We start from the raw sequence: 243,793 nt of genomic DNA, 5'->3' as shown, positions 1-243,793 counted from the left end.
ATATGTTTATATATAGCAGTTTTATTATATTGCTATAAGGAAATTATATTGATATATTTATTGATATTGTATTATTGCCCATCCCTTGGTAATACTAATGTTTGACCTTGTAGGCTAAAGCATAATGCATATTTAAACGCTGCATGTGTTTAAAGAGACACAGCCATGCTTCTCTTATTGACTAACTTTATGAGTTTATTATATTTTGGCTGTGGTTTTTATGGCTGTGTGGACTATCAGCAGCCAGGACCTGTGCTGGGAGGACAGGACCATGTCAAAGTCCACGTGCACTGCTCCGGAGGGGCGGGGCTCCGCCTCTGCAGCCTGTCTGCTGATCACATGCAGAAAGCATGGTGTTTGTAATTGCTGCGCAACAAGCGGCGCATGGCTGCCGGTTCCCAGCGTGACGTGTGATGCTTTGTCTTGAAGAGGGTTTTTTTCCCTCTGCAAACTGCTGTCAATATTCACTTTAATCAAGCAGAGCGGAGGGTGTTCAGGTTAGTGTGTGAGGAGAGGGGAGAGAGCTTTCATCAGCTCCGGCACACACTGCTCTGAAATGCAGTGCGCCCCTCCCACAGGACCGGTGGAGACGATGATGATGGTGATGGTGATGATGATGATGATGGTAATGATGATGAAGGGCTCTCTGAGTGTCCCTGTTTGAATTCTTGGACATGAAAGTAGTTTTATGATTGTGAGTAGCCCACAGGCTGCAGCCAGGAAGGGGCATCCACACACTGAAGGAATCTGCCATAAATTATTCCTCAGTATAAACTTGCAAACATCCTTCTTCTCGGTGATTATTATTATGAGGATGAAAGTAGAAATTAAGCTGATTTCAGAAGAAAGAAAAAATAAAAACCCAGTGTTTTCATATAAATGTATTATGGCCACTTATAAAATGGTCTGGATCATGTGCTGATGCATGATATGATGTATTTTCACTTTCAAACTCTGCAGCAGCTCATAAGGGATATTTTAAACAATTTGTCCAACTTGCATGCAAACATGTAGAAAACAGCTGATCGACGTTAGACAGTAATAAAACATTATAATTTCCATGTAAAGCTGCTGCGGGTCGATCAGCATGGATTACTTTCAGGCCTACATCCATTCTTCGGCTATTGACAACCTCTCCCTTCCCAGTGTGCATGACTGGAGCTCTCACTAGCGCTGCTAGTGGACAATCAGACCTACACACCCACCCCTAGACACACTCGCATTTCTCATTTCTTACTTCTAGTCTAAATTAGATAGCAAGGCGTAGGGTCGGAGCTCACAGATCACGTAGAATTAGTTTCCAGCATTAGCGCTTAGTTCAACAGTAAAATCCGAGATTCAACATGGAGTCCCCGCCAGATCCAGCGAGCGATCCGGGCAACAGCGCCTCGGAGCCGGCTACCCCGGTCAGGGAAACCCCGGTAAACCTGGAGACGCTCCGGAAAGCGGACCATCCAGCCCCGGTTCGAAGACAGACCTGCTCCAGCACCAACAGAGGTAAGTGGACCGCGTTTCGCTTTGGATCACACGCCGACCGAGGGGGTTATTCATTAAAAACATCAAACTTCAAAATGAATTAAATCGCTCCCCCGCATAAATAACAGCGCACTGCCTAAACCCAGCAAACCACAGCAGACACGGCTTTCGGTTTAGTGCCACAGCGGCTTGTTTTTCTGTGTTTTGGGCCGTTCGGTGGTGCTGTGCCTCGGTGTGTGTTGCTGGTGCTCCGGCTCCACTGACAGCTCAGATCATAGGGGGGGGTGATACGGTCCCAGATGTCACATTTACTCCCGCTGCAAGATAAATCAATTAGCCAGCAAGTTAAAAGTGACCGACAGGAGCTGCTCACGGTGCCGAACGCAGGCCAACCTGTGCGCCCCGACGCGTCATTGTCAAAGTGGCGAAAGTGAACTTTTTGGGAAACTGCGGGCCAGGGTATCGATCAGTCCCCCTTTTCTTGTTCTGACATGTCCTCCCTCCACTATTCGTGATACAGCACGCACACACAGCGCCGTCTGGCTGGCCGGATTGTTTTTTATGCATCTCCCGCTAACACATCCAGCCTGTTCCCGTGTGCCAAAAGGGGAAAAAGACGCCCCAGCAGCTGTAATTTGTTTAGCGCCAGCTCTCAAAACACTGTTGCGAGCACGAAGGCGCTGCAGGGCCGGTGCGACTAAGCCTCCACATGACCACATAACAATAACAATCAAAAATAAATAAACTGTTATATCACGTAGCCTCATCAAATAAAGTGTGTGCGTAATGCTGCTGAGGAGCATTTTACATGATTTATCCACCACGTCCCGTCCCTGTTGTACAGTACAGACAGTATTTAACCACACCCCCTCTCGGCTGTCTTTACTAACCGGGCTCATCCAAGTTCAGAGAAATACTGATTTCTCTTTTCTTTCTCTCTGCTGATTTCCCGACGAGCAGAGAAGCCGTAACGCGCTACGGCGAAAAACGGCTGCAGACGTGACAATTCATTCATTGCACGGGGGGTTTTTCTTGTGTGTGCGCACTCTTCCTGTGCGCAAGGGTATATTTAGAGTGTGATATGATGAATGTGGAATGTAAGCTGGTTATGTAACAGGTTTAGCCATAAACAGGCGAGCAACCGAGAGCAGAAATCACCATCGCGTATCTTTCCCCTCACTTTCACACAAAGAGTTCAGCCCCTTCCAAGTCCTCCTGATCACCACAGGTCCGTTCAATTCAATAAATAACACGAAGCGGCTGCAGCTGTAGCGAGTATTTACACAGCAGCAGAGGGGAAACTGAGTGACTTTGTGGGCTGGCACAGCCACACAGCACTTATGTAATCGCGGGGCAAAGACAGGTAGTTGGGAGGCTCCGTGGATTGATTTCTTTTTTCACAAGTCTGACTTTGAGACACTCCTAACCTGCTGACCCATATTCACCCCACCCTTTTATGCACATGATTAAAGTGCGTCTGGGAAAAAGAAAGACAGGGGGAAAAAAGAGCGCCTTTGGTCTGTTATGTAATTCTGAATGGGTGAAAAAAAACATGTTCGGTGGGACAACATCTGCTGCCTCAAAGTTTCCTTGCTCTGAAACTTTATTCTGACCTTTTCTCAAAGAATAGGACCGGTTGTTGAAGGGTTGACGTAGAAGAAGCCTGGAGGAAAAGTTTGGGGAACTTTTTAAAAAACTTATAGCTGGTAAACATGTGTGTAAAACTGCTCTGATTTTATCTGTGCAGTTCAAATCCTAATGTGAAACATTCCAATGACCTAGTGTATGACGTCTGCTCAATTTTCAAAGACAAATTTTTTAATAATAACTTTCTTGTACAGTTTCATATTGTAACATCAAGCTATTGTGCTCTGCCGCCTACTGTAAATACTCTTAAACATGTTGGAGTGTGTTTACACAGTCAATATAATGCCGCTTCAACTGACCTTTCGGTGGACCTTTATTTGTTTTAAAATGAACTGAAGTCATAATTTAAATGGCAAGTTATCTAAGAGATAAAATATACAGGGATATTTAGAATATCATGGAAGAGAGCAGGAAGATAGGCTAAGAAATGATCGCTCCGTTGCTTTATTTAATAAAGCATTCATGTAAAACTACAAGTGTTCCATTGAGGAGTAAACTGCACTTGGTTTTTTGCAGTGCCACAGTTCAGCGCAGGATTCCTAAAAAAAATCAAACTATAAAAAGGTCACAGCAGTGAAACAGACTTTCTAAGACATTGTTTAGGATTACAGTTCAACGCTCAGACAACACAGCGTCTGAGAGGCGACAGACACTTGCTCAAGCGCAGTTCCCCCCTTTACACCAGCTGTATTAGACTTTCTGTAGATGCACATTTCTTATCCTGCATGCAGAGCGTTTACTGTTTTTAACCCTGAGTGCTAATACCTTTTTTTTTCTTTTTTCTTTTTTAAGTAGAAACGGCTTACTTCAGCAGAAGCTGTGCTGTAAGACATGAGCAGGTCAGAGAACAGGCCTGGGAGGGCTGTAGATATCATTACTTGAAAGAAGAAAGGGTGTTATTTTCATATAGCAAGATCCCTCAGTTTGCAAATTTGGAAACAATCAATATTAATGGCTTGGTTATGTAAGGTGGTGCTCTCTGCAGAGGCTGGAAACCTCACAGCCGCACAGGGAAGCTCCGGAGCCGCAGCCCTGATAGGAGCTCCGGTTTCCTGGATCCTCTGTTAACATGACTTTGTTTGAGTATCAGTGCCGTGTGTGCATTTGCGTATAGTACTGTGTTAGTATAGCACATCGGCCTGTTATACAGTGCTTGGTTTTGTTATTTAAACTGGTGGAATTTAGGGCTAAAGCATAAAATAATTGAAATTGTAGAAGTCGTCACCAGGTTTAGTTTGATGTTGTGTTCCACAGTACTGCAGTGTGTCCTGCTTATTAGTCTCCCTTAGTGTCATATCTACAGTCTATCTCTTTTGACCTTTTTCGCACTAAATACCAGCTTTCATTCTATGATGTCATAACATTTAGTGCCACCGTAGATTTTCCTGTCATGCATCTTTGTTATAATTTAAGGAAAAAAGATTTAAAAAAGGTTAAAGTGATGATTTCTTCTCACACAAATAAATCTCACACGACACGGCACATTTAAGTAGCTAATCTGAACTAGAAAGGCACAGGAAACAAATATTCAGTCTTCTCTTAATGAACACCTAACCGCACCTTCATCTAGCCATTTTATTTTGGGTCAAGTGAAATGTGATCTCTTAGCTGGAGTGGAAGCATTTATTTAGTTGTTGTTGACACAAGACGGTGCAGGGAAACAGAGGCAAAAAAAAAAAGAGAAAGGTTTTTACACAAAATCTCAGAGAGCTCAAGGGTTGGCATGGGGCTTGCATGCCACTCGAGTGGACAGCAACATTATTGAGGCTGTGGCATTCTCGAATTCAGTGAATCAGGGCTCCCTGCCCGCTGGAGAGCATGAAGATACAGGTACAGGCTTATAGTTGAGCCTTCAGCTCGTGCAGAGCCGGGAGAGGAACTCCATTTGGGTTCTCTTTTTTTCTGGGCGACTGCCTATAGCAATATGGAGTTTCAGTCTGCCTACGTTATAAATTCTTTAATGTGGCTGCAGTGATAATTTCTTCAGCCCTTCTATTGGTTCCTGTCAGACAGTTAACATTGTTAAATGTTAACAATCAGCCTATTTGAAGTCAAAATACAGTATTTGATCAGTAACCTCTCCTTTGGCTAACAGCACCAAACACCAGTCAGTGTAAATGATTAAACATAAACAGTATTTCTTCTCATGTACACTGAGCTGTTGCGTCAACGATTACATCCTTTCTCAGTTTAGACTTTGGCAGCACTATCTGTGAAAAAAAGTTCTGTTATGAGCCTCAAAGGTCAAATTACATTTGAGCGGCATTGTTATTATCTAAGGAGGATGTACCAGTGAATGTCAACATAACACCAGGATTAGTAGTTAAACGAGCACTGATTTAGGCTATGTCATGTCATGTTTGCAGCACTTTCTTCCTCACTAACACTCCAAAATAATAAATAAAATCTATAAACTGATTGTACGGCTCAAATTGTACTGCATATTTATTATGTGATTGAAATTAAAATATATATTATTTTATTTAATCTTGCTCCCCTCTGTGGATTTGAATATCTATTGTAGTATCTGAATATTTTTATGTCACAATCCAATTCTTTTTCTTCAATCTTTTTTAAAAACTGGTGCAGCTTTGTGTGATGCATCTAAATATTCTGTCCAAGTGCGATCTTTGATTCTTTTAATAGAAGGTTTGTTTTCATTTTTTAAAATGTCTTAGTTGTGATATAAATATCTCAGTTTCACTTGTAAACCCATTATTTTTGTTTTAAATTCCACCTCGATAGCCTGCATTGTTGGTAAACATGTCAAACTTAGCAAAAGAAATAAAACACATACAATAAATTTTAGGAGACCTTGTAAACTAAATGTTTTTGGTAGTGCTCGTTTTTAAATAGCAGACATTTGAATGTTTGAGCTCCACTAGCCTGAGTACAAGGCTGGAAGTCGACTGTTATTTTCTTGGTCAGGCGGCTCTAACCACTTTGGTTGAGTTTAATGTAGCAATGCAGCCTCTATGGCGTGCTCTCTGGATTTTAAGATTTCTTTGTTTTTTCATCCCTGGAGCATAACATTTTCAATATCTGTCATGTGAAGGGTTTGTAAATCATGTAATAGGTCTGATGATGTGAGGTGGAATGCTGTATTTGGTGGAAGGGAAGTGGCATGAAAGGACTCCTGTGGATTTTATTGTAGGAAGCTGCTTTGTAGACGAACTGTTGGTCCCTCCCTGCCAGTGAAAGTTTACACACTGACAGGACGCTGCTGTTGGCAGGCAGGCAGGCCATTGCCTTAGCTCGCACCTCACCCATAACTCCCTCTATAAATCTAAACATCTGGACCAGTAGTTTTAAGGCTAACCACTCGGAAATCTATAGACATTTATATCTACTTTGTGCAATTGTGTTTTTCTGATTTGTATTCTGTGGCGCCTTTAATATGATGCAGAAAACTTGATTTACTGAGGTTCAAGTGATTTGAGTCCATGTGCTTTCAATCAGTACAGGAATTTTTTTTCAAGTGCAACGGTTGTACAAGTTGTTAACTGGCGCTGGCACGTTAAAAAACGTTAAACCGCTCAGGATTCGCTCAGTAGATGCTGAGCAAAAAATTTAAGGATTTGAAAAAAATATTTTAACAAAACCGTACTACAGGGACACATTCTGCAGATGTTGTAGTGTGTGGTAATATATATTTTAAAAATATTAATTGGATTTTTATTACAGGCAACGCAGTGCGAAGCCTAATAGGTTATATTAATTAAAGAAAAGTTTGGAAGTCAAAGCTAACTTAAACCAAATATCAAACTTTGTGCCTTGCGGGACAGTTTATTTTGGAGTTTGAGTCACCAGTGGCTTAACTGGGGCTGGCGAGGAAGTTTCAGCTGGTGACAGACACCAGATTTGATGTGAAATCTCCAGTGGTGAACGATAGCTCAGATCTATGGCCTATTTACAGAAGTTTGTATCTTAGATAGAAAAGTCTGAATAGTAATGACCGGAAATACTCCAGATGCATTATTGGAGGGCGTTAAAGGAGTCTAAATTTAATGTGGTACACTGCGACCTAAGTACTGGCGTTGTGCGGCTCTGTTTCTCTTTGATATGAAAAGGGCCTCTCAGAAGAGGCCTAGAGGGACAGAAGTGGTGAGAGGGGCCTAAAGGATCACTCTGAGGAATTCTTATGCCTCATATAGGGCCAAGCCTTTCACATCTCCCCGAGTGTTGGAGGGTGCAAAGGCTCCCGAGCAGGTATAAGCCCCTCACATTAAAAATCCCAGCGCTCAGTCAGTAGCTCGGACCAGCTGTATCTTTCAAACCATCACCCCTTTAACCTTTCATCAAAATCAGACCGGACACATACCGTACGCTCATGCTGCTTCACATCATCTGTGTCAAGTCATGTAAACCTAAAGCACTCAGAGAAAATATATATTGTTAAACCACTGATTCCTCACTGTTTAACACAGGCCGCAGAGAACTGATGTGTTAAACACTTGAGAGACAAATCAGAATGATCTCCGTGCCACGGAGGTTCCCCCCCAGACGTTATGTGCATGTGCACTCTTTGAAACAGGAAGAGGTTACGTTGTAAAATCTAAAGTATGTTATTCAAACGGCACACCTCAAGAGCCTCTTAACCATTATTTATCGTGCTTTCCATAGGCTTAATGGCCCTCGTGGCAGCTCTGTTGTAAAGACTCTGTTGAGAGCAGCGATACAACATCAGACTAAGATGAGAGAGGAAATATCTGTTGCATATTGTCGTCCGTCCAGCACCAACGAGCAACAGAAGAAAGACTGAAGAGTGTGTGCTTCCTCTTTGGTTAGAGTAATAAAAATGTAATTTAACAGTGTCATCTTTTATGCATTCACACTGTGTATTAGTTATACATAGACTAGAGGAGGTGGAAACTATTGGTTTTGTTTCAGTTGAAGTCTGGAGAATGTGTGTTTTTACTTTTTTTTGTAAATCTCTGCATTATTTTTTCACTGAATGTGAAGTTGCTGTTTTTCATCTGCTCAATGTAAAACAGTGTCTTCAATCCTCCAAATTCAATAAATTAAAATCAAATGCAGAGTTGCAGGAGCAAAGCAAGTTCAAGCGTGTCGGCTCCGATTTGCTTAGGCTCTGTCACATGAGATACAGTAACAATATTGAGGAATAGTGTAACACGCATATCAGGTACTCTGCCGTCATTTCTGTTACATCAGCGCTGCATGAGACTGTTACTTACCAAAGTTTATTCGTCACCTGGAACAAACAAAAAACTTTTGGAGCTAAAAAACAACTAGGAAATCAGTGTCATTTCTGTTGGCTTGATTATTTATATTGGAATAACAAGTGCAACTTAATCTCATAAATAAAAAAGGGAGAGATACGGATCCGTCCCCTCCAGGTACTGCCGCCACTTAATCGAATTAGCTCCACTCTCAGGCTTGACGGGCTCTTCAAACACCCCTGGTGACTTCTGAGTGCCGATTACAATCAGCTACTATTTTCAGCCTTTGATTAAAATCTTGTGAGGTTGGACAGAATTTTTTTTTTCCAGAGTAGAAGCAACTAATTATTAACATCGCATCCCATCTCTCTCTTTTTTTTTTTTTTCCTTTACCAGTTATAGAGGGCCATTTGGCTGGAGTAGTTAAACAACACCCACCAGTATTAATCATGTTGAATCACTCTGTGGGAAACTATTATCTCATACTAGTTAATGTGTTGTCCAAACAAATATTTTTACTGAGTCAATGTTTTTATATGAAACAAATCTAAGCTTATCAGTTGTATTTGTTTCACACTGTAACATTTAGTCTGTTTGTGGTGAATTGTTACTCTGTAGTCTTTGTGAAATAATGTGGTTGTTCATGTAGAGTTTTTTCATGCAGCAGACGACAATAATGAACACAACTCCTTACACTTCAAATAATAGAAGATGATCACAATTGTTTGCGCCTCACACAGTGTGTCACCGAATCATAACGTGCCGACAAAGACAATTCTGCTCTTTTGTTACTTTTGAAATGGCGACGTTTGAATGTGAAAAAGTCACTAATGAATATTTGGTTCTGGCGTGTGTCTGAGGATTGATTGCTTTAGGAGGCGTGTTAAGAGCGCGGCACGATGGGCCTCAATCAGCGCGCTGCCGTGCTGCCTTCTGACAGTGATTGAACGACACTCTTCTCCACGTGTGATACACGAATCCTGCTCTCGTTCGCTGACAAATATCATCTGTCTGATCAATCAATATTTGGGGCTTTATTTTACTAATGCAGTGCTTAAGAGGCAATAATTAACGTCATGCTCGGTTGTTAAAAGCCTATTTTTATGTGACAGACAGAAATAGACGTACAGAAATAGGCAGATGAAGGCCTTTGGTTGATGTTGGTCCTGGCATATTGAGCAGACGTTCCTTATACGCTGAACTATGAACTTTTCAAGAACTTGAAGCTTTTCTCATTGCACGATGATCTGTTGCTTTCAAGTTATGTTAATGTACCAATCCAGAGTTATTTTTTCTCCACTTTCAACAGTTTTCGTTTTTGCTGAATGCTAAATACTTTTGTTCAGCCTTTTGTTGAGGTTGTAACTTAGTTTGTGTGGAATTGAAATATAGCATGAAACGGTTTAACTGAGGGAATATTCATACGATGTCATCTTGTGTTAAACAAGTGTGGCTTGTGATGCTCATTAATTTCTGCTTGCTCCACTTGCGGTGTTTGGGCTCTCTTCGCTGGCTCAGTGCCACAGTGTCTTCTGAAAGAGCCACTTCATCTCTGTCAGGGGCAGGTGGAAATTTGCTGCACACTTCTAATTGGACAAAGTGCCTTTCAAACTCCGAGCCATCATACACCAATCGCATTATCATACAGACCAGGTGTCAACAGAGGTTTCCACCTCCCTTTTCCCCTCTTGCTCTCCGCCGCGTCTTTGGGTCGACTCAGATTCTCCCTGTGCTGTGCCGCTTTTCAAACTCTCCGCCGCCTACTGGCCCGAGGCATAATAAGCCTTGTGCAGATTAATTACAAGAAAGCGCACTTGTTATTTTGACTTTTATTGTATACTGTAGAGCAACATTCAGACAAAAACATCCTCCAAATCCTGCGTGATCAAAGTTAATATCAAGTAATTTGATTCGTATTTTGCCAGCTGAAGATCTTTGCGCAGGTCCTTCCTTAGTTCAGAGCCTTAAATGGTAATAGCCTGGTCATCTTTACTCTCAGACACAGAAACATTTGCACCAGCCATAAGCAGAATCTGAGGCTGCAGGCGAGCTCACAGGGGGCTTTAAGGTCTGCAGTGTAGCTCGGGGCCAGACCTCACCGCGCTTTGTAAAAAAGGTAATCGTTGAAATCGTCAGATCAGTTCTTCATCTAACAGGTAACCGGTGAGAGGAGCAGCACTTTGAGTGATGTTATTTTGTCCGTCTGGTTCAGTTAAAAGCATAACTGCTGAATTTTGAATGAGCCAGGGAAGTGAAACAGACTAGTGATTGATGTCAGAAAAAAAAAATTTGTCCAAACATGGCGAGATAAAAGACTTTCTATTTGTATCATTACAGATTAATTATAGAAGAAGCTCAAGTGCGGAAAAATGAAGTCATGTTTTAGATCCCCATTTTGTTTTCTGGACTGTGAAGTGAAACCTGGAATCGGATCGTCTTTTGTCAAAACACTCAGCTTGAAAATGAGAAAAATAAAGAGACATGTTCAGTGCTGATGCATTTTCAGGCTCTGGCCTTTGAGAGTGCATTTGTGTATTATCAGTGCAGCAGTTACAGCAAATATTTTCTGTTGATATGGAAAGCGGGGGGGCATGTACATGGGAAATAAGATAGGGCATAAAATTTAATATTTAGGAGAAGCACAGGTAATGTTGTTTAAAGGATATGAAGTAAGTGTATAAGAGGTTGAGTACAAGCTGAAGTTATTACACAGTTTTTACACACATTTTTTGTTTTGACGTGACCCACTATTGGTAAATTGGAAGTTGAAATTTACAAATATGAATGAAGTTGAAGAAATCTGAATGAAGATCATGAAGTGCAAACCTCTTGAACACATTTACATGACAAAATCACATCATAATATATAAAACCTGTGAAATACAGCCACACTTTCGACAGTTTAGCTTTAGGCATTTTGTGTCGACTCGAAACTGGCGTAGCTACCAGTTAACTGAAGGCTTCCGTTACGTGCTGTCACAGCCATGTAGAGAGTGTGTTGCCACCAGAGTCACTATAATGTTAACCAGACACATGCTGTGATGTTTATGTTGCCTTTAAAGACGGCAACTATTTCAGAAAATAGCGGAGGTACCAAAATGTGGCACAGGAATCTGCGTTGTGATTCAGTCCGGTAGTTACCAACTTTGTATGATTTTGGTACCCAACCTTACTGACAACTTTGCACCTGGATTGTTTCTACTCTCACTCTTGTGGTGGAGCACTGTTGAGAAAGCAAAAGTTTAGAAATTCAGAGAAAGAACCGCAGCAATTTATCACAGGGTTTTTTTGAGCGTTGAAAGGCTCAACCAGTTGCATATAGTGACAAATACTTTATCACTTCTCTGTCCACACACTGGGCAAACATGGCAAAATTTTGGCATACTGAATTGCCTGTCTTGTCTGCATGTCATCAGCGCAGATGTATTATCATGTGCTGATTTGATTCTGGGCAAAGGAAGGTGGACAGGAGAGATTGATGATGGTGTCCCCAGTCAGACAGATAACACCTGATTCTGCCTGCAGGGGGTTGGTCTGGCACACTCCTCCCCCTGCACCTCAGACGCTGCGCTGAGGAGGTGAACCGTTCGTTCACTCGGTGCAAATTCAGGGCCACATTCAGAGATGATCCCAGGACGATTGAGCCAATGTGGCCCCCGAGCACTCTGCGCCACATGATCCATGCATCAGCCACACCTGGGAGAAATCCACACAGGCATGGGGGTCATTTGTTTAACACAGGTGCATCATGTATCTCCATGCACTCGATGCACACATGGTTGAAAGCACGCTCAGACACACACGCATGCCCGATTGCACACAGATACACAAGTGTTAATGAAATGCCGTCTGCGCACATGGCTTTTCAGTGTATTGGAAAACTGTCAGCAGTGCAGCACCTTTTGTTATGACCTGATGTTTCTGTCACTTATATATATAAAATTGTATTTCAAAAGTGTGTACTTGAAGACACACTGTTGAAAGGAGTGCACTGAGGTATGACAGATTGCAGCTGTTTTTGTTTTGGAAGCAGCTACTTAGTATTTTATAAGTAACACATATATTAAACTAGGATGGCACTTGGTAGACTGCGTTCCTCCTCCAAAGCCCAACATCCCCTTATGAAAACACATTTAAATCAGATCCTGATATTCATTTGGATCTGCACCAGATTGCGCATATTCATAAAACAGTTCCCTCAATGTGCCTTTTTTCCCCCTTCATGATTCCACCAAGTTTTGTGGAAATCCATTCTGTAGTTTTTGTGCAATCCAGCTGACAAACAAACCACCCAATAAATTTCCACACTGATATTCCCAAGATGTATTTCTTCCCATTGATATAAGAAGTTAATCAATTGATAGAAAAAAATTGATAATTATTTAAAAGTCTTTTTCCTTCTAGGGATGGGTGATGATTTTCAAAAATATAATTTATATAGAATAATTCATTGGTTTATCGTATTGTCTTAAAAAAACAAAACAAAACAAATGTTCTCTTCCACCAGCGCCTGGTAGTAAGTAATTTGTTACTTTGGTCAGAAGGTGGCAAAAATACATTCAATCGCCATTAAACAACAAAATAATAAGAAGAACATGTTTCTATCACGCACTGGAAAACAACCTGTGTAGTGACACAGCCATTGAAATTTAGATGCTACAATACAAACGGGAGAAACATGCAAAGCCAAAGATGACAAACAGCCGTCCAAACTTTCTGTATGCGGGATAAAAAATAAACAAAGAGCAAAGCTGTGCAAGCTAGCGTGTCAGAAGTCCACCACAACTATGCATGCACGGTCATTTGAGAGCTGTGTGTGTACGTGTGTGTGTGTGTGTGTGTGTGTGTCTTTGACTTATGGTCAAATAGTTACAGAGGTAGTGTTTTTGCTTGAAATGTCCATCCCCATCACCAAACACGAACTCCAAACTGTCTCTCTGGCTCCAGTTCTTCAAATAAAAGGATTTGTCTGTTTTCATCTGCTTTCAATAATTGAAAGCTGTGTAGTTTGGACTTGTTGGTTAGACAGAAATGCAACTTGAAGAAGGCTCTGGTTAAATTCTCAATATTTTCAAAAATGTATATAGACTAAACAACTATTCAGTTAACAGAAAAAGTAATTCAACACATGAAGCTCATGTGTTTTGAAGTGCAGAATAAAAAGAGTAGTAATCATATTGGCATCAAGCTTAATTATTCCCTGCTCTGACTGTGCCATATGAAAAAAAAACAAAAAACACTTCTGATGCTGCTACATTATTTGTTACCATTATTTACCAAGCTCAGTAACATCTGAGTGGCTTATGATCCCCACGTATCAAAGTATACGCTGCTACATCCTCAAACAGACATACAGAGGAGCAAAACAAATTGTCTGTTTTTTATTCAATAACAAGGCATGCAGCACAGGTTCCCAGTGTGTGAAGCAGATGGTGAAAGGCTAGTGTATAATAGATCTCAATATTAACTGCAGCACATGCTGGGCGTGTTGGTGGATGGCACACAGCAGAGTAAAAGAGAAGGGATGACCTTCTGTCCCATCATTTACCCCCTTGTGCCCCCCATACCGCTCTCAAATTACTTTGTTTTAGCCAATTAAAGCAGCCGGCTGAGCATCAAGCAGGCTGCCATTTTTCGCTCACCTGGACCCATGTGACATTATCGTTCTGTCATTGGGAGAGATGGCCGTAAGTGGGAATCTCCAACGTGGCACAGTGCCACCTTAGACCCCACAGTGTTCACTGAGATTAATGCAACGGCTGTCCCTCCTTGCGAGGATCTCAGGATCTCTCTCACCTCATTGACGGCACAGCGCACAGCTCCTCACCGCATGAACCAATGAGGAAATGACTGGTGGTGATAACAGGGTCCTAAGCAGACAATAGATGGACAGTGAGGGATATTTTTTGAAATGCCTCTGGTGCAGAAAATGATCCGTTTCTGAATGTGCAAGGAATCTATTGTCGTCAAGTTGCCTTGTCGCTGATCAAGATGGCATATGCTGAGAAATGGCTCCCCACCCAAATCCTTTAATGGCTCAATAATAGAAAGAAAGACAGCAGACACAACAATACCATGGCATGGGATGAGTGAAGGACTGGAGTATGTGGTGTTTAACAGCCATACGAGCACAGATTATGTGCTTGAAGGGGCTGAATTGAGTGCCAGCAGTGACAGTTGGGCTGGGAATTGAGTGTGCCTGGGACGTGTGGCTTGACTCCGCTCGGAAACACCACTGGGTCCAGGGCTCATCTCTGTAGTCCTCCCCCCCCTCTTCCCGTAAAGGCATTGTGGCCTGTCGTTTGCTCTGCTTCACCGGGGGAATGGACGGGCCCCTGCTCCCGCTTGATGAGCACTCACTAATGGCTGCTTCTTTGAAAGCTGACGGGCCCGTTTGAGGAGGAGTGTCTTTTACTTCTCTCCAGCTTGCCTTGGCTTGGCATTCATCAGGCTGCCTGGCTTTGCTGTCCTGCCCACATGATGGTACGCCAAGGGGCTGAAACGTCTGTCATTTGTTTTACTTTCAAATAAAAGTTGATGATTTACCAATAAAAAGTAAAAATAGGCTTTTGATGATGTCTGGAGGCATATGGGGAAAGTGTTGCAATAGCGACATTTTCAGCACTTTGTCAGGCTGGAAATAATAAAAGACTAAATAAATTTGTCTTGTTACTTTTTTTTTAGCTCCTCTGATAAAAACTGTATGGCCACAGTTTTCTGTAAAGTGAGAATAGAAAGCGATAGATATTGAAATATGGGCTCGTACTCGAGGCTGCATTACATTAATTTCCCCAAGCTTCTTTATCGTCTGATTCTGTATCAGTTCTTTGCCAAAATGCATGATTTCACGAATAAAAAAACACATACACAAGCAGTTGCTTCCGCCGACATTCCTTTCTAATTTAAGAAAAAGGTATTTTTACTGTGTGTCTGCACAAGAAGGACTCCAGCAGCAGCAGAGCAGCACATACAACATATTCTTAACACAGCTCAGAACTGTGAGGTCTGTAATAACAAAATAAGCAGCTGGGTTTGAAATCAGGCCCCTCAACAGTTTGCATTATACTGGCTGTTAATCCTTTATAGCTCCAAAATATATAGAAAAACTAAACAAAAAAACAATGGCAGTCTTAAAGGTGAAGGGTAGGGTTCTATTTTTATGAAGACATCTACACTATGGATGACGAACATGATGTCTTAGCGCCTCATGGATCAGTAAAGCTGCCAGTTATCAGCTGCGTATCTTTCTCTTACCCTCGACCGCTGCCCTGTCTCTTCACCCCAGAGGGAGCCGTTGTTCCTGTTGCCTTCCTCCTCACTGGCGTACCAGTCTCCAGCTTCTGGAGACTCCATTAAGAAGTTGGAGTCGTCCTTGGAAATCTCCTCCCTATAACTTCTCCTGTCTTCGCTCACTGTAGTACTCTCTCTCCCACTCTGTTTCACGTGCGCTCCTCTTTTTTTTTTCTTCTTCTCCCCACTTGAAACTAGGGCGAAGGTCAGAATGGCAAATTTGATATAAGAGCCGACGTGCTTCCGTGGAGCACCTTGTCAACTCAAAACAATAGGTGTGCAGGAGCTGTTGTGCCATATAAAGAATGTACGCATATTTCCAGAGAAATGTCCTCCGCCAGACGTTCCCAAAAGAGATGAGAACATTTGTCTGCATACATTTTTACCGGTCCTGGCACAGTAGAAAATGGAGGTTGAAGTCAAATGAATTAGTTTAACATGTGGGCAAATAAATTATTTCACTTGGGAGATTGAAAAAAGTCGTCCAATTTGCATGTTAGAACCTTTTATCCTTGTGATATTTGATTTGGTCATTAAACGCTCAAACGGACTCTTTCACTGGTCCATTGTGTTCAGCTCGTGTTCTAACCAAACATATAATGTTACGGCTTAATCAGTCTGAACATAATGTCTATGAAGAAGTAACAGATGTCAGTAGTTGCATAATGTCAAGAAAAAAGCAGCTGGCCGTGGTGTTTTACAGCGGTGTGATCAAATAGATTTAATTTGATCTGAACTCTTTGCCTCAGTGCGATCACTGAGAGGCCGAGCCCACAGAGCAGAGAGTGTCATGGAACAGGTCAGGATGAATGGAGACAAGAAGCAGTCACATCCCAATATGCAGGTCAACTGTGCAGTTGTGTGTATTTTTTACTCTGATGGAAGAGCCAAAGTAATGAGGGCATGACAATAAATCAAGTGAGGTTTTTCGAGGCAAAGGCCATTCATTTTATTCCTAGACACAATCTTGAGGTATTTGGAGAGACGGAAACACAGAAGAGGAAAAAACAGAAGCTGGAAATGGATGGATGTTAATATAACTGCTTTATTCATTCCCATTGTCAGAGATCTGTGCACCAACCAGTTGTCGCCGTTGTCACAGGCAGTTTCATCTCAAATTAAATTCATTTGGATATGACATTTTAATTGGAACACTATTCCCATTAATTGAACAAATTAGAGAGAGTCTGTTGGGGGAAAGGTAATCTCTGGGAGAGATGATTTGGAATTCACAATTTAGAATTAAAAATCAGCTGCTCGGCTTTGTTCGTGTGGCAGCCAGTTTGCGGCAGTGCGCGCAGGCAGAGCGTCTCGACGGCACTCAGGGCTCACATTGTCTTCATTAAAAGCGATTAAGGAATAGGTCAATTTAGTGCGCTTGGCTGGCTGGAGCTGTGCATTTCCTCCTATGAAATGTCTTTGTCTTCATCTGCCTGGGCTCTGTGGGCTCGGGCAGCCACTCGAGCAGCAAATGTGATCCGTCACTATTTTATGCATGTTTACATGTCTGATTGAACATCAGTGAGTCATGGCGGTATCATTTAAAATGTTGTCATTGGGTTTTTATTTGTGTGTGCGCACATGTTTGGCTTTTCATGCTCCTCTGCTGTTGTAGCACGCATGCCGTCTGGGTGCTGATGACTTGCTGTCTGATTAGCACTGAAATGTGCTGTTCACCCTGCAGCTCCAACTGCTGTGCACCATTAATTACACAAATAAAAATTGCCTTTAAGTATGTGTGGCTGATTCCATAAACACATGTGGATACAGACATTTTCTCCAAATCAAACATGAGGTTTCTGTGATGGTCCAGGCTGAGTGAGTGGTGCTTGTCTAGGGCTGGTTTGAGGTTTTTAACCACTGTTTTTCATTTAAATGATTCAGTATTCACATCTGGAAGTTGGGAGCATTGTTTGAACCGAGGTTGATTTCTTTTTTACATTGTTTCCATTTCATCCAGTTAGTTTTGCTTTCACATTGGAGCACACTAAAGACTTAAGGTATTTTTATGTTATCATCACCTACGTGGGCTACGTCTTCCTGTACTTGACATTGATTAGTTTGTAGACAGCGTGCGGCTGATGTCGGCGCGTTGTCTCTTCAGCCTCTTGCATTTGCTTTTTTAAATTAAAGGTTCAGTGTGTAGAATTTTGAAGTGTCATGTTGCAGCTGAATACCGCTCACCTCACCCTCCCCTTCCAAGCATGAAAGAGAACCTGTGGCAGCCTTCAGTTGTCATAAAAACTCAAAAGATGTTTAGTTTGTCCAGTTTGGGCTACTGTAAAAAAACATGGCAGCCTCCTTAGAGAGGATCAGCTCCCAAGGTAAATATAAAGTATTTAAATATAAAGGGCTCATTCTGGGTTAAAGACAACAACAATTCGTGCAATTTAGATGAAACACACTAGTGAAAACATCAATAGGATTATTTTATATTCAGTTTGTGCCAGTAGATCCCTTTCAACTGAATCTTACACACTGAACATTTATTTTCTTTTGAATGGAGGAAATGTGTAAATGTGCTGTGTAAACGTTCCATTTCTCCCCATTAACTTGTTTAGAATAGAGCATGTTACATTGCAGTACTTTGGAGGTACCCAGAGAAACATTATGTATCAACTCTTTTATTTCAGAATTTCAGGTGAGGTTGACTGGCAATTTGGCCGGGTGACAAAAGCCTGTGCCAGGAGGAACCAGGTGGAGATAAATGTTGCACATATGTCGTCAGATTATAAATAAATGTGCCTATTCATCCGGCGTGTGCAAGGAAAAAAGAATGTAACAATATCAAGTTTGAAATCAGATATGTACATTATGTCCCAGTTTTTCAAAAATAGAGAAAGAGAAATCACTGTTGCTGTGCTAATATTTGCATTACAACTTTGCTACAGGAGCCCTTTGAAATTTCTGCTCATTGTGTTCCGTCCTATTCAGATCATGTGGTTTCTCAGCTACCACTGTGTTGTGTGTCAACATGCACCATGAGCACTTGTGACCACGGAGCCAGATGCTTAGTGTGAACCTTGGAAATGAATCACAGCCCAGTTCTCAAACACTGACACCATTTGTTTGTGCTCTCCAATAGAAATAATGTTCAAATGTAATTTCTCATAATGCTCTGAAATTGAAGGAGGTCTGATGTTTCTAATATAAATGAGGTAATGAATAAAATGTAACGCAAAGGACGTGACTGTTCTGATCCTGCAAAGTGGCTGAGAGCCCTAATTGGAGCTCTCTGTAGTAAAATGTGGAGAGAGAGCAGAGGATAAGGATGCAAGGAGGAAGGAGAGAGAGCCAGAGCCAGACAGAGGGGGCTCCTAGATAGCGGGGCCAGGGGGAAAAAGTTCCCCCCATGCTTGTCAGAGTTTGAGCAAGTTCAAAATTGATGGAGCCCACAGGCAGCTCTTCTAATTTTAGTTGAAATCACCTAAGTGGTTTGGCTAATTTATCCCGGCTCCTCGGCCTCAGCCCCTGGTTTCTGGCTCTCCCCTGCCTCCCCCTCCCCTCCCAGATATATCCACAAAGCGTGAAGGTACCAGGAGGTGACAGTGGGAACAGAAGGGTATTTTGTGCCCAGCTGATTTGCCGAGCACTGGGTGGTTTCAACCCGTGTCATACATTTGGATATTGTTTGACCCCTAATGACATCGCAGTTTCAATCATCTATTCTGTAAAATGATTTATACCTCCCTGTGTTTAATGGGAAGAGTGAAACTAAGTATTCAATTTGAACTGCATGAAGGAAAATTAATATAGTCACTGATATATCTGGTATTTCCTGATAATGTTTTATATTTCATATTTCTGGTATGAAATTTCTTGATAGATATTTAGATATAAAAATGGAATATCGGGAGATGACAATCATTTAAACTCTTCTGGAGATTTTATAGCCAGCAAGTGTGATTTTGTAAGATGATGGTCTGCCATTCTGAACATATTGAAACTTAAAAGGCACAGTCACTGCTTTTAAATGTTCAGTTAGTCAACTCCCTGTTGTCTGCTGAGAGAAAAGTTGAGAAAAGGAGATTTCAAATGAAACTTAGGTTGAAGACAAATTGTCATCATAGAAAAGTGATGAAACGTTTTTTTTCTTGTCTTTTAGGTGAGAACTCAAATGGCGATTTAGGAGCCTGGTTAGCATATCGGTGCCTGTCGAGGTTATTAAAATGATTTTAGACAGTCACATGGTGAAACCAGAGCAGGTTGTCCAAACACGTGAAGTATCAGGGTGACTGAAGCACATCAAAACCGTCAGATGTCGAGAGCTTCTTGAGCGCGAGTGTGGAGCGGCGTGGTTGTGCATGCCAAGATGTTGCTTATGTTTATCTGATGCTTGACTCGAGAGTTTGTGTGGAGTAATTAGTGTCACACTTGCTCTGAGGATCCTCTTCATCTTAGAAAATCAATGAAATTGCTCACTGTCCATTACTAAGTGACAGCTCATAATAGAGGATTTAATGATGTTAAATTACTGCAAGTGTGTTTTTGTGTTTAATAGATCTAGTAACAACAAATGCTAACATTTTAGTGAGGTTGTAAAATAAACAGATTTTGGTTTAGAAAAAAGCAAACGTGACCTGATATAAATTAAGATATAAAGTTATAAAGCTGCTGTTTCTTATACAGCAGATGTTTAATACAGTCTGTCAATGGAATTATTAACCTTAAAATATAATGCGAGACATTTCAGGATGTTCAAAAGCAGATTGTGTTAGCAGCATGAAAGAAACAGTGAACTGCACATCAGGCCTGTGCACTCATCCATTCATGAATCAATCATTTTGAAAGAAAATGCAGTCAAACCAGGAAGGTGAGAAGATGTGGCAACTTAACTTTACTTTTGATGAAAAACACTCAAATTAATATTTACGAAAAACTTGCCGCAGCTTAATGAAAAACAAATTAAATATTAATAGATTTTTGGTCTTTGTGTGGAGCAGGTTAACCCCAGGTTTATATTTATCACAAGGCAGCACTGGGCTGTTATGTATACTATTGGCAGCTAGGATTAGTTATGTATGAAATATTTGTGATGATATGCATTTCAGTAACTGGAATTAAGTAGTTATAGATAAGATTTCACTCTTTGGCTATATCCACTGATGATATAAATATTTCATGTCATTTCTTCCTAATATAAATAAATATCCCAATGTAAACAGTTAGTGTTTCCACGTGTAGGGTGCTTTCTAGAAAAAAAAAGGCACAGTTTTGGGAGCAGTGAGCGAGAGATGTTTGCAGTCTTGTGAGCGAGCCAGCAGTTTTTGGCAGATGGATGTAGGGGTTTTATGTGCCAAGCACCTGGTCAAACTGCAAACAATGAGGGGCTTATGGATTCTCTTTATCCAACAATGACTGAGATGATACCTAGAATGTTAGAGCTCTTATGGGCCCTTTTAAGAAGTGCTGATGCACAATAATGCTCAGCACTTCTGGATGCTGTGGAAACGTTTCCCAGCTTTATATTATATACACTATGTAGATGGAGCTTTACAAGTTCTACATCATTAACATATTGATGTTTATTCATCTTGCAAGGAGCTGAGTTTTGCTCTTTTTTACTCATTACGTAAAAACAACTGTGCACGTTTGTCAAGCTCACCAGTACAAAGGTGAAGCAGCAACTCTTTCTTATGCAAAAAGTGAATGATGAATATATAATGATAAAAATATGATCTCCTGAAAGAGCTAATGGAATAGTGATACTGGCAGCTTAGAAAAATATCTGCAGAACTGAGCGTCAGTGCGGAGGGTCTTGCTTGAGTCTTTAGCAGTGATCTAATAATGAGTTCCACAGATGGGTTTGTTGGCTGAAGCTCTGCTGAGTCCACTGCGTATGCAGTCGAGAGTGTCAAAGTGTCTCCTGTGCCGGATCGTCTCCAGGTTTGGGGAATGGATGGTGTCTGCCAGACATGCTGGCAGTCAGTGGGCCCTCTCTCCTGCACTACCTGGGCTGGAGCTCAGCCAGGGTTAATTATAGGGGAGCTCCAGAGTCTTGTGTCACTAAGGATGGTAGACAGAATATTGTCATACTGCCATGTCCTATACAGAAAAGACAAGAGTAAAAGCACACCTGCTCAGCCAGAGTTTCAACAGCGTTTCCAGTTGTTTCACTCCCAGTCTAAAATGAGTAGTTGTCACAAGCCAAACGGCTGCAGAATGGGTGTATCATAGGTAAATCACTCATAACACCCCAGAACAATCATTTATAATTAGAGCTGTACAATATATCGCTACATCATTGTCATCATGATGTGAGAATGTGCAAAAAAACACATTGCAGGATGGGCAATGTCAAGTAATACAAATTAACTCAAACATGTCACGCTACCACTTTTTTGCTGCCTGGTGCAAAATGAAAATTTTGCATGGTTCTCATTTTCCATGACTAATCTAGTAGAGAAATTCGTCTGATATAATTTGCTCAGATATAAGGGTTCTTGGATATGCACAGTTCGTTGCTGGTGAGTGAAAGAAGCCTCTGCATACACTGCAAACCACCAATCACAATCATTCTTGGTCATCGTTAGCAACCGATAATTATTCCCAGTAGCTTGATCGGTCGTCTCTATGAAAGCTGATCACAAGAGCAAATCAAATGATGCAATACTTATGAAACAGTTTCCCTACCTGCAGCTGAATTGGCTTCATCAGTCTACCAGGTGTCTGAAAAAGACCATCTAAAATTTGCAATTTGTGTGCGCCAATAAAATCCCTTTTTGAGGAAAGGAATATGATGAGTTTAAGAAGCTAGCTAGCTAGCTAGTCAGTCACTTAGCTGTCCGTAACAGGGACATAGCAATCACAGCAATGCTACAGCAAAGACGGCAAGAAACCCAAAAGAAATATCTCCAAAAAAGGCTGGAATTCATATTCCTTGATCACCAGCCGTTGCCATTGTACAAGACGAAGGGTTCAGACAACTCGTGTCTCACATCCAGGCTACACTCTGCCAGGTCGTAAATATTTCACTGATGTATGCCTGCCGCAGTTATACCAAACAGTTTATACACGTGTCGACAGCCTTATGAAGGAAAACATCAGAGCTTTAACTCATCTTCTCTATAAAAAACCCCAGCAGAGACTGACCATGGTGTAAAAACTTTGTAAGCCAGTCAAGGCGGTCCAGAACAGATTCTTTGACATTGAATCTGAGCTACTGTATTGCATCACTATCCCCACAGTCCTTGATCCGAGGTGAGAAAACTTCATTCACAAATTTTTCACATACTGTGTGTGTGTGTGTGTGCGCGCTCCCAGCTATACACCCAGAGAAACGTTAAATCTAACTCAGCTGATGGTGAAACTGCAGCTATGACAGACTGCCCTTTACCTGCTTGTTACTCATCCTCTGTTTGAAGTTATCATGAAAGAATCATGTTAACATTTCCTGCTATAAAATTTGAAATGCAAATGAAAAAAAACAAGTATCTCTGTACGCAAAACATTACCAGCTTACTAATGGTAAAAATCCTTACATCCTTATCCTCCAGTCATCAGACCTGTCTTTTGCAGTAAGGACACCTCGTTCTGTCATCATCTGGGCAGCACATTCACCGGTGTGACCCATTCACCTTTTCTTCACCCCCAGGCCAATGTTTTCCCTTGTACATAACATTTCCTAAAATCTAAAGGGCATATTACCATGAACGCTGTCATACTCCCCAGAGGATCTCTGACCATTTGGTCACAATGTGACCTTTTCTTTGGTGCCTTTTGGACTTTTTTCTTTACCTTGGGCCTCCAGTATATATTTATCTGGTACAAAAAAACTGATGGACAAACTATTGTCCCCTAATTGTCACCATGGGAGGAACCATAGTGATCTTGGTTCCTCTTGTCAACTCAAACCCAAGATATTTTATGATGTATTCCCATACATTGCCTTTGCATATTCACACGCTCCCCATCTGAACTTTCTGAGGCACTGACCTGTTTTTAAGTGTCATCCTGAGGTCAAACTTTACATTTCTAGTCCCCCTGGCTCTGAGAGCATCCGTATGTTTGTCACTAACAGTCATATACTGTGGGATTTAACGAACATTGCAACTCCTTAGGGCATCTAGTGGGGCTTCAAATACTGAGTCTTGTTTGGTCTATCATCACGTTTTGTGTGGAAAGGTCATTTCAGATAGTGCTGCTACTTTCTCTAATGTTCACTGTTAATCCAAAGAGGGAGTTAAATTGGTTTGCAAGAGAGACATATTTGTCATCAGAGAATTTTCAAGGTCTTTTACAAAGTTTCCCAAAGTGAACACTAGAGCCGAAAAATCGGAGATCAACTCCTACCTGGCTTTTCTCTGAAGTAAAAGTGTGTTACTTCCCTTCTTTTTTTACTTAGACAAGTGTCTAGTCATGGCAAACTGGTGCACACTGGCCTAGAAAAAAAGAACAGCTTGTGTTGCTGAAGTTTTCTCCCCTGTCTAGTTATTTTAAAATGCCCCATTTCCGCCATTGTTGTGGCATTGTTTTGACCTTACGCAGAACAATTTTCCCAAGTCAAATTAGCTTTCAACATTTGAAGAAATGTTGTAATATAATGGTTTGACGGTTCTGCCTGTAAAGTATAAAGAAATGGGAAGCCATGCCACTGGGGTTAATAATATTCCTCCTCTTCAACAAGTACCTTGGGATCCCAAGTGTCCTTGAAAGCAAACGGCGTCTCACTTATGCTGGGCATCTTGCAGTACTCATGGGTAATAGGGTTCTACTTTCCCCACTCTTTGCACATTGTATCAGACTGCATCACATGCTTCCTCTGCTGGTAGCGTTAACAAGGGTTGGTGATGAAAGGAATGCTAAATGTTTCTACTGCTGTAATTTTTCAATCTTAGTAGAATCACAACAAGGGAGGATAATTGGTGAAATTCTTTTTTTGCCATAACGTAATATATAATCTTCTTTGTACATGAGAAAAAGCATCTACTGCAAGAGATCAATAGCAGCTCATCAGTCGTTCGAATGCACCAGCGTGAGAACTAAAGTCAGCCTTCATGCAAGTCAATGAGCACCTGGAGTGCTTTTCCCAGAGGCTGCTAAGTGTGCATAGCAAGGGACTACCAGGGAACTGCAGCAAGGTCTCACAACCTGCTTTGATAGGACAGAGTCAGGGAGGCTTCGTGTGGAGATGATGGGCCCGCCGAGGTTTACACCACCTGTTTGTTTCCCTTCTCCGGAGCAGCACGGATCTTACATGCCGCTCTGTGCCCGGCCTGCAGGGAATTGGGGTGTTAGATACAACAAAAAAGGTGACTGAGGAGTGCTGAGTTCGGGATTATGATTTATTAATCTGCTCTCCTTTAAATTCCAAACTAACGGTGTGGGGCTGTGATGCACACTCTGGGGAGTAATCTTAAAACACAGAACAATTCACATTCACCAGTCTCGTCTTCGCTAACTGCTGGAGAATAGACAATAAACTAGCACAGTGCAGCCAAGGGACACAAGTATCACAAGATCCCAACAACAAAAGTTCAAGAAGTGGAGGTTATAGACAAAAAAGTGGGAAGTATATCTTTGGATTATATTTTGCTCAAACAGCAAGCTGGCTTCGTCTAACAAGCTGTTTGTTTTAAAAGCTATATGTAGAGTTGAGCTACATACAGTAAAAAGGTGCTGTGGTTTGGTTTATGGAGACCAAATAAAGAAACACATATGGTATCAAGTTTTTAGGTTGCTTGTGCTCTCAGAGGTGTATTAATTTAGAAGCTGGGTATGATTACAGTTAATTCGGTCCCACCTGTGAGACTACAAAAACAAAAAAAAGTTAATGTCAACTGTTCTGGTACAGCAGTGGCCTCAGGTGTACTTTTCTACCGTGGAGATTCAACCACCAGGAGAGAAACTTTTTTTTTTCCTGCCAGACATTTATTTGGCAATCTTTCACTACTTGACTTGGCTCCATGTTTGCAGGCAAAAGCTCAGCCAACACGGTGGTTAGAAAAGCAACAATGCTGAAGCATGCACATGTAGGACGGTGTCAGATTGTCATACCAGGTTTTTTGCACATTACATACTGTATTGTTATGGTATACTTTTTAACTTGAGCTACTTTAATTCAAGTTTAGAAACCTGTTATATCCATTTTTAAAGTATGCACGATAATCCCATAAAATTGAAGCTTTCGTATAAATGGAAAGAACACCACGGCCGTTTACCAAATATGTGGTCGTGGCCGTCCATCATCCTCCACAGCACATTCTGTGCAGTGTAAAATTTCACTATCTCCGCAGAGCTGTCAGCTGGATGCCAGATCTCACTAGAGCTGCATTTGAAGTCAATTATGTGCAGCCAGTCCCCCATGGTAATACATAGATGTCACATAGAATGTATTTCTTTTGGGGTTACTTTGATATCTTTAATATGAAGGCCATCCATCATTGCAGATGCTGTGGTCACTAGCCTGGTGTATCAGGCAGTTACAGTAGTCATGTAAATGTGATGCATTTCCTAACAGAGCCAGCACCATATGGCGCAGTGTGTGTTTTTCTATGTGCGTGTGTATGTACACAAGTACAGTGTGTATGTGTGTGAGGGAACAGGAACAATAAATTAGAATAAGTGAGTGCAAATGATACAGACAAGGAGGCAATTTGTGTAGACAACTGGATGTCTCAGTTAGGAATATTGTTACATAAATATGCTTTTCCTGGTCAATATACTGAAACTGTTCGTTTGTCTTATGTTAGCACAATAAAGTTTATCTGTAAAGTTTGAACATTTATATCATTATCTAATGTTCTAATTGTCTTAAAGTAATTATTTAAGATATTGAAATTTCCTATGTAAAGTATGGAAAAAGAAAAACAGACATGCATTAAACTATTGAGTAGTCCCTTTGTGCACATCTGTTCACTATAACACATACCTGTACATCTGAAATATAATGTTTTCAGCCATTCAAATGACAGCATTAATAAATAGTATATCAATTGTATGCTTGAGAAAGTGATAAGTTTGTCCGGCTGATGCTTCTGTACTGGCGATCTGGGATTTCCTTTTAAAGTGCTGTGTAAGTGAGAGGCCAAAGCTGCTCCTCTGTCCATTAGAGCAGAACCAGTATCCTTCACCTGACAAAGTTTGGGGAAGGACACGGATGTTTCCAGTCGACTATAGAGTTCAGCCCAGCTCCGCCTTGGGAGCCCAAGTTTTTTTGCGTTTGAAGAGTGGATGTGAGGGGTAAATGGGACGGGGGTGATGGGCCGGTGGGGGCCTGTATGAGCGGATGCGGACGCTGGGATGTGAATAGATGGTCTAAAATAAGAAGTAGCCCCTTGGTCAGAGTCGTGGCAGATGGAGGCTCAAAGAATGAAATGATGCCAGCATTCTTTGTGCAGTCTGGTGCCAGCAGTGCACTCGATGGACCGCTTGAGACCGGGGTACGGCCGATGTGATAAGACAGCTGCCTTAGCCTAACCTCCACAAGGTCATTTATTTTGGCCAGAGTGGGGCGTCGCACTGTTGAGCGGAGGAACCCTGAATCCACAGAAAGACGAACAAGTTGAGAGTTAATACAAGTTTTTTTCTTTTTTTTTTTACTGAGGAACTTGAAAGATGCGTTGTCAAAAAACGCATTATAAATGTTTGCACAATCGTACAGAGTTCTCCTGTGTGGTGGCAAGAAGTTGTATCAGTTGTGAAAGTTTTAAGATTTCGCACCATGTTTCTGAACTATGTTTTAAATGAGCTACCCAGTATATCAAAGCAAAAATTAGCATGGAGAAAGTTTGGAGGTGCTAATGACTTTGACTGTCCCTGTGGAAAGGCTTACTGTTCCAGAGAAGTTGTAGAGCAGTGTGTGTGTGTGCGCGCGTGTGTGTGTCTGTCTGCGTTGCGGAGCGAGAGCAGAGTGTGATTCACTAGTTAATAAATCATGCCAGATGAGTTTATCATGGAGATACAGAAGCTCCTCTGGGTCCTGAGCTAACAGCGAGTATCTGGGAGCTGGAACAACACATGATCAAATGCTGTTGTCATGTATATCATATTATAGCCCCTAACTTTTTACCTTCATCGCTGTCAAAGGGGCAGGATGAGTGACTGTGTATCGAATATCCCAATGTGTTGCTTTAAGGAGGAGCTGGCTGACTTATCAAACTGCAAACATTTTGGCTCGCGTGCCACATTCACTGCCACAGCACCTTAAAATCAGTTTTTATCTGCTTAATCCGGTTTGATTATCTGCTGGCAACAAATTAACTATTCTTGTTTACATTCTTTGAGTTCCTCAATGAGCACTTGGTAATTCTGCTGAACTTTCTCATCTACGCTTTCACAGGGGCATTGATCGTATCTCCCCAGTGTGCATTGAAGATGCTCTTATCTTTATGCAGCTGATGCAGCTTGTCATCCATCGGGGAGTGTATGTGGATAATCATCATTAAATTGACTTGATGGGTTCTGACTCGGTGACTAAACACGTAACTTGTAACACTGTGATTTCAGCATCATGCTCAAATGAGAAAATAGACCTTGATCATGTCAGTAATCTCTCTCTATTATTTCATTTTGTATTTTCTTTTTATTTCTTTATTTTCGAGCAGACCGAACTCTTTGGAATGACTTTGAAGGCGGGAACGGGCAGTGAACCATTCCTCCTGCGCTGCTCTCGGGGAATAAAAGTCACTATAACGGCTATCTCAGCTAATGACTTGGGAGAACAAACCTTGGTCTCTTAACATCTAAGACTTATTATTTTTAGCTCCCGCCAATACGAAGCTTATCCCTCTTACAGGCAGCACGTTTTGTGATATCAGATGTGGAAATTAAAGCTAAATGACTTAAGGGGAAGATTGCCCACACTGCAAGTAGGCTACTCTGACCTTCAATAAAGCTAAGCTTGACATGCCTATTTCCCCCTTTTTTCGCTCAAGTCTTTTCAGATCAGCGGGCTTGTAACATTATGGATTGGTATTAACTGCCATCAGTTCCCTACATTTCTCCAAGGCCCATTTTTGCTGGAGCTCGTAGAACGCTCCCTCAGATTACAAGCTTCAATTTGCCCCTTTCACCCCTTAAATGTTTCAGCTTTCTGTTTGATATTAACATTTCACCACGCGTCATTTGAAGGGAACTACTGAACTATCGGAGGATGATCATTCCACATGAATTTCACTATTTAGATAAAAGGTTATCTATTAGCATCAGCACAATTTAAAAACTTCAGAGTGCAGAGGCCGCCAATGTTTAGCCTGCTGTTGAGTTTTTACGCTTTTGCATGGCTTAACATGGAGGGAACAGTTACATAAGAGCAAATCACAAGTTTTTTTTTTAAGTTTCAGTTTCATTTTCACCCTCCCTTCAGATCCAGTCAGGTGTGATAGAGAAACTTAGACACAATGAGATGATAAACCGATGGCTGTGATATGTGTGATCCTTCTTTATGGACCGTTTCCTCTGAACCACGCTGCGAAATAAAATTTTTAAAAGTTACCTCTTATAACACTTGTTGTGTGTATTTACTGGCAGTTTATTTAGTATCTCGTAACACCTCAGTGGGTGGACTGGATGCACTATTTTCAGATTTTATTTATTTATTTTTCTTAATATGCCCACTCTCACCTCTGTGCCTTCTGGTTCGCAGAGGAGCTCAGAGCTTCAAAGTTCCTGCCAATGTTTTTGACTCCGTCTAGTAATGAGATGAAGTACAGTACATAAGGGGAAGAACTCTCAAGATGCTTTTCCAGGGGGCTTTGGAATACATTTGGTAAAATGTTTATGATGCCAAAGACCAGGGCTGGCTTCTCATTAGCTGATCTACCCGTTGCAAGTGTTAGAGCGGCATTAGTCTTTTGGGTTAATCTTCAAACGTTCCCATATTTATACCCATCAAATACCAGTGACTGCCTGCGACACATTTGTGTGTATTTGGGGAACTTGCTTAGTTAAACGCCACAGAATAAATGCAGAAATGTGAGCTAAACTTGACAAGATCAAACACAGTGGTGAACGTACAGACGCTGGCCAGTGTTCTAAGAGTGGTGCATTATTCATGGTCTCCAACATGGGGTTCCTAATGAGAGTCTGGTGGCTGTTTTTGGAGTTAGAGTCATGGAAATCAGTGTGACCCGTACTCGAGTCTGTGGACAAAGCTCTTGCGTTTGTGGTGCAGTAAGAGTGGAATTAAAGGGCCAACCAAGTTCATCAGTGCTCCAATTTAGCAGAGTTCTGAATCAGGTTCTAGGAATCGTTCACATTCATCACAGACTCATGTCTTTTTTAAGTCCTGGCTGTTTCATACTTTTGCCTTTACACTCATAAGTCATTATTTCAAGCGTAATGTAACATCAGAATGAGGGATGGCAATGATAATTAATTTCAGAAATAAGAATATTCTCCGGTTTTCAGTAACAGTGATGCTCAGTTTTCCAAGCATAATTTTTTTACTTAAAAACTTTTCTGCAGCAGCATAATAGACCATGATATAGTGTAGATTTGACACTCCCTCCAGAGGGTTGCTCTCACATCAGGCAGCTAGGGCCTGTGGTTAAATACAAAGTTTACTGCTAGCATTGTAATAAGCCAGTGCAACAAAATAAGGATTATCACCCTGCGGCGTGCTGGTTCAGTAGGAGGACGCTCAACCAAAGGCTGAGCATCCATCCTATTAACACCACATATCCCTTGAAGAGTAAGCAGCAGGCTGCAGCCGAGCATGTTGTCTTCATCCTTGAATCAGAACTGGCAATAACATATTCAGACTGAAGGGCCTCAATTAGACACTTTCAAACTCTGTGTAATTGGTGTCTTTCTGCAGATTGCCTGTGGATATGTAGTGCTCAAATTAACACAGCCCAACTATATGTCTGTAATGCTGAGATTGTCATGCATGCTGGTGGTGGCAAGGTAACGGAGACGCTGTGATTTTTGAATTTCACTGCGTGCTACTCTGCTCTGAGGTCCTGTACATGTTGCGCCGACCTGTTAAACTTTACTCATGTAACAGCACTGTATACTGTATACATACTGTACTGCATATAGTGTATATTATACAAGTGACAAAACTATAAAAGCACAAGGAGACAAATACAACTGTAGACATACTCAAAACAAATCTGCTGACATTAACATATAAAGAAATCTATGCATGTTTGTAAATTGAGTTCAAGCTTTGTGACTTGACAACACCATCAATAGTATAGTATATTTTTCACTTCAAACTTGTAGTTTTAATTACTGAAACATTTGTTTAGGTTGCAACTAAAGATAATTTTCATTTAATTTATAATTTTTTTAAAACAATTTAAAATCATTAATTGTAATTAATATAATTTCTGAAATTGTTATATTTTCAACGATCCAATTTTTTTTATCTCTGTGTCCCAAAACATTTGTTTAAATGCAACATGCTCTTAATTATTCATTGTTATCTGCTTTATATTTTGTTAATCACTAAGTCTCATTGAGGTAGTTTTAACTACTGCGATTATATTCCCCCAACCCAAGACAGAGATATCCATGAGTTTTCTATAGTGAGTCCAGGGATTTGTATTTCCTGCTCCTCTTTTATATACTGATTCAAACTAGTGTCACTCAGTAGAGTGCATACCTCTGCCAAGGCCCAGCAGTCCCCTCATGAAACCACATTTAAATTTACACGATACAGATTTCTATCTGTATCCGCACCAAATTACAGACATTCCTACATATCAGTCTCTTAAACTTTCATCAAGATCCATGAATTATTCTCTGAGAAATCAAGGAAAATGTTGCAATGATAAATTCAAAATGCATAGTTAAAAAAATTCCTGGATCCACCCCCTGATGCGAAAAAAAAAATTCAATGGGTTCTTCCCTGACCCATATTGCATCCCTCCAACAAGTTTTGTGGTAATTGGTTAAGTAGTTTTTGTGTATTTCTGGTAAGTAACAAACAAACCAACGCAGATGAAAACATTACCTGCTTGGCGGAGGTAATGATGAAGAAAACACAAAGTCTACCTGTTTAGTGATAGACATTCAGAGTTGGCTGTTGGTGTTGTGACAGATGTCTGGCACATGTATTCACCAACATCAGGAAAACGGTGTGAACGAGAGGAAATGAATTTGGCTTCCTACAAATTGTTTAACAGTCAGTCCCCATATATGATAGTGATGGGGACCTTTAGAGAAAAAGAAAACATAATAGTCAAGGCTCAGAGAACTGGGAAAATGGTTTGGTTTTGGGTTCTGTAGCAATTAGTCTTACTGCCAAGTTACGGTAAGCGTCTGACTTTTCTATTATTCTAACAGTATCCATGAGCACCTAGCTACAGTATGAAAACATCCTGGTCTTTGCAGTCAGAACCATTGCCTCCGTCAGTCTTAGCTCTATAGCAGCCCTTTGTTGCTTCACTGCGACTGTGTAGACAGGCCTGACTGCTCTCCAATCCAAACATGTCAGCTTCACCGTGTCTTTTCCGCAGGCACAAGCAGCCCTCTGTTAGTCACCGAGGAACAAACACATGCGTCTTGCAAAGGAAAGCCCCAACCTCCGCCTCTGGAGTGTGAGTTCTCTCAGTTTAAAGAGCACCTCAGCATGGCTACCAGACCCTCCCAGGAGGGACCTGGTTAGTGGCCAGTACCTGCAGAGCCCACCAGAGGCCCAACCGAGCCCCGCAGCCGGTGGCTGATGGGCTATGTGAGAGGTCTTGTCACACTCACCGTGGTTAAGGAGCCGCTGGGGGTCCAGTTCAGGCAGGGGGCTCTGCCCATGGTTCAGACGCTGGCCTCTGTCTCAGTGTCTCCACGCTGGCAACCTCATGAATGTTTCAGCAAAGTGCTGTGAGGTCTGCCTGGAGAGCCTGGCCTAATCCTACACTCTTTGAGCCATGCTGCTTCACCTTGCCACAGAGACATGCTTCTCATCAAGGGGTCTGAGATGTGGTCAAGCAGATGCAGATATTGAACTTCCTGCAGCCAGCTTTCGTCTCCTCCCCCCTAGTTTATAGAGAGGCAGGTGGGATTACAGCACTTGGGCATCCAGCCTCATCTCCCTCTCCCTCCCTGACTGTTAACAATCCCCGTATCAAAATCCTGTCAGCACAGTGCTTTTTGTCTTCCATTAGCATTTTGTTGTGGTGTGCATCTCGAATGGCTCGGTACGCTCCTCGAACCGCTTAATCTGGCAGGCGTCTTAAAAAGGCTATATGTTCTATACTAATGAGGCTGCCCTTGTACTAAAAGTGCATTGGCACTTTTGTCACTTTACAATTCCGCTTGGTTTCCTTAACCTCATTTATTGAATCATGAAAAGCGTTTTTCTGTTGACAAATTGACATGAGTAATAACTTTCCTTTATTTCCTTACAAGTTCAATGAGGAGTTACACTTCTGTGGCATTCAAATGTTATTCATGCACAGTCAGCAAGGGTTTCTCTTTTTCTCCCTGTAGTCATTGAATTCAGCTTGTAACTTCCCTGTTTCCAATAATTAAAGGTGAAGTGCGTGTGCTAATGTGTGTGTAAATTTAAAGGAGGTTCAATCATGTTACTCGGATAAAGACTCTCCTGCATCAGTGCAGTAGCCTATGCCCTGTAGAAAGCGCTGGCTGCTGCTGCTGCCCACTCGCTGACTAAGTAAAGGCTACATTTGCATAATTATCATTTTAATTGGTGGGCTAGCGCCAGAGTACGGCCCTTATTTTTTGTGGAGCTGTGGAGTCCACACTAAATTTGTTACAGAGATATGGGGGTAGAGATTACAAAGCAAACTGCCAGCTCATGGCTTTCTTCTGCTTAACCTGATAATCGTTTCTGCTCATAAACACTTTTCTGCCCACGCACATTTTTATGAGATAATTTGCCAAATGATTTTAAAACAATCACGTTGCTCTGAAGTGACGAGAGCATCCGCCATGATTAGGGACGTTATTGTGTTACTGAAAATAAAATAAGAGTTTTTAAGAGGAGGAAGGAGTTTGGTAACATTTACTGTACTGCTAAGTGCAGTTAAATATTGTTTCAGTGCCAGCGGCGCCTTGCTTGGGGCATGTGAGGCAGCTAACTAATAGAGGTTGGTGACATATTCATAATAAAGAAACGATAACAACTTCTGAATAGTGAGAGTTGTTGTTTCTCTGCTGAAGGAGCAACCCATGATGGGGTCCCATCTGTGTTTTACAGTCCAGTGACAGTGGAAGAGCATTAGTGCCCCCCCTCCTCCCCTTCCCGAACCCCTCACCCACCCCCCATCTCCATCCTGTTTTCATCTCCCAGGCTTCAGCTGTGGCCCTGTGAAATGCTCTACTACTGAACAATTAACTAAGAGACTGTGAACTATGATTCATGTAATTAATATTTTGTGCAGTAGAAGTGGAAGAACGATTGAAAAAAAACCAACATAAAGCTAATTTTAATTGAATCAATCCCTGGGAACAGGTCAGAGGAGCAAGATGAATTTATCTCTGCTATCCGGTTCCCATTGGCTGGCGAAGACGTAAAGGTGTGATTTGTTTTTCTGAATAATCTTACGGACACTCTGAACCTCCCTCTGAGAGATGGTATTCAAGTATGCACTTATCTCTTCTCCTCATGCTGGTCTTCGTATAGTGGGAAATGCAGTATTTAGGAGGAACCATGCGAGAGACTGTTGAATCAGTAACTTTGTTCCATATGAGCTCTGCAGGGTGTTTTGCTTTGGCACACAATCTCAGTTTCTCTCGGTGGTGAAGCTTGCGATCACTCTGTGTGTAGGCTATCAGTGGTGGGTAGAGGGCTCCTTTGAAACCGACTATAGTGCGAGTGTTTGTGCCCACTGCTGCTGCATTTGCTGCACTGGACAGCCTCTGATCAGCCTGAGCCTTGCCTGTAGAGAACTGGCGCAGCCTCCAATCCTATTCTATGTTCAAAGGTAAAGCAGACCTCTCATAGGCCCGGTCTTTGATGTGCTCTTCGACACCAGAGTCATATCTCTGCCACCGCTCATCTCCTGGCAGATGACAAGAGCCCGTCCGAGGAAAGGAGGAAAAAAAACAACTTAATATGCAAGACACAATGCATTTCTACAGACATGGTTCATATTCAATTGCAGGCCTGTTTCTTGAGCCTGTTGGTATTATTTACGAGAAGAGCGCAACAACAGCAGCACAAAGTGCTGAGAATTAAAAGGGCTGCTGCATTTAAGCCTCCAGTGCTGGTTGGTTGAGAAGCTGAGCCTGGATTAGCAGTAGAACAATGGTTTCCTCACAATGAGCATCCTCCATATAGCACATCATTGTATCTGCTGCAGATGGAAGGCTCACCTATTAGCATTCAAATGAGACCGAATACACTCTGTTTGTTCATCAATCTTTTACCATATGTATCATTTAGTCTGATGTACCGTTCTTGGCCAAATTCCCCAACACCTATTTTTGCAGCTCTGCAATGGTGTAAGCTACGGCAAAGATAATGCAAATGATCTCAACAAGGGGTTAAATTTAACATATCCCTGCTTGTTATGCAGTTTGCCAAAGACAGAGCACAGAACAAATGAAATCAAATGCATTTTAGAGCAAGAGGTATATGACCACCATAGCATCTCCTAGGAGTATCTGTCTTAATGATTTATACTGCCACAAAGACCTCTGAGAATTAGCAGTTGAGGGTGATATTCATGCCGTTGTTTCACTGTTGTAAATGAGAATGCTATGGATGCCTAATAGGAGGAAGAGGTGCTGAGAAAAGGGAAGAGATGCCCCTTTGCTGGCTTCATTTGTAAAATACCAGTTTTGAGAAAAGGGATTATGCTCCATTGTTTCTCGTTTACTGAGGAGACAGCCTAAACACTTTGGTTTGTATTTTTTCTGAGCTATCACCTCAGCCATGAGGTTGAGCAACTTGAGCTTTGAGCTTGCAAAGAGTGAGTCAGTGTCCATGGTTTATTTATTGGTTGTCATGAAAACAAAACAGCAACTATGGAATAGACATATTTGCACAGGGTACACACCCATGTCACAGTTGAGTTTGGATAAAGTCATCTGTGATTGTATAGTGGTGATGAATAAACTGTAGATTAAATCACATCTGTCCTTCCAATCAGTGGATCTGCGTTCTGATTCCTCAGGGTAATATACACTCGTTGTAATCACGGTGGATGTCAGTTTTCATCTACCTCGCACTCATTGTAAATGCTTAGCTTGCTTGTTGTTCGACAAGTTGTCATGTCGGCTTGTCTGAAGACTTGATCATCACAAGGGTGAAATTTTGAAAGAGGAAGAGATTTGCTGCACGCCACACCTATGCTCTTTGGTATAGTGCCAAAAAAACGTTACAGTTTTGATGTGGAAAAACACCTAGAAAAGCAGTAGTTAATCCTCCGTGATAAGCTGTTCATGTTAAAGAAACAGTCGAGAGATTCCAATCCGTATGCACACGCCATAGATTATAGCAGGTTCTGTTTGAACATTGGACACAAGATTTAAATAGATCCTTCTGAATGAATCAGCCTTTACCGAGATGGATGCTTGAGTGGAAATATCTTCCATTAGGAGTCATCATGTGTAGAATACTTACCCTTTTATTAGACAGTTACATGACCAGGAGGGTACAATGTAACAACCTCTTGGTTTGACATCATGTCATTGGTGTTTGCACCCAAACATTATGTTCATGTTTGTGAAATATTTTCAGTCACAATTCCTGTTCAGATACATGAAGTGAGACCTCCATCTGTGCTCGCACCCCCAGTGTGCAGAGTGCTCCGGTGCCACTCAGGAGATGAGGAGCAGCGCAGCACTGTATGTGAATGTTTACAGTCAGACAAGCGCCATCATATGGAACCTCTTTCAGGCCTTTATCTCACAAGATAACTGTGCTAGCATGAATGTGATAATATGTGTAATTATTGCCTTTTTCCAGTCTCAATAGTCACTATTATTAGATCATCCCAAAATAAAATAAATTTGTAGTAATCTACAGTTTTTGCTGAGAGAAGTGAGGATGACAGTTACCCCAAAAGACCCAGTATTCTTTTACCAATATGTAATAAGGTCCAGTTGAAACAATACCTGAATGGATCACATTTAGAAAGTACTTAATTCAAAACTGAAGTCACTCCAGGAAAAATGCCAATGCTTAGTCTGTAATGTCACAGATGTGGGAGCACCACATCAAAAGACAAAACCCTGTGCCTGCCAATGGCCAGCAACATTTAGGCTCTTTCGCAGAAATAGGATGACATCATTGGCTCTATTAAAATATGGGCGTAGTGTCTGTGATGTCACTCATAGCTTTCTAAACGGATATGCTGCCATGTTTGTTATCACAGCCAAAAATGTCAGACTTGGACTAAATGAAGGAAGCTGAAACTATCTGAGCTGAGTGAAGTGCACAGATCAAATACACACACAATACACCACAAAACTTGCCTCGGTTTAATTTCAAGGCTGCACTAATCAATAGTTTCTTGTAATCCATTGATTAAATGATAACCTGTAACATAAAATGGTGACAAAGTAACAAAGAATTAATCACCCAACATCCTCGGCTTTATGGAGCAATTTAGCATCTGTTAACATGCTGTTTTGGTTTTACGGCCTGCAACTTTACTACTCTGGTTCGCTCACTCCTTTCTAATCAAACTCATTCCCAGTCAAAGTAGACGGCTGTTTCCATCAACCCTTTGTACACTACCTGCCTCGCACCAAACAACATGGTTTTTGAATAGCTGAACATAGGGGAGCTAAAGATGAATCTATTTTGGTTGGTGAAGACCAAAAAAAGAACTAAAAAGGAGTGAATATTGGACTTTAATGTATCTGTTGGGTACAAACACAATTCAAAATGAATGTTAATATTTCTCAGTGCATGCTGGATGTGTAATTCAGGGGATAGTTCTCTGAAAAATTTTAATTCACTCTATCTACTCACCACTATGCCGATGGAGGGGTGGTAGAAGTGTTTGGGTCCACAAAACACTTTAGGATTCTCAGGGGTTGAAGCCAAAGTTACCCCTTCTTCAGACGTAATACAACAACAGAAAAAAACACAACATGCCTCCATACAGCTCGTGTGGTGTCATCCAAGTGTCTGCAGGCCCCGATATTCATATTTGAATTGAAACGGCATCATTTAATTCTGTGTTTTGAGCCTAAAAGTCCACTACCGGATGCAGCGATGCTAACTTGCACCCTGTGCGTACCCTTGGGCTAGAGTGTGTGCGGTTTTCCGGTGTGTCTGTGAGAATGTGAATGGCATGAATGATGAATTTTCATTTTTCGGTAAACCATCTCTTTAAGCTAACATATTTGCAATATCAATTTTATAAAATTGTATATTACTGTTAAGTTTACAGCTTGTCTGCTGCCGCAAAGTCTGCAAAACATCTACTATTGCCGCTTTGATATTATGTAGTGTAACAGTGATCCTCAAAATTGCCTACAACACTCACAGAACCAGAATATTACAACTCAAAATACTTATTTCATGGTTTTATGGAGAATGAGGGACTTTTTTAGCTGACATCACAGTCCCACTTTTCTGAGAGCCAGAAGAATCCCGCAGCAAGGAAATGAAGCATTGGCTATATGTGCCATTTTAGTTCAGCAGAGGTAGCTCCCAGAAGGTTGTAAAGGACATTGGGCATGAAGGGTATAATTTCACTCCAACAAAGAGCATTGCACTTCTTGTCATCGTAGGTGAATGTTAGCTTCAGTCCCTTTATTAGCGGGTTTTCAAGATTTCTGGCTTGCTCACTGTGAAGTATACAGTTCATATTTTTTTTTTTGCATTGTTTGTTTTCATGCATCCAAAACGGTGATAGGACTGAGATACGAAAGTCTAAAATTTGTCGAGTGATCAAATGTATTGTCTTAACAGCATGACTTTGTGTGCTCAGCATCATCATAACAAATAATGTAAAAAGTTATCCCTCCACTACATCTCTTCCATCTATTTTATTACCTTATAATCTCCTGGACAGAGTGAAGCTTTGCAGCGACCAGCGCATTTAAACCCTTTGGAACCAATTGTAGGAGAAAGGCTGTCTTGGGATGCCCTCAGTGGAGAGCAGCTAGGCTCATTAGTTAAATCCCCACCGTGGGCTAATACAGCCCTCTAGGAGCGAAAGAGAGAGGGGGAGAGAAGAAGACATTTCTTTGACTCCTTCTCAGGGGTTTCTTTCCCACATTTTCTTGCATGCATCAGCAGCTAAGAAGGTGATGCACGTCACCAGTTTGGACGCCGCCTTCAGCGTTCATTTGAAGCCCTTTATTTGTGGTTTCACAGAGCTGTGCTTGTGGTCACATATAGTCAACCTATCTCGATCAAATCTCAATTATGGTGTTTACTACAATGAGAAAATAATATTCGCATTTAAAAAAAGGTTCTTTCCACGAACCTTACAACTTGAGAAGGTGCGGTCCGGCCCAGAGGATTTCTGACAATGAACAGAATACCCCAAAGGTTTTTAAAAATGCAGCTTACACATGCATACAATATGACCTTTTCCATTAGTGAGTGAGAGTAAAACTCTTGTTTTGTTCATAATGATTGGGGAACTGGAGGCCGCAACGCAGGCAGGTCCCCACTTAACCAGAATTTATCTTTTTGGCAGTAAGAGGAGGAGTTTTGAGTGCTGTTATCTATGGCCTCCCCCTTGAACAAGTAAACAGCCCATTTATTATTAACTCAGGTTTAAGGTAGAGCATTAATCCTCTCTGACAGTTTGCCTACTTGTTAAGGCAGCCAGTTCTTCCTCCCCAGCAGATGGCTTTCAGCTGCTGTTAGTCTATGAAGCAGCCCCACTAGATAAGAGCCAAGAACCCTCCAAAGTTACTGCTGCATTGTCTCGATCTGCAATGAGTTTATGTAAGGCAATTGCGCTTATCGCTTTCAGAGGTGTAACTGTAATGGTTTTCATCAACAGGGACTGTTTATTTAAGTATCTTGTCACATGTGTAATTCATTTTGGGGTTTTTGAACAGTCCCTCACAGATATTTCATTTTCCAGCTGATTCAGCAGATCCCCAATTTCCGTCAATTGAAATATTCACTTCAGGTTCACTTCAATCGTAAATTTCACACTGGAATTGGCTGTGGTGCTCTCCCATTGGATGACATAAAGGTTGGACCCCTTCTTCCATCTCTCCCCACTGTTGCTGTTGATAATTGCACAAGAGCTCCTGTAGAGCCAGCTGTTAAAGTGTGTCCTAGCCTGAACTCGCAAACTGAGTCACCCTTAGACTGGCTCTTGTGCTTCGCCTGAGACTCGTCTGCACAAAATCCCTTTCACAGCAGGACAGGAGAGTGACGCTTCTCAACAATTCAACAATCCAAAGGTTGTTGAGTAAAATATATATATCCTCATGTTGCACAGTGAAAGGGAGGTAACCTCTCCTGCCCTGCTTACCTGTTCCCATTCAACCCCTCACTTCACCAGTAGTGTAAATACTGGCTGAATGCCTCTGCTTACAGGGCTGATGTCATGGTTGACATAAGGCCGTTCTGTGTTGAATATGAGGGATTCCCTTCTATTTTATCAGTGAGAATACCCAGGATTCAAACCGAGGACATTCTATCAGTAGACAGGTTAAAAAGGCAATGCAGACACAGAAGAGGGGTATATCTGTTTGCTCTCCATCAACACTGTAGCACATGAATCAATGGAAGCCTGTGGGAATCAAGTGTGAAGCAGGGAGAAAAAGTGGCAAGAGAGGGAGGGAGTACTCTGCGACTTGAAGGCCTTGTCCCTCTTTCTGAGCCATGGTAGCACTCCCTGCGAGGAGAAAAAAGGTCCCCCTGTTTTTGTCTGTAAGAATAAAGACATAAGTGATAGCAGGACTAATACTGATAGTTTGAAGCTTGAACACAAGACAGACACTGCAAATATCTGTGAAATATATATGTCTTGTCTTTGGCTTCAACATTTGGCTCATGGCTTTCCACCATTCAGTTTACTTTAGTGACATAAGGCTCAAAGCAAATTGATGAAAATGTGACATCCGCAGGGACATTTAAACAATTACATTCCCATCTGATACAGCCTATAGGAAGCGTTATGGAATATGCAAGTTAAATATAACTAAATGGAAAAACAGTATTTCTCTAGAATATCTACACACTTCTTCCCAGAGTATCTATACATTTTTTTGTAATCTCAAACAGGGCGCACAGCAGTAGGACTAGCATGAAGAAATTGTTTGATTTTAATGAACATAGCCCTAATTCTCTCTTCATCACTGATTATGAAGGGGGGAAATGTATCCGACCACTGCTGAGATAAATCAGCAGGCATAAAGAGACGCATGAATTACGACATTAAGATAATTCTGTCATTCTTTTGGCTGTTTCTCACATTCATTTCTGCTCTGTTGGCTACAGAGAAAGAACGTGCATGTTACACAATAGAGTATCGGGTTCAATTAAGCAACTTTTTCCAACTGAAATGTACTTTCTCTAAGCCACTAAAACACTACAATACCGTCGTATTCAGCATTCATGCCATGGCGAATATATAGGATTGTCTCGTGCAAACAGTTTTGCCCAAAATTGGGTCTTTTCCAAGATTTTAAGTTATCCATTCAGAAGTGCCTTGGTATTGCGAGCACACGCAAAAGGGAACGGAAGATTTGTTGGAATCACCAGCTATCCGAATGAAATGGAATATCTTATTTTGTGGGCATGCTTAATTTGGATTAACCATATGAAAGCAATTAAACAGAGACTTCCATTTACGGGATGACGGGAACAGAGAATGTCAATTTAACTGTTACCACTGGAAAGTATGAAATAAGACTGAGTATCACAACCAAGCTCTGCTCCAGCAGAAAGTGTGTGTGTGTCTGTGTGTCTTTGATGTCACCAGCAAGGTCACGTAGAAGGCACTACATCCTTCAGCTCATTCAGCTCCAGGTTTTACCCTCCCCGTCGGCAGACAGACCCGCACTGAACACAGCCATTGAGTAGATGACTGTTTCTATTTGCTTGCGCATGTCTGTGTGTTTCAAAGAAAGCGAGAAAGATGGAGAACCTGAATTTGCACGAGTGTATACACAACAAATGTGACACAGCGACAGTGTGTGTAAAGGGGAGACAAAGACTGTTTACATGTACAACCGCACACACTTACATCTGATGATGTTACCCGTAACCTCACTCTCAAACTGTGACGCTGTTTATGTAGCATGGCAGCTCGCCACGGTGAGATCATTACCCAACGTGCTATATATATTTGCAGAATAATTGTGTTTATATTCTAAATGGTCTGTCAAAATAAGGATGCGAGCAGGAAAGCTGAAACGGCAGTGTGGTGAATGTGGCCGCTGTTGTGTGCCACAAGCAGTGTGTTGTCCTCATGATCACCTCAGATGCACCTCAGCTCTTCACTGACCAGACATCAGAAAAACAACTACATGAGAGGCACATGAACGGTAAATAACTAGTGAATAGCATTGGTGAAATACTTTGATTATTGATTTAAAATTTTATTATTATTAGAAAAATAAATTTTAATCACAGATTGCAAGATGTTTATACACGACAGAAAAAATGTTTTACGCCTGCAAATGTAGGCTTGACTAATCACTGCTGTACTGTTGTGTACAATACCACACATTATCAGTGTTTGCGCCTGATTATGTGTGGTCCAGTGTGTGCAGCTTTTTTTCCTAGAATATCATGACGTAAGGAAAACATAGACTATCTCCAGATTTATCCTTTAAGACCAAGTCACACATGTTGTAAAGGAAATGTGAGCAGCTGAACGGAAGGAAGACAACATACAGTTTATTATATCCTGTCTCAAGACAAATGTTTTGGTGCAGCAGTTGTATAATAGATTCGAACCTGCACATGAAAAACTACATCATAAAAGTGTCTTACATTTATTTATTTGTTTTATGATAATGAATAATGTTAGGATACCCTAAAATGATGAGGCTTTGCATTTGGTCAAGCATTGTCACAGTTAAAAAATAGAAAAAAGTTTAAATGCTGTCGATGAAAATAAATGCAAATGACATAATGCTGGGTTGTAAATAACACTTGAGATACATTACAATGCTCAAAACAGGAACATTTACTAATAATGACTTAAATGCAAATGGTGATAAATGTATAAATTTAAAATTCAACATAATGCTCTTCTTTTAGCATCTAAAAACCAAACACTAAATACTAAAACCTCCAATTATCAAAGTTCAAATATCTGGTGCTCTGCAAATACATGGTAGTGTCCTTCACCTCTTGCAGCTTACTCATCCAAATCAACCCTCTGCAGCTACTGGGTGCAATAGAGTGTCGGCTGTACGTGTGTGAATGTGTCAGGAGAGATAGAGATTGAATTTGTGAGGCAGAGTGCATAAAAGTGTGGCACCAAGTGTGAGTGTACATGTATGAGAGTGAAAAGGTAAAGAGGATGCATGTGTTTCAGTGTTGGTGCAAGACCATGTGCACGTGTGTGTACATACTTGTCTGTATACAGTATGTGTGTGTGTGTGAGTGCGTATGTGTGTGTGTATGTGTGTGTGTGGGCCTGCTCTACACTGCGCTGGGGGCCAAAACACTAGAGATTGCTTTGATCTGGATTCTCTGTGTCTCGTCCAATCACAATCATGTCACCGGCTCCCCACGGCAGGAGCGACTCATTCATGGTGCAGAGAGGAGACCCTCCTGCATGTTATTACTTTATATACACTTCATTTTACAAGAACTATGCTCACAAAATGGCTCCTACCATATCCCACAGAAACCTCACAATGCTGACGGACAAAAGGATTTCACAGTCAGTGGTAGGGATGCGGCACACCAGCACATATGTTCATGTTTAGCAACAACAGTGGCAGTGAATTTGACAGTACAGCCAACTGGTAGGGTGCTCGGTAGAGCACATACCTCTGCCAAGGCCCCACAGTTCCATTATGAAACCACATAAAAATTCACTGGATGCAGATTTTTATTTTTATTTGGACCAGATTGCACACACACATAAACATCAGTGCCCTAATCATGGGAGATTTTTTCATCGAAATCCATGAATTATTCTCTGAGATATCAACAGAAATGTTAAAAGTGAAAAAATCTCAGATATCCTGCCCCTTGATCCTGGTCCGCACCAAATGTTAGTGGGTTCATCCCTGACCCACACGGCATCCTTCCACAAAGTCTTGTGGTGATCCGTCCAGCGTTTTTTGTGAAATCCTGTTAAATAAACAAACAAATTGGACATATTCTCCTTGGTGGTGGATCAGGTGGGTCTGTGTGCAGTGGATTGGGTCATTTTAAGTAGAGTTCAGCAAGGCAGGCAGATCTCAACAAAACACCTGCCCTTTCTTGTTATTCAGGTGCACATGTTCAGTGGGCAATCACACTAATCAACCCTCATAACCCGTAGTCCTCAACATAGTACATAGCTTCTATTGGCTCTATTGGCAGACATTTCAACATTCTGTGGGGTTAGTCTGGTGACAGTCTGTTAACTGTTAGTGACATAGAAATAACTTGCAGTTCTCTCTCTATAGCTCCCTCTCATAGACTGGCCCTTTGTATCCTGGGAGAACGGAATTGAAACAGAAGTCTGACAACAGTCAACTGTCTGGTTTTGTTGCCGTATGCTTATCCTCTGTATCAAGATCATTGTAGTCAGTACATATGCATTTATTCACATGAACACGTATTGAGTGGATATAGTTCAATCTATAGGCTTAAGTTTAAGGTTGTTGCAGCTATAGTGTATAATTTATTCAAGTTACACTAGACTAACTCAACAATGGAGAGAAGGTGCGGGTTGCAAGTTTCAAGTTTCTTTAAATCCACGTATCTGAGGACCTGACCTGGACCCTGAAAACCTCAAACTCAAACCACCTTGTTTTGTCTTAAAGGGGACATAGCATGCCCATTTTACCACAAGTTGATATGGTTCCTTGGGGTCTTAATGAAATGTCTGTAACATACTTTGGTCAAAATACCACAAGGATCATTTAAAACAGCACCCTTTTTACCCTGTATAAAACAGCCCTCCACAGAGCGACCTGTTTTGACTGCCTGTTCCTTTAAATGCTAATGAGCCAGCTCCCCCCTCCCCCTCTCCCCCCATGATTTTAAACAATATAAATTACATATTTTAATTTCAACAACAAGCGGAGAAAGCAGAATCGCGGGCTGACCTTATATATACAGTCTATGGGGCTGACCAGCGCGGAGAAATGCACGTCCCGTGTGAACAGCCAGGCGGCTGCGCGCTTGAGAACGGCGCTGCGCTGCCTCGCAGCGGCGCTTCCGCGTCCGGTGTTAACCCGGCGTAACGAGTGGGGGGGGCTCTGTGTGTTTGTGCCAGTGTTACAGTAGTGCTGAACACTGCGGAAGTCTTCCACACTGCTGCTGTGTGGCGTTGACACAAATTCCAGCTCACGCATGGGAGAGCGAGCGGTCGCGCCCGAGCAACTGCTGCAGCCTCCCAGTCCCAACGATCCAGACAAATGCCACATGTGAGTGAATCGCGGGCTGACCAGCGCGGAGAAATGCGAGTCCCGTGAGACAGCCAGGCGGCTGCGTGCTTGGGAACGGCGCTGCGCTGCCTCGCAGCCTCGCTGCGTCCGGTGTAAACCCGGCGTAAAGAGTGTGGGGGACGGGGGGATGAGGTGGGGGTGGGCCAAGGCCATGTAGGGAGACTTCCAGTGCCTTGTTACGACACAAAACCCAGGAAGCTCAATCGAGTCGCTCAAGCATGACGTTTCTGACTTAGAGGAACCATAACAAAACGCGCAAGTGTTTTTTTCCCAGAGTTTTTGGGTTGGTAGACGTGCCAGATACCCACATTAACGTGTAGAAGCACTAACAAAGTGGAATTTGCATGCTATGTCCCCTTTAAGAAAATGAGACACATGTAACTGTTTATAAACTTCTTTGGCTTTATGATCGAGGGCCTCCTGACAAACTGCTGTACTGTCTGGTACTCCACTTGCACCATGGCAGACAGGAAATACTTGCAGTGAGTTGTCAAAGCAGCTCAGTGGATCGTCTGCTCCTCACTCCCAAACCTGAGAGACATCCACTCGAGCTGTCTCCACGAGCTTCCAACATTATGAGAGACCCGGACACCCTCTGCTCACCACCCTTCCCTCAGGCAGGCCCAGAACCATCCGCACACAGACCAACAGGCTGAGAAACAGCTTTTTCCCCCAAGCCGTGCACAAGCTGCTAAACCCATAACCCCCACCCCCCCCAAACAAGTACCTCGACCCCAAGTGCAAAATAAGAAAATAACTGTCAACGTTTACTGTGTGTGTGTGTGCGTGTGTGTGCGTGTGCGTGTGTATTTTAGGCTGCTTTGTGGAGTAGATCCCAATATATTATCTATTTTAATGCCATATTTCTATCATGTTTTCATCCGGACTGATTGCTTCTCTCACGTTGCACCCACATCTTGCTAAATGATTTAATAACAATCTTAATTAGTGTGACCTGCTTTTTATTTTGATTCACCCAACTCCCAATATTCATTTAGCAACAGTAGATGGAACCGATTACGTTCTGTAAAAAACAAGCGCATAGGTCTTCTCTGCAAGTGACCTACAGGTTGTATCCTTAATAAAGCATCTATAAAGATCTGGTACACCTGCTGCTGATATGCTTGTGGGTTTTGGGTATGTACACACAATTAAAATGGCCATTTACACTGGAGGACTTATCTTGAATTGAATTAAAAATAACCTGCTCTTCATTTGGTTAACTACGATAACTATGATGGACTAAATGGTGAATGAAACGGTTAGTCTACACAACTCCACCCAGTGGACAATGCAGAGTAAATTGTTTTCCAAAAGAGCAGTGCAGTGCTAAGTTGGCGGTGAATTTAAATGTCTGTTAGTGTTAATGTAAATAACAATAAACACCTGGTAATTGATTAATTCAATGATAATTTGTTTCTAATAAGAAAGCAAAATTGATTGCTTTGATAAGTTGGACTTTTAGCGTCTGTGCTGCGATGTACTCTTTGTTTAGATAAATCTATAAAACAGTCAATTTCTCATCTCTTTTGTTGTTAAAGTTTCAGAGATTGTCGTTTGCCTTTATATATTTTTCTTGAATTGCGGCAGAAGAGTAATAGGGGAGTCCAGAGAGTGACAACCTGGCATAAAGACAGATTTGTTGATAAGAGGCAATGACACTGAGTGATGGGTAGCAAAATTGTCTGCTTCCATTAGTTTTTGGAATTGAAATACTCGTTGAGTCCAGTCATTTATATTCATGGCAACTGTAGCCCTTACTCAACATAAAAAAAATTACATTACCTGACATTTATTATCTGTAAGAAAAATGATTTTAATGGGAAATATATGGTGGGCAACTTTTGGTCGACCCAAATCTATTTATGAGGGACATCAAAGCAAAAATATAATCTATAATTACATAGATTTAAATGCAAACACCATATATATCATTTGTGCTTTCAATATTTAAAGGACACTTTGTGATTATATGTTCACTAAATGAGGCTGTACCCTCTGTTAAATATTAAGCTGTGAAGCACCTCATCAGTTGGTGTTTAATTTTCCTCTGCACACTAAGCTAACATTGATGATGAAACAGCAAAATAAACTGAGTCCCTGTCCAAGTGCAGCATTAGGCCATTTTATTGGACTCATATTATATGATCACAGGAGAGCGATAGCCTGGAGCAAATTGATTAGTTCAAAGAGGCAGTGGGTAAAAGAAAAAACCCTCCATTCAGATGGTTCCTTGTTACCAGAGACGGGGGCCACGCAGTTATTGATGAACACGGACGGAGAATTCAGTCCAAACACCTGTCTGACACGAACAGCTTTTGCCCACTAGTGTTAAACATGTGGGGGTAAAGAGCTCAGGAAAGGAAAATGCAAATAAAACAATAATGACTTCTCCCTGCTTTGCAAAACAGAGAGGGCTTGCATCTGTGGGAGGGGTGGGATGTCTAACAAGAACTAATGCTGTTTATGAAAGCAGAGTTTTTGCATCTAATCACAATGTCTATTCCCATGGGCCTGCTAGTTCTTCATGCTTCCCTTCAGACTGGTAGAGCACCTCTCTTCCAGGAGTGCTGTATTTTTAGGATGTTGTGAAGCTTCCTCAGCTGCATACGGAATGAGATGCTCGCCTTTAGGGGGATGTCGAGTTTGAAGATGATGTCCTTTGGATTTGATTAATTCAGCAACGGAGAGAGAAGCTGTCCCTGACTCAAAATAGACTCCCTTTAAATGACTATATTGCTGTTGTTTTCTTACTTTTTTTTCCCTTTACTGTTTGGTCTCTTTGCCACTTATCAGCGTATCACGACAGGAAGCAAATAATAAGTTGTAGGGCTATCAGTGACAGGCGCCTGTTTGTGTGAGTGGATCTGCTCGTGTGCGCATGTGTGTGAGCATGCATGTGTTTTGCATGAGCGGGGAAGAGAATATGCTCAGCTCAGAGGAGCCTGTCGCCTTCCGAGCAGAAGTCTCTTTCTTTTTTCCTCCCTTCGTCTCCACCAGGCTGCTGTTGTCTCTGCCGCTGCCACACTTGTCCAGAGCGCAGCCTTCTGAAGTTTACCATCAAGGTTTTGCCGCTATTCACTTGCAGTTTATTTTGTAGCAGTATATTTTTTGCTAGTAAATTGTGACATTAAAAGAAAATATTAGTCACAGGTTGCACTGGAGAGAAAAAGAGACCAGTAGAAAACGGGATTATGGCTGCCAATGTAGAACTCGGTTAGTCATTTATTTCAGCGTGGTCAGAGGAAAAACTCCCACACTGCGGCTTGATTGTGGCTGTCGTAGATTGTTTAACTGAAAGAACCGTTCCAGCTATAAATAGATGATTTTTGACGGCAACAAAATAGTGAACAGATGTTAAACTGTACACACTGAGAGTAAAGTAGTAAGTCGTTGTTCACAAGAGCTGTATTGATCTTTGTAATGGATACATGTCTGATCCACGTCATTTATCAGTGGGTTTTAGTCGCTTAAAAAAGCTAAATCGCTGCTCCCACTTCGTGCGAAAAAAAAAAACCACTCACATTTTCCCTGAAAGATTACAGCCAATCTTCAAAAACTGCGTGTACCAAATCCAGTCAGGCTACAATGTGTCAATCATGTCCTTAATATTCTGGCTCATTTAGCATCTTGAAGAGAGATTAATGACATGAACAATCTTTACAACAATCCCCCAAAGATGAAATAACTCTCAAACAAAAGCGCATGTGCTACAACTTTGATATTGTACTTCAATACAATGCTAATTAGATCACATGCAGTGTATCGTCCTCTTGAAATCTAGCTCCCATCGTCTAATTTTAACGGCCAGATATGCCATAATGGGACGCGTGTATTTTAAAATCAAAGTGGTTGTGTGACAGAGAAAAGTGATTGGGAAGGAACTGGTATTGTATTGTATGGACACATGGCCATTAGTTTCATTGTGTCCGTCTAACTGTGACAATGCCACCCGATGGCTCGCTCCGTACTGGCGGGCTGGGAGGGCTAATTGTGTGTCTGTATGACTAGTGTGCGGCTGCTGGAAGACTAATGAAGAATTCTCAGCTTTTGAACACGTCGTTCACCTCCTTGAGCACTAATTAATGGCTCATTGGAAAAGGACTGAATTTCACCCCAGCCTCTTTCACCTATTATCCACTACTTTAACATAGGCCTCCTTCGCATACTGAGCATGTATTAAAGCAGCCCCAGTAATGTAAAGCCTCCACTGAGTGTCTTCCTGCAAAGTGTGTTTTTCTAATGAATTAAAGATGGCTTCCTCGCTCTCTGGCTGGTAAACACTGCTGTTTGCCGCATAATCAGTGTACGGATTTACACAAATGAGTACCGTAGTTAAATTCAAGATTCAGATAATAGTTGAAAGTAAAAAGATATTTAAAAACAGTGGAATCGAATGCAGTCATCCACCCGCAGCTCTTAATCACTGTCAACTTTTGAACTCATGATAATATATTACCTTCTTTTAAATCCTGGTGATTTTGTGTGTCTCTACAAACCCTCCTCGCAGTGGGTCGTGGCATATCTGTACCAGTGGTGCCCTTTAGTTGCACAGGGTTGATATGAGGGCTGTGAGTGGACTGCTGGATATAATAGCTGGGAGTAGAGGAGTAGTTCCTGATCTGACAAAAAACAGCAGCTGAAGTGAAAATGGCTCAATTAGGGCAACCATAAACTCGTTAGGGCCCACGTTGTGCCCGCCAGGGCCGGGCCTTCTTTATTTGCCGCTGCGGTTAATATCGCCTCAGCACATTAAAATGTGCAGTTGATGGGCGCTCAGGAGCTCTGGTTGTGTCAGAGAGTGCTATCCTGGTGGACATTTAAACAAAGAATGAGCCGTCTCCACTCCCTCAGCAGAGGCACAATTACCAATGCTGCTTTTCCTGTGGAGAGAACAAAACATGGTGCGGCGCTCAGGCTTTTTCCTACAGGCTAATAGAAGGGTTTCATTCCGTGAGTTATAAGACTTGCAACACTATGTCAGCAGCAAAACACACTATCCGGTAGCCACGGGATCAAAGCAATAGTCTTAAATCATGGGTTTTGTCGCTGACAGGCTGTAACAATAAGGGTCCTTTTTCCTCCATGTCTGTCTGCCAAACAACTGAAGTAAGCACACCTTTTTCTCATGCAGAGCCAAGATGCACACAGACAGATGATCACAGTGGCAGTTGGGCAGCCGATAGCACTATCCTCCGGCTGCTGCCCACGTTTGTGTCTCTGACAATTAGACTCCAGGCTGACAGGAGAGCATGGTTCAGCCACTGTGTTAAGAGACTTTGTCAAATGTGTAGGCCATCAAAATGCACGGGCGGCCCCAGCTGAAGTCAGTCATCCTCTATTAACGATGGCCCTATTAGCTCCTCCCGTGACCTGTGAGCTGGGAAATGAAAGGCGTGGAGGTGCAGTCATTTATATAACCAATGTCAGGGTGCGTCGGACATGGACACCCCTCGTCTCCGCGCGCCTCATCAGCCTCTCTGATCAGATGGGGATGCATAATACATCAGACGGCCAGTAAGTGGAGGAGAGACATTCATCACTGTCCACCTTTCAAATTAGATCTCACAGACGTGGCAATCAGTCAGACGCATCAGTATTCCGCCCTGGCTGAAGGCTCTCCTGCAGCGACGTCCCCTCCATTACAGCTTTACAAACCTTACTTTAGTGTAACAACTGCCCTCGCTGCATAATCTTGACTTCAAACAACAGTGTTTTTACCCTCAGTGACTCCTACTTCAACGTGTTAACATCCCAGTGTGATTGACGGTATAGATTTACAGTATGGATATGGCCGTCAGGGAGACGTGCAGGAGACTGTTTTGTCTTAAAAGCTTGACTGTTGAGTTTGCGTTTGTCAAAAAGACGACCCTGTGTCTTTTGACCATCAACTGGTTAAATGAAAGCCTATGGTCTACTTAAAATATTTCCCAGCATTCCCTTGAGTATTTTGAAGGTTTCATCTTATGCAAGCACTTATCCGTATATGGTCAAAATTCATTCTGTTGGATGCCACATAGTCTGTAACTATATATTTTGTCTACTGGAAAACTGTTTACATATTATTGTTCCATAAATGTCCTCCGTGCAGTTGAATCATCAATTTTTTTCTTAACTGATGATCAAATACTGTGTTTGAAAGAATAATACATTTGGGTAAAGTGTCTAATTCGAATTCTCTTTTCTTTCCCTCTGTTGCTGTCCCATTGATCGTGCTTCATTCTTTACCTCAGGTAAGGAACTGATTTTATTTAATGCTTTAATCTATCGTCACACCGTGCAGTGAAATGTAATCTAACACTATACTACGTTATGGACCAATTATCCCTCTCTTCAATATTCAATCAGTATTTAACATTTTTTTGCTTTTAACTTGGTAATTTTTTGCAACAGCAAGTTTCGTTGCTGTTGCTATTTCTATGCATGTACAGTGTGTTTTGTTCTTTTTGACAGTATGTACGTGCATGTGTGTGTCAATGTGTGTTAGTTGAGGCACAAAGTTCACTGGGAGGAGGCCATTACGAACGGAAAAGGCTTCAAAGGGCTTTTAATTTAAGCCTGTCACAATAACATTAACACATTTCCCAAACTTTCCCTGCTGGATGTTACATCACCCTAATTCACTGTGCACTAAGTTCAATTACTTCAGTCATATTCCACGAAAAATTTCACATTAAATGGAAATCTGCATGCTCTGTAACTGTGGCATAGCAGGTCCTCTCACCAGCTCTGGATCCACGGTTAATTACTTCTACGTCAAGCCAATCTCTGCACTTGTTTCTGATGTATTAAGCAACAGCCTCTGTGTCTCTCGGTTTTCCTCAGCAATTAAGACGAAGTGCGAAAAATGACTTTCCAAGAGTCTTTTTTCCATCAAGACCTCGGGGAGAAAGGCTTTATTTAGTCTAGCCAGTCTGTAATGTGAAGCTTCTGTTCGGTCTTGACAGAGATGGACCACGATGCTAACAGAGTCTCAGTCTATGCCAGAGCGCAGAGAAGCAGATGTGCTGGGTGATCAGCTTGAGTCTCAGCCACAGTTCTCCTTCCTGGATGTTTGGTTCTGTGGTGTCCAACTGTCAGAGTTTCCCTGAGGCTGCTAATCGGCTTTGAAATGGAAACAATTAGTTCCATAGCTGAGGTAGTGTTGTGTGGTTGGATTCTGCCTTCGAGTTTAACGCTTTTGCTGTGTCACTGGGAGCAAGCAGGGAGGATGTAGCTGCTCCGAGTGTTTGTGCATCAGAAATTGTCAATTTGAAGAGTCTAGATGCTTTTGTTTATATAAAACGCTCTACAATATAAGTTAGTTGAGATCCTTCTCTGTGATGCACGTGATTTGTTCGAGAAAAAAAAATAGGGAGACGAAATGCAGGCCCGCAGCTTGTTATTAAAATAGCTGGACAATGTAACCTGTTTTATGCGCAGTGACTTGAAAGTGTGGAAGCGTTGAGGCTGCTCTTGGAGCAGCTTGGAAGGTCTCCACAGTCTCCTCTCATCAGATGTCTGACTTTAATTTGTCTCAGCGCGCCTGAGGAAAGGTCATGATCCAGATGCTTTCACCCTCCTCTGCTGGTCTTCAGCTTTCCACGAGAGGGAAAAAAGAGCGAGAGAGGGATGGACAGAGTGGGAGGAAAGTCCTGGTGCCTCTACCTGGGCTCTATCCCCCCCTCACAAATGTACATCCTCATTTATAATGAGCGTACCTGTCCAACAGAATAGTGGCCTATTTGTTGGTTCAGGGATGGAAGTCGCTGAGATGGCCAGGGACGCGTACAGATGGATGACGGGATCTCCGTACTCACTGTAGCGCTGAGGTGATTGAACAAGTCCCAGAGCTCACCTCGTCTCTGGGATGCTTTCTCCTAGATGTGACAGTGGCAGCCCATCCTCTCCTCTCCTCTCCTCTCCTCTCCTCTCCTCTCCTCCAGTCTAAAATTATTACTACCCATGAAATTAAAAGATTTAGCTAATTTTGGAAGAAAATATATTTTTAATGAAAAGATAATTGCATTGTGTCTTTTATGTTTTTTCAACATGAAGCTTTTGCAAAGATAATTCTCTGGACTTTCCGATCAAGTCTTTTGGCACTGACCGGACTTTATATCTGGAAATACTGAGTGGAATCCAACACTTATATTTACTTTTCTTAAAATGATTAAATAGCCTGTATCTGACACATTGAAACAACACAGCTGTGGATTGCTTAATCTCAAATATTGTTTTTTATGGGCTTGATCAAAATGCGGAAGGTCATGGCTTGAAAATAAATGAATGACGCAATCTTCTCTCTCTGTTGGATTTGTTGGAACTTCAGAAACGCTCACTTCACTTGTGGTTATACAATGGTGTTACAGAGTATTTTCCCTCACAAACTGTCTTTGACAAGTACTGAAAGTGGCTTGCACAGGGAACACAAACCAACAACAGCCAAGTTTAATATAGGCCTGTCATCAAGTTACTCATGTTTGTTATTTCTGTTTTCTTCACCGCTTTGCTAATGATTATTAGTGTCGGAGCTTAGAGCCTCTGTGTGTTTTTCAAGTCTCAGTGTCACTGCTGCTTCTAAATAATCTTTCACATTCACATGCGTTCATTTTCCCGGGCTGTCTTAACCGTTTTCAGGCACAAACTCCAAAACGAAGTCTTCACATTGCGGTCTGGACTTTGACCCGAGTTAGTCTTTTACATATAAAGAATGCAGCAGGATGTTCTCCGGTCAGACACATTCATAATTACAGGAACATCTCCGGAGTGTTCAGGTGAGGGGTGGCGTCAGGAGGCAGGACGTAACGTATAATTATAATAAACATGTTTACAGCACATCAAAACCGGCATCATCTCTCATATCCAAAAGTTCTCAAATGTCATTGTCTTTGACATCTTAACTGTGTCTTCTACTTGTATGACACCTGAGATTATTGTTAGATTTTTTTCTTTTTTCAGTTCCGTGTCCCTCGCATGTCAGAAACATCATCAACACACCCACTCGCTCACTGTGAATCCTCTGGATAATCTCCTGCTGTATTCTCACATGGGTTTTTCAGGGGGCTGGCAGGAGAAACTGGCAGAAACTGACTCGGACATTTGCGTTATTTTACATACAGCCCCTCAGGATAATCTCAGGAGATAATCGGGAGTTCAGTGCATGTCTGAGAACGGCTTTACAGGAGAGGAGCTGCAACACCAGCAGTGTTAAAAAGACAGATTTTAATTGATGTTGTAGTCGATAATGATCCATTACAATGTGCCTCATCAACCATGATACAGATCCTTTTTATTGGCTTGAGACATCTCCAGATGATTCACAACATGTCTTTGTTAAATGACATGTGGAGAATATTTGGTCGAATTTGGCTGCTGCTAATTTCAAGAAAAAGACAATGAATACTAATAGATAATTACAATCACAAGGTGTGTCACACATGGTGTTACTGCACAAGATGAGATCGCGTACATCGGGACAGATAATTGATGGCAACAGGGGGAAAAGGTTTTTAATAGGTTCTAACCTTATGGCAATAATTGATTCAGTTCGCTTCATCACAATTCACTAATTTCAGTTGGAGAAACAGCAGTGGGATTTTCTATTTTATAGGGGGGGGGTGCTGGAGAAGATGGCTGGGAGCGCGCACAATTACTCACATGAAAGAGCCCATGTTAAATGAGCTTGGCACTCGAGAAACAAACCTCAGAATATGCCCGTGCAGACTGTTGTGTGCATGTTAATCAATAGTCATGATTTATTCAATGAAGTAGCTGTCAGGAAGTGGTTGTGTGAAGTGTGGAGAGGCTGATGAGAGGCACACACTGGTTTGTATTAGTGTCCACAGAGAGGTTTTGTTTCTACCAAAGCCAAGAATGAGTAATGTGCAGTTGTAGTGAATGTAAGTAGCAGGTTAGCGTAATAGAGCCTAAATACTTTTGATATGAAAAGGTTATGTACTAAGTGAAAATGTTCCTGCCCTGTCTGAGCGTGCGTCCCATTGTTTCACTGTGTGTTTGCTCCTGCACACAGTTCAGTGGGGGCATTCACACACTCTTTAAATTGGCCTCTGATTCATTTCTAATCTGGCAAAGTCTAAATGCTGCCTTTGGATCAGGGTTTCACTCGCTATGTCCTGAAAATAGAGTGAAAAACAAGCGGAATCAACCATGTCTGTGTTTATTTGGACTTCTCTGTTCAGAGCGCTTGCGAAACATAACCAGCGTGGCATTCACAAAGATTGCAGTCCCACAGGCCACAGTGGGTGTGCAGTAGAAAGTGGCCTTGCTCTGGCAGCTGGCACTGAAACATATATATTTAGGCACAGTGGCACACGCTGGCGCACACAGACACGCACGAGCACATGCAACGAGAGAGGCGGACAAGCATAGTGGCAACAAGGGGCGAGTCAGAGGCCAAACATCCATAGCACGTGTTTGACTCAGCTAAACCCCCTCATAGACACTTCATCCTGGATCCAGCCCAGCGCCACCACCTCTCTCTCTCTTTCTCCCGCTCGCTCTCTCTCGATCACTGCATCTGTTTGTGGGACAAAAAGTGGTGGGAAGGGGGAAGTTAATGATATAAAAACCACCACACTGTCTCTTTAAGTGGGGATTAGAAAAAAGAGGAGTGGAGGCCAAGGGAGAAGAGGGGGCTGTGAGGGGGAGTGTAAAAATAAGAAGCCCGGCAGGAGCGGCACTGCAAGGTCACCTTTGCTGTAGTGTCGGGCCTGTCGGATCGAAGGCATGGCTAAGGGGTTGCCGTGGTACGGACCAGTCTCCCAGGACTGCATCAGGAAGATCTCCTGCCATACCTGAGGCAGCCGCTCATTTATCTGGAATGCTGCGCTCCCGACTGCTAACGACCAGCTCAAATTGGACTATTTTTTCCCATTTGTCAGTCGGCCAGCTGCACTGGCTCAGCTGCGCATCTGTGCGGAGGGAAGGCGTAGGACAATGAAAGTTCCAAACTCATTTTTCTCACTTCTCCTCATTTGGTGCCTCTCTTCACACAGTTGGGAGAGTTTTCAGTATTGTTGCTGCCTGTCAGTCTAAGTAAGTCTCCCCTGGCGCAGTGTTAATGGAGACAAGTGCCTTTGGCATGTGGCAAAGCCTTTCCTGTGACATTTCCGAGGCCCCTGCACAGTGGGGGTGCTCAGTTTGGCTTGTAATCTGCCTGTTGTGGAGGATATTTAACATTATATGCAGGTTTTCTCCAGTGGAAATCACAGAGGCAGTAGCTGTGAAATCACGCACAACAGTGGACAAAATAATAGGAATATGTTCAATAAACGGCCATTTACAGTGTGACCAATTATACTACAACCAATTTAAACATTTCTGACACAGTCAAGTTTTGCAAAGTGAATATTTGTTACTGGATTGTATTGCAGTATATTGCAGGTGTTTCAGTATTTTTTTCTCCAAATGGTATTTAAAACACAACATATGAGTTTACTGTTTTCACTAAAACATGCAGTATGGTAAAATGTTGTAGCTGTGTGAAAAACTCCCTAAACTATATGAATAACTCCCCCGTACTTCCACCACATTTAAATTACTTTCATCAAATAGCTCATTAATATGGAAATTACTCTCCCGTGCAAACCCTCTTCCGAGGCCAGTAAAAAGCCAAATGTTGCTGTAGGTTTGCACGGACTTTTTACTTTTCAACTTATCTCCAAATGTCATCTCAGTTTACTTGGGAGATTATCAACCCGCTTTTCATTGGAAATATACTCGAAAATGAGTTTTACCTATGAATGGGCAGTGTATGACGTAGCAGCAGTGTCTGCATTTGCTTGTGTGAGTTTGAAATCGATTGAACAGAAACACTGTATCAAAAATAATTCAAACTTTGGGCACTTGTTGTTAAAAATACTTAGACTTTTAAGTTCAAGTGTAAACGAATAAACCATTTTTGCAACATAAATGAGGCCATAATCTTCTGTTTATTCTGGGAGCTCTTTTATTATAGATGTAATATTTAGAATTTGATTCAATCAATCAATTTTTTATTTACGTATTTCTTTCATGTACTGGATTTTTTGAGTGCCTTCCATTCCTGTTGAATACACTTAAGTATCATATTGATATTCATAATTTAAACAAGTAGCTTATTTCTTCTTCATTTAAATTCAAACATGCACTATTGCAATAAACACAAAAAAATGCATTAAAAACATGTATGAACTGAAAAAACTGCATAGTATTACACCTCAGATATGTTTTGCCACTGCAGAAAAGAAATAGGAAAATAAAAGTGTGTTATGCATCGGTGTTGGATTTGGTGGCGATGTTGGAAATACACTCACTTCACCCACACCACTCGTACTCTGATTATAAATATTCCACTGTCTGTAGTTGGGGCGATGCTCCTGTAGCGTGGGGGAAAACCACTGACCGGTCTGGAACCGTCAGGAAGCGAGTCAGTCTGACAAGGTGTGAAAAGAGTCATGATCTTCCTCTCTCTCACTCTCAGATCTCACTTTGATGGACCGCTTTGTAGTGCAACGAGCTGGGCAAGTGCTGCTAAGCTACATTACAATATGTGGCGTGTTTGCCCAGCAGGTGCCATTTCCCTCTCTGCCATAATATTAAACACTTTGCATGGCGAGCGCGCTGAATGCCAATGTCAACGTTGGCATGTAGCTCACAGACCTGCTCTTTAAAACACCTCCCGCAACCCCTGGGAAATGGGACCAGTAAAGTGCTGTTTGTGAAGCCCAGTTGATATTAAGGTGACTCTATTAATACTTAAAGGGTCTGTTTTTCCTACTTATGAAAACACATATTTGTCACTTACTCTTAGTGCTATGCAGCCAAGGAGAACGTTTTTGTTTTATTTGCTGAGGTTTTAAGATATTTATCTTTGGGATTTCTGTCTCCCTCCCAGTTCAGAGGAGGTGAGTGGAATTTTATTTGTGGTGCTTACAGCTTTTCGAAAATGACGTTTCCAAAATTCAACAGCAGAGTTTCTTTCCGTAAAAAAAAAAAAAACTCTGGATGATCCACAGACCTCACTGTGAACTATTTACACTGGGACTTATTTCTTTGGAAGAAAGTACTTGCAATTAAATCTGTTATGAACGCTCACTGGAATTTCCAGGGTAAGGGGGGGGGGAGACACTGGTTCGGAACAGAAATGTGGCTGCTGATGTTTTCATGACCACAAAACTTAAATGATAAAACAGGCACCAAATATAGTCTAGATGAGGTATTACTGTGGAATGTTTCCTTATATGTATGTTTCTGTTGTGATAGTGCCCCCACATTAGTGTTAAGGTCTTTTTTTAAGACGATAAAATTGTCAAGCACAGAAACATTGCACACAGAGTTTTATTATATATATTTTATTATTCTATTTGTTCCAAAAATTCGAGCAGTCGAGCAGTGAGGATGATATTGTGGACATCTCACTTCTTTTGGGTGTGAAACAGAAGTAGCAGAGGACTCAGCAGGTGTTAAAGAAACTTGAATGAAAAAGTGATGTTTGGTACAAATGCTAGTGTTAGAAAACTTCGCTAGGAAGCTTTAATCTTCTGGAAAATCTGACTTATGAGCACAATGAGTCCTCACCAATGTTGAATGTAAAGGGACAGAAATCATCAGCAGTACATTATCAGTGCTAGTTGAAAATTATGTATGTATGATATATGATATGACATGATATGTAGATATATATTGAACTTTTTACTATAACATTATAGTTCATATTTCCCACACAAAACATGAAAATTTAAATTTCAGGTTAACTTTACGTAGAATACCAACTATCTCAAAACATGGAAAACGTGGGCAAATAATATCAAACCTACCTGCGTCGACAGTGTGAGAAAACATTGCATTTCTTTAACTCGACTGAATCGCCTCTTTTTGTTGTTGGGAGACACAAGGAATCATGTTCAGCCCCTGCTGTTGTTTATCTCAGATGCATATGGGACTCAGTGACAGGCCAGCTGAAACTCCTGCCTGTCACTCAGTGGGCAGTGTAACAGAAGGGGACACGTGTGGAACCTTGTAATGCACAAATGAATGGTGATATGTGATGGCAGGACAAAGCCACTGAACACACCTATGACTGGCTCCGGCCTGCAGTCTGCACAGGCAGGTGAAATGCGCATGGTTGTTAAATGTTATGTGACATTGCTCTTTGCTTTGTCGCTAACAGTTGGTGCTGAGCAGCGAGCCGGGCGCCCGCAGACTCTTTCTGCTTTATTCGTTAGCTTTGCTGCTTCCTCTAAGATCCGGTAATGAGAGCGATTGAAAGCGGCTCTTGATACTGAGCATCAAGGTTAATGAAGTCAACATACAATTAACTCGACACGCAGGCCTTGGTTGTACAATAACTCCTTCTGCCTCTTTGATAATAACACCGGCCACTCTTTGTGTTCACAGTGTCAGATTACGCACCTCGTTTGCCTCTTAAATCCCTTCAAAAATACTCTGCTCCTTCACCACGTCTCTATCAACTTTGATGTCAATAACTCACCAAAGGATCCTCGCAGATTAATTAATATCATTAAAAAATGAAAAATCAAGTTTCCTCTAGATGAATAGAGCTCTTCTCAAGTTCAGGGAAAAGGCCAAGATTCTTTCAACATTCTGTAGGTGTTTACCAAATAATCCCACACAACAAGTGAAGCAGAAACTTAATTGTAACTAATTAGCTCCCTAGAGGTTTAATTGGATCTGCATTCTTTATTCCCCAGTTTACCTGCAATATGTAAATCCTGCTTCCATGTTGAGGAGCGGGAGGAGAGAGACAGGGGGGGAAACGAGAAGAAAAAAAACCACAGAAACGCGAGGGTATGGGAGGGATCCGTAAAGGGAAGCTGAATTAAGTGAAGTTGAAAATCAGTCTGTAACAAGCTTAATTTCTGTCTTGCCTGGCTCTCTTCACCCATTCGGCACCCTGGAGCTGTTTCCAGCCTGTGTAATTGAATGTGCGTTCACTAATGGTGGAGAATACGGCTCTTCTCCGAGGTCAGGTAATAAGAAGGCTTTGTTCTTTTGCTCAGAAGAGTTGCTATCTCTGAATTGAAAGTGACTTTGTAGATATTCCTATTGTTGTGTCGAAACCATTCCTGAACTAACCCGGAGAAAATGAGCAACCTGTCTCTGTTCATGTTTTTAACAGCGTTCCTCTGAGGGAAGGTGCTCGTTTCCTTTTGCATGATTTCACTGAAAACGATCAGGCTCAAACCGGAGCACCACCATCTGTCCACCTCCACTTTGGAGATCAGTTTTCTGGGCTAAGACCTTTTCTGTTTTCAGGTTCACCTGCACTGTCCCAAACTGGGAGTAGGCTCGTGGGATATTGTTCATTCTCCCCTTGACGTATAATGTGATGGGTTAAAGGTTAAACAAGCTACACCACCGCCAAAACAGGATATTACCGTTTTTTCCTTCTTTCAGTTAAACCTCCCTCGAATCGCCAACCCGAGAACACAATGAAAGCCCATTCATCCCAGACCTTCGAGTGCACTGCCAACAATACTGTCCATCCTGTTTTGTTTCTGTAGCAACTGCAACTTTCAACTTGGCCTTACCGAAGCCTGAATAAGTATAAAGTTGTTAAACTAGTAGAAAACAGATGTCCTTGGATCACTTGCCAGGTCCACTCCAAAGTAATTTTTGTTACACAGCTTTATTCCTTTTCATAACACTTCATCAACAATTTCTTTCCAAGCAGGTTCAGGTTTCACTGACAGGAGTGACCTCATCACGGAGGCCTTTTAATTAGATAGCATACGTAGCCCGAGCCACCCATGAAAAAAATAAATATTTAGTCCAAAAATCTGCAATGTTGATTTTCTGCTTTGCCAGTGTTTGCAAACTCAACGATAAAAGCGGGAGGAAAAGCCATCTCATGGAAGGTCGCAGGGGCAGCGGAGGCAGGAACAGGGTGTGGAGTGTTCGGCCTCGGAGGGTGTTACATCACCAGACTTTTCCACTTTTCCATCAAGCCACACATACTTCACCAGTGAGCTGCCTGGACTCACAGAGCAGACTCAGGATCTTGGAATGAAATATATATACAGAGGTTTGACATTTACCTTAAACCACTTTTTTTTCCACGAGGTGAGAAATATGAGAACTTAAAAAAAAAAGCCCCAAGCAAAGTCATCATATTTAGAAATTTGTTTAAAAATATATTCTGCACACTTGCATATATGCAAGTAGATAGGTCCGGAATATGAATCTGAAATCCATCTGGTGTGGACCTAAATAGAAACTGCCCAAACTCCTGCTTTGAGGAGACGCTGAGCCAGGGTTTGGTTGCACAGATACTTTAAAAATAAAGTTTATTATATTTAGTTTATCAGACGTTTAAAACAGTGTATGACATATATTTTGATCTTCACAGTAAAATTACATATTGGGATTATACCGTTGTTCCATTTTAAAGGCTTTGTTAGAAGTTGGATTTACAGTCCAGTATAATACACCAAATATTATAATATAATCTATATTTAAACAGAGTCTCGTGTAAGATATCTCTGATATTTTCCATCTCTTTTTCAAGAGAGAACTGAGAACAGGAAAGTTCACAATCAGGAGTTAAATAGAACACAACAAGGAGTTAATAGATAAAAACAGTACAACAAGGGCTTAAATGAAACAATTACATGAGTCATGAAAGACGTAAGATAACAAAGATTTGAAATCACAGAGTAAAATGGGTAATAAGGACTTAGGCAAAGACACCATTTAAACATCTAAATATTTCTTCAGATAATAATAAATTATTCAGATAATTCGAAATAATATTTTTTATCATCTCATCCACTCAATTAATGTTCCCCAAAATATCTTGTTTGGGACAAAACGCTTCATGTTTACAGTGGTCGTTATGAAAGAGAATAGAGCATTAAGCAGAACATAGTTTTACTTCAGTGTCACACACAGCAATGTAAATTTGGAAAGGGAAAAAGAGCAGCCCGAAAAAAGAGTGTTATATGAAAAATGCAAAAGAAAACCATATACATAAACTGATGCTTTTTAGGCAAATTACTAGTCTGGTTCAGATGTACACTTCTGTAATTGCAATAATTGTAAGAAGATAATTAAATGTAAGAATTTGAAGTTGTAGATACAGAAAAATGGACAAACATTTACAAATGCAGTGATTTAGTCAATCAGCTCAAACACAAACTCCACTCTTTAGGTTTGCCAAGCAGCTCTTCCCTTATCCAGAAAACATCTAGTTAACTTTCTGATTAAAAATGCATTGCCACAGGGACTGCGAGTGGTTTTAGTGATGTGTTTAAAAAGGCTATTTCTGTATGGAAGCCCTTGTTAAAACACTTCGCCCACTACTGTCCCTGTTTACCCAGTATTTCACTTGTTAAGTATTTTCATAGTGAACTTGTAGTACTTTTCGAGCTTTATTTCGAGAACATGATCACAGCCAAAATTGGAGGTGGGATTATTATTATTATTATAATTATTATTGTCACCGGTGGTAAAAGCAGTGATAGCAGTGGAACGAGCGGTGGCAGCGGCATATTCGACTGCTGAGAGTCTGGCACAGTCGGTGACAGAGTGGTGTCATGCCTGCCTGAGAAGGTTCATCATGAGCTCTAGCAAAGCATGTCAGGCATGCAGGTGAAAGACTGGAATGTGATTAGTCTGTCCTGCAGGATTGTGATAAGAGGCCACAGTTCATGCATATCAGCGCAGGGGGGGGGGGGAACTACTTTCCAGAAATGATACTTTAAAAAAAGACTCGCTGGAGAAAAAAGTCGAATACATGTTCGAGTCAATCACCTTTCATTTGCTAATTGAGCTGCTAAATGTGAGTGTGAGCGACACGCTTCTGAGGAGGCTTTTTTTTCTGTGTCAATACCTGGTGTGTGTGTTTTCTACACGACGCTGATAGCAAACAGGACACCTTTGGCTCCTCTAGAAAATAATGATGGACCTCAAGGTTCATGCATAATGCAGAGGCAGTGGAAATTGTGTTTCCTGAGAGCACACCGCATCGCCTTTGGACTTAAGTGAAATATAACCTGAATTTGACATTTTCTAATATCCTACACCAAACTTTTTGTTTCAGAGAGATAGGGGCGGTAATTGCTGCACCAGAAGAAAGACTGCCGATCCTTCTGGGTATTGCGGGTGACTGTGGGGACAAGGCGAGATTGGAACATGGTAATTGCAAAGACAAGGGCTGAGAATAAATGGGGGGGGGGGGCCGAGAAAAAAAGCGAGTTCTTTACTGTCAGATAGAGGAAGGTCAGAAGCACAAGTGTATGACATCCATGCATGTTACAGTGTATTATTCACAATGCACACAGGGGACTGATACCTTTTCTTAGATATCCAATTCATCGCTTTGCTTTCTGACAAAGAGAGGAGATGATCTCTGCTGAAGTCCCCCCCTCTCGACTGCACTGAAGTAACAAGATGTGATACAAGATGCAGGCATGTCAACAGCGCTGGGTCAGAGTGAATATCAGAGCAGGCTGCAGTGCGCGTCTCTTCTTCGCTCCCCGCCAAATCATTATTTCATTATTTGATTAATGTTTCCACGCTGTTGTCAGAATGCTTATACATTTCCTCAAAGATGAAAGACAAACAGCAGCAATTTATTTCTCCAGATTAGATATTGATCACAGCGAGCGTGCTGGGTGTCAGATATCTTCCCTGAAAAATGAATGTCAAATGCTAAGCAATCACCACTTCTTTTTCTTTCTTTTCTCTTTTCTATTAAAGAGCCGCTCCTCACTGAGAACAGTACAGCCCGGTGTTTTTTTGCGCGCTCTTAATAAAAGATGACTACTTTTCCGTTAGCGATTTTCCAGGTATAATTTAATCTTCCTGACGTGTTCATTTCTGATACTCTTCGCTATTGTCCAAATGACTTTTAAAAGAAATCGTTTTCGTCCTCCAAATCTTCTCAATAGTGCTGTAGAGACTTAAGAGACTGGACAGGGAGCCCACTGACTGTGTCTGGAGGCACGGCACACTACATAATGAAGAAAGAAAGTCAGACGGAAGTAAATAGGACTGATGTCTTCAAGCAGCGTCTCTGCGTATACAGGCTGTCTTTAGGTTGTTTTTCTGGAGTAGCCCTGTCTGCGTAATAGACCGTTAGAGTGAACTTTCATGAAGATTGTAAAGTGAAATGGCAGACCATATGCTCCAAACAATACCAAGAAACCCTTTCTGTTGATGCGCTGTCATGTTTGGTCTGTCTGCGATGATGACTTCACTGAGGGGAGTGAATTAAAGACCACCAATGGGAAAACAAAGATAATAGCCAGGCGCCGCGCTGGAAGGTTTACTGACATAAAACATCAAGTGGTCTCATACTCTTCGTTAAAACCAAGAGCGTGTTTAATTTTTAATTTTTCAATCCTTTTCATTTTCATACTTAAATAAATAAGTAATAAAAATACTGAAACGCTTTATAAAATTCAACGTATTTGAATTTCAACCTTTAAGTCATATCGTGATAGACAGTTTTAGGAGGAGACAACAATAAACAAAGCCATACATATAATCAGTGGAATCTCCGCGGAGTCTGGCCGTGGACACACTCACACGGCGTCATGAATAATTTCTTCCTGTGTGTCTTTGTGTATATGAGACAACAACAGTAGCGAAGCCACTGTTGCACAAAGGAAGCGTAAACACCATGATAACTCAGAGACTCCAGAGACAGACAGGAGTAAACAAATGAATATGTTCCTGTGTGGATACCACGCCATAACTGGGTTTTTTAGCTACAGCACAACGGGTCACTACAAAAATTAAATCCACCAGAATTCTGGATTCACTTAATGATTTTGTTAACGACTCCTTTTGCGACCCGTTTTCGACAGGAAGTCAGCTGATGTTTTGTTTGTTTTTGTCTTCATTTTTTCGTTATCTCGCAGTGCCTCTATAATTAGTTTACTCTGGAAAAGTAATTACAGGACTATTATATTATACTACCATATTTACTGATGTGGTCAATGCCTCTGAATGAAAAAAAATAATAATCCCAGGTTGACCTCCGCTTGCAACGAGCTCTCGCCTCATCTTCATATCCTCAAATTACTTTTCTCCGAAGTCGCCTTTTTATTCCAGTCAGGGTGAAGAAACACTGTTGCTTTGTTTTTTTTACGCCAATGTGGCAGCTGAGTGTGAATTATCTCACTGATTCTGTCAGGGTAAAGCAAACAGACAGAAAGACCGAGACATCAATTACTCTAGCGACTCCTGGGGAAAATAAAAGCATTGGAATCTAATGAGTGTACTGCGTTTACCTGCTGTTATATAATTTATACCCTGTTAACCCATCCATCACCTCAATACGTGCAGTTAACTACAAGCTGAGATCCCACTGCTGTTCAGCCACAGAGGAAGGGAAGAAAAAAAAAATCCCCAAATGGCATTCATCTCTACTGTATACCAGGAATTCTCCTCATAGCATCAGATGTTTGTGTGTGCGCCCTGCTCATAAACACTGGTGTTTATTTGCTTAGTCTTTCATTTCATGCAGATTTTAACCCTGCATTCCTGAAGTAATGCGTTTGACTTTGAAAAGCTCCTACACATCAGAGAAACACAGCTGATGATTTGCACTGTGAGCTGTGCTGTGAGTCACTGAGGCTTAGCAGGATCTACTGCTCTGACTCTAACATGTGCTGCCAGGGAGAGAGGCTTTCTCCCCCACTTTTATTGTCTCACTGCCACAATGCTGCCTCAGACAGCCATCTCCAGCCCAGTCCCCCCCACCGTCACACAGAAAACATAACTTGTCCCTCGAGTTTGTTACCTTCGCCAACACAAGGCAGTCAGATTGTTGACTGCGATCAGATGGAGCTCTCAGTAAAAATTGCCAGGAAGAATATATCGGGTTTTCCCTCGCATCGTATTGCGTTCGGTGACTTTGTCTTGTCAGGAGAGAGAAATGTGTCTCAGTGACGGTGGTTAACATTGTGAAGCTGAGCCAGCTGCTTTAACAGAGTCCATTCTTGGTTTTGACAGTAAGAAATGTACCATCTGGACTCTGAAACAGAGCAAGTATATGATAATTAGAGAAAAACACAGAAACAGCAAGCCCACAACAAGCTGGGCCACGCTAAAAAAATACATACAGCTGCAAATTATCTATATGGAGTTCAGAAAAAAACATTACAATCAGTAAAGCACATTGTACGTTCATTTTTCTTCCCCAGACCGCCATTTCTTTCTGATCTTTTCCCTTTTGCCTCAATCATTTTCTCCCCAACCACGAAATCCCTCTCGCTCGCTCCTTTTATCGCCACAGAAATTCATTCAACATGTCCGCTCATAGGCATCCTATTATTTCTTTATTTATGTATTCCACTTTTTATTCGGAATCACATGTTAATGAAGAGCGTCATTATCAACCTTAAATATTTAATTTTCCGCTCTGTGTCTGCTTCCGAGGGAGGCTGACTGGAAGAGCAGCAGCGGCGGTGGTGGTGGCGACAGCGAAGAGAGGAAAGGAGGGGGGGAGGGGGGGGATGGAAAGAGTCGTGCTGTAGCACCAGCCTTATCTGCATCCGCTGCTTTAAAGTCAACTTCAACCAAAGCAGGAGCGCAGCAGTGTTTTTTTCCACATCTTGCTCCATCTGAAGTCCAGTTAGGAGCTACTGTTTCTAAACACCCGAGGATCCGGGACCTGGTGTTGCTCCACTGCTGTTCTAATGTCGAGGGTCGGTCCAGACTCAGCTCCAGTACCAGTCTTTGGCCCCTTAGCCCCATCTCTAAACTCCATCCCCAGCCCCAGCATTAGCTCCAGAGAGGCTGAGTGCCCTTGTGATAAGGTGTGAGGCCTGTCTGCCTCTGACTGACAAGCCTGCTCTCACCATGCCAGTGCCTGCTGCTTGATAAGAGAAAATGTCAGTGTGATTTTGGGAAATGTCATTTATCGTGGTTTTCTGGCCATGTCTGTAACCCAGACTGATTATGGTTGCTGGACATTTATATCACTGGGGGTGGCTTGGAAAATGTGCAAATGCTATGTTTTTCCGTGATAACGGCCCTTAATACCCCTTTTGCCGTAATGGATTTGATTTTTGTTCCCGTACCTCTTCTCCCTTATTTCTGAATAGCCTCAGCATCATATGCTCTACACTTGCTGGTTTATTTTATGGAGCTTGTATCAGACACCATCAAAGTGTCTGGCGCGTGGAGGCGTTTTAGATCGGGGGATTCTCTCCGCAGCCAGACAAAGGCTTCCGCCGCTCGCCGTATTGTGCAGAATCTATGAGTTGAAGTGTGTGTTTGTGGTGTGAGAAGAGCCCCGGATTCAAGTGACAATCTGATAGTCTTTGTGGGAGCGTGTGTGTGGGCTGAGCGGTGGATAGCAGAAATCTTGCTGTATTATTAAGACACAATCCTCCCCAAAGATGAGTGGGTTAAGAGGAACCATTAATTGGTTTAACAGGATCATATAGACACTTGTTCCAGCTTAGCTGCAAGGCGGAAGATGCCTGCATTTGGTGCTTGCTTTTATCATCATCATCATCATCATCATCATTATTATTATTATTCATATTTTTAGGCTTTTTTACACTTTAAACGGTCACACTGTGAATATGGACTATTTTCTATTTACTTTTATGCCTTAGGGTTTGATTTGTGGATCCAAGATGAAGTGGAGCTGAATTCGTTCTCGCGTCACCACTTTTAATATCGTATTCAAAACCCAAGCTGTCATATATTATTCAGGGAGTTTTTGTCTTTTCTCCGAAGCACTCCACCACAGTACTGTACCTCTGCTCGCTGCACGATTCCAGAAGCCATTCAGTTCAGAGGAGGGTCGATGATTCAGTGCTGTATATTATTTTCCCCCCTCATTGTTGACTCAAAGTGACATTTATGGGACATCCTGATAAAGCAATTCTTTCTGCTGCTCAGACCAGCCCAGTATTTTCCACAGATTTTCTCATTCATTTGTATTCACTACTTTTTTTCCCCCTCTTTTTTCCGGGAGACCCAGGCTGCCTCTTGTGATCCACAGCCCTGAAGTAGACTGAGACAGAAAGAAGTGTCTTTAACACGGGCTCGCTGGCAGCCTCTTGGGAGCTTAGCGAGAGTGTTGTCCCCCCACTCTTAACCAAATTTATTGCTAGTCTGACTGTGGAAATCTAACAAAGGCACGGGCCTGCTGTTCCACGTATATTTGTCAAATCACTGCACCTGTGAGAGTCCCCCGCGCAAGATGAATTCTAGGTTGGAACGTCCGACCCGGAATAAATCTCTCTCTTTTTACATTGTCTTTGTTTGGGCGAGGTGTAGGCTGGGAATGAGCTCTCCTCGTCACATGAAGTGGAGTTGGTGAAAGCCATGATAAATGGTGCTCTTTGTTGACACCTTCATTGGGTTATTTATGGCTCATTAATTGAAGTGAAAAGGAGACTTGTTGGCGCAGCAGGGGGAGGCAGCGCCAGGCCTCCGTGGCTCTGCCTCAGAGCGGCCCACAGGCTTCTGGGTAGAGAGAGAGAGAAAGAGAGAGAAAGAGATAGGAGGGAGTGCGGGAGAGGCAGCCATCTCTCCCTCTCTCTTTCTCTCTCACTTCTGTCTGTTTCTTGTTTGCTGTGGAGAGAAAGGGAGACAACCCATTCATCAGGAATGGATGGGGAGTGAATGAGGAAGACAAGCATGAGAAACCACCCTTCCCAGTCGCCTCTTTCATATTTCAGTTTGCATACAAGAACCTGAGGGGTGACAACCCATGTTTGTTGTAGTAAATAAGAGATGTTTATCTTAAATCGGCAGTACAAAGAAAATCCTGAAATGTTCACATTTAGCATACTTGAGGGAAATTTTATATTATGACTGGTGTTAAGAAATGCAGCCACGTCGGCTGTTTAGCAGTCGGTGTTTGTTGCCGAAGCAGAACTGTGCCACAAATTTAGAATATTGTGTATGTTTTGGCACAGCTACGCTCGGATTTTGCCTAAAATTTTCAATATCTCGTCTTTTTCACCCCGCCACAATTTCCTTTGAACGCTCTGAGTCTTCGGAGGAGAAAGAGCCACTTCAGACATAAGCTCATGAGCACACTTGATTAACAAGTGGATTAACTATGCTCGTTTCATGGGATGATGTACCTCAAAGCACTTCAAAGGCCACGCCGAGTGCCCGAGAGGTGCGGTAATGAGGGGTTCTTCCACACAACGACAAATTTGGTGGCCTCGCTTCATGCGAACCCGATCATTTTCTCATTTTGTGCGCGCTCGCTTCTTTCTGCCTCTTGCTCTCTGCCGCTCTGGTTCTCTTGCTTCCTCCAGCTCTCTTTTTGTTTTTTTTCTCCCTGTCTCTCATCTCCCTCCACATTCTCCGTCTACCCTTAGATTTCCTCTCATTGATCCCCTCTTTATTTCAGCTGAGTTGAGATTTAACATTCTTCCTCTGTCGTGCACTAGGTTATCACACTAGCTGCAGTTAATCTTTAGCTATTATTTACCCTTTTTATCATGTCTGTTGTTTGCTCTGTCGACACGTCCTGAAACATGACAAAAAAAAGACGACCCTCTGCAGAATCAGTCATCATGTGTCTGGAAGAAGCCAAGTTATTTTGGTGTCCTTGAACTGTTAGCCCGGGTCTGACTCCTGTAAAGCCCACTTCTGACATCTTGGCGCTGTCACAGATGTCAGTCAACTCTCAGTGACGCCCATGTCCTCCAACACTTCCCCATCTCTCAACACCCGGGCTTCTGCCGCGCTCTGTATGAGGGGAACATGTCCTGGCCTGTCATACACTGATCCAGAGTGCAGTTTAGGAGGCAGAAGTGGTGCGGGATTCAATTTTCTAAGTGGCATAACGTCCTCCTGAGAAGGATAGCGAGATTTCTCTCTGTCTGCAGCAGTGGAAAGGCATGAACAACTCCGCCACAGTGGAGTAGCCTGCTCAAGTTCCAATGCTCTGTCTCTCCCTCCCTGCATTTTTATTATTTTGATCTGGCAAGCACATGAGAGATAGTAATCTACACTTCAATTACATCGCACAAGTCATCAGATGCTATCTTGCGCTGGTGATAGAATGTGCTCTGAGGCAGCCCAGCGCCACTGTGAAGCAGCCCCTAGAGAGCCACAGTCTCAGCATGTGTACACGTGTGTGAGTTCTATCTATCTGTGTTTGTGTATCCGTGTGTGTGTGTGTGTGTGTGTGTGTGTGTGTGTGTGTGCGAGAAGCAGAGACGGAGTGAGCTGCAGGAACAGAAAGATGAACAGATCCGCAGACGGACAGTCTCCGGGAACTATAGCTCTATTTATCAGTATAACACATTTGCCAGTAGGGTACAGTGTTTAACCTCGGTTTGTCATTGTGCTGATTCTTATCATTACGTTTCATTTAGTCTGCAATGAACAGCCTGTGCAGTAATAAGAGGATGAGTTTTGTGCATCGTTTGTCATCTGAGTTCCTGATGGTAACCAGCAGAGGGCTAATGCAGGCGTGTTTTAAGATCTTTGTCTACAAGGCAACTGCTCGTCTGCTCTCCATGAGCTTTCATGTGATTTATTGCAATGCATGAGCGCCGCTGTTAAAGTGCAATTTTAATGCCACTCACAACGTATTTTTCCCAATACAGGACATTTTGATTCGTTTAACATATAATTTGGAAATGATCTTGTTAATATAAGCTGTCACAACTGTTATTCTCCCTATAAAAGATATAAATGGTCTCTCTCTCTTTCTGTTTTCTCTTTCCGGGTCTGGTTTCTTCAACGTGTTCATATGATCATCAACACATTTTAAAGGTAAGCACTGTTATTACACCATACATCACACTGCTGCTGTTTGAAGAAGTGCATCAGCTACACACTGTGCAAAAGGCAATTTTTTGACTTATTTGCACTGTGTGGTTGATGCCGTTTATTTTAAATGTAAAATGTATATCCTATCCTGTAATGCAAACACGAACAAGGTAAGTGGGCAACCGACCTGTAACTGCTCATCAAAAGGGACCTAACTTCCAGTATAACTACATTTATAAGGAAAGAAAAATGTGTTCTTGCTTTCATATTCGAGACATGTGATATCAATTATTTATACATACTTTATTTCATATATGCATTTCTGTGTTTGCAGCTTTTTTCAATAAAATGCAAATAAAACACAGGGTTCGATGAGATTATATTTACTTTCAGTTTTATCCCTGTGCATCCTCCCAAAATATGTTTTACCTACCTCTCTATAGAAAAGGTAATCATTTGTAAAAAAGAATTATCCCATTGATCAGTGCTAGTGTACATTGGGATAGATGTTCGTCTTTGTCTCAATCCAGCCCCCCTACAGTTGCAGTATTCTTCCACTGAGTGGCAGATATTCAGTGCTCATACTGCCTACTCACTAAGACCCGCAAATCAAGACGGATGGCTGGATTCTGTAGTTTTTATCAGGCCTTAATGTGCACTTATACAATGACAGAGAGCTCTCCTCAAGGCCGACAGACCAATGTTTGAGAATTGAGCTGGAGGAAGATAGCACTCCCCAGGCCCAGACATTTTCTTCCATCACACGGTCTGTGATGTGAGGCAGCCCTGGCAGCGGGGCTGTTACTCAGGTGAGCATGGTGCTCAGCGCTCTACCCTGGATTTCCACTTTCTACTAACAGCAGCTGGAAATCCTACTCTCCCCACATCAGGCACCACGTAACGCAGGACATTAGGTCTGCAATTTATTGTGAGGCCCTTTGTTGCCCCTCCTTGAAGCACTAGTTACAGTCCTTATTTTAGCTTTTATCTACATAACTGTGATCTACAAGGAGTTTAGGTTTTCACCTGTAGCGGTATGGTTTTTATTTATTTGTCAGCAGGATTACACAAGAAATACTGAGGCAATTTGTGCCAAACTTGGTCGAGAGAATGGGCAAAGGCTGTGGATAAATTCTTAAAATTGGTGTGTATCTGGATAAAGGGGAGGATCCAGGAATTTTTTAATAATCACTTTCCTAAACTGGCATTTTCCCACGTTTCTGTCAATATCTCGGAGAATAATAAGGGGATCTTTATGTAAAAAAAAGAAGAACATGTATTTATTTATACATATTTATGGTGTTGAGATAAATTAGTTTGTGCATTTTGGAGCAAATCCAGATAAAGGAATGGATCCAGGAATGTTTTTTCTATCAGTTTCCAAAACGCTTTGCAAGAGCTTTCATTAAAATCTCAGGAAATAATGTCCTGATGTTAATGTAAAAACTCCTATTTTTACAGTGTTGAGATCTATGAGGTTGTGTGATTTGATGCAGATGATAATCCAGACATAGCAGAAGTATGCACACCACTGAGTGCCATTCTAGTTGAGGACTGTTGAAAGATTAAACCAACTGAAGCTCGAGCTGCCGTGTATGAATCCAAGAATACTCGTGTTTTTAATCAGAGGTTTGATTGAAACAGTCGCACACAGCTTCACTGTGTTTCAGGGGATGAGGTGGCACAAAAAATATGCTCTCCGTCTTTGTTTGTGCGTTACCCACTGATAAAAGCGCCTTGATGTTTGAATATGTAACCGAAGGAGAAAATGTAAATATTTTCTACCAGACATTCTGAGCGGGACTGCATGCGGCGAAGGTCTCCAAAGCACACTGCTGTCTAAATGAGTGGTTATTGACAGACCTTTGGCGTCGTTAGAATCACATGTTCTTTGAATCTCTGGTACACTAGCAAATGTGATCCTCTCTGATGGTTGCATTTGAACTTATTTTGATGTCCCTGAGCATTAAGAGAAGTGACAGCTTACAAATAAATCCATAATTATCACATCTGAAAGCCGCCATCTCAAACTTTATTTGCATACCCAACACTTGGAGGAATGTGGGTAATAAATCCTGAGGGTCTCCCAGTCTCTGGCAAAGTTGCGGCTGTCATCTCATCAGCCTGTGGGTCTCTTTCAGAAGCTCGCGAAAAGGGAAAGGCAGACTGGAGTGAGACAATACTGCTCTGTTAAAAAAGAGGCTGCAGTAAATGGGCAGCACTGACTAAGGTTTAGCAGAGCACAAAAGGGAACTGAAGGACAAGATTGTTCCCATTGTGTTTCCACTGTGTATTTCCCCACAGAGCAGGGTCTGCCAGGGCCCCGCGGGCTTCATTTCACCCCTTCAAAACCCAACATTTTTCTTTGAGTGTCCTGAAGATAGGAACACAATGACTGCCTGTAGAATTTCATCTTAATTCTACCTGGGAACACAAAAGACTAATCACAGCCATCACAAAAGCGCTGTTCCTGCAGCCCAGTGTGTGATAGAACAGGCTCCGGCAGCATAAAGGCCCGGCCCTCCAGAGAGCCAGGAGGCTGGAGGAGGCAGTCAAATGGGAAGCAGAATAGACCGGGCGACACCCAAGATTATGTCTCGTCCACTGTGCGCAGGGGGGGAGAGAGGTGCGGGCCTGCAGGACGAGACATCCATCAGAGGAGGTCACACTCGGGGCCGAAGCAATGAACAGTGATAATTTCAGCAGCAGAAACGTTGAGCGATAACAGTTGTGCGGTATTGTACTTTACTGAGGACACGTGTGCCATTCGAGAGTAATGAATTCCTTCAACTGCTCATTTCATAAGACATAATACATTATTCACAAAGGTCTCGATATCAAAGTTGTTGATATGTATTAGAGTGAAAATGTGAAACCGTCTCACAATTGTTTTATTAATGTCCGCTTCCCTACCTGCCTCCTTCCTGCACATCCTGCACATCCTGCACGATGTTGCACTTGGCACACAGAGAGAAGTGTATTTATCTGAAAGGCTGGAGAGACTAAAAGAACTGTTTATTACATGCTATAGGATAACAGTGGGGACATCTTTTTTACACTTGACTCCATAGCTCCACCCCCTAAACAGATATCCCCCTCTGTGGCTCAGACGCAGCACCTCCCCAAAAGGTTCAGCTACAGCTAATCTAATTGGTTGCTGGGCTTTAATTAGCCCGGCTCGTTTGCATGGCTGCCATTAGGAATTCAAACAGGGTGGAGTGATAGCTGACATTTCCTCCTCACTCCCGTCACTCGCGCCAGGATCCTCCCCTCTGATTCATCTTCATTTCCCCAGATCCTGTTTTTAAAGTTTTATTTAGGGTGTCATTTATTTAACAAGGGATTATTTATTTAGTGCATCAAATCATTCTGGAATGAATATTTATATATTTGTGAGGGTTTTAAATATTTACATGGTCTCTCCATTTCTAGTTTTGGAGCCACTGTAATGAGTGCTGTTGTTGGATGTCGAGGGGAATAACAAAACTGGTTTCAAAGTGAAAAGTCCTTTGAATATAGTTCTAACTTAATTGCGATGAATCTATTATCAGGCCGGATGCTCTGATCATAGTTTAATTTGAGGTATATTATTTTGGAATGACTTTGACGGCAGTTAATGATATATCATCCGGCTGGTGATATTCATTTAATGCCAATGAGTGATTCATGTCAGTGGTGGCGTGTGAAAACATTCGACAATGCCATGACCCCTTGTCAGCTGCTCTAATGCACTTGCAGACTCCTACTTGACTAAATTCCATTAATCCTCACAGAAGCTTAGCCATTTTTTTGCCCTGACGCTTGCTCTCTTCCTGCAACTTGTTTTACAGAGACACCATTGTGTAATGGTGGCTTATAAAAGAGGATGAACATTAACAGGGCCGTGTCCTCAGGACTTGAACCGCTCTTCCTCCGCTGGATCTTTCTGGTGGTGCACAATAGAGGCCTGAGAGTGCAAGTGATCTAACCAGGCTTGTGGAGGCATGTGGAGACTCACTACTAAGTTTACACACATTAGGCCTTAGAAGAGTCTTATTAACGGCGGCTGCAGGCGGTGGAAGAACACAGAACGCGGCAGTGTGACTGCTGAACCAGGGAACGCCTCTCCACACCAGAACCCCCCCCATACCCCTCAACCCCCCCACCGTTCCTCCTCAGTCTTAATGACTAACCAGAATGAGAAGTGGAGAAGAGGAAGAGCCTGGAAGAGCCTGATTTGTTCTGCATGCTAAATATGGCCTGTAATCTTTATTCCTCTGAGTGCCTTATTAAAAGTGAAAGGAAGATGAAATCCCACCAGCCAGCCCATCCTTTCTGCTGTTTATTAGAGGGGGCTTTTCCTCTGTTAATATTGAGGTTATGGTAACCTTAGTGGTGATAGATGCATCGTGTGACTTCAGGTAATAATAGCAATGATTGATTTCCACCTGAACCCTGGAGGTGTAATCTAGCAGGATGGAGGAGATAAAGTGGCAGCCCGCGTCTGAGAGATACACGGAGAGGCAGATTCCATCCAACAGCGCTGTTTATCATCGCGCAGACAACAGCGCCTTGACAGAATTTATGATGTTTCCCCTGGTCTCTAATTCATCATTCATTAACTACTCTTTTCTCCCCCTAAATCCAACTCTATTTGTTGGTTTTATCAGTAAGGTTAGGATGAGAAATACCCGTGTGTTAGTTTTGGACTCTGCAGGAAGATTAATGGGATTTTTGAAGTGCGTCTCATCAGTCAGGTGCGATTTGATAACCAAAGTGAAACTCTTCCCTCGGTCACGGAGTTTGTTGTCGTCGAGTGGCACACAGTGGGTATGAATCTTTTTTGGGGGGACTCAAGTAATTTCCTCAGGTTATTGCTTTTAAACTGCAATTACATGATGGCAATAATTCCACAAATCACATTAATATGGAATAATATTTTTTTTATAAAGCATTCCTTAGGATACACAGGAATATTCAGAGAACTGCACATTTAACATTGTTTCTTTTACCTTGCCCTTTCCGTGCAGCTGAAATGATTCCCACTTGTGAATTTTTCTATCATTATGTAAACAGATAACTAGAATCAGAGAGAATATGATCAGCATATTTTAGTGCCTGTATTTGCATTATGGTGCTTGTGTTTGGAGCACTAATGAAGCTCAAAGACAAGTGGAGTCCTAGATAATTTTTTCAAGCCCCACACCTTTCCTGTTGTAGACCTGCACTAGATGGCACATCTATTATTCCATTAGCAGGTAATTAATGACTCTCATTTGTGTAACTGTTATTAAGCCCTTTGAAAGATTGTTTGTGTTCAGATGAAATGAAACACATCCCAGAAGCCATCCATTGTGGCGGATAGATTAAAAGAGCAATAAGGCTCTTTGAAAAATGATATTTTATCAACGGTAATTTTTCACCGTACCTCAGGGGCAGCGATGACAGGAAAACACTGCAGTCCTCCTTCATGTTGATATCCTTTTTTTAGTAAAACTACCAGGGGAGTGCACTAAGTGTGATTTATTCATCCCTTGACCAGTAAAAGGTGTCAGCCAGGTGAAAATGGATGCTGGGAGAGTATTGACAGGAGAAATAGCGGTGCAGTTGTCCTGCTCTGTCACAGCATATAGACAAGAAGGGGGGGCAATGTCTCCTATGCTCCGGATGTCTAGTTCACATCTGTCTGGCTCTGTTGCTGTGCACCATTAAAAATTGGTTCTCTGCCTGTATTAAATAATGTGCATTTGCTGTTGAAGAAACAAGTTTAAATAATTTCTATTTCTCATGCAAGCTACAGTCCATCACATTTTGCTCCTTTTATGTGGCAGTTTTATGCTACAATCATTTGAATTAATTTTACACTCAATTTCCTATACTGCCAAATCAAAAACAGAATATTATAATTATTTGCTTATCTATTAAAAAGAAAAAGAAAAGAAAATATATCACATTTCGATCATTTGCCTCAACACTTAAAATGTATCTCAGGTTTCACATTTCTTCACCTCGAGTGGAGTCCACCCATGTTAAATTTTATTGATCGGACATACATATGATCTTACAGCTGAAAATGCATATCAAAGGAAAAACCAAAGCCATGAGGTCAGGGTAACTGCCTGCAGAGCTCAGAGACAGGATTATGTTGAGGCACTGATCAGGGGAAGGGTGCAAAAGAAATTCTGCTGCAGGGAAATTTCCCAAGAGCAAAGTGGCCTCCATAATTCTTAAGTGGAAAAATTTGTAACCACTAGGACTCTGATGTCCACCCAGCCAAACTCACCAAACAGGGTTGAAGGGTCTTTGAGAGTTGAACAACATATAAATTCCTTGTGGAAGCTCCTTTTATCTCCAACAGATATAATGGACAACCATTGCAGAACTCCTGCAATGTTTGCCCGATGGCAGTGACCCAACGGAAGCCTCTCCTCAGGGAGAGACACAGGAAAGCAAACAAACCCCCCCCAAACAATTCTCTGGTCTGACGGAAACACGACTTAACTGTCTGGCTTCAAGTGTCATGTCTGGAGGAAACCATGCACCACTCATGACTTTCCCAATACCGTATGGTGGTGGCAGCATCATGCTGTGGAGATGTTCTTCAGCAGCAGATACAGGGAGACTGCTCAGGGTTGGGGGAATGCAGAATGGAACAATGTGCATAGATATCAATGAAAACCTGGTTCAGAGCACTCAGGACCGATGACAATGACCCACACAGCCAAGACAACGCAGGAGTGGCTTAGGGCCAACATCTCAATGTCACTGTGCAGACCAGCCAGAGCCCTGACTTTAAACCCTGTCTCATCAGAAGACTCAAGGTTTTTTTTTTTTTAAAGGGTCCAAATTCACAGTTCAGTCATTTGAATACCTTTACAAAAAATCTATATAAAATTCTGTTTTCACTTATGGTTTATTAGGTAGAAATTGATAAGGGAAAAATAATTTGAGCGATGTTAGCAAAAGGCTGCAATGTAAGTATGTGAAAAAAGGGAATGGGTCTGAATTCTCTCTGAATGTACTCGTACCTATTCTATATGATATTATAATTTCCTACACTCCTTTCTTTCTTTTTTGGACGCTCTGTACTCTTATCCTGGAGTGCATTGGATAAATCTCAGACGGGAATCTGATTTCCCACATGAGCATATCAAATTGTCTCTTTTGTTCATGGTTTCTATCTGCCAATATAAAAAGATCGAGGTTTCTTTTTTCTTTCTTTCGTTTTTTTTTTTTTTACTTTTTTTTTTTTCCTATTGAAGAATGGAGGATGGGAGAATCAAAAGCAGTGTGTCTTGTGAACAAACACACACAGCCTTTCCAAAGAAGAAGCTGTGTAACACGGGCACTGGCATTCCACAACTGGAAAGGCACACAGCATCTCTTTGGGATTTATATTTAGCATTTGCTATGCTACTTATAAAATATTTCATAAATAATGTGAATATATTAGATGCGGAGAGAGAACTGTCGCCAGTCATTCCATATGCACTGCCATAGCAACAAGATGTTCCGCCTTTATCTGTTTAGGGCCCATGATTCTTAAACTGTTCATTGCCCACGTTTCCTTTTTTAATCAGAGTGTGTTTGGGATCCCCTGCAGCAGGGATCTAGATAAAGGGATTAACTCTGCCTCTACTAGTTAACCACGTTTAGACTTTGCCAGGCAGGCCCTCAAAATGAAAATGGATGGATTTCAAATGCCTACATCAATGTGCTTTTGATTGTGTGTCATCAAGCATCACATGGAAATGCACTGATCATCTTATCAATAATTAGAATATCAAAAACAAACATTAATTTCGTCATCTTGACACTTTGTGGATGCATATTAGTCATGATTCTGTGCAGTATAATTGCAAATGTCTTATTATACATCACATTATTTTAACATATTTTGGCTGTTTATTTTAGCTCTCTCAACTTTACATTTGATATTTATTTTAATATAAGCTGCCTGTCACGCTCTTGACGATTTTATTAAAATGATATTGAAACATTGCTATAATTGTTTTCATTTTAAATGGGAGAAAAATAAGATGGAGTTGTCTTCACTGTCTAATAGCATTTAATGCACTAGTGGTTAAAATCATATAGCCCAGTGAGGTTTAAAAAATCATAGGAAGCCTTGACGAAGGTGATGGCTTGTAGCATCTTTATTTCACAAATCATCTCTATATATTCATTACTGGGTTTGATCCAGGAGGCCTTGTTGGAATCTGGAGGCATTATGCTGGCCACTGCCCACTGCGGGCTGGGTAACACACAGTGTCGTGGTGAGGAACTGGCTCCTTTTGTCACTGCTGTTAGCATTAGCCAGAGATTTGCATATATTTCTCTTGGAAGCATTAAAGAAATACAAAAAAAAGACTAATTCACTATTGAAAGTCTCCCTTGCAAGATTAAAAGAGTCCCATTAGAAATGTGTGACAGCTCAAGTAGTTTTTATTTCATTTTTGTGTCGTCTTCTTCTTTTGTTGGGGGCTTTGATTATTCGCCATGTTGGCAGAAAAAAATTAAAAAGAAACAAAACCCTAAAAAAAGAGAAACAGCTGCCATCTTTTCTAATATTGCTCTGTTTTAAAATTAACTTTCTTTACTTTGTTTTGTAGCTTCTTTTCTTAAAGTTATCTCTAAATAGAATTTTTACATTTGGGAAGAATAGCTTGTAATTTTGCCGGAGCTGACTTGGGATTTTAAAGAAACCCCCAAAATACTGCATGTTATTTATCAGATGGTTTGCTGGAGAAGACACATTGTTTAACAAGAAGTAACAGTAATTATAAACTTTTTCCGGACAAATATAAGATTGAACTTTTTGTCACTTCTTCATCTCCGGCTCTAGCGCTGCCACAGTGGAACAGAGCGGTGCACCGTACAGAGTGAGAACCCCTGAATGAGAAGTGAGAACACGTGAACAGCACTCCCAGATGGAGTGCCCACAATGCTTATCACTCTGACCTGAATTCAATGACGACGGACAATTTTATAAACAGCTGGGGATCAATCAAAGCCCACTTGAAATATGCCACCTGCCACTTTTACATTAGGAAGCATGCTGTTCAAAATGGAACACTTTCACTTGTATTTGTGATTATTTTACAGGCAAACTTGGTCTCCTCACGGGGCCTCGAGTGCCAAATGATTTATTCCTAGCGCCCCCCCCTCCTCACTGCCACCTCCACCCTCCAGAACTGTGGTGAAAAGGGGTTGGAGGGACGGGGTAAGATTTACTTTAAGTTGTCTCTAAGCCTGAGGATGCAGTCAACAAGGGAAGGATAGATTTAGTATTTGTATTTAAGCTAAAATCCTTCGCCCATCACTTACCACAACCATCATCCCACCACAGTTTGTTGTCTGCCGAGCGCGGTGGGTTTGCATGAATTTATGATGCCATTAGTTTTAGACACTTTTAAGAGAAAGTGAATGAAGTGGAGAGAGTGATTATATGTCTGTGTATTCTCGAGGGGGAGACCCGTGTGCATACAGCGTCATGTTGCAGGTCAGAGGCGCTGAAGCCCTTCCTCTCAGGTACAAGTCGATCATCTACCTGTCCCCGAATTTAGCCAGGAGTCACTCGTCTCCCAGCAGGTGTCAGTGTTACTACTGTGTTTATCACTGTTGTAACACAAAGGTAGATAACTCTTCCGAGAACTCCTTATCCACATTAATTCTTTTGAACGTCACTTTATTCCATAGGCTCTGACTTTGTGCACAAAACAGTTGAAGTAAAATCTTGTTTCATAACTATCATCTCTTCTGCCAAAAAAAGGCAGATTTTCCCTCACGGTTCAGTGGGCGTGCTGCTGTAACGTTATGAAATCACCAGACAAGCCCTGTTTTTTATTTTAGTGAGCTGGATTGACTGTGTGTTTGATTATAGGGCGGTTTAAAGAGAATCTTAAAGGGAGAATGCAAATTCCACCTCTCCAAAATACAAATAAATAAAGAAAAAATCCACAGTAGTGCTCATTACATGTCTGCGGTTGAGCTAGAACTTCTCATTACACTGCGAAGAAAATAAGACAAACATTTCCACTGGACCACAGTTCCTCTCTGGTCCCGGTCAGTGGTGTTGAGAGTTGCACCCAGACGACCGAGAAGTGAGTAGAAATGAGTGGAATTCAAGTGGAGCCACGGGATGAAGCAGATGTGTTGGCCGTGGTGTTAATGTGAGTTGTTTCAGCCAGACTCTTAACTCTCCCGAACACAGTGAGCTCGGTCTTCCCCCATCTGGTGGGTGGAGTGTCAGTCCTCCAGAGTAATGTTCGACACGAGGTCAGCAGAACGCCACAGACTCGCTACATATGCTTTGCAAACTGTTGCTGCTGGTCAGGAGAACATACGTTATAATCCAGATTAAACTGGATAATTAGCTCTTTGTGAGTCATTAATTCCGGCAGGTGAAGGGGGCAGAGGGGGGGATAAATAATGTGACGATGTCTTGTGACACCGGGCTAAAAAATGGGCATATTTCCAACAGCTCATTTCACCTCTTCTAAATTGGCCTCATTGTAGATGAAATATTAAATCGCCAGCCTGGCTGTTAATGCTGACTTTTATGGATTGGATGCTGTTGTACTTAATATACCGGTTCAGTTGTCCCTTTTATTCCTCGGCACTGTCCTGTCCGGCCGTGATGTATTGCACGAGGAGTGAACCCACTGGTAAGCAATGGGGTTTCAGCCCGTGTGAGGCTCTCTGGCACAGGTCCAGACGAGGAGAGAGGGAGAGAGCCGTCTGAAGCTGTGTTGTCAGAGACGTGTTCTCTGCTTTATATTATCACCATCAATGCAGGGCCTCTGTAGTGGAGTGCATTTCAAATTTCATCATTTTTGTTAGAAAACAAACCAACTGAAATACAGTTTTAAAAAAGGGAACGATAAACAAATTTGCAAAAATATTTATGTATATATCTATGTACATCCAGAGAGTTATACACAAAATAACCGATTTTTTTAGCATGCACATTGTAGAGCAGAGTATTACTTCTGAAATATGGTATCATAAAAAAATGTATGATTAAACTAATGATTTAATGGTTTATAAATACACACTTTAATGTATTTGTCCTGTTTATCTTTGTAACACTAACAATACAGCTAATGACCATATACAGTACTACAGGCCAATGTTATAATATGTCTAATGTGATACTGTTAACTTGCTAAACATAAACATGTTGAGGCAAGGATGAGAGTCACACAATTCAAACACCAATGTAAAGTCTTATTAATGTTATGCACTAACCTATCCATACATACGATCCGTACATTTAGATATGTAGGTATTTACATAAAATCCGATGCAATATGTGTAAATGCTACGATAATTAATAATAATTAATAGTTACGTGTGTTTTAATCCAGAAAAGCTAATATGTGGTACATTTGATACAATTAAATAGGTTGACTGAAAAGCCTATGATTTTTTTCAGCACTTTCAAATACCATCTATTACTGCTGTATGCATGTACACATGCTAGTATGCTAAACATTTGTATTTAATAACAAACAGCAGTATTAATTTCCAACAGTTATAATTAAAACATGCTAACTTCAAGCATCTGCTCGCTAAAAATACATTTTTACCACATGAGCATTAAATGTCTATTTCCTGCTGCTGGTTAGGTTCATCATGTCTTCGCCTATCTGCATCCCACCATCAGTAACTTCATTAACTAGTGGACACCAACCTAAAATCAGATATACTGTGTGTTTAGGTCTGTTGGCTGTGCACAGTGCTGATGTGCTTTGGACATTTTAACAGACAATAAATCTTTGCCTTTAATAACAGACAATAGATAATTTCATGGTTCAGAAGATGATTGAAAGTAACTTGATGCTTCCAATTAGTGTCAATGAAGATGCTATTTGAAAACTGATACTTAAAGAAAAAAATACATCTTCTTTTTTTCCCTTTGATTACAGCACTGTGAAATATCCATCATCAAGACCGTTCAGGTGTAAAAATGCTATTATCATCAGGCTTATTCACAACCGGATGGCATGATTGGTAATCAGCTTTGTAGGAGAAAAACATGTTTAGGCTGAGGAAATGTAATATAGTACATAGGGAATTAGTTTTTCACATTTTATTAAGTCAGTCAAAGGAAAATAGATACACAAAAACAAAGCAAAAATCAGGATAAAACAGAAATGTAAAGTATCTTTTACAGAGCAGTCATTTCTCTTAAATTATCACTTAAAGTTTTAAGTTTGGATAAATCCCTAAACTTAACACATTGCATAACTGAAATTCACAAATAGAAATTTTAAATTAAATAAATAGTGTACTATTATTGGATGCTGGAAAAAAAAACATCTGTCCCCTCAGAAAGATAAACCTGAAACTAGAAATGGGCCCTGATACAAATAGAGGTTGCTTAAAAAAGGAAAACGACGGGTCAGCTATAATTCTGTGGCGTTCTGGTGGAAGAAATATAGCCGTTCAGGAGCAGCCAGGACTCTCCTGAAGAAGGACGTCCCCCCTCAGCATCATCCAGAGTGGGGGGAGGAAGTGGCTTTTTTCTCTGCCTCGGAGGAAGACGTTGGCCAGAAACCATAATGCCTGCAGCCCAGAGCAAAGCCCCCTAAAATATTCATCACATAACTTTTCCGTGTGGCTATATGTTTTTAGCAGATGGTTACATTTTTGAGTGGAGAACAAAGTTGTTAAAGGAATATGATTTCACTTGTTGCCATGGGAACAGAGATGGATGAAGATGTTTCATGGTTCACTGGTTGCCTCGTCTCTGCTCCTGTGTGTGTGTGTGTGTGTGTGTGCGCGTGTGTGTGCGCGTGCGCACGTGTGTGTCTCTGGGTGAATCCGCACATGTCTCAGTTTGTCTGTAAGCCTCTGAGTGTACCTACTCTAAAACTGTATATGTATGTGCATGCGTTCGCATAAGGAAGTGATTTATACAACTATTGAATTTCAGATTCTGCTGTCACTTAATTTCTTGCAAGGATATTATGCTAAGTTGCTCAGTGAAAGGTCAGTGCAGTTCCAAGACAGGATCATTTCCTAATACACTATTACAAGAAGTATCAAGCTACTAGTATTATAGAAATAATATACGCTCTTGTCACAAGCTCCATTCAGGCCGTGATTTATTTTGCTCTGCGATGGTGAAGTGGTGCTCATTTCACAGTGTATTAGCTGACTGTCTAAATACTGATGATTCAGTAGCATGGCCACTCATTTTCACATGACACATGAAAGGACGGATCTGTCGATAAATGCGACAATAACGGCAGGCCAAGTTATCTGGTGTCGTCTTTTTTTTTTGTTGCTGTATTTCAAAACGAGTGTTCTTCCATTTGAGAGGAGCTAATTAGATTGTGTGAGTTGCATGATATGGGGTCCTACACATAAAAGCCCTGCTATGGAGATGAGCAACGGTTGCCCGTGCACCAGACAGTGATGATAGTGGAGCCACTCTTTTAATTCCCCCCTCAAAAATCAGATCCTAATTGGCTGTCTGATTTTAGTAACTTGTTCAGCAATTTAAGAAAATTGCCTTTTGAAATGTAACAATTTCAGTGATCTTAAGCGTCTCATTTCTCAGTCTGTGCACTCCACTGAGGGCTGCCTCTTTTCAGGCCTCATCAGGCAGTAATTGAAAGGTCCTCCTTTGCCTGTAAACCACTGACCCCATAGATTCATCATGCGGTTCATTTGGAAGCACGGAAAAGTCTTTATTCAAATCCATCGGGAGACTGAAAGAAGAAAGGAGGAAATGTTTTGTTGGTAATTGGTAAAGTTGCCATAGGAATCTTTGTGTTAAACGTTAGAGGGCCGATACCGGACACCACAGAATAGTCCTAAACACAAGACCTACCTATTTAAACAAAATCAGCCAATATGAGCCTTTTACAGACATATCAGCGTTTATTTTTCCAGATATGCTGAAATGAAACCTTTTATTTCACAGAGTAAACATTGCAGAAAACATGTGAATTCATGTTTACAATTTACATAAAAAAAATTTAAAAAATGCCTCTTGTCCAATGTCAGCTTGGATTGGCTTCAGCTCCCCTCAAAACCCTCAAGATGATAAGTGGTATAGATAATAGATACATAAAAAAAGGTTTATTTTCATAATTCAAGTTCTATATATTTATAATAGAGTTTATGGTTAAACTGTAATCAAGCCTCAAATACATTTCTCTGCCATAGAGGGTTTGATAAAGACATCTTGATAATCATTGAACACATATACTATCAGCCAATATATCGGAAAGTTGTTGCTCCCTAATTCCTGCATCGGCATCAGCCCCCAAAACATCCACATATCTGGCTCTCCCGTGCATATGCATGTGCAAGCACACGGACACATTAGCCTGTTGCAGTGTATTAAATCTAACTTGGCAGCATGCAGCCCCAGACACCAGGTGAACAATGTAGTTATTAGAGGAGGCACCTGCAAACTGAACACAGAGCCTTTTATTTTGTTCCTGTGACATGGAGGAAGACAACATTTCCACAGAGGCGTGTACGAGTGGTGAAGTGTAGCTTAATGGGATGGTTTTATTCATCAAGCGAGGTCTGTGCACTCGTCCACTGCGAAGCTGCCTTGAGGGACAGTGAGTGATTCCGACCACTCAGCCTCATTATGGAATCATATAAATATTTAAGGGGTTGGAATTGAGGAATAAAGAGGGTAATTGATAGCATCAAAATGGAAGTGTTTGAACCCTGTTGTATTATTTAAATATTTCTAAAAAGTGCTGCTACAATATGAGCTAAAATGCTGCAAAACCAATACAGCCCTTTTTTTTTTTAAAGTTAAAACAAATTGTTGAGTGCAAATCTAATCATTGAAACATGTTGTGAATGCCATACATGGTCACAGATAAGAATGATTGGTCACCGAGGGAAAGAAGTGGGGTTTTCCTCCCCTGCTGCCGCTGAAGAGCCACTGGTCATCATTTTATCATTTCTGGGAGAAAGAATGGGGGGAAAAAATAACACAGGCCTATTTGTTTTCATTTCCTGTTTATTTTAATCTAGATAACCCCACATAGCAGGGGTTGCTAGATTAAGTACTCGGGATAAGGGCAGTAACCTTTAAAGTCTTCACTGTGTGCCTGTGTGCATGTGTGTGTGTGTGTGTGTGTGTGTTAATCAGCTGAATAGACTGTATGGAAGGAAAGTGACATGTAAGCATAAATGAGTCTGCAGGCAAGTCGACTCTGAATGATAATGATGCTCAGGAGTTCTACTTAGCATAACATAAGGGGCTGCTGCTTTGCCCTCATGGCATTCTGGAGAACGTAGACAGTGGACTTTGTTACAGAGTAGCACTAATTAGGCTTTACCTCGTTTAGCCAGCGGCTTTACAAAAATCACCGCTGTGGCTCGTTTCTGGATCGTGTGCATGATTTAGCCCGAGCGTTGCATCAGCCAGTTCTGGGGGTGGGTGGGAACTTAAACTATTACCTGAGAGCAGCATATGGAGATAAAGCCGCGCAGGTGCGAGCAGCCTGTTATTTGATTGTTACCTAGAGATTGATAATCATACAACAAAGACATCGGGATGTTCAGTCTGTTGAAGGCAAAAGCTTCCGATAAATGCAGTTGTTTTTTTTCTTTCATACGGAACCGAAAAAATGCCAGCACACGGACAGATTGCTAACAGATGCCGCCGCACCTGTAGCTCCTAATCAGGTTCATTTTCTATTTTGGGGGGGAAAAGAAAGGTGTTAGACAAGCAACAGACCTGTAGATCACAACATTATACATAGTGAAATAAAATGATGGCGACGAGGCAGAAACTTCAATTCATGCTACTCCAAAATAATGGTTTTCATTTGATTTATATACTGTAATAGTAGAAATTAAGTCTGGGGGAAACGCAATGGTGTATATAAAAATATACTGTGTCAACTGTATATTTTGTACACAACAACAGCACAGACTCATATCATAAAGAACGCTGCAGAGGATGCAACTGAAAACCCTCCGGAGGTGAGCTCTTCCATTTCAGATGTTTCCTCTTCCCCAGTGAGCGCTGCTGCTAAGGGAGGCGGAGTCTAATGTTACCTGCCCACTCTGATTGGATCAGTGAACCAATTCGCCTCTTTTGATTGATTACTTTATAAACATATAAATAAACAACATGAACGTGTTTTTCAATGCATTTTAAGTTGATTAGAAAGTAAAGATATTTGCTGATAAATGTAGTGGAGTGTAAGTGAAAATTACCCGGAAAAAAAATCTACTTGTATGAGATACATGAAAAATGTACAACAGTAATGAAGTAGATGAACCACTGCTGTATATTTAAAGGAGACAACAAGTAACCAAATACTACAGCATTATGTGAATGATTCCCTGTTAAACTCTGACATATTATTAATTCTATAACTTCTTTCTTGCACTTATGGTATAAGTAATACTTTGGGATGCCTCTTCTCATTAGGCTTTGTCAAAGCAAGTGAGTCTACTTGTTAATACAGCCCCATTACTTATAAGTCTCCACATGTGTAAAAATGGACCTAAAATTACATCATTTGTTGTTTGATCACATATTTTCTTTGTGTTACTAATAGAAACAGTGGGAGTTGCAATGAGTTTTGTAGCTACAGGGGTGTGTGATTAAGCAGCAGGGCCTCAATATACGAAGATGCAGTATCTCGTTGTTAAAAAAAAAAAAACTAATGCACTCACGGAAGCCAGTGAATTTCTTCTTGTGGAGTGCATGTGTTGGTATAAATAGATAGCCAATTTGTAAAATCGTCCGCCTGAACATAAGCATCTTGGGCCACTCTAATTGGTCAATTTCCCGCCTGTATTGAGTGCCTAGATTGATTTATTGCCTTTTTTAAAAGGCCGTGGGGACTCGCGGAACAGCTGTGCCAGCCGTCCGTGCCGGAACTGTTATGAAAACAAGGGGCTGAGTGCTGAGCGTCGGACAGCAGTCACGGCAGCAAATGGCGAGTAGAATGGAGCAGAGCGGCATGGCAGACAGCTGGCAGAGGCAGCGTCTGCTGTCTGGCACCGCTGGAGATGCAGGATTTATTTCAGCAAACACTGCTGAGTGGAGGAGCCATGCCCTCGTGGAGATCTCTCTCCTGCTCTTGCACAAACACACAACCCAGAATTTGCCTGATTGCTACAATGCCTTAATCATACGAGGGCCTGTATGATTGGAACCAGAGAATAGACATTTTTCATGTCATGATTCCCCCCCTCTTCCCATCCACTTGACATGGAGAAGGCTCAGAGAGAGAGAGAGCGGATTTGAGTGTTCTGTCTCTCGGGGCTTGAGTGATAGCATCCCAACCTGAGAGTATCAGAGCGACTGAACCCGGCTGTTTGTGAGCAATCACAGTGATTTACTCTCCTGCCTCTTATCTGGCTGAAACAATTCCATCACACTTTAGATTTGGAATAATATACCCTGAGCTTTGCTTTTTTGCTTTTAAGAGTTCCTATGTGTTTAGAAATGTGAATGGTGACGTTGTCGTTTGCTCTCAAGGGGCATTCGAGGGACAAGGCAGAAAACTAGTGAAGGATGTGTAACCTACACACACAGGTGTAACTTACAGTATGACCTATAACCCGTGTTGGTAGGAGCAGAGTGTTCCTACACATGTATGCAGAATACTTGAAGACTGAGTAGGTGTAATATGTATCTGCTCTGTAAATCAGAAAAATGTTGCCTTAAACACAAGCACATGTCTGTATTTCCTCTTGTCGCAACACATTTTTTCCATCAGGTTTTTTTCCCCCTTTTTTGATTACATTAGTGAAAATAGTTTCCCAGTGATCACTTGTGATACTTTATTTCCACTTGTGTTTGTTTTAATCCAAAGAAAAAAGTCCCGATGAGGAAAAGCAACAAATAACAGTTATTGTTTGGTTTGGCGACAGCAAAGAGTTCTGTGAAATTTGAGGTAATTCACTCCGTGTTGAAGCATCTACTATAAGCATCCAAGCCCAAGCAGCCATTGACTCGTTCTCTTGTGAAATGTGAGAGCGGATAGCTAAGTGTCTCCTTTTTGAACTGTGATTCTTAGAAATTCCTGTATTTAGCACTGGGGATTGGGAGCCTGAGTCTTCCACAGGCATTTGAATGTACATTTCGTGAGTTCTCCACTAAGAGCAAAGAAGAGGCAGAGAGAGAGACAGAGAGAGGGAGGGAGAGAGTCTGTGCGAGTGTGTGTGTGTGTGTGTGTGTGTGTGTGTGAAATTGTGTGAAAGAGAGAATGAAAGAGAGAGAGAGAGAGAGTAATCGCACAGTCTTCATCTAGTACTTAACTTTAGGAAATATGAGTCTGGTTGAAGATGAAAGGGACTTAATCTCAAATGCCTCTCCTCTCCTCTCCTCTCCTCTCTTCTCCTCTCCTCTCCTCTCCTCTCCTCTCCTCTCCTCTCTCTTTCCTCTCTCTCTTTCTCTGTCTGTCTTTCTTACTGCCTGCTGTCCACTGGGACTGGCCCATTCCTGCACATAGGAGTGCATTATGTAATACCCTCCGAGTCTCCACGCCCTGCAGTAATGGTTTAATTAGGGGAGGGGGAGGCCGGCGTCATGGCATCCCACCTGCCGTCACTTCACAAACATCCACCTTTCGATCTATCGGTCCGTCCTCCGTGCTCTCGATAAACCCCATCCGATTTGTATACTTTTTTTGAGCCGTTAGCATTGTGCCTGCTGATGCATACTGTGATGCAGAGTTAGCAGAGCTCGTCTGTTTATTGTACCCTGTGCAGCCTGTGGCCCCAGCCTCCTATCGTCTTTCCTTTTCCTCCACCAGGCTCTCTCTTTCCCCTTCTCTCTCCACCACACCCAGTCCCAATAGCCAGCCAGCCAGTGCAGGCGTGCTCAGTCTGTCAACACGTCCACAGCACTCTGAGTGTTTTAATGGAAACAGGAGGAACCACACAGACTTGCCAGTGCAGGCCTCAGAAACAGGGGGTTAATACCAGCTTGGCTATGATGTAACACTGTCTGCAACACTTAAGCCTTTCACTGGCTGACGCTGTTTTAATAGATATTCGGTTCCATTCCAGTTCTGCGGATGGTAAACATTTTGAAATTCTTAAGTAAGAGTGTTTATACTTGTAACACTGTGCAGGTTTACATTAGACACTGAGAGATTTCTGTTATTGTATGAGGAAACTAGAGCCACCATTTGTAGTTCAGTGGTCTAAACCACACGCACTGTATACAGAAGAATTATTAGACAGTTTACATTTCATTTTCAAATAGTTTCACTTAATCTATGTCCCCAAGTCTCTGTGTGTTTAATTCTCTTAGATAAATTTAATCGAGCACTAAAAAAGCCTTTTAAAAAACCTTGTTTCATTTGTTACTGTAGTGATATTATATCTAACGAAAAGCTGCTAAAATAACTAAGATGATTAGATTGAGAATTATGGCATATTACCCAAAAGTGGGATTTTGTAATTAATAATGTACCTTAAAGCAGTATCTTATGATGTTTAATTTGATTTTGAGAAAGTTACCATCGCATAAAGACGGGTAATTGTTGAATGGAAAGATTATGTTCTTCAGAAATTTAAAGAAAGGTCATATTCGCTGTTTGGCGGATGATGATGCTCTAACTAACCAGTGTTATGTCATGTCATACTTTATTTGCTAAGGTTACGCATACAGATCTGATGCCATCAACCTTTTATACTTTCGTCGAATGTGTTTTGTCGAACGTTTGATCGATACGCTGTTGTCTGGCAAAGCATTCACGCTGGCATTCAGGCTCTGACATACCCACTCCGTGTTGTTTGAGTGTCCGGGACCGACCATTCCCCACTGACTGTGCACTCTTTGTACTAGTTGATCCTTAACAGGGGATATTCAACCAAACAAGAATGTTGAAGACCTGAAGGAGGAAGTAAATGGTCTGAGTGGAAGGTCTGATTCTTTGGCCTCGATCTTAAGCAAAGCTTCTCAATGCCATTTACAACTTTATTTCAAATGAATACAATATTTTTTAACAAATAGTGTTTCAGGAATATATTTAGACCTGTTTTTACAGTGATGTTGCACAAAAAAATACAATGCGATCTCTCATAAAGAATATAAATATATGTCCTCTAATTTCATATGTCGCCTAATTTCATGTCTTATTTATTTAATGTATTTCACATCGGCACATTGCTATTTGTTACATAAATATCAGATATTATTTAGTTGATACACTGGAATAAGAGTTAGAAATATTTGGTATGATATTACAAGATGCAGAGGACAAGGGTTTTCGAAAGTATTGATACTTTATTGCTTTTTCAATACCTTTTGATACCACGTGTTTAAAGTTATACAATCTCTGTTAATTTCAGTCTCCATAGTATCTAAAAGTGCAAAAGCAGATCTAAAACTTTCAACCCGATGCTTCGTTAAAGAAACAACTTGAAGGAAAATCAACCGATCCTTTATTAATTAAATGAATATGTCTTGCTTTAAAGAAGGGTACAACATGCTCAACATAACAGGTCCTTTTTTTTTATCGTGGTATCAAAAGTCTCAAATTCTGGTGTGGTGACAACCCTACAGAGGACAAGATGCAATCATTTAGTAGCTAACTAAATCGGTAAAGCATAATTCCCCACAGAATGAAATACATCTATGGCGGTCGTAAATAGTCCCTATTCCCAACTAGTCAAGCAAGCAGAATACAATCCTGCCATCAGCATATAGAGCACATCAACTGTGATCCAAACCTGATATGAAAAGAGCTGAATTTGATATTTCATCTTCTTGTACGTTAAATGTTAACCCCTAAAAACCACATAGATATATGTTATGTTTATCAGGCTGTTGCGATTCAAAACATTGGCCTACGTGACACTGAGTGAGTGAACATCAATTGAGTGAGAAGAGAAGCAGAAGCCGTTTGACTGTCTGACCTGAGTTTGGCTCCTGCTCAAAACATCTTCTGCTGTAGGGAAGAAAACACCTTCTTACACAAGTTTATTTCAGTTCCATCATTCACCTGCTCTGAATTGTGTACATGTCTGCTGTCTGCGAGCTGTGATGAGGTGGCTGGGGTGAAGAAGTGGGGATGTTTTTGCGACAGCTGTCATCAAATATTATAACTGTGGGATGCACGCTCGTACTTTTTTTTTTTTACACAGAAATATAGAAAGTATCCAATAGTCTCGAAACATCTTTTAAGTAGGATGCACGGTAATAGTTCAGGACCGGAGAACTTCAGGAAAGAACACCTGGGTCTCATTTGACCTGGCCTGGTTGTTCAGCTCCGTGCGACTTGTGACGTATTAGTGCTTTGCTAATATGATGTATAATCACAAAGTTAAATTGTGTCTTGTTTGTGTTCTGAGCCCTCCAGTGCTCTCCGTGTGAAGGGCTTATCAGAGAGGGTTGAAATCTGCCTCTCCCAGGAAGAGAGACTGTCCTTGGGTCAGGATTCACTCTACTCCTGGCACAGGCACATGCACATAAATGCACATTTTGCATAGGGGTTAACAACAGGCACTTCTTTGCTGCTCTCGCTGTCCTGGAGGGCTGAATAGAATTAGGAAGAATTTGATAACGACTTATTAAAAAATGTGGCTGAATAAATGAAGTGTGTTGTGTAGCCATTAGATGATGGGAGCTATTATGTTAAACGTTTTGATTTGTGAAGTGGGGTGTGGACTTGCTAATCCAGAGACAGTTGGGGATGCTGGAGGGAGGAATCAAGCCATGCATATAATATGAGAACATTAGGTTGATGTACACAGACGGGTGCTTCTGAGCAAGAGAAGCCGGGATGATCGATGAACTCCAGAAGAAAAAAGTGATGGATATGAGATTAGCTATATAACCCCACAAAGCTTAAGTAGATCAGAGATGGAGATGTGTTCAAAATCCACAAAATGTCAACAACAGATCCTTTTTAGCGATGTTACAGTTTCATCTCTAGAACTCTGATCCAATTTCAAAAAGTCTTTCCTGATACAAGTGAAGATTAAAATGCTATATGTATTTATAGACACATGTTACTGTATTATTGCTTGGCTGAAGCAGGCCAACGAGGATGGAGCATTTCTCCTCAGCATTTTCCAGGCCTGACTTCCAGACTCCGTCTGAGACTGATAAATCACCCTGTCCCAGCCCTTCTCCTGTGTTTTCTTTTCAAATGTAGAATCGATGGATTTTTCCTTCATTTCATTGACCTGTGCATAATGGTGCTCTCACTCCTCTACCATTGGGAAGGAGCCCAGCGCTGCAGACGTGCTTGCCCAGGCAAAGACAGGCGGCCTGGGCTTTGTGTTGCTTATTGTTCAGCCTGGAGAAATTAATGTGCTGTGAAATTAGCATTTTATCTGACTGCAGATACAGTAATGGAGGCAATTAGAGTGCAGGGGAGAAGCAGTGCTCGGGGTAGTGGAGAGGTAAGGGACAATCCTCGAGGTGCAGGAGCCCAGCGGTGAGTTGCACAGCCGGCCTCACAGATAACACAATCACCTCCGTCTGGCGAGCAACACAGTCTGACTAGAATGTCTGTTGGTTAATAAAGAACACATTTGTTGTATGAAATTACACTGCGTCGTTTATATTAACTAACTGGGAAACCACACTGGAAAGACAATTGCTGTAATGCAATATCTTTTATTCAAATATTAGCAGGACGGTTTGATCTTTCTATTCATTTAAGTTGATTTTTAACATTTTCTCTGGATTTGCTTAACAGTGGAAATTATTGCAATGGGATCGGAGTGTGAAGCAATGGAATCAATGCACATTTTGAGCTGGGATCATTTCTCATCAGTTATTTTCAGACATGACATTGTGTATTTCCAGCTGCAGGGGCACATTGTCAACTCTCTTTATCACGTCTCCAGATTGAAATTGATCTCTCTGATTGTGAGCCACGGGCAAGGAGATGGACCTTATCAGATGCAGAGGAGCTGCCAGGGTGCTGTGTTGTCACCTAAAGCCTCGTAGATTGTTTATTTATTCTTCAAAAGACTCTCTGATGTGATGCTGGAGGGCCGACACTAACATAATACTATGTTTAATGCTGTGAGCTTAGAGACAACTGTGCTGTACCAACCTATGTTCCTGTTCTGGTCTGCTCAGGTCGTACCCGTCTCTGCTCCATGCCATACAGCATTATTAGACACTTGTGCGGATATTGCATTCCTGTGCTGTAATGTACTTATGGAACTGTATATCCCTCCGGCTTCCCTCAAACATCCTGTCAGCGTCTGAGTCAAATATTGACACAGCTTATAGTTACAACTGTAAAAGTTTCTTCAAAGTTCTCAGTGTAAAGAATAGATGAAGTGTTCTTGCTTTGGCCCACATGACCTCCTGTGTGGTTTGTGTGTTTAGCAAGAGCACAGACAAAATGGTGTACAAAGACGTTTAGATCTTTTAAGTGTATTTTTCACCACAGAATATCTCCCAAAGGTGAGCTGAAGCTCGGCTTCCAAATCAAAATTCAGTTTTTCACAAGAAAATACCCTGAATTTAAAGTTGGTTGTTTTTCACCAGTCACCAGAGATCTAATAAACTGGTGTCTAGTTCTCATGCGATCACAAGGGTAATTATGGGAACGTGAACCTCCTTTGAACCTCCTTTCTTGTTATTACAAATTCTCAGATTTTCTGAAAACGTGGTTTCAACCAAGTGTAACAGGAACTTTTTTTTTCTTTTTCTAAATCTGTTGGGGCGAAGCCAGCCACCCACCTCCAGTCCCCCCTCTGCTTTTCTGAGTAAAGACAGCATGACTTCTGCAGTCAGAGGATCACGCCCAATAAGAACATTATCCCAAAGAGTGCACTGGGCTGGCAAGAGTCTGAGATAATACCCCTTCCTCTTAAAACTCCACCAGCTCGGCTCACAAAGTAGAGGCAGAGACAGGGAGACCTTACCAAATGATACCCCACAGCACCCATGAAACCAATTGTTCCCCCGCCGCCTTGTGCTTCAGGGAGGAAAGCGAGGGGCTAGCTGGATGTCTGCATAATATCCTTATTCTCAAACATGAGGGTGTAGTCTGTGTGTCCATTAGTGTCAACACGCCAATGCTAAATGGGCCCAGGCTGTCTTTTCTTTTTAGCCGCAGTGCTTCTCTGTCTGTGGGGACTGGGGTAGTTGGTCCACAGGGTATTATCCATTCTGATTGGAGGGCCGTGCCGCCTCTGAGGAGAGGGAGATAGATGAGGACACGCCACAGTGCTGAGGTATGTGTATGATTAGAGAGGCAGCTCTGATACCTGTCACCGGCAGCATGTTTACGTGCTAAATGACGCTGATCAAATGGATGAGTCGCAGCAGTGCAGCAGATGAATGAGAGGTCTTAAGCAGCCATTTACAATGTCTTCGGTGTGAGATTAGCCACGTTACACAGTGATACTTAGGAGCGACACCTTTTTTTTTTGTCTGATCGAGCTCGTCTTGAAAATACAAATGGGATTCCTCCTGCTCCCTTTTTTACAGCTGGTCATTGTGAGGTGAATGTAAAGGCTCCCTCCTCATTAAGGGGAGAGTTGGAGCGGGCAGCATTATACAACCCGAGTTATCTGCTCAACACTGGCAGGAGACAAACCCCTCTTTTTAGAGCCCAAGCCTTCCCTGCGCTCCCTCACTGATCTCAGACCAGGTGCTGTGGCTCAGCCAGACGTTCAGCTAGGGGGCCGAATCTGTCCCGAGTCCAGCGTCATCTGAAGGCCCCTCGGTTGAACGCAGACTTGGCCCGCGGCCTCACATCTTGTCTGAGTTAACAACACAAGCTGAATGGCCTGTTTACAATCTCCACAGCAGGGGCAGAAAACCTCACTAAATCTGTCTGGATGGCTGTCAGATGTGGAACAGATGTGCTGAAATGGAGGAAATTATGTCACTTCTTTTTCCCGTCTCTCATGTGACCACGATGACTAAAGAGCCGTGATCAGGGTGATGTGATTATGCAGAGGGAGACTCGCACTGCGCTGACAGTTGTGCCGTGTCTGTTCTTTCTTCCTCGGCCTCACAAGGCACACAGTGGGAGCAATGTTCCTACATGCATCACAATGCCCTCTACAGGTGTATGGTGGTGTATGTTCCTGCCATCCTGACTATACCTAATTACTCCACAGCCTTTACTGTGTCTGATGGGGAGCACAGATCATTCATAGCTCTCTTGTCTTAACTGGAAAATTCTGCAGGTGTTTCCTGTGACAAAACACCTAACTTCTGAAAGAGAGCCGATGAAGATGTCTGTGCTCACAGTCGCATGCAGCTAAGTACCAAGGCCACCTGGGTAAAAATTCCTTGTAAACATTGTTGCTCCTGAAAAGAAACAATAAAGTGGTCGGCCAGTTTGTGTCAACATTAAAAATGTACTCTGTCAAAGGTAAAAAGAACAGTGTGGTTACTTTACCTCAAATATTGATTCACTCTCATGGCCTTTGAAAGCCTCGATGTGGATTGCTTGAAGGGGTAAAATATAGAGTAATGCTTGTGTGTGTGTGTGTCAGTGAGTGTGTGTCAGTGAGTGTGTGTGAGAGGGAGAGTGGGACAGAGAGATACCTGGGTCACACCTTTCTAACACTCTAGGCCTCACTCTGGGATGCTGCATCTCAAGAAATAAGAGTGCACTTACAGGCGGTGCCCAGGGACATCCATCACAATGGCAACGATATATATATACACAGCCATATATCCATTAATATAAGAAAGAATGGAATATGACTCTAAAGACCTTGTCTCTGGATTTTTTAACTTCACAATCTTTTTTTTGTCATGACGTGCATCGCTGGTGCAAACTGTTTGGACGAGTGCGTCGCACAGCGTTCATTTTATTAGTTTGTTTTAATGCATCTCCTGCCTCCGTCTCCTAATGGATGAGAGCGCTCACGTTTGCTAAACATGTACAATGTTTCAATTATAGTGGTAATTTACCTCATGCACTGCGAGGGGAAGCAGATTATGAGTGCATGGAGAGACGAGACGGTTTATAATGAATGTTAGGTGTATTGCCCTGCATGTTTTTCTCTCATGAGCTCATGTTTCACTCACAGTCCCTGTGTGATCGCTACAGACATGCAGACAATGAGCAGACCAAAAGACCAGACATAATGAGAGGATTTTGTGCAGAGAATTTTTAAAGCGTACTTGCGGTTTAATTAAAGTAATGCAATGGACAATAAGGGCGTTGTCAAGTTTTTTTGTTGTTTTTTTTGTGCATCTTTCTTCCCCTTCGTACATGCTGACATGTTGAGATGTTTCATTTTCAACAATGAGTCTATACCTTCGTCTTTTGGATATTCTTAAATCTCTAATCTTATTAATCTTTTTAAAAAAAGAAGGCTTTTTGCCGCAGGCGGCAGAAGAGGAATTTGTGTTTAGTGGATTCCTGTTCCCAGATGAGGAGAGCTAAATGAGTTTGGAGGCTTCCTGAATGCTCTATAATTGTGATGAGGCTCTGTTCCTCTGAACAATTAAAGATGCAGGAGCCCTGTCTCTTCTGAGATCCATCCCAGATCACTATCGTCGAGTCTGCCCGGTAAATCACACACACATTGCAGTGGGATGATGACCACCCGTCTCTTCCCGCTGCCCAGCTACTTCTTTAAGAGGAAATCTCAAGGTCGGCATTGTGCCCAACGCTATGGTCAATTTATTACTCACTGTCAAAGCATTAGAGGGTAGAAACAGAGGACTTGCCACTCTCCCCAGTGGTCCAACCCCCCTCTCCTCATCTGCTGCTAGTCTCACATATCAGGCTTTTTATTTGTCCCCTCAGAACAAAGCGGCGAACAAAGCTGCATAGCTGTCTGTGGAGCTGTGTGGCTATGCTAATGTCTCGAGGCTGGTTGCAGTCTTAGTGAATGGGTGAGCAGAAGAGGTAAATAAGCGTGTCTGGATGAGAGGTGGGGGCCAGCGGGTGAAAGAGATTAAGTAATAGACTATTCCGAGGGTCAGCCCATGTGAATGCAAATATTTATATAAGTGATTAAAATACCCTCCCCACATCCCGCCCACTTCATTTAAATGAGGAACTAAACTGTAAAACGATTCATCTCCTTAAGGCAAGTCTGAAAGAGGAAGCAGGAAGAGGCATTTGTGGGTGGAAAAAAAGGAGCAAACAAATAGTGACGTAAATCTGACTCACTCGTCTTTTGCCTTCACAATGCAAAGATTAGAGCAGCAGGCTCTTTCGGGGATGCAGATTTCATCCTTTGCTTTTCTTAGACTTTCATCCTCAGTGACGAGTGTGTGGAATATCACACTGTCACAGCCATTTCTTCAAAGGTTCGGAATGGCTAATCTTGCTAGCAGTTTTGCTATCAACATTTAATTCTACCTCTAAAATATACATGTGAACTTTTTGGTCGATCGTGCTTTGATAAAGAGCAGAGTTTTTTATGTACATAATTAGGAGGCTGTGTTTGTGTTAGACCTTTAGATCAGAGGGAGGATCACACAAAATCTCATTTCTTTGTGTATTTTTCGCAAGATGTGTGTATAATAATCCCTTTTGTGAGTTTGTATCAACAATCGTGCTTTCAACTAAAGGGTTGAATGCATCCTCTTGATGCGGGCTGGGCCTTTCAACCTCACATAGCACCAGACGTGAGCGCTCCACATATTAGTTTTTGTGTTATCCTCGACAACATTTATCTAATCAAAATTCTCATATCATCATATCTAGTGATTTCTTCGTATGATGGGCGCAGCGAATGGGTTCTCGAGTCAGTTTTAAACCGTGACCCGCGGCAGTTTGTCACAGAACCAATCAGGTTTGTCTCAGTCATCTCCTCATCTGATAACGGTGGGGGAATCCTGAGGTGCAGACACTTTAACATGCAGCTGTCTAGATCTGTGTCCTGCTCTAATTGAAATCAGGATGCGATAACATGCTTATTATGAGAGGAGGTCTGAAGAGATGGACTCGAGCCAAGGTTCCTGCCAGGGGTTTTGCCTTGATGTAGTGTTGATGTGGCAGCCTTGACCACATTTCTTTAAAGAAAAAAATCATAAATCAATGTCTCTAAGTATTTCATCTTAAAACACAAAGGCAGATAAGTTGAGTCTGTGTACGAGTGTCTCCAGTTGCAGCTGGAGCTGATTAGCTTATCACCATAAAGCAACAACATTGTTCCCAGTGCGCAGCTGTTTGGACGTGGAACAATCTGCTTTGTATTATTATGCCTTAATAAAAGCTTTGTTTTAAGATACAGTCCTGTTAAGCACCTTTAGCAAATAGATTCACCAAACCTTTATTATTATTTATTGTGAACATCTGTTGTATGAATGAATGTATGTAGAGTTCAAACTCTGACACAGAATGACTCACATGACCATTGACCTGATAAAAAAACATTTTGGAGGGCTTTGCAGTTGCATGTTTATTTCATTTTAACGTAAACAGTCAAATTACGATGTGATTATTGATCAGTTGTCTGGTGAGATCAATAATTCAAAACTTTATTTCTGCTAAATAAAATTAGAGGCTTTTCATGTTTACAGCTGGTCATATTTCTCAGCAGAAACACATGTTCATTAAAAATAAGACCATTTAAAGTTTAGGCACAACAAATGTATGGTTGTCAAGATGGTTGTCAAGAAGGTTGTCAAGGTTTAGAAAAATCCAGAAGAGATTATAATTTATTCTGTTTTCACTATGCCTGGTCGCCACATAAAAAGAAAGTTTTTGGTTCAGTCAAGGGCCTTTCAGTGTTTGCATGTGCTCCACTTGTCTGCGTGGGTTTTCCTCAGCTTCCTCCCACAGTCCAAACACACACTCAGATTAATGAGTGAATGACCCTTACAGGATCGGCAGTATAGATGATGGATGAATAGATGGATGGCTGGATTTACACATTTTCTGCTAATTCAATTGTTTTCTTTCTAAAATGTGTTGTCGCTGTTGTTAATCTCTTTAACTTTTTCATGGAACGAATATGGAGGTTTAATGTTTTATCCGTTCAAATTAGTTCAACTCCATTTTTACTAATCACTCCTATGACATTTGGTTTCTAAAAATGTAATGTGTGAAGTTGTTGTTTTTTTAAATATCACTCAGCGTGTTGCATTGACTTAACCTCTCCTTTAAGTGAGTGCTGGAGCAGGTCTCATGTATCAACATCTTGAAATAATGAGTGTAGTCACTCACAAAGGAAAACCCTGCTGTTTACTCAAACCAGGTTGACGCAGAAAGCATCGATTCCTTCATGCCTCATCATCAGAGCTAATTACACAATACTGTGCCAGCTCCTCAGTAATGGCTCTTAGATAAACCAGACAAATTGATGTAAAATATAACTGTATTGACTGAAAGGACAAAACAATACTTCCAATATAATTTAAGCTGTAAATAACAGGAGCCATGACTGTCACTGAAGCACTTTTGATAGTATTTTAAGCAGTAATGCTTTTGTTGGCACTGCATGTACTTTATGCTGGAAAGAGTGAGATGGACAGTGAGCGAGCTGCATCATGAGCTCAGCATGGGAATGTCTTTTGGACTATCTGATGTCAAAAGGAATTATTTCATTTCCTTCTTCTAGGCCCTTTAGTGGTCATCAGGGAGCATTAGACATGGCTCTGCAAATCCCTCTGACTTTGGTGCGGCTGCAGCTCTGCTTCTCTGCCCACACCTTAAATCAACTCTGTCGATCCCAGACATCTCTGTGAATCAGCTTCGTAGGCCGATGACAAGGGTTTCTACATCATCTCTCTGTTTCTACATTGCTAGCAGTCAGATGGATAGATTAGTGGTAACAAGACTTTTCAGAGCAGCAGCTTGATGATAGAACTGATAATCTCATGTTTTTAACATTTACAATCTACGCTAGCTATACGTAACCACATGGTTTTCTGTCAAACCTTTTTCTTCATGAACTCCAAATGTACAAAATGTACTTTCTCATACAAACCAATATTCAATTATATAATTCAATTATAAAACCAGGACTTGGGACCAGCCTCATTAAACTTGTCAAAACTTCTCAGATGTAACAGGAGGCAAACACAACATGTTCTAGTCAGTTTATTTACGTGATTTTCGTCAATAAAGGACTTTTTAAGTTAGAGTCTGCAATAAACAACCCAGGCAAATGGCTGACTCTGCAAACAAAATATTGCATCTTTACCATCAAACCCCAACAATATTCAAGCAAAGTCAAACTTTTGCTCAAATTCAAGTTTATAATTTAAATTTGGGTTGTTACCTGAAAAGCCTTACATGCTATAATGTTGAGAAAACCCACCACTTTATACTGTCCATAGCTGCAGCTCCTCTTTTCAGCCTCTGTCTGAAACGCTTAGTTTTAGCTCCTGTCTCTTTAAGGCCCCCCTCCCAGTAATGCCCAGTCTGCTCTGACTGGCCAACTGGCTCACTCTGCTGTGATTGGGCAACTGCTTTCAGTGCATGTAGAAGACCCTCTGTTCTCCCTTTAGCTGGCTTCGCTTGACGTGACAGACTAGCCGCTACGCAGACTACTGGTCAGACTATTTGTCAGACTACTGAGGAAGCGTTTCAGGAGCGGCAGGAGCAGTACTTACTGTGAATGTTGATGAATCAATTGAGTCATAAAAAATAAGGATTTTGACACCAAAGGGAACGGAAAGCATAATATGTCAGCTTAGATAAAGTAGCCAGTACAATACTATGTTGATCAAATTAGTGTCAAAATGCTCAAAATCCTTTATTTTCATGACTCAATTGATTCATCAATAATCACAGCTGGTAACAAAACTAATAAAACAGAATTTGATTTACCATGATACATCATATTTTATTTAGCTGCTTTACAGTATTGCATTTGAATTGCATTAGAAGCAGTGTTATTATTTGTTCAGTTTTTCTCAGTGTCCAGTCTATGAATCTTATCATCCTGTAGTCTGGCTGTTAGCAAGAAAGTAAACAAATTATTTGCAGCATCCCTTTATTTCAAACCCTTTGCCATCATCAATATGTGGAAAAACACCTTTTCACATTATCAAGACGTTCACAGCTGGTGAGAATGGAACTAGCCAAGATAATTTCCACTTGTTCATGTGCAGCGATGACAAGCTTGTTACTTTGTCTCCCATTATTATTCACTTCTGCATGGAGTGTGGTGAGTATGAGGCTGATCGGGTTGGACAAATACAGTACAATATGTTGACAGCAGCATCATTCTGTCATGGCATAAACGAGACCCTTTCCCTGCTCACCCCCCCTGCTGAGTTTCCATCACACGGCAGCGGCCACTTCTAACACTCCATTTAGACTCAAACTGTTTGGTAGGTTAAACCTGTGTTCTGAGGGTTCATCGAATGGCCTTTATAGGCTTGATGTTTGCTGTGATGGATTACATCAACTCAAGTAAGGCTGATTTTCACATCATATTGAAATGAATTTAAAATGAATGACTGCCCGAAATTTAGAAATCTTAAAAACGTTAAAGTGCAGCGATCTCACTTTGTTCACAAAGATGTAAAGTATATATGATTCGTATTTTTAAAAAAGAAGGTAAAACCTGAAAACACAATTGTGTCACTCAATATTTATTCGCTATTAACCAGGGTGGTGCACATGGTCTTTAAGAGTATAAAAAATAGTAAACTCTTTAAAAACTCTTAAATATGTTAAAATAATATGTACTAGGTCTTAAATATGTTTAGGTAGGTCTGAATTATATTAACGTTTAACATTAATTTTTGTTTTTATTTTTTATTTTCTTGCTTTGTGTTATGTCTCTGTGTTGTAGTTCTTTCTCAAAAATACAGATATCAACACGCTGTTATAAAACTGCAAACTAGACCAGCGTGGAACTGATAACTGAGACTAGAAAATGTATTGCAGTAAACTTGACTTGTATATTTCAAGGGTTAATCTCTAGTAGTTTACTTAACCTTATCTTAAATAATCAGGAAATAAAAGGGGTCCCCTGTATTCCTTCATATTTGCTTAACATAAGGATTTCATTCATTATGGTCTTAAAAAGCTCTTACATTTAACTTATTGAAATCTGCTGGCACCCAGTTTATAGTTTTTGATGTATTCATTGTTAATGTTATTCATCAGCAATGCAAATAGAACCAAAATTGCAGGTTTGAGAGCGTTATAAGTATTTGATTAATCTGTGATGGCAGTGTTGTACAACATGAAGAAGTCCAAGTAGATTCTACCGTCAGTAGACCCACATCATATTGTACTTGCATCCGAGGGATATTAAAATGTCACAGCATATGTAGTGTTTCTACCTCGCATGGTGGCTATTGGCATTGTCTGCTAGCAGTGGAGCTATGGGGCTCTCATTGCCTGTAGCACTGCTATAATCCTGCTTTTGAAGAGGATCTGTTCAGGGGACTGGAGACAAAGCATTCTGCAGAGGGTATCAAGTGTCCGCCACCAAAGCCCAGCTCCCTAGGCTGCCCTCCAGGGGGTTTCCTGTGAGCTGCAATGAAATCAAGGTGAGGGCAAAGCGTGGTCTTAAGGATCTGAACCCGGCTTCCAGGAGGTTTCCCGACATTGGCCGAAACGGGCTGAGATCACAAGAGCCGCCACTAGTTCAGTCGGTGTTTCACAAGGTCGACACAGTGACTTCTGACGTGGTTTGTTGCATTTTTTTTTTCTGGCAGCAATGCTCCACTGACCTACTTCCTTTTAATCCCTCGATGTGACTTTAATTGACTAGAGGGAGGGGCAGGGAGGAGAGAGGGGAGTGTCTGTGTGTTCTAGGAGGGGGCAGCGAGTGCAAGAAGAGGGGCGGGAGGCGGGGTGTTGAGTGAAGATAGGGAACACAGGAGCCACCAAGAGAAAGAGAGATTTGAGAGCTTGAGTGATTTCCTGCTGCCACTGCTGTGTTCAGGCCACAAATTAATTTGATTCTGTTATGTAACTGTAATCATCATCCTCTCTAATCACATCAGCGGCTTTGTGAGACACCCAAAATAGAGGGATTTTGGGCTGGACAGGGGGGCGGGGCAAACTGAAGGGTCTGATAGCTGAGGGCCAAGTAAACGGACTGGGCCCCAGCAGTGAGTGTTTGAGAATGACAGACGTCATAAATGAGAGGGGCAAGAAAGCTCAACACAAAACCAACATGATGCAATTCTACAGAAACAAATAAAATGTGTACAGATTTTTATTGTCTTCACGTCAGATGAAATAAATATATGAACTCTTTCTTTAATTCTAAACCATTTTAGCAGACCATCACTTATTGATAATGTAGCCTAATAACTCCTCTTTAAATTGTCTAAACACAACGAGAGCCATTTATTTTGGTGACTTGTTTGTGTCAAAGTGTTTCCAGCACTATTCAAACTTAGAGAAATCCATATTTCTATTCCAGGTAATGGGAGTTTTCATTTCGGTCACTTTTTATGTGCGTCATAGCAGCTTTACCTGTGGCTTTGTCTATCTCTTCTATGACCTCCAGAGAAAACAACTTATGATGAAAGGAAAACACACTGCTAGCCCGTTATCCAGTTGGCTATCTTTCTTTCCACAGTTTGCATTGATCACTCGTAATGAAACATGTTTATTCATTGCTGTTTGCAACGTGAATAAAACTTAGTTACATTACCTCATCCATGAACATTATTTGAGCCTGAGTCGGTTGATGGCAACAACTTCCATGATCCCAGGCTGTTTCATGATGTCATCAAACTAGGTCTTTTGTTGTTGTTTTGATTGGAAGACCCCTAGTGGCCAAAAAATATATATTATGTGTTTAATCTTGAGGAATCCTGTGGATTTAGTGAGCGAATGGATTTTAAGGATGATGTTTGGGTGAATTTCACCTTAGCAGAACACCTTAACATTACATTAATGGATAATTTCCATTTGATAATTCTTTGTGGAATTGTAACGAAATTAAACATAATTGCAGACTTTCAACGTAACGCTATATCCGCTACATTAATACTGGGGTATCTGAAAAAAAGCTACAGTGTCTGTTTGATCACACCGATGAAATGAAAAACTGTCAACCACAGACATTTGAATGCACAATTCATTTAAATCATTTTCATTGTCATCCTTAAGACGTTTTATTTTACCCCCGTTGTAGAAAATTCGACAGGTTGTCCGCCAGATGTATCGAGTCCGGCCCCGTTTTACTGGAGAGAACAGAAAGCACTGAGCCATGACTTTGTATTATCAAAGAAATATATCCTGGCTGACATTAGATGAGCTTTTGATAGAATGCTCTTCCTTCATTTTCCGGAATGGACAGATGCCAACCAACGTGACCGCCTCTGTCAGTTGAAAAGAGCATGATGTACATTGTCTTTTAGCAGGCTGACCGTGACTCCCGGGACCCAAGTTGTTCCACATGGGTCAAAGGTTAACTGATTTGGTGAGGCTTGTCTTTGGGGGTCTGATTGGGAAGCTGAAGGCCCTGTGAGTGTCTTCAGTAAAGTGCAGTCCTGTGTCACATACTGACACACTCATGTTTGCCTTGAGGACCACTGGGTCCTCTGCCGTTTCCTGAAGAAAATAGACCTGCTGTCTGTGTAGAAAAAAAAGAACCTCTCACCATGTCTGGTCTTTTGTTCTTAACTTGTGCTGGATGAATACAGTCCTGGTGAAAACACAAGCGGGATCCAGCGTCAACAGAGGTGTCTTCCTTCCTGTATCTATTGATTCTTTGTGATCGTTGCCTGTTTTTCTATTTAGTCACTGGATCACACCGGGGCTGATGCATCCATGACAGACTTCATCTGCGCTCAGGCTACAGACGGCCGCGCTTTGTGTCTTGTTAGTTCACAGTTATGTGACAAATGCACATCGTCCACATGGCTTTTGCTTTTGCATCAGAACTGCCTGTTTATGTGTCATGTGTTTGTTGTTGTGGGAAGGGCAGGAGGCTTGCGGTGTGCCTTCTCCCCTCCAGCTGAAACCTGTCAGTCCCCCTGGGGAGCTGGGCCCATGTTTACAGGACAGCTGAGGCAGCCCTGACAGCCCGGCTCATCTCGTTTGGAGCAAGGCATGCCGTTTTGCCGCTCGCTGCCTGGACAGGATTTGCTCCCTTCCTGCCACTTTACATCCACAAGCTCTACATTTAATTAGAATCACTTGTCATGTCTCGTATATCACCTGGTCCTGTTGGTGTCAGCTGTCAGCCAAAGAAATGCGATAGTTATTCATTGCTCTGTGGATGTGTAACAGCAAGGTCACTGGACAGAATGCACCTTGAGCTAACTGTACTTAATGTTTATGTGTGGCTCCACAATGTGTTGTGGTGGCAAACAGAAAATAAAATGCAGCTCCTATTTTACATCCTCCACAGAGACTATTAAAGTATGTGGTATGTTACAATGAGCTATCGAATGGATAGAGTCCAGGTAAAGTGCAAAGCTAATGGTAGTTGATGGATGGGCACTGTGGGGCTGAGTGGACTTATAGGCTTCATCCTTACTACCACGTTTACATTTGAAAACAACAAACAACTCATCTACTGATGCGCCTGGCGTCCAAACGACTGCAAAGTTTTAGAGCCACTAAAAAGGAAAAGTTTGGAAATGTGCTGGTCCTGTTTTAGTTTGAAAACACGTGTGTGAACTAGTATGGATCTAGCCTCATTGGCTTGAGTGGGTTTCGGCCTATGGTGTGGCTCGGACCATCTAAGATTCCTTTCTGCAGAATTGGATGAAGCCCAAAAAGCATCACAGTACAAAGGTAACCAGGCAGCCATGTGGCTTCAGGGACATGCAAACAATGCTTACATGGGACCCTATGCCAGGATAATGCATACGTGATGGATGTGATAACCCCTGACCTGTGTACACATCTGTGCGGTGCTTGCATTTTTAAGTACTCCTGAGAGATCTGTGCTTGTTGGACACTCACCTGCCTGTGTCTGTTGTCTGTGCAGGAAGACATGTACCATGTTAGCTTTCATCATGTTGTCACTGTCACTTTAAATGGCAATGTGTTTTTTTTTTGTGTTTTTTTTCTCGTCCCTCTCTTGTTCACTGTCTCCTTCTCTGTCTGTCTGTCTCTCTCACTCTCTCCCCCTGCTTTAACAGCCTGGTTATATAACTCCCTTTTTCTTTCTTTGACATCCCAGAGCTTTTGCAGTCAGCTGACAGCACCCAAATGTCAGCTGGTAAACACACTGCTTTCTGTCTTTTCTCTCCCCTGATTCCCCCCCCCCCCATTTTTTTCTCACTTCCTCCTCACCCCTCCTACTCCTCAGCGATTAAGGATTGATTCTCTCCTCTGTCCCTCTGCCTCCTCTTCCATTGGTTGGGGTCCATATCCCCAGGCCAGTTTCCACATATTAGCACCCGAGGCCAGGGGAGGCAGGCAGATACGCATTGCCTGCCATGGCCCATGGATCCTGCAAGCCAGTGAAAAATGTGCTTTGGAGAGGCAATAAATTGCATCCAATTTAGAGATGAAGGCGGAAATAAATTTCTCTTTTCTGAAGTCTGAAGAAAGGATAAAAAAGCCCCTAGATAATTTCTGTATCATCTTTTTTTATGTGAATTTTTTTGTGTTATTCATTTGAATTCATAAAATAATTATATGCCCACACTTTTTATAACCTTTTTATGTTTCAGCAGGTTATGAAAATAATTATTCTTGTCTTTGCTGACATGTTTTGTATCTTGCTTGAAATGTTTTTTAGTCAGAGGAGACATTTTGAAAAGAAACATTCATCAGACATGATTTGGCGCACGTACACGCACGCACACACACACACACATACACACACACACACCCTCCCCCCTTCCCCATTTCTCATCATTGCATTATCCTAAATGAACTGTCCAAGAGGCTTAGACTCCCTCTCAGCTCAGTGCTGCAGAAGTCTGGGCGAATAAGGAGAGAGTGTGTTAGGTAGTCTCAGAAATGATGTAAGGGAGTGTCTAGTAATGACCACATCAACTTTCTGTCTCTCCTCTTCACCGCCTGTTCTCCCAAATGTTTTCAGAAGCCCCGGCACCTCGGTAAATGGCTCCTGAAGTAAAGAAGGACTTAGGAAAAGCACTTCAGTCCTTAAAGACAGTATAAGCCAATGGAGAGCCGAACACTTTCGTTTTCCCTGTGGTGATGTGCAAGCCTCCTATTAGTCTCTGAAGCCCAAACTCCAGGCTGAGATGTTTCCCTTTGTGCTCAGGTAGAGAGTGTTGTGTGCCAGTGCTTTACTGTGTATTACCCGGGCCTGCCAAGAAAACAGTGAGGAGACATGAGGGGGATACACTCCGGAGAGTTGCATCCTATTCTGTTTTTCTTTTTCTCTTTTTTTCTCCTCCAAGAGATGTTTCTTCTCAGTTAAAAGGCTATGTTTCTCAACACCATTTCAATGTGTTGACACCCCAACTGTGAGGTGTTGAAATTGGCAAAAAACATTGTCAGCGCAAAGTGTTGTGGCGCCAGTGAACTCCAAAAGTACAACATGAAAGGGGTGATTTTGTGTATGTTAGAGTGTATTTACTGACAACATCGCCACGCTGTTACTCATCACTGACTTCACTCTGGGAGATGAATAATGTGCAAATGGGCAAACACACTTTGTTTGCTGTACACTCTGACAGTATTTACTTTGGATCACATCGTAATGTTTTGTTTTGCAGCCAAATAAGCACAAATACATTTACAGTGCAAAGCTTTTATATTTGTTTGTTCACTGTGCTCGATTGTGTTATCGTCACACTCTCTATGAGCATTAATGGAAAACTCATACGTGAAAATATACGGAAACACAAACTTGCTCTAGCAAACAGTTTTATCTCAAGTTAATACACTGTGTAATTTAAGTTGCATTATGTCAACAGTTTTGTTGTCTTGGGGCTGATGCTGCAATGTATCACAGGCTTGTGCCGTTCATCTGAGCAGGCAGTTAGCTAAGCTCAGCTGATTAATAAATAACCATGCCATGGTCTTGGATCAGTGCGTCTCTAATGTGCTCAGACTCTCTGCCTTGTTCCTGTTGCGTCTATATTCCGCTTGGCTTCGTAAATGCAAAGGAGGGGTGGGGTCTTTCTGCTGTCTATCAGCATGTCGTAGGGCGTCTCAGCGTGTAGTCATCAAGGCCCGCTGTGGCATTAGCTCCCCTCGTACCGCTGTATTTGTCTCTCCACATGGCCAAACGCAATTGGACGTGAGCTCCCCGTAGCTCGGCAGCCCCACCCGCTCCAACTCCCCTGCCATCCTGCCCTCCCTTTGCTTGTGTAAATTATGTAAGTGCAGGGGGAAGCAGCGATGATGAGGCATACAGTAGTGGCATTTCACTAACCAGGGTTATGTGCAGCACATGTGATCCCGGTAGCATGGTCCGCCCGCCGCATCAGCTACACCAAATGCATTTTTAACTGGGGTTTCCAGAGCAGCCCGGCTAGACGTGGTGAAGACAGGGGGGGTTTGTGGGTTCACCTCACTGACTGTTCTCTAGTTAGGGGTTGACATCTCTAAATGTACTGTCTGTGTATTGTGTAGCCATGCAGGGGAATTCTCCCTCCACAGCTCAGACGATGCTCTGGCTCCGCGTTCAGCCCTTCTCATAAAATAACAATGCAGTGGCACTTTAAAACGCAGACCTCACAGAGGATGAGCAGACGGTTCCAAAACCATATATATACAGAAAGACAGAATGGACTTTTAAACTGAAGCTCTACATGTGTGTTTTGTATTTGATATTTTACCTGGGACATTTACATATCCTGCAGTAAATTTAATGTATTAACAAACCTACAGTATAATGTTAGATATGTGTTCTCATCGTAATTCTCGATTATGTCCTCTAAATATCCTTATTATTAAAAGCTGTTCTTTTAGTCGAGGAACTTAATGTATGTAGCTGTGTGGAGCAGACAAAACATGATACATCCTCCTCTATTTTCATCTTAAATTATCCTCTTCATCTTAACTCTTACTCTGACCCTAACCCTCTCTTATCCATGCGCGCGCACACACACACACACACACACACACACACACACACACACACACACACACACACGTATTTATTCATTGTGGACAGCTAAACCAAAACCTTATGCCTAACCTTTACCATGACCAATTCATGCCTAATCCTAACCTTAACCTATAACCACAATTCACCTCTGACCCCTAACCTTAACCAGGACCTCAGGAATGACGTTTCCATTGATTTTGATTCCCATGAGGTCTGCTGGTCCTGAAAAGGCCAGTGTTTATGCTGGAAATGATACTAAAGAGGTAACAAAAAGAAGTGTACACACACACGTATACGGGCATGGGCCTTGCCAAACAGAAACTTGCATAATTTTGATCAGAAAAAAAGAAAATGTATTTAGTAAGCTTGGGCATATTTACTTCATATAAACTATACATGGACACACAGATCATAAACCACATACAAGGCACCCTTCCATCCCATCATAACGCTATATTTTAAGTCTCACTTTTCAGTTAACGTGGATGACACATAACTCATCTCTGTTTGCTCTCTGCTGGCGAGACCTCAAACTGTCTGCCACAACAGGTGCCGCTCACCTGTCAGATACTTTCACTGTGAAACAACAGGTTCTGACCTAGCACACCCCCCCTTACCTGCCTAATGGCCAGCCTTAACAGTTGCTCTGTTGTTGCTCTGTAGATTGAATAGGAGGTAAGTGCCACCTCTACCTTTCTGATCATCCGCCCGGTCTGCGAATTGCTATAAGTAAGTGTGTCCCATCTGCCAGGCAGAAATCAATAGGCGCTCTTCACGCGGCGCTGAGTTTGTCTGGCTTCTGAGGAATAATTAAAGAGCCAGCTTGCTGCACACAACCATGATGACTAATGCTGTTTAAGGAATGCCGCTCTTACATAAATCAATAGCTCTTATTTCTCTCTCCCTCCGTTCTCGCCTTCACACTCTTTCTCTCTCTCTCCCTCTCCTCTCTCTTGCTCTTTCTCTTTCTCTCTGCGCATGTGTGTGTGTGTGTTTGCGTGTGTGTTTATCAAGGCAGGCAAAGTTCTCCTTTGTGCTTGTAGGTCAGTGTGTCACTGTGCCATGGTCATGATGCTTATACATTTTGACAACCTCTGAGTGGAAAAAAACCCGAAAAAAACAAGAAAACCCTCTCTACTGTCCTAAAGCAAGTCAAACGCAATGGATTCAGTTGTTATGGATATGATAACTACCTCTCGTAGTAGGGCCCGTGGCCCTTATTAACCCCACATACCCTGGGTTCAAGGGCAGAAACAAAAGAGCACATGCATGCATCTGTTTTTTTTCCCGGCTGCTTGTCTCTGCTACCATAGAAGGACAACATAGAAGGAGAATAAATATGTGTGAAATAATGCATGCTTATGAGTGAGCACCATGCACACCTTTCCACTATATTAGGTTTTCATAATTGAATAAAACATGGAAGTGCTCAGAACATCCCCTCAGAGGGAAATGGCAGTCACTAAAGCATAGAAGCCTACTCAATAAAGAATTGCAAATGAATAAGTGATGAGGAGCAAACGGAGTGTGGTATATGAGAACAAGGGGGTGATTTACTCTAAAACAATATTTGAAACAGCAGGTGAGTGAAGGGCAATAATTACATTGTAAAAGGAAGGTGGTTTTGAAGTGGTCCGCCTCATATCAATTATTTCTGGGCTCCGAGTCGAGTCTGTTCATTTTAAAGTGCATGTTTTTGAATTAGAAAGAATGTATGGAGTCAAACCATATGCAAACATGACGAGGGAAACATCTCTGTTAACCATGTTTCCAGTTGCACATACACACACACAAACACGCACACATGCACGCGCACACAAAAAGAGAGGGAGACCGAGAAAAACCGGGAAATATCCTGAAGGTCCTTGGCAGCATTAGAGAAAGGCCTGGGAGGTTAGGAAACATCAAATCAATGCATTGTAATGTGAATTGACTGCTGACTTTGATCATCTGCCTTGGGAGTGCTTTAGCATTGAGTGCTGTCACACTGGCTGGGTTAAGCAAATATGGCACGGGCTGAAATGGAGAGAGATGGGGAGAAAGAGACAGGTTAGAATGGGAGTGAGAAAAAGGATATGTGACGCCTGGCTATCATCAGAGAGTAATGGGCACATTAAAATTCAATGTCCGCTTGGTAAATGGCGTACTGTGGATGTTATGCATAGTTAAATTGATTCATAATTAGAGATAGTGAATGCATATATATTAATGTGAGGAGGTGTTTGGCCCTGTTTCTTATTCGAATAATCACACATGCACTGTTGTCTCAGATTACAGTATATGTCTGTAGCGTTCAGTATGAATAGGGAAAAAAAGATTTTAGCTCAGACTCAACTGTATTTCTGGGCAGACAGCTGATACCCTCCACTCAGCCACCACCAAAATGATAGGTCAGCCCTGCTTAGTGTCAGAAGCTGCTGATATCCTCGCTCTGAAAGTGGAAGTGCTCTTAAGCCTTTCTCCCATAATGGAGTGGCCAGTCTAATCTTGCCCTCTCTGACTGAGAGCAGGTAAGGAAGAGAGTTTTTACCACAACACTCTGACCTTTGCTTTGGCACGATACTGCCCAGATTACAGAACAGTGCGAGACTGGCATCCTGGTTCTTTCGCAACTGGTAACTAGAGCTGCAACATTTCTGCTGCAACCAGTTTCCTCAATAGGAACAGAGAACCGGTTCCTGTGGTGAACAGTTCCAAATAGTCAGACCTATTGAAATTATAGGAGTCCTAAATCATCAATTCCTTTTATTGATGCTGGCATGGTTTTCTGACACTTGCACATTACACAGCAATAACATCAGAATGAAAACATTGCAGGGAATCCCATACTTACTTCAGCCCACACAGGTAGATCAAATTGCTGTTTCATAGGGATAATAAATATTAGAAAGTCCATTTCACTATTATAAAATGACTGTCAGAGAGGGGAGAAGAGGCTTCTAGCTAGCGCCTGCCTGCACGTGAGGCTTTTAGGAGACGTCTTAGAAAAAGCTACAGAAAATAACCAGGGTAACTCTCTTCCCCTCTAAAGTGCCCAAGTCTCTGCATGCACATTGGTCACACGCCACACCACCCACCACTACAAGTACATTTTGTGGAAACCACTGTAATGTCTGTAAAATGGTAATTTTAACTAGGGGTGGTAACACCAGCAAACATCTTTCTACGCAACAGGGGCTTAAATGTGGGGGTTTACATGTATTCAATACAAACAAGTGCCCCTGGTTTCCAGCCAAGCAGCACGTCCCTCAATATCCTATGTTAATACCAACTTTAGCACCACACATGCAGGTTTAGCAGATTTTTTTTCATTGACGAAGAAAACCTAAATGAAAACGAATGCTGAACAAATAGCCTCTCATTTCATCCATTTTAGATGATGACAGACTGCTGCAGCTAGCTCTCAGGCTGTGCTGGAACTCATGATCAAATGATTATAAAACAGTTATACTAATGCTTAAAACCTTGTAGGCTGACTGTCCTCACAGAAAAATGATATAGATAATATGTGATCTGGTGGATAAGCACAATCTATAATGTAATTTGTAAAAAATAACATCGTATTAATTACCAGCCTTATTCCCCAGCATGTCCCTGTTAAGTAACAGATAAAATGGGAGGTTTTCATTTTTGGTGGATAGCGTTGTTTGTGCTGCTGTTAAATTGTCATATTAAAAAAATAATGGTACAATGGTTAAAACAAATCGTTCATTCCATCAGTAGATCAGCTGCAAACGTTGTCCTCTTACCCTCCTATAAAATCCTACTGTACACAGACTGAGGACGACGGGTGGAGGGGGCTTAGATGGGATGTTTGGCAGGGAAAACACAGGGCACTTATGTCTGTGACAAAGAAAAGATGAGGGAGGGCCAATGCCGAAGATGGAGAGATTCCTTGAGTCAAGCCAGAGCAGCAAAGAGGAGCCCGAAAGCTCTTGTCGCTGTATGAAAAGAATAGCAAGACGACCCGTAGGTATTGGGCTGCTAGGTGCATCTCCTAACAAGCTGACTGTTCAAAGGCTTTTTAGTGCTCTAGAGAACATGAAAGGCATGTTTAAAAATTTAAAAGCCCGATCTGTTCCAGTGCTATGGAGCGGCAGAGGGAAGCAGATTTTTACGTCGCCATAATTCCCTAGTTGCTTGCTTTGTAAATTAATTAAGATGTTTATGACAGCTGCTTGCACCTAATGGAATGCTTATAGACTATGCTATTAATTATTACTGCTGGCCACGGCTGCAAGCTTCCGTAATGCTGAGAATATATGGCTGTGGCTGCAGTGTACATGCAGCCGCAGCTTCAACCTCAGACCCCTCTTCACTTTGTGGTTGCAATGAGTGTCAATGGGCTTTCTGTGCACGCGCTGGGGACGTCTGTTTGGGCATTCGTGCATTCTGTGTGTTCCTCATACCACATGTCTGGCCGACTGCATCACAGTGGTGAGAGCTGCATAAAACATAATGTAATGTGGATTTTTAAAACGGGCAGTATTCCACAAAGTCTTGCCGAACACTACAGGGAAGGTTACAGCTGCCTTTGTAATACGGAAGCATTGTGATCGCTGATGCTGATTGGATGTTTCCCTTTTGAAAAGTAAAAAAGTCCCTGCCCTGTGTCTGTCCTCTCGACAACCTGGCCTGGCTGTAGGTTGTGTTGTCTTGCTGTGCCTCCTGGACAAATGCCAGTGTTTTTTTTTACGTGTAACATTAGAAGTGTAAATGAGGATTGTCATCTTCCTACTCGATAAACCAACAGCCCTTCCTGTTACCTTGTCCAGTTGTTAGTGCAGGGCAATCGTACCGTGAACTGTAACTGACCTCATGAGCCTGCAGGAGTTTCAGCAGCTCGCTCCCTACTGGTAATTTGGCTCCGGAGTGGAGAGTTGTTATGCTCTCAGTAAGAAAGAAAGCATAAACAACTCAAACTGCAATGCCAATGAGTGTGCAAAAGCTAGTATGGCTAATTATAGTTCCTCTTTCATATGACTTCATTGCAAGTTCTTTGACTGACATTGTTATGCAACGGATTAAGAATAACAGCGACGGCAGCAGGAAGCTTTGTAGCAGCAAGATACAATAGGCAGATTTTCTTGATAAAATGTGCGTATACATTTTAAAGCACTATATGAGCTCATTGTTCGATGTTGGTTGTAGTTGGTGATCAGATCAATGCATCTCACCAAGAATATTAACTGAAGTATATGTAAGCACCATGTGGTACTTGCATTTGAGGTTTTCCGTTGTCTGCTGCTACAACTGAGAGGTAATTTTGCCCAACTAGCCAAATTAAACCACTTTACCGTATTTGTGCTGCAATGCATTTGTGCCCATGAGTATTGCACTCTTGAACAAACTTTGAAACAAGTTAACAATCCATCTTTCTATCTATCCATCTATCCATCTATCTATCTATCTATCTTCAAACATTCATCCAATCTTTACTTTTCTCATGTAAAGTTACTAGCCGATTTAACCTTAAACAAATCCTTCACTTTAACATCACTCTCTTCAATAATGATGTGTTTATCAGCTGTATAGTTGAGTATTTCTCACAGTATACATGCAGACAGCATACCCCGTGGCATCAAGTTACCCCTGAATCAATGGGACAAATAAATAACGCAAGACAGTTCACTCTGTTGATTACACCACGTGAGGTAAGGTTGTATCCCTCTATCCCCGCAGAAGGGAGGCATCATGTCTCTGCTCTGCAGAGCTTTATCCCGTGTTATCCTCCGATTACATTTACATAGAGAATGCAGCAGCGAGGGAGAAGGCAACAAACTGAAGCACACTCCACCTGCACCACAAGAGGCGATGTGTGAAATATGTATTCAGTCTTTCATCAACCTCTTTATCTGCTACGCATGGATTATCCTCTTGTGTAAAGTCTTCTGTTGTGTTAGCTTTGAAATAGGTTGAGGAAACCGTGATCTGTGTTCTATTAATCATAGTCCAGCTCCGCGGTTGTCCCGTTATCACACATGTGTGTAATTACCGGGTATTTGTGCTTTAAGCATGGTTCTGTTGCCTGGAAATGGAAGAGTGGCTCCACTGATGAACTCCCTGCTAACAGGACTACCTTTGATCTGCGTGGAGCATGGAGGGCTTACAGAACTTGCGGGTTTTAATTATGAAATACATGAAAAATAGATGCTGTACTAAGTGCCGACCATGACTGCAGTGAATCACAGGAGCAGTGTGCTCGCTAGTTTGCCTCTGCCTTTCCTTCCTTCATGTCCTCCAGTGCTCAGAAATACCTCGATCCCTGTCTCTCTGACTCAGTTCGTTACTGGGGCGAAGGAAAGCAAAAAAGACAAGTCCATGATATTAATTAGTGGATTGACAGACATGTAATTCATCTCAGAGGAAGTTTTCATTACATGGGAGGCTTCAGAGGGGCAGTTTGGCTTATTGGCAAGTGCGAAGACCAGACCTAATGGGGCTGCAGTCCCCTCCCTTTTGAGCAATTATAGCCAAGTCCTTATCAGCAGAGCCACGAGTCCACTGTTGGGGGACCTTGACTTCCAACACACTTACATAGAGTGATCCTTCCCCACAGACCCTTGTTCATTAGACAAGTGCCTGCTGTACTGTACTTTACTGGATGAGATTTGAGACTGAATGAGTGATGGTAATGAAAGGGTTCCAATATACAGTATTTCTGAGTCAGCCTTTGTACGAGATGATATTAGCTGACATTAGTTTGTCATCAGAGCTCGAGCCTTCTCCTCCCAGGTGATTATACAAGCGGGCTTGTGTGTACAGTCTATTGTCAGACCTGGAAAGCTTGTTGTCACTAACTGTCAGAGCTCATGTTAACACGCAGATTTTAATCCCATGTTTTGTAACTGGTTTTCCTGGGGATGATATGAAATGCATATGGACCTCAGATTGGAGAGTTGTATAAACAAATTACGTATTGGGCGAAAACAATCTCCCAGTGCGGTTACTTGAACTTGATGGCCGATATATCATCCCTAGCAACCATTAACTAATGACAGAAAAACAAAACGGGTGAAACCAAGCAACCTGTAGATGTGAGATTATTGTTATTTAACTGCAGTACGCTGTGCATCTTGAATATTTCAGCTCTTCTGAGTAGGTTAGCCCAAGGAGGAACATCTCTATTGGCCAACTGTATAACTCTTACAACCCATTATTGTAAAAAGTGCATAACTGGAGTGTATGCCTCAGGAGCTGTGGGTAATTGTACTCCCCCTTTAGATTTCAACCAGTGTTGAAAGGTAATATACAGTAATATGAATAGAAACTCACAAGTGTCGTCTCTGGGGAACATTGCTGTTGTCTATCAGAGAGGGAATAGACAGCAGTACCTCTTACCTCACTGTAATAATGGGAATTGTGAAAAAAATGGGAATTGTGAAAAAATAAATATCTTTTTGTATACGTCCTGTGGATAAAACAAGGAAAGGTCTCAACTACATATCATATAATTACACAACTTGAAATAAGCCGTCCTCTGACAGTATGTAGTTAAAGCCCTTATATCTAAGTGTGTAAACACAGGCCGTGGTGACATTTGCGGAGTGCTGTTCAGTGCAGCGCAGTAACGGTTAAGTAAGCCAGGGTGGTCTGCTGAATGTGGTTTCTCTTTATTTATGGTGCGGGCTGAAAGGCTATTGAGTTTCATGTGTGGCTGAGGCTGGATCACTAGGAGATTACCGCTGGGCTGGGAACCGCCAGCGCAAAGAGTACACAGAGGCCTGCCTGTGCCCCTGGCCTCACTTTGACCAGCGCCCAGGGCCTTCCTGCATCTAACAGCCCACCCCCCCACGGGACCAGCTCACACTCAGCAGAGAATTACTGTATAGTCCAGCTAGAGCTAGGATCAGAGTGCACAGCATCAGACCAGCAGAATCACAAACATTTTGGCTTTTCACCTGCAGTACTGAACTGAGTTACACAACAAACCAACACAATTGAATGCCTCAGTGTTTCCTGGTTGAGAAGTGCCTTGTTCTGTTTGTAGATTTTTCCAGAATTTTACTTCCTCTGCCATAGCTAACCTTCAGTGGTCCTCTGGGCGAGTTGCACCTCAAAACAGAGCACGGAGAGAGAGAGAGAGCACAGTAATAAATATTGGTACAACACTGATATGAACCATTCTCCTCAGAATAGTCATTAACAGTGGTTGGTGCCATGTTAGAAGCCTTGGACGTTGTACAACAGAGTTGTTTTTGGATCTTGTCATTCTTTTACATAGCTCTCAGCTAAGTAAACCTGTGCAGCAGTGTCTTACCAATAACAATAGCACTTATCGCCGTGTTCCCTGCGGTACAATTAAAATTCCGTCAGAGTCTTCAATCTGCCTCCCAGCCATGCCTGCTGTTTCGCGGCCCTCCTGGGCCACGTCAGTTCCTCTGCTGCAATACATAATTCACGAGCCACCAAACAGCGCTGAGGACTCACCTGGAGACTCAGACCCAGCAATGCAGAACTGCACTGGGGGAGACGTAGTACATCAGTCTGGGAGACATTAGTAGGGGGCGAGGTGCGAGGGGCAACATGGTACCTCAAGTCAGCCAGAGCTTCTCTGATCTCAGGGTCACTCTGATAACATCGCCTCTCCACTGGGATCTTCCTACTGTCTCAGTAAGGCAGTGTCTCCTTGTATTTTTTTTCTGACCTTTCTCCTTATGTCTTCTGAAAGACAATTGTGGTGTCCTCTAAAACTAATTTGGATGTATATCTTCTATTTGCAGACAATTCCATAGCGATGCATTGGAGTAACCTGTGGAGTCTTGGAGTGGTTGCTTTTAGTTAAAACCAATTAGAAATGACCAGAAATAACAGCGCCTGGAGACAGAGAAGTCATTTTTCTCTTGAGCCTCCCCAGAGAGTTGGCCTCTCCATGGATTAAGTGTTTTAGTATATTAGGGGGCAGCTGATTAGAATCATTGTGCTTTTTTAATCATTACATTTTTGCATGTATAGTTTATAGCAGTATAATAGCTAATAAGGCTAAGTGTGTCACAGCAAAAGGGAGGATTGTTTAAATGACTTTGTGTATGAAACTTGGCCTTCACAAAGACTGCCAAAGTTAGAACAGCACAGAGGTCCTTGAATCAGCTCCATCCATCTTATTTTATCACTTTTGATCACATGATCATTAATACAGGAGCAGCTTTGCATTATATCTTTACACTTTGACTGATCCACTTTAAGAGATTTTCTTTCCTCATAATAAATGTGTGAATTACTGAAATGCTATGTAAACAAGCCACCTACTTAATATTCCAGTTTTCTTGAAGCTTGATTTTGTACTATGTTGAATTTCTTACATATACGGCTCCATAAATCACAAGAAAACATGTTTTCTGAAGAACCGAAGCTGCATTTGGAGCCTAGCTATGGCTAAGAAGAGAAACACATTAATTGTTTCTAATTATTCTCTCTCAGGAATGTAGCCGCAATTTGTCAGTCGGGCAGGCGGCAGCAGTCAAAAGATGGACTACTGAATGTGGCTACATCTATCATTCTTAGATGACCATAGCTAAGCCACCATCATTAACCAGCAACCTCAGGAGTAGCCTAAAATTAACAGTCCCATACAACTGCTGTCATTACGACGGCACAATAACCAAACCTTTACATTATTGATTAATGTTTTTGTGGTTGTTTTTAATCCAAGAGGCCTTATTAACCGTAGAGTGTGTACTTCCTGCATTCCCAAGGCCTATGGTATTGACCCGCAACTCCAGTAGGTGTCTAGCCCGTCCCACACTGGGCCCTCACTGGCTCTTCCTGCAGCAGGGTCTGCTGCTCCGGCTGTGTCCTTGTGTGCGGCCGGCGTGCAGCAGTGGCATGTGGAGCGGGCGGCAGGACGCGAACCTCCCTGTCTCCCCAGACTGAACAGTGAATGAGGATAAGTGAGGAGCGCCAGTCAATGAATCAAGCAGCAGGAAGGGAGCAGCCAGGGGGGGAGTGTGACGTCCCCACGGGAGAGGCCTCGCATTAGGAACTTCCTCGTCTGTGTGTTTCTGGCACAGGTTAAATGGATCGCTCCCATTAGCGCGCTGAGAGGACAGCTCCATTATATGAAGGAGACTGTAACTTTGAATGTCATGGTGCAACAACCCCAGAGCACGCCTCGTCTCCCAGGGAGGCAGGGTGACAATAACCATCCATGATAATCATTCCCTGTCAAGCTTTAAGGAACCTGAAATTATGACGTACAGCCTGCCGTGTGCCTCAGACTTCATTACAGCGCTGTCACTTTGAGTCGCCTGCGATGGCACGGTGCTCCGCAGCCTGCTGCAGCACAGTGGCTGCCAAACCCCACACTCACTCTCCTCCTGTCTAAGTGGCATGTTTACAGGATGTGTGCCCCCCTGCAGATAGATGTGGTGGAGGTTAACCTCCAGTCGCCTGCACAGTGCCTCTCTTCCTGTATAGCATAGGCAGAGTCTCATGAGAACATGTGCTGAATTGTTTACCGTTGCAAGGTAAAATATGACTGATCAAAGGCCACACGGTGACAACTGTCCCTCCTTCCGCTGTGACAAATGTTAATGTAGAATTTGCATTTCAACCGCTACTTCATACAGATAACTAGCTTACCTTTACCTTCAATTTCTATCGCCGCTGATATAGATAAATGCCAACAGAGCACGTAGAATTTTATTAAAGGTGGTCCACAAGCTGTAAGCATATTTATAGCAGCCTGTTTGTCAGCCAAGGAGAGCTTCACCTCCAGACTGACCTCTGAACCTGCCATCCAGCGGAGAAGACATGAGCTGGCAGGCATTGCCAATGTCAGTGCCCAGAGCTAACTCCTTCTTTCCCACCGCCTTACTCATTCATTGGCTTTACGGCCCCCCTTTGCCTTGCCACCTCCAATCACCGGGCTCTGAATGACACATAGAGGAGGAAGTGGGCCCACTAACCGCACCCTTCTGCTTCCTTTAACCTGCATAGCAACAGGCCGGATGAGCCTTTCCTTGCAAAAGAAGAAGAAGGAGGTGTTTGCATGCTGCTCCTTAGAAGGTGGTAGTGAAGAGACTACTTTTTATATTATTAATTGTTTGGATTTAAGAGGGTTGGAGATTGACAGCAGTTAGTGATGCCAATTATTACACATACACACACTCACACTGATGCAGCAACAACATCTGGTTGCAATGGCTGCCTTTGTGTTTCTTAAACATATTTTTTGTTTGGTTTAGACTCATCTCTGTGCATGGTTTTATTAGTTTCTTAAAACAACAGCTAAGAAAAGTTACACTGAAGTTTTTGACCACCGGTGGTGCTGTAGAGATGTGATTTGTTGAGCTGTTTCCCATACCATGAACAAGATCATCCACACACATGCCATAAGCACAGGAGTGATACTGTGCACGCCCTCTGACTGAGGAGACTTGCTACTGAAAATGTACAGCTGGTGCCGGCAACACGCCAAAACAGGTAGAAATGCGAACAAAGAAAAGAGGAAGAGGGCAACCGCTGGACAATTTAAACAATTAAAGTGTCATGAGATAGTAAATGCATTCATTATGTTTTTTGGGCCCTAAGGATACACACACACACACACACACACACACACACACACACACACGCACACTCACACACGCTCACACAAACACACAGAGTGAGAAACTTTCAAAGTCCAGCAAACAAAACAGTGTTTGTTTACACACAAAATTCCCCAGAGTATATCCCTCCTTAAATAGACCTTATGAAGCATTCAGATTTAATATGTTCACCACAGTGGGAGAATAGAGGTTTGCTTGGTATCTGATATTATTTATCATAGGGTATTAATTAAGAAATGTACTTAGTCCATCCTTAATGAAGAGTTTTATATAATAATGGCATTTATAGCTGCCAGATGAATCATTACTTCTTGACATTATCAGTGGCAGAGCCAGTGACAGCAGTGGTCTGTTTGGTCGCTCACTGACCTGTGGTGCTTTCACCTCCTTCGTCATAAACATTTTACAAAGGGTTGTTTTTGTAAGTTTAAGATCGCAGGTCAGGTAAAGTCACATTGGTTAACACTTAAAAAGGCAGGAACAGGCATCAGGGTGTAGTTTAAAATTATGTTGCGTCTGTATGCATTGTTCATTTATATAAAACAAAGTACTCAAAGGTAAAAATAGTATTTCTCCTGTTAAATGCCTGTTTTATGTATCTGTAATAGCACTTTCATTTGCTGTTGCTATTATACAGTTTCCAGTGAGTGCACCATATGTTCTGTACATGGTGTTAGGACTTGATTTACTCATCAAAACAAAGTTTACAGCTGCCTTGTGTTGCAGCACCTTAACACCGCTGCTATTCTCTTGCTGGCTTCCATGTCATTTGATTGCAATGTAAAGAATTAAATCTGGATTAGTTTAAATTTCTCATTGCGTAATGTCACAGTTGGACAGAACACAGGCTTTTGACCCTGAGCACTGGAACAATGTTTGAGCTCCATCACAGACTGACGGCCCCTAGGTGACTGTTTTCCCTCTTTCTGCTCAGTGGAGTTAATATCAGTTATGTGTTTCTGTGTGTATGTCTATAGGAGGCTGAAGGGCTTATTTGTTTTCCCCCTCGTTGCTCTTTGACTCGTTTCCCCTCAAACGTGTCTGAAACATTGTTATCTCCGGCCAGACGCCTTTTTCACAGAGAGTTATTGAATCATGTCAGCTCTCCGTCCCCCGAGTTTCAAATGCAAGCTGTAGAAAAATTAGCCATTGCTTCCGCATGACAAGTGGGATCTATTAGTGTGCTCTCGCCCTGCAAAGCATGAGCATCCAGCGGACCACTGGGGACCACGGCTGGCTGTGCGCCCGTCCGCGTCAGGCTCCTGGGGCATTACACCAATGCTGCAGACAGGAGAGGCAGCCGGAGCCGCAGCAAGAGCTGAAGTGGCTCATTCGATGAGTTGATGCCCGAAGGGGCGAGGAAGGGCAGCGTGAGCAGTGGCAGCCCAGCTCCGCCTCAGCCGGGTCTGACTCACACTGGTCAGCCTGGCCACTAGTTTGATAATCAGTTTGCAGCTACACACATTATCACTGCTTATATGGCATCTAGTCCTTATCAGGCCTTTTTTTTCACCACTGCCACTGGACATTTTTTCTCAGATCTATATTTACCAGAGTGGGATTTACAATATAAATGGTTAGTTTAAAATGTTGGGAATGTGAAGATTTTGGGAATTTAGCGATACAAGTGTCTTTGCTAGTGTTTAGTGCTAGTGATAGCTGGTATTTTCAAGACAGACAGATAAGAATAAACATATGCATAATAAACATATGCAGGAGCACTGTGGCTTGACGGCAGATTATTTAAGACCCTCTTTGACCCTCGACTAACTTTTAAAAAAATTGCATTCTTCTGTATAAATCACAATTATTATCTGCTTTTTTGATGACCATTTTACAATCAGAAATAACAGCATATAGAGATACGTCTCCCTCCTTCCTAAACAGTGTCCTTCACAGTATGTTAGTGCATTTCTAACTCACTGTTGCACATTTAATACAAATTTAGATGATGAAAACATTGTATGGCACATTGTCTAAAATGCTCTGCTATAAAATAATCTCTCTGATTATGTTTCACAAAACAGAATTATTTATTTTTAAATGCTGCACATTCCCTTGAAGTCACAATGACACTACCTGTTAAGATAAAGGATTAACCAACTATCACTGAGGTCAAAGTGCCTCCATACCACTCTGGGCCACAGGCTTAGTCATGTGCTCACGTCCAATCAGTGCGACCGCTCGATGCATTAGCATTCCAAATGTTGTTTGTTTTAGTATAAATTTTCATTCATTGCCTGCAGAGGATAGAGTTTGAACCACCTTGTTGTGGATGTTGTTGCAGCATGACTGTAGGTCAGACACCAGTCTACACACATAATTATCCTGGGCCTGCCTCCTCAGTGACCTTGGACAGTGACAGTCTGTTGGACCACAGGGTCTCCTTCTTCATCGCCGCCGTCAGCATCAGTCCACCATAGGCAGCGCTACATGTACATTATGGTTTGTGCTGAATATTTGACAGTTATTTTCATGGTTTGCTTCTTTTCTTTTTGCAGGTATCTCAGTAACAAAGAAGACACACACCTGTGAGTACAAAGATTTTTTACTCTTACAATTTAAAGTCTGTAAAAATGTAATTTACTTCTAAGGTAATCCTAAATTTAATCTAGATTTAAAAGAACATCTTCACTATTCTTCATATAGAGTTGACGTGATAGTGCTTTGCATTTATGTTGACTCTTTTTTTCATCACTGCCTATAAACATATTATTTCCTTACTGCTGTAATAAACCGGTACCTTCATTTAGATCTGTCCCATCCACTTTCACCATTTTGTATTTCTCCATCTACATCCTGGAGAGAGTATGATGATAACCCCAGAGAGGAAATTAAAATGCTATGCAGTCTTATGACTGTTTGATAATCACGCACAGTTGAAGCAGACAGTGTGCTGAAGCTCCTCTTTGTTTTGTGCAAGGCCATGCAGCTGAACAACACGGATGTGGTGTTGTGTGGTGGTTTGTAACCTCTGAGGCTGCATTAACTACCAGAGCTTGTATTCTTCATGTACAGATTATATCGCTGAAATTGAAAGATGCAGACACTGAATGTGACACGCCTCACATGTGAGATGCAAAGGTTTTTTGTGCACTACAACGGTTCACAGGCTCTGCCCTGTCTAACCATCTCTGCCCATTTGAATTGCCGTCTGCACATGAAGAATTGATGACATGTCAAACCTGTAGAAATCAATGATTTACAAGAGATCTCTACTGCATCTTGACACATGGGAAGTGTAATCGAAGAGGCATGTAAAAACACTTTTGTGTAGTGGACTGCTGTGTGTCTGTGTGTGTGAGTGTGTTAGTATCCCACTGTGTGAATGGAAGAAACCAGCCCTGAAGGCTATCCTTTTGCTCTGATCACTCTGATGAAACTCGTGGAGAGGGAAGGCCAGAGGGCTTTTCTGTGAGAGCGGTCAGAGTGTTTTAGAGGCAGCATCTTGCCCTGTAAAACACCCCGGCTCTTTCTTACATCAGACAGCAGGGCAAAGGATATGATCTTCCCCTGCTAGACAGCTCTACCTTGCTCAAACAGCCTCGTCAAAACAGCAGCATGATTGTGTGTTAAGCTATTTGCTTGTCTGGAGGGCGTATGGTATTTCTTCTTTTTTTTTTTTGATACGCGCGTGTGTGTGGGAAGGTTCTTGTTAGTGTCAGGATGTCTTCAAGGTAGAACAGAAATGCTTTGACCCATCATCCAGCGCCCCGCTAACTTAATTAGTGTGGCGCTAAGCACCTCTACACCGGAAGGGGGCTCAAATCAAAGAGCATGATTTAGGAGTCTTGGGTTCAAAGCCCTGGGCAGAGACTGGACTACGCTGTCTCATTTCAGTGAGAAATATTCAAATCGTGTCCATGTGAGGAAATCAAAGTAAAGCCCCTTAACAAGTACTTGATTGCTGTGCCTCACAGACAGGAAGCGGCTGTAGAATCTTGTCAGAGCTGTGTGCACAAGAAGTAGTTCAAGGGCCAGTTAATGGTCATTGAGAATGTGGTGGGAAGGTCTTCTTCAGAAGAGCCTTGTGATTATATGGCTGCTGGAGTAATAATGAGGGAGATCGCTCTGCCCTACATGGTTCGAGTCAGACTGAAGATCAATTTCTGTTCTTGGAGGGAAAACATTGGCTTGCCCAATACGCCAGTCCACACTGCAGCTCGTAATGTGAGCTTGGCAGTCTTGTTTGTGTGTGTGTGTGTGTGTAAGTGTGTGTGTGTTTAGGAGGTCTTCCCAGTCCAACCCAGACCACAGGGATGGGCCGTGTCTCTGACTAACTCCCCACTCTGCTTGAGTGATCAAACTGCTGGAAGCTCCCCGCCATGCCAGTCCCCTCATCAATATAAATTACAGGGGCAGCTGTTCACTGGCACTCTCCTCTCCTCTCCTCTCCTCTCCTCTCCCTCTCCTCCACCTTTCTTTCATCCACTCAACTGGACTCATCATTGCGCTATCAGAAGGTGAAGTGTTCTAGATGAAAACAGATACTTTTTTCATTGTGCCAATGATCTCAGAGGGAAGAGAGGGTGCTGCTGTTGTAAATTATGATCAGTCAGTCAAACCCGTCTTTCTTCATTCTCAACAAGGGGTGGCCCCTCATTGTTTTGTTTTCTTACCACACGGCTGTAATTCTCAGCAAGAAGTGAGCTGTGGTTTTCCTGTACATCTCCCTGACAGTTTTACATGTGCTGTATGGACTTTCCGCAGCGTATGATTTATTTGTAAAACTGCCTCTGTCAAAATGAGGTAACATCAAGAGTTTGAATTCTATTTATTTTATCTCTTTGATGGCGGACACAAGATATATGCCGTCACTTTCTCCTACCTCGGCAGGGGTGCATTTCCTGTGAGATGAATTTCTGTTTGGACCTGTTGAGAGAGACGGTGTGGAGTGGAGGATCAGATGCAGCGGCTGATTACACTGAGATTAGACGTCTCACCTCTAATCTTCCATCAGCAGTCTGGGGCTCTGTCTCAGCTCAAATAGCAGAGAGCTAGCTAACACACACACACACACAAACACACACAGGTCATGTAACCAGGATGCTCTTCCCCCAAACAGAGCAGATCTCCTGATTACCGAGAGCTAATCCACTCTCTTGTAGCTGTACATGTACAATATACTGAGTTTCTGCTGACTGTTCAGACTAAGAGACACAACAAAATAATGGCTTATATATTGCATTATTTTTTGCAGTGTGCTTTATTTAAATATAAAGCAAAACATACCAGATAAATCCACAATATTCTAATATTTACAAATAATAGAAACCATATAATATTACAGCAAAATCCAATTTATCAAAAAACGACATCCTTAAATATCACTGTATTAAGTGAGAAAACTGAGAAACGCTGTCACAAAGGCACTATTCATGATTATTCAAGCAATTTAACATTATTGTATTTGATTTCATTATATTTCACAGGTGTTGACACGCTGTTATTCCTCCAGTCCCCTTCATCGATGTGTAGCAGTGTGTGTGTCTCTAGATTGGGAGTAGAGTGGCCAGAGGGAGGCAGTAGTATAAATGTAACTCAGAGAAAGGAAGTAAGGAGACAGACGATGCCTCCTCTCTTCAGTCGTACAGATCCGCTGTAGAGAGTCCCACTTTTTTCACACTTAACAGTATTTATCTCCATTGTGGTGACAGACTCCTCACACTGATTGAGAAACATGGCCTCGCTTCTGCAGCTTCATTTATTTGCGAGCGGCGTGCACAGGGCTGCTCTCATCAGAGATCTGCACTCATATTGCAATAGCAAGAGCACGGCCCATTTTTAACAAAGGAAGCAGATGATTTAGATTATTCTGCACAAAGAGTATAAAGTTACATTTAAATTACAACAGTCACTGAGACTCACTCAAAGATTTCATGGCTTTGTGCTTTTGAAAATTCTCTGATGAAAGTAGTCTGGTGTGTGTTTGGGAAAATATGCTAACAACATTATTAATCCCAACAATGCTGCCTGTGTTCACATGGCACAATGACAGCATTTACCCCCGTGAAGCATCTGCTTTACCTCTAAATGACACGGCAGAGCCTGCTCAGAGTAGTAGAATGCAAATGCACTGGCTCTGTGAGTTGAGGTATTTTCAGTTAATCAAACATGAGATTTATGGTCCTTAATAGTGCTGTACATTGCCAATTTAGGAGAATAATATGTCCCAGTTGCTGTCTAATTTTGCTTGGCAACAGGCGCACTCCTGTGGAATCGCCCGGGGCAGTGTGAGTTGTCTCTGCATAGCCCAGTGTTCGCATGCTCAGTGGTTGTTTGAAGGTATTTCATCACATTGTTGCCTTGATTCAGCTCTGTGGGGATTTGTTAGTTGCACTCATGTGGGAAGTGCATCCAGTACATTGTTAAGCTAGGGCTGATAATGAAGATCAGCCAGCCAGAGTCCCCTGAGCTACGCTGAGAGAGATCGTCTAGTGAGACGCGCAGCACAGACATAGTGGAGCAGGACGAGCGCACGCAGCAATACACACAGACGCAGAGGAATCATCAGCACAAAGCATACAACACTGAGCTGTGTATTAGAGAAAGAACACAATACAGTAACACGTACGGTACATTAGATTTCTATCAAACTTGTTATACCTTGTTGTTCTTACAAAACACAACTCCAACCTTGTAAAATTGCCACTGTTGTGTTTAAACGTTAGTTAAGCAAAATTGCAATCATTTTAATGCCACTGCCTTTTTGTTAGAATTGATATTGACAAAGCAGGGCAACAATAAAAATAGCAGCTCTTTCTGTGGAAAGTTATTTGATTCTCAGCATGGTGCTAGAACGTTTTGTTTCCTCTCCTCCCGCAGCAACATTGAACACTTTAATTGACACAATCTTTTCCCCCCTCTGTACTGTAGGTTATGTTTCATCCTACTCTATTTGTTTGTTCCACAAAAAGAGTATTTTCTTTTCGGACATTTGGGTTTAATCTATAATAGACGGCTATTTTTTTTCTGAAATAGGTCAGTGTAATCACAACAGTGAGGGATGGACAGTCACTGTAAAAGGGAAATCAATAGAGCTATCTATTTGTCGTAAACCAGGCCAGCATGATTTTTCTCCATTTTTCCTCCCCTGCCATATTTTTTCCTCTCCAACACAATATGGCAGGCCCTCATTTTTCAGTAAAAGCATTATGTCTGCCATTTTGTAAAATTGCAAATGGCCTTTGAAAGTGCACTTTCTTTGCATAAGTTTCTGTGGGTAAGGACGCTTCTTTTTATTGCCTCCTGGGGGCCCACTGTGTTTTATAAGGAAGGGAATAGTGAGGGGGGCCGCAGGGTTTTGCGACAGCTTTTTGTTAGGCTGGGGGTGCTCTGCTTTTGTTGGCTCTTAATCTGGTTCTTCTCTTGGTGCCGGCTCTTTCAAAGAATTTTAGCCAGAGCAGAGAGGCCTCGTCAGCTTTTCCTCACCCTTTCCCTTTTGTGTCGCACCCCAAAACTGAAAGGCCCTGTCTTGAGGTGTTGTCAGACCAGAAAACAAGAATAAGTGACATGTGACAAGGACACAATGCTTGGATGGGCCAGCCAAAGCAAGTGGCCCCATCTGCTGTGGGCGATTTCTCTTCTGCCGGCTGTCTCCCGCCTCAGGTGCGAGGGGCCAGGGAGCGAGGGCTGCGAGAGCTGAGATGGTGGCATCTGCCAGGCGAAGCAGTTGGCATGGCCGGGAGGGCACGGACCCCCTCGCTCGCTGCAGCACGCTGTCGGCCAGCCTTTGCACAAGCGCAGGTTATCCGTCACTCATCAGGTTTCTGATGCCTCATCACTTTCTCATGTTCGACACAGACTCTGTGCAGGACAAGAGTGTCAGCATGTAATGAAAGGTTTGATTCATTGGGGGCGACAGAGGCGGAGGTCACAGAACTCCTCCAGATATGATCCTGACTGATGCTGATGGGAAAAGCTCTAAGATAGGTGTCGTAATTAAATGTCTTTGTGCCAAGTTTCTTAGCTGCAGCCGTTCACTCAGACCGACCTGTCGTGATCAGAGCTCATCACACTGACTTCTGTGTGTCTGGTATTGATGATCTTCAATACTCGCTGATGAGAAAAATTATTCAAAATTATGCTTATTTGAAGCACAGCACCCCCACACAAAAAAATGTCCAAAAAAAAAATGTCAGACATATTCCACTATGGATGTTTTAGCATATAAAACTTCTGATGCAATATCACGCATGAATAAAGGCTGGCAAAATTAACATATATAATTTAATTCCTGAATTATTCAGACAAATGTTGTTGAATAAACCATGCAGGAGTAAGATGTCCCCAATAATATTACTGTGTTGAAATATCTTGTGAGTACCGTTTCAAGATCAATCATAATCCTCATATCGCATCAAAAAAAAAGAAAAAAGATATATATATTGGGACAAAAACGCAGCAAAGCTGACAGTTTTCATACCGAGCAACGACTGTTTATTGAAACTGAATTAGGAAAGAAATTGTGGATAATATTTGTCTGACAAATAATATCATTCTGTGCAGAAGCTATAGTGGGGGGGGGGGGGAAAAGTTACGTCTTGTGAGAAGAAAGCAGAAGTGCTCACAAAAGCTTTCGGTGATATTATACATTGACATTTGTGCTGATCGCATTGTGCACGTTTTGTTGAATCTGCTTTATTAGAGGGAAGCTGTTTTTTCCCCGTTGCTATTAATTTGTGTTTCTGTGGGTGTGCAGTGCGAGAACAGAGAGATGTGGTTAACCCATTGTGAAGTTAGCCATCATCATTAAGATTCCACAGATAACAGGCATGCGGATTTCTACCGCTCAGCATTATAGGATCCCAGACATCAAAGGCAGGTCTTTTTTTCCCCTCATTCTACTGTGTCTGCGGCACGGTGAAGGGAAGAGAAGAAAAAAAAAAAACAGGAAAGGAGTTATGGAGTCAGGAAAATAAGGCAGATTGAGGGAAGAGAGGAAAGCGTGTATAACCTACCTGCACGTGGATCAGGTCACTATTTAATGTGTTCGCTGCCACAGAGGTTTCCTTCTGCATACTTAGCCCCTTGCTAAATTGGCGTCCTCTCTGATTAAGTGGCACACTCCTTAATAACGCTGTGGCTGACTATATGTTGGTTCACTTTAAAGATCAAGTTCATTTCTCACCGTGGTCATTAAAGTGCAGGTCTGCGTAATTCAAATCAATTCACTTATGCTATTTTTTTCCCCCCAGCATCTCCATTTCTCTCTTACCTGTAACACCATTGTCAGCTCCTATTTATATGCTGTCTCCTATTTTTTTTTAATATCTAATGAATGTAAAGGTACCACCAGTGTTATTTTTGCATTGTACAAATCTCGTAATACTATTTTCAGTTCCATTACACTGATATTACAATGAAGTTCCATCTTAATTCCGATTACTGCGTTCAGCCATTATGCTTTTTGCCATTACATCACCGTGAGCTGTTCTACAGTGAGAGTGTTGAATGTACGAGAGAGAGAAATATGCTGTTCTCCAGTATTGTAGTGGATTACAGAATCAAGGTCGACTCACAAGACACAGAGCAGCATTATCCCTTAATCCTGTGTTTTGGTTTCAAATAGCCTTTTTACTCCTAATCTTCACAAGTAAAATGACAAACATGAATACTAAGGTAGGTATTTAAACGTGCATTACCTGCGATGTTAAGGTCAAAGGCTTATGCTAACTTAAAGTGGCTCTGTATTTTGTGAAAGAACAGATCATGTGTTTGCCACGTATTTTGCTGCAGCTATGTAACAGAAGACAAGGGATTCTTGTGATGAAATTCCCTCAGGCACTTGCAGTCGGATAAGAAAAAGTCTCTGAACTTTTCATCCAAACTATGAGTTATTTGTTGTTTTTTTCCACTGTTTTATTTAGACTCTGTAATAATTTGAAAGGAGATTTCTCAATAAATATTATTTCCTTCTCCCCAAAATTCATTTGGCCTGCTGTACCTGGGCACGGGGAGGGCCAGCCTCACTGAGTCAACAGATATAGTGAGTAGATGAGTTACAATAATGAGGAAGGGCAGCTTCAGCAGCCGGCTCTTGTGTCCATCAGGTTCAGCTGAAGCAGAGCCGGAGGAAACTTAAAGGTGTTGTGAAAGACTAAAAGTGGGCCAGCCGCTGCTGCCTCCTGTTGACCTACCTTGTTCAGAGGGTCCAGGTACAGACTGATGACAGGACTCCTCCTCAGCGGACCACATTACTAATGTGTGAGGGTGCAAGAGGAGCACACCCAGTGATGAATCACTCCCCTGCACCCGTGGCATCCTCATAAGTCAAGAGTAAAAGTGTTGAGAGTGCGCTCGGTAAGAGAGCTCCTTCGTCCTGTTCACCATAGAGAAACTCCGTCCAGGCCCGCTGGAAGACTGGAGGGGGGGAAGGCTAAGTGGTGCGCATAGCCCGAAGATCTCCCTCAATCTTGAGGAAAACATTAGTCCCTCTTGAGGGTCACTTGTTTTTATGAAAGCTCATAGAACTTAGGAAAAGTTACTTTCATGCTTGAACAGAGGTGCTTTTTAATAAATGAGAGTAATCTACCTCGCGTTGATCGGGACTGCCTCACTGGACCGACTGCATTACCTGAAGTCACAGAGAGAACATTAAATATATGTTAGTTTAAGCTAAAACCGTTTTCTTCTGAGGGCTCCTGCGCTGAGCATTCTCGGGGAAGGGCACTGCCTCATTATTCACTTTGGTGTTTCAGGAGAGAGAATAATGGCCAAATTGTTCAGCCTAAAAGCCAGCCGAGAAAATCTTTCAGCTATTTAGAAGTTTTATAATAGATTTTTTTTTTATCATTGAAAAGAACTTTACTCAGGCAAGTCTTGTACATCACAGTTTGCTTCTCTGTTTTCTTCCCGTCTTCTAGCCTTAAACCAGAAGGTTAACTATTTTAGTTTACACACCTCCCCTCCCCCCTGAGCTGATGTGGGGCTATATTGGTGATGTTGGGGGAGTGTGTAAGTTTGACGCTGGGTAATACATCACACACTCCGGGGGGTCTCCCTGGTATGCTCCTCAATAATGAAGTTCATTCGTTAACTTCTCCCTCAAAGGCCAAGTTCCCCCGCTGCCCTTTTCAACCTCCATTGCAACTCTTACCAGAGTCACCCTACACACAGAAAAAAACACATCATCATGCTTTTCCCCTTGACAGGCTCAGTGGTTGCCTTTGCAGGTCATGAAGAATAAGAAGGTCCATTACCAATCCCTCATGCCTGCTTATAGCCATAATTATCACAGGGAAAATGACCTGCTCTGTTTGGTTTGCTCGGAGAGGAGCCGCGCTTCCCTAATCGCCACCTCCTTCCCTCCTGTCGCCCTCATGCCATGGAGATGGAGCTGGTTTTGGGGGAGTCTTGCCAGTTCATTAGAATTCACAGGGTTCCACCTCCCTGCCTAGCCAGGCTAAGCCTCTCACACAGGCTGCCATGCCTGCGATAATCTCCCCTCCTCGTTCCCTCTTGCTCCTTCTCTCTCTATCCTCCTATCCCTTTCCTCTCTGTCCCCAAGGGCAGCCTCACACAAAAGAGATGCAGCGCAATTCATTGTTGAATATGATTTCTATTGATCTATTTAAAATTTGTGCCGTGAGTTATATGATAGCACTTAAGCGGTGCTGGTGATCTCTCTTTACCGCTGCCTTTTTTATATGATAAACCAAATAAATAACCTTTGTGGAGTAACTTTCTGTATTTTTGTAAAAGTGTATCCATCAGTTGTCCATCCACTTGCAGTGGGCAGGTTGTGAGCACTTGTGTTGCTGCTGAAGTGCACAAAGACAGAAAGAAATGGCCTGGATCTACACTTAATTCAAATATAACTGAGAAACAGCACATACAATTAAACAGCTACTAAACAGAATCGTGAATAAAAGCAGCTATTTATTTGTGCTTATCATATTATGCACAGCCTCTTGCCACCACCACTTATTCCTGCATCTATTCTTGTATTTATCCTTTATTGAACTCGGAAGGCTCCATTCTGATACTATTTCTCTTCTGGGACTCCTTGTCAAGGATGGGCAATAATGAAATAAAAGATTTAATATGTAAATACAAGCAGGGTCTGCTTGTATTTAAAATGATATAGGGAAAGTAAAAAGCACGTGTTAAAGGCAGTGACTCAAAGTAATAACTCATGCCTGAAAGGGGTCATTTTCTGCGTTCAATGACGAGAGCGTTGGTCAATCCTTGACTTCGCTGCTATGTTGACTCAGTGCTTTGAAAACATTTGATTGAATTGGTTTGGCAATTTTTTTGTTCAAAAAAAAGATTTAATGCAGCTCTATAAATATCCATGGCAGTAAAACAAGAGGCTATAGCCTTGTCAACCATTCACTATAAGCACTGTGTTGTTGATTCTGATTGCATGACAGTTGACAGTTGTGCACTTCACCTATGTAGGAATGATATGCTTTCATAGCGCTTCCTTTTGACCCTGCCGTTCTATAAATATTGTGTTTGCGTGCGTTTGCATTGAGTGACAGATGGAAAAAGTGAAAATAATGCTGAGCTGGCCGTGGGGCTACTGTGTCTATAGATGATGAAGGGCAGTGAATATTGTTACAAACATGGAGTCATCTAATCAGCGTGTAAGTGTAAAGATGCAAAAGTACAAGACTGGCTTACAGCTGCAACATCGCTAGACTAGACACACTGCGCTGCTCTGTGGAAAATCCATTAGCCGTAATGAGGTAACAGTTTCCTGTAGCTACACATTATACCATAATACAACATTATACCATGGCACAGCATTGGCATGTGGTTTTTAAACTCCCCCTGTCCTTATTCAAACTGGTCTCTTAATGCAGCCCTCCACAGTCCTCTGGACATAACCCAATAGTGTCCTCTATTTTCACTGAAATAGATATTCCCTTTGTTGTCTGTGTGATTTATTGAAGTCTTCCCACAAGTGGAAGCCCCCAGGAAATTGCCTGGAATGGCCCTAAATTGGTTTATGATTGTGTGGTGTGGGCCGGTGCTGTTATGGTTCTAATATTATGCCCTCCACTCCTTGGCATCTATATTAAATTGATCTGTATTGTTTTCATGGAGTGCCTGTTGGAGCTTGTTAATTCTGCCACTGCTTGGGGCGGCTGGTGCAGCTCCAAACACCCAGGTGGCTCTGTGGCAGGAATATAAGCCTCAGCTCTCCGAGATGCCTCACAAAAAGATCGGGACGCGCAAATTGAGGAAGTTTATAAGTGTTTATCTTGTGGGGTCAAAGGCCACGAGGTGCAACGGCACACAGGCTGCATGTCCTCGGTCTCAGAGGCCAATCCAGAGTTGCAAGAGTTAATGTGGATCAGCTGCGTGGTGAGTCTGTGCGTGGAATGGCTACTGACAGACTGTTAATGAGGCCATTATCAGCTTTGGTCCTCTCCTCTCCTCCAGGGGCACCAGTAGATGCTCTGCTCCTCATCTCAATTGAATTTAATTCCACAGGGCTTGTTTACAGTAAATACATTTGCCTGAATTAAAGTGTGAGACACTTGACTGGGATGGACTCAATGCAGAAATGTAGTATTTTTTCTGTACCAGTAGTGCGTTGACCGAAACTTTATCTCTATCTCTGTTTTATAATCAGGAACATATAGAAATGCCTGAAATGATTCTATCGATGGCTTCACTTCACCACATTTAATACCCACAGACATTTCACCGTCAGTGCCTCTGTGGCTTAATCAATGCTCTAATGAACAAGTATCAGCAGCATATTGGCAAACTGTCACCGCTAATGTGGAGCAGTCAAGGAAGAGTGTGATCAAGACTAAACGAAGCAGCTGTCATGGTAACATCTGTCCTTAGGTATAGGCCTGGGACCTCAGTGTTTTAACATAATTATATACAGTTGGGGAACTATGTTTGTTGTAGAGCTGAAAGAATTGAACACAATCCACATTGGTTTATTTCCCAAATTACAAAAGAAAATGATATATTTATTCATACCTATATGTTGGTATATAACCATGCAAATGTTTATGATTTTATTTGCCCAGGCTTTGAGATATTGATCACTGGGATAGGTGTAATACAGATTCAATACAGTGAAGGTGAATGGAATTATGCTCGTCACAGTACTGAACATTAAGAGACACACAAAAACCATCCCAAGGGAACATACTGCCAATAGCTTTCATAGGTCTTTGGTTGAAAGTAGTATTACTCCATTTTGTGTGTCTGTGTTTCCCCTTAACTGTGGAATTTTAAAGTTATAAAAAAACAAGTGAGTAGACAATGAGACCCTTTGTGATCTAAAACCTTGTTTGGTTCACAGAAAATCTGAGTGGAAAGCTACTTATTTATACCCAAAAATGATTAATCCAGCTGAGTTTCCTGTGTGCTACCGTTATCTTGATTTTAATGTGACATTTTAGAATAATTTTTTTCTAACCTATAACCTAACCTATTGGGAACCCCCTCAGAACCTCGTCTCCGCACCACGTACTTTGAATGTACGTAGACAAAACATTAGCTTCTCCTTACTTTCTGCTGATGACTGTAATACAGATGTTATCCTCCTCCTCCTCTCAGATGTTCTTGGATAACCAACCAAGCGACTCAACCCAGGCTATCATCTCATGTGTTGTTGTTTTTTCCTCTTAACCATAGCTCAGTGTTAAGCTGCAGAGTCTCACGCGTCTGCTCGTTCTAGACAGACTGATGCTGCAGCCAGTTCCTGAGAGACGACCACAGATAGTGGCAGTTAAACATGTTCCTGTGTGGGACTTGGCCCTGACTCATCTGGTGAACTTCTATGCTGTCTCTGACATCACATTGTTTTGAATAGTTTTACTGGAGCTCTGTCTCTGGCTGGTTTGTATCCCAGGCACGCTTCATTTGATGCTATCAGTCTCTGAATGATATTTTGTTCATTAGACGGTGTGCAGTAAGAGACCGGTGTTGACACAACGTGAGCTAATGTGTTTAGTGACTCTAATGGATCATAGAGGTCCTAATGAAACATTGTCATGGGAAGATTTATGTTGCAAGCTGCTGAGTCCTCATTTCCATTTTATATGTGGTTAGATGTACCTTTATTCAATGAACAATAGAAGACATCAAATGAATATGGATATTTAGTGTGTAAAATAGGGATAAATAAATTGTCAAATTACATTGTTGATATCAAATTCTTGCCATCATTCTTTGGCAAAGATACCATGTTTCTGTAGTGTTATTAATATCATGGAGAATGTGAAATGAACCTCCAGAATTTCAAAATTCAATATTTATTCCGCCTTTAATTTTTCAATTTCAAATATTGCAGTGACTGAGACTGAAGCTTTTTGATATTTGTCTTGAGATGGGGATGATATGTGCGGCCAGCTTATTCATGGAAATGCCAAATGCAACGTGGTTATTGGCCAGGGCTGGATTGCACTAAAACCAGAATATAGTATCAGAGAGAGGCAGCTGGTTAGGAGTCGGAACAGATTATCATATGAGAGAGGATGAGCGAGGAGAGGGGGAGGTGAAAGACAGTGAGAGAGAGAGAGAGAGGGGTATAGGGACTCGAATGGAAAGCGGGGGGCCAAAGCGAGGGGCACGGGAGGGAGAGAGGGAGAAATGATAGCAAGAAACTCATCGCCAGGTCGCTGTGGGGTGGAGGGGATCATCCAAACCCTTCCGTCACTATCTTGCCTTCCTCACCTGTCAAAAAGAGTGTGTGAGAGCCGTCTGAGTTGTGCGGGGAGAGAGAGAGAGAGAGAGAGAGAGAGAGAGAGGAGGGAAAGCAGGTCCTCTGAGGGGTCAGGGGAAGAAGCTGAGACTCCACTCATCTTCTCTCTGAGCAGGGCCCACCGCTGCTTGCAGACATCTGGCCTCACACTGATCACTCATATCTACAGACAGTGAGGAGAAGACGAGCGGAGCGCTTCCATCTTTGAGCCACAGAAAAATTACACTTCCCCTCTTATCCATCCTCTCCACGCTTCTCTCTCTCTCTTTTTCCTTTGCTTCCTCCTTCTTTTGTTTCTTCAGCTCTTTTTCCCCTTCATCCCCGTCTACAGCCTTTTATCCCCTCTTTGACTCTTTTCTTATCCTTGACATTGCACCATTTTAAAGGCAAAAAAAAACAGGGAAGCATAAAGGGGCAGAGAAAGATTGGGAAAAACCGGTGTCTGCTAGAACTGGTTCTGACTTTATCCTCGTACTGAAGAGATAAGCCAGAGAAGATAGTGAGAGTGTGCTGTGTCTAGCAAGCCGGTATACAAGGCTCTGACTGCAATCAGTGGGAAGAGGGCCAGCTTCCCTGCCTGAGCTCTCAGCGCCCCTACTGGCTGCACGCTGTGCCAATCAAAGGCTGGTGGGTGGGGAGCAGTCAGACATGAACACTGATGTCACAGTCACATGGATTCTGGTGTGGTCATGCTCGGAGGCTGAGAGACAGAGCTGTGCTGGCCAGCTGCTGCTGAGACAGCAGTGGAGGGCTTTGCGCTGGTGATAGTTTTTCTCTTATGGACTCGAAGCTTAATGATGTATTTTGTGATTTCAGCTATGAAAGGTAAGAGCAAAAACGCATGCTGATCCTTTACCCAGAGTAACAAGTAGGGAAGTATGGCTCCTCTATTCATAGCCTGCCAACTCTTTGCATTTCATTTGCAAGGCATGAGTGTGACAGCGAGGGAGGGAGAGAGAGGGAGAGAACTACAATAATACAACGCTCCTGAATGTGTGCAACTGAATTAAGCTTTGTTAATATTTCTGTACATGCATGGACAGAATTTCTTTTTTAATTCTGAAAAACGAAATGAGCTAGAAATATCCAACTTATTCAAATCTGCAAAGCTATTTTTGCTTTTGATTGTATTATCCTTAGTGTGTTTTCTTACTTCTACTGTTATGTAGCTGGTGTAATCTTTGTAAGGGTACGTGTCTGACAGTAACTGCTCCCGAGCCTCAGAACAGAAGTTTTCTTACATTTTTCTGGCGTTGATGTGAGGTAGCATGCGAAGGGACTGGGGTTGAGGGGGGTAGCTGGGGGTCCTGTCGCTATTCCTCTCTGTCCCATTCTTAATCCTGTTGTTCCAGTCCAGAGGACGTGTCTGTTCCGCGGGAAGATGTGCGTGGCAGTGTTGAACGTGGGTCGCAGACGGGCGACAGGGCACTGGCGCGACTGGCAGACTGTGATTCTTGGAGTTGATACTGGTGCATGTGTGTTTATATCTGTGTGTGTGTGTGAGTGAGTGTGTGTTGTGTTCCACTGACCTATTTTTCGGGTAGTCAGGTTTACATGTGTGGCCATGAGAGCAGCACTGGGTCCTCCCAGTCGCTGTGATGTTGATCTAGTATGCTTAATCCCAGCTCTTCCACCCCCTCCATCATACAGGCATACATGCGCACACACACACAAACTCTCTCTCACACACACACATCAACGCAGACAGATTCAGAAAGTGCTGGCAGACATACAGTAGAGTACCCACTTCTCTCATGCTTGCTTGCACACACACGCACACACACACAATCATGTTGTTCACACACATGAATACACTCTCATTCTTCCACATAAAGAAATGTGAACAATCATATCCAAACATATGTGCTCATATGCATCTGTGATACAGTCAAATACAATTTCCATGATGTAGCAGAGGAAGCGAGGTCTCTGTGTATTAAAATAGAAAATGTCAGTAATGATAATGTGACTTGATACTTGCTGCTTCTCTCTTCCCACCTGTCCAAAAATAAATTCACTGTTGTGTCTTTTCAACATATAAAAACAGTAGATGTTACAAAAACGTCCGTGTTTAAGCAAATATATTTAATGTCTGTAAAAGTAATCCTATGATAATCTTTGGATTTAATATTAGTAGTGTATCTCTAATTTCTATTCATAATTTACAATTATTTTGCTTTCAAAATGCTGTTGAGTATTTTGCTCTTTGTATGAGACTGGTTACTATGGCCATATAGCGTTATGTTTATTTTCCTATCGATCACAGTGTGTAAGAATTTATATGAAGTGATGAATCTGACCTCTGTGAAGAAGAGGGAGTTCAGAACTTTGTCTTATTTTGAGTGAGACTCGTAAGAGAAATGGCCTTTGACCTATTGTCCTTTAAATGCAATTCATAGTTGGATGAAATCACATATTTTTAGATCGAATTGAGTGTCTCATGTTGTGTAGTTTTATACCTTGTGGTGTATACAAAGTACTACATTTTTTATATTTCTTCATCGTCATAGTGTACAACATTTTTAAAACTCAATTTTTTTAAGATATTAAATTAATTTAATTCATTAGGTTTTAATGTGTTTGTTAACCTGTTAAGTAGCCAGTTTTCATCTTTCCTTTTAGCTCCGTCTTTCCATTATTATTATTACTTTCAGTTTGAAAGGAGCTGCTGGTGTCATCCGGCTACTGCGACAATGTCAGAAATTAAATTAGAATGTGAACAAGCTTTATAATTGGAAACTAATTTAAACAGAAGTAGTAATTTCTTCCTGAAAAAGGTCAGTGAAATGGATGAACAGCACAATGACTTCTTGCTGCCTTGGCATGCACTTCTTCATTATGTTAATATGTCTGCATGATTATTCTGCATGTGCCTTTTTTCTCAGTGATCTTTTTTTTCCCCACTGTTTTTCATACTGTACTCTACCACCACCACCACCTCTCTCTCTCGGTTCAGCCTCTCTACCACACCACTGCCTCTCAAGCACCTAATTACCTGTAATGGAAACATCCCTCTCATTACCCCATGCAAATTAGCCAGCCTACTCAGCACAATTAAGATGAAAATTCCAATTACATAATTAAAGAAAGTTGTTTGATGTGTGGATCGACAGAAAAAAGTAAAAAGTGCGTCGCGCCCATTGTACATATAATTAACCCCTAAAAAAAAAGGCATTATCGTGGCAAGGTACAGCAGCAGGGTTTTTAAATTGTCGAAAGCAAAGCCCAGTGAGCCACTACAGTGTGTGCAGACTGCACATAAATATGTGATTCAACACGAGTGTGTACTAGACTGTAAAAAATGTTCTGGGGCCGCAGAGAAGGTAAAGCTAAATATCTTGTGATAGGCGCTTTAAGGCTATGTTAACAAGGCTGTAAATATTTGCTGTAGATTTGGTACTCTTTGTCTCTTTTCATCAGTGGCTGATTGAAGTGCTCACTACCCAGTGCTGCAGGCTCTCACACATTAAAGCAGAGGTTAACAAGATTGGCTATTATCCAGTTAGGGACTGAGGACAAGAAGAGCCAAAGGAAAAATCGCCACAGATTAAGGTGAAGGCAAATATAGCACACGTCACCTGCCAGGATTTAAAATAAAAGATTACAATTACAAAGAAGGAATATTTTAGTCTAAAATCATTTCTATATGAAAGTGAAACAACTGCAATAACACAGTAACAAGAATCAAATACAGTTTAGTACAACTAATTGTAAATTGCCTAAATCTGCATTTACGGAAAAGGTCACCTCCTCTGAGGGAGAACTTACATTGAAAAGATAATATCTGAGCAGAGGGAAGACAAAACAAACTCGCAGAGTGCATGTGTGCCTCAGCCCTCTCTCTTGCCTGTTGGCTGGCTGAGGAAGTGGAATGGCGTCCCCACATGTTATTAAAGTGTGTGAGGTGTGCCAGTCTGCGTTGTGCACACTGAGACGAACATCCTGGTTCCCTGGCTGTGTGTGTGGAGGGACTGGTTAATGAGATATTGACTGCCCATCGAGAGCATGGATTTTTGATTTGGCTTCATAGAAGTTGAGAGGAGAGGATCAATTGCTGAGTCTGATAGAGTTTTTGTTTTTGTTTATTACAAATTATTAGTAATGTTTGTATTATATTTTATTTGTAATTCTAGTGAGATGATTCACATGAAGGATGATCATTATCAATCACCAGTGAATGAATTATTATATCAATAAATAGATAAAAATAAAAATACCATAAAAATTTAATTATTTTAAATAATTATCTTAATTTGCGTCATGCATATGAAAACAGTATCATTTAATAGTACTTAATTAGAGGAGATTGATACCAAATCAATATCTTAACAGTATTGATAACTGTGGAACAGATTTTCCCTTCTACCAACAAACACATTATTTGGGGCCAAGTAGTTTTTACACTGCACAAATATTAATCTATAACTCCATCCAGGCCACTGCCAGGCTGCCAGACAGCTCATGTCAGTTGTCTTGTCGTGTCAGTCACACCTTGTAGTTTTGACAGATTAGCCCAATCACAGGCAAGGTTAAATGGCTGTCTTGTCCCATGCCCAATTAGACAGCGGGATACAACAAACAGCAGCAGCTCAAGATAACCATCCGGCTGAATGAGATCATTTTTGTTCATTCTGAAACACGCACACGAGTTCAGTCCGGTTTCTCAATCTAGTTCTCCAGTCAGGTAAAACACCTTAGCCGGGCTTAGTCAAATGCCTCTTACTTAAGGGTAATTTCCTATTACTTTCACTCAGTATTGCTGGAGTCACTTATAGGCCCTTTGAAGTGTCTCCCTGTCATGCAGCATTTAGCTGCTGATAGAATACCTCCTCAGTCAGCACTCCTTAGATAATCATGTACCACAGTCCACAAAGTTAAATAACATTTTCACTTTCTTCCTGCTCCTACTGTAGAATATGTAAAAACAGTAGGGATGGGCTATTGCTCTCAGAAACCAATCTTGCATTTATTTGTGTTTATTTAAAATACTAGCATGCATGCTCTTAGCATTGACTAGTTTTTTAAGTAAAATCAAATACAGACATGACTAATAAGAACAAATAACATTTTTGGGGCCTTACATTCCCTGCTTTGCCCTGTGTGCTGTGCCACTTGGGGCCCAGAAGTTAACAATGTTTTTAAGAGAGTGAAGGGTGAAGTTTTTTCTCCTCCTGTACTTTCATTCTGAGCATGTTTCGTACCATGGCTTTTTTTCCTCTTTGGGCCTCTGGAGGGCTGTCCATTGGCTTTTTGAAGTTGCATCAAAGAGGAAATGGGGGAGAAAAAGCATTATTGATTTTGCGTTTTGTCTGACTCAAACACTGAGGACAGAAAAACACATAAGGAGTTAGGTGTTGGCAGTGGGGCAGCTCCGTCTCTTGTGTGCGAGCCATAGGGAGACGGTGCGGGGGAAAAAACCAAAAGAGGTAGAAGGTGAGGAGGAACACCAGACAACACTAATGCATCTCTCCCTCGAGTCGTACGCTCGAGTCCTCTCGCTTCCATCATTTCTCCTCTCCTTTCTGTTCTTAATGGCAGGGTAAATAAAGCCCATCACTGTACAGCTGGAGACAAACCTCCGTCTCTTCCCGCCATGTCGGATAGCTTTTCCTCCTCCTCCGTCAGGCCGGTGACTCCCGAGCTCTGACAGCACTCTCCAGTTGACCTGCTTTTCCATGAAACACCAAGCTGCTCTCTTCTCAGTTGTAATCAGATCTCTCTGCTAGGCAAGCACACTGGCAGCAGGCAAGAAGAGGAGTATTGTTTGTGTAGTTTATCACCTTTACCCTTCTCCTGTGTCAGTCCAGCAGAGGTGAGATGAGAGGGGAGTACTTCTCTGGTGTTAACGTGACCTGGGCTGACGAAGAAGGAGCCCTCAGTGACAGCGGCTGATAAGAGCTGTCGCTTGTATGGATTTCTCAGCAATTATGCTACAGTACTACCCAACATAGTCGATTTCCTAGGTTGCACACATCGAAGTCTGTGGAATTCGTAGCGAGACAAAAGACTGTAAATAGCGATGGCATTGCCAGAATTTCAGCAAAAATATGCTGTAGAGTCAGGGAATGAAGAAAGGGTCAAAGGTCACAACATGCTAAGTCACACTCCCCTCAGCTCCATGGAGAGCGACTGCGGCATCCAGGGACCCTGGCGGGGAACAAAGGATGAAAAATGAGAGGTGCATGGAATTTTGATGAGATGAGGGAACAGGCAGCGTTATAACAAAGGTCGTCACAACATGCACTCTGCCGCTTGATTACAAAAGGGAGAGAAGTGTGTGAGGCGTTTGATTACATGTCCCAGCAGAGGCCATTAGGGGTTCTACTTGTAGGATGGCATCATTTACACTCATCTGATCTGTCGTCTTCGCTGATGAACAAACAATGGATTGCAAATCCTCCTGAGCACTAGGGGGTGCTCTTCAAGTAAGACATGAGCTTTCCAGAGTTTTGAAGTTGTTACAGTCTCCTAACTTTACCGTCAGTGCCGATGATGCATTTCACCACCGCAGAGCAGATCGCAACGAAGCAGGCATGAATCTCCCAGAGGATCCTGCGCAGACCGGAGTGAGAACTCACTCTCAAGGTTAGCAGCGTCGGGCGCTCCTCAATCCAACTAAGATGCATGAAAGCAATTGTATCATCATAAATAACAAAGAAAAACAGCCTTGCCAGAACAGTCTGCTTAAGATTGATTTTTATGCACATGCATTCATTTGAAATAAAAGAAATGCTGCTTCAGAGCTAATTACAAAGATGAAAGGAGGGAGAATGTGCAAGGCAGTGAACTTTGTTTAAAGGCGCAGCACATGGCTTATTCAGGGACATGCTAATGAAAACCAACCCCATTTATGAACTCATCGTATATATGTGTTCAGAGTTAAACTGTATTTGCACAGTTGATATACAAGACAGAAGAAAAAAAACGCCCTCGTATGTGTCAATCTCGACATCCTAATTTAGCGAGACAGGCATCGGAGCCAACTGAACAATGGGTGTCCTAAACAATGAGTGTGTGGATGTTTCCCAGCTGGAGCAGAGGGGTTAACTGACTGTGGAGAGATCCTTGACCCATCTGAGATGAGCTCCCCGCCCCCTCCAGCAATGTGGAATATATGATTGCTGATTATGAGTTTATTCCCCATCGTGCTGAGCCTTTTGCATGTCAGAATCCATCCCTCCCCAGCTGAACTGATTAAGGAGCTGGAGATGATGCTACAGCTCTCAGCAATTGCTGAAAGACTCTCAGAGAGCCTGGTAATCTGGAGTGCAGCTGGCAATCACCCACCGCTGACTCTTTTGGAGGCTTTTCGGGTTGTTTTGTTGTTTTCAAGTGTTTTTTTTGGCATATTGTTGTCTTTGTTCCCCTGGGCTTCTTGTTTCTGGATGAGAGCTTCCCTAGTGCTGAGCACAGGTCCTTGTCAACCTGGCTGCTCAGCTCAGCCTAGTCCAGCCTCAACAACAGCGGCGTCAGCAAAGACCCTCGCTCAAAGTCTCAGGGTGTTCTTATGATCTGCCTCTTACAGGAGCCTAATTTGTATCCTCATCCCTGATGTAAAAAAAAAACAGCTCTCTTTGCTCATTTTCATTTTCCTACAGTCCAACACATGGGACAAAAGCATCACATAAATTGAAAGAAATAGCTCCTTGAAAAATGTATCCCCATATAAACTTTAAGTGTTTACGTGCCATTCAGTGGATTCCTGTCATGGGGAAACAAATAGAGTTTTCTAGCAAAAAAGGACTGGCACAGCTGCTTTCTTTGCTTGCAGGGATCTGTCGCTTAGTTACAAATCAGCAGCTGTCGTCTCAAAGTTTTGTTTTTGTCAATAGTTGCAGGGGAGAGGAAGACAGTCGTGTTCCTACTGTGCTGATGGCTGTTTTAATGCCTTTAATGTGTGACTTGGGGCAACAGCGGAGGAATCTGCCCAAACAGAGCATTCTCAGTTACTATCAAAGCCGCACAGCCCACTGCTAATGACGTCCCACTGTCAAACGCATCACCCACAGTTTAACAGCTTATTGCTTAAATGCTTAAATGCTTTGTTGTAACCCAGTGAAAAAGTAATTAATTTACTGATGTTCAATTAAGACCAAAAATATTACCAACACTTCTGTCTGAATACACAGGCTCAAAGACCTATACGTCGTCGAATATACCAGATAAGTACAACTGTCATTTACTCATACGTGGCTAATTAAATGCTAACGTTAGCATGCCTAGATCTGCAGTAAAACGAATGGAGTTCCAGATGTGACACCATTAGTCCCATAGCTCTGCTTCCTTGTGTAAATGAAATGCTTTAACCTGTAACACTGCTGCGATGAAAGACAGCCAACATGCCCCGTGTCTAACCACAGTGTCTGAGAAGTGACGAGTGGGAAGCTCCTCCCAGACGCTGTCGAACTCTGTACGTGTGTGTGAGGTTTGAGAAGGCATGTGATCTGTATCTCTGTGGCAGGAAATCGTCATCATTTTTATACAAAAATAAATGATTTGATTTTACAAATGTGTACAAATATTTCTACTCACATCTCACAGCAAATTAATGTTCAAGAATTGTTCATATCTTTTGGGAATAAATTGAAAATATAAACCCGTGGAACCGCATGCTTAAATTTAATTTGCATTAAAAATGTCTTTGTTTCATAAACAACAGGCAAATTTATTCTTATCATGCTTCAACCTCACAGTTGTGCGTCACATTAGCTGTCACTGTAGATGTACTAAAGGTAAGGGGAAACGAGGCAGGATGGGGGATAGGTGAAGCACAATCTCCTCAAACTGAGGATGATCAGAGTCAAACTCCTGTATCTTTGACATACCTTGCCCGTCTGAGTGGGTAAGGAAGTTGTTTTTTGATCTTTTGACACATGATTACATTGGGGCCTTGCTTCTTTGATCTCAGCATGGATTTTTTTTTTTTTCTCTTGATGTGGGATTATTATAATTTATACATAAGGGATTTTGTTTTTTTCTTGGGCCTCAGCAAACTTGAGTAAACATTGTGTACGTAGTAGATTAACATTGTGTTCATTTACACAATCTCATTAGCGAGTCCTAAGGTAATTAATCAGACGCTGTGGTATATAAGAAGATAGACACCGTTCAAATAATTTATTCCTTTCTGCTCTTACCGAGTGTGAGAAAAAGTGTCTGATCAATTCTCCCTTAGATGTATCTCTTTGAAGACATGCAATGTCTTATGAGAGCACCACCACTTTATTTATTCTCTAGAAACTGAAGCCTGCCGACCTTGCATATTCTGTACAAACATTGCAGGGGATTGTTGCCTGAATCATCCTAATAGCCAACAATTCCCCCTAAATATGGGGTACCTCATAACCCTAATTAAACCCATGCAGGTGTAAAACATTCACTTTGCTGCCTGTGTTGAAGCACTGCAGCTTGAGTTAGTTTTAGAGTTTACAGTTCAGTGTTGGCCGAGGTAATTACATAAAAAAAAAATACAGAAGGCCTGATTCTATAGTCTCATTGCCTTCTTGCTCAGATGTCTGTGCTTAATGATTTTATGTTTCCAGGCACGACTTCATGAAAGAGGAAAAAGCATACGTCTCTGTCCTTTATTCAAATGTGTTCAAGGAGATCAGGAGAAGAAGTGTGGGAGGGACAGCTTTGTATGGTAAAGTTGGTGCATATTTGTAAGCAGAAGGTTTTAATGACAGATATTAAGTGCACTGTGAAACGTGTGCAAGAGCTTCACCAAAACAAAACTGAACAGCTTTGAGACATTGTGCAGTCAACAAAGATGAAAACAACATCTGGTAATGCTATAGCTGACGTAATCACTTCACGACCGTAACCCATTATGAAGTATGTTTGTGTTCACATTACCTCGTCGATCAAGGAAATTTACACCAGATATAAACAACACTGTGAAAAGAATGAAAACACAATGTTCCCTTATTTTTTATTTCCATAGGTTAAATATTCAGAAATGCCTGGATTTTAATTTATGAAATATTTAGGTCGCTGTGGATTTATCTCGTGCATCTGAACACTGTCCTTAAGACGTTTATTAAATAACAACACATGCAGAGTTCTGGGAAATATTTCCATAAAGTATCATAGAATTTTTAAGCAAAAATTGCTAAACACAAGCATTTTTTTTGTTTGAATATTGAATTAACCTAACAATGCTCCCTCTGTATTAAGACCCATAGTAGCCCTGCAGTAAGATTTTTTTTGGGGGGGGATTTCTATGATTCATGTTTGTGCATAACAATTCTTACAGCAATCAAATGTAGACAGACTTTGATTAAAGGAATGTAAAATAATGTTGCAAGGAGTCATAAGGAGAACTGTTTTCATCTGCAAGCACAAACTGAAAACATGTGCAGCACAAGACAGTAGCTCCTGTCAGATAATTACATTTTTTTATTATTATTTTTGAAGAAGTAGGGAACTTAAAACCCAAACTTAAAATTAAATGTTAATGTAAACTACATATCAGTCGGAAATAAGATCCATGTCTGTGTCTTTCTGTTGGTCCAGAATTTCTAAAGACGTAAGCGCTGTGAACCTTTAATTCTCCGACATATACGTGTGTGTAAACATAAACAAGTGTCGGTGCGTTTTTCACGTCGGTTCTACCACATGAAAGAGAAAAGCAGGGGTGGTGTATTTCAGCAGCTCAGTTTCTCTGAGGCAATCCAGAGATTGTTCACTTTGCATTGTATCCTGAATGTTATCCATAGGCAACAGATATTTTATGGCTATTACCGATGTATGTTTATAAGATAGATTTGATGTCACAATAGTATATCCCTTGAGCAACCACAAAAGCCTCCAATGAAGAAGGGTTTATTTTTAAAACTACAGGAGAGGCTTGCTGCAGATTAATTCCAGTGTGTGCCTCTCATTGTGGGAGAAACAAATTGGGCTGCATAAATCTCAAATCTATTCCTGAAACATGCTATTGTGTTTAATGTGATTGGATGCCTCTGCATTGCCTCTGAACGAAAAAGGAAGCAAACCCTCGCGACTGGATGTGAGCTCCAAGTACAGTAATGATGGCTCTGTGTTTCTCAATTGACCCAGGTGTGTTGTCTAAATACAATATGGATGTGCAGGGCTGCCTGTGTACTCCAGTGCTGGGAGACTATTTGCTGAAGGTCATTTGGGATCATAGCGTGCCATTAATAATTCCTGAAAGCATCCAACATCTCCATCTGTTCTGCCGCATCCATCGCTCCACTTCAAAGACAAAGGCAGCATTTGCAGGTTAGCATTAAACCTGCCTCCAGGCTAAGATGTTGGAGGTGGGATTCTTTGTTGAGAGAACATATCTCTGGTCATCAGGCTGTGATGTTTGCATGTTTGCTGCTCCCACAGCTTTATCTTATGAACACGTAGGTACACAAAGACTTTCAGATGTACCCGGACTGTGTATTGTGGTAATTGTGTGTGTTTTTCAGCTTTCACTAGCTGAGTCCTGGTATAGTAGCAGGTACAGTCTACATGGGATACAATTACCTGCTGATTGTGATTTTAAACAAAGCATTTAATAATGTGCATTTTGTGTAGTTGACCAAACAGCACACATTAACCTGCATGCACGGCTTTTATTGCAGTAAAATCTAAACAGGTCTCAATGACAGCCCCACTTCAGATGCGCAGGAGTCCTGCAGGGAGTAAATGGATGTTTGGCAGTGGCGTGTGCTGCCCGGGCCTGGTGGGCGCAGTGGGCGAGGAGGCAAGTGGCTGGCTGAGTGAAAGATGGCAGTGTGCAGGCAGAGTGTATGCACACAGCAGAGACTGTGACAGGAAACAGTGAGACTCCTGCTCCCGCTGCTCCATCTTTCCCCTGCCAATGATAGACCTCCACTTTAATATCGTTAATAGCACGAGTGTGGCCGTCATGATGTACTCGGAACATCTATTCCACCCACTCATCGCTCAGATGTAGCTAATCATAAAGAGGTGTTTGGTCTATTTAGAAAGAAGAGGAATGGAAGTCTCAGCTTGTGCGGAGACATTTCATGATTTACGGTAACTTAAAAAGAGTACAGCGTGTGATTTGATGAAGCTCACGGTTATTACTGCTTCATCCCTCACATGTGGTCTGCTGATAAAGCACCTGTGCCCATGAAGTAACTCCACCATCTTTCAGCCCTGGGCTCTCGTACTGTACTGTAGGGCTGACCAGTGAGTCTACTCAAATCACCATCAGCTCCAAACTGCTTAGGCTTGCCTATTTGAATTTCACATCTCTGCTGACTCATAACCCTGTCAGGACCTTTCTTCTTTATCATGTCTGTGCCTCCGGTTGACTCTCATCACAAGCATTAGAAATTAATTATTCAGATTAGAAACGGAGACACAATTACTGTGATTTTTGTCAAAGGCTTTGTTTTGGCTTAATGTTGATATCAGATCGGGATCGCACACTGCAGCGCTTAGATTGCCTATGAAAGCAATTATTATTTTTTCTGCATTTATTCATTCATGACATTTCCATGGAAGTTATTGGCTTTGTCACAACAGGCAGGAAAGAGGGCAGGAAATGATTTTGGCTGACGACACATTCTCTAAAGTAGTCAGGTCGGAGCGTCTGCGGCGCTGCGCCGGCCGCTACGCAGGACAGCGGTTCAGATCAACATGATAAAGAGGGACTGATTGAGCTCCGTGCAGCCACAGGAAGCTGAGCGTTGGGGTTCAAGGTTATCTGGACAAATCAGACTCCTGTTTCTATTCATCCCCTCCTCACCCACCAGCCAGACCTTCCTGGGCAAAGCAGCAAATTAGCAATTCTGATATCTGCAAGCAGGTCTGGCAAGGGAATGCCTGTGAATCCTAATGCCATGATTAAACTTTCATATCCGTCCGGGGGAAGTGCTGCATATACAAAATAAGCAATCGCTTTTTATTTTTCAGCACTTTAAGTATGTCTGTCGAGATGGGCAAACATAAACCCTTCAATAGGGTTAAATGGCCTGGGTGTGGGGGAGGGGTCCCTTCAGTCACATCACTCAAGTCTTTGGTTTCCTTCAGTGGATATAATTGGTGTCAATATACTTAACAGAGGAAACTGTATTTGATTTAACGTGGCTCAGTAGTCGCTTACCATTGTTCATCTGAAGCTTTGCATCTACACAAACAGGCCTCAGCCTTGTAAATGGTACAACAGTATTTGTTGTGGAATAACATATTAAATGTTAATGATTAGGAGAAATGGAATACCCATGCCATGTTACACTCCCTTGATCGGCCATACTGACGGACAGGGAGCCTCGGTCCAAATCGTGAGCCGGGCCTGGATGTGGCCATTATGTAAGCTGGTCTTATCAGCCTCCACCTCCTGCTGAGCCACAGCCTCACTTCCCTCTGCTCCCCCTTGCTGGTGCTCCCAAAACATGGGCCTTCATTAGCAGGGCTAAATATCCCCGTTCTCTGCAATCTCTATCATTTCTTGCCTTGAGGCAATCCGATAATTACCTGTTCTCATTTCCCCTCCTTCTGGCCAGCAGCGAAGTGTTCTGACTTGCATTAGTTTGCATGAAATATTATCAGAATATTGCACATTTTCTCCATCCTGCAGCCTCTGACACGGGGAATATGGAGTCACAGGGGCTGTGATTGGCAGGTGCCCGTCTTTCATTTTCTTCTGAGAATAGCTGCTTTGTTCTTAAGTTACGGTGAGAATTTTGATGGAAGGAGGAAAGAGTGCGTAATGTGTATAAAGGCTTTGTTGCTTTGTTTAACATGTCTTCCATTATTTCTGGGCATTAGTGTTGTGTGTTGCATCCCTCTTTGTTACCTTCAGTGTTGGTAGATTTTCTCAATTTGAACTCATCTGTGAGTTTTCCCTCAGTGTTGTAATAGAGAAGCATCTCTGTGAATTTGCAGGGTTTGGGGAGAGAGACGGATGAGTACAGAGCATGCAGTGCCTGGGAGGGGAAGGCATCTTCTGTGGTTATGGTCAGTGTTATGGTCAGAAGGCCAGATGCACATATATTCTGTCTCACGTTATTCATTCCTATCAGTAATAATGTCCAGCGGCTCTGAGTCAGGAGATGGATCAGCTTTACCACTAAAGGCAAGAAAATCAACTGAGCCTAACCTCAGTGGGTCAGAAGAAATTATATATGATAGCTCGGGTAAGCAATAAACTGTGTCTGATGTAGATATTTAATGCTGTACATCCTCATTTCTGTTACGAACGTCTGCTGCTGTAGCGCAAATATTCCTTCTACAAATATTGCTGTTTTTAGAAGCTAATGTCATGCACGTTATTTGCCAAATGTGCCTCTATTGTATGCCAATAAAGCTGTGAACATGGCAGTTTCTGCCAGTGAGGAGACTTATTTTAGCCAATTTAAAGCATGTCTTTAAATGTCATTCACAAATGCGTGTTGAAATTTTAAAGGACCTTGGTCCAATATGAAGTTGTTGTTGATGCATACACGCAGTAAGTCAGTTTTAGTGTCTCCCCCCCTGCTTTGCTGTGGGAAGCGGTGATGATTTTGGACTTTGTGATGGTCACTTTAATCTCTAATGAAGGCTCGTCTCTGGCTCGGCTCGGCCCTCTGATAGCAGAGCAGTCATAAACAGGCCTGTCAGGGGGATTGCAGCGCTAGCAGTGCAAATGGCACAGAAAACCCCAGGGACCAAGCCACGCTAGCATTATGGTCTAATTCAGATATAGCTCGGAAAAAGAGCCAGACTTTCATACCAGAGACATTCCTCTGCTCTGCTTTGCAAGCTTACTGTGCGGCCGCATCCCTGTATATCTACGGACTCACTTGTCCCTTTTAATCATAAACAGTAACCACAGTACTAAGTATATACAAGTGATTATGCTGTCAGGTGATCAGCATATCCTTCAGAATACTCTGAAAGGAAAACTGAAATACCATCAACTGCAAATAAACACTCAGCTTTAAAGATTGCATCACAAATTGACCATAAAATCAGTGTTTCTAAATTCCGTCACGCCGTGTTACAGCATATGCTCCTTTTAGTTTTACAACATTATCATACAAATTCATGTTTAACATTTAGTGCGAGATGTAAATATGTGCTCAAATGATTGTGTGAAACTGATTACTGGTTGCTCTGTGTTCTGACACATCCTGTGCTCATGCAGCATGTGCGACAGCTGGGTAGTAATTAGAATAATCTTCTCCCTGGTAGTGATTTAGCTTTCATGACTGCAGCTTACCTCAAATTGAAAATAAATTTATAGATAAATGCCTTTGCTGTTCCAACAAATTATACCGCTGTAACTCAGAGGAGCCAAGTTGTTTATTTTGGTAGTAAAAGAGCAATCAGAGAAAACAAACAAAGCACTTTATGAGCGCTGTCAGATTAATGATGATGCTACCCAGCGGTGATAATACAAACGATTATTTTTCAGCACACTCTACCCCACCTCATCATGGTAATTATAGATACTATATCATTATTGTATCGAGTATTCACTCCAGATTATCAAGATAATTGAAGCTTGCTCCAGGATTGGCAAGTTCACTGTGCCGCCGACAAACTGGGAATTACCGCGCAGGGGAGAGATACACACATTTTGTTAAACACAACAAAATCAGCTTGGTGTGTTCATTTTCACTCTGTATTTCTTTAAACACTGTTATGTGTGTATATACACGGACAAGGATGCACACACAGAAACATCAGTTGACTGTGGTAAGATGAGGCTATACATGTGATACATTGTTTTTCTCCCAGCTTCTGTTCTGGTGTATCTGGGCAAATCCCATGGTGATGAGGCGCAGAATCTGTCATGGAGAAGGCATAAGCCTTTCATATGCATAGTAGAGATAAGAGGCAGCCATTTTATCAGGCGAGCTGTCTCTCCAACATGCTCGCGTGTTATGTGTCCCCGGGAGCGCCTCCAGAAACATGTCCCTTTAATGACACGGCCCATGCTCGCCAAGAGGACGCCCAGTTTGTTCTGAGCGCTAACCTGACTATTATGCCAATTACACCAGGCAGCAATGTTGACAAACACACCAGGAGAATTGCCGCAGTTGATTGGTAGCTGTGTTCCGAAGTCCCCCGCTGTGACCTCTTCTGTAATTTAACTAGCATGGAGGAGAATTGCAACGGGTTTTCTAGAAAATTCCCCAAGCCTTGTGTTCTTTTGTAACAGGGCAGCGTTTGTGCCAGCCAAACATCTCGTGTGATCGAGTGTGTCAATAAGGCAGAGGAGAAGAAATCAGTCCTCCTGCTGGTCACCGCTGTATATGCGCTTTGTTTCGATTCATACATGAGTATTTTGTTTCCTGCCAGGCTGGGGCAACATGTAGAAAGTTGTTGTGGTGGATCATATTTCCTCTGAGGATTAGATCCCAAATACTGACCCAGAACAATTAGCTGCTTCTTATGTAACCCTTAAAGAGCACTACTCTTGGCACCTTAGTATGAAGCTCAGCCGCAGATGAAGTGAGCCAGGAGACACTGCCAATATGGAAGCATATTAAAAAGTACAGTGGCTGCTCACTTGCTACAGTGTGAAGTGTGAGCACTTGGTTAGGATACATAAAGGCGTTTTCAGCAAGTTTTTTGAGCAAGAACAGCATTGTACTGCATCAGCCTATTTGCAAAAACTCTGTTTTGATAAGCATGCATCTTTTGAAGAAAAAAAAAAAAAGATGATCCCCTTTTATTCCCGAGCACATTTACTTATTGATTCTTCCAAGCACACTACATGATTCTTTTAATGTATTCCTCAAATTGAGAAAGGTCCTATATGAGCGCAAATCAAGTGAATCTTAAAAATATTTAAATCTATTATTTTGCCATATCACAGGCGACCATTTATTCCTAAAGCCTTCAGTTCTTTTCTTCTTTTTTTTCATTGCAGAAGAGCAGATTTTATTGTCCCTCATGCTGTAGCAGTGCTTTAAGCTGTAATACAACACCTTGCAGGGAGATTTAAAGGCAATAACAACCACAGATTACAGTTTAACGCTGAGGTCAGGAACTGTTCTATAACAGGTCACTTGAGCTCTGGTCTGCTCATGTAAGCATGGGGCTGAGAGCGGCCATGCCATGAGCACAGTTTGTGTATCTTGAGTTACCTTATAGCTGGAGTCAGACGTGGTCGATGTGAAGTGTCGCTGCCCACTGAGAGCGCGCTAGGCTTTTTGTCAGAGCACAAAAGGCAGGCAGGGAAGCAGGGCGGGCGGCTGCCTCAGCTGGCCTGGTCAAAGGGAACAGAGCTCAGTCCCAGCATGCTCCCTCTCCCCTCTCTTACATAACGCGCTGTTAAGCTGGAGTTAGCAAACATTAGAGGTCAGCTGGTTATTGGGACAGTGGAAATATAGTCATTCACTGGAGCACTGTTTACAGTAGGAAAAATGAGATTGCCGTGGGAGGTAAACAATGGTTTTCCTCCTTCCATTTTGTTATGGGATGAAAAAATAAACAGTTTTTTGGGTGCATGACTGATTTGTTATTTAGTTCATATTCCATATACAATGCCGAAAAAGCTCAAGATAGAGGGTGTGTTGAATTTAAAGCCTGACATGACTTGTTCTATTCTTTCCATATCCACATCCACTCCTTTGTTACGTTCTTTGGATCACTCCGTGCCTTCCTGTTACATTATCGTGTTAGTGCAGACTAACCAGGGCTGCTTGTTAGAAACGTCCCTTCGCAGTGAAGGTGCCGTGATTTACATCTACGGTTTGAGGGAGAGAGGCCGAGAAATCAATTAGTGTCTATCTAAATTACATCAGCCAAACCAGTGATACCAGCACGCGGGCCTCTGCCAGCTCATTGATTAAGAACATTTTCCAGTGGCCTTTTGTAAGTGGCCCTTTGCATTAGTTCAACAATGCTGCTTTTCTTGTGTTAGTTGTAAGAAGGGCAATTGGTAGAATACAGTTAGATTTTTCTCTCTTCAGGGAGAAATTCCCAAATGAAATAAAAGCTGCCGAGATTAGACATCAGAATTTAAACTCACTTTCCTAAAATGGGGGTTGCAAAAGTAAGAATAGCTGTAGAGGATAGCACATTTGCACATTATGGTTCTGCACTGTACAAAAGGACTTGATCATTCAGGAGACTCATGAAGAGACATCACATTGTCCAATTAATACCCACGAAAAAAACAACCTTCACTTCTACGCGATTTCTGAGATGTTCTCAAGGCATCGCAATTATTGACAACGCATGTGAAAAAAACCAAATTTAGCTTTCCGTTGGAAGTCTCCATCTTAATTCAGTCAACTCTTTTTAAACCCCCCTTTGGTTTTGATAAAAGAAGCAGCAATGTCAATCAAGATAACTAATGAGAATGTGCATTTTGTAATTCAGTCAAAGGGAATGGTAAATTGAAAAGAGTTTGCAACCTTTTAACACACTCACACACACCAGCGCTGACAGTCAAGCTCTATTATCTGACAGCTGGAGAGGTTAAAAATAACTGTGCTCCCAGCAAATTAGACGTATCATTTGGCTTCTAAGTGAGAGATGAATCTTTGTGTGGATGCTCCTGCCATGCCGTGACACAGGGGCAATATATCAGGCTGTGTTTGCCTGTCTCTCTCATAAACTCCAAATGGAATTGTAAACAGATGAAGCAATTTTACACCAAATGTATTCTCTCTGAGTCGCCCCTATGCTTCTGTGAGAAGCCCAGCTACTGTACACATATACATTACTGCCCCGCGCACTTTCAAGCCAAAGTACATAAATCATAATTTGGCTGCCTGCAGTGTTATTGCTATCGCTCAAAGCCAATCCTAGAAGTGTTTTATATGTTGTTTTTTTTTTTAATCTGACGATAAATCTGATGTTATTGCACATATGTCGGCAGGACTTTTGCCTGTTATTTCTCTACTCTACACAAAGTTCAGGCAAGCACACGCAAATACACATGGCTGAGGAATATGAATCTCGATTCTGCTTGTCACAGTCAAGTTTTCCAAGTCATTCAATAGCACCTTGCCCACTTATGCATGCATTTTATGTCAGGTGTCGGAAGGTGGGGTGTCAGTTCCCATTTAGGATGGTAAGAGAGGTGTAGCTGTGGGATCCCTGTTACAATAAGGTGAGTAAAGAGATTTCCATGGGAGGCTTAGGTGACAGTGGAGGTGTAGCATTTCCTCTAAATACCTAACAACATCATTGTTAATTCATAGCTATTTAATCACTTACCAGAGTAAGTGCAGGAAGGATGATCTTTGTGTCATCTTGTCTCACAAGGTAATCTCTTGTATTTCCTTGCTTAAGACGCATGCTCTAAATTTGTCACTGACTGTGTGTAACCGCGTTCAACCCTGAGTTTTAAGATGAGTTTTCTGTCTGCATACTTACTGAGCTCAGTGTGGCCCCCGACTCAGTCTGCGTGGCATGATTTATCTCATCCAGCTTAACTGACAGGTATTGATGTGATACAAGGATAAATGCAGTAGATTGATGGAATTAAAGCCCACCCTATTGTTCCCATGCTGTGCATCACTGACACATGCGAGACTCATGTCTCTCATTAAAGAAAATAAATGCTTCAGGCATCCTCTCTGCAAAAGCATCAAGTTTGTGCATTTGTGTGTGTGTGTGTGTGTGTGTGTGTGTGTGTGTGTGTGTGTGTGTGTGTGTGTGTGTGTGTGTGTGTGTGTGTGTGTGTGTGTGTGTGTGTGTGTGTGTGTGTGTGTGTGTGTGTGTGTGTGTGTGTGTGTGGGAAGCTCTTTCAGTTGTTTTCCCTCTCTGTAATCTCTCCCTCCTTGCACAATGGATTTAGTCTGGCCTTGAATGGAAGATAGTATAAATTAAAGCTGACTCTAAACACCCGAGCATTCGCCCTGTTGACAGAACCCTGGACATATGATTATATTAAACAAAGGGGAAAGACCATTGATTATTTAATTAACTTTCAATTAATTCTCGTGAAAAGGACAGGATGTCAACTACAAGCATAGCCGTGCTCCTTTGTCGAGGAGCTGTTGTGTTACGCCCGTGGGCAATCCCCCTTGCATCTTACGTGATGCATCTAAGCCACTAAAGAAATCTAATCTTAACTACACACAAAAAAAAGTGAGCGAGGGAAGCTTTCTCCACTTTCCGTGCGCGGCAGGCACTTGGCTGTGTATCCAAATTTTAGGGAGCTAGTGTTAACTCTATATTTGGATTCCACTGGAGTGGATTAAGGATTCTTTACTGCAAACCCACAGGATTCTCAGAGACATAAAAGAGAAGACTGTTTGCATCCATGCTATACAAATAATTGCAGGTTTCAAATCGAGTGTAATTTCAAGCACCAAGCTATATGGGAGAGAGTGGGCTTTGATGTACAAATCCACAATTCATGGGGGATTAGCACCCCAAAGGTTAGCAGTTGCTAATTACAGGAGATTGGTTATACATATCTAACAAGGCAAGAAGACAGCCTTAATAAATGTGAGGATTCATCAGGAACAAGGATAAGCAGCTGTGATGAGTGGACGTGTATTTGAATCAACATGGATTGATGCTCTGTAATGCCCCTCTTCACACAGCGGAAGGAAAGAAGCACCGTCTCTTCCGGTGTCTTTACAAACAGCCTACCTTGTGCGATATGGCATTTTCAAGATGCATTTGTGAACGCAGACTTGTGCAATCATATAAATTAACCTCTCAGATATTCTTCCTGTGTCTCTTACTGCAGCAATTTCTCTTTTACTGTATTTTGCTTGCAGCGTTCAGTGCTACATTACCATAATCCTTGGTTCCCTTCCACAAACCACCACTGGCTAAATGAATCTGTTATTTTTGCCTGGAGCCGAAAAGATGCAACAAAATGCAATGCATTAAAGGGAGTGAAACTTGTGATAAGCCTCCCATTTTCTCTATAATAGCCTGTCTACAACAGAGTTTTTACCCACAGTTAGAAGTATCAGTCCACTTGACCTTTAATAATATGAATGGTAATAATCGAGTTAATAAAAAGGATTTAACTGGTGCGATCAAACCCTAAACCTTTCCATGAAAAAAAAAACATAATTCAATTCCACACACAGTCATTTAGACGAGCGGTGGCTCACCGGCGCTGTGTGTTGTTGGTTTCCTGACCGTAGCGGACCTGGCCAGAGTGGCCTTGTGTTTTCATATGGCCCTAAATTAAACATGTCCGAGCCGAGCCAGGCACTTGCTCTGCCACGGGAAACACTTTTTCATCTCCTAATGAATGTGCCTGAGGGGGTCCCACAGGGTGCTCCACTTCACCCCTCATTAGGCGCTATGCTGTGTCTGCCTTCATGTTGAGGAGCAACCTCCTGGAGAGGGGCCTCCCACTTCATCTGAACGTCCCACGCTCCCCTGCCCTGGACCAATGGACTGCACTGCTCTCTCCCTCGCTCTTCTCCTTCTCACCTCTACCTCGCTCTATCTCCGGCACTCATCACAATCCAGCTCGTCTTAGACCAGGGATAACAGGGATGAGAGGATGGTCCATGCTCCTAATGTCATTTTAATGGCCTTTCTTGGTCTGTTGTTGTGATTTATTGCCATACACACTTCTAATGTACTCCTTTGTCTGCTTAACTGTCTTTTTCATAAGTCAGAGATGTGATTGTCTAGAAGGGTCACAAACTAATCAGACTTCATTATTGCCCTAGACAGGTATGTTATGTTGAGCAGCGAAGGCAGACATTCTGTGTAGTGTCCTGCTCATGCTAAAAACTCCCTCCTAGTGCGGCCCACTGTCATGTGGAAAATATTGACAGTTTCCTATCATTGATGAAGCAGTGAAGCACAAACAATTCGTGGCTGTTGTGAGGCAGCAGGAAGGAAGGGATGGATATTCTGTCTGTCAGCTGACTCCAAGAGCTTTTGCGTGGCAGCAGAACAGGTTGAAGAGCCGATTGTTATTCCGGGGCTTTTGGGATGTGTTTATGCAATCATTAATCTTGGCACTTGTTTATTTGCCTGGGATTAGAACACCACCGTGCATTCACCGGCAGTCAGGGAAGCTGGTTCACCAAAAGGTAGCAACGAGCGCTCAGGCCTTCCTCTGTAAGCACAGCGTGCAAGGAGGGAAGCATGCTTTGCGCATGGCTGCTTAATCCTGCCATGTTAAACAAAAGCAGGCCAGTGTTTGTAGGACTATGAAAACAGCAGTGCAGGGGGAATGTGCCTCACACGCTGTAAGCTGTCTGTGAACTCTGTATGGCAGTAGACGCTCCTCGTGCACCCCTGTCATCTAGGAATGTCTTTCATACGGTCTGCTACAACTGGAGGAGGAGGATGTCGACAGTGGCATTGCTCAGCAACTTATCCACAGTGTAGGCAGAGATTATTCCTGTAATCAATAGACCAAACAGGAAGCTAAATAAATGGCCTTGTTTTAAACTATAATACAGGCGGGTTAGATATCCTAGAACGTTTGTCACTCGACTGCAACAAGCATCTGTAGTAGAACTGTATAATGTGTTTTAACATTCATTGCCTCAATCTACTTACCATGGTCCGATAACAATTGCTACTTGGACGGGGAGGTGCACATCAGGGTACGGCGTAGGGCTCTGCTTAGGGTACACATCTTCACGTAGGCTAGGGCATAGCTTAGACACAGAAGCATGAATTGGGCTTAAAGCATCACATTTAGGAAGTGATTTAAAGCCATTAATTTAAACCTGACTGTAGCTTAATTGCTAGCTAGATTTTAAAGTAACTCTGGTCTTCTGACAGTAGCCCAACCGACATTTAAACAGTATCTCTCTTTATTACAGCTTATATTTTTTGCCTATATTCAATATAATGGTGTACAAATAAAAAAAAATAACCATTCTAGCTGAGGAAGGGATGAATACGAGGCACAAAATAGTGGGAAAAAAATTATTTTCTCTCATCGCGCTTCATCACTGACATATCCGAAATATGTTCTTGCAGTCCATCCACTGGAGTTCGAAGTGTGATACTGCCAGAAAAAAAATGAAAAAAAGACTTTTTAAAAACTGCTTTACATATTTCATCTTAAGCAAATATTTCACATGGTCACGATCATAATCAGCTTATTAATTTTGCACATTTAGCAGCATTGAGGATAAATGGTGCATGATGGAGGTGTTCTCAGTCACTTATTAAGACACTAATAGCCAAGGGCACTGTATATGGATTAGATAATGGCTCTGTCTCATTTTAATTTGCTCTCTGCACCTGGAGGAGAGAGCCAGAAAAAAAAATCTTTGACGGCCAACTAGCAGCTTTGAGTGTGTGTGTGTGTGTGTGTGTGTGCGTGTGCGTGTGCGTGTACCTGCGCATACAAATTTGCTCTCTTGTAAAGAAAGCAAAATATAGTCCCACTAAAAAACAGAAAGAGTGAGACCAGTGAAGCAGATTCTTAGAAAAAACTCTTCTACTGGGGCCCCATGACACCAGTGATCTGTGGAAAGGTTGGGTGCCTCTAGTTTCAGCTCTATCAAGCTCTGGATCTTTGAGCAGCGGGATTCAGTATCCCAGCTAATGTAACAAGGCTCATTTGTCTCAATCACACATCCCTGGAAGTATCGGCTGGCCATTGATGTCATTCATCTTCCCTGTCCTTGCCTGCTCTTTTTCAGCTGATGAATACCAAAGACCTTCAAGCAGAATGGCGGAGGTGCTGTAAAAAGTGCTCATCAGCCTAGCTGTAAAAGAAAATAAAAACTGTTGAGTAACAGAGGTGCAGTCTTTGTTGAGGCTTGGAGACAATAACTTCCATTGCAGGCATTAAGAGTGGCACATGTTTAGGTATTGTGCAGTGTTTCCCATTATATCTCTGGACTGTGGCCCGCCATATTGTAATTTGTCCCACCATAATGAACCAACATTTTTTACACTGCATAATAAAATAACTTGTTATTTTTTTTCTGTTTCTGCATTGTAAAGCTGTCTGCAGCGCTATTTGCCACGTGTTTGCTCACACTAGGGTCCATTACGTTTTTACCATCAATGCAGTCAGACCTTCTAGTGTCAGCTGCAGTTGTGTGCTTACCCACAAGTTGTATGCAATGCAGTTCTCCCTCGCATGCAGAGCTTGCCACTCTTTAGTCCGTGTACCTGTCACTGCCATAAAGTGACTTCTGAATTCATCTCTTCCTGAATTCTGTGGGAAACACTTCTGTGCACTCAGACTCCTTCACTTTCTTCACATTATTTCATGTAACCCTCTAAAATGGTTTGAATGAATTTTTCCCCTCATTACTTTTCACTCAGTGTCATATGATGACAAACTGAAATAACACTTTAGTATACCTGCCACACTAACTCCACTCCTATCATCACATTTTTTAAAGGATAGTTGTTCATTTGCCGACATTTTTTACAGTGTGGACCGTCCTTTTTTGTACAGACATTCCTGACACAATGTGTTTTTCTCCCCCTCTCCAAATTTAATTTCAAATGTTTTGGAACAAAACTCTTCACTTCATTTATTAACACATGTCCTTGCACAGAGCTGTCCTCAGCTGATGTCAACGCCAGTGGAAATAGTGACTTGCGTCATAACTGGAGGCTTATGCTGCAGCTTCCCTCTTCGATGGAGCAAATCAAGATCATGATTACTATCTGGCCCGTGCAGCCAGTCTGCGTTGTCTGGAAACATGTTTTCCTAAGGAGACCACAGAGGGACAATTACTGTCAGCTGAACTATTCAGCCTGCTCTCCATGTGTGTTCTGGCTGCGTGCCTCTGACCCACTGACCCTTAGCAGCAGCATGAGATGGGACCTCCAGTCTCCCTCCAATTTTCCCCTCTCTAACACCCTCCGCAATATCCACCAGAAGTGAGGCACCCAAAAACGCACTTTGCAAATGTCTGAGATGCTCACATAAAATGCTCATATTCTCTGTCACCCCTCCGGCAAAAAGACAATGCAGGAAGTTGTATGGATGTAAGTTTTGATTTCTTTGTGTGAAACAGTAGAAAGATCCTTTTCAAAAACCCACAGCTGAATTCTGGATGTCTTACAGAAATGCATACTAATACAGCAATTACAGGAGGAAGGAAGTTGTACAGTGTGGCAGTAGCAAATTCCCTGGTGCAATAGAACAAGGCTCTTTGTTGTTATGTAAAGGTTTCTGCGTGTAATTGCAGTGGATGTTTTGAAGGATTCATTATTTATATATTCTTGTTTTTCTAAAGGAGCCTACTAGGCTGCCGTCCCTGCAGGGAGATGGGAGGCAGAGAGGTGCTTAACTAAGACACTGCACCGCAATCAGGGCCTTAACCACTGCCTGCTTAGTGCAAGTGGTCAGACTAAAGGTCCAGGAGATTCACATGAACCTCAGCGAAATCTTAGAATTCAAACTGGAGCTCCTGCACCAGTCAATCAGGTGGTCCTGTGTGATTTCAGCCTCAGTGATTTTGAGTTTTGGTGCATCCCACTGCCTTGCTGCACATTGCATGCGTAAAGCAAAACAGTTCGCAAGCAACTCTGACTCACAATGTGAAAACTTCCATTGCCATTCAAAAATACATTTTAATAGAGTATATTTCATATCTGATCTCACGCAGGGCCCGAACCAAATGATCTAAATAGTTAGACAAAGGATGTAAAAATTTGCAACACATTTTTATTCCACTCTCCTGGCTTTGTATGACTAACTAGAGGCTGGTGGAATGCATAAGTGAGTGCTGTCTCCAGATTGTATTTTGCCATCAGAGTAAACAGTATGAGCCTTTCTCCCTCCTGGCACACATGCACGCCTGCATGCACACGCTCACACACACACAGAAGGGGCGTGCCCTCCGGTCCCCAGCACCCGGGCACAACTTCACTTGTCACTGCAGTCACAGACGAGAAGGGGATAGGTGGGGGAAGATGGATAGAGGGAGGTAAGGAGTGGGGAGAGATTTGAGCTCAGGTGGGGCAGACAGGGGAGGGGAGACGAGCGCCGCACACATGCTACCCTTCATGGTGCTCGTCTGCTCGGTAAACCGGGGCTTTTGTTGTTTCCCCCAGAGTGCAGGCGCGCAGACTCCCAGCCAGGAAGCTCGTCAATCTTTGCCAAGACAACACATAAATTAGTGCCCAAATTACTGTTACGCCGGTGGAGAAGAGACATGGAGAGAGATGTCTTGTGCTGTGGTTGGGGAGTACATCTTTCCCTCTCCTGCTCCCCCTCATAGAGGGTGTCAGAATGCACTTCAATAAAACAGTCAAGAAAATACAGGGAGAGACATGAAGAGAGAAGCACTGCTGTGTTGTACAGGCATCTTGAGTTGGGCAGTGTTGAAATATTAATAGGCCTCACACACAAACAAACACAGAGATGCACGCATGAGTTCATCCAAAAAGCAGCCCAGGGCGATGGTCCAGACCTGAGCTTAGCGAAGTCACTGCACTGCTATGAAGAAATAATAGGAAAGGCTTAAAGAGCCCATCTTTTGAAACAGAAATATCTCGTCAAATATAGCTAGTCTCTAGTGAAGGGGGATCACAGCTTAGGCAGCTAAATGATTGGAGGGGAATTAGCTACACGCAGCATAGAGACATCAAAATGTGTCAATTATGTCTTTCCTTGCTCTAATCCCTCTGGTCAGAGTATTTTTTGATGACTTCAGCGTGTTTATAGACTGAATGGAAGCTGTTTAAAGTGATGATATAGAGTTTTGGTCTGCAGGTGAATTTCTGTACAAACGCTGCATGCTTTTTTTGTGCTACAAACCAGCAAATGCTATTAGAGCATCTCTCTGGTAATATGCCAACTGCCTCCGATCCCTAAATAAATAACACATTTATACTATTCAGCTTGTGTTCCGTGCCACGACTGTCCTTTGCCGCTGACATTCAAATAACCTTTCTTCTGCTGCATAAATGGGAATTTAAAAAAAAGTATTGTGTCGTGCGACTTCACATGATGGCAGAGCCCTGGCAGATGAAAAGAGGCAGAATTCTGATTCCAGCTCTTGTTAGGCTGTCGTCTCTACAGCTCGATCCGACTGTCATGGGGATCTGTTTAGAGAAGACTCAACCGACAGCTGATTTTCGACGCCAAATGAGAGGTTCATGTAGCAAAAAATAAATAGCTGCGCATAATGCTGGAGGAACATTGCTTAGTACACGTTTCCCAGCCAGCGTTTGTCTGTTGACCATGTGTAAAAGCTCTGTTTTTAGGAAAATCTGATCCTTACAAGCTTTTATATGTTTTTTGTTCCAAAATATTGCAGAAGGAGAATGTATTTACACTGTTTGTCTGATGAAGGGACAAATTGTTAATCGGCTAATGCTGTGCTCTGTCCAGTTCCTTACATAATCTCTGACATGAGCCCACTGGCTTGCGTCACTCTGTCATTGACAGCTGTCAACGCGACGCAGCCGACACACACACACACGTATATACTCACACTCACTGACACACTACCATGCACAGAGAAGTGCATGGTGTTTTGATGTTTTTCTTCCTACCATTTCACATGCGTTCTTTTCAGAATGACGTGCATTGTACATCTACCGTGAATCAGAAGGCAATCAGAAAATGATTTAATGGTCCAATCGCGTAATGGGTTAGGCTCTCAGCATTATGATGCTGGCCTGGGCATGGGTCTGTAATGTAAGGGATAATCATAATCCTCCAGCGTCATGTCAGTAGTCCAAGGGTTCAGTGGGAACAGCCAGGAGATTTTGACCAATGATTTTCCATGTTTGCACAAGCCTGTAGGATTTTCACCTCTATTTCATTTTGTCTATGTCACCAGCATGCTATGGCTTACATTTTCGAAACATGAAATTACAGAGAACTAAATCAAACGTTTGTTTATAGCGCAAACAGCAGGTCCTTTTCAGTGTATACTAATTATTAAATTGACACTGCATAGTAGTATCATCATGTCCAAATATTACACCAATTTTTCACTTTATTTCTCAGCTTCACAGTGTTATCATGTCTTATGAATGATCCTTTATATCTTCGAATGAGGCAATACTACGTGTGTAGTGCATAGAAAAAAAGTGCTCTGTCTGACAGTGTCTTGTGTGTTGGATGCTTATAATAAAATAAAGTATGACAAGGCCCCTGTAAGCTGTTAGCGTGCATTTGGCAAATTGTTCTCAATGTTCACATTTGTCTGTCAGTTTCCAGGTCTTTGATAATGTGGTGTAGTTTCCAGCAGTGTGGGTTGATCTCAGGTCTGTGGAGAAGACGGTGAAGGACACTGGGCGATCATGCAGAGGCCACGCTGCCCTATTGTACATGTGCTCTGAGTGGCACGTCATCCCCTCAAAGGGCCTGAGAGTGTGGTGAATCAGTGTCCTTGAACTGCTCAGCCACAGACAGACAAAGAGCAAGCTTTAACATTCGGCTTGACTGTCTTTTCTTTATGCCCATGCCCATTGTCCAAAACACCCACGCCAGGCTGCAACGCCACGTACAGGAAATCAGCGTTTAGCGGCTGTCCAGCCCTTACGGTTATGCACACGGTGTGATTGTGCCGCGATGTGATTCACGCATAATCTTGGCGTCTTAGCAGGTGACTTTGAAGTGGCCTGCATGCAGAGGCCATCTCGCAGTGCTGTGAGGAGCAGCAGGCTGCTGGGATGGGCTTTAGCATGTCTCCCCATCTAACTGTGCCTGGCTTTGATGTAGTAAACCGAGCAGGCAGGGCTGGCTGGCAGGGAGGCAGGCAGGCAGACAAGGAGACGAGGAGGCAGGCGGCCACGGTGAATGGGATCAGTGGCACTGTGCTGGTCAAGCTCAAGCAAGCCAACAGCTGCCTGTTTCACACCAAGGGACAGTTCACACTGCAGCTCATGTCAATAGATATTGACTGCCAGATTGGGAGTGCTCATAAGCAAAGCGTTTGACGGGGAATTCAGTTTAAATCATCCTCAGTGTCTCATGTGTAGCTACGGGGACCAGTCACTCAAGAGGACAACTTTGACTTGATGGTGTAGGTGACTTAATGGTGTATTTGATCTCCATTGTGTCGCTGCTCTGTATTTATTCTCCTGGCTCCCCTCTTACTCTTTTTCAAAGCAGCTTACTCCAGGGCATAAATAACTATATGTTCACACTGAGGTCTTTTCTTTTACAAGATACTACAGAGCCTGCCTCAGTCGGTCCAGAGACAAACCATTTTTACTGTTGAGTGCACTGAGCATCCAGGGGCTTGTGCAGCGGTGGAGTGAGAGGGTGTTAGCTGGTGAGGCTGTGTGCACTCAGGGCCTTCTTGCTGCAGATAGGGCTTTGTGAGGCATGCTTGTGTGTGTGCATGCCCTTCCCGGCCTGGCACCCCCACGTCTCTACTCCCACTGCTTTCACCTGATGTGGCACAGCCTCTGTCAGGCCTGAGCGAACGCCTAGCCAGCTTCGCTTCTTCAGGAAAGATGAAGGCATCTCACAGCTATGCTGTGGGGGTGGGGGAAGCTAGCAGCAGCCTAAGCCTGGAGCTATCAGAGGCTGGAGCTCTGAGCCAAAAGCCTGTGGGTTGGATAGGGTGGGTGGAAGCCTGGCTTAACTTGGCAAGACAACCATAGCCACAGCCCTGCACTGCCACCCAATGGCTGGGGCCTTACACTACAACCTTTAGTTCAACAAAACCACAGCTAGTCATAATTACAACACGCTTCAGTTGTTGTGAGTGCATGTCAGAACAAATTATGTAAGTAATGAGGCTGAAAATGCTAAAGGAGTCGAAACACACTGCACTGCTAATGCTCATGCAGGGAGAACACAAAAACAAACAATAGAGTGCACTCATACAACGATAGACCTAACCGAAATAACAAGCAACTGTGCACAGTAAGGAAAAGATTAATTATAAATTAACCCTCTCAGTTAGGTTGTCAGAGCCCGCCTCCTGCCTGGATTTCACTCTAATCCGGGCCGACGAGGTGCAGTGCCCTCTATTGTATGTGAGAATCACAAATCACAGGAGGTGTTGTCTGCAAGAGAATTAATTGTGCATGTTCCACCACTCCCTTTTGTTCATTTTACTAAAATGTAGGCTAATTCCATGTAAACATGGCCGGTCTTGTTGACTCCAGCAGTGCGAGGAGAACAGACACAGATTCCTGAATGAATAGAGTGTGGCTCCGGGGTTAGTGGATTAGAGGCTCTGTGTTAAGGGCCTCTCCGGGGCATGCCTCAGGGACAAGGACATTATCCACATGACACACTACAGGCTCTGAGGCAGCTGATTAAAATGGGCAAGGATCTCTGGATTGAACCCCAGCAAACGTACTTTTGATGTTATCACACTATATTAAATAGGGTGGTTGTTAAGGTATATGAGGGATATTTGAAGCTCCTAGTCTCGGTTAGAGACACAAGGCTTCATAGGCCTGGCTGGAGGGGAGAGGCTGATGTAACACTTTGACATAGTGAATGTACCACCACTTTTTAATGATTCAAATTTTTTATTGCATATATTAAGGCAAAAATCATAATATTCTCCCTTAATTGGTATAGACTTGTGTTGCAATAGCTCTTTTGGCTCTGATTGGTTGGCTCCGTGGCTGGTTGGAGCAAAACCATTACGTTGTGAGAAAATATCCTGCAGTGATCTTTCCTCGATTTAGATCAGATAGCAGAGTTTGTCTGGCGCTGCAGTGCGCTGTTGGGATGGCGGGACCGAGATGTTGGAGATGTGGAGGAGGACTGTGAGATAGAGATCTCTGGAGGGAGAGAGAGGGGAAGACAGAGGGGGGAGGTGGAGGTGGAGAGGGATGTAGCATCAGTGGCTGCAGTGATAAAGCTGAGAGCGTTGGGACAAGCTGGGAGTTCTGTGCCTCTGAAGTCTGTGTGTTCTGTCTGTTCTGCTGTGTTGCCCTGTGGTCTTCTCCTGAAGAGAAGGCCAAGGATGGATGAGGCCTGTCCTCTCTGTGTTTTGTCCTCTATGGCGGCTGAATCACAAGCCTGTCAACAGCATAACGCCACAGCTCTACCCCCACTGAACCCTTTTTCTATAGCGTATACAGATACACACACACACACACACACTCTCATAGAGTCACTGCCATCGCTCCATCCAGCGCAGTGGGCATGTTATGATTCTTTGTGGCCACAGTGGATTTACGCCTGAGGTTTTTATGGTTTTGAAGTTTAAGAGGCTTCATGAAGTCAAGTTTTCCAAGAGGGAATACAGCTCCTCATGTGGCTAACAGAGTCTTTGTCATTGCAAGACTAGTATTAGTACTTCTGTGATATATTAGGGTTTGTGGTCAGTTGGGTTTTTCCTTATAAGTTGTGTTTAGGATGCAAATTGACACCATGTTTACATTGGCTGCTTGTGAGGACTTAAATTGGCCTCCCTCCCTTCACACATACCACACACACACACACACACACACACACACACACACACACACACACACACACACACACACACACACACACACACACACACACACACACACAAACAACTCCGTAAATATTCAGCTAAGGCTCTGTGGAAGTGAGGATTCAAAAGCCACCGGATGACATGTTTTTAGAAGCACAGTGCTCTTTTATGTACCAACATGGATCCATGGTGCGGGTGTTGTACAGTGACTCGTGACAGCAAGATGTTGATTTTATTTATTTTTTTCGTTCCCTTTTCTTCTCTGCAGCTCAAATCGAAATAATTCCCTGCAAGATCTGTGGAGACAAATCATCAGGCATCCATTACGGTGTGATAACATGTGAAGGCTGTAAGGTAAGCATCATGAGACTGAACCTGTTTGTACTATGGGAAGAAGTGTGTTTGTGTGTGTGTGTGCATGTGCATGTGCATGTGCATGTGCGTGCGTTGGGACAGGAGAGCTGAGAAGGAGAGGACGGGGGAAAATTGAAGGTGTAAAGAAAGTTGCTTGCTAGGAAAAAGACTTGAAAAATGTTGCTGAAGTTTTCCCGAACGTTTGAAGAGGGGACGTCGAAGTGTAAACACCAAGAACATGATCATTAAAGTGGTCAAGCACCGTGGAGGACATCACAGAAAACCACAATTAATAGTACAAAGTCATTCCCCTGCCTTGCTCTGTCTCTCCCTGCAGGGACATGTCTTTTCACTGTGTTTTCTGCCTCCACTGCAGCCTGCTCTTCTTGAAATGAAATGATCAAAAGGAGAGTGCTTTGAATTATAGCACATTGTTGGCTGTTTGCTACAGTGTGTTGCTTCAATTGAAGCCGCCTTTTGTACTGTTACAAATGCACCAGCCAGTCATAGAGAGGGGAATTTTGTGCTTAGAGTGTATTCTTGTCCCTGCGCTTGTCACCAGGCACATCATTAGCATTCCTCAGCCAGGCTGCACCTTTGCTGTTTGCTCCTGTGTGTGTGCGTGCGTGCATGTGTGTACGCGCATGTGTGTGTGTGTGAAGGAGAGAGAAAAAGAGAGAGAGAAGTTCCTTTCAGCCGTCCCAGCGCTCCGCTCCCTCACACAGGAGCTGGAAGGAACAAAACACTAAAGAATAAACTGCTGAAATCTATCTTTAATGATTGCTAATTAGTCCAGGCAGAGAGGCCTTTAATGATATGTGCGAGTACAAAAGTTTGGACCATAAATCATAGCATTATTAAAGAGTGCTGCTTGTCACTGGCAGTTATAGCCTGTTTCCGTAATGGCCTCCATTATAAAGCAACTTGGCAGCTGTCAGCTGTTTTCTTGTAATTAAACAGCCAATGAGCAGCTAATTAAGACATATGTGTATGGAGCAGTAGAGTGGGGCATGTTAATGACGTGCTGGAATCAATTCATTAAGTCAAAGGATGAGGAATCCAGTCGGTGTGCATTCGCAATCCTTTAGCACCGCACATACCAGTGTTGCGTTAATCACTAATAACCCCTCTGAAGAAAAATACCATCCACACGTTATCATTCCTACCCAAACACACCTCCCTCATGTTGTACACACACTGCTGAAATACAGTGCTCCTTAAATGCCACACATTACAGCCGGGAAATACCAGCGCGGTTGTGCTCATAACAAATCTATTTGGCAGCCGTAAAATAAAAAATATCACCACCAGGAATACAATAAGTCGCTATCAGTCAGTAATGATCTTTATTATCGCTAAAAGACTTTGAAGACATGATTTCATCCTCCAGCCTCTGAACATTTTTCCACCTACACACCAGTTCATACGAGGTGTTTTCGTGCCCCTCTCCTGTGCAGGGCTTCTTCAGGAGGAGTCAGCAGAGCAATGCAGCCTACTCCTGCCCCCGTCAGAAGAACTGCCTGATCGACCGCACCAGCCGCAACCGCTGCCAGCACTGCCGGCTGCAGAAGTGCCTGGCGGTGGGCATGTCACGGGATGGTAAGTGCTTTATGGAAGGAGTGATGTGCGGGTGGGCAGATGCAGCAGGGTGGTGGGTAGACAGAGGGGAAGAGCTCAGGTCGAGTCCCTGTGTGGGGAAGACTCTGCTCTGCCGAAGTGCCTTTGAGTCAGGACTTCAGGAGATGATGCTGTGGACTCAAGGAGAGGAAATGAATTCCTCACGGGGAAACAAGTTAGATAGTCATTGTTGTAAGTTATTGATAGTGTTAAGTTAAGGATTTTTAATTTTATTATATAAAAAAATTCAGCAATTCATTTGTTTTTCCTGAAAGTAAAAGGAAGGAAGACTGATGGAAGTCTGAATCACTTCAAACTTTACTTTCTATATATATTTAATATCTATGTAATCAGCAGCTAATTTGCTTTATTTACACATTATCTCTTAACTTTATATCACCATTACATTTTTAAACTGTGCTTATCACTAGAGGATGTTGTTTACTGTGACCTCTGGAATCTTACAGCAGGAAAAACAACTTATTGGTGTGGAAGCACCAATAAAAATACAAAAATCTGTCTGTTTTTCAGATATAATGACTGAAAATAAGGGTATATAACCTTAGAGAGTAAAAAAACATCCTAGCTTAACCCAATATTGTTATTAGCTTGTTTCAAATTTACGGCCATATATTAATATTCTACTGTATATTGATATCTTGGACAGACAAAGAAAACACACCCTTAGTGACTGCCAATTCTTTCAAAGGAACATAACACGTACTGTAAGAAAATCGGTCGCTCTACGTTCACTTCCTGCAGGTGAGTGCTTCTTTGTCTGCGGCCCTAATTTGTTGCTTTGATAGAAACTAGGTTTGATGAAATAGGAGGTTGTCATTAGTGCTGCAGCAGCTGAGATGCAGTAATGGGAGCACACAGGTGGGGATGTGTGCTGGAGGGCTCCTGCTGTGCTGCGCTGGTCCAGGCTGGGCTGGGCTGAGCAGATTTTATCGGGGATGTTTTCACACAGACAAGTGAAAACCTGAACGTTCATGCACAGAGGCTGGCACATCCTCCTGCACACACTGCTCTGCTTTAATTCACTTACACACGTGCATGTATATAATCATGAATATGAATGAACATATAAGTACATTAGCACTTATGAGGGCCTTTGCACAGCCACACACATTGTCACTTGCACTCAAACGCACACACACAAACTCGGGACAGACGAAGGTGACTCTTGCCTTCACTCTGCACACCAGAGCCCATCTGCCCGCACTCTCCTCTGAATAGCCACACACACACACACACGGCAGACATAACCAGGCCCCTACAACTCTTGCCAAGGTGTCTCATTCTAAGACCTACTGTTTAGTATAGAAACCTTAAAACAGGAGACGGTGACTTTGTGGAAGGATGGGACATGGGCCAAGGAAGAATCCTCAAAAATGTTGGTACAGATCCTGATCAGGGGCAGATCCAGGATTTTGTGGAATTCAGTGTAGACCAAAATGAAAATCTGTATCTGGTGAATTGAAATGTGCTTTCACAAGGGGACTGTTGGGCCTTGGCAGAGTCTGCACTCTCTGAATGCTCTTCTAGTTTACATCTAATAACATCTGCTATTAATGATCACCCCTGAAATATGAAGACCTGCTTTTTTCTCTTTCAAATGTTATCTTATTAGTGATTGGAGTAGGATGCTAATAGCAGATGTCTGTAGGTCTAATAGTAACATACCACTTAAATATTAACTGTCAGAGGAGTGCACATATTGAAAAATGGCCTGAGTGTATTACACAGTTTGTAGCCAGTACGGATTTAATGTGCCTCCTTTTCCACTGTTGCCATTGTATCTCAGACTCCATGATTTATTTCCTGATGAAAAGAATAAGAATGTAGCCGACACTGTGAGATCATTTGATTTGTCCTCAGAGGAACTCCACAGTTTCAAGCATTTTCCAGACATGAGTGTTACACAAAACCCCACCGTTGAGATGATTTCACACAGTGGAAAGTTTTTCACTTAATGAATCAGGAACATGGAGGTTGCATAAGGACACTGTTTGATTTGTCATTGACTCTTTTACTAGGGTTTTAATTGCATTCTGAAGAATAAATAATGTTTTTGGTGGCTTATTTAACTTTTTTATTGTAATTCCACATGTGGTATCCACATACAAAATACAGGAGCATCTGTTCAAACTGTTTGGGATGTTTCACTGGATCCTCACTCATATTTTGTCTTGCTTGTCACAGCGGTGAAGTTTGGCCGCATGTCGAAGAAGCAGCGAGACAGCCTGTACGCTGAGGTCCAGAAGCACCGGCTGCAGCAGCAACAGCGTGAACACCAACAGCAGCCTGGCGAGGCGGAGCCACTCACACCTAGCTACGGCCTCTCAGCCAATGGCCTCACGGAGCTCCATGACGACCTCAGCGGCTACATGGACGGTCACACCCCCGATGGCACCAAACCAGACTCCGCGGTCAGCAGCTTCTACCTGGACATCCAGCCGTCCCCTGACCAGTCAGGCCTGGACATCAACGGCATCAAGCCGGAGCCCATCTGCGACTTCGCCCCCGGCTCTGGCTTCTTCCCTTACTGCTCCTTCACCAACGGAGAAACATCCCCCACCGTGTCCATGGCTGAACTAGGTAAGGAGTGCGAGAGACAGGGGAAGACGAGAGGAGAGACGGCAAAATGGAGGGGGGGGGGGACAACTCAACCGTGGGGCAAACGACACAAAGGTTGCTTAAAATAGCAGGAGGTTGGAGACTCATCTCCAACACTCATTAAAAGAGCCTCTTTTTTGTAATTAGTTTCCATTAATTAGGGCCAATCAGGATCCAGCAGGGCAGGCGTCTGGGGAAATCATTTTTTTAGGCTCCCCTGTGCCCAGGAACTCCTTTTAACAGATGTGTTTTCAAAACCATTTAAATTCTTATACTCAATATTTCTCTCAGAGAAAATGTGACCTTTGTTTCAGTGAGTAACGTGGGACCCCCTCCTCCTCTCCATGCATTTGTGTCATAACTAGATTGGCTTTGCCTCAACCTTAAGCTATGAGCTTCCTGCAGGCAGTAAAAGGAAATGTCAACAAGCCTTTTCCCAGTCAAAAAAGCCCACGCGCATCCGCCTCTCCTCCTTTTTGAAGGCTCAGTAAATAAATCTTCTTTTCCTGTGGCATATTTCATCAGTGAGGTCTTCCCTTTCACATAGCCCTGTGAGTAACATCCAGATCTCGACTGTGATCTTCTGCGTTTCTGACAATGCTTGTGTTACAGAGCACCTGGCCCAGAACATCTCCAAGTCACACATGGAGACATGTCAGTACCTGAGGGAGGAGCTGCAGCAGATGACCTGGCAGGCCTTCCTGCAAGAGGAGGTGGAGAGCTACCAGAGCAAGGTAGCTTGACCAGGGCCGGGGTCTGTGCCGGTGTCCGCAGCAGCTGCAATAATCAAAAACATTCTTTTACAGTAGATAACCCACTCTCTTTCCTTTCTGTTCTTAGCCCCGGGAAGTCATGTGGCAGCTGTGTGCTATCAAAATAACAGAGGCCATTCAGTATGTGGTGGAGTTCGCCAAGCGCATCGACGGCTTCATGGAGCTGTGTCAGAACGATCAGATAGTGCTGCTGAAAGCAGGTATGACAGCCTGTCAACATGGTCTGCTGCTGTCAAACTCACCCACCACCACCGCCCCCCTCTGGCATTGTCACAAGGGCGTAGCTGACCTGACTGCACAAAGCCCTCGTCTTCACACGCACAGACAGTGTCACAGAGAGGAGACCCTACCCTGCCTGTTTCCCCTCTCTGTCTGTCTGTCGCCCTCTATTTTCCTCTGTTCGCTACATACACACAAAAGATGGACACAGCATTAGATAAGCAACGTGTTTCTGAGCCCAGATAATACCTATCATGACGGCTGCCATTTCCCTCTCTTTTCCCAGACACCAGTGATGTCTGCCTGTTCGTACTGCGCTCATGAAGACATACTTAAAGCACAGATATGAGTGTGTGCACACTGTCACCTATATTTACTTGTAAATAGAGACGCTCATTCGCACACACACAGAAAACAAACACCTCTCCTGGGTCTCTCCCTGGGCATTATTTACATTAGCGCAGCCACTATGAATAATGAAATAAAGACTGAGATCCCTTGTCAGACGTGGCATTTTAAAACAGTAGCATCTTCCTCAGAGGCAGTAATAGCTTCTGTTACATTTTACTTGATCCTCTTATTCACTCCCACAGAGTGGTACAAATTACAGGATAGAATAATTCCCTACCTATGTCACTAAATAAAGGTTGAATGAATAAGCACTGTCACTGCTGAATGAAGCTCAATTCTTTATCTTGGCATGTCATTATGGAACAATAGCCTTCTGTTAAGATATTATCATCTGCAGAGGTGATTTTTTTTCTTTCCCTTTGATGGCAGTCGTCTCTTATTTCAAAGTAGTTGTGTTACTCGCATTGTTGAAGAATAGCACAAAGCGTGATCATGTGTTTTGCATCCCTGACTGATGTGCAAGTGTTAGAGAGAGAGAGAATAAAAAAAGAACACAAAGCTGAGTTTCAGCATCTTGTTCTCGCATGTCTCCACAGGCTCTTTGGAAGTCGTGTTTGTCAGAATGTGCCGTGCCTTTGACTCGCAAAACAACACCGTCTATTTCGATGGAAAATATGCCGGACCTGATGTGTTCAAGTCATTAGGTAAGTGGAGTGGGTTTGTTGCATGTGCCAGTTTGAGCGAGCGTGCATGTGTGTGTTTAAGTCTCCTCCTGCCTGTGTCTTCTTTCGGTGTCTTTCTCCCTTCCTTGGTGTAATAGCCAAAATTAGAGTGTGCTGTTCTGCTCTCCTCCGCGCTGAAGGCCTGGAAACAAACACTGAGCACTGCCTCACCTGGCATTGCTGTCTCTGCAGCGGTTATTTATGGTAGAACAGAGATGTTAGTGAGGCTCGGCTGCATATGGCTCCTGTAACTGTGGAATAAATAAAGCCAGACGGGGCGTCTTTTGGGAGAGAGCTATCAAAACCATCATTGATAGTCTGACATAAAACATCTCAGGCAAAAAGCAAATAGCATTTGTGTTTGACTGCCATGACATTACTAAGAGTCTCCACCATGGATTTTCTCGCACTTCCAACTGGCTTTTGACGAACAAGAACATGTAAATGTGTCCCATAGTGACGGTAAAAATGCTGAATTCTGTTTCTTAGTGTGAGTTGGCCAATCCCTGTAACTCTGTGTGCGTGTTTGTTTATGAGTGAGTGTGTGTGTGTGTGTCTGTCCCAGTGTCCTGTGCGTTCTGTGCAGAGGGGTCTGCAGCGGGGGAGGCAGAGTGATGGGCTTCACGAGCCGCGGTGGCATCCGTCTGTCTCTCTCTATCCCCAATAATTGATTTAACTAAAAGCCTCAATAGTGACCTCATTCTGGCTTGCATAACACCACCCAACTGCCAAAAGTGACTCGTCTGGGAGGCAAAACTCAGTAAAAGCATTGCCTGTTCTGCTTAAGACGCTCCCATGTGCTGTCAGCATGCCGTTCTTTTTCATTCCTTCCCCCATCCTCTTCCCTCCCTATGTGCCTCTCTCCCAATAAAGATCAAGAGTGAATGTTGTTCTTTGGTCTTCCTCATCCTAAGCCCTCTCTGTGTGTCCTTTGCTGTGGCAGGCTGTGACGACTTGATCAGCTCCGTCTTCGAGTTTGGGAAAAACTTGTGTTCTATGCACCTGTCTGAGGATGAGATCGCCCTGTTCTCCGCCTTTGTGTTGATGTCTGCTGGTAGGTGTCACTCACGGTGCAATGAAAAAAAAAAAAAAACGTAGACACACGTTCACCACAACAGAGAACGCTGTTGCCCTCCTGGTTTCCCCTCTATCAATTAACAGAGGCACTGCATCATTACTTTTCACACCAGCCAACCTGATGGTGAAGTGACCTACATGTGTCTCACAGTAACAGAAAGTTTGTGATAATTAACTTTCCAGATCGGTCCTGGCTCCAGGAGAAAGTAAAGGTGGAGAAACTCCAGCAGAAGATCCAGCTGGCCCTCCAGCATGTCCTGCAGAAGAACCACAGAGAGGATGGAATTCTTACAAAGGTACAGTGTGAAGCGGAACATGCTCCATCCATTATCCTAGAGAGTGGCTGACTGCTAACAATGTTTTACCCTTGTAGCAGTGTAATCTCCCATTGTTTAGGATCTTTATCCACAGGCCATCAACCACTTTTAGTGCATTAGATTAAACTGTTTTCAGGGGAAGCATTCATAATGTTACACGTCTTCTTTATCAGCAGAGAAGTGGCAATTTATCAATTGTACCAGCTCCGTAATATGAAATGTCAAGTTCTCCTCGTGTCTGAGCGCTTGTCTCAATATTTACAAGTCTGTTTGCCCCTGTGTGAGACGGGATACACTGTAGGGAGGAATGTTTTTCACTACCATTGCTCCATGTCCTTGCCTCCCTGTGAATCTAAACAGCCTGTCTCCTCTCTCTCCACAGTTGATATGCAAAGTGTCGACACTGCGAGCGCTGTGCAGTAGGCATACAGAGAAGCTTACAGCTTTCAAAGCAATATACCCAGACATTGTGCGTGCCCACTTCCCCCCCTTATACAAGGAGTTGTTCGGATCAGACTTTGAGCAGTCCATGCCCGTTGACGGGTAGCAGCCCTGCCAGGTGCCAGTGTGCCCACCGTAGGGGAATGTGGAGGAGGAATCTGAGACACTTTATTGGTGCCCTGCACAAACCAGAGTGGACAGACGGCACGCTGTTCAACTTCTTCTTTTACATTGGAGGGGAGGGCTTTTAGGGAGTTGATTCTCAAGGTTTACTTTATTGAATTTAGTTCTCTGTGGAAGACTATAGTTGGACCCGACACCCCGTGGGACATGAAGAGGAGATGGGCACAAATAAGTTTTGTCTGGTTGAATTTGACCTTTTTATGCACATTTCTAACATGGAACTCAAGACCCATTCATTTCCACCAATATTTATTGCATTACAATTGTGAATCTGACTTGTAATCATAGAAACAATTAAGGAGCCACTATTGACGCTAAAACAGCTGAAGACATCTCAAACAGAGATGAAGGTTGATGATTCAACATCAGTATTATTTTTCAGATCACACTCCCAAAACTGCTTCAGAATTTGTATTTTCTCTTTTCATCCTTGAACACATGCCTGATAAATGCGCACACTTTGGTCAAGTTCAGCCATGTTTCTCTTGCGTTGAGTGGTGTCTTTTTTGAACGCAGTGCTTGGAATGAAAACTCACAGCAACTTTAGGGGGAGGCTCCGTCGGCATGGTGATGCAATCGGCAATTCTCTATGGACAATCGTTTAAAAAAGAAAAAAAAAGAGAAACATAGAATTCTGGTAATTCTAATGAAACCACAATGATTTTAGCTGTCAAAGACTCCATCCACCATTGTTGCATAGTGAAATCATGTAAGGCCATCTGCTATTAATCCTTCTCTGGACAGGTGCCCTGGAGAAGCGAGGGGCACCAACACAATGAAAAGGGTCCATTCCACCTGTTTTATAATGTACTACAGGGTATATGGTCATAAGTACTTACTATACAGAAAAAAGTAATGTTTATAGAATCTATTTTAAATAACATGTATGATATTAGTAGTTAGACCATTCTTAATTGTTGAATTGATAAGGCACTTTTATTTACACCTTTCTTTAATTTAAGACGTGTATATTTACCTAGTGATGTGTTGCATGTGCACAAGAAATACAAGTTGAACCATGGTCACAGAGGCTAGTCCTGGGAGCAACAGCTGATTCTGGTGTGGAAGTGTTAGGGCTGCGTGTCAGGGGGGCTGGCGTGGTGGCTCGCGGGCCGACAAAGAGGCGTGTGTGAGGAGGCGGCGTGGAGACACTCAAATCACCTGTTAACTCCGAGGTATCGAGAGCAGTGTAGCTCTGTGATATGCACACATACGATAACAGCCAACAACCCTGTTCTGTGTTACGAACACACTTTGACTGAACGGCATTTGTTTGAACCCTTGTAAAATTCAAGAAAACAGAGCTCACTCTCATATTCTCATATATTCCTCATATTTCATTTGGTAGTTTATGGTGAAAAAATATAATTTACTGAGTGAAGAAAATCTCAGTCACGTGTAACAAATCAATCTTGAATATGTGGCTGGACTGGGATGATCACACATTGATGGTAATCCAATTGGTCCATCTAGTGGAGGGGAAAGATACAGCATGCTAGTTACCAGCCTATTGAGACACATATCTTCAAACCTAAAAGCACATTTATGAGCCTCTCAAAATATTTTGGGGGTTTTGTTTTTTTAAATCTTTATTTTTGAGTGTCTCTATCCGCCTCCTTGCCGCAGCCTCGGCCCGGCAACGCCACAACAGGACACAGAGGAAAACAGCGAAGGGAAAGTGAATATTCAAAGCCTTGTCTGGTAGTAAAGCTTCTATTTTTGTAACATGTTTTGGTTAACGAACCCACGAAAAAGAGCGAGGGAGAGAAAAAGAAGTCAGGTAGCACTTAACTATATTCCTGCAATAATTAGACTAGCTGTTGTTTGTACGATTAGGGGAGAAACATAAAAATGTTAGGACAAGTGCTATTTTCAGAATGCTTTGTTGTTGTGCTTCTGTTTCGTTGAGTGTGTCTTTCTTGTCAGTGTGGTTAGTAACGTGGTAGAAGAAAAAAAAAACCCTGGATGTGCCAAACAGTAGTCGTTGCTTCTGCTTTCCAGTCTACTTGTCCGTAACGTAGAATGGATTCCTAAGACATTCCAGCAATCTCAGTAGCGGCGTCGAGAAATATCGTTGAAAAAAGAAAAACAGGAAAATAAAAAGAATTTTTTAAAAAAAAATTTAAATATTATATCCCTTTAGAAACCCAACAAAGCATGTTAACACATCCGTCACCAACCGTAACATAGGATCCAGTTCTTTGTCTTTTGTGTTTTTGTTTGCACACTATCATTCCTCTGCCGTGCAATTTGTACAAGGTGTTAATGCCTTGTGCTGTCACCCCTCAGGGAAGAGTTTTCTTTTTTTGTGCTTTGTGTTCGAGAGGACATTTGTTTGTACTCATTAGGTTTTGTTTATGTTTATGTTCAGGAATGTTCCATGAGAGGAAACGTTTGAATATTCATCACTGAATTGTTCAGGATTTTTACATTATTGATCCTCTAACGGGGGCCTCCAGCCACTCACAAAAAAATCAACAACACAGCGCCAAGTTAAAAAAAAATCCCATCTCATTTGTAAAAAATAAAAGTACAAACCCCATCATTTTCACAAACCGTGGTTTTATGAGTACACACAGCATATTTGTGACACACACAAAAAAAAAATCTGATTTGGTTTCAAACGGTGTCATCAGGGTCTTTTAAAAAAAATGTTAACCCTCTTTGTTAGAAAAACCAAATATTCTTATGCAATACTAAATCTCTTGTGTTTTGGATTGTAGTAGATATGCTGTACCTAAGTAATAATCTCTGTTCTCATCCAATGCTATTTGGATATGCACAAGCCCTCTATATGACTAGCAAACCTCAGTCTCCCAGAGAAAAAAAAAAGAAAAGAGAAACCCAGTCTGGAACCACTGCTAGACAATCCAGGTTGAGCGGCCCGGCAGGAGCAGCAGAGAGGAGGAGGTGTGAATGCTCAGGGAGGTAACAGGTAGACTGAAGAAGCAGCTCGCTTTCCTCTCGACTGTCTCTCAGAGCATCGTAATTAGCTCTTTTGTGAATTTGTGAGCCCTCGACTGATAGAGAGGAGGTCACGAACAAGCAGTACGACGCTCACTGTTCAGAAAACAACCGCGAGACGGACATTAGGCTGATTTCCTGTTATTTATTCGCATAAAGAAAATGTGCTTTTCTTGAAAGTTGTTCGATTCCGTACGAGGTTCCTTTCTCATGAAGTGAAACATTTGTTTTAATTCAGGTTTAAAAAGCTGAGCGACTTGTACTATGTTCTACAATAGAAAACACACAATATGCCTTGTGTTGCAATTACGGGTCTCTACAGTGCAGTCATCATCCTTTTTTGAATTGACCTTTATTCACACGGCTGACGCAAACTAAAAAGTAATAAAACCCCATTACTCTGTTTTCATCGTCTTATGTACTGATACGGCTGCGGTAGTGGCAGGAAATGGTCGTCAAACACATGAACACTTGTGTCCAAGTATAAACTGCACCTTCGCACAGGCCTGTAAAGTGATGTCCTTCTGTATATTCTCACTTGAGAGATCCCGCTCTAAGCAAGGGGTCGATGCTAAGTGTGCTATTCAATCAGTGTATAGTATACAGTAAAATGTGCTGGTCCTTCTGTCTCTGCTCTGTTGTCTTTGTAAAAAGCAATAGTATGTTTGTGTGAGTGTGTGTGTGTGGGTGCGTGTGTGTGTGTGTGTGTGTGTGTGTGTATTTGTGAATAAAATAAACCCCAGACAAGGCTTTAATAATTACAGAGGAACAGGGTTATGTGGATGAGGACGTCTTGATTTTATTTTATTTTTTAAATAAAGGTTTTGGAAAATGCTGAGCTTGATCCATCCATGATAGGTGTAGGTGATATTTAAAAAAAAAAGCATGACATAATGCCTTCAACAATTCATAGGTCTGCAGTTTGCTGTGAATAAACACGGCCCCAAAAAAAACAGGCTCCTCCCTCCAGCGGCGCGGCCACATGATTTCTGGACTGTAAATTGTTAAAATGACTCTCAGTGACCATAAATTGTGAAGATGAGTGTTATGTCACGCTTTAAGTTGTGCAGGAGTGTCGGTGTGCGTTACCCAGAACTATGAGTCGGTCGTCACATTTTTAACAGAACTCGTTTCTCTAAAGCACAGCTGATAAGGATTTATGATTAAAAATACGTTTAAGAATATAGTTTTAAAAAGAAAAAAAGCAACTTTTAGCCATAATCGAATGTCAAGCAATAATATATGTCTGTGTATTATTTTTGATTCTTTTGTGCATAATAGTCTTTGAACATCTGCATGTAAATACACCTCTTATTTATCACTTTATTTTTTTGGTTTTTGTTTTATTTTTGTTGTTGACTTTGTGGATGTTTTTACGTTTCATCTGTATATTTGACCAGTTCTGTTCCCAGGTGGAGAACTAAGAACTTGACATGGCCTGTATGCTGTATCTCTTATTTTCTCACTTTCTCTCTCCCTCATTCTCCGCTGTTTCTTCACCATATTTAATGTTATTACTGATTACGTGTATAAGGTAGCTCTGTAACTTCTGTCTGTATAGGTAAGAGGAAAATACTGCTACTAAGGCCTACCCAGTGAAACTATTTATCTGTTTATCAATTCCACCATATTGTATGATAACTCTGTTTCTAGTTTGCTCCCCTCCTTTAGGATTAGTTTGATAGGGACAGGGTGTGCTGACCTTTATTTTGTGTTGCCCTGATGTGTGGTGCTAGGTAAGTTAATTTTGTGAACAAAGTATTGATTCCTAAGCCTGGCTGCCCTATTAGCCCATTCATTTCATGGCATATTAATGTATTATTGATATTAGGACTTAAATAAAGAATAAGAGTAATTAAAATGATAGTGATACATTTACCCAGCCAGTACCTGTATCAGTGTGCTAGTCCTGGGGTAAGGCACTTATTTCCTTCTGACGTATAGCAAAGCTAGTATCTGCTAATTAACAAGCTGTTTAAGGTTGCCTCTCTGGTTTGTGGAAAATATTGATGATGATATTCAAACAGAAACGGCAGTATTGTGTTTTCTCCCCCTTACTTTCTTGTTAAAAACCACTCACTAAGACTGTAGTTTGTCAGGTTTTAAGATACTAAATATTTACCTCTCTTGTATCTGCATTGCTCTTCACCTGATGCAGGGAAGCGGTGCTCGGATTTCATTACACAGAGTCTCGGTATGCTTATGTTAATCCCCCCCTTGTTAGATTATCCCTGAAACAGTGGTTCCTTCAAACCAGTGGCAGAAACGGTTATGCACCACGTGAAGTGTTTATGAAATGTACATGAGAGAATCGCCATTTGAGGACAAAGTCTCTGCACTCTGTAGCAAATATCAGTAAGAATATACTTGCAATAATACACAGCGTATCACACTGAGTGCCTCTCGGTGTAACAAGATGCATACATGGTTTTGATTGTCTCCTCTTTTTTTGTGGTTTTCCAAAACGTGTAATGATGTGACAATGTATTTTGTACATGAGGATGAATTCTCACTCTCACACGCTTCAAATGTTTTTTTTTCCCCGGGTTCTTTCTTTTGTGTGGATCGTGGGTTGAAGCCTGACATGGAAGGGTTTAAATGTATAGACGGTCTGTACATGTCATCCCTCACCTTGTCTGAGAAACACAAATGGGAAATTTCATTTTATGGTCAAATAAATGCTCGCAAATAATATTACAGAAAAGCTCACTCGTAGATTGTTTGCTTTGATTACTAATCCGGCATTTGTTCATGTTCTGTTCGTTTTTGTATCAACTTTTTTTATTTTATTTTCACTGAGAACAGAAGATTTTCTGATGCATTGTATATCAAGTATTTGCATCTGTTTGTAAAAGAGGAAATACAAAACATCTGGATTTCTTTAATGTTCTGTGTTCAATGTGCACTCAGTCGGTCGGGGTAACTTTACATGAAGGGCGTTTGGAGCAGGGGTGGATTTGGATTCTTTCTGTTTCTTTTTTTTTTCCATGCAAAAGCCGTGCAAATTATGGGAAAGCCGAAACTAGTGTGTGGTTGTCAATTTCTAAGTCACTCGTTTGCTACTGATGTTAAAATGGGGACAGATGATCATGTACCTTTTTATCCAGCTCTTTTGAACTCTCTTTAGCAGGTAGTCTATTCACAAACGTAGTTTTGCTCCTTCTTGTCTGATTCTTAAATATGAAAATAAGTATTTTGATTCATTTTGTAAATACAGCTGTAAAGAAAAATAAGAAATTTAATGTTGTCTTTTAAATACTTTTCATTCTAATATGAATGTTGTTATATTGTACTTAGAAACTGTACCTTTAATATTACCTTTATTAAAAGTGCATTGGACACATCGATTTTAGATGTGCTTTATGTGCTGTTATCCCATAATAAAATTTACCGCTTGTAATGGGCTTTTATTTCCTGATTCTTTACCCCCCCCCTTCTCTCTCTCTCTCTCTCTCTCTCTCTCTCTCTCTCTCTCTCTCTCTCTCTCTCTCTCTCTCTCTCTCTCCCTATTTAATACAATTAAACTGAATATTCACAATAATTTCATTAGACCTTAAACTGCAGGTCTAATGAGAGACTGAACCTAACAAGAAACTGTCAGCAGAAATGTTTTATCTTAAATTGTACAATTAGAAATGAAAATGAAAAAAAGTTTAATATAAATATATCAGTCAAAAAAAATGTATGCAATATCTCCTAACAGTACACATTAACACATTAAGCTGAGCAACCATTTCAAAAGAGTCTAACTTAATTGTTGTGGTCATAATATATATAACATTTTATATTCAGACCTTAATGACAGAGTTACAAGATTCAACAATGAAAATCAATTGAAACCTCAAACTTGTCAAAGTCTTGTGATTGAAAAGTTTTCTGGGTGAAGAATGATCCAATTTGCCTGAAGGGGAAAAGGACACATCGTCAGTGGTTGTCTCCTTGTTTAATTCAATTTTCCTATATAATACCAATGGTCATTTTAAAGAAGTAGAAATAATCACTTGCAATATAATAATCTTCAGTTGCAATTTATACTAATTTAGAATTATTTCCTCCTTATTTGTCAGCTCCTTAGAATATCAGAACATGTGTCATCATTCAATAAACCTTGAGAGAAATCTTCCTCTCCCAGTGTGAGGTGTTGAGCTGTTAGTACCTGAAAGAGACGTCGCCCAGGTCCAGATTAACAAACAACAGAATCTGAACCACATCTTGTATTTCTCATCCCTCACGGTGTAATGAAGGGTGAAGAGAAAAGAGGAGATAATTAGAAGCTGATGCGAGGAAGCATCTGCACTGGAGCACATTTACTCTGATTTGTCCCACCATCAGAGAGCAGCTCAGGACAGGGGTTGGGATTATTTTTTACTTCATCCTCCTACAAACAGGGATGTGGCCATTTTAACTGTTGGAGAGAGACTGACGACAGCACAAAATGGACAAGAGTAAGAATTCATGTCAGGGTGTTCTTCAGCCAATAAACTGAAACAGTTTATTTTAGCAGTTATAATAATAATAATAACAATTATTATTATTATTATTATTAATCATAATATCAATAATAATTAATATTGTTATAATTATACACCATTTATGCAGAACTTTTCAACACACAGTTTCAAAGTGCTTTACGGGATTAAAACTATTCAGAGCAAAGGCAAATAAGATCGGGGAGTAAAATAACACCAAAATAAAACAATTGAAAAACAGCATTAAAACAAAATAATTTTCAACATCTGTTCTATTTTTATTTCTGATTCTAACCACTCCCCCTTGTTGCTCTTCAACACCCTCACGCCTAAACACACAAACACAAACACTCACACCTACACACACACAAACACACACGCACACAGGAATCACACACACTCCAATATTTACTTGTCTAATCAGTTATTGTGTGTCCTCCCTCCTTGTGTCAATCCTGAGCGTCTGTTCATGTCTGGTTTTGTTCTATCTCACTTGTCTTCTTGTTTTGTTTTGCTTCACAACAATTAAAAAAATAAATTTAACAATAAAATGATAAAACAACAAACTCTTGTAGCCAATACAAATTTTATAGTCAGTTTAATATTTAAAGAAGACATTTAGGAGATGATCCCCTCACTCAAATATGTGTGTTTGTTAAACCTTTGTTTGCTTTAAATTAATTAACACATTATCAGCTTCTGTTTCTGGGGGAAAGGTTTTAGATGAGCACCAAAGTTTTTATCTTATTCAGTAAGAGGCGGCTGGGGTGAGGTTAATGTCCGGTGGGGGGCAGCAATGTACACAAAGCTTTAATATCAACAATGAAACACCAGACGAAGAAATGTCGCCTGTCAAACGCTTGTTAGCTGGCTAATGCTAACTGATGCTTCACCAACGCTGATGCTAGATCTCGTGCTTCCTGTGGACTGATGGAGCTGCAGTGGTGAGCGGGGTTTAACAGCTTCTTCTGTCGCAAGTGTTGTCACAGGTCGGACATTTCAACCGACCTGCTCTTAGCGTTAGCTAATATCAACCATCCAACATGCTGGTTAGCATGCTAAGCTAAGCCCGACTGAGAGTTGTTGTGACTGACAGCTAACAGCTAGCCGTGCTGACCAAACATCGCATGCTAATATAATGTAAACCAGACAGTAATCACCACCGTGATGGTGTTTGTAGCTCTGTTCTGTTCGTGTTGGTTGTTCTATTGAAACTAGAGGAGAGAAGAGTCCCAGGCTGAGACAGGGAGACAGGGACTCCATCACAAGTTCACTAAGTGAAGAGCTTTCATTGGTTTGTTGTGGGAGTCCACTTTAATTCCTCCATCATCACTAGTGACGATATTAAAATGTTAAATCACTCACCTCTGTAGAAACTCAAATATCCACATGTACAGTGTTACATCTTTCATCATTTAGAAGTGGACATATTGGTTATACATATATAGAATATACGTGTCAGATTGCTACAGATATAATATTGATCACCAAGTTGATCCAACATTGACAGGATGATCAGCTGCCAACAAATAACCCAAAACAATCATCAATCGATCCTCCTTTATTAGTCCCACTGTGGGGAAATTTGTATTTTTAAGATGTTATTGTAAGTTTAGATTATTTAATACAGACCATCTATTTAAATAAATATATAATAAAATATAGATTTACCTGCATGTATTCTGCCCAGTATAAATATATACTGGATGAATTTATCTATATCTTAACCCTTTTTACTTTATATATTTCACTATGCATTTACTGTCACGTGGGTCTTACAGGAAATATTCAATGGTAAACTCTAATATAAGGTGTAACAGCCATGATAAGAGCATCCAGGGATTTATGTTAGAAAATCATAACTAATATTTGTATATTATTGCATAACTTTGGATCAGGTTATGTTGTTACTTTTAGTTCAGATTATGTTTCTGGATAATTGAATAATTGTCACAAATAATAATGCCTTGATATGTAAAATATTTGACTTATTGAGATGCTTTTTCTGTTTATGTCGTGTAGCTCTCAGAGAGAATTATCCTTCTGAACATGACAAACACATGACTGAGAAGTACTGAATTAAACTAATAACTTAAAGATCTTTCAAACTGAGTTACTGGATTAGGTTGAATTTTAATGTCATTGCTTTTACTCACTTCAATTCATCACTGGTGTATTTTATTAAACAGAAAACAACGCTGCTACATAGAGTAACTCTCCCTTTACACCGCACACTAGCCCATAACAGCAACAAATGCCAATTGAGTTCTTGTATCTTGCACGTCACAAGAATGTGAGTCTGTCCCAGTACAAAAGCGTGGCAGTGTAGAATGTTATCTTATAAATCATTTACTGATATCTATACTGTCTCTTTTTAACTTAAGGGAAGATCCTCCGGTTCCTGATGGTCCATTCTTCACCAGAGATCTCTATGATAAATATTCCCTTGCACCTAATATCAGAGAACTGTGGACCTTTCTCCAAAGGTATGACAATAAATTAACTTATTAAAATACCATTTATTATACTGTGGTTTTACAGATTAACCAATGAGACTGAATTTTAGTTTTTTCTCTGACTCAGTCCTGTAGAGAACATAAAAGAGGGAAGTGATGTCGGGGCTGCAAAAACCTCCAGCTCTCATCCTGCAGAAGACGCTGCAGAGTTTAAAAACAAGAGCTGGGACAGCTGTGATAGTGACGACCCATTTGCAGACAATGCTGCAGAAGGTGCAGAAGAATGCAAGGGTGCCAAAAAATCCAAAGTGAAGGTCAGTCAGGTTGAGAATGAGGCCCGGGCTGCTTTCCCTGAACCCAGACTGCCCTACCCTCGTGTGTCCACCCTGTCCAGCAAAGACCAGAGCACGTATCTTGGCTATTTGATGAGTAAGAAAACCATGGATCCTCCACAGGTACCAGTGTTCTCTCCTTACTGGTTTTTAGATCTTACCAGTCTCTTTTGCATTGCTTTACTCTCATCATCTGCTCTAATATTTCAGAGTTTAAAGGCACAAGTAAACAAAGAAGTGATGCAGTTCATGCGGTACTTGCAAGATGTGGCCAGAGTGTGTGTTGATGACTACAACTTCATATCACAGGGAGCTATGCAATATTCCGAGGTACTGATGCTACAAGAATTGAATCTGTGGTCAGCTCAGTGTGAGGTTTGTTCACAAATATGACGACAAAGGGCTCAAATGGTTTTCAGGATTTCTTCAGGAGCTGTTTGGATTACGTGAGGATGATTCCTCAACTCTACCAGATCCACGAGATGACGAGTTTGACGGGGGGCACGTTCAACCCAGGGCTGAAGCTGACCTTCGAAAAACAGCTTCTAATCATGGTAACGCACTTTTGGTTGTGTACTTGTATCACACAAGAGCTGTTTCCCTCCACTTCACTGACTTCACTGCATAAATGCCATTGTCCACGGTTCTGTTCAGCCTTTGAACTTGAAGTATTGTATTGCAGAATCAGTCTTTTACTGTTGATTCACTTCCTCCTTTTTCATGTTTCCACCCTTTATTTCTCCAGGGCAATGTGGATATTACAGACCACAAGATAGTGCCTGCTGATGCACAGCTTGCATCGGATTATCACAGTGTTTCATCAGAGACTCCTCCAGCTAAAAAGGCTAAGGACATGCACGCTGTAAGCAATTGTCTCGCTTTTTTAATTACTCCAATAAAGTTACAAAGATGTTTTACTGCTAGAATGGGATTCATGACCGCAGGTCTATTGTAACTCCATTCCAGCTCTTGCAGTTTTCACAAAAGACACCAGAGGGTGTTCACGTCTTGCTCAGCAAAACCAGTTCTAATTGTGTTTCTAAGTGATGCCAAGTCAGACTGTCCAGTTAAATGTAGACACTTTTGTATCTACTGGGGTGTGTACTTTATTATTTGTTTGACTGTTTGATTCGGTGGTTGTTCTGGTGTGACCCTGTCTTTTTTCTCTACAGACAATCAGCAGTGATGGTAATGCAGAGAAGCTGTCTGCTCGTTACGAGCCTCATGTGTGTATGACTCGAGATGCCTTGGTGAAGCTACTGGACAATCATGGTCCTGACTTTGGGGAGCCATGGGAGCTGCCTGTTTGGATCAAATCAAATCCAGGAAAAGGTACAGCTTTGTCATTCAGCCACTCAGACTGTCATGGGAGAAACACTTAAATTAGGGCCAATTTATGGATAAAACTTCCAGTGGGTAAAAGTGCTTTAGATGACTTCATGCCTGTAACCCCTCTTCTTTTTCATCTTCACCTCTCAAATCATTCAAAATAATTATCCTCGTCCATTTATCCCTGATCCGGATCCACTCTAAAATGTAATCGTTTTCCTGACCCACATCACATAACTTCCACCAAGTTTTGTAGAATATCTGTTCAGTTGTTTTTGTGTAATCTTCTTACAAACAAACAAACAAACATACAAACCAATTAACAAAAAGACGAACAAAGGTGACAACATAACCTCCTTGGTGGAGGTAATTATATATAGATAGTACACCTTCCCTGTGTAAACATATTTAAATAAGTTAGATAGGGAATACAGATTTTTTACTTATGGCAGCTATACCTTTGCATAGTTAACAGATTTAAGCAGTTAAAATACTGTTAAGAAATCTGGAAAAGGTTTGACATTGACAATGCATTTATATCCGATTTTTATGTGAAAGATGAAAATGTCTTCATGTTTCTGAAAGAAATACAAAATGAAGCAGTAAGCATCACAGTGTGCATTGACATCAAATGGCCTCTTGGTGGCACTGTTTCTCATAGTCCTTTATTTCATATGTCATCCACAGGCAGTAGTCTGAAGAAGACGGTGTACATAGACTCCCCCCTGCTTAAGACTGAAATGACAGTGAGAGAGAGGAGTCGCTTCTACCATGAGGAGAGTTTGAAGCTCTCCATCACGAACAATGGAAGAAAAAACCTGTTTCATTTAATGACAGAGCTTCCTGTCAGTGAACAGCAACCTACTCCGGTATGTTGACCCACAATTAGCTGTGAAAAAATATGTGATATGTGCTTTTATATCATTGGAGAAATGTTTTTCTCTTTTTAAATCAGGAGTGCTCACAAAGAAATTTAGTGTCCTTTGAAAACGAGAGTCTTGATTTTGAGGTGGACCTCACTGACCTGGAGACATTCGGGGATACGGCGCCAGTTAAAGTCTCCGGGATGCAGAAAGTACAGACTGAGCAGCATGTAGGTGTTAAGTATAAAAGTATAAAAGCTACAAGTGTCCCACCTGTAAGTAAGAAGAAAACGTCCAGTGGGGATCCTGCAAACAAGAGCAGCAGTTCACTAGAAGACATGAACACCTCGTCGGCTGTTGTGGATGATCCCGTGACGAAGGAGGCAGCTCAGCAGGTTCAGAGTGAGACCTGTGAGCCAAAGACTGAACAGCTGAGGCACGACTCTGCACAGGAAAGTGACCGAGACGTAGCTTCTACAGGAGAATCAGATGATGAGAAGCTGGTCATTGATGATTTGTCTCCAGCTGCAACACCTACAACACAACCTAAGCTGAAGAGCTCACCATGCTCTCCTGACCCCCCTGTTACCCCGGCCTCTGAGACCCTCCCCGTAAAGTCACCACAGTCGTCTTCCCCTGAGAAAGTCACGAGGCAGACGCGACTATCCAAAAGATCGAAGTCCGGCGACCAGCTGGGAGAGATCCTACGCATGCAGACAGCAATGTTCACCACAGCAGGCAAATGCTCCACCACTGTGCCCCAGGAGACCACCCCATGCATGGCACCCCCAATTCACTCCAACCCAACGTCTTTGGTTAAACCCTGCGTGTCCTCGTACTTAGAGAGAAACCAGAACCAGGACGGAGAGACCTGCTCCGTTCCACACAAATCTGCACCCGTGGTTAACGTCAACACGACTGAGCACAGAAGTTAGTGTCAAGTAGATGTTTATTGATGTGGATTTAAGTTGTGTCTGTATCCTTAATTAACACATTAACACATTAATCCTTAATTGGATTAATCCCCCCCCATGCAGAAATACTGTCACACGACCTGCAGGCTGGTGCAGAAGATGAACAAGACTACCAAGCTCCAGAGGAGGGAAACCTGCTCTACAAGCTCTACAGTCTGCAAGACATGCTGCTCCTAGTGCGCAGCTCTGTCTCACTGACTCATTCAAGACTAGTCGGCAGCAAAAACCAGGTATACGTGTTAGTTTACACCCGTCCTCCAGAATTTCATAAAACTCTGGGATCCGGACGTTCTCTGGGGTTTGCCTTTCACACATGAAGAATGCAGCAGGTGATTCTGCGGTCAGACGCGTTCACAACAACACATTAATGTTTTTCAGACGAAGGGTGGCGCAGGAGGCAGGACATGACTTATTAATTCCGGACAGGAGATGGTGTGTTTTTGTTTATAGTGCATTAACACAGGTGTCAGCCCTTATCACCAAAAGCTCTCGAATCTCGCCGTCTTTCTAAGTTGACATCTTCGTCTTCTACGTGTTTGACACCTCTTTTACACCCTTTTTTTTCCAGTTGTGCTTCTATCGTTTGTTAGAAACTTCATCAATGTGCCCACTTGCTGGTGGTGAATCCTCGCGATAATCTCCTGCTGTATCCTCATGACTCACTCGGACATTATCCAGAGGTTTTCCTAAGGGTCTTGCAGAAAAAATGCATTCTCAAGTAGAAACCCCTCCGGATAATCTCCTGACTGCATGTGTGTGAAAGCAGCTATAGTTTTGTATTTGCGTATAAAATCAGTTCATGCAACCGTCTGATATCTTTCCTCTGTTTTCTGCTCCAGTAGTATGTACCAGTGCACGTGTTGCCCAAGCTGGAGTACCAGTTGAGTTACGGTGTCGAGTGTTTAACCAGAAGCGAGGCGTGCCAGCTGTGGACAGAGACATTGCTCCACTCCAGCACAGTTTCATTCATAGGTACAACTTTTACTAACATTACTGCCACTACTTTACTGGAGATCAATGCAAAATGTTCCTAAATCGTTCTTAGTTCTTGTGTAATTCCATTTATTTTTCAACATAAAAGCGTAGAGAGAGGTCAAAGTAATTTGACTCAAAGAAAAAGAGTTTTCTGTTCTCCTTCCCTCACGGAGTTCAGTAGAGTCCACGACGCATATCCTCCCACAAACCAGCGGAATATTCTGCAGATGACTCACCATCCTGCTGCGACTGAGTGGTGTTTGAGTTTACTTTGTTGCCATATCAACCAGCCACATCTGATTGTGGGGAATTACAAAAACTGCAGTCTGTCAAGCTCAGCTAAATGTTGTTTTTAACCTTGATTAAATAGCCTAATGGATTTATAATCTGCTGCTCACCCATAGTTCAAGACTCAGGCCGAGACACCACTGTCTTCACTGTGTGAGCTGCTTTAACTTCTGTAGATGATGCATGGGAATGTTTTTTTTTCTGTCGTAGTCTTTAGTCTCTAAATTATAGCCCTTTGACTCCCAGTACACACTGAGACAGAACAAGCTTATCTACTGGTTCCTTTAACTCCGCTGTGATGAGGAGCTCTGTCAGAAGTGGAAATAACTCACAATCAAGCATTTGTTTCCTTTTTATGTTTAAAAAAACTTTTGTTTATTCAATCTAAAAAATGGACAAAGTGTCACAGCAGTATTAGAATAGCCAGTTAGAAAACAGTGATGATACTCTAGACTGCTGTACTCAATAATATAGATTATCTACAGTTGGCTGGCAGTAGACTTGGCTGATATAAGAGTTCCTTCTTTATTCAGTGGCTCCCGGTTCATCATGTGCTTCATCATGTGGCTTTCCCAATGTATTTATGGCTGTGCAGGCTTGTAGGCTCTAAAATAGTCTATAATTGAAGGAAGGCCTTTTTTGAATTATAAGCTGTGAGTGGGAGGCAGCAGCACAGACAGGACCAGCGAGTGTTTCTTACCCCCCTCACTCAAAGCTTGTACCGACGCTGGCAAATCATCAGACTAATTACTTTGTAAGCTCCAGGAGAGTGACTGATGAGGAGGTGAAGCTCTCCATGTGCACGCTCATTAGCTCCTTCTCTCAGCGCATCTCTTGTTCCTCCCTCTCCGTCTCTGTAGCTCACATCAATACACGCTCATCAGAAGTAGCTCTGCTGAGGAAGCTGCCTGACGACTGGAAACAGAACATCTCCTGTGGGTTCACGTGAGTGTCGTCACTACAGACGGGCGCAGACGATGTGGATTAACCTCGTCGTTCTTTTTTATGTTCAGCTTCAGTCAGTTTAATCAATAATCCTGATCTTTTCGTCAGTGGTATGATCCCCTGTGTTTTTGTTATCTGAGTCAGTGTTGAGGTTTCCATCCCCACCAAAGTAGACAGACTGTAACTTGGTGATACCTGTGTTCCGCCCACAGGCCATCCAAGTCTCTGAATATCCTGCACCACCTACTGAAAAAAGTCACCGGGTAAGTTTCGTCATCTTAGATTTGTTTGTACACGTTTAGTGCTGAGCTCCTTTCCCCTCATTTTCCTCTTTTTATTTCAGATATCATCTTGAAAGAATGTTTACAATGAACGTTTCTGCAGAAAGAGTGATAGATTCTATTGGTTTTAATGCAACACAAGCACAGGATTTTGTTTTGACATTTAGAGAAGGGTGAGGCCTCTTCTTAAACTTTTTCCAAATTGGAGAACGTCTGCAGATGAATTGTCTGGGCACAGATTTCTTCACGCTCCGTTTAGGATGATGACATTTCTGTACATTCAGGACTGATAGCCTCGAGCTGAAGCTGTGACGTTAGCGTGCCCTCGTGTTTGTGTTGGAGGGTTACACAATCAATTACTCAACGCCTCTCAAAATATGTGTCACCTTCTCCATTCTGTATTCACCTGTGTTCCAGTAATTTGGCAGGAAACCAGACATTAGTCAGGGGTCTAAAACATGTTTCAATATGTGCCTTTTTAAAGCAACAGTGATTAATGTGATTTTTTTTTTTTCTAGGTTGGACGAAGGACAGTACCTGATTGCGCACAAAGCAGGGGAGCCGTTTGTGACCTTATTGAAAGCAGCTACTGGGAAAGTGAGTCGGGGGGCGTACAACCTGCAGCAGCTCCACGGCTCCGTCCCACAGCCCCCGGCCTCGGGCTTCGTGCCCTGGGTACCGGTTGATCCGGCTGTGGTCCTTCCTTTCCACCAAGCACATGGTCGTGTTCCCTGCACCTTCCCGGCAAAACCCTTAGCAAAGGTGTGTGCTTCATTTTTATCAACAACAGTTTAGACAGATGACAATGTGACAAAAACACCACAACAGATTTAGAGGTCATGGCTGGACAGCTAATGACAAATGGAGGAAAGGTTAAAGTGTGACTGATTTGTGGTGAAGTGTTAGGAAGTCCACACCCTTGGACCCACAAAGACAGGCTGAACCAGCACACTACTGCATAGCTTACAAGCCCATAACTAACAACAGGGACAAAAGAGAGTGTCACAATTTCAGCAACAGCTCAGTGTGGTTTGTTGGTGTAGACGTTGACACATTCACAGAATGCCTGTCTAAAATTCCATTCACTGAAGACGTTAACTCGTCTTTTGGCTCAACACACAGCTTTCAATAAAACTAGCTCTCTGTCATGTATTTAATAAAAACATTGTTAGTGAGGATATATTGCAGCTGCTTGAATTTAGTCCCCATTAATTCAGAGATGCATTTTTTTCTTCCTTTATCCAACAGACGGCGAGAGATGGGTCATCACAGGCCAACGGCCGTGGAGCTGGTCAGTCCAAGAGCCAAAAGAGGAATGCAGGAGGGAACGTGAAGAACAAACGAAGCAAACGCACGGCCAGGCGCAACAACTATATTCAAAAGCTCATTCAGAAGTCAGTTTAACATCTCATTTGACGTCACAGTTAAATCAGAGGAAAGAACACCACGAACCTCTTAAGATTTCCCACTGGAAGTACAGTATGTACTTTATAGTGAAGCACTTTCTACAACGTCAAATCTACACTTTATATTTTTGTATTGTTTTGAGATGTTTTGTATATTTTGTCAGTTGAAATGTTTTGTAAAAAAAATAAAGTGTTCATACCAGTGTTTGGTTATTATCTCTGGAGGATGAAATCAGGTTTTGACATCACTTTAATAATCTCCTGAAGGCACAGATCTCTGGTCACTCACGTTCGTTTGTATGTTGTTGAACTTGAACAAAGCTTCAAAACCCTGAACTCCCTCTCGTGAGCTTCCAGTGGAAAAGGTTGGAGTCCTGGAGAGAGGAGGGAGTCTGGGCCGGGGGCGGTGAAAGGGGAAGTCTTTGTGTCTATGAAAAGCTGAAGCGTCCACACCCATCTCACTTGAACATCGCCTGGACATATCTCTCTGTATCATCTCAACTTTTACACCTTAGGTAAGTTTAGTGTGATTTTTATATTTTGATTTTAGACCAACAAGAACTCCTCACTGAGATTAACTTGACAGTAAAGTTTAAGGGGACGTTCCAACTTTAGTCATGAGTCATAAGATGATTTCCACATAATTTCAGTTCAGTTTCTGTTCTTGTGCTGCGTTTGTGCTCTTTCTAGTTTTCTTTACGAAAAAAAAAGTATTCCTGCCCTTCACTGTGCATAAGTGTGCACTCAGTTAACCTACCAGCCCGCCGTAAGGTAGCACTTTTTCCAGGGTGTGTCTCTTTGGGGTTACTTTAGAAAATGTGAGTCATACTGAACGGGGGATTAGATAATTAGTGGTTTCTCAGTATGTAAACAATTAAGCAGAGCCTGCTCGAAATGTTTAAACTGCAACAGTAGAAACTTGATTAAATTAATCAACTCTTTGAGGAGTTAAGTGAATGAAGTTATTCAGACTTGTGCCTCTGTTTAGAAGCCACTGCCTTAGTGGATCAAGTGATAACGTCTTCAGGCAAAACAAACATGACCCCTTCAACTCAGACATCTGATCTGAGTACAGTGAGAGCGGATTGTGTGTTGTTGACAGTTTTGTCATCTTTTTTCAGGACCGTCAGAATGGCTATGGTATCAGAGTTCCTGGGACAACTGTCTCTCAACATTGGGGTAATGCCACACTTTCACTTCTCCTTTTGTCCAATATCCATCTCAGAAAATATAGAGCACATCACACACACTGAAATCTGTTTGTCTGATATTGTTTTAACCTCTTCGACTCTGAATTCTCAGACCAAAGAGCCCAAGTTCCCCACTGTGGTCCCTGCAACGGACTTTGACCCTGACAGAGATGCTGCCAGAATTGACACAGCCATCAAAACCAAAGGCAAGAATATAATAACTGTGCATGACTCTCAAAAACAGATTCACTTCTGCAGCTTCTGCAGCTTCTCTCCAGTGGCTGGTATTTGTGAGTCAGCATCCTGGCTTAAAATCGTTTGACCGTGCTGGGAACACCTCCAAGTCTGTGCCTCAGTGTTGGCAGAGCATTGTTCTGGACGCTGGCTTAGAGCTGCTGGCAGCAGTCTGACCGCCGACCCTCCCACAGTCCACCATTTTGTTGTAGTGACGAATGAGTTATGTGTTGAGAGATTTTTCTTTTCTAGAGAGGGCGTGAGTGGGAAATACCTTGTGACCATGTTGAAGTGAGCCCGTGTTGCTCTACAGTGCAGACGTGATACACATGTTGCCATCAATCTAACTCTGGTTTTCCTAAAACACTTAGTAACAGGAGAACTGTCTGTGCTCTCCTATTATAAAGTAAAATGTACTTTTGAAAAAAAAAAAAGATTTAAAAACTAAATGGAACTAAATCCACGTTCAGCTATATGGCGTTATAACCCAGTCTTTAAATGTTTTATCTTCAAGCATCTTTTTAAAAATGTTTCACAATATATACTGCAAACAATTAAAAATACATAAAAACAGGACTTGGGGCTGTGGGACTGATCAGTTTTATTGTTGTTTATGTTTTATTTCTCAATTCTACTGTAATTTAATCAAAATAACTTCAATATAGTTTTATAAATATATTTAGAGGTTGAATTCCATCCCCATTGTCTCATTGATGTGTGTTTGTGTCTCTTTTTCATTAGGAGTGGACGAGCAGACCATCATTGACGTCCTAACAAAACGGACCTACGCTCAAAGAAGAGACATCGCTTTCGCATATGAAAAGAGGGTGAAGAAGGTACAGTAGATACTGACCTGGGACCTGCACAGCTCTGATCATGTGCCGGGACACATCTGGTGACACTGTTCCATTTGAATGTTTTTAGGACATGATCACAGCCCTGAAGGGGGCGCTGTCTGGATCCCTGGAAACAGTGATCCTTGGACTGATGAGGAGCACGTCCCAATATGACGCCTCAGAAATCAGAGGATCAATCAAGGTGAGGACATGGAGTCAATGAATCACACTGAAGGATTACACTGCCCTCTAGTGGACATGAGAAAGCATGCCTTTTTTTCTTGAGCCATATAAATGAGTCATTTTGTAATGAAGATTTCCGTCTCTTCAGGGTTTAGGAACAGACGAGGAAACGCTGATTGAGATTTTGTGCTCACGCAGCAACGATGAGCTGCTGGAGATCAAGACGGTTTACAAAGAACGTGAGTTCAAAACATCCCAGCTGCTCATTTACCCCCGAATGTGGTGCTCAGGTCAAAGTGACACATTTTGTACTGAAAGAAAAATGATACGTGGATGAATTTAGATTTAAACTTTGTGTGCACGTGCTGCAGTTTATGTCCTTTAGAGACAGAATCAGTCAATGCACCCGCTGTCTTTACCCTCTGTAGAGTGGCATCAATGTTATTTCAGATTATTCTAATATTTATTCATATTTTCTCAAAGTCCAGCACATCACAGTGTGTAGGTCACTTCTACTACAACCCTACAAATGATTATTTGATATTGGAAGATACTTAGCCACAGTGAAGAGGAGGATATTTAAGAATATGAGGATAAAATATAAATAAATTCTGAATATGAAAGTAAATTTGAATTAAAACTTTGGCTTATAAAAATATATTTGAACTAGTAACTCAGCAGTTATGTGATTGCTGTGGTTATTGAGCTGACTCTAAAATGAAAATATTATTTCCTACAGTGTTTAAGAAGGATCTGGACAAAGATGTCTCAGGTGACACCTCTGGGAATTTTGCCAAGCTGCTCTTGGCTCTGGTGCAGGTGAGATGTGGCAGCATCTGACATTATACTGTGTATATTAAATAACATCACATGTGGAAACTGACCTGAGCCATGTTTTATTCCTGCGCAGACCAAGAGAGAGGAACCATCCTCTGTTGTAGACTTTGAAAAGGTCGATCAAGATGCCAGAGTAAGTTGCCATTTTCTCTTTGTCTGGAAAAATGAACTCATTAATTTTAGAAGTTTACAATTTATAATAAAACATGCTTCATCTCTTTCCACTGTTTTATCCCAAGATCAACGTTATGATGGTTATTTGAGTCGTGTTGGATGTAGAAGCTGTTTGAATATGAACAATTTACTGACTTCACCAGACTCTTCTTAAAATCTGTGCCATGTTTTTGGCCAGTGTCACACTTCACCCCAAATATGAAAATAATGAGTTATTTTTATTTAACCAAATTAAGGGATGGGGAAATCTACTGCAACGACCAAACACACTTGGAAACCGGGGCTAATTTAATTAAACTTTGTGTAACCAGTTATGTTCATTGCAGACTTGTTTACTGGTGTTTTGTTGGTTTAACTCAGAAACTCTATGAGGCTGGAATACAGAATAAAGGAACCGATGTGGTGACCTGGATCTCCATCATGTCTGAGAGAAGTGTGCCGCACCTGCAAAGAGGTGCTACACCCTGTTCACCTGTGGAGTCATTCAGTGTTGGTTTTTGCTTTGTTTTAATCCCTTCATCTTCTGCTTGTTAGTGTTTCAGAGGTACAAGAGCTACAGCCCCTATGACATGCAGGAGAGTATTGTGAAGGAAGTCAAAGGAGACTTGCAAAAGTCCTTTCTGGTGCTAGGTACATTTATCTTTTATCAGTGATTATTAATTTTAATATATGACTATGATATTTTATTACAAGAAATAACCTAGAATTGACAGTGACCCTATTTATTCAGGTTAATATTAAATAAATATTTATATTATATAGTTAATATAATAAATGTGCAATGTACAGTATTATACACATATTAAATACTTGTATTATATAATAATACAAATTGTATTGTTGTGTATATTTACTCTGATTTTCTTTTTTTTTCAGTTCAGTGCTTTGAAAACAAACAGCTGTACTTTGCCAAGAGACTGAGTGAAGCCATGAAGGTAGTTACAGCACTCTTCTCTTTCCTCCTGTTGAAACGTGGCTTTTTTTTTAAAGCCCACACTTTCTTTCTTTCTTTTCGGAACAACTGTAAGAAGTACATCTGTTTGTGAAAGTTACATTTTGCTTCAGGATCACAGAATCCAAAGTTGGCAAAAAAGTCATCTTACAGCAGCGTTGCATCAGCTGCTGTGGTTAAGTATAGAACATGTACGACTTCAGTAAGTGCTGACTTGTGCTCGTCTGCGCAGAGCAAAGGAGCCAAAGAGAAGATGGTGACCAGGATCATTGTGTCCCGCTGCGAGGTGGATCTGCAGAAGATCTGCTCCGAATACAAGAGCAACTTTGGACAGACTCTGCAAAAGACTGTTTTGGTAAATGAATAATTCAACCCGCCTCAGATCCATTACTGACTTACAGACTCGCTCTGTCATGCAGCTCCTCTAACCTGCTCTGTGTCTGCAGGAACACACCAAGGGAGACTACCAGAAGGCAATGCTTGGCCTGTGTGGACCAGAGCAGTAGAAATCAATCATCAGTATCAAAAGGGTTTCACCTTTCCACCACTGGAGAGGTGAATATCACACTTCAGAGGAAGCTCTGCGGCAAAAGCCCATCCAAGTTATTACACACACGCACACGCACACACACGCACGCACACACACGCACACACACGCACACACACGCACACACACACAGACACACACAGACACACAGCACACACAGACACACTTAAAGGCAACATTTAAGACCATAACGTTTTTGCTATATGAAGAATCTGTATTACAGCTTATGTTTGTTGGAACAAACTGGAAATAAAGTTACATTGTTGAAGTATTAAAGCCCACTTAGTTTGTTCTACTTGACGTTACCATAGTTTGTCCACTAGAGGGCGCTGTAGGAGCATTAAACACAGCTGTAGCAGGCTCCAGCTCCTCTGTGGCCTCAGAACATCTGATACCTGTGATGAAAAGCAGAAAAGTTTCAACATAATGAAATATATCATCTCCAATTGTTGTTTTCATTGTTTTCTCTTCCTGCTAATAAGAGGTCATTAATGAAGTGAAAATCAACAGATCTAAGTACTTTTAATATTTTATTTACACATGATAAAAATAATGTTTTTTGTATCTTATGACATTTAATTGGTTTATATTACTGCTGAGAAATTTAAAACTTCATGTGTGTAAAAGGATGACTGATTTTCAGAATACAGTGTCGTGATCCATGCAGCTTCTTTTCATACAAATAAATCTTCCTCATTTTCCACTTTGAGCTTCCATCAAGATGATTTAATCATTAGTGTGTTTTTCTGTGTTTGTTTGGTGCTAATATTTTAATTAAAAATGTTAATTTTACCTCTGGCAACGATGATTTGCATAACCACTAAACAAGCATCTATACAGTGTATTTCTGCTGTTTAGTTTGTGGTCTCTCAGGATGGAGAAGTAACCACCACAGTGTTGTCAAGGCATTTCTACTGAAGTATAAGGAAAAAATGGCCCCAAAAGGCAAGAGCAGTACTGCTGATCTACGCAGCGCTGAGGAAGAGGATGTGAGGGGGGAACACGGACCCAATAATCTAAAGAAAATGAAGTGGTGTACTGTAACTCAAATATGAAAGCAGATAATCTATTATTGGGGGGGCAATTGCCTGATAAAATAATGCTTCTGTCTAATATTTTCACTGGTTGAGTAGCTAGGGAGAGAAACGGCATCAATTTTTAACAAGGCGCTGGATTTATGATCATTTTGTAATAATATTGATGAGAACATTAGCCCTTTGTGATGGTTTATGTTTATTGGCAATAAAAAAATAAAATATAGTGTAAAAGAAGGTAAAACAGTATTTTTCCAAGCAGGAAGTGGGATTTATGCGTGAATATGGTGACAGATTAATCTCTGCATCATAAAGAGGAAAGTAGCCCCATATTTTTCGCTTTTTATATGGATGTACAACATGCTGTTCTGTTCAAGGCCAGCCCACAGGGACCTGCAGCAAACCCAAGGGGAACTCTCCTCTCGATTGAAACGATGCAATTTACTGTCCCAAACGCTGGCACTTCATCATTCAGAGGACTTTAACCCCATGAATGTCAAACACAGAGCATGCTGGGAAGGAGATGGAATACCACGCATTACCATAACAACTAGAGCCAAATGACAATCACTCACGAGCCTAAAAGGTGAAGAATAATACCATATAATCACCCAGTAACGTTTGAATTTGAGGATAGATCGATGAGATCATTTAAAACATTTCTTAAATAATCTAATATACCAACAGGGAACCAGTGACCAGTCCCAGCTGTTAGTTCACTGTGTCCTGGTGGTTTTAAAGGTCAGACAAATCCTGTTCCATTTTTCCAGCACTTGTCCCAGTTAGATCGAACATGTGGGATCCCCCCCCTCCTCGCTTCACCTCAGAGACAAAGCCCGGGCGTTGCTGCAGGCATCCAGCAGCATTAAAGTTTCACAGTACAGCTGTAGAGCTGCTGCCGGCCCGCCAGACATACCAACTGCACACTGGGAAGATATTAGTTTGTGCTTTTTATTAATTCATCACATCGAACAGAACTCGCAACTTAGAGAACCGACAGCTTCTTAGCGTTCCTTCTCATCTCTGCCTCTCTCTCCTTGACACGTGTGAACCTGGCTCAGTATTTCTGTGCAGAGCACCAAAGGGTATTTAATTATAGAGTAGTAGGCCACCAAGGTCTGCTTTTAATTGTGTGCATCTGTGAGTGTGTGTGCATCTGTGTGTGTGTGTGTTTGCCTGCAGCTCTATAGGTCGCAGGCATACTCCTAAATGAGAACTCCTACAGGCTCAGCTGGAAGACCTGCTCCCTCAACACATCTTCAGAGCCGCGAGAGCCCGAGTTTGATTAATATTTTCTTAATTATCATTATTTAATTCAGCAAAACCAAAGCTTCTTCAGTGAAAGCGTGGCCTTTGTCTCTGTGATGCTGCAGATCCTAGCTCATTAAGGCCATGCACAGATCCTGTATATGGTAAATAAGAGGCTGTGTCTCAACGTGGCCGCCCCAGGGAAAGTTGGCACCACAATGAAGGACATCTCCTTCTGAAGAATGGCGCTCTGCTGATGTTTCTCCCCGCTCAGACCGCAGAGCTGGATCCTCCGCCTCTGGCAGCGTAAGGCCCGCTTCCTTTCATGAGGCTCAAACTGAGACAACAGCGCAGGAAGACGAGCGATGTGCACCCGTCCTGCCATCAGGCTGCCTCCTTTGTGCGGCCGACTGGTGATTGAAACAACACAAGAGAGCAGAAAAAGGCCTGTCTCCTCTCGGGCTCTGGCTGCAGTCAGTCCATCCGCAGACGAGAAAGTTTATAAAAGAGCTTTGTGGACACGCAACACAATGTATGTCTTTGAAGAGTTCGGCTTCTGTCATCTTGAGGGTTCCAACGAGGTTGTATGTGAAGTGCACTGCTTCATTTCAGCCTGTTTCATACAGAATGTACACACAGTGTGCAGTTATTAGCTGCACATTAAATCAATCACGTCTGGTTCGAGTCACAATCCAGTTTGTTAAAAAGCACGCCCGGAGACATGACTAGATTTTATGTAGTTTATCAGATCAGCAGTATTTGCAGCTCAGGGCTGGACGGGATGCTGAGTTTTCTCTTTGCTTGAAGCTTCCTCTCCATTTCCATGTGCTGAGGGGATGAAGAACACCCTGTGGCTGGTTAACCTACATGCTTTCTACCTACCATGTATCCACTGTCTCCGCTCCTTCAGCTGCTCCACAGACCAATCTCATCCCCTGAGCCGATTCTGCCACACGCCACTCACGCAGGAGGGAGTTTTCTGTCAGAGAGCCGCTCTGAGATTGTAGTGATCCTCTTGTTTTTGATCAAATGTCAGCCACTGGATGCAGGGTTTCTCCTTCATGTCATACAGGGTTAGTGAGAACACTGTGTGTGTGTGTACAGTTTAATCTTTTGATGGGGCTTTGTGGCCTCCAGCCAGATGCACTAATGATAATTTTCTGTGAAGTGCTTGTAATGGTCTGGCCCTGGCTTCAGCGGCCCGTCCGTTGTTTGCACATGCCACCGAATCAGTTTGGGTGTGTGTACTTTGCGGCGATGATGATAATATACCAGGAAGTGTAAGGGGGAGGACGGTCTTTATCAGGGTGGCATATTAATGTTTATTTACACCATGGCTAATAAGATGTGTGCTCCGCATCTAGGTGAGACAGAATGATGGCGGGTAATTAAACTGCTTTGCTTTAGATTCATCCATTATCCATACTCCAGCCTGCATACATAATGTAATAATGTAAAATAAGGCTTGTAGCAGCGGCGGACGAGGTGACCATTCCGAGGTGTTTTCATCCTCGGAGCATGGCGTAAATCACCGTGGTGTGTCACCGTGCGCAGGATGTATAGAGATCAGGATGATAAATTTGGGAATTGTCAAAATATGTGTTGAGAAGTGAGTGAGATATGACCCTCTGCATAATGCAGTGTTGCAAGAACACAAACAGGCCGACAAGACTCATTTGTGTTGCGGCGTTTAGCTTTCAGCCTCTAACCTGTTGGTGGCTCCAGATTGACTGAGTGGGTCCCTAATCCATATTAGCATGATGCTTAATCCCATCTCAGGCAGGCCCCATCACCAATGTCCTTGTGGAACTAGCCACTGGACCCTACACACACACACTACACGCACACAAACACACACAAACACAGCCTCACCTTCATGCAATAGAGATTGAAATCAGCTAGGCAGACACTCAAGCATGAACCAAATGTCAGCGACAAGCCACAGGGAGAGAAGAGGAGCCCATGTTAATTATTACAGAGAGAAATCACAGTGTTTCACCTGCGAGACACGACGTCCAGGATATCTGTGGATCATGAAGTCATTTTCTTTTCTTCCCTCTGGGGGATAAACCAAGAGGAGACGCAATTTCAATGAGTAGGTCTTTAAAAGCAGTGATTAACTGTGTGATGGATGTGGTGGGGGGGGGTGTTCTACAATCCTCTGCTCATCACGAGAACTGTGTATACTTCTCTAAAGCGGAGAGTAATGATTTTGTGAGAAAAGCAGAGTTTATCCACTGTAAGATCAGCGAATTTGAGAAAACTGCAGAGTTCTTTTGTTCACGAGGTTGTCACGGAATTACAGATATTGTTTGAACCCGCTTGGTGAAGCTCTGACAGGAGAAATGCAAAGTTTTGAAAAGGTGTCTACAAATTCCTTCCCTCTGCACCACTTCTCTCTCATTTGGTTTTTGAACGTGTAGGGAAAAAACTGCCTTCCTCCTCCTCCTCCTCCTCCTCCACCTCCTCCTCCTCTTCTTCTGACAACACGTTTCCCATGTGACACTTAACCTTTGGAGATTTTCCATTCTCTCTGATCATTCACTGTTTGGTTCATGTTAATTAACCCTGGAGCACAGCAGAGAGATACAGGCTTTGAAGCAGAAGAATAAAAAAGAGAGACAGACAGAAGTAAAAGCACAAATGATCTTGTTGGTTTTAAATTTTTTCAACATGGTGATTAATTTCCCTTTGCATGTGAGACTCTTGGTGTTACAGAGGATGGTGAGTGGCGTGGGTGTTGGAAAGGGTGGAAGACGGTTTGTGTCGCTGTTGCCGTTACTTCCTCCCCCTGTGAGGAAGTTGGCCGCAGCGGCCTGACCTCCCTCAGGTGGCCATGGATATGGAAATCAGTTCAGAAATAGAACACAAGATGGATTTTGAAACCTTCAGCTTCTTTGAAAAAAAGAAAAGAGATGTTTGTCTGTTTCTTTTGATTCTTTTTTGGCTCCTGGCAAAAGTGGTCTTTTCTGCGCTCGCTTGAATTACACAAAGCACGTTTCTCGGTGAAAAGTGCCACTGGTGGCAAGCAGAGCAATATTGCCTGAGCCCCAAAGAATATGCTGTGCATGTGAAATGATTTTGTTAACTGGTATCTCGTCTCTACTGGTTAGAGAGGTGCTCAGAGTGAAGAGTGTACAGCAGGATCTAACCTCTGGCCTTCATGCCTCCTGTCATCATCAGCCGTGTTACAGCTAAAAATATACCATCAGGTGACATGCAGTACATTTACTCTGGCATGTTGAACTCTGAAAGGTTTTTTTTTTCTCCCCCCTTCTCTCAAAAGAACCTTTTTCTTAAAGCGGCAATGGGTTGAAATCCACCACTCCCAAACAGTGGAAATATTCATGAGGCAATCCGCTGGAGAAGACGAGCCACAGCACAACCAGAGGCTTTATTCTGCAGGTTCTCGGGGCAAATCTGTTCCTGTGCTTTCTATCTGACGCTTGTCTAAAGCACATAACAAAGACAGGAAGTGTGATTAGCCATGGAGAATAGGAGTACAGCGCTCCCTCCAGGATAAGTCTTGAGGTAGGATTGATCAAAGCTATGCCCAGAGACAGAGGGAGACTGAAGCAGCACTTTTTCAATGGCTATCTCTGCCTTAAGACACAAGAGGGGAGGGGAGGGTGGGGGGGCTCTATACATATTTCCTTTTCAACGCCTATGTCGGAAAGTTGTTAATATTTTCTTGCAGTAGATTACAGAACAATCAGTTCAACAAACTGTCAACACAACAGAAAGTCTTATTTGTCTTTTGCAATTAGATTCTTTTGTACATTACATGACTCCTCATTAGGTTTCCATTGCAGTAAATGTCTGCAAATATTCAGTTTATTATTTTGTGTGTCTATTTTCCATATCTACAGTGCAATCGTACGTTTTATGATCTCGACGTCATGGGGCACGGCGACTCCACATTCATAATACAGGTGAGAAATGTCACACATGCCAACTTTATGAGTTGCGCGTCCTTTTAAGTTTGCCCAGTGTCTTTTAGTGCAGGAGAAAAAGAGATGCAGGTACGTTCAGTCGGCCTCAGGGTGTGTGAGTGGCAGTACGAGGCTGTGGCTGGTAACTGAGAGGCCTTCATTATATCTGTGTTCAGAGCACACCTCTGTGAGACTGCTCATATCAAAAGCACGGCTTTGATTCCTCGGCCTCAAACACTTATAGGTGTCGCATGACACCCGCCTGCTGCTGCGGAATTCTTTGTTTTTTTCCTGTTGGAAGTTTCTCCACCATAATCATCAATATTTGATTTTTCTTTTTGCAAAAATCTCCATATACCTATATGCATTTCTATGCATGTCCACACTGTTTATTTTCTTTAGTAATAATTGTAAATAATCTCTTTATAGCAGATTGATACCTTTTTGTTCTGAGCACACAGATGATGGAAATGATCCAAATACATATTTTTAATAATGTGATTATTTTTTGTTAATTTACATACCGAAGCTTCACATTCCTCCAGCAAAGCTAAAGAGCAAAGCTCACACACTGTTTATTAATACATTGTTAGCACTTTGGCAATAGCCAGACAACCGTCAATATGCTTATTCATGAAAGCACAAATTTGAATTTCTGCCTTGGCCTGTAAGCCTCTGAACTAGGAGACTAAATATATACTTACATTTTATTTCAAAGAGGGAAAAAAATCCTCTCTGGCAAAAAGACTGGCTATGAAGAACTTTACTCAAGGATAGGAAGCACATCATTAAAACGAGGGAGAAATATTAAAAAGGGGGGATATGAAAGCGTGAAGATCTACTCGCCTTTGGCTACTCCGAGTCGTTTCAAAAACATCTTGAGATCTTTCCCTCCCTCAGACCTGCACTCTCCCTTATTATTTGACTTTATTTGCTGGCTTCACACTGATTCGAGCTTCGGAGTTTCCCACTAAATAATCAATCACATGGAGCCTCATAAAGGCAAAGCAGTCCCTACGAGGAGGCTCTCTTACTGCAGTCTTGAGTGATTGGGCACAAGTGCTGCGGTCCCTTCATGTCTGCTTGACACCTCAGATTTCATCAAAGTCCCCGAATCTTCGTGTCCTCAAACGCATCCCCAGACGGTGGCCTGGTCGGCCTAATTATAATACACAGAAATATGATTGCTGAGGGGAGTCGCCTTTATAAAAAAGTGTAGGTATGAGGTAATTACCTGTTTTCGCCACCCTCTGTCTTTTGTTTCTCTTCATCTGTGGCGTGGACGGGTGCCGTGCTGTCAGCTCACACCAAAAGACGAGGCATGAGTGAGGGACATTAACACATTACTCCCACTCCCTCATGGATAATGGAACAAGGTTTCATTTGAATGATAAACAAAATGACTTGGAGACACTGGGAAGATCACTCGCACCTGCCCCTCCCTGCTCCCATGCAAAGCTGTGTATTATGCAAAACAAGGGTTTTTGCTGAACTCATCTGTGTATCTCCGAGGCATTTTGGACAATTATAAGTCAGGAAAAGTAACTCCACCTTGCTAATGTTATTCAGTGTTGTGTTCACTGTCCTTTTATCAGAGCTCCGCCACTTTCATCTGCAAAGTTCTTCAACGAGTCCTGTGTTCTTCGCATTAGCATAGACGTGTTACTGGAGCCCCTTAATCAGAAACAACAAAGCACGGAGGCCTCGGTGTGTCCAGGCTGCTAAATAATTCTCGACCTTGTCAAAACAATCAAGTCAAATATAAGAAAGAAATACATATTGATGTAGCAAAGTATACAAAGTAAATATATGTTCATTTACATGGGGAAGAATATTCGGCAGCACATAGCTGCAGTGCTGTTTATTTTCATTTATGAAGACTTTCAATTCAAAACAAACTGAAGTTATTTTAGTTTATTTTGCTGCCAATAAACAGCTGGGGGGAATGTTGTTCTGCAGTGACGCTCCCACAAACAAAAAGGTATTTCAAGTCTCCTGAAATCTGCAGCGGTGCGGCTCACGTACCGCTGCCGTGCTTGAAGAGTGACTCCTCAGAACTGAGTCTAAAAAGGGAGCATTGAATATATATTGGTTAACATCCTTTAACGGCAGCTACAATTAATGTGTGAAGCTGCGCTTGAATTCCACTTTGTGCCACACACCTGCCAATCACGGTGTTTGTAGAGCTGGATCACAGTGTTGTTTTCCTACTGTATTCAGCTCTGTGTGCATTTCCACTGGTGTAAAGAGAGATTGTATTTACTGGTCTTTTGAAGATGAGGCGGAGCCGCACTCACTGTGCAAAGACTCGCAAATTGCAAAAAGGGAACGGGAGAGGAAAAAGGGAATGCAGAGTTGGAGAAGCAAACTGTGTCTTGTGCGCGTTGAAAGACAGACGAGACAAACTGTTCCCACCCTTCGCTTGCACAGATTCGGTGTTTGTGTGTCCTCTTTGCAGTGTCACCATCTTGTGTTTGTGCGACAGGAGAGGAGCCGACTGCAGCCCCAGAAAAATTCTCTCTAGATTTGACAGATTAAAAACTCAAGAAAGATCATGATTACGTGTGAAACTGCTTTTACAGTACTAGTGCAGTGTCTGTTCTAACCCTTCCTATTTGGAACAGGCTGTTTACTTGTCCTGTGGTAAAACGTGGAGCTACTGCAGAATTATTACCTGGCATTGGTGCTCACCAAGCTAGAAAACTTTGCATTCATCCTACCTAGTTTATCTGCAATTATGATGTTTTAGTCAATAATTGTCATCAAATAAATCTGAATTTGTTTTCCTACTGTTCACACATGTGGCTTTTTTATAAGTTTGAATGATTTATTTAACTGCTGCTACTTTTTCACACATTGCACATCGGTTACTTCAGATCAGTTCAGGTCTGTTTAAGCAATAGACATAATCTTAACAGCGTTTCAAAATAAAAGCTTTGTATTTTAATGCAATATAACGCATTGGAGCAACAAAATTAATGAATGCTTTTACTTTGTTTGACAAATTGCTAAAGCGGCACCTTTTAATGTCTGTGTCAGTCCAATATGTTGACATAAGAGGAGTTAAATTATCAAAATGATCTGGTGGTGATTGAGCCACAGTTTGACCCAGTGGCTGAACTCTGCTGTAGTTGATCCGAGGACGTAGAAGAAGACATGTTCACCTTGGTCCAGAGACTGAAGAGACACTGCCCCGCCCTCACTGACAGAGCGCTGTTCACCAGTTAATTCAAATTGTATTAATATTGAAAGTGTCATGTGACCAAATCGCATCAAATTTCACACTGCACCTCCCTGGGCCACTCAGAATAAACATGTGTGAAGCTGATTAGATGAATGGTTAGCGAGATAGGCTTTCCTCCTACAGACATGCAAGTGATTTTAGAATTAGATGTCAAAAGAAAAAATAGTCTCCTCCTCAGATTCTTTCATTTCATCCAAGTGTCTGTTAAATTGACTTCCAGCATCTATTTTCTCTGCATATCTAAAGAAGCCTTTGGTGTGTGTCTTGTTCTACAGGGAGCTTCAGCAGTTCAGGCTCCACAGTTCTCCAGTGGTTACAGCCGTGTACCCAGAGAGGTGCCAATCCAGACGTCTCTCACCCTTTCTGATACAGAGCCCACAAGGCACGGCTAGGCACAAGTCCCTGATCAGGACATGCTTCTGTCTTTTATCAATGTTGACCAGCCACACTCCTCGTGGCTCTGGCACGGCGGCATCATGGGAACTTGTCTAATCCCTCTTCTTTATTATCTCAGGTCAGTAGATGTGCTACGTTCCCACCTTGAGAATAAGACAAAGGAAACACACTGAAGGTATGTAAAGAGGAAACACTCCGAACCTGTGGATTTTTTTTTCTTCAGTTGATGAGTTCAAACTTTGCTTCTCCTGAGGTGCGAACCTTTCCGAGAGACGCCTCGGCACGATCTGATCTGACATCATTTCACTTATTTCCAGGCTGCGTCGGGGAGGTGAGGATTAAAAAGATAAAACACGGGCTTTTATGTACAGGCCACTTTGCTAATTAGACGGATTAAATTGCGCTCTGTGAGGGGAATTCATTTGCAAGTGAATGGCAGTTAGCAGGCGAACGTGTATGGCAGATGACACAAACCCCCCGAGGGTATTCCATGGTTAGTTTGGTACAATTTAGAAATTACACAACTCGTTTACTAAATAACAGGCTCATTTTTCCCTGAACTGCTTCCTTTAGTGGCTCACTGTCACTTGACTTTCAGATGTGTAGAAAATAGGTTAGTCTATTCCAGTGAATGAAGCCTCCTGGTAGCACCACTCACTGCAGTAATAGATAGCCATTTATAATTCATGAGGTGGCTAGTCCCCCAAGTTAATTTTGCCCAAGGCACTGTTTATTTCTGCTTTGTACTTTGTTTAAAGTCAGTTGTTGACAACTCTTGTACATGTCAAACTATCACCGCTAATAATTGCTTAAGGAGATAGAACTTTTGCAAATGTTGGTTCCACCAGAGGTACATTCGCCTCGCCCGATGCAGAACTTCTTCAGATGAATTTTTGATTCATCTCCTTCTCGCTCTTGACAAAAAAGTCCTCTGTAATTCAAAGCAATAGCTGTGAGAGGAATTATAAAAAAGAATAATGTAGTATGCTCTCCATAACATCCTAGATTTCATGTGAGATCGGAAACGTCTCTCTCACTCGCTCTCCTCTCCCATCACTCCCCCCTTCTCTTTCTTTCTCCAGCTCGCTGACATTCTTCTTTTTACTTTTTTCTTTTTTTGCATATTGACCAAAGAGGAGCTGCGCTGGTAGACGATGACTGTCACACGCTGTGGATTGACAGAATCCATTGTAGGAGAGCATCGGCCTTGGGCACTACCTCTGTGGGTCATCCCCGTTCCTCTCACCGTGCAGATACAGCGACATTCTCTCAATACAAGCAGTCACTTGATTAGTGCCAATTATCCAGACTGTCACTTTCCCTGGTGAGGGCGGCCCAGGATGCGCCCCGTCCCCCACACTTCCCGTCTAGAGCGGACGTGCACTAAAAGTCTGCACTCGTAGCTGTAGGCTGTGGGAATGATTTCGAAAGCAGAGACGAGGGGGGGAAATAAAAGAAATGCGGGAAGCAAGTTCTGAGTTTGACAGTGTGATGGCATTGACTTCCGAGACAGTTACAAGGGGAGTGTCACTTCTCCCACAAAGACGTCTCCCCAGGGCTGCACCATCTTCCATCAGTCAGTCAGTCGCTAACTTAATATTCAGTTGTACACTGTCTACAGGACCCAACTGTGTTACATTCACTAAGGTATACAAAATTCACTTGTAAGTCTGTTGGTTTTATCCGAAACCAGAGGTACTAACTTTAATATAAATGTGCAGAAATGTAGCACGAGTGTTAACAAAAACAGTCAATTCTACCAGAGCATAATTCATGTGGCTGACGGAAAAAAATTCGGCAACAATTAGAATCGTGAAGTAGGAAAGGCCGTAAATCTCTGGAGCCAGTAAAATCAAATCCAGTCCAAACATGTGTTAACAGCTGGTGCCAGACCTGAACAAACACTGCAAACAAAGACAGAGCACAGAGGTCATACATGTGGCCTCGGGAAATTCAAAAGAATGCAATTATTATAATCAAATGACAAATTCAACAAAGGCTTTTTATGGGCCACTGAGCAAATCTTCCTTTTTAATGTCTTATACTTGTTTCCTCTGCTCCTCAACCTCTTCATCTAAATGGCAAAAGTCAGATTAGGTCCACTCTCATCTCCTCTCTGATTCCATCCTCACTCACCAAATCTTGTCTCCACTATTTTTCCTGGTTCCAAAAACACAATCCCAGTGTTTTTTCGAGTGCCCCTCTTTAAACAGTGCTGCTGTGTATTTACTGATCTATTTCTTGACGCTTTTATGTTGTTACTGTGTCTCTTGTAACTTCTCAGTATTCAGCGGCGGAGAAGTGAGACGCAGAGCAGAGCTCCTCTAAACAGCAGAGGTTATCCTCAGTATGGATGTCTGCAGGGGAGTAAACACCATTGGAGCGCGCGAGTGAATATTTTGTATGAGAGGATATTAATTATTCATGCCCGCCTCATTGTGTATGATGATGTGTCAGGATGTTTGCCAATAAACAACAATATTCCTTGTAGGATTGATCCAATATGAAAAGTTGTTGAGCTAGTTCTTCTCGGTGTGAAGAAGTCTGAAGAATGCAGTATGTGGGAGAACCGGCACTAGTACTTATTTATGGAAATATCAATATTGTATCATAATGCCGTATCCTCTCCTCTTAGTATAAACAACACCATCAAAACGGGCGCTTCAAATCTGGACTGTGAGAATGTGGCGTTAATATGAGGATTAAGGGAAATGTGAAACCACTGTGTACAAAGCTGTGTAATCAAATCGATTTGAGGCAGTAAACTGGGTCAGTGTGGTTTCTGGGATTTTCTGAATTGGCAGAAAAGTGCACACGAAAGAAAACACAAAAGAAATACCTTGTTTTTGAGGTGTTTATTCTGCTCAAACAGAGGCGCTAACTACGAGCAGCACATTGTTGGCTCTCAGTGCAGAGTGATAAGCCTGCCTGGTTTGTCTGCAGGGGGAGTTCTGCTCTCTTTCATGGTAGCGGTGCCCCCGCCACCGTCTCCCTACGGCGCCCGGGGGAATACATCACCACACGGGCAGGACAGCAGGCCGGCACAGGCGTTATAATTGCCATCTCCTCCTAGTACACATTGTGCACTGCAGAGCACGGTGATTAAATCAAAAAACTCCTCTGCATCCCAGCTCTTTACCTTGCAGGCAAACAGCAGGCTCCTCTGGGATGGGGTCATCATGGCCCCCTCTGTGTTCTGTGATCTTTACAAAAAGGAGGAGGAGGGGGTGTGGGATGCAGTCTGCTCACTATTATGTATCACTGCAGAAAAAAACCACGAAGAACTGAATGGGTATTAAAATCAATATTCATCTAAAGCTTTTCATTCACCTGCAATGATGAGGTGCTGGATAAACATTTGAAACAGCGAAAAGTAGAACTGCTGCGGGTGAACAACAATTTCACGACGTGGAATATCACCAACTTTTAATTATTAGTAACGTTTCTATTAGCTCCTTTTATTCCTGATGAAACACAGACAGTTTGAGCGCATCCTCGATCATTAGCATCCTGATTTAAATGTGTGCGCGATCATTAAAACACAGATAATTCACCTGGAGCCATAAAGAAAATTAGAGCGGGGTTTTATTCAGAGTTATCGTCCTTGGACAACCCGCACATACACACAAAACACACCATTATCACTTGGGTTAATGGCTTTGTTAATTTGAAGACATTAACAACTGCTCGGCTGTCCCCAATGAATGTGTCATACAAGGCAGGCCTTGTATTGTTAAATGGGTTGCTAAGTAGATTGATTCCTTAGCTGCAAAGCGCAGCAGTGATGTAGGCAAGCAGGTTAATTAAACATTTACACACAAACACCCAACAATCTATTGTGCACCTTTAATTTATGACATGTATATGCACTTTCATCAGGATTTTCTTTTGAGAGCATATGTTTGCTTGCTCCGTCCTAATTGGCACCATGCCGGTTTTTAGCACGCTGCTGTTTTTGAGGGGTGACTGGGACTGTCGAGCTCTCCACACTCGCCCATAATAGGGACAAAGCGGCTCCTCCGCTGCGCAGGGAGGCACCAGAGATAAAGATTCAAGCACCTGCACCCACACCTCCACCTCCGCTCCTTTTCATCTCAGGCACCAAGCACAAGCAGGGGAAACAAAAAAAAACACTGATTCCTAATCAGCTCTCTGCACATGCCTCCACCTCTCAGCTCCTTTTTTAGCACACACACAAATGTAAGTGTACACATTTGTACACAAAAACACACACACAGTCCACCACAGAGACCTCCACACGGGGCTCTGATGAGTAGAAGTGAGCACCACACCTCCTTCAAAAGAAACGTCTTTTTTCCTTCTTATTCAGAAAACTCATGGGGTCACGAGGACGGGGAAACTTCTTGCGTTTTTTTGTTATTTTCGATGAATTTCTACATTTGTGAGAGCAAAGTGGGATTTGGGGCCAGGGGCGTTCGATGGTTTCCACCTTTCATGTATCCTCTGCTGACAGAAGCTGAGCTGACAGGAGAGCAACAAGGGAACAATCAATCACCTTTCTTCTCAACTTTTCTTTTTGGCCCACATATGTGTTGGTTAATTTGTTAACACTGGGTTTTTGTCTCTCTTTTTTTTTCTTACTTTTCTTTAGTGGTTGTCTAAGTGATGGAGCGTAACACTCCTGCACTGCAGCAACAGTGAGCTATGATGAATTCCAATCATCACTCCATATGCCAGGCCTCATTAGCTACGGATGTGTTTGCTTACAGCTTCGCCTAAATACCTCAAGTAGTGGATGCATGTTGTTTTTCTCTCCCCTTTTAAGTTCTCTCCCTCGCTTATTCACACACACACACACACACACACACACACACACATGCACAGATACACGAGGCACACACACCCTGGAAAAGCCTTTAATACACTTGCCAAACGCGGGCCCTGGGTAAGATTCCTTGAGGGCAATGTGTATCCACAACAGTGTCTCTCCCTCAGACATGTGGCATGGGTAAACAACACAGTTAAGCCTAAAACAATGTGCGTCCCTGATGACTGCAATTATTTATGAAATCAAACACAATTCAGCTCTTCGCCAAGTGGGACAGCTCTCCTGATCACTCAACACATCTCCACTCTTTCACTGCTCATAATAATCTCACCACTAAGTGGAGAAAGGATCATATTTCTGTTATCTTGATCATCAAAATCATGATAATCAGCACATTCATCTTTCACTTGCATTGATCCTGGACGTGTCTACATTAACGGCATCCAGACCAAACTGAACATGTGTAAAGAATGCGACCTGGAGGCCCTTTCTCCTCCTCAGCCTGTCTTCGTGGGATGATCGGTGGTGACTTCTACCAAGGCGATGGCTAAATTATTCAACCTGAGGTGTTATTGCTCCAGAGCGGAGGAGCAGAAATGCCGGTGTCAGGACAGTATGCGTGGACTGGAGGCATTAGCCTGCAGTCAGCAGATGCTGCAGATGGAGAGCTCACTTTGTCATCCACTTTCTCAACACAACCTGTGAGGAGCAATTAACTACCGGCGCAGATAACACAGAGACGAGCTCATTTCATTTCCAAAAGTAAATTAGAGAGGTGGAGTGAGGGGCGAGGTCATTCATCACACTTGCTCCTCTTCATCTCACACTCTGAAGAGTCTCAGGACTTTAATCACACAGTCAACTCTCCAGACCTTTAACACAGCCCATCAGGCGCACACAGGTGCCGACAAGCCGCTGTCACCCGGGAACTTTCCTCAATGTTAAGGTCACTTAACTTTGTCTTAGCAGTGATTCTCTTTCAAGTTGTGTAATTTGAGCGCGCGTTTGCACCTTTTTCTCACATGTAAGTACAAGAGCGCCTGCTTGTACACCGTGTGAGAGTAAGAGTGTTGGTTCAACAACACCCAGGTCAGACTCAGAGTCAGGTTACCAGCGGAGTTGTCTGTAAGAGGTGAATGCTTTCGTAAATGTAAAAAAAAAACAAGAGGAAAAAAACAAGTTTATCAGAACTGCACTATTTAAGACATGTGGTATTCTTTGATTTTTCAGAAAGAAAAAATCTATTTATATTTTTTTTAAGATTGAAAAGTGTATTTTTCACATGTAAAAGGAATATGTGTAGAGAAATGTAATGTGATGTTCTCCTTAAATCCTGGGGATTAGAAACCAACAACATTAAAGATTAAAAAGTTTAAAATACAAAAAGTAAAATGTAAATATATCAAGTCCAAATATGAAATGTGCTGCAATAGGAAGGATCTGTCAGATTTACAGACCATCCTGATGGCCTGAGGAAAGAAGCTTTTATATTTTATGACATTACTGATTATGTTATGATGCCATGCTTGCTTTTGAATCCCCCACCAGAAACAACACAAATATACACAAATAGACCATTTGTAAATAATCATTATTTATAAGCGTTATGATTAATCAAAGGGAGGAGGCAACACTCTCGCAACATTGCATGAAATTCCGCGGACGGACACGGCAAAGCGATACCCTATATTTCCAGCACATAGATTCGAACCCCATAAATCACGAGCAGAAGATAAATATGGGAGGGCGACTAAATTAAATGGTACTTAGCCTTGTGAAGTGCACTGTAAAAGATCTGAGGAGGAGGTTTAGAGAAACAAGGAGGTGCGCGTCCTCCTTTCTCCAGCCAGCGGTTGTACCCCTCAATGATCTCCCTTAACACAGAGGAAACCAAAAGATCATAACAAGACCTTGTGGAAACGTATCTCATTAGCCGCCTGCATACCTCTCCCATCACTTCACGGAGCCCTCCCTGGGAATATAGAAAGAGGGCTTTGTCTGCTCCGTCCCAAAGCTCTTGTCAAAATCTTCTTAATTATGATTAATTACGCAGCCGTAAAGAGTTCCTCTACCTACCACGTATACAAATAATAGAACACGCTCGCTAAACACTACATAATTCATTAATTATAGGGCTGTTTGCTGCAGTGTTAAAAAAAAATAAAACCCTGCTCAGAATGTATCGCTTGTCAAAAGAACAATGTTTTTCATATTTTCACAACGACTTGAAAAACATATCCATTTCTGAGAGAAGTATGCCCTCGCTCCAGGCTCCTCTGCATATTGGAGGTTTTCCCTCTGTGGGCTCAGTTGTTATGGATGCTGTTTATGGTGCTGTTATGACAAGTGTGAAGGGCAGGCATGGTGAAAGATGTATCGCCCGCTTATCTGCTCAGTGTCTGAATATGTTAAAGGATGGTAAATGACCCTGTATCATGACAGAGACTCACAACAAGCACAACCTGTTTTTTTTCCTCCTTTATTCTCTATGATAACTTTTTGACACAGGGTGACAAACACAGCTCGGGAGCCTTAGATGTCGGTAAATTCATTGAATTTGTGGTTGTTGGCGGCGGGGAGGTTGTTATAAAACACTTGTTATGACATCAAATTATTATTATGTTTTTTTTTTTGTTTTGCCAAAATTCCCACTCACGATAGAAGTTCCTCGCGAGTTTGCAGAAAAGTCGTCGAGCTGAAAACAGCGAACTGTGAGTGAAATAGCAGGAGTGAGTGACATGAGGCAGACTAATGATAAGGTTTATAAGTTTTGATAGTTTTTACGGCCTTTTCGTGGAGCGGAGGCACATCACTGAGATGTGCTCTTGAGCTGCACAGAAGAACAATGTGCCTTTGAGACACACTCGCTGCAGTGAAGCAGCCTCGTCCTTCTGCCTCTTGCTGCATATGCTTTATAGCCGACAATAAACCATTTTAGTGCAAAATAAATTGGGATCGTATTGAAATGCCGGCGCTATATATGTCATCGAAGACATACAGTTATTTTTTAGCAAAGCTGGGGCATAGTTTATCATCATGTGAGTGCCGCGACGGGTCTGTTCCACATCATTGGCTTCTCTTGCTTAGTTAGATTGTGAAGGTCAGAGTTCTCAAGCCTTTTATGGCTGTTTAACTTTGGAGAATTATCACATGGGCAGGACTTGGCTGATATATGCTGCACAGTCCTACATCAGCACAGGCTCGTATATATTCTGCTTTTTAGGTAAAGGATCCAAAGCCATTATTTGGACCGAATCTTCACACAAAGTGGATACAGAGGCCCGACCTTGTCCTGCAACATTTGCATAAATGTCTTTACTTGCCAAATATAAAAAGGAAAAAATGTAATTTGTGTTTTAGTGAACATAGAAAAACCACATACATCATCAGTGTGGTGTAGAGTTAGGCTGTGTTTGCGAAAATTATCTCTTTTGAGGATCAGTCCTCTAATTTCTGATGTAATTGAGACATTAATTGGTTTTCTTCCGATGGCAATTAACTGGAGTGTGCCTTTGTAGAAGTCTTGTGTGTTCAAGTTAATCTCATTATTTATGGACATGTGTTGGTTGTGTCAAAGGAATATCTCTGTCAACATTTCCCGATACAAAACTTAAATTAACAGCGACTCTGGAACAACATATTTGCCGACTTACAATTTTCTGGTACAACTATTTGGCTCTAATTGCTTTGTTGAAGTTTAAAACTTTGCAAATATAATTAACAGCCCCAGTAAATGAAAATGGAATTAGCTCAGAGTACAATCAGAAAATTACCATAAGAAAGAATTTTAAAGTTCTCCAGATGAAGGCTTGAGGGGAGAAGGCTTCTCCCCTGAAACGGCAAGGTGACATTTTATTTCCAACTGCTAATTGATGTTCTGCTGATTAAAGCACATTTTATGCTCATGACCAGGGGGGGTGGGCTCTATTTCTGTAAGCTATCAGTTTGCAGGCATGGATTGCAGCAGACTTACAAGGAAGGGCCGAACCTCAGGTCTTCTCTTGTATTGCATCAGAGAACCTGTTTCTTCTGGGGAGACGGCAGATTTAAATAAGTGCAGGATTAAAGAAGAGAGAAGCAAAATTAAGTTTAAACCACAAGTCCTGCATCATCTGAAAGTCTCACTCTGACAGGGACAGTTTTATTGCTTTGGTAAAGACTCCTAGTTAACTTTATTGTGCATGAGTGTATTTGAGGCGTATTATATCATATACACACCATTGTATTGTAAAATTAATGATCTTAGTTCACTTCCAAACAACCTGTGTGATTAATCACGGCACAATATTTGTTAGAGCACAACAGACTAATAATTCAAATCAGCGGCATAACTTATTTATGGAAGTGTACAATTGATAAAATGCCAGGAAGGAGTAATCTTTTAAAGCACCTCTTACAAAAACCTCTTTGTCAGAATAATCAACACAATCTGCATAATTTACATTACTTACTTAGATGCATGTACAGCCTGAGCTTAAAGTAAAGAAGTTTGTTTTCTCATGTTTGTGCCTATTAGCCACAAATTAATTAATCTACCATCCAAACCCCAATTAAGCCACGAGCTATATTAATACATCGCCCGTTTCCCAGAATGCAGCGGAAGCACCGCGGAAGCTCCATTATTTTCACAAACATAATCACATTTTGTTGCAACACTCGGTCCCACGAACACAAAAACGCCCCAGTTTGTGTTATAATGTATTCAGGAGCTATCGGAGCTGTTTGGGTAAAGAAGTGAAACCTGAGCAGGGGAGATGATTTTAAGTTCATGCAGGGCTGATTTGTTTTCTGCCACTAGGGGGGGATGTGCTCCTCACAGGTCTCACCACAGAGAGTAATAATGTGCAGCTATAAAGTACTGATGAGGCGGCTCAGTGAATACTTATGAAGAGTCCTGTGTGAGACTCACTCTCTCAACCTTGGTCATCTTATTCAAAATGCTCCCGCTCCAGTTTATAGCCCATGTATAACTACGCGGCCCGAGCACCAATCATATCATTACCAATGTCTCAAACTCGAGTGTTCATTCAGCTCGGCCTCCTTCAGCCTTTCAGATTCCTCTATCCATCAGCGATGTGAAAAACGTCAGCTCCTCCATTTAATATTGTTTGTTTTGTTGTTTGTCAACACAACGGAGGAGATGTGCTTTTCTAAAGCTCAGTGTTAAAGAGGCGCCCCGAAGAAGAATACACACAGCGTTGCCATGGAGCCCATTGATGTGCAAATGTTTTCATTTAAATATTTTTAAGAGGATCAGCTCAGATTACGCCAAAGTTTGACAGAGATAATTCGATGGCTTGTGTAGCAGCTTTGTTTGTGGAGACCATCATTCAGGGCACGTCAGACCACCTTCACAAGCCTTCATCGCCTTTTTAATGAAGTTTACTTTGAGAAATAGACCAAAGCTACTATGTTGTCTTCACTAGATTAGAAAGGCGTCTCAGACTTCATTGAGAATGGGTGTTTTTAAAAGTTAATATTTTCAGCACAGCAGCACCGAGAAGCTTGATGAGGAAGAAAGAAACTTTTAGTTAACTTGCCCTCTCATTCCACTTAACAACGCTGAGAAACAAAATGCCAACAAGCCGTTATATTGTAGCATCCAGCGGATATATTTGCTCTTTTTCTTGCATTATAGATAAATGCGCCATGGAGACCCCCCAGTATTTGGGACAAGGGAGAAGAGCTTAAATATTTATGCCTAAGCCTCTGGAGGCCCACTATTAGTAGTAAAATGTTTTACTTTCTGGGGCTGTCACTCTGCTCTGGCTCCCATTAACAACAGGGCTGACAGGGACCTCTGGGTCAAACACTTTGAGGCAACAAAAGACCCCGATGAAATCACTCAGTGAGACCCAAATTACTTCTGTGTCATTGCTGAACAATATTTTCTCCCCAAAGCATTCCTGCCTCTGTTAACGCCATGACCCCGTCCACTGCATATGGAAAGGATTGTTTGTCTATAACACTGGGGGATGGAGATGAGGAGAAGTTCATGGACAATGTTCCCGGCTGTGTTCGCCCCTGCGAGCGGCGAGGCTCCCCTCCCTCTGTTTTGTTGTGCTTTGTGGAAAAAGTTGATAAAAACAGGTTGTAAATGGAGATGGGCAGTTGGAAATGAACATGTTGGGGTGGAGCAGTGAAGCGGGAAATCCAAATATACAAGACCTCAAAGAAAACTGGCCAAAGCAGAGAGGGGATCCCTGGGGACGCTGTGTGTGATGAACTGAAATTCAAACTATAGGAGCAATTGACAAAATTGTCCACTAGTTTTGCAGTAAATGTCGAGATTTCTGGATGTGCTTGAGAAAAGGAAAGTAACATTTTCTTATTTAAGCTTTTTTCTTTCCGTTGCTGTTCACTCAATACAACTTAAAACAACAAATCTAAATATCAGACATTTAATTACATGTGCAGAATTTGCATAGCTCCGAGTCTAAATTCTATATTTGCTCAACCTCTGTTTGTTATGAACTTAACTATTAACATGATCATAATAAATCAGGAAATCCTTCACGATGTATCCACATACACATTGTTATCATCCCAAAAGAAGATTGACAGAGGGAGCTTTCTTACAGAAAGCCGCCGAGTAATGTTGAGAGAGGCACAATTGGATGAGCCGCAAACAGCATCAGAAAGGACTGGAAAGGAAAGAGCAGGCAGGGAAGCTTCAAATCCCCTCTCAACCCTAAGTGGGTGGTCCTTTCACTGTGGGTAACTGTGCAGTCGCCAGGCATTCGCACGGATTTTTTTGTGGAGGACTGGCTCTCCAGACGCAACATTCACCGTCTCAGGCCCATACATCCACAGAATTAGATTCATGCTACACTGACTTTATTTAAGCTAAGAGTCCTGGCAGTGGCCGCATTAGATGACAGCCAGTTCTCTGGGCCTTTTCTCTGGATTAAAGGATGATTCAGGAGAGGGAAGGCAGAATGGCTTAAGAAAGAATTCACTCAGGGAGAAAGAAGTCCATAGTTTATCTGAAAAAAGTAACTGAGCGCTGCGGAGGTTGCCAAAGTGTATTGAACACTGTGGAGATGTGTGAAGATTGACAGAGAAATATGTTGTATAGCCTCCCACCTCTCCTCCTCCTCACCAGACACACACACACACACACACACACACACACACACACACACACACACACACACACACACACACACACACACACACACACACACACACGCCTATCCTCCCCACTTTTTATATACAGAAGTTCACATGTTAAAATATCCCAGAATAAAATACCCCACATAAAAATTTTGTTAAATCTTTTGGAAATTTATAATTATTTAATCCAAATCTAATACACTTATATTCATTTACATGATTCTTAAAATTTGCTCTTCATTCACTTTTATCAAAGCTGCAGTGTAGATTTTGGCTCTTAAAAAATGTAATGTAACATAATCATACTTTCTTCATTCATATAAAAGTATTGCATTTTTAACACCTGCTATTACCTCAGTACTTAAGCTTATATTAAAAGTTGACATATAAAAACAGCATTAAGAAAGAAAGTAGCCAATAAATGTCAAACATTGTATTTTTTTTATTACTATCAATAATCACCAAAATGTTCTTGTGAGAAATGTGTCTTGGGTAATACAATTATAATGATTAAGAATGAAATAATGTAAAAACAAGATTATATTAAGTTTCAGCGCCACTTTTTCTCCATTAACCAATATTTGAGCACCTCCCCGACCTGGAATGGAAAGGAGCCAGCCCTCAACAGAACTGTTTAAGTTGGCCCCACAAGTCATACATTTGAATGATTTCAAAGAGGCCTCCAATTAAAAGCTACAAACATGTCTTTGGAATGCGAACTAACACAATTAAAAGTGCTTCATGAGTGTATTAGAGGAATAAGTTGTGAATTAGCACTTTGAATACACAATGCTGTTTTCATTCCCGAACCCTTTCACTCGGTGAAGAAGCAGAGGGAAGGAGGTCTTTTTGAAGTCACTCAGCTCTCTTTCTCCTTTTTTTCTCCCTCGGAGCAAAAGAAGATTGAGTCAGCCTAATCTGCTCCTTGTACATTTGAATGTCTTCTGCAAAGAACTCATCCTGGCCGCTTGATAAAGGCCCAGGTGCAGAGACAGTGGCCGTGCCTAACTTCGTCTCTGTGGGGGCTGTAAATCACGGGGGGAAGCCCACCCTTTGAAGATACGAGCTTGCTTTCCCCGCTGATTTGTGGCCAGAAGGGCAGGCCCCTTTTCCAGCCCCGCACAACGCTCTCGTCAAACCAGCGCGGCTGTCAGGGGAAGGTAGACTCATAACTCGTCGATATGCTCGAGGACCCTCGGGACAGAGCGGGGCTCCTGGCTGTCAAAGGTCAAGTGGAAAGGGGCTAAAATGACACCATGGGGATTTAGGCACAGTCAGAAAAATCATGTGCAAACAAAAATGTTTACTTTCCTCTTAAATAAAGATTATTTCTGAAGTTTGAACTGAAAAACAGGTGTTGAAAGCAGCTGACGGTCACAAGGAGGGCTTTTTGGACACGTCGAGCGTCGTAACTCTTTAAAGAATGAAACGCAAAACAAAGATGTGAATCTTGCACAAGCTTTACACTATAATTACTTGAGATACTTAACATGGGAATCGTAAATAAGACCTAAAATTCATTCATTGCTTCGGGGCCTTTATGCAGTGTCAATCATATGTGTCAGCCATTTTCCACAAGATGTTCTTCAACTAAGTGGTGTGAATAAACACTAAAAGACAAACTGCCATGTCAAGAAGGCATAAACAGTAGCTATATAAATTACTCGCATTGTGTAAAATCAGGTTCTATTTATATATTTGCACGCTCTACAATGTAAACCACATTTAACATACCACGTCACATGTGAAAGACGTTTGTCCTTATGTTCCTGGTTCACTTTTAGGCCTTTTCTGTCTTTATAACAAGGCTAAAGCCATTAATCCATCATCATGACACACACACACAGACACACACAGACACACACACACACACACACACACACACACACACACACACACACACACACACACACACACACACACACACACACACACACACACACACTGGCCCTGCTTTTCATTTGTCCACTACAGTGCCATCTAATGATGCCAAAGAAAAGAAATTAGCCGACCATTGCACGCTCCTTTTGACAGAGTCATTAAGGTGGCCAGTGCAGGGGTGAAGCGGAGCCCTGTGAAGCTCACTGTGACACACAGGCTTGCATTCCTCTGTTTGTTATTTAGATCCTTATTTACACTTGTTGTCAGGGACAGGCTGGAAGCACAGCAGTGGCTTCCTCCATGGGCTGGCTAACAATGAGCTGTGGGGAGCAGCCCAGCGAGGCATTTAGCTCAGCCCTGCCCCGTCTCGGGAAGAAGGGGCAAGGAAAAGTTTACTGCCTGTGAAACTGAGACTTTCACTCCCCGACACACAACAGCCTTCCTCTCCTGCTGATCTCTGTCCATACTGTCAAGTGCTAGAGACTAAAGTTTGATTCTTCGCCAAAAAATGGAGCCTGGCAAGTTTATTCCCCCCTTGAAATTACTCTCTAATCAGAGATATGGTGACACAAAGCAAAGCTGGACAACCATGAGAATAAATAACAGTCATTCTTCTCATCTGCTCCACTTTGCAGTTCACAGCAAAGAAAGATGGATGCAGCAAGGCAAGTAAATTTCATTTGTGGTTCTTAAAGTGCTGCCCTGGCTCTTTCATCACATTTCATCATTCTATGCGTTTGCTAATGAATTTAATGACCCAGAAAAGTAGAAAATGAGAGAAACACCACTTTTTAAATGCATCATCACAAAAACTGCCACAGACAGTTGGCCTCCTCAGCACACAGTTTTGGAAAAACTCAACTCTTAATGAAGATGATATCAATTATTTGGGAAACTGCTATCAGGTTAAATCTGTGTTTGCATAATTGCAAATATTCTCTGTCTGTACTTACATTTTCTGAAAAAACGAATCAACGATAGATGAAATAATTATAGCTGGAGGAACCACAGAACCTTGAAAGCGTTCTTAATGACAGCACATTACATCATTCGTAAAGAAGCCCAATTCCCAGGTGTATTGGTGACTCTTATCATTATTGCACTTTAGATTAATGAAGTGTGCAACCTATGATAGGAGTGCACAAAAAAATCAGTTTAAAAGTGGTGTTATCTGAGCCTTGTATGGGTGTGTGCACCCATTGTAACCTTTTTGTTTGGCGACTTCCTGAGAAGACAAGCGGTGTGTTCGGAGGTATCAGCAGCTGTGTGCTACGTGCCTCTGATCCAGGCAGCTATTGACTTCCTGAGATTTGAATTAATTACTTGCTTCACAAGAGAAACTGGATTGCGGTGGAACCCCCTAAGAAGTCCACTCATTCTTCGGAAACTGCCCCATGGACTTGCAGATGGTTTCACTGAGATGTGCTTTCCCATAGAGAACAATTACACAGGGGATTGTGGTGCTGGTATAAACCTGGAGCACATAGTCTCCATTCTGAACATTTCAAAACAGCCATAGGGGAGGTTTGTGACTTAACATAAATTAGACCACCAGGGAATGGGGGAGATGTGAAGTGGCGGAAGGGCAACATTGCAGATAAATGCGCTGTGCTGAGAGCTTCTCCGCCACAGAAGAAACAGAAAATTACACTGTGACACCGTGGTATCAAATAAAAACCACATTAAAGCCTTTTAATGTTTAATAAACTTGATCACTGCAACCTTTTCTGTAAGCGCATCCTGACGCTGTGCTGCTTTTGTCAATACCCTCTGTGTGCTCTCAGTCTAAGAAAGGAAACGGTGACGAGAGCAATTAATGACGTGAAGAAACAATTACAGTTGATACTTCTGGGGCCCGTGTGTTAGTCTGAAAGGGATTAAGTTGCTGCCGCGTTTGTATTCTGCTAACTCTCAATTGGCTCAAGGCCTCGTGTTTGGTCTTGTTAGTGCCAGCGGCCCCGTTTCCCAGTGAAGAGTACACTTCAGCTGTGATGAAGTATCCAAGAACGCAGAGGTTACCAGTGGCTGCTAATTAACCTCGCATTGTGTTCGCTAACAAAGACACAAAAGAACAAAGTGGAATTTCAATGCAGGAGATTATCACAATCACAATGAGCGTAATGCTGGATCATGCACTTAATAGGGATTTTCACACTGGCCATGACAACATGAGATTGGATCAAAGACAGATGAAGTTACATTAACAAAACAATGCAGCCTTGTTATGCAATAACAAGCAGCCATCTGGGCCTTCTCTAGGGTAGGAACAGACTCCAAGTGCACAGCTACGCCAGAGAAATACGCCCTCCTCAGCAACTTCTGCAAGATCGTATTTGATTGTGGGAACTTTATTGCGGCTTTGTTGTGTCAGAGAGGAGGTAGCATCCTTCCTCAAACACATCAAGACAAAGAGGAAACGGGCTGTGTGTTCTTTGCTGGTTATTGTTGCCTCTGTTTCTGTCCCACCGGCTGAATGGCAATTACTGTTGACTTCCTATCCAGCACGGAGCCCTGGCCGCTGAGGGTGCCCTGACCCGGCAGTATCCAGAGGGGAGAGACAGGAGCTGTCAAAACTCGCACCTCTCCCCTGGTCCCGTGGGGAGCGCTCCTCCAGCTGCTGCCCCACGGGGCTCACTGCACACTCCTGCTAATCAGCTCCATCTCATCTTTGGGAGGAACTGGCCTCAAGTGGATGTAGGCCCTTTTCTCACCTCTGCTACCTAGTGCACCTTTGAAGTCCTGTGTAAGTGTTAGTTTATGGCTGGAGAGGGTACGATAAGATCCCATGGAAAGGTGATAAATTAGCTTTTCGTCCCACATTTAAAAGGGGAAATAGCGGGCTGCTAAAATCCACAGAATCTGTTACAGTTTTAACGCCTAAGAGCTAAAGCACTTGAGAACCAAAAACATCATAGCGTCAAAACTGTTAAGTACCTTCATTAAAGCAACTTGTTTGTATGAGCACTTAGCTTCCACTCTGAGCTTCTGCATGAACAAGCATTTGGTCAAAATCAAACAGCAGGATTTTTTCAGATTGAAAGATAAATATAATTATATTTAAATACTCTGCAAGTGCTGCAGATTCATTAGACAAGATCAGACAAGCTGGGACACAGCAGACACTTTTGGCTCTCAGAACACGCCCCTCACAGGCATGCCATATTAAACATTGAGGAATAAATATGTATAAACTTCACCGTCGTTCATTTGGACACAACAAAATAATTCCGAAACCTCACTGATTTTAACACTCTGATGAAATCACTTTAACATTGAAATGAAGTAGACGCAAGTGTAAGTCAGATGTCAGATGTAATGGGTGGAGGTTGACAGGGCTGGAGCCTGAAGTTTGATGAATGGTTTTCAATGGGTTGTCTGTTTCAACCTGCCCAACACTTGCTCACACTCAGGAGCCGATAACAAGAGATCCATCTACATGTGCGGAGACGACACAGTGTTGCATCACATATTGTAACTGGAAATGGAAAACATGCCAGTGACTGTCTCTGTGGGGAGCTAGTATCCAGATAGAAAGATATGTAAATGTATTATTCAAGTAAAGTCTGTTTTATTTACATGGCTGAAAATGACAAACTACAAATTTGCCTCTATGAGCTTCACTGTACAACAAGGTGATCTGTATTCTAAGACACTACTCAGATTAAGACTAATTTCACAAAATAGAAGAAAGAAATTATGGAGAAATGTCAATGAGAACAACAAAGGAGGGATTACTATTTGCAAAATGTTTTTATCCAAGCCAAAGCAACATAGAAACTGACCATTTTCACCTAAACTAATCAAATCAAAACTAAATGTAAACCCCAAACCTGAAAAATTAAGACAACTACCATAACAGAACAAAACAAATAGTACAATGAAATGTGGATAATAAGATATTAGGTCATTCTAAATCCCTAGCAGTCAAAGATTGGATAGTTCTTTATTTATTCTGTTTTGTTGCAAACCAATTATGTGATCATTTGCACACGAATGAAGATATGTGGTAAAAGAATCCTCTGATGGCCTCAGAAATTATCGTTAAGTGTCCTACTAGATCTTAGGACTCCATCAACCACAAGGTTTTATGACAGAGAGTAAAACATGTTTCCGGAATTTGTTCATGTTAACATGGACTCCTCCATGCACACACAAGTTAAACAAGGAGTTCCACATGGTTCTGTCCTGGGGCCAATACTTTTCTGCCTATATAGTGGATGCTGTTGGACAATATTTTCAGAGAGCACAACTTCAATTTCTATGCAGATGACACCCAGCTACATTAATCTATAAAGCTGGATGAAATTGATAAGATATTAAAAGTTCAGGAATGTCTTAAAGAAATATACACTTGGATGACCTGCACTTAACTTCTAAATCCAGAAAAAACTTATTTAACGAGGGAACTGGAGGTGAAACTCAGGGTTCCAGATCTCAGCTGGATCTTGTAGACACGACAAGAGCTTAGCGAGGGCAGGGCACAGGTAGCAGACAGAGGTAAACCTACAGCACAGGAAAAACTGTTGTTGGCAAGAGCAAAAAGAAACACTAGGACACATAACTCAGAAGTGTTTCGCTGTAGTGTTGTACCACAATAGTGAATATATGATCTGGCCAAGAGTGCAGTGAAGAGCAGGGGTTTCAGGCGCTTGTTGAATTGATGAGTTGGTCAGGGGCAGATGTGCATGGGACAAACTTGAGACACAAGGAAGAGGAAAACAGCCGGAACTCAAGGGAACACAGGAGACGCAGTGCAAATACCTAACAATCATCTAAACACATAGTTACTTTGGATAGCATTACCTTGGCCTCAAGTCCAACAGTAAGAAAATATTTAGGACAACCTCTTTCCACCTATGCAATATTGTGAAAATTAGAGACATCCATGTCTTAGAAGAATGCTGAAAAACAAGTTCATGCATTTGTTACCTCCAAACTGGACTGCGTGATCCAAAACGCTGCAGTGCGAGTACTAACAGGAACAAAAAGTAGAGATGATACTTTTTGTATATTCTCTGCATTGACTTCATGTAAAATCGAGGTTGAAAAAAAATCCCACTCCTTACAAACAAAGCCCTTAACAGCCAAGCTCCAATGTATTTTAAGGAGCTCATAGTACCTTATTATCCCAATAGATTGTTTTGCCTCAGGCTCTGTAGGATTACTTGTGATTCCTACAGTATAAAATGGAAGCCAGAGCCTTCAACTAGCAGGCTCCTCTCCTGTGGAACCAGCTCCCAGTTTGGGTTTGGGAGGCAGACACCTTCTCTACATTTACAGTTGGGCTTAAAACTTTCCTCTTTGATAAAAGCTTATACAGTCGGGGCTGGCTCAGGTGAGTCCTGAAGCAGTTAATTATACTGCTATAGGCCTTCTTCTTCTTCTTCTTCTTCTTCTTCTTCTTCTTCTTCTTCTTCTTCTTCTTCTTCTTCTTCTTATTGTATATATTTATCGACATCACAAACACATTGAAGACTGATGCACTCTCTTATCTCACTGTCTTGCCAAATTAGTATATTCACCTGGTTGTCTCTTTTCCATCACTGGTGGTCGTAGCCGGAACCAATAAATGCTGCTCTTTATTTTCCTTATCCTTGTGCGTCATGACTCTCTCACCCCGCTGTCTTGCTAAATTAGCGCGGTCACCCAGGTTTATCATTTTCATCATTGCTGATCAGAGCCAATAAAAACTTGTTGGACCCAGGAATAAATGCCCATTGGATCCATTCCCATTGCAGACATAAACCAGATGTTAGTGGGTTTTTTGACCAGTGGCTGAACTGGTGCAAAACGCTGCTACTCATATGTTATCAGGTACCAAGTGATACAAACACATTACTGCTGAATAGTGGCCAACTTGCACTCGTTGTCTGTTCGTGTTATTGAGATATTGCTTTGACTATCCATGAAGACATACATACATTACTCTTGAGGGTAACATCTATCATGACTGATATACTGTATGCCCCATGGAAGATGATTTATTAGTTAAGGTTAAAAAAGGTAATGGACTCTACACATGTATACCTCTTGATGTCTTCCTGCAGAAGCTATAAACTTCCCTCGCGTTCTACGGACATGTAAGGAAAGACAGAAGTCTATTATGCCTTGTGAGCTATATCTCATGTGAAGTTTGTGTTACACCAGAGAGATCTGTAAACTCTGCACATTTATTTATCTGTGTCCATTTCTTCTTGAATGCATGATGAGAACAAACATTGACCCAGCGCTTAATTAAAGTGCCTCAATTGAGAATTATCATCTCTTTTGTCTTCCTGACTGAGGAGAATCTTCTCTAAAACTCCTTGAAAAAACTCTGGCCGTCGCCTTGTATTTTACAATTGTACTTATCACTTTTAAAGCATTAAATGGCCTTACTCCAAACTACATTGAGGACTTATTGTGCCAGGCCATTCACTTCCATTCACTTCACTACAAGCAGAGCTCCATACTAATATGGAGCTCTGCTTGTTATTCCTAGATCAGGGCTATAGTGACTGGCTATGGTGACTAGACCATTGCTGTTTGAAACAGGAAACACCTTTAGTGTATTTCTTTCTACCAGAAAGCTTTGATGAATATTTGACAATTATATGTTGGATTTTCTTATGTAACTTAATTTGACTCCCCTTTGTTTCATGATCTTCTTTTTTTTCTATCTTAAATTGCTGCTTTTAATTCCTTTTTTCTTTTTGTTAAGCACCTTGTAACTTAATCAAGAAAAGTTATATATACATAGTTTATTATTATTCTATCTTATTATTATTATCATTAGCCTATTATTTGAAGTTTTCTTTCTATCAGAGTTTTTCTCACTTTTTCTCCTTTTTCTCGTTGTGGGAACTGTTGGGTTTCTCTCTGTGTTATAAGGTTTCACTCTGTAAAGGGCTTTGAGATGATCTTTTGTGATTTGGTGCGATACTGATAAAACTGCATTGAAATGAGGATTATAATAGAAATACTTCCCGAACATGAAATCCTTTGGTACATTATCCTTGTTTTGCTGCTGACAGTGGCAGAGTGGGAGCTCTCTCATTTGCACCTCACATCCCGTCTGTGACAATATGCATCCTTGTCTTGAATAACAATTATCACCCCATTTCCTAGAGCCATTAGATCTTCTTTACGACACCTACTTGCTTTAAAGAGCTTGAAATTTCACCGTCTGCAGCTCAACAATAGGGAACACATTTCTTAAAGATATATTTTCACTCTTTTTTTTGGAGGAGTTGGAGTATGAGCTGAGAACCTCTAAATGTATTACATTATAAAAAAAACTTTCAACACAGTTTATAAAACAGAATCTATGGACTGAAATAACTTCCATGTAGCCACTGTCTGCTGCAGCTCAGTGGAATTTCGCTGCTGCCACCCGCTGACATAATTTGTTTCACAGTCACCACACAGCAGCATGAATCAGATGTTGACACTCTAATTTCATGCACACATGGGTGTTTGGCTGAGGCAGCCTTGAATGCTGCTGCATTCCCCTGCCTCTGCCTCCAGCTGCCCACTATACCTGCCCTTTGCCCTCCGACACAGCCATGTAATGTATTTAGCCTGGAAGTCACACATTATGACTGATGATTTAACCATACACTCTTATAATGATGTGCTCTGTCAGGACAGGCGTGTGGCGGAAATTTACTCCCACGTCTTATTACCTTTTATAAAATCTAGTGAAAAATAACATTATTTGGGGGAAATTTTGTATTATTTGCAAATAATTATTCAAATTCACAAGTTTAAAAGACATTACAATAGTAAAAAGTAGTAACTATAAGGATTTTCATTCCAGCCATTTGTAGAGCGACATGTTGCTATATTTACCGCTAAAATAAATCTGTTTACCATGGTCCACTGCTCCGTTTGAAAATATTGGTTTTACTTTGTTGTTTTTATAAAAAACCACATATACTTGCAAGAAATCCTGTAACATAGCCACTAGCCATGTTCTCAAATGTCAGAGGCTTGTCAAAGATTGACACATTTGCGGAGCATAATTAATGCAAGTTTTTGTCTATCGCTGATTATTCTGCTTCTTTTAAAAGTCGGTGCTTGACAGCGTGCTGCGGGAGAGAGGAAGAGCTACCTCGTGTCCACGTCCTCATTCTGTCAACTCAAAGAACCAAAATAAACTATTTAACTAAGTTATTCAAATCCAGTGACCTGCAGGATGACTGTGAACATACAGTATCCTCCCAAAAAACTGACAAAAAGTGAGGGCAATTCCCAATATCTTTCCCTCACCTACTCTTGTGAGTGAGCATAAATCCACAAGATAAACACATAAACAAATAAGTTGTTTGTGTGCAATGGAAGCCGGATAACGGCCAGGTTTTTATGAAACCCTTCGTCTTGACAAATATCCAAACAATAAACACATAGTAAATAACAGCACCCTGTCCATATCAGTTGCCTACTCGAGGTTAAGTTGAGTTTATTGCAGAGGCCACTGCCTGCATGCATTAAGCAAATCATAAATTATACATGCTAATTACCTAGGGCCTCGGCTTTAATGAATTATTTTAATTAAACTACAACATTGGGGTTTTGCATGTGTCTATATTTCATCCCCTGCCTAAGATGACCTTCTTCTTTGTCTTACTGGAACATAGTTGAGAGAACAAGGACAACGTAGACTCGGATCAGATGCTACCGAGCGGTGAAGAAATATCATCTAAAAGGGTTAGAACTGATTTTTATTCTTACAGTGGAATAGAAGCGAAGCTGGAAATTGTAAGATGAAAAACTTTGTGGTCGTGTTTGCAGATAAAAACATTTGCTGTGTCACAACAGGTCTAGTTTTTATTGAGAGAAAATGATATTTCCAGACACTTTATTTCGACCTCATGTCTGTCAGATGTGAGTTTTCAGTGTTGACCTTCTCCCCCACCTGTAACATTATTATACAAGTGGTTTTGTTGTGTCTCTGAAGGGTTCAATTCATTATATCACTTGGTCAGGGAAAGTTGAGAGTGTTTATTTATTTTATTTTTTTAAACAAAGTCCTAATGCTTCTCCTGACTGACTTCAAACCACTAATTTGCAACATTTGATTATTATTATTTTTTATATTTCATTCAGCACCATGCACTCTGTCTTTAAACATAATTATAGACTGCACGTTGCTGTTAAAATGATGCCATCTGATTTGTCTCTCTCTGTGAAGCACACCATGCATCTAATCCAGCTATTTTTTACATTTCACATTCTAATATTAATTGACAAAGAATTACCTCTTATTCACATGTTGTTCTCATACATTTATCTGTATATTACATAAACAATTTACTTTACAGTGCAATACATATCGAATGAGACAATGTGAAGTACACTGAAATCCAAATAAAAAGAAAAAATAAACAAATAAAACTGTATTCATGTTACGTTTTTTTTAATCTTTCGTGACTCAAATGTTAATTGGCTTAGCTGTGCCAATGTGCTCAGTGCCAAAAAAGTTAAATATGTTCGTTAAAGGGATTTTAATGTAATTGTTCATGTAAATAAAATCTGATTTCAAATTAAAGCTTCTAATCTGGCGTTGCAGTTTGAATTAATGTAATCATCCAGAGTCCGAATTAATGTAACACACACAAATGGGGAGAAAGAGAAGGAAAAAAAAACTAACAGTGTTGTACAAACAGTCCGTGGGGGAGGGGTGGATTTAAATTCCAAAAGGGTCTCCCAGCTCGTTTCCTAGTTCCCCAGTCAGCAATGTGTTTGTGAAAAATCAGTCTTTTTGTCTTGCTGAAAAAAGGCTAAATCTACATTGGTGGCCCAGTCTAAGTTTGCCATTCTTTACTCTTTCAATTCAAGTGAATGAGGGAGAATGAAGTGGCCCGAGACCCTTTATTTGTTCTACTGGATTGTATAAAGTGACGGAATTCTAATGTATTTGTTTAATACCCCGAAATAGGCTGTTGCTTTCTACAGGGAGGCAGATGAAGAGCGCCTTTTTTAAAATTATTTTAGCCTCTGAAAACAAAATTAAAAAGAAAAGCTATAATGTATTTCGCTTTTAGGAGGAAAGGAATAAAATAAGAAAGCATAAGGTTGCACTGACAGAAAAACACTAAACACGACTCTTGTTTGATTTCTTTCTGTGACATTTGGAATATGTAACAATATATATTTTTTAAACACAGTGTGTTGCTTTTCTTAATGTTTATTGTTGGGCTTAATTGTGTTAAGCCTGCAGCTTGATGAATGAGCCCGGTTGTCTGCGCTGTGACCATGGCATCGCAACTCCATGCATTCTAATGGACCCACTCCTCTCACTGCGACTCTCACTCTGAAATCATACAGGTTTGCATCGAAGAAACAACCATCATTATTATCATCCTCATTATTATTATTATTATTATTATTATTATTATTATTATTATTATTATTATTATTATATGTTTATGGGTAATATTGATTTCAGAAACCTTCCAAATAAATAGTGTGTTATCAGAGACATGTACTAATAAGAACAACAATCAAGAACAAGTAATAATAACAAACAGCACGTGACATTGTCTTAGATAAAATCTTCAGAAGCATTTTTGATTGTTTGATTCACTTTTAATGAGAAAATATTTCGATGACCATTTTTTTTTTCCAATTCATAAATGCAGACTGTTTGCACACTTTTCGAAAGCACGCATGCTTGCAAAAAAAACAAAAACAAACAAAAACAACATCAATAACAACATCAGTATAACAACACAATTTTTTTTTAGAATGCATGCTTTACCTAAAAAAAAAGTACAAATGTACAGCATCTGAAACACATGGTCACCACAGCCTTTTAAATTAAATGCTTCACAGAACATTTTCTGGAAAATAGATATCTAAAACGTAAAACTAAAAAGTGCATTTTACAACATTTCGGAATCACTTATTTGCAATATTCACATCTTGCATTTTGAGGACGTCTCACAATAATACTTTTCAATTTCGAAAAGATTTGATAACTCAGTTTGCTTTCTATTTTTTTTTTGTACAGGGATGGCAAGAACAAATCTAAATCCTACTCCTATTTGGTATTTCCCTTAGCCATCATTCCAGTAGTAAAAGCAAACAACAGTTTCATTGACATTACAGTGGTCACACAGAAACGGTGCAAAAGTTTTGCTGTTAGATAAAACAGAATAAAGAAATTGCCACGGGAGCTGTAATCAGAATGGATGGTGCCCAAAACCAAGTCCCCTCAGTGGCTCCACTTTCAACACTCACGTTTCACAATCAACTGAAAAATAGAATTATCAAATAATTTATATTTTCAAGAGCAAATACTTCGCTGTGCGATTCTGTGCTGGACTCCATATGACACAAGTTTAAAGCGCACATTCAACACATACACAAATAAATCAATATGCAACTGCAACTCGCCTTGATAGTTTCCGACGACAGAAAATATAAACTTTGGGTTTGGTAGAGGGGCCTGGGAGCCGGTCGGCAGTTCGTTCAGTGTCCGGGCTCATGTGGTCAGTGCACGGCCACAGACTGCAGTGTGGACGGGCTCGTCAGAGTCTCGCTCGGGGTCGCGGGGCTGCTTTGGCTCGTCGCGGTCTGTGGAGACGTCGGGCTCAGAGACTGCGGAGAGTTTGATAGGAACGCGGGGATGTGTGGAGGTAGCGCCGAGAAACCGGCCATGCTGGTCGGGGTGGGCTTGATTGGCACCGGGATGGCCGGTAACGACTGTCCCCCGTGACACAGGGACTTGATGGGCATGCCGTAGGCGGTGTAGTCGCTGCTCGCCATGGAGATCTGGCCCGACGTGTCAATCACGCTGGTGTTGTACATGTGGGGCCAGGCTGTCGTCAGCTGGTTGTGCAGCGGGTACCCGGCGGACATGGACTGCATGGTGGAGAACGCCAGGCTCCCCGGGACCTTGTACTCTCTGGCGATGATGTTCTCGATGGCGAACGGGTGTTTAAAAGTTGACGTCTGGGACACTCCGAGGTTGTAGGTTGACATCTGGGGCAGGTGTGTGCCAGTGGCTGCCAGGGCGCTGAGCCTCAGCTTGGCTTGCTGCTGGAGGTAATGGGCAGCCTCCGACTGCTTACTGGGGGCCAGGTGATCGGACACACCCAACACTTTGAACCTTTTGCGGCGTCTCAAGAAACTTCCATTCTCAAACATGTCCCCGCAGCTGGGGTGCAGTGCCCAGAAACTTCCCTTACCTGGCTGGTCTGGGCGCCGGGGGATTTTGATGAAGCAGTCGTTAAAGGACAGGTTGTGTCTCAGGGAGTTCTGCCATCGCTGGGTGTTTTCCCTGTAGTAAGGGAATCTATCCATGATGAACTTGTATATTTCACTGAGTGGCAGCATTTTCTCCGGGCAGCTCTGGATCGCCATGGCGGTGAGGGAGATGTAGGAGTACGGTGGCTTCTGGTCGCTGTACGTGTTTCTCCCCGGACGAGGCATCCTCGATGATTTTTAAGAAAAGCAATAAAAAAAAGTAGTCTCCCTTAATTCCTTGGTGAAAGCTGGATGCTCTTCATGAAAACAGCCACTGGAGAAAGTTTCGGTTCAGGCGAAGCCGGAGCTGCGTCGTGCGTAAAGCAGCCAAGTTGTGCGCCTCTGCTGTGTGCAGGCGGGCGGATGGTGCACATTTATGGAGTGACGGCTGCTGTAAGTCTTTCTTGCAAAGTAAGTCAGCTTGTCCCGCTAGCAGAGTTGAATAGACTTCATTTGGCGTCCTTGATAAGACGAGCTAAGTGGATGCCTCCATGGCCTTCCTCTAACCATCTGATAGTTTTATGTAGTGACATGAGCAGAAAAGACCCCTGTAGGGGCGCTCCATTAATGTGCCACCTCTTTGCTATCACATGACAATTGCCATGGGAGGAGGGGGCTGGGAGGAAGGCATAATCTGGTTTCATTTACACCTATTTACATGGACACCTTGGGCCAATGGAAATCATTTCCATTTGAAGACAGAAAAAGGGGTGAAAAGGCTCGGCAGCCGGAATTGAACTGCGATGGCACTCAGTGTGTGAAGGTATGCGCTAACACTTCTTCAGCGGACTTTGCAGCTCTTCTTAAAATATGGGATGTGGGTGAAGGTGGACATTTTTCGGCGTATTGTACCCCGATTATATTCTGTAACTGTAAAAAATATATTTATTTCAAATGTTTGCTGCAGCTGAGAAGGATGTTTATTGTATTTTACCTAGATATTGATTTATTAAAATATCCTTTTTTTTGCGCAGTTGTGTGTGTGATGAGTGCAGTTTTACAAAATAGTGTTTTATTGTGAATTTCACGCTGTTTTTTTAATGATGTGGGCTTGAATGAAAAATGCTAAGATGCTGAAAAGATGCATTCTAATCTTGTAAATGAAATGCACAGGCCACATAAAATAAATTGCCCTGAGCAAGTTTGTTGATGAGCCCACTATTAGTTTTTCTCAGCTAATTTTGCCCAGAGCTCAGTGAAGGAAGTAGACGATATGGAAAGAAGAAAAAGAAAAAAAATCAACACAATACAAACAATGCTGTTCAAACTGAAACTTCATGAGGCAATCAGGTCTATTGTGTTTATGTAAAGAACATTCAAAAGTACTTCAGAAATGCAAATAAACCCTTGAGGACGGGGTGGTGAAAACTGTATAAAATATCCATAAGTCAATTATATGAATGTGAAAACCAAATGGGAAGCCTATTTTGAGCTATTGCCATTCAAGCTTTTGGCCAGGGCCACCTTTCCGCTTGGAGGGTTCGCAATGCCCGGACCACACACACGCACACGCAGATTTGCTCATAATTTATGCTAATTTCTCCCCATAAATCCACAATGCGCCCCATCACCAGTCTGACGGATTACGAAAAGAATCGCATCGCGGGGGACACCGAGCTATTTTCACCCAGAAACAAGGAGCGGGATGAGGAAGAGCTGAACGAGGACTGTTCGGAATCCAAAACCCCTGAGTCAAAACTAAAAAAAGAAGGGAAAAAAAACTATCTGATAATATTAAATGTGCATATGCCGAAATTGTACATAGTATGGGAGGTTAAATGTTATAATAAAAATAGGAAAAAGTCACATTAAAAAAACTTCCAGGGATCAGTTTCATTATGTTTTCCTGCTGAGTGGCTTTTAACACCTGTCATTTCCCATTAATGTTGCGCTGAAAAGGTTTTGTCCGAAAGGAAGTGGCCCAGTCGACCCATCTCAAACACCGGCGGATAATGACAACACACTGCCAAGTGCCAAACGTCTTCTGACACCCTGCCCATCCGTGCAGCCATTCATTTCGAACTAAACGCATTATATTATCGGCTCTCACTCAGATTAATATGTCCGCGCGTAAAGCAGGTACGGAGCAGGCAGCGGTGATAAAACTGCAGCTGTAAATATTTTATTGAGGCGTGCACAAATCATTTGGATGTCATCAGACTGTTATGCTTTTTAGTTTTAAAACTTCTCCTCGAAATGTCAAATCGTTGCCGCTTTTATTTCTCCACGTTGGCCTCTTTTTTCTTCTTTTTTTTTACGCCACCGTGCGTCATGCAAGTTAACCTGCAGCACTGGCGTTAACCAGCCGAGCCACAGAGGAGAAGTGAGAGTTTTTCTTCCCTCACACACTGACAGTGTGGCTTTTTGAGCTCCAGGGTTATGGGATATTGGTCGGCCTTTTGTCCCTGTCGAATGCGCACACTGAAAATACCACCATGACTCTGAATCTGAATAGGGGGGGGGGGCTTCTCTTTTTTTCTGTAGCTGCTCCCAAACTCCTGAGTTCAAGCAGCAGTAGATCAAGTCTGCACTATGTTTGGTCATTTGTAGAAACCCGAACAAAGGTTGGGATAAGCCAAATTGCATTGCACTTGTGAACCGTGCCTCAGACTGAAGTATCCTTTATAGCAGGAGGGGTGGAGGGTGGGGGGCTCCAACAATTTTGTGAGAGCTTTTTAAAAAAAAAAAAAAAAAAAGAGAGGGAGAGAGAGGAGCGAAAACAAAGGGCACTTTCTGAAACATCTTAAAGTAGAGTAGTGAGGCGTGACATTCCCAGGGTGACGAGACACAAAGGCTGAGGTCACGGGGATGAAAACGAGAATCAAACAGCCACTTTCACACGTCTGCCCTCCTCTGCTGCATCCCCGAGCACAATGGGAAACAAATGTTGTTAAAAGAGGATCGATGCCATTCATCCTAAAGCAGCGAATGATAGCCAAACAATATTGTCACAGTGGATCGAGTTGAGATATGCTGCCACCCAGACCTGCGCAGGGAGAGAGGGATGGAGAGAGGGAGAGATAGAGGAGAAGGAGGAGGAGGAGGAGGAGGAGGAGGAGGAGGAGGGTGCTATTCAGGGAACGATTAAGAGAAATTTAAAGCTGAGGGAGAATCTTATTACGCAAGAAAACATTTATTTAAGGGCTGAGCTCATGTTTGAATGTGGAAATGGATTTATAAATAAATAGTCCCAATATCGATCACACTTATATTGAAGATAAGATCAGATAAGATCCTTTATTAGTCCCAAAATGGGGACATTTGCAATATCACAGGAGCAAGAGTCAGAAATAGGCATCAGCAACATGCAATACTGACGTGTAAGGATAATAATACTTAAGTGTATGGAATATAAAAAAATATATAATGATATGTATTGGAATAAAAACTAATATATACAGTGTATAAACAAGAAAAATATGTACAGTGTGAGAATATGTACAGTGAATGGATTGCACATGAATTGTTGTATTGCACAGACAGAATGAATATTGCACAGTTAAGAGAGTGGCAGTCATTTTTTTTTTTAAATGTTATTTTTTTTGACGCCAGAAAATCTATATTTTCGTTTTTTTTGTAGTAATATGAATTCAACCATTCTGTATTTAAATCAGACAATGCGGCACACACAATAACCCGTACTTTCTTCAGACGATATTTTTTTTTTATTTCGGTTAATTATGAGCGCAAATTTCCCCCTTTGAGATGTTTCAACTGTGTTCACGGAAGATTATGATTACAGCGGGCCAGCGTGTAGGTTTTAAAGGGATTTGTTATGTGCCTGGCCTCGGTGTTAAACACATCGCAGCGGTGTGTGTGTGTGTGTGTGTGTGTGTGTGTGTGTGCATGGTTCAGTCTTGTCTGCTGCTGCACACTGTGACTCTCCACAACCCCACCAATAGGCCTGTGCTTCTAATTAAGTCCGTGGTGATTTCAGCCCCCAGAGATGTTTTACGGTGCAATTAAGGACGCGCTGATGATGAGGTATGAATATTCAGCAGAATGACAATTAATTAGCAGACAGAGGGCTCTCACAAGAAGCTCCTCTACGGCAGATTCAGCCCATATGACGGGACGCTCACATAAAGGCCATCTTCACGTAACTCCGCGCCCCTGAACATGGATTTTTCAGCGTAAAATAAAAAAACATGTACCTCTATGTGTCTTCTCTTTTATTGTTGACGATGAGATGACAACATGGTGATTGTGTTCGTTGTTGACTCTATCAAACGGCGAGGATGAGAGTCCTCCATCACAGCCCACTCCATTAGTTGTTTCATGGGTGACATCAGAGGGAGCGGAGCTACCTGGAAGAATAGACCTCGGGGCTTTTGCAGCATATGCTCGGATTATGCTTAATGGTCTAATTACATAAATTAGGCATTCATTATACGGCACATCATCTGTAACAGATATCTCAATTGAGCGGAGGCGGGAACGTCTAATTTAATTTGTCTGCGAACAGTTTCGTCCAATTAAACACCGAGGCCAGACATAAAAGAGGATAAATATTGACCAGCGCAGTCCTGAGGGATTTTTTAAATATTTTTTAAAAAATGTAATAAATCTATAAATAAATAAAAATAAGAAATTTACTTTTTGGACTGCTCTTCATTTCTCTCAGGAGATTTAACAGTAAAGCTGCTTTTCAGACATGCACCGAACTCCGCAGATACTCAGAGGAGGCAGCAGTTTCACAATGTGGCCATCAGATGGGGTCAGGTTCTGGAGGCTGGACCAGGAGTTTTATACACACACACACACACACACACACACACACACACACACACACACACACACACACACACACACACACACACACACACACACACACACACACACACACACACACACACACACACACACACACACACACACACACACACACACACACACACACACAGGAATAAAAATAAACTCTAGACATTTATTGATAGTTATCCTGATTTTATTTTATATATTAAATTATAAGAAAAAATACAATTATGAAGATCTATTTTTATTATATCCAGTAATAATACAGGTAGATGGTCATAATTGTCTATCTATCTATCTATCTATCTATCTATCTATCTATCTATCTATCCTAATTGATTGTTAAATAGCAGACTGCTTTTACATGATAAATCTGGATCATCTGTCTATCTATGTACTGTATTACCATGAAACTGTGTCTGCAGGCGTGTGTGTGTGTATGTGTGTGTGAGAGAGAGATAGAGAGAGGAGGAGGAGGAGGAGTGTCCCAGTTCATTGACTCCATATGGTGAGAAACAGCAGGACTGATGAGTGTACTACCTGAGGTCCGTGTTTGTGCTGTCGACTGTAACCAAAACAGAGGCCCCACTGACCCACTGCATAATTCATTACAGACGAAGACAGCGTCGCTCACACTCTCACTTCTTCATTTAGCTTTTTGGTGACAGATGACTCCGTGACAACAAATCATCCTGTTTAACTACACACGATACTTAGCAGGCTGACAGATACAAGAGGGAAGGAGCAAAGAGCAAGAAGAGAAGTCGCTGCGAACATGGAGATACGGGAAAAATGTAGATGGGCAAAAGATGAGAGGAGGAGAAAACAGAATAACACTATGACAGAGTACATTTCAATATTGAGAGAAAAATGCAGGAGCTCTCATTACTATACTGTGCATTACAGCATAATGAAGTAGTTTCATATGAACAATTATCGTGGGACTTCTGTCACTGTATATACGGTATTGTTAAAATAAGGGGTAATGCAATATTAAGCGATGTGGGATCATAATATATTAACAACAATCTCAACAGAAGAGAGAACTTTTACTTTGAAGAGGAAAGATAAAAGACTATTATGCTAAAAAGAAGTATGAATTAACAGAGATCAATCACATCGCTACACGAGTTACCTTTCACAGAGGATCAAAATGGAGGCGCAGGGCTTTGAGATGGATAACAACGGATCTGGTGAAGTCATATTAAAGGAGATATAAGTTTCCTATGAACTGTTTTCAATAAACAACCAAATGACACATTGACTCTAAAGTTCTGAATGGATTCAAATATTGGGTAACTTATGTTGAAGTCAGCAAAATGTCCAGAAAATTGGATCCGGACATTTTCCTGAGTTTGTCTTTTACAGACTGAGTCAGACACGTCTACAACAACAGGAAAATGTCCAGAACTTTCAGGCGAGGGGAGGCGTAAGGGTAGAGCAAGCAGGACATGTCGTATGAATTCCTCTGTGGAGAGCATGAATTTTTCTTTACAGCATTGAGACAAACACCAAAAGCTCTTGAATCTCGTCTTTCCCAGTTGACATCTTCATCGGCATCCGGCATCTTCTTTTCATTCCGAGATATTTTTATTCTTTATGTTTTTTTCACTTTTGCGCCTGTCGCGTTTTAGAAACATCATCATCATGTCCACTCGCTCGCAGTTAATGTTCATATGGGCTCCCTCCAACACATGTCTGGAAGAAGCTTAAGTGACATTACGACCCTTTGAGGTCAAAGCTGTAAGTTAAAGTTATAACCTTTAACCTTTCTCTTTGTGTTTTCTTTTCTATTATCTTTTTATAATGGGGGGAAATTATAGAGAACAGTACTAACTATCTTGTAAGCATTTGCCCAATTTAATTACACCACAAGTGTCCAAAGTATATGCTTTAGTGAAGGATAAAAAGCTTTGAACTCTGGGATCAATTCTGAGGAGGTTGACATGTCCTTGGCAACACCACCAACAAGTCTCTCCTTTGGGGGTTAAGTGTGTGAGATGTCTAACGAAGGCAAATCCCTGTTTTTATTGTGAGCTCGCGTGGTTGGAAGGCACAGTCCTCTGTGTGGCATGTTCATGCTCATCCAGACCTTGGCACGGCTCAGAACACGCTTAAACCAACTGGGACCCAATGAGGGGCATTTTGTTCTGTCTTTCATCTTATTCATCGGGGGAAATGCTCAGTCTCCAAGGATGGCTGACAGAGCCAAAGACCAGAACAACACAATACACGGTAACAATACAGGGGTGTTTACAACACACATAAACAAAAACATAAGGTGGATGCTGAGGACACCCATCGGGAAGGTAACAGAGTGGAAAGATGTCACAGAAATTTTATTTTTAAAGTTTAAAGTTTGCAAACATAATTCATCTGTGGACACATTAGCAGAAAAAAGACACATTGAAAGAGCTAAATTTGGCTTTGGTCTTTCTGAGCTTCATCTCAAAGGTAGCTTAGTTCATTTTTACCCATGAACTCTGGAAACAGTCCGGAAAATTGGGCTCGGACATTTTCCAGGGGTTGACTTTCTCATATGAAGATGCAGCAGGAGATTGTCTGGGTCAGATGCGTTCACAACAACAGGAAAAAGACACTGGCGTCGACCTTTATCATCACAAGCTCTTAAATCTAGTTGTCTTTCGCAGTTGACATCTTCGTCTTCTACACGTATGACACCTCCTTTTTTTCATCCAGAGATAATTGAATTCTTTCTAAGGGGTTTTTCAGCTTTGCATCCATCACGTGTGGACATTTTCCTCCTGTATTCTCACATGGGCTCACTCTGGCATTTTCCAGGCATTTAACAATGGGGCTGGCAGGAAAAGTTCCAGAAAATGTCTGGAACAACTGACTCAGACTGTTTTAGAGACGAGGGCCCGCTCTTTTGTTTTAACAAGTATTTTTTGAAGACACGACTGTAGCTTCCAAGGCAGCTTCCTTTGCTCATGGGCAACGAACACAATGACCAATCACAAAGTGCCACTTCTATTGACATGTTTTAATTGGTGTGTGATATATGCTGCTGTACGACTCAAATTTGCATTGCTAAGTATAAACAAGCCTCACAGTAAATCACAAAGAGCTTGAAAGAGAAATGCAAACAAGCAATGTTGCATGGTACGCTTTGCCACTGCTCCTTTATGGGTGACCAGCTCAATCCGCCTCCTGCTGAAAAAGGTAATATGCATGACACATTTCCAGGCACTAATTCATTTGTTTAGTAATAGGGGAGCTAACCTGTGCTGAAAGCATGGGTGCAGTGATGAAAGCATAAAGGCTGCTGCTAATCCACAGCTATAATCAAAAGGGCACAGGAAACAACCCCTGCAGAAGCATTTTTTGTCATTTTAATTAAAGTGAAACTTGAATATTTGTGCATCTATAAAAGCGTGCTCAGAAGACATGCCACAGTGCCGACCCGGCATCATTATACCACCAGTCTGCTGTGACACTGACAGTGTGAGGATTCAACCCCAAGCTGGCAGCCAAGGACCTTACAAAGCATGGCTAATAACTAAAGTAAAAATATGTATTTTTGTGTCGGAAATCCTGTTGATCAAGGGCTCTCGATGCAGCATTGTAGCTAATATATGACAAGAGATATTTCTGAACGATAGCAGTAATGGAACTGATGAACTGTGATGTTGATTACCAGACCCTTAAGGGTCCACACTTGAAAATAATGTTGTTGACACTGACCTGTTCTGAAGCAAGTACTTCAGATGTGACAAAGCATTTGAATTATAGATGAGGGAATACGCACCAGGCTGCATGCACACAAAAGAATGCAATTACATTTCTATCAAACAAATTTATTTTAGAGTTGAATCACAATGCACTGATGGAAGAGCACTAGAAGAATCCTATGAAATGTCAAGTACCGCTGCATATCAGGGACAAATCTTTACCGGTCACAGCTACTGTAGGCACACTGAGTATTAACAGCCTTATCAGCTGGGGAAATGCTCCGCTCCCCTGCCTAAACCAAAGCTATTACAATCCCAAATAATTAACTTTCAGCTCAATAGCCATGTTGTCGTGACAACTGGGATGAGAAGATATGCATAAACAGTTTTGAACAAAATATCCGTTTCATAAAAAAGAGACAAAACTATTCTTTTTCTCACTGTATGTGGAAGTGTTTGACTCAGACAACGAATCTGTTTCCAGATACCAGATAATGTGCTGTTGAGTCAATTTTATTATATATATTTTTAAAAGTCCTCAATGGCAGATTTAAAGGTTCAGTGTGTAGAAGTTAGTGACATCTAGTGGTGACGTTTCATGTTGC

The 243,793-nt window shown here is 42.0% G+C and overlaps 4 protein-coding genes across 6 annotated transcripts; 3 read left to right on the top strand and 1 right to left on the bottom strand.

Moving 5' to 3' along the window:
• The first annotated feature begins 1,161 nt into the window (after positions 1-1,161).
• Positions 1,162-182,999, top strand: roraa (RAR-related orphan receptor A, paralog a). 2 transcript variants are annotated; one of them, XM_035156670.2, is made up of 11 exons: positions 1,162-1,497; positions 123,565-123,594; positions 168,231-168,316; positions 169,774-169,915; positions 172,139-172,534; positions 173,165-173,286; positions 173,393-173,525; positions 174,492-174,599; positions 175,561-175,671; positions 175,878-175,990; positions 176,394-182,999. In XM_035156670.2, exons 1-11 carry the CDS (start codon positions 1,344-1,346, stop codon positions 176,556-176,558), a joined length of 1,560 nt encoding a protein of 519 aa, XP_035012561.1. In that variant the 5' UTR covers positions 1,162-1,343; the 3' UTR covers positions 176,559-182,999. The 2 variants fall into 2 exon arrangements, with proteins under 2 accessions (XP_035012561.1, XP_035012562.1); XM_035156671.2 differs by lacking the exons at positions 1,162-1,497; positions 123,565-123,594 and adding an exon at positions 123,670-137,567.
• Positions 183,000-184,857: 1,858 nt separating this feature from the next.
• On the top strand, positions 184,858-194,122 carry ice2 (interactor of little elongator complex ELL subunit 2). The gene is made up of 15 exons (XM_035157069.2): positions 184,858-185,012; positions 186,453-186,554; positions 186,652-186,979; positions 187,067-187,186; positions 187,276-187,410; positions 187,602-187,718; positions 188,029-188,188; positions 188,873-189,054; positions 189,141-189,978; positions 190,086-190,252; positions 190,865-190,994; positions 192,146-192,230; positions 192,443-192,493; positions 193,030-193,273; positions 193,760-194,122. The coding sequence occupies exons 1-15, from the start codon at positions 184,999-185,001 to the stop codon at positions 193,913-193,915; spliced, it is 2,829 nt and encodes a 942-aa protein (XP_035012960.1). The 5' UTR covers positions 184,858-184,998; the 3' UTR covers positions 193,916-194,122.
• Positions 194,123-194,283: 161 nt separating this feature from the next.
• On the top strand, positions 194,284-199,573 carry anxa2a (annexin A2a). 2 transcript variants are annotated; one of them, XM_035157070.2, is made up of 13 exons: positions 194,284-194,432; positions 195,024-195,096; positions 195,220-195,313; positions 196,083-196,177; positions 196,266-196,379; positions 196,509-196,599; positions 197,100-197,179; positions 197,271-197,330; positions 197,732-197,825; positions 197,906-198,001; positions 198,248-198,306; positions 198,556-198,678; positions 198,770-199,573. In XM_035157070.2, the coding sequence occupies exons 2-13, from the start codon at positions 195,049-195,051 to the stop codon at positions 198,827-198,829; spliced, it is 1,014 nt and encodes a 337-aa protein (XP_035012961.1). In that variant the 5' UTR covers positions 194,284-194,432; positions 195,024-195,048; the 3' UTR covers positions 198,830-199,573. The 2 variants fall into 2 exon arrangements, with proteins under 2 accessions (XP_035012961.1, XP_035012962.1); XM_035157071.2 differs by having other exon boundaries at positions 194,310-194,432; positions 195,039-195,096.
• Positions 199,574-231,479: 31,906 nt separating this feature from the next.
• On the bottom strand, positions 231,480-235,341 carry foxb1a (forkhead box B1a). The gene has a single exon (XM_035157200.2). It carries the CDS (start codon positions 234,925-234,927, stop codon positions 233,986-233,988), a length of 942 nt encoding a protein of 313 aa, XP_035013091.1. The 5' UTR covers positions 234,928-235,341; the 3' UTR covers positions 231,480-233,985.
• Positions 235,342-243,793: the final 8,452 nt, after the last annotated feature.

Source organism: Hippoglossus stenolepis, chromosome 5 (genome assembly GCF_022539355.2).
Source record: "Hippoglossus stenolepis isolate QCI-W04-F060 chromosome 5, HSTE1.2, whole genome shotgun sequence".
Classification (NCBI taxonomy): Eukaryota; Metazoa; Chordata; class Actinopteri; order Pleuronectiformes; family Pleuronectidae; genus Hippoglossus; species Hippoglossus stenolepis.
Note: the sequence above shows the minus strand (reverse complement) of the source record. Positions and strands in the feature narration are given on the sequence as shown.

Coding starts and splice junctions, on each gene's coding strand:
- roraa (XM_035156670.2), top strand. CDS start 1,344: ATGGAGTCCCCGCCAGATCCAGCGAGCGATCCGGGCAACAGCGCCTCG. Junction 168,317..169,773: donor TAACATGTGAAGGCTGTAAG/GTAAGCATCATG, acceptor TCTCCTGTGCAG/GGCTTCTTCAGGAGGAGTCA. Junction 173,526..174,491: donor GATAGTGCTGCTGAAAGCAG/GTATGACAGCCT, acceptor ATGTCTCCACAG/GCTCTTTGGAAGTCGTGTTT.
- ice2 (XM_035157069.2), top strand. Junction 187,719..188,028: donor AGGCTAAGGACATGCACGCT/GTAAGCAATTGT, acceptor TTTTCTCTACAG/ACAATCAGCAGTGATGGTAA. Junction 188,189..188,872: donor CAAATCAAATCCAGGAAAAG/GTACAGCTTTGT, acceptor TGTCATCCACAG/GCAGTAGTCTGAAGAAGACG.
- anxa2a (XM_035157070.2), top strand. CDS start 195,049: ATGGCTATGGTATCAGAGTTCCTGGGACAACTGTCTCTCAACATTGGG. Junction 197,331..197,731: donor AGGTCGATCAAGATGCCAGA/GTAAGTTGCCAT, acceptor GGTTTAACTCAG/AAACTCTATGAGGCTGGAAT. Junction 198,002..198,247: donor AAAGTCCTTTCTGGTGCTAG/GTACATTTATCT, acceptor TTTTTTTTTCAG/TTCAGTGCTTTGAAAACAAA.
- foxb1a (XM_035157200.2), bottom strand. CDS start 234,927: ATGCCTCGTCCGGGGAGAAACACGTACAGCGACCAGAAGCCACCGTAC.